Source organism: Erpetoichthys calabaricus, chromosome 10 (assembly GCF_900747795.2).
Source record: "Erpetoichthys calabaricus chromosome 10, fErpCal1.3, whole genome shotgun sequence".
Classification (NCBI taxonomy): domain Eukaryota; kingdom Metazoa; phylum Chordata; class Cladistia; order Polypteriformes; family Polypteridae; genus Erpetoichthys; species Erpetoichthys calabaricus.
Window position 1 is genome coordinate 52,787,470 of NC_041403.2, and position 284,364 is coordinate 53,071,833.

At 38.1% G+C, this 284,364-nt stretch overlaps 5 protein-coding genes across 23 annotated transcripts in view; 3 read left to right on the forward strand and 2 right to left on the reverse strand.

The window, feature by feature from the left end:
- Positions 1-1,604: 1,604 nt before the first annotated feature.
- Positions 1,605-6,629, reverse strand: fpgt (fucose-1-phosphate guanylyltransferase). The gene is made up of 4 exons (XM_051932950.1): positions 6,403-6,629; positions 5,979-6,146; positions 5,312-5,404; positions 1,605-3,206 (listed from the first exon to the last, which is right to left on the reverse strand). Exons 1-4 carry the CDS (start codon positions 6,482-6,484, stop codon positions 1,756-1,758), a joined length of 1,794 nt encoding a protein of 597 aa, XP_051788910.1. The 5' UTR covers positions 6,485-6,629; the 3' UTR covers positions 1,605-1,755.
- Positions 6,630-7,695: 1,066 nt separating this feature from the next.
- Positions 7,696-29,848, forward strand: lrriq3 (leucine rich repeats and IQ motif containing 3). The gene is made up of 8 exons (XM_028811209.2): positions 7,696-8,000; positions 9,419-9,742; positions 18,516-18,646; positions 18,729-18,837; positions 20,144-20,236; positions 22,882-23,023; positions 27,205-27,925; positions 29,437-29,848. The coding sequence occupies exons 1-8, from the start codon at positions 7,728-7,730 to the stop codon at positions 29,618-29,620; spliced, it is 1,977 nt and encodes a 658-aa protein (XP_028667042.1). The 5' UTR covers positions 7,696-7,727; the 3' UTR covers positions 29,621-29,848.
- A 5,809-nt stretch (positions 29,849-35,657) lies between these two features.
- Positions 35,658-58,412, forward strand: fam151a (family with sequence similarity 151 member A). Of its 2 annotated transcripts, none has more exons than XM_051932951.1 (8): positions 35,658-35,770; positions 44,840-44,986; positions 45,384-45,533; positions 49,721-49,883; positions 51,739-51,963; positions 52,528-52,667; positions 53,129-53,263; positions 57,216-58,412. In XM_051932951.1, the coding sequence occupies exons 2-8, from the start codon at positions 44,893-44,895 to the stop codon at positions 57,878-57,880; spliced, it is 1,572 nt and encodes a 523-aa protein (XP_051788911.1). In that variant the 5' UTR covers positions 35,658-35,770; positions 44,840-44,892; the 3' UTR covers positions 57,881-58,412. The 2 variants fall into 2 exon arrangements, with proteins under 2 accessions (XP_051788911.1, XP_028667045.1); XM_028811212.2 differs by lacking the exon at positions 35,658-35,770 and adding an exon at positions 39,805-40,108.
- Positions 58,413-60,266: 1,854 nt separating this feature from the next.
- LOC114659023 (acyl-coenzyme A thioesterase 11-like) lies at positions 60,267-122,583 on the reverse strand. Of its 4 annotated transcripts, none has more exons than XR_003717495.2 (17): positions 122,473-122,583; positions 100,166-100,379; positions 92,024-92,093; positions 90,882-90,942; positions 89,107-89,208; positions 88,415-88,550; positions 82,574-82,733; positions 79,601-79,720; positions 78,280-78,415; positions 75,656-75,711; positions 71,230-71,296; positions 67,714-67,797; positions 67,506-67,639; positions 67,198-67,329; positions 66,975-67,101; positions 61,432-62,016; positions 60,267-61,393 (listed from the first exon to the last, which is right to left on the reverse strand). XR_003717495.2 is itself a non-coding variant. In XM_028811213.2 (16 exons), the coding sequence occupies exons 1-16, from the start codon at positions 122,473-122,475 to the stop codon at positions 61,867-61,869; spliced, it is 1,752 nt and encodes a 583-aa protein (XP_028667046.1). In that variant the 5' UTR covers positions 122,476-122,583; the 3' UTR covers positions 60,267-61,866. The 4 variants fall into 4 exon arrangements, 1 of the variants encoding a protein (XP_028667046.1); XR_003717497.2 differs by lacking the exon at positions 122,473-122,583 and adding an exon at positions 122,076-122,242; XR_007936115.1 differs by lacking the exon at positions 122,473-122,583 and adding an exon at positions 121,971-122,239.
- A 95,568-nt stretch (positions 122,584-218,151) lies between these two features.
- Positions 218,152-284,364, forward strand: part of LOC114659024 (single-stranded DNA-binding protein 3) — a 213,538-nt gene continuing 147,325 nt past the window's right edge. For 2 of the 15 annotated variants that reach the window (XM_028811214.2, XM_028811216.2), the window contains exons 1-4: positions 218,161-218,404; positions 219,289-219,361; positions 219,619-219,680; positions 221,460-221,544. In XM_028811214.2, coding sequence (XP_028667047.1) covers positions 218,349-218,404; positions 219,289-219,361; positions 219,619-219,680; positions 221,460-221,544 — 276 coding nt within the window. In that variant the 5' untranslated portion in view covers positions 218,161-218,348. Of the gene's footprint in view, positions 218,405-218,888; positions 219,099-219,288; positions 219,362-219,618; positions 219,681-221,459; positions 221,545-284,364 lie in introns of those variants that run through there. The other 13 variants (XM_028811220.2, XM_028811218.2, XM_028811222.2 and 10 more) reach the window with 13 other exon arrangements.

The following is a 284,364-nucleotide window of genomic DNA, read 5'->3' on the forward strand; positions in this document are numbered from 1 at the left end:
GGGCGAGTGTGAATGTGCCCTGTAAAGGACTGGCATCCTGTCCACCATTGTCTGCTTCCTGTATTGAACCGAGTGCAGGTAGGATCATCGCTGGCACCGTGTGTCCTAATTTACTCCACAGCACCTGCAGGGATAAACCAATTCTGAACCGCTTCTAGTATTCAGGCATAAAACAGGTACTCTTCCACAGTCACAAACACTCATTCATATTGATTAATCCATACACACATGCAGTGAATGTGCAAATGTTGGGCAGCCCTGATCATTCTGGCAGTCAAACTTGAATCCTTGCCACTGTGATGTAGAAGACCTCACTTTGTGCCACTTCTCCACCAACAAGAAAAAATCTAAACTTTTAATTGGGTTTTAAACTAAATGAATAAATATAACATCGGTATGGTATCTGTTGCTTGACTGCACACTGCCTGCCTGCTGATTCTCTCTACCAGTCACTAGAAGACAAACATATGCACAAAATAAACAAGCAATATGGTGCAAAATAATGTAATAGTTTCTGAAAAAACAATATGACATTTTTTGAGTGGTGGGAATAAGGTTCCGCACAATACAGAGATGAATATAAGATGTGACGGATGGCCAGGGCCCTTATCCAGTCGGGACACCGATAGACTGGAAGGACTTGGGGAGAGAACAGACAAAGCACATTATCTCCCCAGGATCACAATATGGCAGCCCCCCGGGGATGCAGTGGTGCCTTGGATTCCCAAAGGGCTTCATGGGAGTTGGAGTTTGACAAAGTCATGTTGGTTTCCACCAGGGGGTACTGAAGAGACTGCGGAGCCTTACTTTGTCAGACTTCCACCTCACCTAGAAGTGCTACCAGACCACACTAATGGGCCACCGGAAGTATTCCCGGGTGGAGGATTACAGGAGCTAGCTGCCACTGTCCCAGGAGCCGGAGTTGGGAGGAAGAGGAAAGAGGAAGGGGCAGACCGAGACATAGACAGAGAAATGAAGACAAGAAAGTACCGAATGCTGTACTATGCTGTGTGTATTGGTGTTGTGGGAAACGATTTGGGTAGCGTTTCCAATGTCAATAAAAGCGTGTTGTGCTGGACTTGTACCTCACATCTGTCGGTGTTGGGCGTCCCCTGCAGGCCACAAACTCTAGCAAGAATGTGACACAGTCATGGTAAGAATACCCAAGATTATAAATTGATGCCGTGCTTACAGCCAAACAACACAAAAGTAGTGAATGGTGTCCAGTCCTTTATAACATGTAAGCTCTAAACTTTTTACTGCCTTTTTACATTACTGACTACAGAAGAGTATGTGATGGATGAAAGTCGGTGACATGCTGCACAGTTAGCTACAGAATGTTCATTTAGTATTTTCCATTTACATCCATACTACATTATAATATAAAGTATACAAATTACACAACTGATTTTAAATTATGAAGAATATACTATTTTAAGGCATGCCAAGCAGAACATTCAATGTATCTACAAAATAGTTTCTTATGGCAATGTTTTATATATAAGTAAGATGATTTCAAGACAGCTTTAGTTTTAAACAAAACTATTCCTTTAATTTCAATTATATAAAATATGAACTAATATTTATTTATTAAAATACTTCTGACAACATTAATTTTACATTTCAGCTTTCAAAGACAAAATCCAGTGTAAATAATCAGTTCAAGAAAAACAGCACTTTATATGAATGAAAGAGCCAACTCCCAATAGATACGCCACATGCGTAGTGATGATAACATTCACTAGAATTCCTTTGTTATAAGGCCAACTGTTTCTTTTGTTTAGTAGAATCAATTTCTTGGTAAAGGTGTTGTCTAAATTTTAACATTTCTGTTATGTCTTTGTAGCTAAGAGCTTCCTGCATCGACACCATTTGCACTCCCTTTACAAAGTGGCCACTGGATTTGCCACTCAAAGGTTCGAGCATTTGCAGGGATAACGTCGCCGAGCTTATTAAGTCAGAACACAAAGGAAAAATGCATAAATTCCACAAACTAAGATCGGATTGATCACCTGAGAAGACCAAACTGGAGACTGAAATGCCCCAGAGTTCAGCGCACCTCTTCAAACTTGTTCCAAAAAACTGCAGGTTTTCAGTTTCTAATGACGAGCTGACGCTTCTCTTGAGATCATCTCCTGATCCAAACACTACTGTTACAAACTGCAAGTCTCCATTTATTCTCACACACAATGAATGCATAAAAGTGTTGGGTGGTACCTGCAGACCGCTGGTTAGCCAACACCCACTTATGATGCAGTTCTCATTTATGGCAACGCCTGTTTCACACCAGGAGTATTCAATCACTGAACCTGGTGCTACTCTACAGCTAGGAGCCACAAGGCTGTGAATTACACAAGCTGCGTAACTGGAAGGTGGCGGTGCTGCACAGATACTAAAAGCTTCAGAAAGGAAGCCAAGCTCTGCCCTCAGTTTCTGGTCTCTTGTTAAGTGATACAAATACTCCTGGGTAGTACCAATGTGACAGAACTTGGAGTTATTCAGTAGAATTACTGTGAGAGGGGTCCCTTTGAGTAAAACAAATAGCTTCTTTCTCACATCCACCAGCTTTGCCGCCTCCTTAGTGACATTCTTCATATTTGTAAAATAGTCTGGTGTTGCTCCAGGTCCCAGTGCTTGGAGGAAATCACCATAGGCGTCTATTTCACAATCAAGGGGAGAGATTTCCTTAAAAAGCACCAGTAGCTGTGTTGCTGTCCCGTGATCAAAGTAGTACGTGCTATCAGTATACACAAACTCAGAAACTTCAGATCCTGAAAAATCGAGGTGTTGAAATAACCCTGATGCATTGCTGTACTTTGTGCACACGGCACCACTTGAGTACATTTTCTCAATGGCTGGTTTATGCAGAAAACAACGAGCCTTTCTATATTCCAGCTCTTTGCAACCAGTTTCTTGAGAGTCATCAAAAACAAAAACGCCATGAGTGGTCCCAACCAACAGAGAAGAAGGATGAGCCAAAGCAGTAAAGCCGGGCCTATCAAAAATCAGGGTCTCGCCTTCGCTAATACTGTACAATTCAATATCATCTGCACACGTTACCAGATATCCAGGCTTCATGCGAAATGGAAAATCAACGTATAAGGCCAGCTTAAGATCTAACATCTGGTACACAGTATTTCCAAGCGGCAAAGCTGTGAAGATTTTCCCCATTGCACTTGCACTTGGCAATCTCTGACTGTATCCACCTACATTAGAAAAAATGAAGATAGATTAATTAAAGAACTACATTAACTCTAGTTTGGCTATAAAATAACAATGAAAGATAAAGTAATGTAGCATAAAATTCACTTCAAGCACAACTGTAATGTAGTCTTCATGCACAACTACCACACAGAATATCCAGTGCTCTAGTCCTGTCCAACTCTCCTAGGATTTCATCTTCCTGCTTATTTAACTGGACAATGTCTTCATGTTCTCAGTCTTTAGGAGAACATTCTGAGAAACATTTCATTAAGTCCATTTGCTTGTTATAATTTAGTTCTTGAAATTTGTGTATCTTAACTGAATTACAAAACCAGTTGTAAAAATTGTGTATTGCTTTCCAGAAGAGGCGCTTATTCAGGATAATGTACAGTATCACCTGTGCATGCTCAAAATAAATTATGAACACAAAAAATAGTGTTTCAAATTGATTCCTTTAATCTAAACTCAAGGCACTTTTTCCAAAGTTATGGTAAACTTACTACTCAGTGAATGGTATGTGGGCTGCACAGTAGCTCATTTAATTGCTAGAGGAGTTTAGGTGTGGTTCTTGGCCAGCCACTGTCTGCATGTGCCTTTCTTGTCCCTTGCAGTACTTTGATTTTTCTCCAACCTCCCAAAGGATTGCATGTCAGGTTAGCTGCACATCCAAAATTGGCCTGCTGTGCTTGAACGTACCCTGTCCTGTGCTGCAGCCGTGTCCAGAGCCGACTCTTGCCTTGCACCCTGAATGAGCTCCAATCCATCACGACTCTAAAAATCAGATTGAGCAGATTTAAAAAAAAAAAAAAAGATGGATGGTGCAAGTGCCAGGCAGGACTATTTGGTATCCCAGCCAGGATGGATATGGCACCCATAAACCGAATGGGAGGACAACGCAAAGGAGAAGTGGGGGAAGGCTCTTATTTTTGATTATTATCATCTTCCATCCACTAGATGGCCACATCCCAGGACCTCAGTAACTATGAGGACACCTGCAGGCCATGATGGAAGTTGTAATGTTCCGAGTCAGCCCTGCTGGGTCCCATGGGTACAACCAGGGGGTGCGGAGGAGATTCACGATCAATGCTTTCTGGGACTAACTCTTGACCTGGAAGTGCTTCTATCCAGCTATGCCCTTGCACTGGAAGTTCTCCTGGGTTTGACATAAAAGGAAGCTACCCGGCCTCCTCCAGCTGAGTCAGAGATGGGAGGAAGAAAGGCAACACTCGCTGAAGGGAGGTCAACGGAGAGAGAAGAGAAGGAAGAATCGTGTTCAAAATTGTGTGCGCACAACTTATCAAGAAACTTTTGTGAAGTATTGGCATAATAAAATCCTTTGTTTTGAACCTGTGACTGTATTTGTGTTGGTTGTATCCAGAGTTTGGGGCTTGGTGGTGCCCCCAGTCTGTCACAATGGATTAAGAGTACATAGTTGAAACCATCTGATTAAGCAATGACTGGAACTAAAGAGACCCCTGTTTCAATAATGTTTGGAATTGTACATCTATTCGTACACTTTTCAGGTAATTTGCATTTAATCACTCTTGTCTGATGATTTTCACTTCAACGGCTAACTTCTTTAGCACAATTGTACAAACTTCTGGAGGACAGTGCCTTGACCAAAAAAACAAACCTGCTGGTAACTTTATGGTCAGTTCTTATGATCGTTCGCACTGTACCACTGCTTCCCAACTAACTTAAAAGAAAACACTTCAAAATATAATAAAGTTAGGACTAAGGTCCATGATTAAAATGTGAGAAAAAACTAGATCTAAACAATACATAAAAATTATGTTTACAGCAATACTAGTGTAACAGTACTACTGGTATTATTTTAAAAAAAAGTAAACAAGCTAATGGAAGTAAGATACATTTCAAACCAAAAAATATACACCCTTGCAGCCTAGAGAGCCTCACATTGTGCTACCAATGGCTGAAAACATGGCTGGATAAGAAGGACATTGGTGTGACACCATAAATAATATAGAAAGTATTTCAAAAATGTTAAATGCATTAGTAAATATGAATTACAAACAGAAAAATAAAATAAAAACCATGATGAAGGTAAGACTGAATCTACAATATGTTCACAGAAACAATCAGTTACCTGCATGTATTAGGAGAACTTTATATTCATTCAGTTGGTCATGGTACATCTCTTTGAGGTGATGTAGGCTCCACATTGTGGATCCACCATTGCCTTAAAAGAAAAAAAAATCCTTAGAGGAATAAAAAAATCTTCAAATTTGAACAGATCTTTTTACTTTTCTCAAAGATATCTGACCAACATTGCCATTATATAAATAGCTTTTAACTAAGCTCCCATTTCAATTTTGTGAACAATTCCCATACTTTCACACATGAAATAAGCTGCAATATAATTCACATATCCACTTAACCCACTTTTCCTGGTTTTGCCTGGAGTTAGGGTCCCAGACAGCAACACACTAAAAACATAAAAACAACACACAGGACTGAGAAGGGTAGGCTGACATTTGAATTCACTACATGACTTGCAATACTGGGAAAATTAAATAAAGATGTGCAAAAGTTAGGTCTATCGCTTAATTATACAACTCATCTATAAATTCAGGTTCCATTAATAATTTATTAATACATTAATTTGTAAAGCCAGGCCTAATAATTGATTACAGTGTATTTGCAAAGCCAGTTACCGAGTCAAGCTCTCGGGTTTACCTTTACCGCCCCATCAGCCCCTGGTTTTCCAGAACACCAGTCCGAATACGCAGGTACAGCCCGGCAGAGATTCTCACCTATTTTGTATCCTGCAGGATCAGCAAATACGTGATATTTAACACCAAGGGGGAGCTCCTTCCTTTGTATTTTTTCTGCTATCTGCAGCTCATATGCTTCCTTCTGACTGTCATCAGCGGCTGTAATAACAATTACATCCCAGAATTCTCCAGGTTTTACTCTTTGACCTGTTAAAACAAATGTAAACCTACTGATCTATAGACTGTAAAAGAAAAAAAAACTTTTACAGTGCGGATCCGCCAGTGGAAAATTGCACGGAAGCTCCGAAACTACAAGTTCGAGAGACAGTGTTTTTGAATCACTCGTATAAGTTAACATGCCTGTCACTTTTAATGAGTACCAGTATAGTGGTATTCTTACTGTCGCATAGATTTAACTTTAAATATATTTTTCCGTTGATGAGTTCAACAAAAAGACGCCTACCTCTCAGATTGTTAAACTTGTCCAGCCTTTGCCTCGTTACTTTTTGCAAGCGAGCAGCGCAAAACAGAGGAACGTCTGCCATTCTTTCAAGCGTTTTAAATCTAAGGAACTGACGAACTTAGACGGGTCAGCGCAAGGAAGAAGACCGTGAAGTAGTAATCGCCATATTTATCTTGGTTAAAACGCGTCTTCTTGTAGAAGTCTACGGTAAAAAAAAAAATAATAATAAAATAAATAAATGCAGTTGTAATATTACATTCCCCATTTCACAAAATAGGGTACACTTACCCTGAAAATTCATGATGCATTTTTTTGCATTACGTTAGAATTTTGTTGTAAGAAGATATTTTTTAAAAAGGCTCTGAAACCGTCATGTTTAGTGAGGGCACGGTCATTATATTTTATAATGTAATTACAGTTGCCTTTAGAAGAATGTGTGTACAATTTAAACACAAGTTTTTGCTTTTGCATTTGCATTTGTGCCAGCTAATTGCTCTTGCTGTGCACTGTGCCATAAATACTAAACTCTATACAAATGTCCGGGTTCCTCGTCGTCATCCGTAGTTGATGCGTCGCCATAGTAACAGTCGGCTGATCCGCGAACACGCTTTAGAAACAGCGAATATAGGACAAGCAGTTAAGTTTAAAGTAATTGTTTTTTTTTGTATTCAAAAACATTTCAGATGGAAGGATATGATTAACAGACAGTTGTGGGGCTTATTGAAGGCTTGTAAGGGTGCTGATGTTAAACAGATTACAACTGGTAAAAGAAAGGTGCGAGCTCGCATGTGTGCTTCTTTTATTCTATTCTATATATGTACAAGTAACTAGATTTGGGTGGTATAAATGTGTAATCAGCGAATATGAATGTGTTTTCAGACATTTTCATTGTTTATTTCGTGTAAAAATGTACAGTTGTAATAGTTAAACTAAATCAAAGTTTCTTTATTTAGAGTTAATGGAAACACATAAGATGGCAATAGAAATTAATAATAATAATTAAAGGCTTAATGAACTGTTTTCGTTCCCTTTATTCATATTAGTTTTTTGTTATACCACAACTAAAAATAGCCTGTTATGCATTATGTGTCATAACTGTAAATTAACCTTTTCATAAAAATGCAATTGTTTATGCCGAAGTTGTGATCTACTGTTTTTCACTTTAGATACCAACAACATATGTAATTTGGCTGGGGTGTCTAAACTTTTGCCTGAAACTGCATGTGTTTCTCCATAGTAGAGTACATATGTATGTAATCTAAGCTCTTGACATTTTTTTCTAATTATAGGGTTTTGCTGTATGGGTATAAGGATCCAAAATAATTATGGCTCAGATGCACCCAACAGACTTTCTAGTTCCATGTTCAAAGGAAATTCTTCTACGGTTTGGGAAAAGTGACAGCCAGAGGAAGGAAGACAATACAGAACTGCAAAGCCTTGTTATGGTCAAGATAAATGGCTTATTACTAAAAAATGCACAAAATATTCAGTACTGCACATTGTTAAAAATTTGCATCATGCCAAATAACTACATTAAAAAAATGGATCCCTTGATGTTTTGTCCTCATTTAGTAAAAATAGATCTACATGGTAATCAGGTAACTATATAATTTAATTTCCAATCACATATAAGAATAATAAAAGAAAAAAAAAAAAAAAACACTGACTCACTCATCATGAAATCTCCTGAACCATGAGGTCTTGGGACTTGAAATTTAGAATGTATGTTACCCTTGGCCCATAGGTGCTCGCTAAGAAACAGTTTTAAAAACTTTGTGGTCCAAGCACGTTCTTTCTGTATGTCTGTCCATTTTTCATGAGAGAATTACTTAACGGATTACAATCAGATATAGTGGCAACGTCTATTGATTTTTCAAGTTTGTCCTGTTTCATTACTATGTGGGCGAAGCCACGGGATACAGCTAGTAACTATATATGTAAAACATGACAGTATAACTATTTTATATTTATTGCATCTGTTTAAATAAAACTTTTGTCCAAATCACCTTATTAATGAAAGGTACTTAGCAATAGCAATCCTGTAACTGGCACGCAGGCAGCTAAAGCAATAATTTTAGGGTCATTACCACTTGTCTATTATTTGCCATATTTTGTTAGGTTTCTTGATTTTGTTGCTTGCTGTATATACATTTACTGCCATCCTTAGATTGGAAAGCATTGTGGAAAAAGTCTGACACATATCATATAGCAATAAAACTACTACAACATTGACAAGCTGATAAAACAATATTCTATGAAATGGGCATAATGTATTTCCCAGTTCAAATCAGGATGGAGCATTTTGTAATTTATTACTTTGTAATAAATTGACTATGCTATCCTAGTACATTTAATAACAGTCATGAGATTAAGATATAATTAAACTACTTTTGTTGTTTCAGCTAATTGTTTGCACCAAACAATACAGAAATCACAGAGTGGACATTTTGTAAGTTTATGAGAACTAATTTGAGAAAATGAATGTTTGTATCTATTCTTTAACTTTTTCTTTGCCTAGGTAAAATGGACTCTGATGCTTAACCAGCTAGCATAGAGGCATATGCCAGTCATCTGGGTGTTTTAATTATGATTGGGTATATAGGTGAATTAAAAATTATATTAATTTATTTAAGAAGCAAAACACAAAAGAGAAGAAAACTCTTTATGCAAGTTTAATTTTAGTCATTCGGCTAGGTTTTATTGAACGCTGCTGCTATAAATCTCCTTTGCTTTTATGAGTAGCAGGCTGCTGAAGACTATCCTTCAACTGGCACAAGACCAGCACACGTAGGTCATCTGAGTGGTTACGGTATGTGATTAAGACATTAGATGTGTGCCAAGAGCAGGATTTTGAATCAGCTGTAGTCTGATAAGAAACAGTAATGCATGCAAAAGATAAAAGAATGACATGCTACATTTGTATTTTAAATAGTTTTCTTCTGAATACTAATTTGGTTAATTGTATTATTTGTTTCTTCTTGAAGCAATACAATAATATTGATTTCTATTGTTTCAGGTATCACAGCTGCCAGAAAGTTTCTTTTGGGAAAACATGAAGAGCCTTCAGATTCTTATTCTCCATGATAATGCTATAGGAAAAGAGCAGAACACCGAGTGCCTGTCAAAGTGCCCGAGGCTTATTGCATTGACGCTGTTTGACAATCCTGTCAGTTTGAGAAAGAATTACAGACACTCCATTGTGAACACAATATGGTCCCTTAAAGCACTAGACAACTATGTCATATCAGATGAAGAGATTATTGAGGACTGGACTCTTCCACAGAAGTTCAAAGCTCAGAATAAAAAAATATTTATAGATTTGTGTCCTGCATCTGCTACGGTAAGTACTGGAAACTGGCTTTCCCATGGAACATAACCCTTTTTAGCAGTAGTCTTCCACCAGAAACTACAGATTTCAATGACACAAAGCCAGTGCAACTCCATTTCTAAACTAGGTCTTAGTCAGTATTATTTAATTTAAAATAAAAGTAATCTTAACCACACATGATAGTAATGAAAACAGATGAATGGATGGCTATTTTTTTTGTCATGGCAAGTGTTACAGGATATTTGCTTATTCAGAAATGTACATTTATGGACTGGCTGTTAAAAACTAATTTACAGTGCATCCAGAAAGTATTCACAGCGCATCACTTTTTCCACCTTTTGTTATGTTACAGCCTTATACCAAAATGGATTAAATTCATTTTTTTCCTCAGAATTCTGCACACAACACCCCATAATGACAATGTGAAAAAAGTTTACTTGAGATTTTTGCAAATTTATTAAAAATAAAAAAACTGAGAAATCACATGTACATAAGTATTCACAGCCTTTGCTCAATACTTTGTCGATGCACCTTTGGCAGCAATTACAGCCTCAAGTCTTTTTGAATATGATGCCACAAGCTTGGCACACCTATCCTTGGCCAGTTTCGCCCATTCCTCTTTGCAGCACCTCTCAAGCTCCATCAGGTTGGATGGGAAGCGTCGGTGCACAGCCATTTTAAGATCTCTCCAGAGATGTTCAATCGGATTCAAGTCTGGGCTCTGGCTGGGCCACTCAAGGACATTCACAGAATTGTCCTGAAGCCACTCCTTTGACATCTTGGCTGTGTGCTTAGGGTCGTTGTCCTGCTGAAAGATGAACCGTCACCCCAGTCTGAGGTTAAGAGCGCTCTGGAGCAGGTTTTCATCCAGAATGTCTCTGTACATTGCTGCAGTCATCTTTCCCTTTATCCTGACTAGTCTCCCAGTTCCTGCCGCTGAAAAACATCCCCGCAGCATGATGCTGCCGCCACCCTGCTTCACTGTAGAGATGGTGCCAGGTTTCCTCCAAACGTGACGCCTGGCATTCACACCAAAGAGTTCAATCTTTGTCTCATCAGACCAGAGAATTTTCTTTCTCATGGTCTGTGAGTCCTTCAGGTGCCTTTTGGCAAACTCCAGGCGGGCTGCCATGTGCCTTTTACTAAGGAGTGGCATCCGTCTGACCACTCTACCATACAGGCCTGATTGGTGGATTGCTGCAGAGATGGTTGTCCTTCTGGAAGGTTCTCCTCTCTCCACAGAGGACCTCAGGAGCTCTGACAGAGTGACCATCGGGTTCTTGGTCACCTCCCTGACTAAGGCCCTTCCCCCCCCGATTGCTCAGTTTAGATGGCCGGCCAGCTCTAGGAAGAGTCCTGGTGGTTTTGAACTTCTTCCACTTACGGATGATGGAGGCCACTGTGCTCATTGGGACCTTCAAAGCAGCAGAAATTTTTCTGTAACCTTCCCCAGATATGTGCCTCGAGACAATCCTGTCTCGGAGGTCTACAGACAATTCCTTTGACTTCATGCTTGGTTTGTGCTCTGACATGAACTGTCAACTGTGGGACCTTATATAGACAGGTGTGTGCCTTTCCAAATCATGTCCAACCAACTGAATTTACCACAGGTGGACTCCAATTAAGCTGCAGAAACATCTCAAGGATGATCAGGGGAAACAGGATGCACCTGAGCTCAATTTCGAGCTTCATGGCAAAGGCTGTGAATACTTATGTACATGTGCTTTCTCAAATTTTTTATTTTTAGTAAATTTGCAAAAACCTCAAGTAAACGTTTTTCACGTTGTCATTATGGGGTGTTGTGTGTAGAATTCTGAGGAAAAAAATGAATTTAATCCACTTTAGAATAAGGCTGTAACATAACAAAATGTGGGAAAAGTGATGCGCTGTGAATACTTTCCGGATGCACTGTATGTGTTTTCTAACTGTCCTTTAGATAAATATTCAATTATATATTTTAATTAATTATTTGCACTTTAATAATTCTTTGCGTTTATATAGTGCTTTTCTCACTACTCAAAGCACTCAGCAATTGCAGGTTAAGAGCCTTGCTCAAGGGCCCAACAGAGCAGAGTCCCTTTTGGCATTTACAGAATTCGAACCGGCAACCTTCCGAATATTATGGGAGGTGACTACAAACAACCAGTGTGCAAGTATACTGTATACATTCTTACATTTGTCGTGCCAGAGGGGATGACTGAACTTGCAGCAATGTGGCTTACACTTCAAATTTTGTCCCTTGGATGAATATAGAAAATGTTAAACAGTTGAAAAATTGACATTAAGAGGAACTACAGTAATTTAGATTTAAATATGATCGGACACTTTTGGAAGAGTTTAATATAATTTTGTTTTGGGCAACTTGTGAAGCTGGAGGGTAAGGGACTAAAGAGTCCAAGGAGGTCATCTTTAAACTAACATCCAGCAGCAGGAAAGGTGTAAGAGTGATGGAGTCTGTGATTAGGAGGATTAATACACAGTTTGGCAAGTGTGGCATAGGACCCCATGTAGGAGAGTTCACAGGGTTTGTGCCTTCTACTTCACCAGATGAAATTTATCGCATGATCAGAGGGGTAGAGTTTATTGAGGAACATTCTTGGTTCAGATGTAAACCCTACTATTGGAGCATTTAGCATTTGACCCCAAGGGGTACGAAAATATTAGGAAAGCATATGCACAGGCTAGTTAAGGACTGTTTAAATAACGGATTAGGGTGGCAGGGAATATAGGACAGGCAGACCATATTTGCTAGTACCATCAATGAAAGTGTACAAAAATAGAAACCTAATGACATGAAATAGAATGTGGAAATTAGCACACAACAGAGAACAACATGCATAAAATTGCTATAAAGTAAAAATTGCCTGTTTCAAGGTAGACCAAATTAAATGGAATTTTACATAGCTGTACACAATAAAATACTGTATACAATTGCAATAACAGAAATCTGGATAAGTGCTTAGAATGGGCACAAGTAGAATTTAAATGGACACACAATAATTTATAATAGACAGCGAAAACATTGGAGGGGGAGTGTTATATACCTAGAGGGGGACTAGAACATCAAGGTTTTAGTGAGGATGTATGGGTTAGAAGAGAAATGATAGACACTGAGGCCAGGGTCAGTTAACCGCTTTATAATAATACTAACTGTGTTACTTGGCTTTGTCTGAGAAATTTTGTTTGACAATGGCCCTCTCTTGTAGTTCCTTCAGTTTATCAGGTGCATCAGAAGTAAATGTAGCTAACCAAGTGCTTTTCTATACACTTAACTGTGTTTGCATTTTTTACCAATGGATAAGCCTGTTAGCAGGCCTTTGAACTTAGGATTTCAAACACTAAGGTTATGAGTTTAAATCGTACTACTGACACTGTGGGACCATGAACAAGTTGCTTTACTTGCCTGTGGGCCAATTGGAAAAACAAAAGAAATGCAACTAATTGCATCTCAAAAGTTGTAAGTTGCTTTGGATAAAGGCATCAGTCAAAAAAAAAAGTAATAATATTATTAGGTCACTAAATCTACTTACTCTTGAACATGCTATACACAATTGTCCAGAAGTAAAACATTCCTGCCATAGATCTATTCCTGCTTTTCTCACATCACTTTTGTTGAGGGTCTTTGCAAAACACAGTTTTATAGGAAAGTGTATTCTTTTGAACTGAAATGGTTAATCCCTCATGTTCCCTGCGCAGCACTTTTGAACTGCCACGTAGCTGTTATCACACTGTTTGCTCCCACTCTTGTGCAGCAGTTTCAAAGCACTGCACAGCTGTTATTGTGCTTTCACTATTTGGTAATGCAACCAAACTCCTTTGGTCAAACCCCCAAGTAACCCCACTAGTTGCTTTAGTGATGGAGTGGAACAGATAACTAAAATGAGGGTCAGTACGTATCTAAGAGTGCTAGTAGTCAATAACAAAAAAGCAGCACTTCCTAACTGTTGAGATTCACATCTTCCATGAGCTTCGCCAAACTTTCTCTTTCTGTTTCAGAACATGATCACATCTCTTTTTCCATGTCCAGGACACAGCCATGTCTTCAGTTATCCATTCACTTTATTAGTTAGAGGGGATATTCACGTGGCCCATCAGTCACTGCTGTTGCACCCTTTATTTGTATAAAGCATGCTGTCAGCACAGGGAATGTAAGTTAGCATCATATTAATAAATATACCAAAAAAAAAAAGTGCCAAATATATATTTTGTTTCTATAACATTACAAATTTCAATTAAATCAGTCAAGGCATGTTTGAGATTTCTGAGTACTTAGTTTTTCTATTGTGTGTGTGAGTGTGTGTGTGTGGGGGGGGGGGGGGGGGTGTTACCCTTTAATACTGATTTATAGAAATGAGAAAATGGGACAATCAATTTTACATTTTATATATTGATACAGATAAAGCTCAAGTTTAGTGGAGGATTCTAGTAATACACATGTTTAATTGTGTAATATATACTGGAAAGTTCTGGGACATACTGAAGCACAGGAACTGGGAGTTGTAGATCTAACTGCTACTTTACTATTCACTATGACAAACACAGATGTGATGGGAAGTGTGTCCAGAACTAATAATTCAAAGGAATCCAGTAATCAATAAATGATGATAAACTGATAGGATGTGGCAAATAATTTAGTAAATGTCAATGTCTTGATCAAGTGAATCAGCAAAAAAATTAAATTAATTTTAGAAAGACAATCCAGATCCATGGTATAGATCCAGGAAGAAATAAACAGTAAAGATCATCAAGAGATCAAGGATGTTGAGGATAAAAGTAATTTTTAAGGAGATACTAAACATTTTAACATTAAAAAAGTGAAAAGGAAATTCATTTTCAATTAAGAGTGTCCATAAAAATAAGCAATTCAAAATACACACTGCATTGCAAAAGTATTAAGTCCCTCTGAATAACAAATTCTAAACAGTTCAGTAAATGTTGTTCTCTTCAATATTTTGATTTCAAAGCATAACTACTCAAAATTAATTCATTTTAAAAACCCTAAGAAAAAAGGCAATACAGTATGCTATTTGTGTTCGGTATTCATTCCCTGTGTTATGAAAGCCAACAAGCACACAGTTGCTTTGCAGTATTCCTCCACTGGTGAAGCATTCAAATAAAAACATTTTCTGGATAAAATCCTCAAAGTCAAAGATCATTATTCAGATTCTGAAACAAAAGGATAACTGTCAAAAGGAAGACTGAAGAACATTAAAAAAGAAATTAGAGGTAAAATATTATGAGTGAGGAAAAGGGAACAAAATAATATCCAAATATTGCTTGAAGTTTGCCACAAATCAAGAGATCAGTCAGTTGTGATGTATGAAAAGATGTTCCAATCATATGAGACCAATATTTTGGACAAAGTTAAAAGAGATTTGTGTGATGCAAATGTAACGCTGCCCACACCTCAAAAAACACCATAGCTTCAGTGAAGGGTAGTGGGGGTGAGGACACCATTATATTGTGGAGCTGCCTTTTATCAGCAAGGACTGGGTATTTGGTTAAAATACAGTTGTAGGAAGAAAGGGCTGAGCAAAATACACACAAATACTGCAAGAGAGTTTTACAAAAAAGGAGTTTGGGCAAAAGTTCTTCATTCGGCAGGACAATGACTTCAAACAAAAGTCCAAATGAAAATCTGTGTCACGGTTTGAAAATTGTTGTGCACAAGCACCATGCAGATTACTGGAGGGGCAGATCTGTTTGGAAGAATGGAACAAAATCATTCCTAAGATGGGAGCAAGGCGTTCCCAAAAATACTTAAAAGCGTTTACGGCCGTAAGATGCGTCACTGCAAAGTACTGAAGTGTTAGGACTACAAACAACATAATTCCCTTTCTCTTAAGATGTTTGCTAACATTTAACAATGTCACATAGCAAACACTATTTTTGAATTTCATAGTTTTTAAATAAAACATTGGAGACAACACAATTTCAGCGTAGGATTTGTTATTCAGATAAATTAATGAATTGATCAAGGAACTGAATAATTTTGCAGGGCACTCAACCCTTTAAAACGCATTTATGTATTCATTAAATAGCACAGCATTCTTAAAGGCTAGCAAATACTGTGCAATTATATTTTAAAAAGTGATCAAGCTAACATTGGAAAATATACACCAGTTAGCCTAATGAGCATCATCACGTAATTAAGGTCATCATTTATAAAAAGACAAACGTAACAGTATGATGGGGACAATCAGTGTGGGTTTAAAGGAGGAATATCACCTTTCACTACAAGAACTGTAAAAGCATTTTATCATCATGGAGTGTATGTTGTTTTTTATACATTTACTTCTGAAAAGCCTTTGATTGATAATTAGCAGTTCATGAAGTATCCAAACAATAAGCTTTTATAATGGCTCCAGATGATGACAGCTATTAGAATTAAAGGAACAGTCTATTAGTGGAGGCAGAGCTATCGGGAACACAAGTCCGCGTGTTATAGTTCAATGAATATTTTCACAATTAGTTGGGATCAAAAATGGGGATTTCAGAGGTGTCAAATGTGGGGCTGCTGCCTTTATGAAAATTATTTAAATTTAAAAAAAAGTTTAATGTTATCCAAAAATATAATCTAAGGTTGATTCATACTACAGTTGGCAAAAATCCATAAAGAAGGCAATGTACAAAATTCAAATCAAAATGGAGCAAATGAATTCTAATGTGAGTAATTGCCTTACAAATATGAACTTTAGATATTTAATATAATTATACAATGAGAGGTCTAGAAGTATGAAAATATACTTTAAAAGAAAGTGTTGAGTCCTGGTGGATTAATTGCAGTCCACAGGCAGGAGGTTTACAGAAGCAGTTAAAAAGGCTAACAGGATGATGGGATACACACTGCCCTGGTGGAGTACAAGTCAAAAGAGTTTATGCTGAGGAGGTGCAATGCACCTGGGAAGCCTGCATGTGACTTTAATCTCCATATCACGAGAAGACCATTACAGCACTGGACAAATCCCAGGCAAGAGTTGTCAGACTAAATTCCAGGATTACAGAAAGAAAGATTGAAAGTTTACCCAAAAATAAATCAGTAAGTGTCAAAAACATATACTGCAAATATATATATATTTAAAAAATATATAAAATATATATTTACTGCCTGTAAAAGTAGAACAATATCTTTCTGTTCTAGAAAATACAGCAAAATTAAGTTGATGGGATAAAAATAAGGTGTAATCAAGCAGAAAAAAAAGAACATGCAGTGGGCTAGGGGTTTTCAGTGTAATTACTTCTCTAAATACTTTGTCTTTTTTACTTTTATGTAAAAAGTTGAGAATAAGATGTAACTATACATTGGTATGATAATCCAAATAAACATTAGGGTTATCTTAAAGTGCCTTTTAAGTTATCTTAAAATTAATTATAGACTTCTATTAATACATCTATTTCAAGAAGTCTTAAATTTGCGTTTAGATATCTGAAATACATTGAGATATCTTAAAAAATCATATTGTTTACTTCATCTTAAGTGCATTTCTAAATATCCTGATAAACCTCCACATGGATTTTGAGATATCATAACTGTGCATTTCAAATGCAATTCAAGATAACTCAAAAGAACTTTCTTGTCAAGAGGACTTCCTGTTTGAAGATACCTTATGGTGCACTTGAGATGTCTTAAAAGAGGTCTTAAGAGATATCTTCACATTGACCCACATTTGACATCTCAATAACATTTTAGGTATCTTCATATCTTAAAATGGGCTTCTAATCCTTCTGAGGAAACTCAAATGTAATCTTGATACCATTTGAGATTTCTTTTTAAGATATGGTATCTAAATATTATTTTGAAATGTCTACAATGCAAATAAAGATCTCTAATGCATTTCAAGATATCTCAAAATAAATTCATCTGCAAAACAGAATTAAGTATTGGAGATATCTTAAATATAAAAAAACTGATTCTTAGATGTCTTCTGATCCCAATTTGGAACTGTGTTCCATATATCCACAAAGGTGAACTGCATTTTAAGGTTAGTGAAATTCATTTTGAGATATTCCAAAATGGTAATTTCCCCCATCATATACCAGGAAGTTGAATTTTTTTGTGTCAGTCTTAAATCATGCCATCATTAATGCATGGCTACAATATAAGCAGTATTACGCTTTGTTTGCTAGTAGTACAGTACAGCAGTCAGCATTGCTGCCTCACATTTCTGGAGGCTAAAGTTTCGTTCTCACTCCCTGCAGAGTCTGCTCATTCTTCTCATGTCTAGAAGTCTTTTTTGCACAGAGTCTGGTTTCTCCTGATATCACAAATATCAGTTCATTGGTGAATCTGAATCAGACCAGCTGTGAATGCTGGGTAGTGGCAACGCTTCTGCCTCACAAGAAGAAGAGCAGGGCTCCCATCCTGGATGCGGTTTGCTTGGAAGTTACATATTTTGCCAGTGTCTCTATGGGTTTCTGCACACATTCCAAAGATGTACCCTGGATAAACAGGTTAAGAAAATGAATGAGTGGAGGAATGCTCTTTAACAGAATGGAATCCCCATCCTCAGTTTGCTCCTGCCTTACCTCCAGTCTGGCAGAATGGGCTCTGGGTCTCCATTCCCATAATTATGTTCAGAATATAAATACAAGGATGGTTGCTTTACAGTATCTGTGTTTACATGTAATGGTTCTTTGTCAAGATCTGTAAATTATAGGTGCTTCATTTAATTATCTAATTTGTAATATATTTCCAAATGTGTCTGTTTTACTTTGCAATCAATAAAAAAAATATTTTCCTTTTATGTTAAATATCATCTTGTTTCACTTTGTATACATATTGCAGGAATCATTTTCAGAAGAAATGAAGTTAATTAAAGAAGTCACATCAAAGATAAACTACATTCTAGCCTTTTACTCCCCAGTAATAATCATTCAGCGCTGGATTCGTGGCTATCTAACAAGAAAGAGACTTAAGTATGTTTGCTTCTGTTATTTTATTTTAACAAACATATTAAGTTTTTCATTTTTATGAGCTCATTGAATGTTGTTTTTTAAGAGTTTTGCAGAGATATGCATTTCATACCTCCAACAAAGAACTCCCTAAGAAGGAACAAGGACATGAAAAAAGAAATTGCAAAAGTAAAACCCCTGGGCCTCACAAGCAGGTATGTATTTTAAAGCAATACGTGTCTTCATAAAGCTTTGCTTAGCTAATGCTGGAAGAATTTTTATCACAAAATTAATTTAATTTTTTTGCTATTCACAGATACCTTTTTAATTTTTACAAGTGGAAAAAGAAAAGACATATGTATGTACTAGTAAAACCTCTGTCATTAAAGTGGTGTTTGCCACCATAATCACATTCTAGTGGTCAATACTACATTGTATTTTTGAAAACTTTGTTCTGCAAAATCATAATAATTACTAAAAAAATTCACATGAGAACTCTAGCACACAATTACAATATCGCAATTACTGGCCACCACTTATTGCATATAAACCTTCTCTGAATGATTCCACTGTACCAGTCTTTGTGTGATAAGCTTACAATTAAGAGTGAATCTATTATTTCCTCAGCCAAAACACAAGCCAATGTCTACATGTAAAATCGCTAGGATTGTTTGCTGTACTTTTGTATTTAGTTAATTGTCCAGCTGATTTGTACAATTTGATTTGCTTTAATTGTTCATATCTTTAAAACGTTCAATGTTGTACATTAGATGAGGCTGTGTAAATTGACTTCTAGATTCCCAGGACATGATTTCTAAATTGTCCACAATGATTCCTCATGGATCCGGCACCTGCGCTCAAATCCCAGGCCTGATCACTATCAGTTTCCTCCATGTACTCAAAATTTTCCCCCACTTCCCCAAACAGGTGCATGGTATGATGCACTGCTGATTCTGAATTGGCCCGTGTCAGTGACTGTGGGTTCATACCTGAGTGAGCTCTGGTGGTCTGGCATTCAGTCCAGGGCTGTTTCCTGCCCTTTCCTATGTGCAGCCTGGATAGGTTCTGCCCAGTCTCAAACCCGACCTGGATTAAGCAGATTTGAGAATATATGTTACAAATGTGCAGTATGTACATGCATGATACCTCCATGCATCTTCCAGTACTTGGTCAAAGAGAATTGAGATTTTGACACTCAATGGAGCTTACATCACAGGCCTTGCCTTTGCCAAGTAATCTCCCTGCCCACATCTTAATGAATGACAAAGTATTTTTATTTTTATATTAAGTTATTTATAACAATTGCAGCTCATAAATGATTTGTCATACTCTGAGATGTATTTCATTTCTTGTATATATTACACAAAATAGAAAAGCTGTAATACAGGGTGACCTTTGGTTATTCAAGCGTATTCAGTGGTTATCACACTTATAAAACCCATTTTTATTTTCCAATAATAATACAAACCATGGCTTCCTCATTTTCATAGTTAAGTTTTCCAATTTTACTTTATTATACAGAATGCAGAGAGTGAGATCTACCAGTTGCCATCTGGAACCAAAAGAATAATCCTTAATGTCGACCTGAAAAAGCTTCTATCAGAGGCCCCACAGGTACGTAACACTTTACAGTATATTATTTTTGTTATTATTATTAACAACAACAGTAACAACAATGCAGTAATATGCTTTACTTATATAGCACACTTCATTAACTAAAGCATCTCAGAGTACTTCAAAACAATTAAAAACAACATAAATACAATCCACCAAAGCATTTAAAAAAAAATATATATATATCATGGCATAAATAAAAAAAATTAAGGGACTGGATGAATATTAATAACTGAATTGCTAAATATACCTTAGATTTACCTTTCCGGTTGTAAGTGCCTTTTAAAATCATTTCATGTAGCAGAAGCTCTCTGGAGACTTGTTGCATAGGCAGAAACAGGAAGAACAGAAGCCCAGTCAGCCAAACTCTGTTTAGCTTCCTCAAAAGAAAAGCCAGGATAGATGATGTGGGAACAACAGCCGTATATTTTGTGGGCAGGCAGGAGTACTGGGACTAGGATATGTAAGCAGAGAAGAGGGTCTTGAATTCATGTTGTAGTATTAGGATGCCACCTTCTATCCTATACCAGTCAAAGGATGAGACGCACAGTATGGGATATGGGCATTTAGTTTTTGTATGCTATAACATTTGCCTGAGGAACATGTAGAGGCAGTTGAACCTCTAAAACAAAGAAAAACCCTGCATATGAAGGGAGAATGCTCAAACTTCAAACTGGTGGACAATTACACCCATGTTCTTGGATCTCTCCGGTAATAATAATAATAATAATTCTTCTTCTTCCATATCTTTCTGTCCTCTGCATCTTGTTCTGTTACACCCATCACCTGCATGTCCTCCTCTCACCACATCCATAACATAAACCTCCTCTTAGGCATTCCTCTTTTCCTCTTACCTGGCAACTCTATACTTAGCATCCTTCTCCCAATATACTCAGCATCTCTCCTCTGCACATGTCCAAACCAGCGCAATCTCACCTCTCTGACTTTGTCTCCCAACCATCCAACTTGAGCTGACCCTCTAATGTACTCATTTCTAATCCTATCCATCCTCGTCACACCCAGTGCAAATCTTAGCATCTTTAACTCTGCTATCTTTAACTCTGCTACCTCCAGCTCTGTCTCCTGCTTTCTGGTCAGTGCCACCGTCTCCAACCCATATAACATAGCTGGTCTCACTACCGTCCTGTAGACCTTCCCTTTCACTCTTGCTGATACCAGTCTGTCACAAATTACTCCTGACACCCATTCCACCCTGCCTGCACTCTCTTTTTAACCCCTCTTCCACAATCCCCATAACTCTGTACTGTTGATCCTAAGTATTTAAACTCATCCACCTTGGCCAACTCTACTCCTTGCATCCTCACCATTCCACTGACCCCTCTCATTTACACACATGTATTCTGTCTTGTTCCTACTGACCTTCATTCCTCTCCTCTCTAGAGCATATCTCCACCTCTCCACGGTCTCCTCGACCTGCTCCTTACTCTCTCTATAGATCACAATGTCATCAGCAAACATCATAGTCCACGGAGACTCCTGTCTAATCTCGTCGGTCAACCTGTCCATCACCATTGCAAATAAGAAAGGGCTCAGAGATGATCCCTGATGTAATCCCATCTCCACCTTGAATGCATCCGTCACTCCTACTGCAAACCTCACCACTGTTACACTTCCCTCGTACATATCCTGTACAACTCTTACAGTATGTACTTCTCTGCCACTCCTGACGTCTTCATACAATACCAGAGCTCCTCTCGAGGCACCCTGTCATATGCTTTCTCCAAGTCCACAAAGACGCAATGCAACTCCTTCTGGCCTTCTCTAAACATATCCATCAACATCCTCAGAGCAAACATTACATCTGTGGTGCTCTTTCTTGGCATGAAACCATACTGCTGCTCACTAATCACTTCTTAACCTAACTTCCACTACTCTTTCCCATAACTTCATTCTGTGGCTCATCAATTTTATTCCCCTGTAGTTACTGCAGTCCTGCACATCTCCCTTATTCTTAAATATCGGCACCAGTACACTTCTTCTCCACTCCTCAGGCATCCTCTCACCTTCCAAGATTCCAATAAACAATCTGGTTAAAAACTGTTAACCACCATACTACTCCTTGTATATCTGTCTATATATTGTCAAACTAGCTTATTTCCAGTCAGGGGACCCCAGTTGTATTCCAGTTAAATGTAATTTTATGCATTTCATTTTACAAAGTGAGCGAGAGTGTGAGTGGGCTCTTCACAGGAATGGTACCCTGCCTAGGGTTGGTTCTGGTCTTACACCTAGTGTTACTGGTATAGGCTCTAGACCCATGTGACACTGAAATGAATTAAGTGGATTTAAGAGAGAATGTAATCTTGTGTCATTTTAACAGTAGCACAGTGCAGCTGACAAATTTCAAGATAGAAAATACAATAGGAGAGAAATGGCATGATGGTGCGTTTATAAGTAACCAAAGGTCAGCAGGTCTGTCTATATAAATGCTCACATTATGTCATGTAGGGTAACACAACCTTCATGTTTATACTCTTGACACCGACAACTTTGGTGTGAAGTGATGCTAACGGAAATTATAATTACAGGCTTCTTCTACCACAGATACATGCCCTCTGGAAATTCTGGATATTAATTGTAATCTGATTTATTTTATTCTGAATGTATTTTTCCCCACAAACTAGGCCCTGCAAGATACTAAGAAATCCTTTAAGATTCAAGGGAAAAATAAAAGTTTGCCTATGCCATTCTTCTCTCCTGAGCATAATAAAATCATGAAAGCTGCCCCTAAGAGACATAAAGACATTCTTCCACCATTAAGAAAAGGTATTTTTTTTTTTTTTTTTATATAATCATAAGATACATAGATTTCTGAAATTCCTCTTTAAAACTACTGTAAGGTGTAAACTGTATAGTATTTTTTATATTTTAACCAATGATTAACACTGCTGACTTCCAGGTCCAGTGTCCTGGGTTCAGATCCTGGTCAGAATACTTTCTAAGTGGAATTTGTACATTCTGTGTTTGCCGGATTTTTTTTCCAGTACTCCAGCTCTAAATGGCTGTCGTTGTGTGAGTGAGTGTGAACTGCAATGGACTTTCTCCCATCCAGGGCTGTTCCCACTTTGTGTCTCATGCTGAGGTGAATTAAGCTGGTTAGAAAATGAATAAATGGATATTTTAAAAAATTATGGATTTTATCTTCACTAGTTTTATGCATACAGCACACAGTGTACCACTCTCTTTTTCAAGAAAATTTCCTTACATTGACATATATATATTGGCAAAAAATTCTACTAGTCTTAATATTATGTGCCACTAATGAATGGGATTCCCCTCAGCAGTTCAAGTTCATTTTTAACACAATACTGCAAAATCCGTTATCTTGCAGAAGGTGGCGCTAGAAGCATTCAAATGTGATAGCCACTGGACTACGGGGAGTGGAGTTCATTATACACATATCACAGTAAACAGTCATGACTGCTCTTTTGTGATTAAAAAAAAAAGTAGAACCTGCTTCTTAGTAAGAAAAAGATGTCAATTTAAATATTCTAGAGTCACATGAGCATTATTACTGTGTTTTAGATTTACTCTTTGTGATGAACGGCATTGGTCAACTAGTGAGCTACCTCACAGTTCCAGGGACAAAGGTTCAGTTCACTTTGTGTTTGTGGAGTGCACATGGTTTCCACATGTCTGTGTAGTTCTTTATTTTATTACTATTTTAGATTAATTAGCAACTCAAAATTAAATGAGTGTGTGCCCCTCGACAAACTGCCATTCCTTTTAGGATTCATTCCTGCCTCATTCCTAGTTCTGAAGGGATAGGCCCCATCTCCCTATGTGGTTTTACTCTAAAAGAGATGACTGAATCTTACTCTAGCAAAAAATGACGTCTTACAATATCATTTTATCTTAGAGCACTGTCCAGGTGAACAAACATACACCAAGAAACAAAAGTATATGCGGTTAAATGGTGTCTTATGTCAATGTGGCAGTCTTGGCAGAAGGCTCTTTCTTGCCCCTAAACCAGGGTTTCTTAAACTATGGGTCGGGTCTTGGGTTGCCGTTGTTGGGTCTCAAGTTACTGTGGTATTTAATGGTAATGGTTTGCTAAGAGGGATTGTTACGGGTCCATTAAGCAATCAAAATTGCTCTGACAATTGTCTGATCATCCCCCAGTCCTGACAATTGGCCCCAATCATCACCCCACACTAACAATCATCCTAACATTCAACAAGGAATGGGTCTTGAAAACACTAAAAGGGGCAAGATTTTGTCTCGATAAAAAAAGTTTAAGAAACCCTGCCCTAAACAGTTTTTTAAAAAAAAAAAAAAAAGAGTCTTCTAAAGTAAAAAGGAAAAAAAAAAAAAAACATTTTATCTGACTTAGGATATGGTGGGCCTATTGTACCTTTTCATGGTAAACAAAATCCCATATTAATTGTTTAGATGAGGAAAAGAGGAGGTGGAGTAGGAAGGAGGTTTGGCCTCATTGGAGACCACAGGCAACATTACCGTACAAACTCGTGTATAAATTGGGTCTTGAAACCCGAAAAATCAATCATAAAATCAAACCCTGACTTCTACGCCCGTTTAAAACTACAACACTTACATTTTTTTGTTTATTTTTTTTTTTACATCTTCTTACTTCCTCCAATTTTGCACCAGTTTCTCAGACACATTGAATTTTGTTGCAGCAGCACAGTTACCAATTTCTTTTGCCATTTCAACAACGTTTAATTTAAAACCAGCTTCATATTTTCTTCTGATCAAACGCTCCATCGCAGATAAGGAATGCTCGTACAATAAAGGTGTATAAGGGCGTGAGATACAAAAAACACAAAACCGTGCAAACGTCGATTTGGAATAGTATTACTGTGTGGTCATGAAAGCACAATACATAGAAAAAAAGGCAGTGCACTCTATGGTTACTCTCTCAGGTGGGCGTTAGCATATCATAATCTCTTGGATCAATAGCGTGAGTTTTCTGCATTCGACTTATATGACCGACATTATAAAACTCCAGAAATTATATGGTCAAATCAAGTCCCGACTTATCCGTGAGTATATACGGTACCTTAATTCTTCACAAAGAGTGTGGTGAGGTGAGAGGGTGCAGAGGAGCATAGGGCATCAGGACATTTTACTGTACTATGGCCACAAAAACTGTAGAAGAGGATATTATCAGGTTTTGGGAAGCAGAATGTTTACCACACTCCCCATTACTGTACATCAAAAGGGATACTGTGCAGAGGCTGAGCAACTTTATATTTCATGGAGAGACCATCACTAATAATGTAGGTTCATTACATTTGACCGATTGTCAAGAAGGCTCACAAAAACACCTCTTCTTCCTCAGATATAAAAAAATTCAGATTTCTCCATCAGTTCTCACAAACATCTACAGGTGTACAGTAGAGTCCATCCTCACTGGCTATACAACATCCTGGTATGGTACCTTCTAAGCTCATGATTATGAAACACTGCAGAGGGTTGTGGAGGCAGTACCGAATATTACCAGCACCCAGCTGTCTCCTGTTCAGGACACATACAACACTCTATGCCTTAGCAGGGCAAACAGTGTAATTAAAGACCTCCGCAATCCTGGGTAGTCACCTTTCTCACTCCTCCTTTCTGATGTTTAGGACTATTGGCAAACACTCCTCTTATTGTTTCCTGACTCCCTACTCAGAACTTCCTTCCACCACACCTTCCTTTTTCTCTTAACTTCTCCTGTCATTTGTCTCCTAAGATGTGTGTCCACCCATTACAGAACGGAAGCCATTCACCCAGTCCCATCACTTACAGCATTCATTCCAGCCTTTCTGTTCCAGTACAGCAGATCATGAGTTGCCTGCATGTCACAATATATTAACAGAATTTAAAAAGAAAATTACAATACGGAAGAACATCAACATTAATACACAATAACACTATCCTCAGTGGTTTCCATTTTTGACACGTTTTTCAATTTTATTGGCATCATGCTGTATATCGTTCACTGTTCTTCCTACTCTGTAAATTGAAGCAATACTTGAAACACTTTGGCTATTTCAGAAATGTTTAATAATTTCAATATTTGTGACAATTCCAACACCACACACACACATTTATTGGCCATAAGAATGTATAGTAGATTAATCGTAGCAAAAGACAAAAGTTACGAAACGCTATTAAAACTGAAGATACGAAACTGCCACTGTGGTGCTGGGGAAGAACACTACGCGCTAGCACAAGGGAAAGTTGTTACAATGTGCAAAGCTAGCAGCGTACTGCACGGCAGTCAGGGCCGGATTTATATGAAAAGAGGCCCTAGGCTATTCCACTTATGAGGCCCTTTCACCTTCCATTTTTAAGTTTGTAAATTACATGAGAGATAATAAAATTTTGCTAACAATTTGAATGTAGGCCCCTCTTGATCTTGAGGCCCTAGGCTGAAGCCTAGTTAGCCTATAGGAAAATCCGGCCCCGACGGCAGTAGTAGTACAGTACTAGGTAGGCATTGGTGTGCAGAATGTTTGTTTTTTTTTTTTTTGGCCCTGACGGTTTTACACTGTGTGTGTGTGCCCGGATTCTCTTCTGGTAGCACATCTTGGTGTGGTGGAAGTGCTGCAGTCCAGGGTTTAGCAAATGCCCATGTGCCACTGGTGGTGGCCACAGGTCCCCACAGGGTTGAGCTTCTAAGCTCTGTTCCTGTGGCCTCAACACCCACCAGGGTGGCTGCCCTCTCGTGTTCCAGGGAAGATACTGCTCCTCTCCCGGTCCTTCCACTTTCTGGGCATGCGGGCTAGGCAAGGGTCCCAGCAGACCATTACAACTTATACATATTATATTATGTACATATACACACTACATATATACAGTACATAAACGTTTTTGAGGAGACATGCAAGAATTTAATTGTGCTATGTACACTTATGTACTGTGAACACAGCAATAAATGTGAGCTTTACTTTGAACTAATATACAGAACTGTCATTTTTCCCTTTAATTATGTCGCTAAGGCATTGCTGACATGAGAGATCAGGGTGAAGACAAAGTGGGATTCAGGCTGTCCGGCTTTAAGACAATTCTCCATGATGCTAACCCAGTCAATGATCTGAGGATATCTCGGCATGAAAATGGGAAGACTGTCAGAGAAGCCATTGATCAGCTCCATTTCCTCAGCCAGGATGCAGTGAAATCAAAAACATTTTACCAGCCACCAGTCAGTATGGAGAAAAGGCTAATTGCTAAAATGTACGGCTCCATAAGCCTTGCTCCCTTTCAAGTGATTGAAAAAGCATACAAAGACCGGGAAAAAGCTGAAAGTCAGACCATCAAGTCCAACTGGGTCAGTGACATTCGCGCCAACAGAAGTGACATACAGAGTAATATTCAAGGTTACACCGAGGCCAAAAAGAATGTTTGTCTCCAAATGCGACAGCAGGATGAACTCCACTTGCAAAATGCAATGCAGCTCCAGGAGGAAAGTAACAGGAAGATGGCAGAGCTTGTGCAAGAGAGATATACTAGGTTTTTGGAGAATAAGAAGCGGAAAACTGCTGAGCAAGATCAAGTGAAGAACTTTAGCAAGCATCATTTATCTCTGAGCAAGGCCCTGCTGAAGCATGACACCAAATCGAGACAAGGCCTTCTACATCAAAAAAAGACACATTTAGTGTTGGCCCTCAAGCAGGAGGAGGAGGAGCAAAAGGAGCAGTTCAAGAAATACATGAAGTACAGGTTAGTGTAGACGCCTCTCATGCATTTGCTTTATAGCCCTTTAGAATGGCTCATGCCAACATACTGTATAGCAACATCTTCAAATCTGACATGACATTCACAAGTGTGGAAGAAAAAGTCACTTGTCAACAAACAGTATGCCAGTCACCCTAAATGTCATTATTTCTGTTTTCCCTTTTGACAAAACAAAAAATACAAAATTTACTTTTTTTGATATTGTGTTTAAGACCTTACTCAGTCGTACACCACAGGGCTGCCCATTCAGTTCTCACTACGGGTTTACTTTGTGGCTCTGAATGGGCCTTTTAACTGGAGAGCCTGTGGTCCACCACAACAATTACTGAGTGCTAAAAATTGAAATACTAATGAAATGTGCTAAGTTTAGTGCGTTTTTCCTCATTTATTATTTTCATGCGATTACATTACAATAAATTTGATATACAGCAATCACACATAAGTATATACATTTTTTCAGATTCAACAACCACCCCTAACCCTTTAGATAGAACATTCAGTGTGTTTGACCGACAATACCACAGTGGGCTAAAAAGTTACCAGGGGCCCAAGCATGTTTACTAGAGAAAAACAATGGTGCATTCTGGTCAAATTCTAAAACACCTTTTTTAGCTACCTCAGAACTCCTTTCTCTTGTAGTTCTATTGTGAAAAACTCTCGTTTGGGTTCACAAAACACATGCATACAGGATAGGCACAGTGTCGTGACACCCCATGTATCTGTGAAAGTACAGAGTTGGTCCTTTATTGCATAGAATTTGATTTGCTGGCCCCCTAGATCGGAGGTTCATCTACTGGATGGGTCTCTCTTTTCTGGTTCCCTGGCAGAAAGATTCCCAAAGATTTTAAGGAGTGCAATCTCTTGGTGACTGAAACACTCCCTCCTGCTTCTCTTTTTAAAAAGGGGGACCACTACTCCAGTTGGAGGCAGCATGTCAACCTCATCACTACAACACTGCCTCTAGGGTAGGCTCTGCCCCCTCGCCTCACCCTTACCTTGACTGAATTAAGCAAGTCCAATAATAATTTGCTGACACAAAGTCATCTGTTTGTGTATAAACCTGCCATATGTGCATAAGACAACATTACAGCGACTCCTTTATACAAATACTTCAAGCAGGATGATATATGCCACAATTTATCTTGAAACTCTTTTCCATTGGAAAGTTGTGTTTGAAGCAACATGGCGGTGAAATGGGAAGCACAATTCCATTGCCCCTGCGGTGCTTTGTGTACACGTTGCAGGTTCTTGCTTGGTTCACGTGTTTCCTTCCAGTTCCAAAAAACCTGCTGCTAGGGGGACAGACACATCTAATCTGGCTCAGGCAGAGTGTGGATATACAGTATAGCATTTGATTATCTATTAATTTTTGACTAATGGCACCTACAAGAGTGTAGAGAAGATAATCAAAGTTTCAGAGGTCTAACTTTGCTCAGTTATTAAACGAAAGCATAAAATCTTCTTGAAGAAGTGATTCTTGCCTTTTTGTTTTTCAGGCAGTTGGCCCTTCAAGCTGCAACCGTTTCTGAAAGAAAAATGGTGGACCAGCTTATCAAAACTAACGAGGACATTCACCTTACCCAGGCCAAAATGAGAGTTAGAGCCTTAAAAGCAAACCAAGTGACAATTCACGTCATGGAGCCTGTATTGGTGGATCAGTGTCCATTACTTAAGCATTAACTCAACTTCAAGGAGACAGTTCCACGATTTGGTCTGGGTACAGGAGGGCAATTCAAGGTGGAAAATTTGTTGATTGTCTCACTGATACTTAAGATGACAAGCCCTTTGTATTTCATCTGTATTTTCTCCTCCATCCCTATCATCTTGACTGTAGCTCTTTCGTGAGTGTCGGGGCAAGGCCAGCTGGGTAGTTCATTCCTGAGTAATGGTCAGAAGATCACTGTAAGGTTAGTTATAAGAAGGGGTTGGGGGCCCCAGAAGAAAAGACAGCAATACCCACAGCACTAGAGGAGATATTCAGGTTCTGAGAGTAAGGAATTGAAGGACTGCAGTAAAACAATAAAAAGGACTAAATGGGCAAAGCTGAATTGGATATTTGGAGAATAATCCACCTTTTACTTTGGTGTTCTTTATGGTACTGCTTGATTGCTTCTTCTTTCTGTTACTGTGTAGATGTTTCTTCTATTTCTCCCACATAACATAGATATGCGTGTTGGCCCATGGCGAGTGAGAGACCGAGTGCCTCAGTGCGCCTTTCCCAGGTTGGCTCTTGATTTGCACCAGATACTGCTGGTATAGTGAACAATTCTGACCCACTCGGGGACACAAAGTTTAAGGGTTTGGATTGTTCACTATAGATGTATGGGTGCCAGACTTAAAATCACGTTCAGTATTTACTAAGAATTCATCATTTATGGGCATGTATGGGGTAATGTCCCCAAATGATTTATTTACCGGGTTTGTGATGGAGGATAATATCTGATAAGACAAAATCCTAATTATGAACATAATTATTTGAATAATGTAAATTTTACCTTTATAGGTCATTAAAGAGAAATATAATTGGCTGAAGTACATTTAATGGGGATTTGGTTCATATATTTTGTTTTCAGGAAATACAAATGAACTGTCGCCAAGCCTAAGCCCACAATGTTTTCATTTAAAATACGCTTTTTTAAATGAAAAAAAAGTTATGTCCACACTAAAATGACCGAAAACACAGGACACAGACGTTTGCCTACACTGGGCATGCATGCATGCATAAGCAGAAAAATTTTTGAAGAGATGGTAAAACTGATGGCCATGGGATTTATCAAAAAAACTGTAGTGACCTGCAAATTATTTGCCTTTTATGCATTTATGCAGCATTCATACTGTATTAAAAACACCGTTTAGATGTAAACAATGCAACAAGCATCATGGAATACAGAATAGGTTTTTCTTCCCTGAAGGCTGACCAATTAGAGAATGAGATGCTGTAAAGTTCAGGACCCAATCAGTGAAGGGCTGCAGAATAAGCACAAATGCAATTAGAGTGCATTCTCAAAAACAAAACCCAATAATCTGTGCTTTCACCGTCCACACCACAACACTGAGGCTCCGTTTTCAGAAGTATATGGCTCTGGAGAGCGTTTTTTAAAGTCACAGTTTTTGGAGGTTGAAACTCCTGGGGTAGTGTGGAGAAAAGGCAAAAACAGAGACTAATGTCTAATGTGCCAGTGTGGATGGAGCCCAAGTCAGAATAGTCGAGCTGTCAAGCTGGTGTAGGCTGTTGCGTTACCTCAGTGCCACCCATCATTTACCAGGACACAGTTAGAAAGAGCTGCCACCAGTACGCACACGTGATTCCATCGTAGGGTGTAGACACCATACGGAGTAATTTAGAAGAAACAATTCTGTGCACTGCAACATAGTTTACAAGTCACATTAAAGTGTCAGATAACAAATAAATTCAAATATAATTCATTCTCCTTCCTGCAAAGAGAGTCTGGTCAGCACTGTCGATCACAGGCTTAAACTGCCCAACCCTCATCTTTAGATGGTTTTTCCACAATGTTGGTTTGGGCTCATTTAGCTCTTAAACCACACAAGTTTATTAATCAGGTCATTTTTAATACCCTTACAACTGAGCATGCTATCTTTTTACTATTATTATTGAAAAGTCAAACAGAATTATACTTTTTATTGGCTAACTGAACAGATTACAAATGCAATCTTACAAGGCAACTGAGGCCCCGTCTTGAGGCAGGTTGTAATCCTGAAGAAGGAGCCTCAGTTGCCTCAAAAGCTTGCATTTGTAATTTGTTCAGTTAGCCAATAAAAAGTATAATTCGGCTGGACATCTCATTGCATAAATCATGGCTAACACGGTACAACACCCAACTACTACTACTCTTATTATATTACTAGGGGCCTACCCCCTGCTTGCTTCGCTTGCCAGCCCCCCTTTTTTGCATTATGTGCAAGCCACTTCGCAACTCTGCCACTCGTGTTGTAAAGAGGGGGGCTGAACGCACCCCAAGGAGATGTGGTCGCTCCTCCAAAACACCCTCTTAAACAGTGATACAATGGGAAACAAATCGTGTTTTTTACCTCCTCGCTGCCGCTGTTGCGGCCGCACTTCAAACATTTAAAAACCTGTACAGCAGCTGTCTTTGTCATCTACTCTTTGCCTTTTATTTCCGGCCCTGAGCGTGGTTAAATCTCTTGGCACAAACTATCGTCTCGTGGGACACAAGTTCTTGATATTTTTTTAGTTTATAATTTAAAAATGAACTAAGAATCTGAAAATTAACAACATCACATTAAAGTTCAATACATTCTGAAAAGAATAATACCAAACATATATTTGTAGGTTTTAAAATAAGGTCGATTTAAAGCGTGACAAAAAATGTGACCTAAAAAGGTCACATAAAATCGTTGCACAAAATCATTGCACTTTTAGGCTTAGGAATTTATTATCCATCCATCCATTATCCAATCCGCTATATCCTAACTACAGGGTCACGGGGGTCCACTGGAGCCAATCCCAGCCAGCACAGGGCGCAAGGCAGGAAACAAACCCCGGGCAGGGCGCCAGCCCACCACAGGGCACACACACACACACAGCACACACTAGGGACAACTTAGAATCGCCAATGCACCTAAACCTGCATGTCTTTGGACTGTGAGAGGAAGCCGGAGTACCCGGAGGAAACCCACACAGACACGGGGAGAACATGCAAACTCCACGCAGGGAGGACCCGGGAAGCGAACCCAGGGTCTCCTAACTGTGAGGCAGCAGCGCTACCCACTGCGCCGCCTGGAATTTATTATTTTATATTAGAGTAGATTTTTAGCACTTTCTTGCCGCCAATTCCTAGGTTTTGTTGATTCACCTTAAAACGTGAGTGGGCTCATAATAAAATTTAATATATCATGCCATACATATGCAGAATATCATATCAATTATATATCAATTTTCTGCAGAATATATCAATTTTCTAACCCTCCTAATCCAGACCAGGGTCACAGGGGGCGCTGGAGCCTATTTCAGCTAGTACAGGGTGCATGGCAGGAACAAACCCTTCACAGGGTGACCACACACACACCCCCAAACATGCACTATGGCCAATTTAGTGTATCCACTGCACTTAAGCTGCATGTATTTGGATAGCGGGAAGTAACTGGAGCGGCCAGAGAAAACCCACTGAATAGAACATGCAAACTCCAGCCAGGAAGGACCAGTACATGAATCCTAGTCTCCCTAATAGGAGGCAGCAGTGCTACTACTTTGGCAATGTGCCATCCACGTGCAAAATGCAATTTGAGTCGAAGGCTGCAGAAGAGTCGCAGGTCAGAGCAGCTATCTGCCGTCTTTTTATTGCTGTGGCATGGAATCACATTCAGGTGATAGCAACCTGAGATAAAGGAGCCAAGATCACAAGATTCGTGATGATAAAAAGGGTCCACGGACTTGATTATGTTGATAATATTGTTTACTAATTTACAGTCTGAGTAAAATCCGATGATTCAGGCATTTTTAATGAATCACTGGAAATGGCAGTATGAAGTCTCCTCACACAACTGCTTGTACGGGCCCTGGAAAAGAATCTCCTACCATCAGGAATTCAATAAGAGAAACATGGGTCCCCTGTTTTTACAGAAAAAGTGAGAAATTGAGGCCTTGCTGATGGAGATGGAAAGCACCATCTAGGAGGTTCTTCCAGAATTTCAAATAAGTGCTTGGATGGGTTCTTATGGAATAAATGAGTGACTGGTTTGTTGTCATCATGTTCATCAGATCAAGCATGCTCTGTAGATTTGAGTGTGAGTCAGCCTTAAAGGTCTCTCTCCAAGCAAGACAAAAAAAATGCAACATGGTGATCATTTGGAATTGATGAGGTGTGACTAGCATTTCCTTCCAGAGTGGATGAGCCCACCAAACTAAGTCAAAATTTTTCTCCCCAATCTACTAAAGAACCAGTCAGACTCTTCCAAGCACTCAACCCATGCTGGTATGTTTTAGTGGAAGTAATGTCATTCTAAAGAGCTCTGAGGGTGAGAGCGATAGATATGAAAGGCATTATATAATAGACAGATTTCAAATCTCCAGAAGAAAAATAAGCATGAAGAATTCAAATGAGCTACAGTGAGGTATTCAGAAGCCACAAAGGCATTGATAAAGTTGATGCAGCAGCATTTATTCCAACGCAAAGGTAAATCTTGTACTTGAGGACACTAGCGGAAGTGCAATTAGGACTGAAACCATTACATTTATTTATTTATCTGGCCAACACTTTTATCCAAAGCCACTTACAATGTTTCAGATACAATTAGTTTATTTTTGCTTTTTCCAATTGGAGCCCAGGCAGGTGAAGTGACTTACTTGATCAGGATCACACAGTGTCAGTGGTGGGATTCAAACCTACAACCTCGGGGTTTGAAGTCCAAAGCCTTAACCACCATGCCTCTGCCTTCTTTACTCAAAGAGATGATACTTTGGAACAAAACTACTAAGACTTGAAGGTGAAGCAGAAACCTTGACGATCTTTAAGAAGAAACCGAATGAAAAATATATGGGACGACTTAGCTAATAGCTAAATAAACCCACCCGATAGACTAAATTCAGTGTGATATACTGATTAAGGCTTTGGTATTCAAACCCTGAGGATCAGATTCCATTACTGATACTCTATGACCCTGACCAAGTCACTTGACCTGCCTGTGATCCAAAAGGAAGACCAAAAGAAATGGAACCAATTGTATCATAAATGATGTGAGTCACCTCAGAAAAAGAAGTCAGCCAAATAAGTAAATGATCTCCTTTTATTTGGTAAACTAGGAGGTTCGACCCCTGCTGGCTTCGCTCGCCAACCTCCCCCCGGCCTGCGCTAAGCACCAGCCACTTCACAATGTGAAGAGGGGACTCAACGTACCACAAGGAGATGCAGTTGCTCCTCTGAAACCCCCTCTGAAATGGTGATACAATAGGAAACAAATATGGTTTCTTCTTCTGCTGCTGCTGCTAACATTTTAAAGCCTGTACAGCAGCCATCCTACTCTTTGTCTTTTATTCCAAATCTCTTGGCACAAAGTCTCATCTCACGGGATGTGGACTTCTTCATATTTTTTTACTTTATAATATAAAAACGGAATAAGAATCTGAAAATCTAACAACATCCTATTAAAGTTCGATAAATTCTAAAAGGAATGATACCAAACATATATATGTAGGTTTTAAAATAAGCCCGATTTAGAGAGTAGATTTCTTATGTTGGCCACACAAGTATAAACAAACATTTTATTTGTGTGCCATAGGATAGCTTTATGAATGTCATAAAACAAAGTTACTTCCATGTAGAACAATGAAAACAAATGAAGAACACAGTGCTTCACACATGCTAAGCTGTCTGCTCTCCACCATTTCAAAATTACAGGTAGTCCACAGTGCATATAAACTGCCACAACACAGGAGTCAAACTTTGTCCTTATTTAATTCTAACTCTGCTGTACTAAACGTCAGGTAGTGTAAATGTGGCATATTGCGCTGCCTGGATTGACGGGCTCTGGTGGGCTCAATGGCCATTTTCTCATCACTTTTCTGCTCTTCTTAGATGTCACAAAATGGTTTGCTGTTACTGACTTTATGCAAATGGCAACCTACTGCCTTGACGTTACTTTAGAGTTTGATGTCACGGCTGATTGCAGGATAGCAGGAGGAGCGTCTCCCTTTGCTCTTATCACAGCTTCATCACCTCCTTCTGCATTTCTCTAAGACACGAGAAGATAATTACAGATAAGTTAAACGATCAAAAGACCAGCGTGCTGCTGTTCATACTGCAAAGGTGAACGTGTTGGCTGCCTGGCACCTGAAGAAGCATCTTTGCAGTAAGTAAAATGGAATTTTTGTCTTCTGTTAAAAAGTTTAGAGTTAATTTCAGCGCAGCGTTTCTCTGTTGAATTTTTCTACTGCATACAATTCAAAATTTTGTGGAACAAAACTAAGAAATCTGAAAAGCTGTTTCAAATAATTGTTCTTTTGATGGCCTAAATCAGGGGTGGCAAACTCCAGTCCTAGGGGGCGCAGTGGCTGCAGGTTTTCATTCTGACCCTTTTCCTAATCAGTGACCAGTTTTCATTGCTAATTAACTTTTTTCCCTTCATTTTAATAGCCCTGTTTTTAAGGATTCGGTGCTCTGAATTAATTATTTTCTTCATTAAATGACAGTCATACAGAAATCAAATGTGAAACAAGTCAACAGTTGACCAGCTAAATTGGGGCTTGAAACTCCAACTAATTTCACTCCAACCAGTTCCTTACTGAGAAGCCAATTCTTGCTGTTAATTAAATCCGTTCTTTAATTCCATGGCTTGTTGCTGCTCTCATTCTGCCACAGCAGACATTTCCAAAACTGTTGATTTTCTGTTTTTTCTACGAACACCTTCAAAATGTTTTGGGGACCTGAGAGATCAACCTTACCGAGACCTTCACCTTTCTTTATTTTCAGATATTGTGTGATGGGCACGGGTGAGCTGGTCATGCTGCACCTTGTTTTGTGTCTCATTATTGTTTGGCAGCTAATTAAAGAAAAAGAAACAACAAAAAGGGCCTGAATCAAGTTAATTAAAATTAAGGAAAATTAAGTTAATTAGCAGCAAAAACTAAAGAAGATGGTTAGAATGAAAACCTGCAGCCACTGTGGCACTCCAGGACTGGAGTTTGCCACCCCTGGCCAGTAAAGACAATTCAGCTAGAAAAATGGTTTCTGAACTTTGGACGCTGAATTGTGGATAAGGTCACCGTGGAGCGCTGGGCCTCTAGCTGCACCTTATCTCTGGCGGAGTGGTGACTCGGAGGCTAGAGATCTGCACTGGCAATCGGAAGGTTGCCAGTTCGAATCCCATAAATGCCAATAGGGACTCTGCTCTGTTGGGCCCTCGAGCAAGGCCCTTAACCTGCAATTGCTGAGCGCTTTGAGTAGTGAGAAAAGTGCTATATAAATGCAAAGAATTACTATTATTAATTATTCTCTCTGTATTTGGTTGGGTTCCTCCGACCTTCCTCCTCATGGAGCCCATCGCTTCAGCGGTGAAAAATTAGAATTAGAGCGTCTGTATATGAAAAGTCTACATTAGCATAAGCCACCCAAATTTGGGGGATCCATAAGAAGTATGAAGATGAGATAGAAGTACATAATAAAACAGAACAATTCCATCAGATATTTCAAATATTAAAATGTGTGCTATAATTTTAAATGTTTAAAGTCTAAATATTCTCAATAGCAACTTGTTATTTTTCACTGTCAGATGGAGGTCCATAGAGGGCTAGATCCTCAGTAAAGGATCAAAAATAACATCATATTCATAATCACTGACCTTGAAATAGTCTAAAATGATACCCCAGATGCTTTCATTTGAAAACTGCCATTTTTGACTTTCATGGAGTGACTCTTAGAGGGCTAGGACCACCAATAAAGAATCAAAAAAATCAATCACATATTCATAATCAGAAACCTCAAAATAGCAAAAAAATGACACTCCACATACAGTACCTGCATTAACAATCCTAATGATCTCCATTTCTTCTATGTTTTGTAAAATGGAGTAAACTTTGACCCCTCGTATCCCATTTGGGGGTGAACTCCAGGGGTTGGTTAATGTGGCCAGCGTAACATCCAGTCCTTCTGATCATTTTTGCTAAATGCGCCTATTGTTTTACTCTTTACCAAACTTAACTAAAAATGAGGGGCTGGAGTGTCTGGGTGGCCAAAAATGAAGCGGTTGGGGCAAAAATCTCAACATCTTGCATAAGCAGACATCATGATGCGTCAAACAGTATATCAAATGTGGGGGTTTACTTACATCAGTGGGTCAGGAGGTGCCAGACAGACAAAAAAAAAAAAAAACCTGAAGTGATTTCAAATTATTTATAAGTGAATGTCATCAACACAATAGTGCCAGCTCACTTTGACTTCCTGAGCCCCCCAACTTGATTAACATGACACTTTCACACCTACCAAATGTAATGCAAGGCAGGGTCAGCCAAAACCTCTCCTGGCAACATAGGGTACAAGACAGGAACTCACTCTGGAAGAGTCGCCTGTCCATCACACACACACACACACACACACACACACACACACACACACACACACACACACACACCAATTCAATGCAGCCAAACCTGAGGGTCTATGGTGGTGCAAGGAATATGGAACTTTACTTGTGGAAAAATTAAGGCCTGTCCATTGAGACGGAGGATCCCCTGCCTTAACTTCCTGTTCGCCATCTTTGGTGCTGAGGAAACACACTTGTGATCGGATGCCCCTTGAACCTCCCTTTGAAACTGATTGGTCATTTCATTACATAATAAAAGTGTGGTCTCGAATTGAAATGCAATAAACTCTGAGCAGCCACTAAGCAAAGTTCAAAAAGTTTGCTTTGCTTTTAGTTATGTCACACGAGATATGGACATGAATTAAAATGCAATACACATTTGTATTTAATTTAAAACGGACATGTAAATATTATGCCATAGTGAAAAACAATCAATCATTTGGTTGATGCCTTTTTAATTACTGTACATTAAAACCATACCAACATTAAATGGACCACATTCTCATGCAATGCAATGTCATTAACACATTGGATTGCATTTCATTTTGGCATGAACAATCTACCACGGAGGAAGAGGCCACCCAGACATGGGGAGGAGGTGCAAACTCCACAGTTACGTCTTATTTTTAATATGGAATGTGGCGCTGGGCACACATCAAATAAAGAATTGCACAGAAGTCCGACAAACTTCAATCTGGTGTTTTAATCAAACGCGTTAAAATGCATTCTTAAATTGCAAAAGTCTTAAGAGTGGCTTCACCTGATTTAGGGTTACCAGAACCTGAATCTGGTTAAGTCTTTTGTGTTTTTTAATTCACATGACTATGCATTCCAAGGTGGCAGGGCTCCACGAGTAAAGGAATCTGCACTGGACATGTGCCAGTTCATCACAGGACCACCTAAATTCACTCATGTTGGACTAGTCTGGACCTGCCAACTGATGGGGTTGGCACCACTTTGGTACTCATGGAAGTTAACACAACTCCACAGTGGCAGTGACCAAGGTGGCATTCAAACACAGTCTGCTTGATCACTGAGCCACCTTGCAATCTTTATTTTGGACAATTAATTTTTTCTCCATTGAAGTAACTCAATACTTTAAAACTTTTTAAAAAAGAAGTCAAGCAAAATGACACCTTTTATTGGTCGAATAAAAAGATTACAATATGCAAGCTATCGAGGCAAGTCAGGCCCCTTCTTCAAGCAAGATGTAATCATTTTTAAATAAATCCTGAGCCCTTTGAGTTCTAGCTGTGTAACAATAGATTTGGATAACTCAGTGGAGCTGCTGCCACATCAGAAATGTATCTCCCTGTGTGTTTAATCTTAGTCGTCTGTACGGAATTGAAAAACCTTTTTTTGGACTTGTAAACTTGTTACTGCGCCCTGTCCCTGCACTTGGCGAATGACGCTGTATAAATCTAACGGCATTGAAATGAATCAAATCTCTCCTCGGACCGGGGTTCCTGTTCCGACGGGCACGATCTCTGCATGGAGTTTGCACGTTCGTCTCCAGCTCCCGTTACGACTTTCATAAATCAGCCCAGTGTCCGAGTGACCAGTCCCTATGTTCAGGCTAAGGGCCCACCACATGCTGTCTGGGTAGGCGCCGGATTCCAGCGACCCTGAAATCCAATGCCTGGTTTGAATTTCACATGCATGATGGAACTTGAGCCCGATACACGGACATCAAAGTGTGCGTTTGTATGTGTTAAAGTAAAATCTGTATTTAAGACGGGTGTTAAAAAAGTCGTATTTACAACATACTGAAATATGTTCCCGTTTATTTTGTGGCAGAGCCTTCGTCAGCATTGCCGATAAGTAAATCGGCTACGCCGCCCGCATTTTCCGGTTGAAAGGGGAATGGCTGCCCGGTGTGAACCTGCAGAGAAGAGAGAGCCGTGCGAAGTCATCTGAACCCGTATTTATAGAACCGGGAGCGTTGGATGAGTCAGTGGCTTCGGCGCCGGATATAAACAATGGAAACGGATGAAAAATCACGACCCTGCGCATTCTGCACCGCCCGAGTCATGGTGACGCTCGCAGTCGTGGCCACGGTGATCATCGGCTCAGTCACAGTGTTTCTTATCAACAGTCACAACTCAACAGGTAAAGTACGCTTGTGTGTTTATGGGGGAGATGAAGTAAGAACATATTTTAAAAAACTTAATGTGCAATTGTGCACGTGATCAAAGTTAGAGGAAAATGAAAATCCTCCAATTGCTGAGCGTACAAGGTGACTTGAATGACAAGGTGAGCACCAGTCGATACGCCCGTTAGCCGCGCTGGGGAAACTGTTCGCTCTGTATTATTGTTAGTCTCTTACTGGAGTTTTAGTTATATACCTGCACCTATACATCTGACAAAGGGGCGCTGCGCTCGATACCAGTAGCCGGATTCTCTTACTCTTGTTTTGTTCAACTTTGTTACATTTTTATTTCTGTGTCTGTCCTTTTCTATTGTTTTCAGGGAGTTGATTATTATTCCATCGATGTGGCACGGGAATAAACCTAATTACTGTTTTTATATTGACCGTTATAAGTGGCCGCTACTGAAGGGATGGTCGGTTATAGTAGAGGGATATGGCATTTCCAAAGATTATATAAAATGCTGATTGGTTTTTAGTGAGGCAATTTGTGTCTAGTTCTCCGGTTCATTCAAAAAATTTAGTATTTTGCGGGAATCATCCACGGAGGTTTGGGGTCTCCAAAACACTGAACTGCAGTTTCGTGAACTTTTAAACGCGACCGAGTGACTTGAGAGGTGAACAACGATCGCAGGCGGCGGCGTAAGGTGCCGCGCCGCAATTTTAAGATTGAAGCTAGGACGAAAACGTACCATTGTTAATGTGCCAATAAATGACTAAAGAAACTGTCACAAGATCAGCAGTCTGCTTTCAGAAATTGTATTTTCCTAACCTGAACTGTTTTTTCTTTATTTCCTCATAAGGTATGTTAAACCTATAAGATAACATAACTTTTCATTCAAACACCCGATTAATCCAAATTTTATGAAGAAAAAATGGGCGATGGATTATACAAGACCGATCAGTAATACGTCTTCAAGGACTCAGCACCGACTTTTAAAAACTACGAAAAGAAAGAAGGCTGTTTGTACGAATCAGACGCCGGTAATGTTCAGCTGTAGAACCAATCCGTGGTGAATGGGTTTTAACGTGTTCAGTAATTAAATGAATCTGTTTGCACGGACAAGACGTACGCCTTCTAAACTGCACGAAGCTTATTTTGCGCACTAGTAGCTATGCAACCGATTAAATCTCGGGCAGCTTATTCCAGAAATCTGTCGCGGGCAGCTCTTGGTCATCCAGGTCTAATTTAAAATTTGGAATACCGGAGAACAAACCAAACAAGCACGAGAGAACATGCAGACTACACTCGGCAAGTGACCAAACCAAGTGTCCACAGAGCTGTGCTTGCAATTCTTAATTTAGTGTTACGCTGTAAAATAAATCCCAAAATAGATTTGTACAGCACGCTGATGGTACGTAGGACTATTAGTACCGTCACGTGTGTAGAAAAGCGTGAAGTCCTCCCAACATGCAACGCGTCGCCACGATAAACAAGGTTGCATTGAAAAAGCCGCCGTAATACCGGGAGCGCGCGCGGGATGGTCGCAGGGTTGCTGTAATGCCCGAGACCGCGGAGTCCTGGTAATTTGGTTACAAAAGGCAGCTCAAGATGCTGCGCTCTAAAGAGCAACGAAGGGCATCCCTGGGCAATCAATCACGAACAACCATTACAACTCTAGAAGGTGACATGAGGACATGACCATTTCTTTGAAATTCTAAAAGGTTTCGATGTGGCAACCCCTCCAGGGCGAATCACGTATCTAGTTTATAGGACTATTTCTCAGTGTTTACTACCGTAATATTACAAGTAATTACATGTCAGTTTATAGTCCATTTATAACAAAACTTGTATTATAATCTGCAGTTTGCTTAACACTAGATAAAAACGCCAAATCATACATTGCACCACCAAAAGTCATCGAAGATACGCAGCCACAGTATATGCAGACAAAAGATCTGTTTAGATGAGGACAGGGGACTAATCCCACTTTTTCTTCCTCCCACGACCCCAAACATGTTGGGACATGGATGCACTCTCCACCAAGCCAGCCTGTTCCATTTATTTCTGTTACATTTCACAAACCATTTATTTATTTTGACCTAAATATTCCTCCATAGCCAACTGGACAGGCTCTGCAACTGAAAAAAACATATGGAAAGCTCCAGCATGGCAGGGAAAGAATGACATTTATTAAGTGGTTATTTGAAATAAAATACAGTACAGTGACATATACCAGAAAGAGTTGGAATTGGAAACTGCTTAATAAGAGTTAGCTCAAACCTCAACACAAAAAAGAAATAAAGGCAACACCTTAGTGTGTTTCCAGTCATATTTTAGTTCCTGTTGTCTTTCCATTTTGAAGCTGCACAGTGGCTAGATCCTGTCAGTTATCACTATCTGTTGTGGATTTCTTTTCTATATAGTATGCTCTAAAGTCATACCGCAAAGGGTATGGTATGTGTGAATACCATATTATTTTCGAAGCCCACTTAATCCTATCTCCTACATGCATGAAATGTAAGAAATCAATGTAGACCTGAGCATTAAAGTTTGCAGTGCACCATGCAATGCATAGGTCTCTGTCATATGCCATTTGTTATGGAATTCACAAAAGCAGTGTTAATGTTTGTGATGCACCATCTTTTGGAATGACAGAGACAAAACAACTGGACACAAACATTACACCTTTTTATAAAGGTGGATATTTTTTCATTCAATAGATCTATTGAGGAGAAGCAAGTGAACTCGCCATTCTACTGTAGCAACTCTGACTAGATAAAAGATTCCCAGGCTTATGTAGATAAGACAGCATACAAATAGTAAACCATCCTATACACCGTGGAAAGTTACTAAGAAAACTAGAAATTAAAAGTGCACAACTTATAACTTGATCCAAACTACACCATGTTTTAGATGAGTTAGGGAAGTCCTTTTTTCAACAAGAATATATATGGGAGTAACACCCTACCCGGCATTTGTTCCTGCTTTGCTCCCTGTGTTGGCTGGGATTGGCTCCAACAGACCCCTTGACCCTGTGTTAGGATACAGTGGATTGGATAATGGATGGAGGGATGGTAACATTTATATAGGAGTAACGTAGAAATAAATAAATAAAAACTTCATTCCCAGCCACCTAAGCCATTTAATATTCTTTTGGCAGTCCTCTCTCAGGGCCAGGCTTCCCAGGGCTCCAAATTGTCATTTTTGCTTGCTTGTGCCCTGTTATGCCCCACAATAGTTTATTTGTTCCTAAGGGGAGAATTAAAACTTTAAAGAAGGTCAAGAAAAACCAACATTATAACATTTACATGTACTTATTCGGTTGACACCTTTATCCAAGGCAACTTACAACATTATGACACAATTGGTTACATTTTTTCCCCCAGTTGGAGCACAGGCAGGTCAAGTGATTTGTCCATGGTCACACAGCGTCAGCAGAGAGATCTAAACATGCAAAATCAGGGTTTGAAGTCCAAAGCCTTAACCACTACACCACACTGCATGCACTAGTATGCAAGAGAGAGAGATATACAGTACTGTATAACAAACCACAATCCCCTAAACACACAAACGAACTTCTGACATGGATAATAGAGAGCTGCTGCCATCTGATAACAGGCTTGTATGTGGCAGTATGATTTGGTTGTATTCCCCCAGTAGCTCAGGTGTACCATGGGCTTACATTTAAAGGTATTAATGTTTGACTACAGCAGGTCCAGCTTGTGTCCACAGATGGAACATGCTGGTAGATATTAATTTCCTATTACGTTGTATGCATAAGGTAGCCATCAGATTGTCTACACTTACCCTGTGACTTCTCTCAAGTTGTTACGTATACAGAGTACACTAAAATTTTAACTTGCTTTTCTTACTAACATGCAACACATTACCACTACATGATACCATGATAAACAGGACTTTATTAAAACACAAGAAAACCCAAATCAGCTTCCCTGATACATTCCTTCCTACTGAAGTCTTCCATTGTTTTGTGCAAGTTGGTCAGGACAGTCATCAAGCAGTAGTCCAGAATGTGCATCTGTATTAAACATATGCAAACTTCTCATATCTGCTGCAGATCAAGGTTCAGAAGAGCCCCGCACTTTGTTGTATGTGTCCTGGTTTTCACTCAAAACACAAAGACAGGAGTTACTAGATTGACAAGCACCTGCTGTAGCCTCAGCTCTTCAGGCCTTTGACAACTCTAAACCTGGTTTAAGACGGCTCAGCGATATCTGACTGAAATTTAATAAAGTCCAAGTATTTATTCCTGTGACAGCCAACATGGCCAGTATTCTACAAACAAAATCCTGCTCTCTACACTTTATATAAATATTGCATATAAAGTATGCTTTGGGGGGCATGAAGTCACATGTGTGTAAGAAATTCATTGTACTGCACACATGCAACAATAAGCATGAAATGCAGCACTCCTTGCACTTTATGCCATTTCTGGGCTTCAGGTTTTTATTTCCCTAAATAGTTCATAAGAAAAATGAATGGTTGCAGTGTCCTCAGCCTCAGTTTTTAAACATTTTGGCTTCCACACAACTGCACAAAGCATCGTTTGTTCCTTTCTCTATCAGACTTCCTTCCTTGCAGTTCAATACAGTCGTATCAGTTTCAGTAACTGCTAAAAGCCTGTAGTTACGAGGAAAAGACGCAGACCTCACGTGTCTATTTGTTGTCACCACTGGTACACCTTTTACAGTTTCATTTCTGTGACACTGTCTCTTTTTTGTGTCCCTAGATCCAGTGCCTGGACCCTCGTTCCCTACAAATGGAGATCTTCTGGATTACCTAATGGATTCTGGCAACATTCAAGAGAAAGATGGGCTTCTGGTGTCCTGGTATCATGCAGCTAACAAAAAAATGGAGCTGCAGAAGGCTCTAAACAGTAAGATACGTCTACAGTTTTTGATGGCAGCCTCACAATCAGCGGGTTTTGCATTTTAAACACACCAGCTACACTAAAGCAGACTTCTCCAGCTCCGCCCAAAAAGCATCAGAAGTTGAGGTGTTTTCAAACAGACTACAAACATGAATTTTCAATCAATGCTTTAATCAAAATATGCCACCTTTCGGTGTTAATCTTCTTTCTACTGTCAGTCTACTATGGAAAAATAATTCCTGCTTTACTTTTTCACAGCAAATTTGTGCTGCACTCGATGATACATGCAGGAGTGGATGAGCATATATTATCTGAGCATTAACACTTGGCAGCTTAGTTAAAGATGCCGTCTTTCTGATACACTCACTTGGTAATGGCAGTTGACCACTTTTCTTTTATTCAGGTACAGCACTGGTCCTTGAAGCTGATGTGAATGTAGAAGGCTACAACACAGCTCAAGAGACCGATATCCCCATCATGGCGCACCCACCAGATGTTTACAGCGATAACACACTCCAAGAATGGCTGGACGCTGTCCTCAACACTAGGAAAGGTAGGCTTCTCCATGGCTTTATTTACCTTATGTGTTCCCAGACCCAAACAGGAGTTTACAGTTTAAATGTACTTCATGAATTCCCCTCAGGGTACAGAAGTCAGTAATACAGAACAGTATCAAGGTGATGACAGTTTTAGGAATCAACAGAATTTCATGCTCTGAAGCAGCAGGTAGGGACCCCAGATGTTAAGATGGTGGTTTAAAAGACATGGCAGCAGGACAACGACTGTGGTGAATGAAACGGCAGTGCATTTTACTAACATAGAAGATCTACACCAACTTTATTAAAACAGCAGCAAAATGAATCAATGCTTTTTAAATGTCTTAATGGTTTGTTCACATACTGTGATCAGTAAACAGCTTTATTACATCCTGTAATGTGGTCCTAACTTGCATCATTTTAAAAATCGTTAAAATATTCAACAAGAGCAAGCTGTTTGATGCCATCATCCATTGCCTGATGGCCACCTTTCATGTCTCATGCAACTTTGTTTTTGGCCCAGGATGCATACAACATATTCAGTTTGACAGTGCTCTGCCAGATTTGTTTTACACCTTTGATGGCATTAATTTGCTAAAACACTCAATTGTTGTTGTATATTTTAGTCTTGTGTTTTTGATGGTAAAACTGCTAGGAAAACAGACACTTAGGACTAGATTGATGGGACAGAAAACTAATAAGGAACCTATACAAGAACCATTCAGCAAAAGTATGAACCATAAATGGACTAACAGAGGCCTGTCAAACAGGAGAAGGTAAACTGGAATGTTCACGCTCACCAATCCTGTTTAACATCTGCGCTGAGAGAATAATTCAGGAAGTACTGGCAAATGACAAGCCAGGGGCAAAAGCTGGAGAAAGATGGATTACATCCGTAAGATTTGCAGACAATAAAGCAACATCATCAAGCAATGAAAAAAGACAACAGAAACTAATGAAAAGACTACATTACATGTGTAAGACGTATGGAATGAAGATCAATATAAAGAAAACAAAAGTGACGCGTCTATCAAAAAAAAGAACAATGAAACCAGTAATAATAAAAATTGATGAACAGATCCTGGAAGAAGTGGACAGCATTCTTTAAATATTTCAGAAGTATGCTGCAAAGGGCTAGAAGAAGTGAAAAGCAAAAATACATATAGGATTGGGAAAAGCAACTTTCAATGAAAAATGAAAATTGATAACAAACAGAATACTGAAGAACAACAGTAATCAGGAGTGTTGCACCATATGGAGTACAGACATGGACAATGTTGAGATTGAAAGCATTTGAACTGTGGCGAAGGATGGAAAATATCAGGTGGATGGATAAATTATCTAATGAGGAAGTGCTGGAAAGGACTGGTGAAGAATGGAGCATGACGGAAACAGTGAGAAGGCGGCAATACAACTGGAAGGGACATATGTATTAAGAGGAGATGGAGTGTTAAAAATAGTGCTGGAGCATAAAATGGAGGAAAATAAATCCAGAGGAGGTCCAAGGCAGGGAATATTTTATCTAAAAGATGGTAAATTCAACCAACAAATAAAAAGAAGACCAGAAGACAAAGTACAGTGGAGGAACCAGCGATCCACAGACCTGCCTTACAGCAAATAACTAAAGAAGTGATGGTGTGTACTGTGAAATTGACCGAATGAAACTAATTTAAATCATATGTTAAACCACAGTTGGTCAGCAGGGTCTGCATAATCCAGTCCAGGGTCGCAGAGTTTTCTGGTGCCTCTCCTAGGTAGCATAGGGCATAAGGCAGGAACAAACCATGGACAGTGTGCCAGTCAATCGCAGGACACACACACACACACACACACACACACTAGGGCCAGTTTAGTGTTGCCAGTTCATCTTACTCATATGTCTTTGAACAGATGAAGTAAACCCAAGCAGACACTGGGGGAAAACGTACAAACTCCACACATGGAGGACCCAGGACGCGAACCATGGTCTAATTACTGCAAGGCAGCAGCGCTCCCACTGCCCCAACGTGCCGTCCATGTAAAGTTGTTACTCTGGTAAAATATAAATTGAAATTGTGCCCTGGTTATATTAAATGTCAGAATAGTCAGAGTAAGATGTACTCAGAATGGCATGATAAATGACACAGTGCTCAAGGCTTTTAGTGCGGCCTCACTTTAATTTCACACTTTAATTCCACCTTCTTTGCCCAATGTGAAAATGCATTGCTCCTTTTACAAGAGAGGTGAAGGCTGCATTGTTTTTAATCTAATTTAAGCATAATGTGCCTAGGTAAACTGGAATAATCATGGTGGCTGTGGCACCCCAGCGACTCCAAGTCCTCCATGGACTGGCACCTATTCTAGTGTGGTCTGGGACAGAAACCGTGCCACCACCACAACCCAGAATAGGATTGCAAGAGTTCAAGAATGTCATTTTGTTTGCTATTTTACTGCCGATAATGATCAATTGTGTGTGTGCTGCATATCCTACAGGGGTGCACATTATTCAGTTCCCCATTTGAAATGAGCATGGCATAAGGAAATATATAGCAGGCTACCTGGAAAGGGGTGCTGCGCCCATTCTAGGCTGGCTTCTGCCTTGATCCCCAGCTTCAGCTCTGTGGCCCTTTTAAAAAAAATCAATTTTTAAATTAATGTACAGGAACAGCATAAATGAGTACACCCTCTATGAACACAGATATATTTCTATATCTAAATTGTGACAGTTCTTGGGAAAATTAAATATTACATTTATTAAACTTGTACTTAACATAGAAAGATACATCATCAATACATGTAAAATAAATAAACAGTGCTTAAATCAAGAGTGGCAAAAATGAATACATCCTTGTTACAAATAGGTAATATTGTAATACTTAATATGTCCATTATTACCTTTTGGGATTGCACTGATCCTTCTTGGCCATGTGTGCACAAGTTTACGTCTATCCCGGTTCTACACACTTCTGATCTTGACTGCTCGGCAATGCGTCTTTAAAGTTCTCCACAGGTGTTCTGGGACACTTTCATGTTCATGTTTACCTTTTTTCCTTAAGAACGTAGCTGTGGCCTTGGAAGAATATCTTAGGTCATTGTCACAATCAAAATCTGTCCAGCAACCCAGGGTATGGAGAAAATGGAGTATGTTTTCTTTCAAGATTTTGTAGTACAATCTGAATTCCTGATGCCATCGATAAAGCACAATTCTCAAACATTTGAGCGCTCATCCATCCCCATACAAGAACTTTACTATCGTACATATCCCACCATATGCCAACCCCTAGCAATGTCATATGTTTTGGGCACCATCAGATGTTTAAAAAAAAAAAAAAAAAATCGCCCAAAAGTCTTCTAGTTTGTTAATATGAGTCTTGGCCAAGACTAAACAGGCCTTCTTGTGCATACAACAACAATGCATTCCACTTCCATGCATGGAGTGTCTGACTCTGAGACTAAACTTTGTGCAGCTCCAAGGCACTTGATATGAGATTTTCCTGTACATTTCAGTTAAAAAAAGAAGGGGAAAAAAAAAAAAACACCTCACATGAAATGAAGGGCTATGACGACATCCTGAATGTTTCAGGGTGCTAATTACAAGTCCATACTTTTTGAACTCTGTCATCTCTGCTAATATTTTTTGGATTACCACCAGTAACCCTTGTCATTTTTTGTGTAATGAAATAATTCTCTCCTGTGGTTAGCATTCATTAGGCCCAAGTGTCATTCAGTGGGCGAAGTACCACTTGAGAAGATAAACTTGATTATACCTGAGTGGGATGAAGTTCAAAAGGCTACATTTTCTAGACAATTACTGTAAACTAGACTTGAAGTTTTATTATACAATTTGTGAGGGTGTACTCATTTTTACAACATTAAAAACGCACACTTTCCTGATTAGAATTGCCATGTTTAATTGGTAACTGATAAACCAGCGTTGCTGACACACTGCTATCGTATGGGGACCACAAATGTTTCTTAGTTGTAGAGACGGACAGCTGGACTTCTTGGCTTTCAGAGGAGTTTACTCATTTATGTTGTATACCAGGTCAAAAATGCAAACTTTTTTTTTTTAACAAGTGTACAAGACAATGTAATATTTAGAACAAGATTAGTAATGTGAATAATTAGGATTGGCAGACCTCTGGCCTTTTGTCAGCATGTTACTATAGTACAAAAATATCTGATAAATCAAAACTTCCCGTTTATATTTGTTTTTTTAACACAGGCATCAAGCTGGATTTTAAAAGCACTGAATCAATTGACCCATCATTAGACGTTTTACTCAAGAAGTCTTTAAAAGTAAACATTGGCCGGCCAGTCTGGCTGAATGCAGACATTCTTCATGGTCCTAATGTCCCACAGTTTGTAGATGTGGTCAATGCAACCAAGTAAGTATGACAGTGGAGCACAAACAACTGGCAGTGCTCTCATTGGTCATGGAGTGTTCAAGAATATAAGCACAATGTTCAAAACTGGAAAACTGCAAATGTAAGTGAGTGCATCAGTCTGACTGAAAGAACTGTCAGCAGACTCCTAAAGAAGCATAATTTTAAGGAAAAAAATAAAAAATTCTGCAAAAGAAAAGTAACAGTCATGGCAGGACCTATAGGGTTTTATAATAAGAGGCTGTTTCACGTCTTTCATCTCCTTGTCCGTATGTTGATGTCAAAGATCTGGATGGGTTTTGAACGTTACCTAAACTGTGTAAAATGTTCAAGTTAATGGTTACATAAGGCACAATGTTATTGTATGTCACTTTCCTATCTTATCAGCACCACTTGGCCCAATACGAACAACGTTTCACACAATTTCCTAATCATACAGCTAGCTTCCCAGTGAAGTTTGAAGTGTGCTGAAATAGGCATATTATAGTGGGGTTGGGATTTGGGTCCCTCTTGGAGTTTTTTGTGTGCTCTTTTCATATATAGTTTTGTGTACTAATATACATGTATTGTTTTACTGCATTTTTAATTATATCAGGGCCTCAGGGTGCACACCTAGGTCTCCCTTTTGGTACATATACATCTCGGTGTATCTTAAACATGATAGTCACGCAGTGCAGACATGCATGAGTTCATATCTGAAGCATTGAGGGGTTAAGCTTCTCACTAAAGACCACACAGTGAATTGGAGAGCAGGTGTTTCTCCAGCAGATTCCTGGTATAAAGCAATACCTTAACTATTAAGCCAAATGTGACAGCAGATGGAAACAATAAGAAATCAGTCAGAGCTATCCAGTTGAGAATCTTGGCATTATATAACCAGGTACATTCATATATTCATTCATAAGTATGTTACTTAAAATACATTAAGAACATGGAAAAATTAATAAATGCATCACACAATCTTTGGTCATGTTCTCAAGAATCAAAGTCTAGTCTTAAAAGTACATCCTGGAAAACACTGAATCATAAGTACATACTTGGTACAAAGGAAAAATCTTATCAAGACACAGAACTGATTTAAACAGCAGCTGACCCATTGAAACAAGTCTAAGGGCCACTTATTTTTGTACTAAGTGGTTTTAGTCAAATTAAGACCAATTTTACAATTTATGCTACTGAAGACAAGCTCTCAAGTTCAGTCCAGGGGTAACTCTGTGGATGCAGGTTTTTGTTACATTGAGCAAGTCATTTCTACCTTAAATTGGTCTTATTTTTTGATTTTTTGACCCATATTAACTGGAATTCTGAAAAGTGTGTTAGTGTTATATTTGTATTTACACAAATTTAAGAATTCAATGTTTAACTGTAATTTTCTTTTTAATTCATCTATTCCTGGGTATTTGCTCTCTTAATTATATCTAAATACAGATAATTAATGACAAAATAGCAGTTGCCAGGGCAAGTGGCACTCACTGTTGAAGGCAGCTTTTTTTTTTTAGTGATTCCCACCTGAGTACTTAATAAATGTTATAAATATTTTAAAAATTAAATTAACATAAAAAGCTAAAACATAACTTGTTTGCATCTAAATTCCTGCTCTTCACTTAATAAAATAACCAACCCATTTGTAATTTCTGAATTGATACAAAAACACAGATTGGGAAGGACCATCTTGGTTAATTAATGTACAAGTCCAATGAAAAGAAGAATATGATTGGAATGAAAACCTGTAGTGCTAGGGAGCCTCCAGGACCAAACCAGAGAACCTGTGCTATAGAATACAAATTTCTACTAACTCAAAACACTATCCAGAATATATTTTTTCCCCCCCCAAGTAAAATAATGATTTGTGACTTAGGTTTATAAATGCCATCCAGGTGAAGTTCCCCGACGTCACTATCTCACCAGGATGGAAGACCCTGTACTTACCCTTTTTGCCCAATAGTGTATACACACGAGGAATGATGGAGAAGATGTATGAGATCATTAAGGAACTTCCTCAGCAAGTCACCTTCCCACTGCAAGCCGTCATGGTTAAACAAGCCTGGCCACATGTCAGCTGGTTGCTGAAACAGTCGCCACGGTAAGCCTGCACTATAATACAATGTTAAATCTTAAGCTTTGAAATTGTTTGACAGTTATTGTGCTCTTAGAGTTTGATGTGGACAACCAGGTACTGGCACAATCCAAGTGTTTACTGGAAACATTTGGAGTTTCAGGCTCAATTAAAAAAAAAAAAAGGTTTTCTAATGTACCTAACTTGTAAAGCTCACCAGTATGAGCCAGCATCTATAGTTTGCTTTAAGAAAACAGCTTACATGTAAACTTGTGGGGGTAAGTATTCCTTTTTATGATGAGGGTGGGTATTTGTTTTGCACTGTTTACTTGAATTAAGCTCCCTTTTCACCCTGGAGTGTAGGCAGAATGGTCTGTAAACCATATTCAAATTACATTCAATGCACTATCCTGGCAAACACTGCATATCTGAATTAGGCCCCAGCCAATGGATTAGCCCTATGTATAGCAAAGGGTAGAGTTTTCTTTAATAGAATTATACATTTGTGTATTGCAGTTATAACTCATGTACAGTAATAAATCACCATTCAAATTTGCAACTAAAGTTTCTTTCATTTCCCCTTCTGTTTAGATACAGTTTAACATTGTGGCAAGGAAATACAGACCCTGTGACTGTAGATGACCTGCTATTCATAAGAGACAACAGTCAGCCTGATCAGATCTATTATGATATTTATGAGCCAGTTTTATCAATGTTTAAAGAAGTGGCCTGTAAGTAAACTTGTTTTCAGTAATAAGGTGTTTAATACTAAATCAAGTACACTTGTTTTACAAAATGCTTTCTGAAAATTGTTCCATGTTTAATATATAAAAAGAATTAATCCAGAATAACACGAACACCAGTATATATTGTATAAGAAATAGAAAATCCTTAAACCCTTAAACTGATGGCTCAAAAACCAGCTAATATTCTGTTGATCAATTGAGCTGACATTGACTCTTTTGGTACTTAAGCCCAACGAATATTTATTTAATATTTACAGTAAGTCATTACACACACACCACCACATAACATTGTGGCTTAGATGGTTTTCACTTATAAATGAGAGAAAAAAAAATGGTTTCAGATGCGTCTCCACACTCTCTTGTTGCACTTATTGCTAGTTATAAAAATATTCTATAGTATATGCATATGATGAATTCATTACCAAATATAACATCTTATCTTTTAGTGAAAAAAACTCGAACAAGAAGATTTTACACAGGAGGAAATCTGATTGACTATTTTGGACCTCAGAGTTCTGATGGATTTTATATTGAATGGTTCCATATCAACAACAAGGAGTCACTTGAATCAATAATGAAAGGTAAAAATTTGATTTTTACAATCTGTGGTCATGCTAAATTAAAATAACTTGTACTACTGCATGATTAAGCCTTTAGAGTGCAGAATCTGAACATACTAATTTCAATTTACAGATCACTTTTAAGCATAAATGAAAAAATACAAGTACGTAATTCCCTTTGTGTATTAATAACCACAGTTTACTGCCTAATGTCTAACCATTTATGTAATCAAACATCTAATATAACACAAAAACAAGCAAGAAAAAGTAGCAAAAGCCATTATAGTATTCTCTGCTTTAATGAAAGTAGGACTTGAGCATATTGTGTAAACTACAGAAACATTTATTTAGAGAAGGCAGAACAAGTCAATTTAAATATAGTCTATATAAACAAAGTGATAAGCTACTGGAAAACTAGGTCATTTTAGGCTTTACCATACTGCACTTGAGTTTGATTTCAACTGGCCTGACCTCAGACCTATGAAGTGATTCTGTAAAAAACAAAAATTAAAAAAAGTTTTACATATATCTCAAACGAGAACGCCATTAACAGACATTTGGACATAAACCCAGCATATGCAAACTTAAGAACATGTTCATAATAAATAAAATTTTACAACCAATACCACCCCCCCACCACCACCTAATTTCTTGCTATATATTGCCTTTGATTCTTATAAGTCTTAAGCATTATCCTCTGATGAAGGGCGGGACAGCTGCTGAAAGATCAGGAATAAAAACTACTTTATGATATGCGAATTATGTTCTCCCTTTGTGGATCTCCAGCTGCTAATTATTATATTATATATATATATATATATATATATATATATATATATATATATATATATATATATATATATATATATATATATATATATATATATATATACACACACACACACACACACACATACACACACATACTAGACATTAAGCCCGTTACAATAACGGGCACTAGAACAGTAGTGCATTCTCGGAGAATTTTTTTTACGCTCATTTTCCTGTTCCTCTGTAGATCTATTTGCTCTTCTGAGTCTCTCTTTTAGCGTTTTTCTGACGCTCATTATCTTTTTTTTCTTTTTTGAGTGGCATGTTGTTAGTAGATAGTCACAGTAATATAGGCTTGTACGTCCGTAATATTTTCTGTTATAGTACTACTGGCTTGTATGTGGCTGTAATATGCGTCACTGTATTGTGTGCCTTTAATTTTCCCTCGCAGTAATACTGGTTTGTATTTCCGTAAAATGCCTGTAATTTTCTCTGACAGTAATACTGGCTTTGATGTCCGTAATATGCATTTAATTTTCTGTCACAACAGTGGGCAATCAGCAGATTCTCCCCAGCAACTGATGTAATGTGTGGCGTGTATTTGATAATCGTGCTTGTGGCGTCTCTCCAGCAAGTACTGTGCAGTTCCACAGCCAAGTATTTTAATCTATGCTGGCGTGCAGCTGATTATTGTATGTGTGGCGTCTCCCCAGCAACGGATTTTACGTGCGCGTAAATAAATCTACTTTTAAAAGTCGTCCTATTGTAATATCATGAAAATTCGTATATTTAGGAAAACCCCTTCAACGACTGACACTTTACACTTTCCCGGGCCAGGCTTCTTAATCGCAAATCTGACATCCTCAGAGTGAACACTTGCACAACCACAGCTGGTCTCCACGTCTCAGTACCCAATTGGATTTTTCGTGCCTTTTGCTTTAAGTCTTACCTCATTTTCAGAAATCCGATTGGATCGGCCGCACGATATTTTATAGGTCTCGCCCTCTCTGTCTTGTGTGACGCGTCAGGCGGCCTTTGAAGCATCGCACCGTGCCCTGCGCATGCGCACTTCACCAGAAGACACACACACACAGACACTGGACGGACATAGGGGTTTTATTAAAGAGGATATTATTTATAAAGAGGATATTATTTATATTATATATATATAAATATATAGATAGATTTATATATATAGATCTTTATCTCTCTAGCGATCTATATAGATATATAGATATAAACACACGCAAAAAAAAAAAAAAAAAAAATGGCCGACTGAGAAGACTCGTGCAGAAGGTTCTTGCTGGGGTTTTAAAAAAATGTTTATAAACAAACATAGGACACAATGAAGTTCACATATTTCAGTTGCAAACAAGGATGCTGGGATATTTTGTATATATGCGCTGTCCAAGCATCTGAGGGCAGTTACCACAAACACATGGAATAAATTACTCAAGTTGTGTGTTCAAGAGTTGGACTTAAGGGACTTTTAAATTGCAACTTAATGTTATTATAGGGAATCTAAGTGAACAGGATTGTCAAGCTTGTTGGGCTGAAAGGCCTGTACTCTTCACACTAGTTCTAATTTGAGAAAACAATCAGTAAAATGTTGGTTAATATTTTTTTTTGTTCTGCATATAGTTGTTATACACAATATATTTAATACACATGCACCTGCAAGGAAAGAAGGAGAGAAGCTGGTAAGGGAGATGTGCAACTACAAATCATATCCATTTCCACCCTACTATATAACAAGTTATTTTAAATTCACAATGCCTTTCAAATACCAAAAGCTAATTCTTCTTATAAAATGTAAATTGCAGCGTGTACTAAAATTAAGAAAATAAAAGTTCTACATATTACAGGAAGGTTATATCCAAGCAGCACAAACTGAAACCACTGTTTTCACAACACCTTTACCATCTAACATGATGGTTGACTTCTCCAAAACAATAGCACTGATGGGCTTATTTAGGGGCTTTTATGTAGGGTTCTCTAGGGATTAAGCTAAAGAGCTAAGAGTAACTCTTCCTGAATCCTACACACTGCAGTTTTAACCAGCATTATGATGACATAACAGATTGTAGTGTTTGATGGGAAGTGGGCAACCGCAGCTCTGAGTTTACAATTTACACACATTAGCAGAAGTATCCAGCCTTAAGAGCCCTGTAAAGGTTTACTATCCAATTAGCATGCAAATATAGTACTCAAATTCAACATCCAAACTGCACAGGTTCTTTCGTAGGATAAGTAAAACAGCATTACAAACAACTTGTAATCTTAAAAAATGAATGAAAAATGCAGTGAACTTACAATATATGTGGTTATAAAAGCAGGAGGCAGTAATGGAGAAGTCCATCGTGACACATACCCATACTTACAATGGCCCAATTTAGATCATTAATTTTAATCTAAACTTTTTTTTTTTTTTTATCATCTCAAAATAAACACACACACAGTATTGATAGCCGCACAGATATACGAAGATCACACAGATGTCTATTATTGCAGTGCTAACCACTTTGATAACCATGCTGTTTTCAAAATAAGACAGCATGTACAACATTATATTTTCGATTGATCATTCTTTGTAATGTTGGCAATTTGCTATAAACAAACATTTTTTGAAATCAAGGGATCAGTCAGAATATAAACCATTTAATAATGATGGTATCAGCATAACCCATTTGACCAACATATTTAGAATAAGCTACCCCATTTCTTGAGGTTTAGGGTGGAAGGTTTCAGGTTCAATTTTTATATTAAATTTGAAATCCAGAGTGCATCACAGTACATATTATAAAATCTAGACTGAAAATACAGAAAGTCCAATATATTTTACTTATATTCACATTGCTTTTAAGAGTCCTTTTCTGCAAGAAAAAAAAAATAGCTCATAAGACTTGCCCTTATTTTGCTATTGAATAGTGACAAAAAGTACATTTAGACATTATGTTTAACTGATAAAACATAACTGATACTGCAAATAGCAAAAAAGGTGGCTTAGATTTGCTATGGTGCTTTCATTGTCCTGGTCATTTTGCCCTCTAGCTTGCTTGGCACTGCTTAGACATTTCAAAACACTGAAAATGTGTAGTATTTAATTAATTAATGATAATTCTGAGATTGGTTTATATATTATATTGTTGGAGCATCATGTTTTTAATTTAAGTAAAACACTAAACAATTCTTTTATTTTTAGGGGAAGATGGTGGAATGATCATTTTACAAGTTGGATCAATGAAAAATCATAAAGAAAGAATTGCAGTAGAAGGTTCAGAGACTCAATTTCTGCTAGAGGAGTGTTTGGAAATGATCCAATTCTCCTCCAAAAAATGGGGTATATTTTTAAAAATCAAGTCCCAAAAAGTCTTAAACCTGACACTTCCCCTACTTAAACACATCTACGAAAACAACATGCTTTTCAGGCCTATCTGGATAAATATGGATATTTCTCATGGAAGATTCGCCACTCTGGGTTATACTGAAGGTGAAACATTTGTAAACATAATTAATTCTATTTTTCCTTTTGTAACTATTGCTCCTGGCTGGCCAAATGAAGTTCTGAAAAATGGATATACGAAGCAGTTAGTTGAAGATATGTTGAGTTTATTTAAAAATGTATGGCAGGATGTATCATTCCAGTTGGAAGCAGTGCCTTTAGGTAAGACATGGCCTGAGGCTACAAGGCTGCTGCAAAGTTCAAACAGATTTTCTATTACTGTGGAGCACCAGCATGAGCAAGGTGGTTATTATGCTGGTTTCAAAGGTTTACTTCTGAGTCGAGATGAAAATAAATCTAGAGTTTTTTATAACCTGCCAGAAGATTACAGAAGAAGTTTTTCTAGAGATATTTTTACATCTTAGTAGGAAACTAGATAACTTGTTTCTTTTGACATTGCCAAATAAAAATGTCCTTTTTTCAAAAAGAGTCATAAAAACATCTGGTTGACTGTTTAAAGATACAACTCCAATACATTTTATTGAACTTACCTGAGTTAACAAGTCTTTAAATCATACTATGCATATTCCCAGCGGACATCAACACTTGGTTGGTAAAAGGTGAATAAACTAAGAAATGTTGGCCTATAATGATTTAACTTATGTCATGATTATTTTCCCTGAAAAGCCACTACTGCAGTAACATCTAAAGAGTAGTGTTTTGTAAGACTTGATTTGACTTCTTAGGTAAACTAAGGCCCATCTGACACTGGTCAAACATTAAGTCATTCTCATTTAACATGTATTGCTCTGGGCACAACACTAAATTCTGCTTTTGGAAATTACTCAAGTAACCCTAGAGAAAATCTATATAAATAAAATCACAAGCCGCTTCTGTTGGGATGTCTGTTTGCTAATCAGACAAAAACTGCTGAAATGATTTTCATAAAATTTTGCATGTGCCTTTTCCATTGGTCCAACTTAAAATATAGGCTCTATATCATATTGGGAAGAGGGGTTATAATGAAAGGGGAGCAACTCAACAAACAGCACCGACGAAGTGACTACAATTCTCATCAGGCAGCATGAGTGCACTAGGACAAGGGTATCATCATCACCACTCACAAATTATATAATGGCCAAAGTGGAATCAACACTTACAAGCATTTGTTTTCCTTAAATAATCTGGACATGTCTTGCAGGGTTACATCTTTTGTCTAAGATTATCTCTTTGTCACATCATGGGTTGTGTTTAGCCAAGTTGCATTTCCAAAAGACAGTTTTCCTCCCTGTTTATTTATACCCAGGCAACACTTTGACTAGTACTTATTAAACACTCTTCTTCTTTCGGTTGCCTCATACTTGGGTAAAATCAGTACACCGTGATTCAACATTATTTTTCTAGATTAATAGGTCACAGGTACAGTATTAGGAATAAAGCCTGGTGCTAATATAGCAGTTTTAAAGTAAACACAAACATTACACTATTTGTGGTTAACTGGATGCAAGTTTTTTAAAAAATAGAATATGCTATTTGATAAAGGCATTTTGGTAAAAAGGCAACTGCAGGGTTGCAGTTCTAAAGAAATACCCACTTAAACTATTATGCTACTTAATTGAAAGTTGTGCCAACTTTCACCCAAGTCTCCAAATCAGTGCTCCAGATGAAACACAGTTCCAAGTATGTATTCACAACCAAAATGTTATTCCACATGTTAAGAACTACTATATTAATGCACTAATATATCCCACTTACTGTAACTGCCAGGACTTAAGATAAACATTTGTCAAAAAACCTGCTTAGATTTCACCATGTGACATCTATAAACAAGTCTGGAGTCCACAAATAGCAAATTACTTTGGCCCACTTTGTCATGAAGCCAAACTTTGTTATAAACATCATTCCTCGTAATTTACATTAATACAAACAGATATGCTACATTAACAAATGTGATTTGCAGAAGAAATAAAACCTGGAAAGAAATACTTATGCGCTGAAGATACATTTGCAACATCTAGACAAATACTGTAGATTCAGTTTAGAAGCAAAATGACAAATACTAAAGTACAAGCTACACATGTGGAAAAGGGTTTAAGTATTTTAACTGTTCCCAAGAGCCTATCTATAAATATGCAGTATTAAACAAAATCTGTTTATAACTGAGAAACACTACAAAAATGTCAAAGTTATGCCCGAGTGTTTACATTCCTAACATTGCCTGCAAATCTATTTGCAACATTATGAAGACTTGAACTGCTCAGTTCTCTTTGCAGAAAATGGTGTTTCAGGCTACACGTTCCTACTTTAACAGAATAAGAGATTCAGGAGAACACCATGCAAAGTAGTCTTGAAATCTTCAAAGCCATAACCTTACTGATGAAAAGGAAAAAACACCCAGGAGAAAGTATTTTGGGAGTTGTGGCAGTACTGGAATTAATGCTGGTCTACTGTACTAAACTGACTAATAACTGACAAGATGCTGGATAACTTACACTGGATAATTAAAGGTGATAAATAGACTTAAATATCTCATTTTTATAAAAATTATTTAACATGAGTAATAAGTCTGCCACAGTGTCCTTGGTTCTTTCTGTATTACCCTCAACCTAGGTACATTATTCTCTTTATAATTAGTACTATAGTTTACTATTTATAGGTAGCTCATCATGTTTTGTATACAAACACATACAGTATACTCTAACCTGGAAGATTAAAGTCAGCACCAAGGCTACATAAATGGCTATATATATTGTAATGGAACCAGGCCGTCAGTGAACCCGAAAGGCAAAACAAACATACACAAGTCCCGGGTTCAAATAGTGGATGGTTTTAATATCCAAAAACTACCTCCACAAAGTAGCACAAGCACAAACATAGGTCTTCTCTATATACAAATATTCTCTTAATCACCTCTCCTTTCACCACCACACGTGCCGGCCTCCATTTGAGTGTTCCTCCACATCCTCCCAGCTCCAACTCGCCTGGATAAGGGAGTGCAGTCCCTTTTATTGAGGACCTAGGAGTATTTCCGGTTCCAGGGCCACTACCCGATTGAAGTACTTCCGGGTCATATGGATGTCCCATAAATTGGGGAGCGCATCTCCCTACAGCACACCCCCTTGCAGCACCCATGGTCCCCAGCAGGGCTATATTGCTGGACTACACCTCCTCGCAATCCCTGCTGGTTCCTGAATGTGAGCCATCATGGAGTGCTGCTGCCATCTAGTGCCTGAGGGAACTAGATATCCATCTGTGACAGTCTTTCGCTCTCCTTCCCTTTTCTCCCGTCTTGGGAAGGTACTGGAACTATATCCGGCTGGGATGTCCAACCATCCCCTAGGGCAGCCTTGTCTGGGCGCGACCTCCTTCATTGTTTTGGCAGGGATGCCTTTCTTTATTCTCAGGGCCTCCTGTCCAGGTAAGGGATCTTCCTAACTTCCTGCCAGGATGCCTGTCCATCCCGTATGCCTCCTACAATATAAATTGATAAACCTAAAGAAACCATTTTGTATTTGTGAAATGATTTTTTAGTTTGCAAAACAAATACCATTAAGTCACACCACCACCTGAAAAAATACTTTCACAGAAAATCAGCAAAATTTAGAAAAAAACATTAAACTAGCAAAAAGGAATACATATCTTCTTTACAACTGGACCTTCATTCTTCTGCAGTAAATAAGTGAAGGATGTTTAAGGATAATAGGATGCTTAAGTTATATTAACATCACAGGAATTTTTGACCAAAAATCAAATCAGTCGTACAGAAATGTTTTAAATGCCGAACTTTCTTTCTGATCAAAGCAAACGTCCCACCAATAAATGCTATAAATACATGGTTGTTTTTATACAGTACATGCCCATGGCCCAATATATTACATTATGTGCAAAAAATAGACCAGTTACAAATATATCCTATAACACAATAGAAAAAGTAGTACCTACCAAGAGAAAACATATTTCCCAAAAAACTAAGTACCTACCAAGAGAGTAAATATTTCCCAAAAAACTGTCACCAGCAAAACACAAACAGTCTCTTCTGGCCAAAATTCAAGTAAGTAAATGAAAGCAGTGGCAGAATTTCAATTAGTGTGCTAATATGAAAGAATTCATGAATAAATGTCTTCTCTATTAACATACTTCTATCACAGATTTTCTAACTGCTATATTGTGCAAAACAGGTGACCAATGCACAAATAAAAAATATTTATAGGTGGTAGATACATTGGGCAAGCACTTGTACCTTACCACTATACAACATGAATATATATATTAAAATTCAAAGTTGACATGGGTCATTCCACAGTCTGTAGATGGTTTGAAGCAAATGGTCCAAGGTAAAAACTACCACTTCTTGTACTCTATGAGGAGTAAGATTGTACAGATTTATGTATAAAGAATATATTTATACTGTCTATAAGTTAGTCACAGATGCTCCTTCTCTGTTTTCTTCTAGAAATTTGCTGCAAACTGTAAATATATCGTGGAAGTTAGAGGACAGCCCAGCAATGTCAGTGGCGATGTAAGGTAGAATCCCTGGTGTGGCTTGGTTATAGTAACTTATCTGTGGGGGGGAAAAAAAAAGTAAAATTTCAGAATAAAAATATTTCCAAAAATAAAATATCTTGTGCTAAAATCTCCTGCTTGGTACTCCAACATTTCACAGAATTCTGTTTTTTTTTACTACAGTGAGTTAAGGGCAGTCAAGACACCAGTTTTATTGGGCATCTTTTAATATTTAAAGAAGCAAGAAGGGCCCTATTTCCCTAAATATTACCATTCACGGTGTTCTGGCCTATTTAAAAGCTAATACACCATTTTTTTCAAAGCCAACATAATCCTGAGCAGGGTTGCGGGTTAGCTGAAATCTAACCCAGCAAGGACAATGTTCAAGGCAGTAACAATTACCGGACAGGGCGCCAGCCCTTCAGAGGGTGAAAACACACACACATCATGGCCAATTTAACATTGCCAATCTACTTAACCTGCATGTCTTTGGACAGTGGAAGTAAACCACAGAACCCCCACAAACATGAGGAGAATTTGCATCTCCATGCAGGGAGGATCTGGGACGTGAACCCTGGTCTCCTTACTGCAGGGCATCAGTGTTACCACAGCAACCTAACACGAAAAATACTAAATTTCTGTAAAGGAAGTTTTGAGCACATTAAACAAAAAATCGAAAAGATCTTAATTGAGTCAAATGTTAAACTGAAAACAGTCAAGAAGTAATAGTGTTTTAAAATACAATGCAGACAAGTGACTTTAATATAAAACCCAACGGAGTATGTTAGTGTGTAAACATTGCACTGTACTTTTTACTATCTGTTGCAAACAACACAGCTTTTTTCAAAAACTAAGACATTTACTGTTTGGCTGGTACAAAGATGTCCTTTTTAATTCTTGTAAAATTGAAGTTGCTGTTTACAACTGCACTCCATATTATATAAGGACTACAAAGACACAAAGGTGACGTGCGTTCAAGACTCTCACCCCTACATCTTACAAAAATGATGGGGGGGAAAAAAAAAAAAAAAGTCATAGAACACACCATCACAATATGAATGGAAATTTCATTAAATCATTTTAATTTAGTTAATGCTTTACAGTTATTGTTTGAACTATTTTTACCATTTAACAGTGTTTAGGCACTGCAAGATACATCCATTACTTTTATATCATTATGTAACAAGACCTTAACAAATGCTTCTTTTGGTCTTCATACTTCCAAAAAATCAGTAAAGTGATTATTCATCTCTGTGCAGTGTGACATATGTGAATGCTAGTAAAATGACTAAATGACTAATCTAAAAATCATTTTGCTTTCACATCAATTAGTAATGCAATACTGTACTGAAAGACTCGGTTGTTTATCCCCTTAACAGTCCCAGACACCTTACCCTATTCTCTTCTAGAAAGCACAGGACAATCAAACAGCTTTGCTTAAATCCTTAAATTTAAATGTGCTATATAAATAGACATTGACATGATGTCTACAAACACTGCTGCCTTGAAGAAAAACATCATGGCTTTCCACAGTGTTAACTTTATATTTTTTAAACACTCTTTTACCCAAATACCACTTTCATGCTACCAGATGCTGTCAACCTTCCCCTTAAAACTGATTTGTTTTGGCCTTATTTTAGTGTTAGATTTGTTGATCATCAGCAAGCAGTAGACTGTAAAAGAAAAAATGTCAAAAGGTCAGTTTCTCAAATGTGTATCAGCATTGGCAATGTTTAAGTGAAGTATCTCATATATATTTCTCTTCTGGTTCGTCCTGCTTCCACTTCAAAACCGGTCTCGCACACACACAGCCGACACGGCATTTCTCGATTCCTATTCGTCCTCTTCCATGTCATGCACTGTACTGGCCTGCTGAGCGTAATACATCTAACAAGTACTCGAGGTGCTGCCACAACGGTAAAGTAGCTTTACCACCTTTGCAGGAGCCACCTGTGTCTTTACAACAGCTTCTTACACAGCAAACATCAGAAGCTAAAAATTATCGTGAACACATTTGAGAATACAACTCTTCTCTAGCGTTTGCTTCCATGGGTGCACAGATAACTCAACCTCCTGGCCACGGACCACACTGTTTTAAAATACACGGGCAAATTTATCACCAAATCTCTCCACTATACGCTAACACTTCTACCTCTCCAGGATATGGACAGTTGTATGTTTTTGACACAGCGCAAGCTACTGAAGTGTGCTTACAAAATAAAGCAAACTCTGCATGTAGCGAAAATGTATTTCTCCAGCTAGATTCCATGCTCAGAACCATCAACCCCATCGCTAAATCATACAAACACATGCATGAAATCGCTCAATCTAATCCAAAAGCATCTGTATGAATGGTTTTCAAGGAAAACCCTAGGCAGGATTTATGACGATACAATGCCCCGACATGTCACACCGATGTTGCAGCGATTTTCATCGGAGAAGATGGCGAAACGCCTGCCGAAAGGGACCTTTGCATCTATCCCATTGGTAACTCCTGTAAACAGATTTCCACGCTCAATATGAATTGTGATCCTATGGTTTACCCACTTTTATTCCCTTACGGAGACATTGGCTGGCACACAGATTTACAACATGTTCCCGATAAAAGAACCGCCAAGCAAATAAGGCTTACTCAATACCAATTTTTTGCGTACAGATTAGCAAGGAGGAATACATTTAGTATTTTGCACTCCAGCGGCAAACTATTCCAACAGTAAGTTGTAGATGCGTATGTTAAAACAGAGGGCGTGCGTCTCAACTATCTCAGATTACATCAACAAGATCTGCGCGTGGAATAATACAAAGGACTATTAGACGCACTGCAAGCAAACGCTGAAAATAACAACGTACGTGTAGGTAAAATGATCATATTACCGTCCACATTTCCAGGAAGTCCAAGATACATGCAACAAAGCTATCAGGATGCTATGGCCATAGTACGTAAATTCGGAAAACCTGATTTATTTATCACTTTCACATGTAATCCTGCTTGGCCGGAAATTCTACATGCACACTGCGTCTTTCAAGAAGTATTTATTTCATCTTGATTTCTGAATTCCTTTCTCACCATTTTCCGTGCTTATTCTTACACCGCCGTATGCTACGGCGGGCGTCGGCTAGTAATTTAGTATTTCACGGATGTTAACTTGAAGGAAGCATGGAAAAGCAATCGCGCATATTGAACAATATTAAATGTAATACAGACACAAGTAACAGGATTTAAAAAGTAACATTAATCACAAATAATTTGTAGACCTGTCTGGAGTTTGTCGGAAAGCACAAGGAATAACCAACTATAGTATGGGAAATGATCTTGTCATCGGGTTAGATGAAAACTGATCTTTTTAACTAAAGTTCAAAGTTCACAAGACTTGCAAAATACTAAGGGTACTGAAAATAAAATATTTCATGTAGCCAGACAGAAGCACTAAATAAAATTGTAAATTTATCAGAGGTTTACCAAAATGCAAATATGCATTCACCTTAAACAGTGATAAACTTATGAAATACACTTAACACAATATGTGCCATTTAAATGAAGAACAATTTTAATAATGAGAGATAAGAACCTCAAAAATGAATGTACGGCAAACAGATGAATTATATTTTAGAAAAGTCCTTTGGTGAAAGTGAGGTAAATTAAAATTAAAGATTGTGGGTTTGACAAGATGCTGAATCTAATAATTAGCTTCTATGCTTACTGCCTCACTTAGTATTCATAATTCCAATCCTGTAGGGAAAGATCCATAGTGGGATCAGATAAGAAGAGCCTTGCATAAGAGACAAGTTGTGCATATACTCAAGGAGCATTTAGATATAAGTGATCATTTACAAATTCCCCTAAGTGGACTCTGAAAACCCCTTCTATTATCACACATCATTTCTAAGTGTCAATAAGCAGCATTTTGGCATGCAGGAGTGAAAACTGCCAAATATTCAAGCAAAGCAAGAATATATATATATTTTTGGTATTTAATATATGTGCAGTACCATAAGACAGACAGCTGCTTTTTCAGTGACATCCCTACATACAGCACCCATGGAGGAGTACAACATTCAGGAATTTTTAAATGAATGATCTTTTTTTATGAATTTCCCTTTCCTTCATGGTGGTATTTCCTGTAATGTATACAAGAAAATGCAATGCAGTGTAGAGAATAAGTAGTATGAGAAAATACACACAATTCTTTAATCTTTGTATACTGTAACATAAGTGGCACTAGTAAACACTTTTCATTGTAGTGTACAATATAACAAAGTGAATGGAATAAAAAATAATTGTATATTACAAACAGGTAAACAACCATCTGTGGGCCATAAGGTTTAAAATCTTAAGCAGGGATTTTTTTTTTTTTTTTTTTAATAAAGGCAAGACTCCAGTCATTCAATTGGTCCAATATAACACACCATTTTAATACTTGTCTCATGCCAATTTCAACAACAAATTGTTTCAACTATAAATCAACTGTGACACTGTCTGCACCAGAGTAACACCTATTATTAGTATCCAATTCTGACCACTTACAGAAAAAGGGAAATACTGTTTGGCTGAGACCAGTTTTCCAAACTTCAATTGATGTTTAAAAAGGTTATCAAAATTAAAATGGTCCATGACTAAAGTCTTATTTCTACACACCCACAAGCTGCTTACTTCATTTAACGCACCACACTACAAAATGGAAATACTTTAATTTACTAACAATGGAAATAAGCACCAATCCAACCAAACCGTCCTTTTCACTTACTGAACTTACATCAAGTAACAAGATGAGATGGCACATGATTTTGCTTAAAAAGAGAAAAACAATAAAATAGTGAAGTCTCAACTGTATTAAACTCAAGACATTTTTCAGAAATACTCATTCTTCAGGGGCAAGTCAAAAAAGGATTATCAAACATTCCATAGAACATACAAAACTAGTTTGAGAGTTACACTTCGTAAGGTATTGAAAAACAAAACTTTGGTATAAAGTTAACATTAAATAAGAAATTACCATTTGCAAAAGCTGTTCTCACCTTAGTAACACAGTCTGATTCTTCCCAGATGGTAAATCCAGCACAGAGGACCTCACTCCTTGTGTAATGTTCAGTGGAAGGATGGGTGGGAAGAGTAACTGATCTTAGTGCAATTACATATGGATCACTGCGAAGTGGTGAACAAGGAAAATCAGAATTAGGGAGATTTGATAAAAATGTATAGATAATTAGATTATATATTTTTTTGTATATATCACGTTACCCTTTGTCACATGGGCGTCTTCTTGAAGCCAGCAAAATAAAGTCCTGAGGAAGGCTTCCTTTACCAGTTGAAGGAGTGACAACATGGTAAATTATATCATCATCATCAACAAGGTTTATAATGTCACATTTCCTAAAAATTTAAAAATATTACTATAAACTTGTGCAAAACTACTCTGGATTAATTGTGTTCAACTGAATACTGTAACGGAAATGTTATAATTACTATAAAAAATATCTCTTAAAATACTATGATTAACATTGCTAATAAAAATCAAGAAAACAAAAGAAACATCTCAATGCACATACTGGTAATGATTATCCCATTCATGTCTACGCCTCAGATCGGACAGCAAGAAGAACACTTGTTCAGCTGACACGTTCACAGTCATTTCTGCTTTAAATAAAAGGAAATTGTCCTCTTCCAATGTATACAGACTTACCTATAATGAAAGAAATCAAGTTATTCTTCTAAGTCGTCCTCTTTGGAAAAATATATAAAATTAAGACGCTGTACCTTATTTTGTTCTGAGTTAAGAACCCAATTTCGTTTGGCAGCCAACATCTTTAGAGCCGAAACATTATTGTAACTAAGGTACACCTATAACGAGAAATGGGGGGAGAAGAAAAGCTAAAAAGTATTTTTTATACATTGCGTAGCTATAATATACTGTGTCTTGAAATCAACTCATATTTCCAACCAAACATATTCAAACTTAAAAGATGAAATGAGAAAAATCATTACAGATACTCATAAGTGACAGCTTTTCAAATAAAGTAAACATATTACTCCTTATATCATAAAAAAGCATTCTGTATTCATAATATGTAAATATTCTTTAATTATATAATTGTAGAAAGTACAAGAAAATGAAATAGGATTGCATGGTAGCAAAATGTTTATCAATGCTGCCTCAAAAAATCCCAACATCCCGATCATTATATGTATGGTTCCAGACCTCCTCCACATTCCCAAGAACAGAAAAATAATTTTGTTTCTCAATTTTCTAGAGTGAATAAACATGGCTATGTATGCAAGTGTACCCTGAAACAAAATTTTGTGCCACATGCAGTCTTGTTTCCTGCTTTGTAAACCAACTTACTGACAGATGATCAGATTCCAACACAATCTTGTACTTTAGGAAAATGAACAAAAATGTTTTTATCTAACTATTCATCCATCCACAGGGGTTTTATAGTCCCTACTGTGCCATACTCTAGAGACAACCTTAAAGTGTACCTTTTTTGAAAGGAAACAGAGCCCTGAAATAGATGGAAAAATAAAACCCTCCTTAGCTTGTTCACTGTTAATAATCTTTTCACATCTTATAAAATCTGTCCAAATGTATCTCCTGGAGTAACATTGTCACTGCTGGTTCTTGTTCTATGCAATTAATCAGAGGGTACTGCATATGTTTTACTTTTATAAACAATTTAGCAAAACTATTCCAACACACGCACTCCCCCACGCACACACTGCTTGCTCTCAAGATTACTTGAGAATTCACTCTTTTTGCATTGTCCACAAAACAAGTGAAAAGATGTAATTGGATGTTAATTTCAATACCTTCTTTAGAACATTGATTTAAAATAGGACCTCTTATGTACATGGCCTAACTGACTGCACTTCCTTATTTTTCCACTCTGTATCATCATAGGCTACATGCTGAAGTCTTTAACTGTAAAATGTACTATTGTATAATGTACAAAGTATTGGTAGTCCATAAATAATAGTTAATGAAAAATGTTTTTGGGACCACTCTAATATCACGCTCCATGACCAGGTATAGAGTAACTTAATAAAAGCAGTAGTGACAATACAGTTAGTGCCATGAAGGAAGGAAAAAGCAAATGGGAAAGTGTCACTAACAGGGAACATTTATTGCAGTATGATGGAGTATCCCAAATACTTACATGTTAATCATTTTCACCACCACAACAGTCATACTAATTCTGGTCATTTTTGTTAGTAGCTCTGCATTTTACAGTTGCAATATACATCATAAAATCTATATTGTACAATAATTTGTTACGTTATAGGGGTCAAAGTAATTCAAAGCTTTATAAATTGGAAAATTCTTAAAAAGCCTTAAATTTAGCTATAAAACAGTGTAAAAATTAAAAAGGACCATGGTCATGTTTCGTTTTAGAAATGACGGCAGCATTTTTCCCTTTTACCTGCAGACTTCAAACAAAACTGAAAGCCTACAAAGTTTTTATGCCTGTAAGATGTTTGGGGAAATAGTTTTAAACGTCATACTTAAAATAGAACAACTACAGCATTTCCTCTACCAAAAGATATTAGAATGTTAATGTTAGCTGAAACAGTATAGTATTGTCAACAACTCAAGATTGCAACTTCTTGAATAAAACATGCTGTACTTTAAAGACTGAAATTATCAAGCTATTTTTCCAAGGACTTTAAAAAAGGTGAAAGCAGTTTGAAATTGATCAGTGGTTATAAAAGTATATTTAGGTATTTATGATGTTTCTAGTACAGTCCTGCATTTAAGCTGCCAGAAACTTTACCTTTCAATCAGGAACAAACAATTTATGTAGTGCTGTTTCCACTACAAGTTTTCCATTAATTTGGTTGGTTTAGGTTTCACGACCAGCTGGTTAGTTCAATTATTTGTTCTAATAGGTTTTCAGTTACTAAAGTAATGAGTGGGAGTGCTACAATTTGACCTTGCAGTACCAATATTAAAAGCAAATTTCTTAAATCAGCTCCTAAATATTATCATCTAGTTTATTGTTAAAAAAAATCATAAGAATTAGTGCTACTAATGTAGATTTAATATAGATTAAACAGATGTTAAAACAGTGTGGAAATTATATTCCATTTTCTTACCTGATGGCTACAGTGTAATTGTTTAAGATGTTGCAGATTTTTATTGAGGATTAAGAAAAGTTTAAGAATTAAACAGATAGAGTTGTTTATACAGTAGTACCTTGTTTTTTGTTTGCCCTAAAAGAAGTGCTTGAAGAAATTAGTCTGTGTTCATTTTTACATTCATTATGTATCAAGTAAGATTAAATATAAGGCAACCTAAAGAATCAAAAACCCACTAAACCTATTTAGGTTTGTTAAATATGGTTATTTATTATGTGCCATGTAAACATTTAACTATCCCCCTTCAGACTAAACAATCTATGCTACTTTCTCCAGCATCCACACCAACAAGATATTTACTTTACTCTTCTGTAATGAAATGGTATTTGAGATTTTTAATCATCCACAATAGCAAAACATTCAACAACCTGAAAATGTTGCAGTCTATCAGACCCACAGAGTTCGTCTGGTGTGCCTAACACATGTATTGTTCATTTCTGGAGAACTTGCAACAGATGAATCAGTGATCATCATGAGATTTCTACTCTTACTGGCCACTGCTCATGCCTAATTAAACCATTACAAAAGTCAGTAGTGTTAAAAATGTAAACAAAATAGCATTCTTTAACATTGTTGACTCTAGCAAAATTCATTAATATGTTCCAATGAAACAGAAAAAAAATGTGAACAAAAGTAGTCACCAGAAATAAGGAACTTGTATTTTGGCTGTGGGTATGGAGAAAAAAAAATGGCATGGTCTTAGAAGAATGCTTTCATTAAACAGGCACACCTACTCTGTGCTAATTTATATTTACTTTACATGCTGCCTTTATGGTTAAAAAAAATGTAACCTCAAATATAAACAATGACTAAATAAAATAAAAATCTGTTTGATCAAACTAAATCATTAATCTTTTGAAACAGAACAAAGTCTTGATAAGGTTTTATTCACCATTAAGTGAGAGGGAATGCACAATGTACATACTTAGAGACAAATAACTAAACACATTAATATTTTTCCATGCTGTCTGCACATTCCTGTACTCTGCAAATTAAGCCAAAAACGACCAAAGTCTTAATTCTATAATCCAAGCCTCATTTTTTATAATAAAGATGTTTATTGTAATTTAGACATGCAAAATGACTGTTCCCAGCATGGTTCTTGTTACCTACTTTTAAATGTTTAAAAGTCTATGTTACCTGATTACTAGGGTCCCAGGGAACAGACAAAGGCACTTCAGTTTGTTTACATGAAACAATATACTTTCTAAAGGAAAACAAAAGGCATAATCATAGTAAATCTTCAAAGCCCATTAGCAAATTATTTAACTTACACATAGAATATTATATAGTTCTTCACCGTTTTACATTCTATTAATTAAAAAAAATTAATTTCAAGTTTAAGTTTGTAATATGCATATAATGTACAATGTATTACAATGACATTCACACAACAACATTAACGCAATACCAACAAAACACACAAAAATTGCAATATATGCTGCATATGTATTAAATTCCATACAAATATGGACAATATAATGCGTATTTGTAAATACAGTCGAACCTCTAGATACGAGTTTAATTCGTTCCAGCACTGAGCTTGTATAGCGAATTTCTCGTATCTAGAACAAACTTCCCCATTGAAAAAAATGGAAATCCAGTTAATCCGTTCCGCACCCCAAATATATTAACATAAAAATCAATTTTCCTAACAAATAACACTGATAAATTATATATACTGTAGTCTACCTTTAATAAATAACACTGGTAAATAATATAACTGATTATTAAAAGAATCAAAACAGGTGTCCAAAGTGCAGTAGAGCATTCAATAAATCTTTAAATAAATAATCCTTAAAACAGTTGTGAAGTGGAGGTTTAAAATACACAAGAATAACAATCCTTTTACATGAGGTTAAAACGTCAAAAGGATGCAGTCTTTAAAAAACAGATGACAATCCCCGGTGCTTCTTCTCTGTTAGCGTCTCACCTGCGGGCTCTGCAACAGGCGAGACACTCTTAATGCAGCTGACCTTCTCTACACCGTCCTGCTTCAGCTGTTTGGCTCGCCTGTTCAGCTCACTGTTCAGCTACACGCGAGCCTGCACTCGCTCGCTTGCTCTCCCGCACCGACTTCCTGCCTGCCTGCCTGCCTGCGCTCTCTCTCCTCTCTTTTCTTTTGCTTCTTCTCCCCCTTAACCATCTCGCGCTTCTCTATATATGCGGGGAGGACATGGCAGCTTCAGCCCATCAGCCACAGGAACAATCATGGATGTGGGCAGTTTCCCACCTGTGCACTTAAGTGAGAAACGCAGACACCGCAGATCGCGGCTCGCAACTGCTACCACGCCCCCTCGCTAAGCCGCGAGCTATACCCACAGCCTGGCTCGTTACGCGAGCCAATGCTCGCATTTAGATCTGAATATTTCGCTCATACTTTCCTCGTATTTTGAATTTCTCGTATACAGAGGTGATCATATCTCGAGGTTCCACTGTATTTGTTTGATATACATACACAAATGTATATAAAAACAAACACACATATTTTATACATACGTTTGTGTTACAGTATGTTCAGATTGATTGTCCAGTAATTTTAGACCTGTGGACAGAATCTGTCCCTTTATCTAAGAATACTGGTGTGAGTACCAAGAGTCAATATCTTTTGCTAGAAGGAAGAAGTGAGAAATATGACTGTGCAGGACGGCTAAGGACTCTACTATGGATGATGTTAGATGCTGCTAGAACGTCCAAGATTAAAAATATTCTGGTATAAGTACAGTACACTATACATTATAACATGAAGGAGACAGTGTTGTGCTTTGAAATTTAAAAGACAAAATTTTAACTGAATGCGCTTTTCAAGTGGAAGCCAATTTAAATGGCATAAAACCAGGGTTATGCTTGAATGCATCTTATTATAAAGTAAAAAAAGGCACAGCTGAATTCTGCACCACTTGAAAAATTATATAGGGTTCTTTTTGGCAGACCACTTTATAAAGCATTACAATAATCAATGAGAGTGAATAAAAACACTGATTAGTATTTTAACAGCAGTGAAACCAAGATAAGGACAAGTTCAAGTGATGCTCCCTAAATGGAAGTAAGCAATTTTAAAACTTTACTTGTGCATTAAAACAGATCTAAGTGAAACACCATACCTACGCACAAAGGAGGTAGAATTGATATTACCCATAATTACAGTAAATCATCAGATAAGGTTTTCACATTTTTACCTGCTCCTACATATAACTCAGTATTGTCCAAATTTAAATGCAACACTTAAGTGGATTCAAAAGCAAAATTCATTGAAACAATCAGAAATCATATTAATCACTATATAAGGCTCAACGTTATCTACATAAATATGCCATCATAAACTTGCATATGAATAACAATCCCTAGAGGAAGTATATATACAAAAAAAAAAAAAAAAAGATAGGGCCAAATTTTGAGCCTTGAGATATGCCAAAGCAAGGAAGTATAGTTACAGATTTACATTATTCACAGCCATATACTGACCAAGATTTGACAAGTACGAGGTAAACCATTTCAGAGTGGTGCCAGATATTCCTACACAAGATTCCAAGTGATGCAGCAAAATCTAATGATTAATGGTGTTGAATGCAGCCGAGAGATCCGGCAAAAGCAGAAGAGAACAAAATCCACTATCACAGTTCAACAGCAGATTATTCAGTGCTTAGACTTAAGGGGGTTCAGGGCTAAGAGGCTTTTGAAATCCACACTGCAGTTGCCCGACAAAACAGTTGGTTGACAAGTGTTATAATTGATCTGCAATGCAATGCATTTTTCCAAATCTTTAGAAAGGAAATGAAGATTAGGGCCAGGATGATAAATAACAAAATCAGAAATATTTGTTTATTTTAGGCAATGGCAATAACACTCAGTTTAGAAACTGTCAAGGACAATCCAAGATGCAATTAAGAAATTAGCGAAATGAAGATAGTGGAATACATACATAAATCCTTGTCAGAATTTTTTTTTTTTTTAAACCTAAAAGTAAACGACCCCCAAGAGCCTATTGCTATGATAAAGTTATGAAATAAGAATTATTTTCTTACTGTTGAGAAGAATCCTCTGTGTTTTATAATTATATAACATGTCCGTGTGATGATGCGTTTCAGCCTCAAGCTACTGACTGCATCCTAGGAGCCTCCGGAACCAGTTACCCCTAGTAACGTAGCCGAGGGATGAGCTAGCAGATGAGGACACAACACACATATAGCAAGTGGAAGGTGTATAAGTGCTCCAGTGCTTTTATTACAAACAGTCAAAACTAAGCAGTACTCCAAAGTGTGGTACAATTTTCTTAAAACAAATAAATAATCCATAGAATTAAAAGGTGCTGGCGGAGGTTACAAACAAGCCATAAATAAATTTATTGAATCAAAGTTAAATACACAGGCAGGAAACTGTCATTTAAAATCAAGTCTGCGGTGCTTCCCTTTTAAAACTTTAGTCTCTTCCTGATTGGGCCCTGCAACACGGAGAAATGTCCATTCAACAGCCGTAGACAACATTTTATACCAGCCCATGTCCCCAACGCCAATTCCACGGCATTCCATGGGGAGCCGTCAAGCCCTGCTCTGTTCGCACCACTGCCAATACCTGGCTCCTCCCTCACGAGAGCATGTTGTCCTCCCACCGCTGCCAATCGCAGGCTCCTCCCAACGACAGCACAACCTGAGCACAATAACCACTCCTGCTACCTGGTTGCTTCAACCCGCTCCAAAGTGCCAGCCATACGCTCCTTCCCTGGGGCTCACCTTCCAGTCTGCCTGCTTCCTCCCATCTGCACTGGCTCTCTCTCACACACCCGCCGATTCTGTCCATTCCTCGCTTTAACCTCTGTTGTTCTATCTTCCTTTCTGCTTCTTTGCTTGATTCTCCCCTCCTCCTGTCCGATGCAGGCTCCTTTATCCTCCGATTCCTAACTGGGTACGGGTGCGAGAAGCCGCTCCTTCTGCAGCATCATCAAGGTGTCTGACTGAACTGGCTGTCTCCACACATGGAAGCAGTGCAGTGAGCCAGTTCCCCAATTACCCGCAGAGCAAAATACACTCATGCACACCTGCACCTGACTGGAGCCTGCACCTTCTTGGGGCACAATTATTCATTTAAAACAGGCTACTAATTTCCCTGCCGTGGACCCACTATTCCACCGTCTGTACAAGGTGATTCCCAACTAATATTCAGCTTTAAATCTGTTTTATTTATCCTTTGGTCAAAACTGACACAAATAATGAACACTCATCATAGATTAAGAGCTGCTGCCTTATTTTCAAATTATGTTGTGTTTTTGAGTGGGAAGCCCAATGGTACAGTGATTAACACTGCTGCCTCATGGAAGTAGTGCTATCCTTTCAGTTTTAAATTTAACTACAGTATACTTGCACCACTTCACTCCTGTCACACCCTCTCCCAATTTCACTTTCTTTGTAGAAGATTCTAAAGAAATCTAATATGCTCTTAGGAGACATCAACAAGTTAATATTTACTTTATAGGATCTCCTCTATAGCGTAAGAGGTTAAATCACTCTTTCTAAAGTTCATTTACATTATTCATTTTCAAAAATACAATGACTGAATGTAAAGCTCATACCGGTCAAGACGGATTTTCTTCCGTGCATTAGCTTCACGATATCTTCGTATACCATCCTGTGGAACATTAAACAGTTTTAGGTTTTGAAGATACAGTACATACTGTACACACAAAGCAGAAACCCAATATAACACATAAGGCTCACACTGTTGGTTACTCTGGTGTAATGTAAAAAAATTTGACAGATCTCCTTTTCTGCAACACAAAAGAAAAACAAGACCAGCAGTATATGTACAATAGATAATGCAAATTTTATTCACCAAATTGTGGCATTATGTAATACATACGAGTGCTTTTCTTGATGGCCTCTGAAGACATTAATAAGAAATTCTATTAAATAACCATTAATGGTAGATAGGTATGTTCAATTTGTGTAAAGTTGACTGCCCCATAAAAGACAGCATCATACATGCAGGCAAAAGCATTTGAATTAGTGAGACAGGTACCAAGAGAGTGTATGTGTGTATATATATATATATTATATATATATATATATGCAGAAAAATTTCAGAAGGAGAATGGAAAAGTACAAGAAGATGTTGTTGACTTAAGGTATCAAAATAATCTGAGTTAGATGCTCCAGCAAGAACACATCAAAAACAAGCCACCCTGCTGGAGAATTCAGTCACAACAAAGTGTTGGTGTACTAAAAGTTTGCAATCACACACAAAACAGGTCTTTGATGAAACAGGCTAAAAACACTGATGCATATTTTATGAGAGTATGACAATGGCTACAGCCAGTAAATTAACAACTCAGTACAACAGTAGAGCAGCAAGAGGAATGTAAGAATGTATGTCTTGGGACCCTGTCACAGAAGGCATATGGTTGATAACAGCCTCCAACATGTAAAAATGTATGGTGTATTTTCATGGATAGTGCAACATTTAAATGTCAAAGGATATGTGACCAAAATTTCATGATCTGGTTCATATATTTAAGGAAGGGTGAACAAACACATCTGTGAAATGCATTTTCTGAAAGTTAATGATTCATGCCACAAGGCTAAGAAAGTCCTGAATCACTCCAGAACAAAGTGTCCATCTTTGAATGTTGGTCACTCCACTTATCTAATCATAAATCAAATCAGCATCTCTAGAATGAGATGAAATAGATTACTCCAATTAGGGATCAATTAGGTAATTTATCATAAGTATGAGGCCTACTAAACTTAAACTGGGACAGTTTTCCAGTGGCACTCTTTCAAATAGTATTGCATCCATGGAAATCATGAAACTCTAAAGGCTGATCAGGCTACTCTATTTACAAATTTAAGACAAGTAGCTCAGTGCACATCTAAAATATGTAACTTTTCCTTTACACCAGTATAACCATATAAAAGTGCAGTACAGAAATCTCAGAGAATGAGTTTAAATACATAACTGTTTAAAACTTAAAATAAGTTTGAACTGCAGCAGTGCTTATGCTAAACAGGAGGTGGCAGAAAGTGTGGTCAAGTAGCTTTGTATTTTAAACAAAGAGACTGCTGGCTTAATCTTTGCTTGGAGCTAGTCATTTTTTGAATACTCTACCCAAAAATTACTATTTTTTAAATATTACTCACCCCATTTACTTTGTAGTGGTAGCCAAGGAAAATTTTTAATCTCATGTTTTCTTAGAATGGGATTGACAGCCAGCCGACTTGTAAAAAAGAAAAAATATGGTACTCATGTTGCAGAAGCCATTTTTTCTTTAAAAAAAAAAAAAAAAAAACAAACAGTTGCTAGCTCAAAACAAAAATTTTTTTTTCAAAAATATTATTAAATGGTCACTTTCTGAATTCTCAGCATGTATGTAAACAGTAAACTCAAAGACTCAGGAGTACCATTTTGTCTTGAACACCTGCCTTACCCTGTTATTCTTTAGTCAAGAGTGCGGTCTTCAATTCAGAATCTCCCTCTCATGTGACTACAATTTACATTGACACTGAGAACTGGTTATGTGACACAAGTAACACAGATTTCTTTTTTTATATCAAATGTTTTTCACAGCATTGGTCACCTATCAATCCCAAATCTCTCTTATGCACTTTCTTCAGAAAAACAGGAGATTAAACTTTTTTTTTTGGACACCCCATTAAGTACGTGGGGTGGAGTATTCCCTTAGTGTGCCCATGCTCAATCTGAATGTAAGTAAACAGTAGTAGTACTTGTAAAGATGCCTTAGGATGATCAATTCAGACAGAGACTTAATCACCAAGTTTCTACTTGTTTACCCTATACAGTATGAACATAACTAGAGCCCTATATGTTAAACAGCTAACAAAGTAGATAAGATTGATTAGAAATGTTTAGTTCGCAGTATCAATGATCATAATGTCAGTACTCTTAAAGTTAAATTGAAATCTTTCAAACAAAAAAAATCTGCAGTGATTCCTAAATATTTTATAACCAAAAAAATATTCTACTCAAAAATATACCCTGGACAAAAGTTAAACTCACTTACCTATTAAATCTTTCAGTCTACAAGAAAGTGTTAGGATTTGAAAACATCTAATCTTTGAAATAAGCTATAAACAAACAATTAGGTAATTCAGTATTTTGCAGCGTTAGGAACACTCTTGAAGGGCTCTAATTATCATAGACATCTGCATTTACATTGATTTACCAAAAAATAATTATTACCATAGGCTCTGGTTTGATTCGAGGTAAACTCCGAGGCTGTCCATCATCTAGTACTACAAAGTTCAAGAAAGCACTATTTATGTGTCTCAAAGGCTTTCCACTTTGATATGCTTCTGCGCACACACCCACTTCCATGCTGCAAATTAAAAGATACTTCAGTATCTGTCCAAAATGTTTCAAATTCTTTACTAAAAGATTACAAGAAATGAAGTTACAAAACTGAGCTTCCTAAGGCCATATTCACTGAACTATGTTTATTATTAAAGCTTATAAAATTGATAACCTTTTCTGATCAGGATAATCTATTTAATACCAATTAGAAGACAAGGAAAACAACTAAAGAGCATGCAGGTTATTTCAGATATTTTATTTAAAAATAAGGAAACCATATGAAAGAATAAAGGTTATATTAACAGATCAATTGTGAAAATCTCAAATAAGGATTCTTCCATGAAATGTAACTTGAACAATTCCAACCAAGCTTTTCTATTTTTCTAATACATGAAAAATTAGTATTCTCTCTTAAATGATCACACGACATTGTACAGTTTAGACAGTATCAAATATGAGAAGAAATATCTACTTGGCCAAGTGCAAGTCTGAGCTGTGTGTTTAAAAAAAAAAAAAAAGTAAATAGAAGTGAACTTTAACACATGCTTTACTAATAATACTATGCATTTTATCAGCTAGCTGCCATAAGACCCGAGCTCCAGTAACTCATTTTCTTATAGCAATTATAACTAAAAAAGTTTACAAAATGTGTTAAACATGCTGCAAGTAAATCTGACTAGATTTTTAACTCCTTAAAAGATATTATTTTAGGAATTACATTTTCTTTAAACACTAGTTAAGCCTATTACCAGATTGTTTTCGGATTACAATTGTGAAGAAGTATAGCCAATGCATACTGAAATGTATAGGAATGCAAAAACATTTTCCAGTTAATGGGGTTTTAAAGTACAAAACTGGTCCACATACCTGGGTGGGGGGAAAAAAAAAAAAAAAAAAAAAAATCGATGATAAATTGTACAAGGTATAACCTGGCAGAGAAAAAAAGTCCAAACACAATTTTTCATGCATGGATTTGATTACAACAGGTTATCTTAATTTTGTAAGAACACTGAAATTTTCAGCTGGGGACTTTAATTAACCAGAAATTATTTAAAGGGAAATTAAAATGCATCCGGGGGAGAGATTCCCCACTGGCATCAGAGGCAAATAAACACCAACAGGTGTGATAGTGGAGTATGATTTCAAACAACCTTTGCCAAACACACAATGGGGCATCCATATGACTTTCCAATCTTTTAAACAAACCTACCTGTTTTTAAATGAATTGTTGACAATAGCTTTCAGGAGCAAACGATCCCCTACTTCTGAAGGGCCCCGAAAGTGAAACATATCAATTGTCCTCAGAGTGGGATATGCATTGCACAGGCGGCTGTTTTTGGGAAATAAATGTAAAAGCATAGAAAAAAAAAATAAGATAGAAGGAAACCTTATGGAATACTGTGAACTAAAATCAGCTAAAATACGTCCTCTAAATAGCATTACAAACTTGCAATTTCACTAATATTCCTTATAGATCATTTTTTAGTTTATACAAGGTTACTAATGGGACTATTTTGGAAGAATCTTGCAAACAGAGTGCCATCTGGTGGATAATAGCAAAGGCTAAAACTAAAAATGGTCAGAATTAATGAAGCCTGACTTTACTGCTAGGGCATTAATGTTTATTTTATGCAATGATGGTAGATATAAAAGAGAAACATTTATTGACTGAGGAAGGGACAGTATTTAATATACTAACATATTATATACAACACCTGAAGGATTTCCCTCAATACATATATCTGATCAACCAATTAATATCACTCATAACAAAACACACATAGTACCCACTCTTTTAAAAATGATCTATGTGAACTCAAAAATAAATTTTTCACGAGATGAGGCAGGCAGAACAAATGCTACATTGCTAATAACGGCTCATACCAGTTCTAGGAAACTGCCTCCTTCTCAAGTTTAAAAAAAAAAAAAAAAAAAAAAAGTCCAGGTTACAACTCGCTTTTAATATCTTCAGAATTTGCAACTGGCTTACCATCTCTACCAAAACACCACTTCCTTAATCTAGGATCCCCTCTGACCATTAAGACACCAAAATTAATTTAAACCAAACCATCTCTTTGCAACTTCTCAAATCCTCCAAATTATACTGGATGTGTGACTTAACTTTGCTTGCAGTCTCAAAAGAAACTGTGACAGCTTCTTGTGCAAGTTTCTAAAAATTTTTCCTTGAAATTGATATCATACATTTACCCAAAATAAATTTTAGTTCTCAAAATGCATAGTCCACAAACAAAAATGCATGCAACCCATCTTTCACTGAATCTCAATTTTTTTTTTTTAATACATGCAAGCTGCCTTGGACCCAGAAAAAAATTTCCCAAGAATTTACTAGTTGTTGTAAACCTCCGCTAGATGAAAACATGTAAATGTAAGCCAGAGAAATGCTAGGTAAAGCATTTATATGAAGTATGTTTTAACACTTAAATGTGCAATGAAACAACACTCAGACTTGGATCCATCCATCCATTTTCCAACCCGCTGAATCTGAACACAGGGTCACGGGGGTCTGCTGGAGCCAATCCCATCCAACACAGGGCACAAGGCAGGACCCAATCCCGGGCAGGGTGCCAACCCACCGCAGGACACACACAAACACACCAAGCACACACTAGGGCCAATTTAGAATCGCCAATCCACCTAACCTGCATGTCTTTGGACTGTGGGAGGAAACCGGAGCGCCCGGAGGAAACCCACACAGACACGGGGAGAACATGCAAACTCCACGCAGGGAGGACCCGGGAAGTGAACCCAGGTCCCCAGGTCTCCCAACTGCGAGGCAGCAGCGCTACCCACTGCGCCACCATGCTGCCCCCTCAGACTTGGATGATGAAAGAAATTCTAGATTGATCATACAGAAGGATTTTGTTATTTAAGATTAGTTAAGGAAAAGTATGCAGAGATTGAGTGAATTGTAAAATAAGGGAGTTGCTTCCTGACCAAGACAAGAAGAAAACCGCCAAGCTCATTTACCAACAAACCCAAAAATGTATATCCAACATAGATAGCCCCTTTACCACCACTGAAAGGAGCAGTGCACTCCAGCAGCTATGAAGCAGTAGATATCTGATGAAAATCAGAATGCTTGATGCTTGGCAAATATCTTATGGAAACTTGGCTTAAAGTAGCTCTCTGCAATAGTAAAAAATGCAGTAAAATATGGTGTTGTATCAGTGCTGCTTCATACTGCATTCATCCATTTTTTTAGATTCCAATAAGCAGCATTTTGTCTCAAAATACAATTTTGTGACTAATGCAAACTTTGCTACTCCATCTCACCAATGCATCTTCATTTAGACATAAGGAGGTACCAGGTCTTCTGCCCTTTTTTATTATTTTGAAATACATTTTTTTATTTTTTATTATTTAGAATCAGTGGCCTTTACATAAGATGAAGCATCCCAAGGTAAAAGGATGATCCAATAAATGAATGGAACTTTTTATATTAAAAAAAAAAAAAAAAAAAGTTCTACTTCCAGAAACAAATGATAAAAAAAAAAGAAAAAAAAAAGATGTCAGGTAACTGACCAAACCACAATACCAATGTGAAGAATAAAAGAACAGCTTGTAAAATCAAGGCACTTGTACAACTAAGTGAAGCTACTAAAAATAATAAATATCATTGTACTTCCTTAAAGTTACAAGTTTGTAAGTGAAACTGGAAATGCACGTTGCTTTCAATTTGATTTTAAAATAAATTTTTAGCTAAGCATTACACCATGACTAGTTTTACTGTAGCTAAAATTGACTTATCTGATTAACAGCATTAGCTTTATGCAAACACATTTTTGCTGAATATTTTTAACCCAATATTAAAACACAAAAGTAGTCTGGTATGACTTACTATGGGTGGAGGTGTGCACTACAATGAACTGATGCCCTAACCAGGGTTGGTTCCTGCTTTGTGCCCAGTGCTTCCAGTATAGTGTCCAGCTTAACAACAATTGAATTGGACCAAGTATGCCCAGAAAATGGATGATGAATATTAGAAACTAAATTTGAAAAATGTAAACATGAATTGGGAATTCCACCGATATACAGAACAAAAAATATGCAGAGTTTTAATTTATGGTGAATAAATTCTGCATCAAAAGATTTCATTGTTTCAGTTATATTAGACTTGCATTACCTAATTTTGCTTAATTATTTCCATCTCTACAAAAATTACCTGGCAGCTATTGTGGCTACATTCTCCATCCATGCCATGATCTGTCCACCAAATGTATTCCCCTGATGATTGGCATGAGGTGGCAGTACAAGCTCCACACTTTCCACCCTTGTCTTTTCAGCTGGAACAGCATCTTTGTATTCTTGGCAGTCAGAACATTCTAAATAAAAGTTTAATACAAACATTTCAGACTTGTATGCAAGGCTTTTTAGTTAAGTATCCACTAACTCCTAGTACAGTAATCCCTCCTCCATCGCGGGGGTTGCGTTCCAGAGCCACCCGCGAAATACGAAAATCCACGAAGTAGAAACTATATGTTTATATGGTTATTTTTATATTGTCATGCTTGGGTCACAGATTTGCGCAGAAACACAGGAGGTTGTAGAGAGACAGGAGCTTTATTCAAACACTGCAAACAAACATTTGTCTCTTTTTCAAAAGTTTAAACTGTGCTCCATGACAAGACAGAGATGACAGTTCCGTCTCACAATTAAAAGAATGCAAACATATCTTCCTCTTCAAAGGAGTGCAGAGTCTGTCAGAGAGATAGAGGAAACAAGCAAACAAATCAATAGGGCTGTTTGGCTTTTAAGTATGCGAAGCACCGCAGCACAAAGCAGTTGAAGGCGGCAGCTCACACCCCCTCCGTCAGGAGCAGGGAGAGAGAGAGAGAGAGAGAGAGAGAGAGAGAGAGAGAGAGACAGACAAACAAAAATCAATACGTGCCCTTCGAGCTTTTAAGTATGCGAAGCACCGTGCAGCATGTCGCTTCACGAAGCAGCTGCACAAAAGGTAGCAACGTGAAGATAATCTTTCAGCATTTTTAGACGAGCGTCCGTATCGTCTAGGTGTGCAAACAGCCCCCCTGCTCAATCCCCCAACGTCAGGATCAGAGAAAGTCAGCGCGAGAGAAAAGTAAGTTGGGTAGCTTCTCAGCCATCTGCCAATATGTATGAAATCAACTGGGCAAACCAATTGAGGAAGCATGTACCAGAAATTAAAAGACCCATTGTCTGTAGAAATCCGCGAACCAGCAAAAAATCTGCGATATATATTTAAATATGCTTACATATAAAATCCGCGATAGAGTGAAGCCGCGAAAGGCGAAGCGCGATATAGCAAGGGATTACTGTACAGTAGAACCTTTTACAATCACAATCCTGATGTACAAATTGTTCAAATGGTATAACCAAAAATAAAACAGCCTGTTAATGGTTCAGTTGACCAAAACATTTTAAAAACAAGTTAGTTTCAGCCATTCACTCTAAGCAGCAAGTAACTCAATACAGAAACAGAAAACACTACATACACCACATGATGAAGAGCAGAATCACAGCGCATGCAACCACACAGGTTATTGGTTTTTTTTACCAGCTTCTCTCTCCCAGAGAATGGTATCTGTCACAAATATGCAAAAGTACCACAAAACTACATTAGGAGATTTTGCTGTTAACATGGAAATGAGGACAAGCAGCAAAATAATTCAGAATGGCATTCTCAGGCTTATTGATCTCTACATGGATTTAGCATTAAATTAGATAAAAGTGTGTACAAATAATTAACTTCCTTGGGTTCAAAATTCTATGCAATTATGGTAAACCCCGGGTTACACTCTGGATGACATGTTTTATATGTTAAGCCCAAATAACTCCAGGACAGTATTCAGCTGCCATCTTGTGGATGAAATAACATCATCCTACAAAACACATTAAAATTTCTATGCTTCTTGCCACTTTATGGCAACTAAGATAAGATTTATGAAGGGGCTGAGCCTCCTAAGAAAAACACAGTGGCAAACAAAGTCGTAAAGGCAGCTTTAGCAAAAAATTTGTATCATAGCTCAATTTGAGTGATAGTAATAACTATGTGACTTAGTCATCAGACATTGCCATGGATTTTGAAAATGATCGATACAGCACAGTACAACGGAACTGCCATGATATGCTCAGTGAACTCAGCTATGTGAAGATTTGTGATGCAACTGTACCTGCATGACAAAAAGGCAAAATGATTGTGATCAAGTAGAAGGACAAGATGCTAGCCTCTTAAGCACTGTTCATAATGTAGCAGCCGTCAATGTCTGTATCAGACAAAATGTGGAAGTCACTAAGCCGCCTTGTACCAGCCTACAACATCATAAGGGGCACGACAATCATGCAGATCATGCAATCCACCATCTTGTGTGCAAGAAACAGAAAAAACAGCACAAAGAAACATGCTTATACTGTCTTGATTGCAACAACAGGCTGTGAGTGGATGACTTGTTCAAAACATACCACATGAAGGACGTGTACTAAATCTGCATCAGCACAGAAACAGGTACTAAAGACTCCTTTCTTAATGTAATTATGTTGCTGTTTTGGTATTTACGTGTTCCTGTTACAGACAATCAAGTTTTTAGTTGTTGGAGAAAAAACAACAATTATGGCTTGTTTTTTCTGGAGTAAACATAACGCTAAAAGATATAATAATAATAAAAAAAAAAAAAGTGACAAAGGCACATTGGGGCACATAGCAATTGGAACTAAAGTTTAAGTCTAAGATCATACATCTATTTTATCATGAATTACTCTGATAGCATGATGTCATGACAATAAGAAACTCTAAATTATATCTGTTTTTGGAAGATGCCTGTGTAGTCTTCTATAGACAGACATTCTGTCCAGTTTACCATTATCATTTACTTAATAAATGTAGTTTCTGGATCTACATACCCTTTTATAAACTGACTTTTCCATGATCAAAACAGGAAGTTTTTTTTTATTTGGCCACATTTCTATCCAATAAATAGGACAGTCCCGTTTCAACCAAAAAACAAGCTAAACTTGGTTTTGCTGTATTCCTGTTAATGAGTACAATTCTTATTTATCTCCTTCAACCCCTCAATTGTTTATCTCATTCCAAAAATAATGTTACATATAACCTTGAGTGTAGCCTTCCCTAATAGCATGTAATGCAAAGCAAAATTTACTCAAGAATGGAAAACCAATCCATCCATAAAACATCACAAATATACATGCTTTTTTTTTACATTACAAATCAACCAAACACTTTTGGGATGAACAGGATGTGGTTTTGAGAATTATTAGTCTATGCTCTGTCTCCACAATAACAAGTTTTAGAAAGCAGTAATATGATTTACTTGTATTTAAAACATACTGATATAAAGAGCATCTTATTTTTATGCTTAGTAACTTGTTTCAGTCTAAAATGTACTGATTCATATTAAAAAAAAAAGGAAGATTTTAAAAGATGGTGTACAAAATTACATATTAGATTGTGATCATCATTATTATTTTGGTCTCATGACATCACCTGGGGCCTCATGTATAAACTGTGCATATGCACAAAAATGTTGCGTAAGCCCATTTCCTGGCACACTTTGAGATGTATAAAAACTTAACTTGGAGTAAAGCCGTGCACATTTTGAGGGTAGCCCCCCTACCTTGCGTATGCACTTTTCTGATCAGTTTTGCAAAAACTGGCGGCACCCAGTGTCAAAGCAGTGTTACGGTTTCTGTGTCATTTACCTTTTTTCATATTTGCATCAATGACGCAGGATTTATTAATTGAATATCATTCACAAATTTAATTCACTTGATTGTAATCATTCTGTAACAATATGATAACAGTTTGGCCATTCCATGCACTAACTCCCATGGCCTCTTTTGCCTTGTTAGATGTCGGAAATGGAAGAATCAGAAGAGAGGGCGTATTTATTAATGATGATGACTGATTTCTAAGTCGATTTCGATTTTCCTCTTGTAGCTGTGTGCTGAACTGGAGCCAGCTTTACAAAGATAGACTTTGAGGAACTGTGCTCTACGTACTCCTTTGAAAGTTTTCTTCACTCTCGGATTTTTAGGCACAGGAGCTTTTACAATGTGAACTTGCTGACCAATCGTTTATTTAAAAAAACATCACTGAGTTGCTCCATGCCAACTGTTACTCAGATAGATGAGATTTTCTTACACTGTGGTTGAACTGCAAAACATCAAAGAGCAATTTGCATCAATGTCTGGTTTTTAAAATGTAATCTGAACAGTCAGCTGCATGCATCAGAAAAAGAATACACCAAAAGAATGAGCTGGCATTACATCATACACAGCTAAAGAACCTATAAAAACGTCAGCACTGTACAATCGCATGTGCTTTTTCCAACTAGTTCGGCAAAAGGCAAGCAGTTCTTTTAAAGATAGTGAGTCACCTCAAATAGCCATGTAAAGAGGTGTTGCTTGGCGCCAATGCTACACTATAAAGGTGCCTTCATATTTGCTTATGTAACTAGAATGCATTTTGCTTATGTAACTAGAATGCTGCTCTATAGTCCACAGAAAATGTGTCGTGGGCTTGCCCATACCCGAAGAGATTTGGTATGTTTAACCTGACCTACCAAATGATCACCCAAATCTGACAGCATCACAGCTTCATTTGAATGTAGTCAAGCAGAATGTAAAAAACAGGTAACCAGATGTAGCAATTATTCTTTAACCAATTCATTTAAATTGTGGTCAATATCACATAGTGCAGACCTTATATTCCTTAGTTCATTGGCCACATCTCTTACAACATCCACTATTGTAATTTGTGACTCCAGAACAACGTCCCGTCAGCACACAGCCAGATGGTCGCCAAGCAATTTCTGAGGCAGAGGTGGGTGGGGTGTGTGTGTGTTGCCAGCGCCCAAAGACGTGCTCGGCACAGCAGCACCATAATGGCCTGAGCACTGCACGGGGGTCAGCTTTTGTAATATTGTCTGAAACAGAACAAGCTGATGGTGGGCCGAGTCTAATTTTCACGTCAACTTTGATAACTGACCAATTCTTTATTTCGGGAACTGAGCGACTTTCTGAAATTGACCTTTCGAGTGTCTCCACCATGCTTCATCACTCCATAACTTCCTCTTCTTGCTTATGCCACTGCTTAAGCCAACAAATAGTACATTTTTCCTTGCCTATACTTCAGATTCACCGAAATTTTTTTCCCCCACGTGATTTTGCCATTGTCTTCACAAAACATCGAACTAAAGATATTTATATTGATTTACATATTAAAATATGCAAAACTCCAAAAGGAGCCGGGGTGGGGATGTAGGCGCGTGCACATGCGTTAAATTTTACATTCATTGGGATTTGTAAAGGTAAAGTGCAAATACACAGTGTTATCTATCTGGATTTTTTTGCATGTATACATATTTCTGTTTTTGTCAGTACGCCATGTTTTAGTGTGAATTCTACGCATGACGTTATGCATTAGGCCCCTGATCTCCATCTATAAAATGAAGCTGCGGTACAAATGTGAAATGAAAGTGATATAAACTTCAGAACAGAGATTCCCTGTGAAGCTCATTTCCATGGAATTTCCAGACACTGCAGTTATAATCCTCACCTCTTCCCACTGCTGGAAAAGTAATTTTATAGTTGCTTTCGGCTTTTTGAATGGCTTTCTTGGAAACTTTGCTCAGAAGGATACCCTAATTCTACACAAGCTAATGTTCATACCATGTTTTCTACAATTCTTTGCAAAGATTTCACTCAGCTTCAAGTATTGTTAAATGCATTTTATCCTTCCATGACCAGTTCTATTCATTATGTTTATCAGGAATTTACTTAGCATATACAGTATGTTGTCTTCAAGATGTTAGCAGTGCAAATAGACTTCCTAAAACCAAGTGCATTTAGTTTTAACTCATACAGTGAAGAAAAAACAAAAACAAAAAAACACACTCACATGAAGCAAATAGTTGCACTATAGTGTTTTAACTTGTTTGTTACAGAAAATAAATTTGAACTATTTTCAAAACTTATGTGAAAGAACATTATGTGCAAAAGAAACACTTACCATTAAGGATGGTGCCACTGCTCAGTAAATCTTTCATGATTTCTGCATGAATTAATCTCATCCTCCTTCGTTCAGCAGCTATACTGTATTCTAACTGCTCTTCTTGAGTTTTTGGAATAATTTGCTTGAGCTGTACCTGAACAAATATTTTAAACTGGCAAATGAGCATTTCCTTTAATTTACTACATATAGTTCAATCACTGCCCACATTAAAACAAATACTCATCTCCAAGCTTTTTTTTTTTTTTTTTTTTTTTAAAAAAAACAAAACACACACTGAAATTTTTACACAAACCCTTTTCACCCTGGTCAATCAAGGACTTCATTTTGATATTGATTTTTACATGGAGTGTGTAAAGCAATTTATATAAATAAAACTGCATACAATAGAAATTGTATATAAGAGAAAAATAAACAAGACATTAACATACAAGTAATCGGATTAAAACCTTGCTCAAATATAATTTTAAATGTCTCTTTATATATATATATATATATATATATAAGCTATTTGACGCCCATCATTTACAAGATAGTAACATTTAATCAAAATTGTTAATTCCGGTAACTAACCACAAATAAAAAAATACAACTGCTTTTGATGGCTTCAGTTTCATTATGTTTAATCATGCAAATGTTCTTACAAATATTTACAGCTCAGCAAGCAACCAATGTGACAGCAAGTAATTTACCTTCCCTGAATCAGTGCGTCTTGCCACAAATGTAGCAAAAGCCTTGCAAATTCTCCATTGCTTTCCACTGAACAGGTCCTCACAGCTCACTAGAATCCCAACCTGTTTACAAAGATTGCAACATTAAGAGAGTGTATTTAAATACTTTCCATCTTAGTTTCAACTGGTCTCAACTTTAAATTTATAAGAAAATAATTTTAACACCTGCCACCAGATGGCACCAGAAACTGACAAATACAAGATTTGACTCCCTGGTTTCAAAAGCAAATAAGGCTGATCAAGCATCCTACAATATACTACAAATACAAGGATTATAAATTTTAACTAATTAAAAAGTTGCTTCACTCAGCATTGAAACTGTACAAACTGAGATGTGTATCAGGCAATCGTCAAAAGTATGCAGAAGGTGTATGCTCCCAATCATCCCATAAGTATTGATGAAAGTTCCATGGGTTACAAGAGAAAGCTTTCGTGAATACATCGTATCAAAATGGCCACAATTTGGTATCAGGTTTTACATGCTATGTGAAGCAAGCTCTGGGCACATTTGGAACTCAATATGTTACACTGGTAGCGGGGCCAAATGGAGAAGCAAGTATAGTCAATACAATCAAGTGGATCGAAAATTTTCGGCATATCTTCAAACTGTGTTTGAGTGTTGGTGACTGTTTCAAAACGTATCACACAGCAGGTGTACCAAATCTGCATCAGTACAGCAGTGGACAATTGACATACCATTCCTACTGGGATTATGTTAATGGTTTGGTATTTACAAATTTCTGTTGCACATATTTTTTGTTGTTGGAAAAAAAATTGTTTTTTCTCCCAGTAAACACAACACTGAGGAGGTTAATCAGTGATATAATCTCTATGAAAATTTACTTTATTGCAAAAAATAGCATTAGTGCCAGATTCCTCATACAGTATGTTCCTACATACATTGTGAAAATATATATGGGACTGTATGCACAAACAGTGAAATATACTTAAACAATTACATTTAGAAAAATCTCACTTACTGATTCTGATAAATACTAAAATTCTATGGGGCCCATCTAACAAAGGATCACCCAGAGCTAAGATTAGAAAATTTTCTGATATGCATTTTATGTACCAGAAAAAAAATCTTTCATAGTCATACTACAGTGACTGTTGAGAAAACTGAAACACATTTGCACAATTTAAAAAATGTGGGATGAACTGGTGCATCTGTTTATCCTTATTAGGTATAACACACACATTATTGCTCTTGGAGAACACAGTAGGATTTCAACTCTGATGGCATCGATAGGTGACTTTTGGGCTAATACTAATATTAGATCTTACCTGTGCTCTATCTGTGGACTCAAATTTACTTTTTTCTGCATTTTATTTACACATAATTTGCAAGTTGTTTAGTTTATCTCATATTATCGTGTCTTACAAAAGCTAAACAGAGGAAAAGTTGCATCAGTGTTTTGTAATGAGTCTTGTTTTTGGAGCATATTCTTGCTTTCCAGTATGACAGCATATTAACTTGATATTGGACTGGATACCAATAATTTGTTCACTTCACTATTGGCCAATTTATCATGCATTCTTAATATGAAAATAATTTTCATTCAAATAAAGACAAAAAAATAAATGGGAATATACTGCTGTATAAAATTTAATATAAACAAATCACTGTATTTCTACGTAATAGTGTTAGCTAAATATTGAAATAGTAGCTTGAAAACACTGGGGAATTTAACACTAAGGGTGCATTATGACCAATGTGCAGTGAAATAACATACCTCCATACTGCTGTTGAAGGCTCTGTTGACTTTGGCTTGAATGTTAACAACTTGACCAACGCTGAAAATATAATAGTTACACTGTACATTTAATACATACAAATTTAACAATGAAGAAACAGTAGTTAGTGTATTTTCAAAATCATGCTTTTCAAGATTAAAAATGATCTCTTGCAAGAGTTTTAAAGATTCATAAAATGTAAATTTTTCCTGTGACATTTTATTTAATTTGATATCAGATTACCTGCAGTCTCTATCCTAAGTCCTCATATCATTTAGTGATTTGAAACTCGGCTTTTATTTTAAGAAAGCACATTGTAATGGAGCATGCTGTGACAAGCACAAAGTAAACTACAGCTCATACATTATTTAAAAATTTAGAATTTCACCAAGAATTGTGAAAAATGCATATTTCTAATATTTCTTATTAACAGAATTCATCATTAAAAAGTCAGAATGCTTACTGAAGGTGAACTTTACTGAAAAAAGTAACACATTGAATAAATAGAAGAAAAAAAAAATATTTTAAAATAGTTGTAATGAAAGTGGGCACCCAGAGGGACACTTCAAGAGTATAGCTGAAAACCAGTACTCAAAAAGACAAGCAATTAAAATTTAAAAATGACTAACATTGCATTTTAGTTTGGTATTCTATTTAATAGTTATGAGCAGGAGCTATAATAAATACAGATAAGGATTTTCTTTTTTTTTTTCCTATGTGATCAACTGGCGGTTGAAAACTGGGATGAAGGCTCACACAGATTTAGTGTCCACTCTAACAGGAATTGAAGTTGTAAAATGCTTATAATATTGTGGTATGTAAAATTATTTTTTTCAATTCCCTTAGCCCCTAAGAAGCAGATGTCAGATTGTTATTCAATTAACAATTTCCTTACTGTAGAGCCCAAACTGCCAAAATATGCAGAGACCACTCAAGTTATCATTTCAGCTTATACATTAGTTACTTGTAGCAGTGGTTTGCATAAGGACAGTCAAAACTAGAACTCCAAAGGCATTCATGGGTGTGGGCAAGATGCTGACCACAGGTTTAGAGAGGGTTGGGGGAGAGAATGACAAAATACTCCATAGGCATTGAAGTAATAAAGGTAAATCATAAAGACTTGTTCAGTTTTTAAGTTTACCTGATAGTTTGCTCAAAATGTATATCATCAACAGAGGCCGTAATGCAAGGACACCCAGCATGTCTTTCAGCTGAAGGAAATAAAGCATTAAATAGTTACTTATAGTCCCTAAATCTGTTAAATTTTCCTCCAAATACATCTTAAAATAAAATCTGTCAATGTAACCAAATTTAATACATCTTTTCAGTAGTGTCAACAAAAATTTTTTAAACATTTGTTTTTGGTGGGGGGTTAGTATATTGTAATAACACAATATGTACACTAAAAGAAAAATACATCAACTACTCTGCCACTAAAAATGGTTGAAAATGCCAGATTTAATTACTAAAAGTGTAGTTTTTAAAATCACAGAATATATACACTTTCTTCACACGATATGATTGTTTTATTTACCTTAACCAAAACATCCAGACAGCTATAACAATCACATTCAGCTGCCTGTATCTGCCTTCAAAATTTAGGTACGTTAAGTGAACAAAAACAAAAGTAGGACCACACCAGGTAACCAAAGTATGAAGACAATTCAATAGCATGTGTTTGTCAAAATTTTTTAATGCAAATAATCAAATACATCTGAAGCAGTTTGGCCTTCCAAACCTTTATGCGGACAGATTTTTCTATTTCAGCTATTCTACATATATTGACTATAACAAAAATAAACTCTTAGATAAGGCATCTCTCATGAAACTCTGATCTTGGTACTGTAAAAATCCTGGTTTGACCCTGATGAGTAATCCTGTGCACAGATGCTTCAGCCACTAAAAACTTTCAAGACTGTAAAATGAAAAGTGAATAATCCTAAGCCCTGAATTAGCTAGCAGCATCTCTGCTCGTTCAAAGAAATGCTGAATGAAAGCTGAGCAAAATATTTCCTCCAAGGAAATGTAGATTTCAATCATAAATTAGTTAGTTAATCATAAACTCTCATTTTACTATGTTTTTTTTCCTTAAATCCCTCATTACGCTCTTACAATTTTTGATCACAAAAAATGAAGTTAATTAGCAAAACCACTAACGAATATGGTACTCTGTTGAACTTTCAAAAGAAACGCTCTACTTAAGACACTATGGCTAAACAGAACACCATTGCTTAATGAAAGTAAATGAGATTATCTTGTTTTGTCACCTAAAAGTTAAAGGTGTCAACAAATTTGAAAGCACATGTTAAAAATCTGGGTGTGTGAGACCTCAAATTAAACAATCAATTGGATGGTCAAGGGTTGCTTTTTTCAGCTCAGAATAATATTTAAATTACCCAATTTTAACATTTTCTGACTTAAAGTGCATTTATTGCATTCATATTGCAACACTGGTATCAGTCAGTCTTACAAAAAGTCAAACCATTAACCGGTACTAAGACGACAGATCACATTATTCTACTATTAGCATTCCTTCATTGGCTCCTAGTTCATTTTAGGATTCATTTCAAAATCATTAATTTAAAACTTCAGAGACTTAAATGGCACGGTACAATCTTGTATTGTTGATTTACTTTGTTCACTCTCTTCACCCATTAGGCATTAAGATTAAATATGATGTGCCTTGATCCCGGCTGAAACTCAAGGGTGATCATGTTTTCACAGCAGCTGCTTCAAGACTGTGAAACAGTCCACCACTCAATGTCAGAGCTGCTTCTTTCACTACTATCTTTAAATCCAGACTAAAATGAATGTTTTCGCACTAGTTTTTGGATATGTCTAGATATGTTTATGTTGTTGCCAGCTGTAGTATGTTTTGATGCCTTTAAACTGAAGGACATATGGTTTGTGTTTTTGTTGTTCACTTTTATTCCTTAATTGACAAAATTTGTTACTTTGTTCAATATAAAGTTTAAAAAGGTACTTTACAAATAAAACTTGCTGTCTTCCTTGCTGCTTTTCGTTACCATCAATCTTTGATTTCTCCTCTTCCAAATTCCCATGTGAAAGGAGTTGTCACATTGTATGCTGCTTTGTGTAAAGGTGACTACAGACCTTTATTTCACACAATCTGCAAACATGCTTTCCCATCCTGGACTACTATTTAATGTACAGTACATCTCTTTTTCTCCAAAAATAATAACATTTGTTCAGTTTATATTCATGTATCACCTAGTTGTCATACCCATAAAGAGTTATGTTATAGGACTGTCGTTAATCCCATACTATCATTTCTGTTCTCTAAATGCCTGTGGGTCTTTCCTCCACATTTTGTAACTCTTTTAGCAACATAGCCTCTCAATGGGAATCCCCCAATTCTCAAATTTCTGGAAGTCCTCTTCCTACATTTTAATTCTTGAACTCTACTGAAGATTGAAGGGATGTCCAACTTTAATATGAAGACGTTGTAGTTTGGCTTATTGGGAGCTGGAAGGGTGTACAGTAATCCCTCGCTATATCGCGCTTCGCCTTTCGCGGCTTCACTCCATCGCGGATTTTATATGTAAGCATATTTAAATATATATCGCGGATTTTTTGCTGGTTCGTGGATTTCTGCGGACAATGGGTCTTTTAATTTCTGGTACATGCTTCCTCAGTTGGTTTGCCCATTTGATTTCATACAAGGGACGCTATTGGCAGATGGCTGAGAGGCTACCCAGCTTACTTTTCTCTCTGTCTTGAGCTGACTTTCTCTGATCCTGACGTAGGGGGATTGAGCAGGGGGGCTGTTCGCACACCTAAATGATACGGACGCGTGTCTAAAAATGCTGAAAGATTATCTTCACGTTGCTATCTTTTGTGCAGCTGCTTCCTGAAACGACATGCTGCACGCTGCTTCGCATACTTAAAAGCTCGAAGGGCACGTATTGATTTTTGATTGAAAAACAAACTGTGTCTCTCTCTCTCTCTCTCTCCCTGCTCCTGACGGAGGGGGTGTGAGCTGCCGCCTTCAACAGCTTTGTGCCGTGGTGCTTCGCATACTTACAAGTCAAACAGCCCTATTGATTTGTTTGCTTTTCTCTATCTCTGTGACATGATCTGCTCCTGACACACACTCCTTTGAAGAGGAAGATATGTTTGCATTCTTTTAATTGTGAGACGGAACTGTCATCTCTGTCTTGTCATGGAGCACAGTTTAAACTTTTGAAAAAGAGACAAATGTTTGTTTGCAGTGTTTGAATAACGTTCCTGTCTCTCTACAACCTCCTGTGTTTCTGCGCAAATCTGTGACCCAAGCATGACAATATAAAAATAACCATATAAACATATGGTTTCTACTTCGCGGATTTTCTTATTTCGCGGGTGGCTCTGGAACACAACCCCCGCGATGGAGGAGGGATTACTGTATATCAATGACATGGAAATCTCAACTTAAACTTATTGCTCCTGGCCTGATGGTTGGGCTGCTGTCCTCTTGTGGCAATCATGGCACTTTCCTTATTTGCATTTCTTTACTAATGCTCAGAGGGCATGGATGTAGGTGTTTTTTTTTTAACAATTTGTTTGAAAATTAATAAATAGAAATCATTAAAGTCCAGTAGTAAGATTCATTAAATGTTTGAAAATAAACAATTTAACCTTTTTAAAAACCTTCATTATATTTAGCACTGTACATTATCCATGAATGATTTATAATCTAGTAGAGCATGAAAGTCCATGTCATTTCAATTATCCCCCCCCCCCCCCCCACATACAGAAAAAGAATAACCATTTTGAGGCTTTAGTACACCATACTCTAGTACAGTGTTTCTCAATATATGTAGTGAAAAGTAACAGAAATTCTATCAAAGAAAAGCAACTTTAATATCTGTCATAAACAAGTTTATTACTTACGCAGTTTAAAACCATAAACATGCATACTGTATATTCATTTTAAACTACCTACCAACTAGTGTGGCCTTTTTGGTAAATATACTGTATATGTTGAAAAGGGGCAAACTAATCTTCCGTAGCATAATACCTGGACCCTTCAAATAAGATTCAAGAACTGCATTTTAATATCATATCCTTATAAATATTAACAGTTCAGCCTAACTTGAAGACAATGAAAACAAATGTCCTTCTTTCAACCAACACGCATAAAACAAAGCATAATTTACTCATGATGTACATTTTGGTATAATTTAGCTAATTACTTAGACTAAAAAGCCATTATACTGTTAGAATGAAGGGATGTTTGTTTACTTTAAAATTAAAATTGAAATAGATAACTTGTTTTGCAAGCTTAATGAATACTGAGTAAGTTTCACTATACAATTGTAAATTTAGACATTCAAATCATCTTTCAAATCAGTTGAAAGAAATTAATTCAAATCAATAAAATCTGTAAACAAAAGTGCAAATTACATTTTTCAAGACTGTTCTTTAAGATCAATTTTGATGTTACAGTACACATCATGTTGCCTTAAATGTATAATTTAAAATTACTGTAATTTTATTGTTATGCATGTTTTACTGTCGTTCTATACTACCTTCAATAACTCATTATTACGTAAAACTTCCTGTAATACGTAAAACTTCCTGTAATACAAGAGCTTGTAACACAAACCTAGCAATGTTGGATTTGAATGTCAACATTTTTATATAATTGTGCATTAAATTAAGCAAGGTAATTGTAACCTTGAACTCATGCTAAAAAGTGACAGGAGACTACAGATCATCTATTTTGTATTTGATATCAGCAAGGTGGACCTCAGTCCAAAGCACTCTAAGACATCATTATTGTAATTAAGCAACTACTTGGCTTCCATTTATACTCCAGGTGCCTAGTCAACCACCACTTTAACAAGGAGACGTATTTAAAAACAACAATACCAGGCCACAACAGTTCAACTGTAAACTCTGGCAAAAAAAAAAGCTATAAGAACTAGAATATAAATACAGTATGTTTAACAGGAATAGATATACATACAACATAACCAGTAACCACTTGCAGTCTAACAACTGATATCTTCAACAAAACCGCTCCACACAACCTTTTAAGTAATTTAATCACAATCCAACAATATTTTATCATGATTTAAATGTGAGGCATTTCATCCAAATCAGTGAAAAACATTGGGCTGCCTTCAACCCAAACCAACAAATTATACATTATAAACCACAGTTTTAGGTAAAGCCAATTTGGGAATGGTATGTAGTTTTAAAAGTATAATGACTCATCATAAAGGAAATACAAAGTGTATGACATTAATATAAAAAAAATAAGCATCACTCTATCAGTATAACGCCATTGTCTGACTTTCCACAAGCAAATTTAATATGCAAATTAAGAAGCAATTAAATAAAAATTCCCAAATTAGATATTTAAAAATAAAAACGCTAAAAAAGCAAAGATGCAGCAGTAGACAACATACCAGTCATTCTGAATCAATTAATCTTTCTTAATTGATTATAACAAAAAAAGGAAGGTACATACATACTTAGCAGGGAAGAAAGGTTGCCAAGTTTTTAGTCATATCTTGACTTTGAAATACACAATTTTGAAATAGTAATGCATTCTACACTTGAGTGTGTTAAAATAAAGGTCATCTTAAGCAAAATTAATTTAGATGAACCTAGGCACACATTGGGTTTCTGTAATGCATACATAATGAAGGAGCCAAAAGTTAGGGTACAAAGCAAAAGTACTATATGATAAACTATTCACACATTTACTGTCTGAAGGAAATAACACTTCCTTATTTGTGATTTTTACTGCTGAGGACAGGTTATCTTAACTGACACAAACCACCTATAAATGGAAGCTAAAAAGAAAAAAAAAACAGAAAAATGTACTCATGTTAGCTGAACAAAGTATACTGCTGTATCAGTTGCATTGAGTAGTATGCTATTGTAATGATACACTATTTGAAAATAAAATATCATAGAAGTATATTTATCTCACTACCTATATATGTATAATAAATCGGAGCAACAAAATGATTACTGCACACTAAAGCATTACTGCTTTTTCTCTACTTCACTGTCCAGTAGAACAAGTCATTACTCCTAAAAAAAATGCTGTAATATCTTTTTGTAATTAGTTGCTTGCTATTTGCATGCACCTTGGTAAAATGAACACCAGTTCACAGCAATTCTTGTACTTAGTAACAGCTTAAGTGGTCCCCACGCAAAGACTGTTCCAATATCAGCACATTTCAGTCAGTACTCAAAAACACTGCTGTCTTCCATCTCATCCCCCCCCCCCCCCAATTCAGTCTGTTTGTAGTGCCAAACAAGTAGTGCCAGAGATGTTTCTATATCAAAAGCCTTGGACTTTATCCCCTACAGCATTAAATACACTGAAAGTAGTGTGGGAACAACTATTCCTATTAAGTTATAGATTTAAATGAGTAAACTTTAGTTTACAGTTGTTTTGTTTTTTTTATTTCAGCTGCTGATGCCACATACGTGGAAGTTGGAACACAACTTACAAAAACCTGGTTAAACACATTTAGCAGACAGTATAGATAGTGTCCAACAATGATTACTGTATATACTCGAATGTAAGTCGGGTCTTGAAACCCGAAAAATCAATCCACAAATCAGACCCCTACTTATACACCCATTCAAAAATGTGACACTTTCTTTTTTCTACATCTTCTTGCTTCCTCCAATCTCGCATCTGTCTCTCAGACGCATTGAATTTTGTTGCAGCAGTGCAGTTACTAATTTCTTTTGCCACTTCAACGACTTTTAATTTAAAGTCAGCCTCATATTTTCTTCTGATCAAACGCTCCATCGTAGATATGGGATGCTCTTACAATAAAGGTGTATGAGGGTGTGAGATACAAAAACACAAAACTGTGCAAACGTCGCTTTGGAATAGTTCGGGTATTACTGTGTGGTCATGTAGGCACAATACAGAGAAAAAAAAAAAAAAGCCAGTATGCTCCGTGGTTACTCTCTCAGGTGGGCGTTAGCATAGCATAATCTCTTGGACCAATAGCGTGAGTTTTCCGCATTCGACTTATATGACCGACATTGTGAAATACCAGAAATTATACAGTAAAATCAAATCACGACTTATCCGCAGGAGAATTTATCCGCAAGTATATATGGTACTTTAATTTCCGAGAACTGCTTTAACCAATCGTGACATTGCACCATCTGCTTGTCTGAAGTACAGCACCTGTAATTCCCTAAGTAGACAAATACACCGATTACAATATTTACTGTATATTCTAGGTTGTATCCTTCAATTAAATTCCATTAATGCAAATAACACCACCTTTACTGTAGGGACCTGGTGCTACTCAATGATCTTTGGTAATGGCAAATTATGAGCCCTGTGTCTTACTCTGTGTTGCAGCTTCTCCCAGCTTTAAGAGGTTTCATTAATCTAGGACAAACCAGCAAATTAAACTTTATTCGCATGTGGTCTTATCTATGACAGCACATTCTGGCTGTAGTCAAACAAAAAAAAAAAAAAATCAGGAAACATAACCTGTGATTTCTTTGGAAGCAGTATAAATGCATTGTCAAATTCCACAGGTGTGAACATATTTATTGATTCAAATATTTTTATAAAAATTGACTTATTCATAAGAGAAAAAAAAACACACACCCACACAAAGAAGTTATGCTGAGGTTAAAAAAAAAAAGACTCACACAAAGACCACCAATCAACGAAGAGGTCAGAACTCTAATGTCACATTGCTTATAGTGTGTATCTCCTTGTGGAATTGATCTTAGAACGTCTTTTTCTCCAACATACAAACAGACTGACTGATGGCTAAACTGGGTCAGAATTCTGAGATGGTGTTTGTTTGATAAGGCACTAAAATTAATTGACCCGCAGTGCCAATACCATCCTTGCTCCTGACATTGCATGGATTTGATCTTGTTCCTTTCAGAAAAACTGAAAGACTGCTAGATTACTGTGCGGTGTACACAATTTTTTTTCCCCTGCAAAGACCGCTCTTTTGATTTCATTCAAATAACATCTGTGACATGTTCATTTGGTAGTCAGAAGAGTGACATAAATTTAAATTTAAATTTAAATTCTCCTTCCCCCCCCCCCCCAATTAAAGTCCATCTGAGTCACAACTTAAATCAACAACTACTTTAAGGCTGCTTCCTTTAATAACTGCTTCATCGTAAATTGAGTATATTAGAGATTAAACGATGCTAGTACTACCTTAACTCATGCCCACACTTTGAAGCGAAAACACCATAATTCATGCAACCTGTAAAACCTTAGATTTTAAAGCATTGCAATATTCTGGAAACAGTAACTCACCCGCTAGACATGCTGTAGTGTCCATCCATTTAAGCAGCTGCCCGGCGCTCAGCTCATTGCAGTGTGTAGCATGGCAAGGCAGCACAATCTGACTCATTTTTACTTCTGTAGGGTTTCTGTAGGTCTCTCCATTTTCCAAAATAAATAAAGGCTCCTCCAACGGCACAGATTCATTGAAAACTGACATCACAGCTGGTAAACTGTACAATGCACCCTGTTATAAGCAGATTTAATGCACATTTTACAAAACACAAGTACTGTATATATTCACATTATCCAGCAGTCCTGGGAGGAAATAGGAGTTCCAAACTTTACCCAGGTAATGTCTTTGAATAATGCAAGATTTACCTGAGTAATGCAAGGTTTATCCAATTTCTGGCTCTATATGTAACAGACACATATATATACATATACACACACTTAACTTTCAAGTATGCACTTTATTTCATTAGTTTTATGTATTAACTTGTCAAAAGGAGAAGAGGCCAAAACTACCCATTAGTCTTACTGAAGGTTCAATATTGCTGCTGACAGAACTACAACATTTAAAAAAATTAAACTAAAGCACTCCTAATTAGGTTAGGGAAGGTCTGCAAAAACATGTGATCTTTGTTTCATGTTTAAAAAAACTGCTGTCCAGCTACAAAACTCTATATAACAGCAATAAGCAACAGAGAAGGAATACTATAAAACATACAAAAACACATATTAAAGTATAAACAAATCTTTCACTAGTGCTTGAAAACACTGCAACTGACTGTGTCAAGCTACTTCAGTCAAGATCCCTTTCTTCACTTTATTTTAATTACATCAGATTGTAATGTCCATAAAAAAAATCATGTAGAGATGGTCCTAGTTTATAGTGTGTTATTAGAGTACTTGATTTTTACTATAACAATGTTTGTGTGAAAAAAAAAAAAAAAAAAGTTTCACATTAGGTTCTCTTTGCTATACCATCGTGAAAGACAAAATGAAGACAAAGATTCAACATTTAGTACAAGAATATCTGCTGCAGTGCTAACATTAGTGGTGCAATTCCTGTGGAAATGCAAAAGCAAAGCATTTTCTTATGTAGCTACTAAAAATGTGCTCACAGAGAATGCATCCTGAGCATTATTGCTGCTACAGAGATTCCTAAACATGCTAGAGCTGGGCAACAGAGACAAAAAATTGTATCACGGTGTCATTTTATCTTTGGATGTTAATATCATATATTTTTTCTCCACAAAATTTCAACAAAACGTTTTCCTTTTAAAGAAGGACTTGCTTCCTTTTAAAGCAAGTTTCTACACTAAAATAAAATGTTATTCCATACATAAGTAAATGCACACAGGGCTTAAGAGTATAAGAATAAAGGGTATTTAAAAAGATATGGAATTAATTTTTAACATTAATTGTTGTTTTGCTACTGAGTTGTTCCTTTATTATTTCAACTAAAGTAGAAGTTAAATATTAAGCACTTTTAAATCCAAAACAATGCAAGATACATGAACATAAATGAGGTAAATGTGTAACACTTCAAATAAAATTCTAATAGACTTAAAAATGTACTACTAAAAAAAACTTCCAGAAATAAATCATGGCATATTCAAGCATTCAAATCACTACATGCAGAATTTGTAATTACAAATATGCTATTTTCTAAACTATGCTATGTAATGCTGCTGGCAGTTCAGTCTATACATATGTCAAAATCCATTCCCTAATGGTACAGCAAAAATGCATATCTTCGCACATTTTTACGGGTAAGCTTACTATACTGGTTATGCCTTCCACCTTAATACTGTACACACTACAAAAATTTTTCCAATTATTGTCCTCTGTGCATTAATGATACATCGTACAAAAGTATTGCAATATTTTAATTAACAATGTTTCTCCAAACTATATTTTAGAAACATGCATACACAAAGTGCCTTATTAATTTTACAGAATATATCATACACTAATACGTTGTTCTCATTTTTTCTATATTTATATGTCTATTTTTTTCCCCTTTCTTTTATCCACTTGAAGTAAAAAGTAAATACATGAAGGTACATTTGAAGTTACCACTTATTTTCCATTCTGGTTAAAGCAATTTCCTGTTCAAACAGGTAAAAAGCTAACTTTCATAACAGTTTAACATTTTGTTAAAAGACATGTGAAAATAACTACCTGAAGCCTCTGCTAGTGCACCAAATACCATTTTAAAAGAGGTGTAAAAACAATATAGAAATATTCTTTGGCGGCATACACAGCTCATACAAATGTTTCAGTGATATGTAATCCCTGCTAACAACTACTCATATCAACACTTAAAACAAATTTTAAACAGATATGACAACCAAAACTTGCAATGCATCATTATTTTAATGTACTCCTACATTTTATTTGAAAATTTTGACAGATTCGCATGGAGGGGGAAAAAAAAAAAAGGTTGGCAGCATTAAGTTTTAGTAGCAGCATTTAAGGCTTCAATTTCGTCTGTGACAAAGCGGATGCTTCTCATAATGTAAGAACAAATGCAGGGCATTTTACCCCAACATTTGAAGAGAATAGTATGGCCATCATGAACTACATGATTTATTACCAATTGCACGTATTAAATTTACAGACATTTTCTATTCAGTAACTTAAATATAAATACTGCTTAAAATCAATAAAATTAAAAACTAACATTATATCATAGTAGTGTCACATTATTAGTGAATACTAAAGATTAAGCAAGATATTAAAAACTACTGTAATGTTTAAATTCTTTTAGAATCAGGTTTGACAGCAGGTCTTTGCCAGGTTTATAAAATATGCTTGCTTCAATATAAGGAGGAGACTTAAGATGGTTACTGAAAGTAATATTTAACAGACAAGTCACAAACTGTTTATTAACTTGAGGGAGTGAGATTATCCTTTCCATATGAATACTATTGCTTTAAATGTTTAACTCCAGTTTTTATTGAAATTTAAACACTACAGGTTTAGTTAATAACCTGAAATGGTACAAAGGTTTAGTGGTAATTGTCACAGTAGTAAAAAAATATCGTTTCCATAATCTGAAAAAATAGCCTAACAACAGGTTAAACAACTTACAGCTTTCCTGCTGCAATGAAAGTTGGGCCTTGAAAGCCGACACAAATTGCTATAGGTGTCCTAACTTTTGTCGATTACACATAAACTCTGTCTCATTACACAAGCAGTGTTGGAAAAATACTGTTACTACACTCTGAGGTATTATTTGGACAATATTACACTATAGGAAGTAGTATATTACTGTCATATTGCCAAGAAAAAGGCAATTAAAAAAAAAAGTCAAAACAGACCATATATCTCTTAGACAAATTGCAAAGAAAAAACTTATTTGTCAGTGAGTAGAGTTTCTATCATCATCAAAAGGAACTTGGAAACTGACAAGAACAGGTCTGGCAGGCTCAGACCTCAACAGAAATCAGAAGAATCAGAAGTTTCTTAGTAATCAACAGCTTGTGTGATATTTGCATTGGACAAAGCTTTTGAACCGACTCTGAACTGAGCTCAATTCCAAGCAAATTACATATACTGTTTAAAAGGACCAATGCTAATTTTTCCAGATGCATATATATTTTTTTTTTTTGCCAAAATATTAATGTGTTTTACATGTTTTGAGTATACAGTACCACTGGACAACTGACTGATATTGCAAAACAAATAAAAAGTTACTTGCATAATAACCAAAACTGTGTTTAAAAATGTCTCTCTTTCCTTTCCTTGTAATCACTATCCACAGATGCTTAACTGTATTGATAAAAATCAGCAAAAGTGGCCCAGCATGATGTGATATTCCTGAGAACTAAATCAGAAACCAAACATTTATTCAAATTCGTTTTGAATTCAGATGCAACTGTTTTGATGCTAATGATACAGAGGATTGTTTGTCTTAAATATAAAAAGCCACATCACTAGTGCAGAGATATTTTCTAATCAAACCTTTCCTTAATTATCCCCTTTATCTTGGATTGCTTTTGGAGATGAACAGCCAAAAGCTCGATAACAATTACAAAAATCAGTAATAATGAATACTCTAGTTTGGTTCTAATCTGAAGTAACTCATAGTTCATATTATTAACACAGAATAAAGCTTTTAGACTAGTATTAAATAATTTAAAGACAGTGGCCAAACCCAAGAATTATGTGCTTGTTATATCTTTGTTCTGACAATTAGACACTGATGGCATGGGTCAAAATAAGTGAGGATTATATTGAGCAGGACTGGCCATAATCAAACTTGGCTGTGTTCAATCAGCTGACTCTTATTATCTCTTTAATTGTTTTGACCTCCATATTATTGTGTCCTCCAGATTGAAAAGAGCCACTTGTGGAGGCTTAGGCATGTCCCAAGGAGGACCCTGGGCTACACCACCTAGAGTTGCTACACGCACATCTAACTGGGTGGAAACCCTGAGATAAACCCAGGACTTGGCAGAGAGATTATAGTTCTCAGCTGGCTTGGGAGCATCTGGAAATTCCCCAGGAAGAGCTGAAATCTGTAGCTACGGCCAGGGAAGTCAATATGGACCTGCAGGCCTGTTGCCACTGTGACCATGTCCAGGAAAATTGGTTAAGAAAATGAGATGTGGTAATTGGGTTGATTGAACTACTTTTTCCATGCTATGCCAGTTTGTGTTGGATAACTGTTTATCGTATAAATTAAATAATTTTAAAAGGTGTTATATGCTTACCCGCCCTTTAATATTACATTTTGACTAACACATGAAAACACTGTCAAAAAATTATCAGTCAGGAATGTGCAAACACTTTCACAGCATTGCACATGGCATAATTCATTCACTATTGCAGCAATTAGCTTTACACACAAAAATAAAATAAAAAAACAATACTGTGTAAAAATAAACACTGACATAGGATGTGGCTATTACAGCCTATTTGTTTCAAGGCAGCATGCTCTCAGAAGACAAAAACATCAGTATCAGATATGATTCCTAGAATGGTCCCTAATGTCACTACTGTAATTATCGTAATAAACACCACCACCACCAACCCCATAAGAGTCTAAGTGATTAGTACATTGTGTGAATGAACTCCAGGACTGCATTCATTAACATTAAAACTAGTAGAGTTCACTACTCAATAAACAAGATAAATGATAGTGACACCGATGTCTGTATCCATTCATCAGCGAACAGAAATTTGAGGTAAGCTGAAGCAAGGCAACAATCAACTTTGTAGGAATATGACGTTGATCCATTCAATCGCCAAGTTATACCAGGCCGACTTTAGCATACCTAAGGACAATGGAAGGAGATCAGAGTCCCTGAAGTAAACCCATCCAAACAGCACTTGCATGTAAACTCACGACAGCTTCACGTTGCTTTAATTATGGTGTTAAATATTTTATTAATACATGATTTTATTCAACTTGCCCTGTCTTGCCTGGGTCAAGTTTTGCAATCAATTTTTTACCCACTTTTACCAAACCAATTTCCTTCAGACTCTGCATATGCATGTTGATCTCCAGTGACAATGCAATATTTCATCACTTCTGACCCAGGATCTGTACGTTAATTACATCCAATTTAAAATTTCTCATTTCCTTATATTATACTTTTAGAAAATAGACAGTGCTTTTTGCCAACACATAAATACATGAATTAATGGTGCTGGTCAAGTGGTTAGCATGAAGGACTTTAGATCACATGATCGAAGATTCAAGACCAATGTGAACAAAATTTTTAAACCAAAAAAAATCATTTATTAATTGATATTGAAGTTTCATCAAATTACTTCAGTATGAAGATTAAGCAGCATTAGTCAAGTACTTAACATGTTAGACATTCAATCAAATGGTCAAAGTTTTTTTTTCTATCTTGTATATAGATATTTGGCGAAATACTCTCTTCAGTGATCTGGTGATATTGGCTCACAGGATGAAATGTTGGGCTTTTCTAAGAAAGATTGAAGGTTCAATTCCCCAATAGACAAATACACTTGTGAAGTACTGGAAATGTGTAGGGTTTCGCCGTGGTTAGGATTTTCTGAAATGAGACATGAACACGAATGAATGTTACATTTCAATTTAAGAACGTATGTTCGATTCCACTTTATATGTCACTAAGGTAATTTGTCATATCACCTTCCCACCTAAGTCAAGGTTTTTGTAACCATGCCGAGGACTATGTGGCATTAACGTGGCTAAAAAAATATATATTAAAAAAAAAAGCAGCTTTTTTTTTGTATTTAAACCAAAGGGAAACCATAAAATAATTTAATTTAATTAAAATGCAAAGATTCCATAAAGGATTCCAAAAAACTAACATACAATTTGAAAATTCCTCCAAATATGAACATTATACTTTAATCAACTTTTATACATTTTTTTAGGAATTAACAAATTGAATAATATTCTATTTGCCAGTAATTGTTTCAAATTATTTTTTCTGCATCAGAATGATGCTTATATATGACTGATCATTCATTCCAATATTTGATAATGCACGCTTTTTTTTCCTGCATCAGGTAAAAGTTTGGGCAATACTGGGCTACTCCACCAAAACATCTTCAGTGTGGAAATGAAGTTAACATGACATAAAATTACATCTGTAACACCTGCTCAATTAATGCCTTGCATGGAGGGATCAAAACATTTCAAGTGTGAACATTTACACACTTAATGACACACCACCCTGACAAACACAGACTTTCCCAAAGCAAAAGAATCACATACCACTATGCATAAAACCGCACAAAAACAAAAAAGCAGCAGCTGCTCAGCCCGTTGATCATTTCCTCGAGGGAAAAAAAACAACTTTAAATATATTTAACAAAGACAGTCCAAATACTAAAACAATCAGTACAAAAGATAATATAACTTAACTCTCAATGGCCAGCCATTTTCTGATATAGAAAATACAGGGTTTTGATGGCTGTTGGAGTATTCCTAGTCATTGTTATTGCTATGATGAAGCCCTGCCAGAACATAATATGGTGGCATGTCATATGTGGAAACTATTTGCCAACTGTGCCACAGTAATAGGATTTACCAAAAATATTTAGATGTCTAATGCACATCCTGCAAGTCTGCTCAGTGTTAACAATAATTCTGAACGACAGAACACAATTTTGCGTAGAGACAATGCTCTGGGATCAAACACAGGTGCGGTACTCTGTTCCAGAAAATAAAGAGTCTTGGGCCATCATTATATATGAAATGAATTTATGTTCGTCCTTTATTCATACCTACAGGGGGAATCCCATGTGCTCTTTTGTTAACAGCTTGTTACACTGAGAAAGTCCAACAGAAAGCTTCCTTTAATCAGCTAGGTTCATTTACATATAATGAAACAGAAGCATTTAAAACACACCAATCAGCACATAGGTAAATGGTATTGTTCAGAAACACACCACACATATTAAGTCCCAAAACAGTTAACTATTAAATGCCATGCCTGCTTAAAGAAAATAAGACTTAGTAAACGTAAACCATTATCAGGGAACAAAATATATAACAAAAATGTTGTATACATTATCTCATTTTATTTAAAATTTACTGGTACAAATGTCTGGATGTTCTAATTAAATAGGCAGGCAGTTTCAAGAACATTTTCATATTGAAACTCTCCAGGACATTCAAAAAATGTTCAAAACATGGAAAATACCTAAAAAGAATGTTCCCATAGGAATCACTGGCAATACACTTAACATTGCAAATGCTAATGAGGAATAGAAGATAATAATAATTCATTACATTATCAAGTTTATGATGTATGGCCTTATATTTCACATATTGCCACAAATTACAATGTACTATTCTAGTGGAAAAACTCAGGTGTGAATGTGATCAGTAGTGGGTGAGACTAAACACGTGCAATAAGCCAACTCTTGTCTGAAAGCCATACAAACTAAACCTATGAAGGTGAAAATGTTTCAACAAGTCATTATTCCTAGACAGAACCATACATTCTATATGCTTCATATATGCTCTAATGTCTAATCAGCAAGGTTACATAGAGAACATAATCATATCCATTGTTCAAATGCAGCAAGGGGTAAGGGGGGTAGCCTTAGCATCTAGCATAACTCCCTCAGTCAATGAATTAAAATAAATCACACTATTACATGAAATTATACTGTATTGCCACAAACCAAAAGAGAAATAATGTTCACTTATGTATTATTTCATAACAGTTTTGCCAGCTATTTATACACTTCTACTTAATATTCCTCTAATAATGCAAAGTTAGACTTAACAAGCATAATACAAATAATTCTCCAAGTTATAAAACTGTAAACATTTGCTAAATGAAGAATTTAAAAAGAGATTAGGGATTCCCACTTGCATCTTTCAAATATGGAAATTGTTCCCATGAAAATACAGAAAAGAATATAAGAAAATTATATATGTTGTGCTTAATCAATTTCTACTAACACAGTTTCAAAGCATGCCTCTCTCAAAAAACTAATACCTAAACACCTTTTTGTAACTCATGGGATGGCATGGACTAGCTTTTCGGAGCCTGTTAAGGTGATGCAGTTCCAGAAGCCATTGATGGAAGTTCATTCACAAAAGAAAAGCAGAGAATAAAATTTAATTCACAATAAGAAACAGACAAAAACTTTAGAATTCATGATTCCTTCATTTAAGTGGTTATACAGCTAATTAAATGCAATTTAAAAGTTAATCTATAAATACTAGAATTTAAACAGTTTCAAATTAACCATGATAGTCTAAACTCCTTCTCTAGAGTTGGTTTTCATCTTACACCCACTACTACCAGGATAAGCAATGGCTTCTGAAAACCCTGAATGGAACAGGCAGATATGAAAATGGATAATTTCCCATTTCTCAACTTAAAGTAAAAGATCAGGTTGTAAATAAAGTTAGGTAATTGTGTGCACACAGCTATATTAAAAAAATACATTAGTATAGGAAAAAATAAAACTTTGAGGTATAACATTCAAACAGGTCCAGAGTGCAGCTTCATTTTATACCTAACACAGCGGTCTCACATGCACGGACAGTGAGAATAACATTCATCTAATTGTGAGGAAAAGAATGCAGAATGGGAGCACCTTTAAAAACATTTCTGGCAGATTTATATTATGTGAAATAAAGCAAATTCCCTAAAGGCTATTCTTAAGCAATATATCTTTTGCTCATTCTCAATCATGAATCTGTGTGGATACGGGTTACGTAAGGGTTCTTAAATCAAGCAGTCGGTTTGAGCTGCAGAACTTACATTTGTAGGTCACAGTTCAGGCGCGACTTCACTTTTACAGGTACTCATCAACTGCAATAGTTAAAAATGGGACCTCTTGCAGGACTGCGATAATAGAATGAAGACAAATTCTTCAAGTTAAACAAAGTCTAAGACAAGTTAAACAATTCTTAATTTCTTTAGCTTCAACTTTTTTGTTTTACTTTACAGTTATATACATATGCCCTGGGTAGGACGTTAAAAACTGCATCCGGTCCTGCACGTGGTCCTCCAACTTGTAAAGAAAACTTGGGGGGATGGTGGCAAGATTGGCACTCCAACCACCGTAAAAGAAACTTCACACATCTCAAAATGACAGACAGAACTCCTTTCTGCTCTCCGTGGGATTACCTCTGCTGCAGCCATCCACAGAAAGGCTGCTTGCATTATGAAGGGGATGGGGGAAAAGGTCTTGGGAGCCTCAAACCCAGAAGAGTCAAAACTGACAGAGCGCCAATGGGGTCAGGCCTGTTGGGGATTGGAACTGGTGTGGTGCCGAGACATCACCCACTGCACAGCAGCACTCAGGTCCCAATTTGAGGCCGCCCATTCAGGCAGGACATAATGATCATCTTCCTCTGCTGTCATGAGGGAACTTCATAAACTCTGTAGATGGGTACACCTTTTATTGGTCTGGTCGCTCCGATAGTGGTCATACTCAGGAAGTAGCTGTTGATGTGGCGGATCGGCTCCTTCTGATGGTGTCCGATGTCACTCCTTTCAACAAGCATATTATGAGACTCACATTAAGGCACTCTCTGGGTGCCTTGTCTGTTTCAGTCTATGCTCTGACCGTGGTGTGTGAGGTCTTGGAGAGGGGGACATTTTATTAGCTGCTTCGCTCTGTGGTTGATGGGTGCCTGTTAGGGGACACTCCTATGGTCATGGGTGATTTCAATGCAATCACTGGCACTTACAGGGCTGGCTATGAGGATGAGGTTGGACCCCGTGGGTCAGGTGACCATGGTGAAAGTGGTTCCTTGACTTTGCAAAATATCAGGGACTGTGGATCGCTGGATCCTTGTTCTAGCTCCCTGAGCCATATCGTTGGACTTGGTACTCCAGTACTGGTGGTGCAATAAAGTAGACTAATCACATCCTCATGGGCAGATGCTGGGGACTCTTATAGAACTGCAGGGTCCACAGAAGTGCCCAGTTTGTGAATTTTGACCACAGACTTGTTGTTGCTCCTCTGAAGATCCAGCTTAAGTCCAGTAAGCTACCGCCTACTAGGAGAATGAGGCTGGACCTGGCCACACTCCAAGATCAGGGACTAATGCATTTGCACACAGTTTACTAATGTGATGTGGGCAGCCTTCCGTGACAAGACCTTAAAGGTTGCGGAGGGTTGTGTTGATGTTACCAGTGTGCCCAGAAGGAGGCGTTTCATCTTTTGCAGGGCAACCTGGGTATCATCAAAAGGAGTCGCCGCACAGGGCTTGATGGCAACTCCGGTCTGTACTGGGAAATGGGAAGAACAGCTGCAAGGGCTCTGAGGGCAGATGAGGAGGCATTTGTTAGAGGAATCTGTGAGCAGGTGACACCATCTATGGTCTATTGACCCACATACTGCTTACAGAGGGATCTAAGCATTATGCACATCCAAATCTGTTCCTCGGAGAGTTGCATTCAGGGCAGGTGATGGAACAGTCCTTATGGATGACGCTGCAATTGTGAACTGCTGGGCTGGCAACTTTGAACAACTATATAGGTTCAGCTCTTTTAGTCTTTCTTCATAATTCAACCCCTGTAGCCCTGGAATCAGTGTAGTCACTCTTCTCTGGACCTTTTCTAGTGCTGCTATGTCCTTTTTTGCAACCTGAAGACTAAAACTGCACACAGTACTCCAGATGAGGACTCACCAGTGCATTATAAAGCTTGAACATAACCTCCTTGGACTTGTACTCCACACATCTTTCTTAATGGCTTCTGAACACTGTCGGGAAGTTGATAGCTTAAGGAGTCCACTATGACTCCTAAATCCTTCTCATAAAGGTGTACTATTGATTTTCCGACCGCCCTTTGTGTATTCAAACATTAACATTTTTACTTCCTATGTGTAATACTTTACATTTACGGATATTAAATTTCACCTGCCACAAATCTGCCCAAGCCTGTATGCTATCCAAGTTCTTCTATAATGATATAAAAGATTCCAAATTATCCGATAATCCACCTATCTTGGTATAATCTGCAAACTTAACCAGCTTGTTACTTATATTCCTATCTGAATCATTTATATATATTAAAAATAGCAGCGGCCCTAGCACTGACCCCGAGGAACATCCCTCTTAACTTCAGCCAATTCTGATGAGGTTCCTTGCACCATCACCCTCTGCTTCCGGTGTCTGAGCCAATTCTGCACACCCATCTAAAAACACCCTCAACTCCTCCTACTTTTAGTTTAATGCCCAACCTCTCATGTGGCACCTTATCAAATGCTTTCTGAAAGTCAAGATAAATATCATATGCTCCACTTTAATCACATCCTTTTGTTGCCTCCTCATATTATTCCAGAATGTTAGTAAAACACAACCTCTCTCTTCTGAACCCATGCTGACTGTTAAGAATAACTCCTGTTCTTGCCAAGTGTTGCTCAGTCTTTAATCCTTAATCCCTTCCATTAATTTTCCTGTAATGCATGTTAAGATAACTGGCCTATAGTTGCTTGGATCTGCCCTGTCACCCTTTTTATATAATGGGATGATATTTGCCATTTTCCAGTCCTTCAGAATCTCTCAGTGACTTCTTAAAAATGTGTCAAGGGTTTACATATGTACTCACTAGCCTCCTTAAAAACAAGGGTAAATAATATCTGGTCCTGGTGATGTACTGCTCAGATTAAATAGGCTGAAATAAAATACTTCTCCCTCTACAATTTCCAGATCCCTCAGTACCTCCTTGGTAGTCCCATTTACAGTACCTCTGGGAGGTTATCTATTTGCTCACTTGTGAAGACTTCAGAGAAATGTAAGTTTAGGGCATCCGCTATTTCATTGTATCTTTTAATTCCCCTTTACTATTTCTGATGCACATCACCTCCGTCCTGACTGTTCTTTTACTACTAAAATACAGAAAGAATCTCTTAGGGTCTCCTCTCACTTTATCTGTAATATTCCCCTCCAACTGTCTTTTAGCCTCCCTGATATCCTTCTTAATGGTTGCTCTCATGTTCTCATATGCTCTACAATTCACTTTGCAGTCATTAATCTTATATGCCTTATAAAGCAGTTTTTTCCTTTGCAGCTTCTTTTTTAAAATCTTTATTAATCCACTGTGAAGATTTCTTTTTTATATCCTATTAATTCCAAATGTAAGTATGTATCTGTTGGCATTACATGTAAAACATTTTTAAACCTGTTCCACTACTCCTCGACTGTCTCCATACTTAAGACTTTGTCGCATCTGCTCAAAATTTACCCTACCAACGTTCAACTTAACAATTTTAGTCTTTGCATCTGCACTCTTACAAAATACTGAGAATTATAGTGACAATTTAGAACTGAGAATTTAGTTTATTATACCAGCAATTGATGCACATAAATCATTTTTTACTGCAAGCTTTATATCAATTAAGTATAGAAGACAAAAGGAAAATTATAGGAATCCAATTTGGTGCCATTATTGAAAAACTGCCGATCCTGGTAGATTGCAATTGAATCACCAAAAGCAAAACCAAGACCATGAGACAGATGGAATCTGTCTTGAAGCTCCACAGGTGTGTATGTGCAATCTTTTTGCTGTTTCAATGGTCATTAGATAGTTGAATAGGTACTAGCCTTTTGGATATGTGTCAGTGATTACTGCAGTGATTAAATAAAATAAAAAAAAAAAAAAAAACACAAAAGAAAATTATCTATGTCCAGATCTTTGAATCTTTGAACCAAAGTAGTACATTGGGCAGATCATACTGTTATTCTTACACTTATACCACCATTGCCCATCAGCCAGCAAGCAGCTCTGAGAATGCCCTTTTAATCAGCCAAAAAGATCTGAAAATATGGAATGAAAAATGCATTCAAGACATTGTTTATGGATTTTAGCAGTGCATTCAGTACAATAAAGCAACACCTAAACAAAACAGTTAAAGCTTTTTGTTAATCCATAACAGATATTAAGGTTTAACAATTTTATTGTCATTCACATTAACTGATGTTTAACTACATCATCACAAGGTACTGAGGAAATAAAATACTGATAAAACAGTAGAAGGAAAATATCAAATGCTAAATATATTCAGTGCTAATAACGGAGCTTAAATTGAAGTCAGATGTTCATTCTAAAAGGAAAAACACTATTCCAAGTTACAGTACTAAAATAAAAGGATAATTCAATAAGCATTCAATAAATATTTGGGAATAATTTTATTATGAATTGAAATTATGACTTTGCCCTGAATACAGTAAAGAATTATGCAAAGAATACTTTCTTTACACAAACTGATGGTTTCCAGTGCTGAATACAGTGATCCCTCGCTATATCGCGCTTAGTCTTTCGCGGCTTCACTCCATCGCGGATTTTAAATATAAGCATATGTGAATATATATTGCGGATTTTTCACTGCTTCGCGGATGTCTGCGGTCTACCGTACGTGTGCTTCCTCAGTTGATTTGCCCATTTGAATTCAAACAAGGGACGCTATTGGCGGATGGCTGAGAAGCTACCCAATCAGAGCACGCGGTTAAGTTCCTGTGTGCTGCTGATTGGCTCAGCGACGGAGTGCTGCATTAACCAGGAAGTCTAGTATCTATCTATCTATCTATCTATCTAATCTCACTCATTCAGCATTAAGATGCAAATGATTGCAGAAAAGGTAAAAGTTTTGGATATGTTGAAGGAAGGAAACAGCTACACCGCTGCAGGACACCATTACAGCAGAAATGAGTCCACGATTCTTTTTATTTAAAAAGGAGGAAAAGCATATAAGATCTACGGCCGCAGTGTCTTTTAACCAGGGCGCAAAATGAGTTGCAAGAGGACGTGATAAGGCAGTAGTCTGGATGGAATCTGCTTTAGGGATTTGGATTGAAGAGTGATGGAAGAAGAACAACGGCGGTGCTAAACAGTCGCATGAAGAGGCTCCTTTAGAAGAGCTGTAATGCTATCCTTTGTTGTGCAGTAAAATTAAACTCATTGTTATCGGACAAGTCGTCGTGTCATTGTTGGTGAGTAACCATAATTAATTATTTACGTACAGTACTTATTAGATGTACATAGTTTAGTGTCACTGTACACACATTTTACTGTATACAATTTTTCTTGCATTGTACGTATTTATTGATGGTGGCCTGTCTGTCGTAATGGCTGTAACATATGTGATATTGGAGACGCTCGATATCTTTAAAATAATATTTAGGGTTTACTGTATGTAAACTGTGTTTACATACATAATTTCAACGAATCTTACCTAATATCTAAGAGAATACAAAGGGTTTATGCTGTATAATTGTGCGTGAAATGTTTATAATAGTGTGGGAGAGTTTATAAGGGCTTAAAATATATAAATATAACCATATAAAGATATGGTTTCTACTTCGCGGATTTTCTGATTTCGCGGGTGGCTCTGGAACGCAACCCCCGCGATGGAGGAGGGATTACTGTAGTCTATTTTATAAAATGTTCCATTTGCTGATTTGGCAGAGTGAGGTGTCGTTTGGTTTTACCCATTACTGAAAACATACATATGTAAGATGACGTTTATATGCAACAATTGATCACAGTAGCAAGATCAGTCAATTATATTGACCAGACCAGACTGAACTATATACAGAACTTTTCCTGAAAGGATGATTCATATTCCTAATTATACTGTATGTTTAGCTTCTCTGCCATTTTAGCTATCTGACAAAACATAATCCTGTAATAAAGAACAAAAACAATATAAAGCATTTTTCATCTACAGTATACGGGTTCTTCCACTGTTAAGAAGCTCAAAGAATAATTAACAAGATTAAATGTTAATTTTACATGGGCCAAGGGTTTTTTCTGAAGAAGTACTATGTTCCCAATGCACTCAAACAGGAGAGACACCACAGACACCAAGTGCCTCACTGATCCAGCCCCTGCGGTCAAAACCCATGCCAGAATGTTAGCTATTTGTAGTTTTCCTCGCCACTAAAACACATACACATTTTTTTTATTGTTAATTTAAATTTTATTTACAGCTTAAGGGCTAATAGAAGAAGCTTGCTTTAAAAAAATTACAAATTAACCATTTAAATAAAATGGCAACTGCTGCAATGCACAAACAGCCATAAAGACTGGTACTCTGAAAGGCAAACATACTAGGAGTGAATTAATTCTCCTCTAGTAGCGACACAAAATAAATGGAAATACTCATTCATACCCCATAAAACAGCCTATAACTATTTATAAGATTTGTACTGAATACAACAATGCTCTTCAAAAACTGGAGTTAACCAGCAATTTCAGTTTTTTTGTGGCACAACCAATCTTTTCATGTGATTCAACTTTACCCACCCATGTACAGAAATCTGCTTTCTGTAAAATGAGAACTGTTACAATAAAAACAAAAAAAAGCCAATTTGCATTACTTATATACTTTATGAAATGACAGAAAGTTGAATGTTTAATATCCACATTGTTTCGTTAATAATGAAATATTTAATCAATTGAACAGCTATTTTTGATGGACAGTCAAAATTTCAAATTTAATGAACAGACATTTCACAGTCAGTTTGGACTAGGTCTTAAACATTACAGTAATTGTTATACAGTTTATTTAACAAGATGTGTGCAAATGTATTTAAATGTTATATGACATTTTACTTCACTGTTTACATATTTATGAAGTGAAAAAGCATCACCTCTTCCATTGATCAAATCAGTTTTGGAATATGATTTTACAGAATTAAGAAAACTTTAAAAAGCTCCCTTGGTATTCAGGATGAAACGTAACATAATGGCTCACTCTCATCTTACATTATATTTACACTGATAGTGTAGCCATTCAGCTCAACCTTGCTTGTCAATCAATATTTATGTAACTTGTTACAAAATATCATCAAGTAGTAGTACTTTGGTTACCCCCAAATTACTGTAGGCCACTTCTACAATGGCAATATTCTACAATATCTGTACCCATCAGTGCCCCAGTGCTCTTGAGAATTAACTTAATTCATGTATAATCCACTGCACTAATTCTTTTCATGATGTTTAAAACTTCAGTTGTCACTTCTTAAAACTGAAAGATGAAGTTCCTCCAGTCTTTCTTTGAAGCTTCCATTTCACAATCTTTTAGTTTTTTTTCGTAATATGGTAACAAAAACTGCACACAATATTCTAGATGACGCTTCAATAGTTTGCTTAAGTTCCAAGTTATTTCTTCATAAATATTGTATACTGTAGATGCATTTTTTACAATGTGTGTGTAATCACAAGACACGGATCAATACTCACTGCAATTTAAAAAAGGTAGACATATTTGGTGTTTTTTTTTTTTTTTTTTTTAAACCTTGTCTACTGTGCCCCAAATACTCCCATTTTAAAGCAGCAGTGAAGACAAGAGTTTATTTTAATTTATAGAAAGCCTTAACTTTAGAACACAAATTTGTGTGGCAAATGTATATATTTCATGTTTGTGAAGAAATAACTGACTTGAAAAATACTACATTTATCCTTTAATAACTCCACTTGATTTGTACTAAACACAGAATTTAACTAAAAGCCTGTTTAGCCTTCTTAATCTCTTCTACAAACTGCCTCAAAGTAGACATAGACTCACAAATTTCAGCATCATCCATGCTGTAACCATGTCTAATATTTTTACTACATGTAGCACTTTAAATTTCATTCAGTGAATTTTTTCAAAAGTCTGAATTCTGTCCACGTTTATCTGTAATAATTCGCTGATTCTACCGTATACACCAATTCTCCTAGCAGAACATTTATCAAGATTAATTTTATTAAATAAAAAGAGCAGCAGGCCAGTCAAAGATCCCTGAAACACAGCAGGTTTAGTCACCTAATTCATGAAAACATTCTGTACACAAAATCCATTTACTTTCAATGTTTGTGCAAGCTGTGCTCCCTTCTATATAAGTGAACATTGAACTCATACTTTTTAGTTTAATCACTAGCTTACCATTTGATAGCTTATCAAACATTTTCAAATTCAAGATATCCTATGCACTCTTCTAATCAAATGTCTTTACTGCTTCCTCAGAGAAGTCCAGAATATTGGTAAAACATGAACCCCCTGTCTAAGCCCATGCTGACTGGTCAGCAAGTACTTTACATGTACTGCTCAGAGTTTTCTTTAATGACTGTTTGCATTAATTTACCCATGATTCTGAATATATTCAAGCTTTCCAGTCTGATCGCTAGGAATGGCCCATTTCATTTTTTATATAATGGAAAAACATTTTCCCAGTATGCCACAAATATAAAAATTACAATTTGTGTTTATATATGCACTGAACAACAAATACAAGTCCTGGAAATTTATTTTAATGTTTATAAGCCTTGAAGCACTTAATTCTCTTCAATTTCCAACCTGATTAACAAAACTACAACTAATGGGAGTTATTAACTTCTTCACATGTGAAGATGTCAAAAACATGCGAACGGAAAACACTCTTTTCTCTTCCGAATATTTCATTTTGGCCATACAATCCCTTGTGCACTTCAACTTTAGTTCTCTTCCACTCCTTAAACACTAGAGAGAACCTAATAGTATCAACTTTTGCATCTCTCACAATATTCATATCCAATTGCCTTTTAACATTCCTAGTATCTTTTGCCACAGCTCTCGTGTGCTCTTAAGCCCTACAATTAGCACCAGGGTTAAATTACATGGCACACGTATTATAGAAGCATTTGCATTCAGAATTTCTTAGCTTCTTATTCATTCACAGCAGAGAGTTCATTTAAATGGCTTAATGCCTCAATTACAGAATACAATCCTACACTGTATATAAAACATGTTCATCCAAAAACAGTCATTTATAAATTGTCAATTTATAAAACATGCCAAATAAACAGGGTGGTCCTCCACCCATTCTTTTCTAATTAAATGTCAAAAACCTCAGTAGAGATGGGAATTTTGAGATTTTGATAAGAAGCAAGTGCAAGTTTCTACTTCCTTTTAAATTGTTTATTAATGCAGCTAGTTTATGAAAAATATCACTTCACACTTAAAGCTGGGCTAAACAATAATTATCTGATTGCCTTATTTAAAAAAAAAAAACAAAACACAAAAGACAATCATCCAGTACTACTTTGGAGAAGTAATTTTCACACTATTGGGGAAACAAATTTGTCAACTGGCAGCAGGGCACAACTGTCTAATTAGCAATAGGAATTACACTTCCAGTTAAAATACATGAAGCAAAAAATGCAACTTTATGGCACAATCAAGAACATTTGAAAAAGTTAAAAAATAAATTTAAAAAAAAAATCCTCTAGAAGTAGGGGTTGAATAGATGTGCTAACAAAATAAACTAAGTTTAAAACTTTTGTTCACAGAAATGTACTTTTTCTTTCTGCTTTCGCCTCCCTTCTCAATGCTCCACCACCTACACGTCTAACTTCCTTGATTGTTGATGACTTTGCTGCCTCTTTCATAAAAAGACACTCATAAAAAGACACTTATAAGTGGCCAATTTGCACCACCTCAGCCAGTTATTTTGCTTCTTTACTCACACAGTCCCAACACTCTCCACTTTCTCTCAACTCTGACACTGATGTGTCTAATGTCTTCTCAAGCTGCCCCGCTACCTGTTCTTTTAGATCTCAGCCCTTAACACCTCCTCTAGATTCTCTCTTCCACACACACACACACCTCAACACCTCACAAACACATTTCCCAATTTTTTTTTTTTTTTAATAAAACAATTTCGGATAACCTTAAATTAAAATCCGACTTCAAGAAGGGACATTTCACTGAGACGGCTCTATTGACCATTATCAAAACAATAAAGGTGGCTAGAGATTCCATTATGTCATTTGTTCTCACCTTTCTTGACTTTTGCATATCTTCCGTCTTTGATACAGTTCATCTTCAGAACTTCCTTGCCACCCTTCCCAAACTAGGCATCACTGGGAATGCTTTCCAAGTCCCATTTCTTGGCCAATTTTGTCAGTCATCACGGAGAAAAGAGGTGTCAGTGTTGTACCAGTTAAGCATTGCAGTGTCCCAAGAATCTGTTCTAGGCCCTTTCCTGTTCTAATTGTACACCTCCTCACTAAGTCTTATGTACCAAGGCTTCTCATGCAATGCCAATGATACCCAGCTGTACATGCTATTCCCTTCTGAGGACAACATGGGGTCTGCCAGAATCTCGGCCTGTCTCAGTAAAATCTACAACTGTATAAAGAAACAATCCGCAACTCATCAGTCATCATACCTGCCAGTCATTTGATTCAACACTTTCAAAATTTAACACTTCTGTAAAACTCTGCTTATCATCAGCACTGACGACATTTGTACGTAATCAGCTAAATTTTACAGATCACATTGTAGCAGTTTCCTCTTCATGAAAAGTTAATCGGTGCAACATCTGTAAGAAGATCAGATTGTACCTGACCTTCAGCTCAACATCTTACCCACACACAGGTCATGATGCACCTTAACTTCAGTAACTATACACTGGCAGGATACCAGCATGTACTCTTAGACCACCACAGATGCTCCAAAATGCAGCAGATGTCTCATTTTCAACCAGCCAAGAGAGGTGAATGTCACTCCACTGACTCCCTGCAGCAGCACACATCACATTCAAGTCATCGATACTGCTCTACAGATCACACTATGGTAAAGCAGATACTCATTTTTGGAGACTTTCATTATTTTCTATGCTCCTTCTTGCCCACTAAAGTCTGCAAATGAACAACATCTGGTGATACAATCTCCATGTGGCAACAAATTTCACTAGCCTCTTCGGTGTAGCCCCTTGCAGGTGGAATGAGCTGTCAACCTAAGTGTGTCGAAGAAACATTTGGAAACTTACCTGTTTGGCTTATGGTTTCTGCTAATAATTTATGAGGCTAGATCCTTTTTATAGTTATGGTAAGGCTAGTTTACCTTGTGCTGTAAATGGTTTAATGGTTGCTTGTTTTCAAACTCTAGAGAATTTTTCACTGGTTTACATTCATCTTTGCAATGTACAGTATGTCTCATAATCCCAGGTCCAAAACAGACCCCTAACTGATGTTAAATCGATAATATTGAACGCATTTGTAAGTCACTGCAGATAAAGACATCCGACAACAAATAAATGTAATTTTTTTCTTACAATCGGCAGAAAGTGAAATAATTATTTCTCTCTCTAGGGAGCTGTTAATTCAAATTTGTGAATGTTGATAGTAATTTGCTTGCCTTGTAATGCCAAAATGATACACTATAAAGCAAGTAGGGTAAAGAACCAATCTGATTATGTTGAACGGGTGACAGTATTACTATATTGGCATACATATCTGCAAATCATTTAAATTAACTAGAGCTATGCATTTAACATTAAAGTTTAAGGCCACTGTGATAAATTTCTATAAAAAGTTTAATTAACACATGGGAACTTTTCCTCTTGTGGATATAGATACACTGGCACTTATTTGACTCGATATTGTAGATTTACTTTAACTGCATTGTTTAATATTTATTTCACAGGATAAAAAAAAATTCCATAGGGAGACTGAGTGGTCCAAAAAATTTTAAAGGCAATGTCTACAAAAACTCCATAACTGCATTGACCCAGCCACTACTAATGAAATAAAGTTGCATTTCTCAGAGATAACAGAAATCAGCGATTATTGAACTTAACAGGAGAGCTGCAAATAAAATTGGTAAAGATACTTCGAATACAACAGCAAAGCCCAGCTATTGCATAAAAAAACAAAAGTTTAGGTTTACTGCTAATGCTACTGGACTCCAATTTGCAAAAGACCGAGAGAGATAGGAAAAGCACTATATGAAAGACATTTAAGAAAGGCACTGTTCGAAATTTTTTTCTTGAGCCTCTGAAATTTTAAATTCCCTTTTGGGGACAAAAAGCTTTATCTGTCTGTCTCAGTATTACCCCCAATCACACACGACTCTGTCCTGCATAATGAGACCTCTATTTTCTACCGTTTTGAAAGTCGTCTAATCGAGTTATGTTTGAACGTACTCAGGACTAAAAAAAGAAACAAGCGCAAAAGACATCGTGGCCCACTTAAAAAAAAAAAACTTTAATACGCAGATTAAAACTTGTTTAGCACAAACTTCACACGAACAATAACAGGCAGCTGCCACTGTCGACTTTCAGTTCTGACCTCCCCAAAAGGGCAAATAACGATGGCTAAGTTTACAAAAAATAAAAACGATTGTGTATGGGCATTGGACGGATCAACAAAATTGGACACTTGTCAACCTTCACGCCGAGACAACTTCTTCCTTAATGTCCGTTTAAACAAATCGAGTACTAGTCTCGGAGTAAGCTCGTGTTGTTTTCTGTTAGAAAGTTACAGAAAACTTAAAGGCAAAAGAGTCAGATTTAATGCATTTTCATTGCAATACTGTATAACGTACAAGTAAAATTTTGTTCCGAAAGAACTTTTGATAAGAATTAAAACATTTTAACCTTGTAGAAAAGCAACGTGGTTACCGGGAACCCACCCGATCCGTACAAATTGGTGTCTTTCCACCGAACGTCAACCTCCTACAAACTCGTAAAAACTACACTTACCTTCAGTCTCACAATACAACACGCCGTTAAAAACGTGGAGATCTAGAAAACTTAACGAACAGGTGGAAAAGTAAGCGATTTCCGCTGTGCGGCACTGTGCCCAGCGCTGGAGTAGTTGAGCTGGCCGGGATCGCCCCGCCACTCCGCCTCCGTCGCTTCGATGTACACCGCGCACACCCTTCCACGCACAGGGTAGCCGCTAAATACTTTTAAGGTGGTTCTAATCTGATTGATAACAAAGCAAGTGGCTGCAAAGAGAGAAAGACTGATTCTTATAACTTGATGAAAGTTTTCTATTTGCCTTTGCATGTAAACTTTCAAACTTCTATGTCTGTTTATTTGAATAACATTCCTAATTTAATTCAATTTGGAGGCCACCTAAAATTTCTAGCTTTACCATGTCTATGCGAATTGCAGTCGCCAGCTTGATTCCCGTTGAAAAAAGCCTGGAGTCAGAAACAGAGAACGGCCGCGCCTGCGTTGCTCGATCACACTGAAACACACTGAATGACAAAAAAGTAAACACCTGCGTGGTATCACTTAACAGTTCGTAGAGGGGATCACCTGTCTGAGTGCGGACGGTCCAGATTAACTGACCAATGGGAACTGTAGCATTCGCTCTTATTTACATATGAATGAGTCCATACATTTTCTTTAGTTTACTGAAAGAAAATGTTATTGGATGTTAATAAGAGAAATGAAGACCAAACGTTTGGTGAGCAAAAGAAACACCGAGAGAGCAAAGAAGATTCACTTGTTTAATGAGAAGCGTAAGTGGAGAACTTGGAAGTAGTTGGGGAGAAATATTGAAAATAATAAAACAGGTTTGTGGAAGAAAATGAGATTAAGGGTGTATGGTAAATATCCATCCATCCATTATCCAGCCCGCTATATCCTAACACAGGGGTCTGCTGGAGCCAATCCCAGCCAACACAGGGCACGAACAAATCCCTGGGCAGGGTACCAGCCCACCACAGGGCACACACGCACACTAAGAACACACTAGGGGTAATTTAGGATTGCCAATGCACCTAACCTGCATGTCTTTGGACTGCGGGAGGAAACCAGGGCACCCTGTGGAAACCCACGCAGACATGAGGAGAACCCGGGAAGCGAACCCAGGTCTCCTAACTGCGAGGAAGCAGTGCTACCACTGTGCCACCCAATCATAGAAGTATTGGACACAAAAGTGGTTGTAATGTATGGAATAGGAGAAAAATAATGGGAGAGTTAAAGTGAAAGCAGTGACTAAATTATCAAATAAAAATTTCAAAAGAAGAATATTGAAAAAAAAAAAGTTAATAATTATGTAATGAAATCCAATCCATCCATTATTTAAACTCACGTGTCTAGAGCAGAGTCACAGCAGCCTAGCTCACTGGAGAGTGAACAAATCAAGGACCAGTTTAGCATCCTCAGTCCACTTAACCTGCATGTCTTTGGACTTTTGGGAGTAGGGCACCAAAAGGAAACCCATGCAGAAACAAGGATAGCAAACAGTAATCTCTCTACAGGAAGCAGCCAGGACTTGAACCCTTGTCTTCTTGTTGCAAGGCAGCAGCACTACCACTGCACTCATGTAATGAGATATTTATGGTGTAACAAATAAGAAGAGTGGAAACAATCAAAAAATAGACATACAAATTCCACATAGATAGTGACAAGAACAGATTTTGATTCCAGAACACTGGGGCTGCGAGTTATTAGCAGCACTAACCACCACTCTAGAATAAAACATTCCTCTTTATTATAACCAGATACATTTACAAAGTACTAATTTGCAAAATTAAGGTTAGGAAACAGACATTCACATTAATCTTTAATAAAGATTCAATAATTTTAGGGGATTTAATGTCTAAATCTTATTATTCATTCATCCTTACTTCATTTGCTGAATCCACTTCTTCCAATTCAGTGTCATGATGAGGAAGAAAACTAGTTTGGCAGTATCGTGCATATTGTATGTGGTGAAAAATAATAAATTATTTATTGTTATCCTTGATTTAAAATGGTCTATATACAACATTTGTACACGTTTTATTTGTGCTTTTTTCACATATTTTTATATATCTTAAATTACAAAACACTGTATCTTAGCTGTAAAAGTAACATGCCTCGTTTATCTTGGGAATGCCTATGCTGAGACACTGGAATGAAAACTCCATTCAACAGCTAAAAATCAGATCTAAGTGGAACAGTGCTGATCCATCCTTGCCATGGTACACGGCTCAGTCCTTTACCCTTACACAAATAACTGAGGGGTTGTGAGAATTGGCCAAATGTGCTTTGTAGATCTGCAACAAGCTTATAACTGTGAACCATGCAGCATCTTCTGGAAGGTGTTTTAAGTATATTGTTTACATATTACTGTGGTACAACATTTACACTCTCTCTCTCTGTTTTACACTAAATCTCCAATGATCACCAATGGTCCAATAAACTGAAAGAATTAATCCAGTGGCAGACCTCTATCTTCAAGTAAATCACATGACAGAAAATCTTGCAGCAGTTATGGACAACTCCCAGTTATTTAAGGTCATTGTATGTACCGAATGAATCATTATGGCTAACCCTCTTTGGCCTTTTATCCCCTTGATTCTGCCCAATTCTGTATAGTAATCATTTTGGGCTCTGCCTATTATATTAATGTACATTAACACAAATAACACAAATAATGGCATTAACACAAATAACTTTACCATTTTAAGCTACCATAACTCTCTGATTCAGCTTTGCTTTGCGAAGACCTTAAATGAGGCTTTGCTAAAAATGTGTTAACCAGTAAGTCCTTTTACATTAACAATCTTATCAGTTATAAGAAAGTCACCTATTTTACACTAAGCGAAACGTGGCCCAGCTCAGATGGTGCGGCAGCATTAACTGAAGCAGCTCCTCTGAATTACAGCTTTGCTCATTCAGTTCGCCAAGGCAAAAAAGATGACAATTTAGTGAGTATTTACTCAAGCCAATTAAACTGTAAAGATGCTGTGTTTGGTACCTTCACGTCTTTTGAGTATATTGCCATTGTTTTTCAAGGAGTGTCCCAGTCTCTCGTATTGACCATTCATAAACCCCCTAAATATAATGTGTCTTTTATTCTCTGACTTAGTATCTATAATAATAACTATCTATGACAAGTTCCTAATTGTAGGCAATTTTAAATTTCATGTGGATAACCAGTGTGACCAGAAAGCAAGCGAATTCATGAACTTACTGAACTCCTTTGATCTCATGCCCCCGAAAAACTACTAGTGGAACTAATTTTAGACTTTTGCTATATTTTTCAAACACAAAATAAATGATATTAGAAATAATAGAGTACATCCACCCCCAAAGTTTTTTTCTGATTGAATCCCAGCATTCCATTTTAAGCAAGTTCAATTCTTTCACTGGAGCAGATGTACCCAGACTACATAAAATAATTTCTCAGTTGAAACCCTCAACCTGCGTCCTTGACCTAGTACCAACAGGCTTTTTCAAAGAAGTCTCTGCTGTGCTAATTGATTATGTACTTGGCATTGTGAACTTATCATTAGATATGGGGGTCTTCCCTGACTGTCTTAAAATGTCAGTTAATAAACCCCTGCTCAAGAAAAATATCCTCGACTGCTCTGTTTTTGACAACTTTAGACCAACTTCTTCTTTAATATTATTGCCTAATCTTATCTGTTTTTTGTTTCATATAACTGTCTTTTTACTGTCTTGTAAAGCACTTTTAGCTACATTATTTATATGAAAATGTGCTATATAAATAAATGTTGTTGCTGTTGTTGTATTTCCATATTATGTGTAGCCCTCAAATGGTGGTCTTGTAGCTTTCTTTCACAAGATCTTCTCAAGTGGGCTTAATGCTCATTAATTATGGAACAGATTCTTGTGGAACAGTTCTTGCACCATAGAAAGGGGAGCTCAAGTGTTGCTTCTGTTTTATTTGTGGTCATTGATTTAGAGCATTCTATTCTCTCAGTAAATTACAGTGTTTTTGGTTTAGTTGTATTTAGCCATTTTTCTGTTTTTACACAAATTTGGAGTCTTACTGTTAGGACTCTCTTTTGATTTACTGTTCTAATTTTGTGTAGTCCTCCTATTTTCTGATATTTTTTTGGTTACTTTTAGTTTTCAGTTTTCCTCACTTTAATTTTTAGAGGTGTTTATTCATGTCTTGTAGAGTATTTAGTGTTTATTATGTTTTCTTTTTCTGTTTTTGCTATCTGTTTTTTTTCTCATAGTTTTGTTAGCTAATTTAGAATTTGTTCTATGAGCTTTATAGAGTTAGTTATTTGTGATTGGGGTTATTTGTGATTATTACCAGATTATTTTATTAGTGCATTGATTTAGTGTTAATTAAATTATTATTATTAGTGCTTGTGTTTACTCTCATTCTAATATATGGTCATTTTGCTAATTGAGACACACTGAAATGTTCCTGATTAGGTATGAAACAATTAAGTTCCACCATTTATGTGTGTCTGATGTTATGATCAGCTGGTAGCAGTAACTCCCAAAACCCATTACTAATTAAGAATTAATAATTTACAGAACTTTTATTTAATTAAGAAACACTTCTAAGGAATATATTATGAAAAACTAAAAAAAAACAAAAAATAAACTAGAAATATGAAACTGACAAGAGAAAACAGAAAGAAAGCTAAAGGGACAACTCAAAATCAAGGACTTAAACACTGATAAATAAAAATATGAAAAACCTAATCCAATAGCACAAAAATGGAGAGGAAGCCCAAAATGTTGGGTAGGAAAACAAGTAAACAGTAGTAAATAAGAAAATTTGTAATACATATTATTTGTCATAAAACTTAAATGAATAAACTCTGTAACAAGGATAACAAATTTTCTAATTTCTTTTTACAATTTGCTAATTACAACAAAAATATTTAATGTGTGTGTTTAATTTTAGTGTTTTAATTTAGGTTTCTTTTAGATGTCTCTCTATTATATAAAAAAAAACTTGGGACGAGACGAGACCTGTTCAGGGAGATGAGACGTGACCTTCTCAGAAAGACACTTTCACGTACCACGAGACTAGACTTTGAGCCAAGAGATTTAACCACGCCTGGGGCTGGAAAAAGACAAAGAGTAGATGACAAAGAAGAACGTTGTAAAGAATTCAAAAAAGTTGGTGCGATACACATGCAGAGCAGGTTAGAGATAATGGAAGTAGGAAAATTCAAAAGTCTCAATAAAAATGATAGTAAAGCTTGCATCAGCGCAAACAAAAGGAAAATATTACTCTGTGAAATTTCACAACGGCACGTAGTGCAGGCACGTGGTGGGGTTTAGCGAAGAAAGCAAGGGTTGAAGCCCCCTAGTTGCTTTAAAGTAAATAATCTGTGTGCCCAGATCTTATAAGGGAAAGCCCACATTGTCTTTATTGTGTGATCAAAATGTTATATAACTAGAATAGCAACCAGGTGCAAATGAGTGCATTAGATCGTAAGGACCAATAATTCATGTTTTTCAAGAGAAATAAAATACGGGACAGATAAGTGTGATTTAAAATAGTGTTGGATTCTGGAGATATGCAAATGTAAAGGAAAAAGCAAGAACATGTATTATTAGAATGTACATGTTTAAAATCTGAGATATTAATCAGCATGTTAGGTGTGTCCAACTCCAGTCCTAAAGGGCTACAGAATTTCATTCTAACCCTTTTCTTAATTACTGACCAGTTTTTTGTTTTTACATTAACATTTTCATTAATTTTATGTGATTTGCTATTTAAGACACAGACCCTTTAATTCATTAATTAATTAATTCTTTTTTCTTTAATTAACAGCCAAACAATAATGAGATACAAAGTGTGCCAACGCATGACTGACTAACTTGTGCCCATGATACAATATTGGAAAATAAATAAAGGTGATGGTCCCAGTAATGTTGATCTACTCAGGTCAGCAAAACATTTTCATGGTGTTCTTAAAAAAGAAAATCAACAGTTTTGGAAATGTCTGATTTTACAGAATGACAGCACCAACACATCATGACTTTAAATAATGGGTTTATTTAACAACAAGAATCATCTTCTAATTCAGAAGCTGGTTATAGTTTGAGGCCCCAGCTTAGATGGTCATTTGTTGGCACACTTCACATCTCATTTTGTTTGGCTCCTATTTAAGGAAAAAAGAAGCAATTCAGTGGCCTAAGTGTTAAAAAAAATGGGCATTAAAACTAAAGGAAAATAAAGTCAGTTAACATCAGAAATTGGTCACTGATTAACAATGTGACAAGAAAGAAAAACTGCAGCCACTGTAGCCTTCCATGATTGGAATTAAACACCCCTGCTGTATATGGTTGTAAGAAGATGTGACATAAGGGCTTGGGACTTTATAAGTCAACATGTTTCTTATGAGTACAGTAGATGAGCTGAACTATGGGAACTTATCAGTTGTCCAATTTCGAATGATGCAAGATTTTAAATAAAATACCCATCAAAGGAACCCTATAAAGGTCAGGAATTTTAAAAAGCATTTTTATTGAGGCATCTCCACAGCCAGCTATCTACAATTAAAAATTGTCAGATCTGCCATCTACGGATCATCCCTCCACTCTGAGACATCACACCTGACTTAAGAAGACAGTGCAACAACTAAAGCTAAAGCCACCACCTGATACAAAGCTTTCTATGATTGAATGTTTTTCATATCTAAATTTTTGCCTGGTTTTTCTGCAAATAAATATAAGTAATACATTTGAGTGTTACTTTGCTGAAGTTGTCTTGTTGTTTACTGACATTTAGTAATGGCTGATTAGAGTTAATATAACAGACTGTTTATTTTGGTTACGTTCTTTCAGGGGTGCAGACAGCCATACCCGTAACTCAGTAAGAAAAAGCATTCAAGCAAGCCCTTGGCTTCTGCTAGAATACTTGTGCAGCCCTTTCAAAGGCAAGTATCTTGATGTGGAGCACCAAATCTGAAAGTCCTGACAGGATTGCAGCCGTTTATGCAGCCTTTGGTGTTTGTAAGGTATTCTGAAGTGTAGCTCTTTCAGGGGAAGCAATCTAGAAATGGACTGATAAATTTGTGAATACTAGTTGAGTACGGCTTGTGAGTGAAGTGGCTTCTAGCCCTTTTAAGGTATTGTAGTTGAGGTACCCAGCCTCAGCCAATAATTAATTTTGCAGATTTCATTGTAAGAATGAAGTGCTATCGTGGAGGAAGTGTTTTGGGTTGAGTGCGCTGTGCCTGTGATGAGTGAACATTAAAGAGGTTAGTAAGGCAGGATATACATATGAATCAAGGCTAATAATGTAGGCATTTCCGGAATTAACTTGTCCACCAATATAAAAAAAACTTTAGAGGTTAAAGTGCCTTCATAAAGACATTTTTACGATAAAACAAACTCTCAATAATTTTTACCTTTATAATAAGAGGAGAAAATAATGCCAACTTGTGGTAGAAAAAAAGACTTGGATGACAGGCAGGAAAATATCGTATTTAAGTAATCAAAATGAGAGCGCCAACACTTTTAATGAGAGGCAAAATATTAGTCATGAGGATGAGTGAAAATTGGGAGATCAGAAACAGTATAAAGAATTTTGTGAAAAAGCATATTTTTTGTTTCCACAAATTCCCATAAGGACTTCACCAGAAGCAACCTTATATCCTGCCACCCCAAGGACATCCCACTCCACCAAACTCTGGGTCACAACAGGGGCAATGAATAAACAAATGGCAGAAGACGTGAAAAACAATAAAGTGCGACAAATAAATTACAAATATCCTCAATAATTGCCAAAATAAAAATGGAAATCAGAAAACATTATCTCCAAGGTCAAAGACTCCAAATGGGTGAAGGACATTAAATTTGTATTCATAAGGTTAGAAAAACGTAAATAAGCGAGCATTATAATAAAACTAAGACACACATGCCAAGAAGAAAAATACAACTTTTAAAGAAATTCCTAACTACCTGAATTACCTAACTTATCAGAAGAGTAGCCTAAAAGCAAAAACGATAGAGAGAGAGAGAGAGAGACAGAGAGAGAGTGAATGCCCTCACTTACGGCCAACAGCCCAGCAATCCGACTGGGGTCCACACAGAGTTTAAAGAGGACAGCCTTGGGCGGCTGCTCTGAAGATGGTACACATGCAGAATCAGGAGTCTCCAAGCACCTGGGCTCAGCTTTAATCAGCTTTAATGAATAATTAAGAAAAAAAGGAAAACTATAATGAGACAATTGAAAAGACAAGATAAAGGTTAGAAGAAAATAAATAAAATTTATATAAAAAACTACACTGAAAAATTACAAACAAATAAGAAAAAAAAATAAACAAGAAGTAAAGAACCAAATGAAGCCCAGAGTCCAAGCATCTCAACCTCAATACGTGGCACAAATCTATAGTACTGCACAAATCAGAATAAACAGTGCAAGAAAAAAACAATGCAGGAAAATATTCAATGTGCCCATTATTTGCATTATTTTGTGTGATCCTGTTATGATATTATTCATCTGACGTTTTATCATTACTGGGCTAGTAGTTGAAATGTATTTCAATAGCTGAAATGCACTGTCTCTCCCTTTCTTCCTCATCTGAGGTTTACTGGAATCGTCCTCTACTCTTCCACTGCTCCTTTCATATGACTCTGGTGATCTTTTCTCTACTCTGTCCATTGCCTGTTTATTTATGCGGCCAGCTCCACCTTATAATGCTCACTTGGGGTCAGAGGCAACACCATGTGCCTTCACTTTCCCCAACTCTGTGACTCATTCCATGCGAGGATGCTTCCCAATACTAGCTGTCAGCCACACAACTTATCAGATGGAATAAAGCCAAAGTGCACATTTTAGTCATAAGTACCACCCATAGCTCAAATGCTTGTATATTGTGCAACTTCTGTACATTTTACAAAAGTATGTAGACTTGTTTAATGCCTTTTATAGATCATGACTCCCATAATGTTACGGATCACATGCATGACATGAATCCATAAAATATTAAAGGGACCATGAAAAAAACAAACAAACAAAGCAGTGTTATGGACACAGCCTTGCAATAACTATACAAATATGAAAAACAAAAATAACAATTGATAACATTAAAAAATAAAACACGGTGGCGCAGTGGTAGCGCTGCTGCCTCGCAGTTAGGAGACCCGGGTTTGCTTCCCGGGTCCTCCCTGCATGGAGTTTGCATGTTCTCCCCGTGTCTGCGTGGGTTTCCTCCGGGCGCTCCGGTTTCCTCCCACAGTCCAAAGACATGCAGGTTAGGTGGATTGGCGATGCTAAATTGGCCCTAGTGTGTGCTTGGTGTGTGGGTGTGTTTGTGTGTGACCTGCGGTGGGTTGGCACCCTGCCCGGGATTGGTTCCTGCCTTGTGCCCTGTGTTGGCTGGGATTGGCTCCAGCAGACCCCTGTGACCCTGTGTTCGAATTCAGCGGGTTGGAAAATGGATGGATGGATGGAAAAAATAAAACAAAAATGGTTCAATTGAATTTCTAACATGTATTTATATATATCAATATTTACATCCTTATTCATTCAAGTCTCCTCTAAGACTCACTTTTATTATTAAACGATTGGGGAATAGGGCGATGTGGTGCCAGTTCTCATGTGTATGTCTACACTCATTCGTTGCTCTGAATGGCAGCAATGGATGCAAGCAAGGATACAACCTGGACAGTACTGCAATACAACACAACGCACGCTCACTCATACTTGTCCAGTTTAGTTTATAATCAGCATAATATGTATTTCTATGCAGTGGTTGAAGAAAGTCAGATGCACTTCTGTATATTTGATACTGGAAGAGCAAAGAGTTAATCCAACACTGACACTACAGTCATCATCTAAAATAGTTAAATACACTACATGAAGAAATAATCTAAAAATCAAACCCTATGTGAATGTGGATTTTCTAGTTACCCTTTGTAAATTCAAACAACTGTGGCAGTAAAGAATTTACTGTGTGGTTCTCCATTGTACCCACTTCAGGTCTCTAAGTAAAACTGCACTAAATCACAACGTTCAGCAAACTGTCAGCGTTCAAGAAGACACCTTAATAGCTTCATCTATTTCACTGTTCAAGGAAACTCTACAAATAATAATCATCTGTCTACATCAGAGATGCTTAACCTTCCTCAGGTCATTCACCAGAGTAATTCACAATTTCAGATGATCTCCAAAGCGGATCAACCAGCATATGAGATTTAAGAACAAAAAAGAACATATTCCGCCTCACTGGAAGGTGCAACCCACAGCCACATTCCCGCAAGAACATTTGTTGAATGATAACATGCTTTCAAATGTTATAAAATATCTCAAACAATTAGAACTGATATAATCAAATACTGCTGATTAATCTACTTGCATATATTATAAATATAAAGTCTTACTACTTCTGGCTAAATTCTCCACTGGTATAAACTACCCCAGCAAAGGACAGGGCTTGTGCCTGGTTTCGGTCAAACACTGATGGGATACACCTTGAACCTAAATTAGGTTATGCAGTTTGCAAAATGAGTGAAATCACCAGAAAAATATTAAATGGTTCAATTTTAATAAACAGTAAATGAAATCAGTAAAGGAAGACAAGTAAAACACTTGAGTCATTGCATGTTCACTTTCTCTGTTAAAGAATTAAAAATTCTAACACTCTAAATAAAATGAAACTAAATAGTCACAAACAAATATGATAATACATGTACTGCCAAGAAAACACCCGAGGGAATAGGGTAGTGATAGGCATTTTGAATTGGAATTGATTCTATTGATTCACTTTTAGGTTTGGGTGCATTGATTTGTGTGTGTGTATATGTGTGTGTGTGTGTGTGTGTGTGAATAAATATTGTATGTATTGTGACCACATAGCCCCAGATGTCAGATATGAGTGCCCAGACACCAGTCACATTTTCAAAAGACCTTTTGGTTGAACAAAATAATTCTCTACAGGTTTACAATCACAATTCTGTTTCATTTTCTCTTCCTCCATTCCTTCCAGGCAAATCTTGTCCACCACCTCCCAACTCCAACTCCCTGATTGAGGTAAGATAGCTTCTTTTATGCTGAACCCAGGAGTACTTCTGGTGCCAAAGCACTTCATGATGTAATCACTTCTAGGTCAACAAAACAGGGAGGTCTTCTCCCAGCATTGCCATCTGGTGGCACCCAATTACACCAACAGGGCTACTGTTTCGAACTACAAGGCTCGAGCAGTCCTTGCAGGAGTCCAAACTAGGGACATTCCAGAGGAGCACTACCTCCAATCATACTGGGGGATGAACTGCTCCTAGTACACAGACTCCCCCAATCCATGGGGGATTTCTACCCAACTGATATAAAAACTTGGAACCATCCTGGCTTGGTTGTGCCTCATCCTGGTAGCTGTCCTTACATAATGGCTTGTCAGCTGGCTAAGAAAACACTTACCATCCCAGTTGGGATGCCATTCCATCTATCACATTTATTATAGTATAAATAATTAATTATATATTTTACATTATGATCACTCATAAATCCATATGACATTTTCCTGTTTCAGTACACAAAGCATGACAATACATTTAAGATACATAATTAAAATATGACGTTACATTAGAAAATCACAATAATTCAGTTTACAAATCAAATGAACAAGAATTGTGCAACTGGTTCTTGGGTAATAATTCAGTTTGAGCTCAAAACAATCAGATAATAATAAATGCCCAGTACGGTCAATGAGCTGTAAAAAAAACTATGCCCTAAAATTGAACACAAATAACTGTTAAAAATTATAATAATATTTCTGTAAGGTTCAATTTTATGTGACTAATTTGATGAATGTACAAAGGGACATAAACATATTAGTTTTAATATTGTTCATTTATTCAGTCTGAAAAAATTCCAATAACCAATTATACAAAACAAAACCGTTAATACATTCTACTAATATAATAATATATATAGTAATATAAGTGTGTTGTTACTATATTATACTTGTACAGATGCTATGCAGAAACAGCTACTGGTGAGAAGAATTTTTCATTCTGCTTCTTTCTGTTCTTTGATGGTTAGTAAGTTTTAAAGAAATTAGGATGTAAACTTTTAAGAGGTAATTGAATTATTAAAGTTACAAAGGAAATAAATAAATGGAATGAACAGATAGCTACACTATGTACTTAATGTGATAATAGCAGTATTTGACTTTCTAAATCTCTCACACAATAAAAGCACATGTAGAAATTGTACTTCTGACCTTCCGACGCAGTGAAACACAAGAAAGAGGAGCAGGCATCCAAAAACTCACACAAAGGTCAGACCTGTGAGTATGTCAGGATTAGGACCTTTGGATTAGGCTTCAACTGTTGTTACAGCCAGGGATTTTCCCCAGGCTTGTATTTATTTTGAGTTTTTCTATTGGTTTTGTGATTTTTTATGATTTTAAATATTTTTATAGAATTTCTGTGTTTTTATGATTTATCATTTATATATTGCCTCTTTAAATGTTATGGTGCTATTCTGTGTACTTTGTGGGTGGAACCAGGAAGTCAGCCATAAAAAAAAAAAACAATAGTGGAGCATTGAGTTTGTAATGGAGATTGTAAGCACTGTTTTTATTTTTTGGATTTACTGGGTTTTTTTCGTATTTTTTCTGGTTTTGCTCTTGGATTACTGGTTTCATATTGTAGATTGGACTTGGTAACCTTGGATTGCCTTTTTAGGTACATCCTTTTGCTGTTTTGAGTATTTTTGCTATATTTATTCATTTTTGTTAATAAACTCTTAATTTATAATCATTCATATTTGCCCTTTTTGTTTTAATTGTTTCTCTCCCTTGTTTGGAATTTCAAGATATTTGCAGGATTTAACTCATAGTAGGAGATTGATATGAGTTATCTTGTAAACCACAAATTCATGGGAAACACATGTCAACAGAGGATAGTAGGTCCTGAAATAACAGTGAAAATTCAGTTGATTTTTTTCTTATTAGTCATATATTGGATAACATTGTTAACGGAAAATGTACATATGTAAAACCACAACCATCTGAATATCTCTCAGTGATTTGCTGCTCACCACTATGAAGTTCAAATATAAGCTGCGACATTCAATTGCAACGGATTGTACAAGATCTAACTTGTTATACCCAGCTGAGTTATTGTGCAGTGGGTGTACACAAAGTTGTTACCATGCAGCTACAGCATAAACAACTTCTTTTCCATGTGCCAACTATGAGGTAACTCAAATCAATGCTTTTATAGAAAATGATTTTGTTTTGCTCATTAACAGTTGTTTTAGTTAAAATAACACCCTGATCATACATTGGTGTAAGAAACAAATGTATTTGTTTTCACTGTGGCAGTTAACAAGTTAAGGCCTTCAAATAATAAACAGTCCCAAAAATGTCCACAAAATGGAGAAAATGAAAACAAATTCTAATCCAACACAAAACAAAACAAGTTCTTTATGTTTAAATTTTAATCAAAAATATGAAAAGAAACAAGGCTGTAATAAAAGGAGCATTAATTAGATAGAGTATATAGAGCAGGGGTAGGCAATGTCAGTCCTGGAGAGCCGCAGTGGCTGCAGGTTTTTGTTCCAGCCCAGTTTCTTAATGAGAAGTTAATTAGTGCTAATGAAGCACTTATTGCTTAAGTGACATCTTGATGCTTCATTTTAGTGGTCTCGCTTGTCAAGTTTCCCCTCCCTTAATTGCTTGTTTCAATCTTAAACAGTATCTTAATCTGCATTCAGTGTGTTAATGGCTCCTTATTAGCAATAAGATGTAAATGACAAAGCAGCCAACAGTTCTCCATCTAACTTGTTTCCATTTACATCTGTGTATGTTCATCATTCAACACTTCATAGAAAATGTGACAGACTGAAAATAATCAGTTTTAGGCTTCAAATCATTTGGATGATAACCTTGAAAAGGAAAAAATCTACAAAATAAGAACCGAACATTGCAGACTAACAAACCATAAAATTAAATAAGGTCTGAGACTGGCAAGGATTGGTTTCTAATGAAGCAATTGGGTTGGAATAAAAACCTGCTGCCACTGCGGCAGGACCGACTTTGCCCACCTCTGATCTAGAGAATTAACACAAACCACAATACTAACTATGCTAAAGCTGATGTAACATTCTGAAGTTTAAGGTTAAGTAGTTCTGGGGCCAGAACCCCATCTGCATAATTAAGTGGCCCACCGCCTTTGGTTCTACATACAGGAGACAGGGCAGAACACAAACAACATTACATAGAAATAAGAAACAAAAACATAAAATTACAAATACAGTATATATAGACAAACTACAAACAGAATCAATACCATAATAAACTATCCATCCATCCATTGTCCAACCCGCTGAATCCGAACACAGGGTCACGGGGGTCTGCTGGAGCCAATCCCAGCCAACACAGGGCACAAGGAAGGAACCAATCCTGGGCAGGGTGCCAACCCACCGCAGGACACACACAAACACACCCACACACCAAGCACACACTAGGGCCAATTTAGAATCGCCAATCCACCTAACCTGCATGTCTTTGGACTGTGGGAGGAAACCGAAGCGCCCGGAGGAAACCCACGCAGACACGGGGAGAACATGCAAACTCCACGCAGGGAGGACCCGGGAATCGAACCCAGGTCCCCAGATCTCCCAACTGCGAGGCAGCAGCGCTACCCACTGCGCCACCGTGCCGCCCATAATAAACTATATTACTTATAATAAACAAACTTAAGCCAGGGCAATAGCACATCAAAAACAGGAAGAATATGACTATTAAACAAAAAGCTGAAATAACTCTTAAACTATTCTGTTACAACTAGGCAAAGGTGCCAAAGAAGGTCATTAGTTAACCTAGTTCTGGGCTTTGGTTGATTGAATGGTCTGCACAATAAGTAGAGACATGGTAAAAATTACCAAGAAATATTGTAGAGAGTGGGACTTTAGGGACCTCCAAATCTCATCACATTTAATAAAAAGATGGCCTAGATCCAAACTTGAAATGCCAATACCCAATACTCAAAAATCCAAAATTGCAGGTAAAAACACATGGAAAAATCTTAGCACCTTCAAGTCTTTATTGCATACTCTGCAGATTTGTTTTTATATTCAGAAACATGAAAACAGAGTTTTATACTGCTGGTATAAAGACATCACACTATGCAACTTTCTGTCATTATGTGATGGCAATGGAAAAAAATCATTAAATGGCAGAGCTCACAGTCAGAAATTATAAATAAAATTACTGCAAAAATGTAAACAAAATTAACATTACAAATTATGCTGATTAGAACAAAATAGAAAACTATAAATCAAAATGTGTTCTATAGTAAATAAAATTCAAACTCATGACAAAAGGAGGTGTCTTAATGCTTGAAAACAGGAACCTGATGATATCAAATTCACCAAACCCTCTCAGCCACTGCTTCAAGATGCAATCTATCCATCCATCCATTATCCAACCCGCTATATCCTAACACCAGGTCATGAGGGTCTAAAGGAGCCAATCCCAGCCAAAACAGGGTGCAAGGCAGGAACAAATACAGGGCAGGGTGCCAGCCCACCGCAGGACATACACACACACACTAAGCACACACTAGAGACAATTTAGAATCGCCAATGCACCTAACCTGCATGTCTGGACTGTGGGAGGAAACTGGAGTACCCAGAGGAAACCCATGCAGACACGGGGAGAACATGCAAACTCCACGCAGGGAGGACCCGGGAAGCGAACCCGGGTCTCCTAACTACGAAGCAGCAGAGCTACCTACTGCGCCTCCATGCCGCCCTCAAGATGCAATATAAGACAAAATTCTATGTTAAAGAACTCTAAACTATCCTCCAATTGTGATGAAAACAAGCACATCCATTTTAAGTGATGCTGGAACAAACATATAAATTGGTTTCAGACTTATTTATCAGGTAGAAAATTCTTTGTTAATTGTAGCGATTGTTGTTTTGGGATCCATGATAATGTATACGGTGTACCAGAAGGATCTGTTCTGGGCCTGCTGTTATTTTCAATCTACATGCTCCCATTAGGCCAGATTATATTGAAGCATAAATTGAGGAGAACTACTGTGTTATGTAGATGACACACAGCTTTACTTATCTGTAGCCCTGAGGACCCTAATGCATTAGGCTCTTTAATCTAATGTCTTACTTGTTTTTCTGAATAGACAAATAGTAATTTCCTGAAGCTTATTAATGAAAAAAAATAGAAATCTTAGTCCTTGGCAAAATGGATATAGTGAAAGATTTTGAAATAAACGTAACACTGTTCCATTCCACCTGAACTAGTGTGGTGCTGAGGTGTCACCCATTGCATGGCTGCACTCGGGCCTTAATCTGGAATCCTGAGTTTATTTGTCATGTGGTGGGTGCAACACTGCGCTGTATCAGGTTGTGCTCCTAACTTCTCTCTCTCACTCTCTCTTTAGCATTATAAGTCAAGGAGCGCGTAAAGAATTTGGGTTTAATTATGGGTACTGACCTAAACTTTAAATGGCATATTAACTGGATTACTAGGACTGTAATTTTTCATTTAAGGAACATTGAAAAAGTTAGACCACTTATAACACAGGAAGATGATAAGAAATTCATTCATGCTTTTGGTTTAAGTTGACCAGATTTCTGTATTGCACTCCTAACAGGACTACCTAACAAAGACATTAATTGGTTGCAATGAATTCAGAATGCAGCAGCAAGAATCTTAACCAGAAAACGAAATCTGAGCACATCTCATCAGTTTTAGCATCATTACATTGGTCACCCATTACACTTGCAACTCCAAATCTATGATAAATAAATATTCAGACAATACAGCCGCAAACAGAGTGTTACAACACATCCAGAATGTATGTAAATTTTATGTTTTATTGTTTTTATTTTTTAAATTATTATTTTTCATATTTATTTAATTTCTGTTATGTTTGTAATTATTTTGTGTCTCTTTAATGTGATGATATTGTGTGTGTTTTGAGGGTGAAGCTGCAGTAGAGAGAGCAACCCTGATGTCATCACTGCTGGATCCTCCTACTGGTTGTATATTCCCAGTCAGAAGTAAGGGCCTGCATGCAAACATCAAGTTTGCAAAGAGTTTAAGTAAGTAATGTTTTTCAGTTGGCCATTTTCTGGTTACTGGATTAATGCTGCTTCTGTTCTTGGCTTTATACTTTTGGATGATAGATTGGACTTCATCTTTTTGCTATTTTGAATATTGTAATAAATAAATTCACTTGAGAAACTTCATAAAGAGTTGGGGAAATTACCCCGTATAATGTCTGCCGGACATGATGAAGATTTGAATGAAATGTGATCAAAAAACCAAAGTATTTGACAGAAGACAGTGCTGAAATGAGGATTTATATTGAAAAATGGCGACAGGAAGTGATTTGTCAGGAAATTACATCAATACAGAAAGACGGGCGTGATGTCATCATGGCAGAACAGGAAGTGAGATCATCAAATGGGAGCCGGAAGTTACGTCAACCCGGTTTGGTCAGAGCGGAAAGTGTCAGGAGAAGCAGGACTGTTGTGGAGTGGCTATTTTGTGAAACCGGAAGTAATGAAGGTAAGTGCATGGGATTGTTATTTTTCTTCTTTGGCTCTGTTAAGAGAGAGAGAGAGGCATTAGTACCCAAAATCAACCCTTCATCTCATGGTAGATCACTCACCTTGGGCTTGTTGGCTGCCTCCTAATAGCAGGTATGTGAAAACATGTTTGCAATTTTTTCTGTATTATTGTTAATAAACTCTCTGTTTATAAAGATTACTGTTTGGATTGTTTCTGCAAGCCAGAGTTCCTACAGTTTTCTCTCTAATGTGTATTTTGAACTTTAAAGTCAGTTTTCTATCTTTGAGGTTTGTATAGGTGACGCTACAACTAGGAGTCCCAAAAGCACTTCCAAAAATGCCCACTAGAGGGGAAAAATCCTATCAAAAACCCTGGCTAGACAAAAAAAGGGCTTTGTAGAATCTTTACAGAATAAAAGATTAATTCTTAATAAAAAATGCTTTTCAATAACAATGAAGCCCCATAGAACACAAAGGCAATAGGATTTGCCCAAAACAATAAAGCAATCCAATACAACCAAAAATCCCAATATGAAATCCTAAGAACTGATGAAATACAGAGTGAAATGTAAAAATCCAGTAAATCACTAAGCACATTAAATTCTCAAAAAGCACAAAAACTCACCACTCCAAAGCACAGCACATTTGAAATTAACTTCAAGGAAATGTAGGAAACCCGTTGGATTTATAGACTGAAGGGCAGTTCTTAGTGATAATTGGCAGGTCACAGTGCTCTTAGGGGACCATCCTCAAAGCACATGAAACACAACATAGGCTTTGATATAGATACAGGACCATAAAATACTGCAAAACATAAACAAAAGAAACAGCAACACATTAAAATATATCAAAAACGTTCAATAAGGACACAAAACAAGCATTTGAACCTCAGCCAAGGGAGGAACTCTGGCTGAGATATAACAGCAAAGCCTGTAGGTAGTAGTAGTAGGAATTGGCTACCTTTTGTGTGAGTCTTTTCTGGATACGGTGGTGAAGGTCCTGGCCTGCTCTGCTGGAGCTTTTAAGAGGCCTAAACCACTTTCTTACCTTGTTTGTGATTCCCAAACACAACACAGAGAATCTTAGGGCCAGGGCAAAAATAGTTTGGGAAATACTTGATTAAATAAAATGTTTAATGTAATGGGTAGGGATCAAATCCAGATTCTCTTCTTGAAAGGTATTTGCGGCTAAACCATTACACGCAAAACACACATAATGGTGTTTCTCTGTTGACAGATCAGACAGTAGTAATTGATGCCTCTTTTGGGGGGTTGGGGGAGGCAAAATTATATGTCAAAAACTTGATTTATCAAGGGAAGTACCTGTGTGCTACATTTGATGTCTGTAGCTTGAAAAACCAGGCTGTGCTTTACAGATATTGAAATGAAAGAGTTTAAATTATTTCTTGCTAATAAGAATGTATAGTACTAGTTACACAGTTCCTTTCTTTCAATATCTTTTTTTCTATCAGGAGGGAAAGAGGGCCCACAACTTGGAAATTCTTTTACTCATATAAGTAAATTGTACACATTTGCTCCTTAAGTCGCACTGCATAAGCAGTGAGTGTCTCTTTGTCTCACCCACACTCAAGCACACAAAAAACGGCCAACATGCCAACTCCTATTCAATATTAAGCTGGATAAGCGGGTCAATAATTGATTAAGATTATGTTTATTACCTTTATTTATGATATGTTTGTTACCCCCTTTTTTCAAAACCTCTAAAAAAGGATAATCAGAGTCACTTTGGACTTTGATTGTATGCATTGTAAGAGAATGACCCATTTTTTGGATTGCTCTCCTTTTTTGTTTAAATGGAAAAATACTGAACACAAGACCTTAACTTTTGATTAAGACGACCCCAGCTACTTGGAGGGGTTTACTTCTATGTATTTCTATTAGTATTGGATATTTTCAGTCACCTACTGGAAGTAGAATATGAAGTATCATGACTAACAAGACTATGAAACTATCCCTAGATACTATTATCAATAAGACAAACATAAAGGTTGCTCGTTAAGATTAATTCCAGAGCCATTTATCAGCACCAGAGCCAACACCTGCTAATAATTTTCATGTATCTATATTGAATACAGATAGTATTAGTTATAGACACCTAATCCCTCAGAAATTTCTCTTTTCCTTGGAAATCCATTGCTCCCTAAACCGGGTAACAAAATGGTCCCAAAACAGATATAGGATAGGGTAGGAGGACTGGCATTAGGTTAGGCAGCTTAGAAGGAAGAGGTAAGTGGTAAGTGTTGCTCACATGGGTAGCTTTTAATGATTCCAATTCATAGTTATATTTCTTAATATTTCTTCAACTGCTCCACTATAATATAGTACATCTGCATAACCCTATATTTCATCAATGTTAACAGTTGTGAGATATGGCCGGCTATTTATCCCGGCCAATACCCCCAGGCTGCCAGATGGAGCCCTCCTTGCAGCATGGAGCTACCCCGAATGCCAGCAGGGAATTATGGACAGTGGGCTTTTAATGCACAGCCCTGCTGCATACCACAGGGGCCGACAGGAGTCGCTGCAGGGAGGCCCAGGGATTGTTATTTGCATCATAACCTGGAAGTGCGTCTTAATCACAGCGACATAAGGAATGACGTGCTTCCGGGGTGAAGGATTTTTATCTGACCCGGAAGTGTCCCATGTCACGTGGACAGAGAAGGCAAAACACTTCCGGGTCAAAGACTATAAAAGGACGATGGGAAATCCCAGACGCTGAGCTGAGTTGGGAGGCAGGTTGGCTAAGTATCTGGGAGTGGAGGAGTGTTTATTGGTTATTTTTCTTGGATTTATTGAGTATTGTGGAGAGGAGGGTGCTTTGTGCACTTATTTATAATAATAAATATTGTTATTGGACTTTTATCTGGTGTCTGACGTCTGGTCTGAGGGTTCAAGGGGTCACGGGGACCCTTAAACTGTCACAAAATGCACATACACATGTCAGTTTCACAAAACATGGAAGGAGGTCTCACAGAGTGACCTAGATTATATATGCTTCATTATATACATTTTTATGCAGCTCAACACCAAAAAAAAAGGAAGCAGACCACCTCACAGGTCACAAATCACTAACTCTAAAATTTCATATCAAAACCAGTCAGCAATATTTCTGACAGTTGTGCAGTAAGGTTAGAGCTATTTATTTTTCACATTGTGAGAACGTACATGACTAAAGTAAGTTATCTGCCCAGCACATCAACATAGGCACGAACTTCACAACCAAAGGATACCTGATTGTTCACATTTTATCTGTTTTGGAATAGAAAGGATATGACTGATAGCTAAATAAAATGTGCAGAGGCACACCTAGAAATGAGCTGTGTGTACACAGTGGAATGTCTACATAATTCAAAATTATGAGAATTAAGTCTTGTCTAAAAGACATTTTTTTAATAATAAATGAGTATGTTTAAATTGGAGCTGATACACTGGACTGTCCTGGAAATATCAGGCTGTCTAGACGGCTTATCCAAAAGTTATCCAGTGAAGAAGTATATTTTTCTATGAAAGTAAAATGTTTTTGTTAGAGCCTTGCGCAGTATTTATTTATTTATGTATTTTTGTTTTTACCCATAATGTCATCTTGGATTTTACTGGACACCACTATTTTGCACTTCTTTAGGGTACCAGTAACATGACAATCCAGATGTCATGAACTGGGAGCTCCAAAAGCAAACTCCCAAAAATACTTCTAAAAATTGCCCTCTAAACGGAGATAACTGTCAAGATCCCGACTAAAAACAAAAGCAGACCTGAAGAATCTTTATAAAATAAAAGATTCATTTTTAACAAAAGGAATTTCCCAAAAAGGCCAGTACAGAATCCCAAGACAAAGTCAAAAACAAAGCACAGGTTCAAAAATCCAGGATATCACAATGAGCCCAAAGCACAGCAAAACACATGTAAACACCCCACTCTCTAGTGCAATTGAAATGAACCCTCTGGGTTTATAAGGCAGAATACAGTTCCTGGTAGTGACCACCCACAAAACACATGGGACATAACCAAGACATTTTACAGTTGCAGACAAAAACAAAGAACAATGCACATAATAAAAAAAGAACATTACCATAAATAACTGGAACAAAAATGGAAAAAACAGACAAGAAACACATCATTGAACCCCAGCCAGGGGAGAAACACTAGCTGAAACATTACACTAGCTCATGTGACCAATATCATCTGATGTTTTTTTGTTGTTTTTTTTTTTTTACTTTTTTGTCTTGTGATTTTTTGCTTTGTTTTGCCTGATTAATTTGATACTTTAGTCACTCTGGTTTTGATGTAATTTTGTTTTGGCTCTTCATCTCCTGATTCTTCTTCTCAACAGTCCATTTAAGGGTATTGATTTTTCCAACTGTCCTTTTAAGGACAACACAGTTGATAAACTGCTTTTTAGGAAAAAACAGTTTTCTTTTTCTGCTGCCATTATATACTTTGAATAAGTCTTATTGATATTTATTAGCTGGTTTATTTCTATATGTAACAAAGGAGATGGAATTATTTCTTTCATATATGATCCTAAGAAATCAAGCAAAAGATGTACAGAATGTACTACCTATCATTACCTGAAAAATATTTTCTAATTATACAACTTTTAATAAAAATAAAATAAGTATAATACATACCACAAGCTTTGTTGAAAAAACTATACTCATTTCCATCGAGAAACTTATACCAAATGCCACAGAGGAACTCTTAGCCTTCTTAATTAAAGCCAAGAGACAGGGCAATTCACAGCCAGTGCTCTCATGCACTTTTGTACATGAGAAGATCATAAGGTTAAAACTTAGTGAGAAGGCCTTTCAGTGTGTTTACAGTGTGATCTTTAAAGACTAATTAGACATCCTCGGCATGTGTGCAACATCATGAAAAGGTCTTTTGAAGGTCTCTTGTGCTTCAGACATCTTTTTACCAGACCTTTTTACAACTGTGAATTACGGGAAAAAAGCAACATCAGAAAATTCTTTTCCTTATGGACATGTCTATCTGTGAAAAAAAGGTATTTAAAAGAGGAAAATAAATGATAAGTGACAGATGACTAGTTAATCTGGTATAATATCCTCTACAGAAGAGATTCCAGTCTGAACAAAAAGATCCTAGAGGATTATCACACAACATGCCAATGAAATTTATGCTAGTCATTTAAATAACACATCACCATAACCCCGAGCATGCCATACTATCTGATCACGGTGAGGCACAGACTTCTTTTGCTTTATCACTTCTGAGTTTTTGTGTTGTCATAAAGTCTTAGGTGACATGTTGCATGTTGATTAGTGTTTGCAAGTAAGAATCTCTATGTACTTTTTATACGTGACAATAACAACTTTAAAAACCAACAAACCCATAATCTATAACATTTATTTACTGTTAAATGAGCTGTCAAGAGTGCTTTAGAGATTCCTCATTTACTGTAATGAAGTACAAACAGCTTGCAAATAGTATTAATATTTATGGATGTTAATTAATTTAATTTGTTAATTTTCCCAGCTTTCAACAATAAATATTAACCAAAATGCATCTGGTGACAAGTCTCAATACAATCAGGATGACACTTCTACATTACTGAAGCTGGAAATTAAAATAAATTTTCTACTATATTTATTAGTGCAAAAACATGAAAAAAATATGCCCAAATAATACCAGTGTTTTGGACTTATCTTACATCTTCTGTGCTTACTGTTTTGACATTTGCATTTAAAACAAATTAACACATCTCAGGAACTGTGGAATATACTGCTAAAATTATGACACATTTACATAAATGGAGCAAAGTAGTTACTTACTAAATTCATAGACTAAACTGGAATATACAGTACTGCTGTAAATATAAAAAATTAATATAAATTGTGCAAACTAATTAGTCACTAAGCAAGTGAAGGGACTCCATTTTCTTCCCATAGTTCATATTTAGGCTCTTGATTTCCCAATGTATATGAGTGTGAGTGTACATGTAAATGTGTTCCACGATGGACTGGTGTTCTATTCATAGTTAAACTCAGTTTCCATTTGTCATTTCACAAAGCAGTGGAATGATTTACTTGATTATATGAGAGATAGCAGAGCAAAACACCCATTTATTAAAACAGGCTTAGTGGTTCGATGGTAAATCTGTCTGTTTCGATTTTGTGGTGCATTTGGAACCCTTATATCCTTCATTCTTTGTGCGTCTTGTTTCCTTTGTCCATTGGAGATTCTAGCCCTTTTATGGATGCTGAACAACAGTATGCCCCAGCACAGTCACTGGAGATGTTCCTTCAGTCTCGGCTTTTAAATCCACCTAGAAGACTCAGTACTTTAGTCTACCATACCCTGACTAGAGCTGCTGATTAGCTGGCCACAATGTACATTTTTATTTTTAGTCATTTGTACAAAAATAAAAGCCATTCAGTAGTTATAAACCCTTTCCAACCTTTCTCTATTCTGTATATCGTCTCAGTATCTTGATGTGGCACTTGGTGTCACTGCTGTACTCACAATCTCTTCTCCAACCCATGAAAAAGTCAACTCAGATACTGAGTGCTTTGGAATTAACAGATGGAGAGAAACCATTTAAAGATTAAATGTCCCAATACAGACTCAACTATAGAATGCCCATGAAGTGGTAGATGGCTAGTTGGCCCTGGTCCCTAGGACTCTGACTGTGTCTGAGTTTGTCTTTAATTTTCTCTCATACACTTGAATAGTGAACCCCCATATAGGTTTATTTACTCCACATGGGGCTACTGAGTGGAGTTTTTGTTTTCCTATTCCTCAGTGTCAACTGGCCATAGCTCAACAATTAATTAATGCACAAATATTGTTGGTTTCCGTGTATGTTAATAGGTTGTGACTTTGTTTTTGGTGTATTTAACAAACCTGTGCCATTATGAGTTCTAATTCTGTATTTAATAATTTGTAGATAGATAGATAGATAGATAGATAGATAGATAGATAGATAGATAGATAGATAGATAGATAGATAGATAGATAGATAGATAGATAGATAGATAGATAGATAGATAGATAGATAGATACTTTATTAATCCCAATGGGAAATTCACAAATAAAAATTTATACTTGCATTTTACCTGAGAACTTGTCACAGCTGCACTCAGTGAAAAAAATAAAATGAAAGGAATTGAAATGAAATTAATTTTCCGCCATTTTTAGTCCAGTTCAGGTTCACTTGGAGCCTGTAAGTAACACACAAAAGGGAGGAAGCACAGATAATGGCAAAAGCACATACAAACATGGCCACATAGTCTTTCATTCTTTGATTTCATGTCAGCACTGCACCTGATTATATCTATATCTATATATCTGAGTGTAGAAGGGAATCCGTTTGAAGTTTAGTGGGGCATATAATAATACTACCACTATTACTACTACTACTAATACTAATAATAATAATAATAATAATAATAATAATAATAATAATAATAATAATAACAGGCTCGTGCTTTGGTAATCCAAGTTACCGTGGTTACCGTGGATATAAAAATGTCCCATCTAATAAACTGCATACACTTAAATACTTTCAGAATTTAGCCATTTATACTTTGTGGCTATACTTTGCTATTTTGCAAACTGGAATTTATGCAAGTATGCCATTGTTTTTTCCTTTCATTCAGAGCAAAACTTACAACAGAATATGAATATGGCAAATACAACAGTATGCTTCAGAATTAATCCAAAGAAAAATATTCAGCATTCAGCCAACAAAGCTGCCCCAAAAACAAAGAATATGAATAGAAAGCCCTATTTTATATTAATTAGCTGTTGTCACATTTGGAAAAGGAACTGAATAGACCTCCTTAATGAAAATTTGATTTTTTCCAATTTTAGCTAAAATAATACGTCACTTTGTCATTGACTTATAGAATGTGGACTGGGATTCTTCCATCTGAGCAAACTACGTCTAATGGAAGTAGTATGGTATAGGATATTGCAACCAATTTCTCATAGCACCATTTAATCCCATTTGGTGGTGCTCCAAATACTGCTGCATTGAGACTGATTTTAATTCAAAGACTTTCTGAAAAATATGCAAAAATGTATGCCCAAAATGCTTTAAGTGCCGGGCATTCCCATAACATATGGCTGTTCAATGCAGGTGCTTAATGACAACACTCACAAGTTGGATCTTGCCCTGGCTTAACTCCAGTTTCTTTGCACATTCAGTGATCTTCAAGAAATTGACTCTGTATGAATGTGCTTGTGATCCCACTGTGCATAATTACTATTAGTATTAGTATACATTGTAGTACCTGCCTTGTGCTTGTCAAGCAAACGCCCCCAACTGCAGTGGAGAAATTGATGATGTTTAGAGTTTCATTGTACCTGATACCTGCATATTAACTTTTTAAAAAGAGCTAGCATCTGCTTCTGGGTTGTCCTCGATAAGTTATTCTCGATTCTGCTGGATGGCCCCGGGCTCCCCAACACACTGTAACAATAAAAAAAAAGATCAAATTCAAATTAAATATAAAGAAAGAAAACATTTCTTCTTGTCCGCAAATATCCTTATGATTTCCTTGTAGATAAGGTACTAAGCTAAAAAAAAAACACCATCCCTGAAAGGAAAGGATTCATGGATGCACCACTTAGGCTTGTATGATATACTAAATCTTCTTGCTTCCAATTAATTTTATATTTTAAATTTCCTGTTAAAACTACTAACTGAGATGCAAACTTAAAAGCAATAAGTTCTAAACAATTCAATTAAGTTAACTAAATATTGTCAAGAAAAAGTCAAGCTTTGGTACTCTGTCCTTCTCTCTCACACATACTATCAATTATTTACCAACAGAGGGCTCTGTGCTCCAGAATATAGCTTCACTGAAGACCTCCACTCTCCCGTAACCATCTTCAATAATTTAAGCCACAGAAAAAAAGTATTTTTAATATAAGTGATGATAAGCTCTTAAAAGGACATTTGAAATCAAAATTGATGTGGGGTCTCCTTTGGATCTTTAAACTAATGTTGAAATAATGTACAAATACAGGAAGATATTACACAAACAATTACCTCAGAGGTGCATCAGCATAGGGACCTCATTAGGGTCTTCAAATACAGTTTTATGAAAAAGTACTTATATGATGTATAATTTTCCCCACTGATTTTTAACAAATTAGAATGATACATAGAAGCGAGTCTGATAAAAGCAATTTGTTAGGTGTGTAGGAAAATTAAATATTCACTCTTCAAGTGTGAAAAAGTTATTATCTGCCCTAGTGAATTCAGACTAATTAAATGGATCTTTAAGTGGCATGTTTAATTTTGTGATTAACAATCAGACTTAATTTACACCCATTGTGCCCAACATAAATAAGGCTAACTTTAGTCTATATCCTCAACATCAAGCTGATTGCACACCAGTTCTAGAGACAGATCACATTACAATCAAAAGAAATTCTGGAAAAACTCTGGAGACAAAAATGTCAGTCAAGAAAAAATGAAATTGTAAAGCCCTGAGCCTCGATCAAACCACATTCTGAGCTATACTGGCAGAAATGGAAAATGTCTTTGACAGTGACCCATTTTTACAGAAGCAGACCTTCCACAAAAATTGGCCCAAGAGCAAGGTGTTTGTTTCCCTTAAGTCAGGTGAAACCCTGGAAGAACATCAGCATCAATAATTATACCAGCCTGTCACACTTCTGCTGAAGTCAGTTTTTATGACTAGTTCACCAGCAGATAGGAAATGAACAAAAATTAAATTCATGACTGAGAAGGAAGGAAGGAACAATTGCTCACCATTAAAAACATGAGTGTTCGCCTAAACTTCTCAGCCATTCACAAAGATCCTTGAGAGTTTTAGAGAAATGAAAAGGTAAGATAAAAGCAGCACTTTGTGGTTGATGTCATCCTTGTTAACACTGCATTTTACAGTAAGGAACTCATGCCAGCCATTCAGGTATGGTGGTGGGAGTAGTGACATGGTTTCAAAATGCTTTGCTGCTGTAGGACCTGGATGACTTGCCACCATTCAATGTTCTATGAATTCTAAAATATTAAACAGGTGATCTAAAGGATTTTTCAAACCACTTGTCGGTGATCTAAAGCTGAAGAGCAGCTGGTTAATGCAGCAAGCTGATGTTCCAAAGTAAAGTGATCTGACTATGGCAGATAAAATTTACTATAATTACAAAAATACATTTCTGAATCTAATGTTTTTAGTATGGTGATAGAGGTGATAACCATAGAAGTGTGTGAGGGACTGCCATGGGAGCTATTATATGCTGATGATCTCATATTAATTGCAAAAAGAAAAGTGGAACTGAAGGAGGAGATACTGAAATGGAAAGATTATTTTGAAGTGGGTAGCCTTAGGTTAAATGAAAAAAAAAGACCAAAGTGATGGCTGAAATAGAAAAAGACAGGTGATCCTTTATTCTAGAGGTTTTGGGAAAATCTCCATTCAATGCATGGTTTGTCACACATTCATCTGATCATTCTCAAGTTTGCTTCTACCTTCATTGTCCATATTTCACTCCAATTTAGCATAACACATACATTTGACCCTTTAAAGCCAGAGGGGCTCCTTTAGATGTTAACAAGGGAGAAAACTCCTGGTATTTTTTTTAATACACCCTCTCTTTCACTTGATGTGCACAAACGTCTGTGTGCCTTCAACATATCACCCAAGTAGCAAAATTTCCCAACCTTCTCCAAAACTACTCATCAATGGTGTAATCATTTATACAGGTTTGCTTGGATTGAGAAAAGGGTATCATGGGAGATGTTTGAATACAGGGCCAGACCCAACATACTTGTCTGCAAACGTTAGCGCTGAGGTCTACATTCAGGTCAGGTCAGGTTGGGGGGTATGCACTGGTACAGCACATTGCCACACCCACCACACGACAAAACAGCTTGGGATCCTGGCTGGCAACCCCCACAGGCAGACATGCAGTCCAATCCCCCCATGGGAAATGATCATGTATGTGCCGCAGCCACATGTTACATGGGTGTCCCCTTGGCCTGGTCCAGCCACTTGGGTTCTCAGCAAATGAGGATCCTGTGCGCCTGATCACCCTAAGGGAATTGTGACACAAGGCCATAGTACCGTAACTGATGCTACCTCATAATGCAGGTAATGTGCCTCATTCAGGACTCCATGAGTAATCGCTCTTTCGAAACAAAGTCAAACCAGCAGTACCCAAGAATTCTCCGAAGAGACATAGTACCGAAGAAGTCCAGTCTTTGTCTCAAGTCAGTGGATAGTGTTCATGTTTCACAACCATACAGCAAAACAAGAAGCACCAGGACTCTAAACACTTGGAACTTCATCCTTTTGCAAAGATATCAGGAGCACCACATACCCCTTTCCAGCGATGTCATGACATCCCACGCTCTGCCAATCCGTCTACTGATTTCATAGGAAGTCACCAGAGATATGAATGTCGCTGCCAAGGTAAGTAAACCTCTCCACAGACAGACACATTGCTGATGGCTGTACTTAAGAGATCTTTAAAGGCCTGAATCTTGTTTTTTATCTAGGTCACTCACAAGCTCAGACACTCAGACTCCTCTCTCAGTCTCTCAAGAGCCCCGATCAAAGCCTCCATTGACATTGTGAAGATCACAGCATTGTCAGCAAAGTCAAGATCAGAAAATCTTTCTTCACCAATACATGCCCCACAGCCACTGGACCCCACCACCCTGCCCAACACTCAGCCCATGAAAGCACTGAACAAAGTAGGAGCAAGAACACACCCCTGATGAACTTAAGAATCAACTGGGAAAAACACAGAGGTTCTGCCTCCACTCTGCACAGCAATCACAGTACCAGTGTACAGGCCAGCCATGATATCCAGCAACTTCAGGGGGATCCCACAAAGTCTCAGGATGTCCCACTGGGCAGCTCAATTAACTGAGTCGAGTGCCTTACGAAAATCAATAAAGGCTGCAAAGAACCTTTGCCGATATTCACGTTTGCGCTCCATGTGAACCCTCAGTGCCAGGATGTGATGAGCAACCACTCATTTGACATAAAAGAGATCATGGCATCGTTGAAAAAGTCAAGATCAGTGATTTTGTTCTTCACCAACAGAAACCCCACAGCTGCTGGAAACCATGACCCTGCCCAACACCCAGTCCATGCAAGTAGCTCGATCAACTGAATCAAACAGTTTATGAAAGAAACTCTGCTGATATTCACATTTGTGCTCAATGAGAACCCCCAGTGCCAGAATGCAGTTGATGGTAGACTTCTTAGGTGTAAGACCAGATTGCTCCGGTCGCTGGTAGGTGAGCAAGTGGTCACGGATTCTATTGAGGACGACACTAGCAAATGCCTTACCTGGCACCAAGATCAGTGTTATCTCCCTGTAGTTGCCACAATCCCAGCAATCACCCTTTCCTTTACAGATAGAGACGACAAGTCCCATTTTCCAGTCTGTACATTCCTCACACAAACTACATGCAAACCCATTAGAAACAGCCTTATCTTGGAGTCTGGTCAGGTACTGCCTCATTTTCCTAGTAGGTGGTAGCCTAATGGACTTAAGCTGGATCTTCATAGTAGCAACACCAAGTCTGTGGTCAGAATTCACAATCTGGGCACTTCTGTAGACCCTGTAGTTTTGTAAGATCCTCCAGCATCTGGACACAAGGATGTGATCGATCTACTTTACTGTACAATGAGTATTGGAGTACCAAGTCCAGCAATGCGGCTAAAGGTGCTGGAACCAGGATCCACTGCTCCGCAGCCTCTGACCTTTTGCAAAGTCAAGGAACACAGAGCCACTTTCACTACAGTCCCCAGAACCATGGGAATCGACACAATCCTGATAGCCAGCCTTGTCAGTGCATGTGATCACAAAGAAATCACCCGTGACTAGACGACTGTCACCTCGCAGGCACCTATCAACCACCAAGCAAGGCTGCAAATAAAACCTCACCGAGACATTGCTCAACGTGGTCGGAACATACACTGCGACAACAGACAAGGCACCCAGAGAATGCCTTAATCTGAGTCTCATAATACGCTCGTTGAAAGGAGTGACATCAGACACCTATGGAAGGAGCCAATCCGCTACAGCAACAGCTACTCCCTGAGCAAGACAGCCATCAGAGCGACTAGACCAATAAAAGGTGTATACACTGTCACACATGTGTGTTTAGGAGACAGCTAAAGGGCTTAAATACATGTGATTCCACGCCAGACCAGGGGGTGGCGAAGTGCACTAATTTTCCCTCTCGATCTTTTGCAGACCATTCTAGGGAAATCCCGCCCGGCTCTGGGAAAGCCAATGACATCACTTCCGGTTCCAGTATTGATGACATCACTTCCGCTACTGGCCTTTAAAGCTGCCATCTTGTCTCCTGAGAGTCAGTTCTGTTTTGGACTCAGTTGAATGAACATGTCTTTATTATTTAATCAGTGTTGCAGCCGGGAACAATTATACGGGTGGCTGCCCCAAACCTTCTCGATGTCTTATGGTCGTTTTTCTGACAACACCTACAGAGATCTGGCCAGTATCTGGTCTGAAATACAGAGTTTATAAAGCTCCACTGACAGCAGAGGAAGATAATCATCCTGCCGGAGAGACAAGACGCTCCACGTGCCTACCCGGATGGCGACACCTCAGCACCACACCAGTTCTAATCCCCAAAAGGCCTAACCCCATTGGCTCTCCAGCAGTTTTGATTCTTCTGGGGAAGAGACTCCTGAGGGCTTTCCCCTATCCCCTTCATAATGCAAACAGCCATCCTATGGGCGGTTGCAGCACAGCTACTTACGAGGAGAGCAGAAAGGAGTCCTGTCTATCGTTTTGGAGCTGTGTGAAGTTTTTTTTTGAAGGACATAGGTCTACGTTGCTTACTTAATTTCATCAATTTGAAGGGTAGTACAGGTAGTTGTGTTTATTTCCACCAAGCTCCAAAATGTGAACTGGCCATTCTGAACAAATCAGCAGTTAATAAAACACAGATGACTGGGGAAAACTTTTTTTTTTTGCTTGGTTGAACTGTATTTATGTATTTTAGGGCCAAACATAACAAACTGTACGAGTAGTGCAGTATTTGGCACGGCTACCACAGGGACACATCATCTTTGGTTCAAATGCCCTTCCCAGTTGATATTTTAGTGCATTTGCATATTCTTCCTGTGTCTGTTTGGAGTTTTCTTTTCATTTCCCTAAAAATGGCAAATTAAGTTCTCTGGTAATTCTGAATTGTCCCCAAGGCAGGACGCATCAGTCTAAAGGTGCTTCCTGCCTTGCACGTGGTGCAGCATGGACAGGCTCTGGGCCAAAGCGATCCTGAACTGGATTAAGAGGGTAGGAGACAGTTAGATTACATAATAATCACTCATAATGCTGCCTGCTTTGAAGGGCTTGCAAGAGTTTCTACTAATGCCTGTTTAGAACTACAGTAGGAACTTGTATTCTCAGCAGACCTGAGTTAAGATAAATGACATACACAAACATTTTAAAGCAAATATGTCATTAAAGGTTCTTTTTGAATAAGCATCACTTGCATATTACAGAATAATGTACCTTTTCAAAGTAATCATTCATTTCTAAGCAATGCTTACAGACACACAGGATATAAATACATTGCATCCTTTCTTGCACTGGAGAAGGAAGTTACAAGCTGTCACTCATTTTAATTTGATCTTTTTTTTTTTGCTTTTAATGGTTGTTAATTTTTGTGGTTAAGAGTTAACTAAATGTGAAAACGTTTAACATTTCAAAAATAACTTATCTCAAGGAAGTTACCAAGTTTGGGAGAACACCAACAGCTCTAGGACAGAAATAAAAAAAGTAAATGATGTGAACTAAGGGTAAATGCCAAGAAGTGTCATGTGACACACGAGAATAACCTTACTGCAACAGGGAGGAACTGAGCATTTCCTCTTCAGATAAAGAAGAATTAGTGGTATCCATCTGTGACACTGTGTCATCATAACCAAGAGCTTGGTTATTATACTGTCTAATAATGTCTATCAGACATTAAGTTGAAACATGTACTGTATTTATTTATGAATTTGACATCGTATAGTATAGTATAAGTATAGTATAGTATATATAAATCATGCATACTGTGGGCTGGTGAATAAGGCATCAAATTATAAATCACAAGATTTCATTTCAATCCCTGCCATTGGTTAAAAGTTGAAAAATCTGGTAATGTCCCAATGGCAAAACTCAAGTAAATGACTGGACCTTCAAGCGTCTGCAGTGGGCTGGCGCCCTGCCCGGGGATTTGTTCCTGCCTTGTGCCCGGTGTGGGCTGGGATTGGCTCCAGCAGACCCCCATGACCATGTGTTAGGATATAGCGGGTTGGATAATGACTGACTGACTGACTGACCTTCAAGCATGTTACATTATTGTGGATATACTGTAATCGTCAGATGGTTTAATAATGTTGATATCTTTTGTAAGCCACTTTGGATAAAAGCACCTGCTAAACAAAAAAAAAAATGTAAGCGTAAATGCTGTTGCCTCAAAATCAAGAAAATGTAATTAGAATCATGCCACCCAGACTCTACCTAGTAAAAGATTTTCCCTTCACACTTACTGAGCAAATTAGAAGACAAAATGAGAAGAAAGACATTATGAAGCCAACAATTAAATTAAAGTTAGAAATTCAATGCTCCAGAGTGAAGCTGAAATCAACAGCAATGAGTACTACCAGCCTTAATGAGAATATACAAGAATAAAAGTTGATACTGTGATAAAAAACACTTACCAATATCTACAGATTTTTGTAGACAACTAAAGTGACTAAATAAGACATAAAATGTTTTGTGACTAGTTGTGAATGAGGCCAAAGTGCAAAGTGTATTGTAGATTACCAACTGAAAATGGCCCATGCCATTTTACACCATTTATACACTGGTTGCATTTTATTAAACTAATGTCTTCCATCAGCCATGACAGGGGAACACATCACAGGAGAAAGATGAGTAAAACAAAGTGAAGTACAGACAGACGCCACATGAAATGCTGTTTAGTCATCTAAACAACTACAATAATAATAATAATAATACATTTTATTTATATAGCACCTTTCCCATGCTCAAGGCACTTACAGAATATAAGAAAGAACGGCAGGGTATACAGTATACAGTATAGCATTGTACAAACCAGATAAATAAATAAGAAGATTACGACAGTGAATTCAGAGAGAAAAAAACAGACAACATAATTGATGGTCTAGCACACACACATACAGGTTACATGAGCATCTTGACAGAGAGGTAAACTGAGAGAAGGGTAATAAAGTCAAGTAGAGCTAAAAGCCTTCCTGAACAGATGAGTTTTGAGTTGTTTTTTAAAAGAATTCATGGAGTCAGCTGATCTAATTAATTTTGGTAGGTCATTCCAGAGTCTGGGCGCTATACAGCTGAAGGCCCTGTCACCCATGGAGTGTAGATTAGTGTGGGGTACAAGAAGATTGCCAGAAACTATGGCTGAGATCACTTTACAACAGGACAATACAAAGCAAAGGACCAAACCTACAAGTGGCTCAGCAATAAGAATGCTAATTCATATTTTGGCATCAATATCACATAGAAGGATTAGGGAAATTAACTTGTCCTTCCCCAGGGATGTGAAAACAATGTAATAAAGAGGAAGGTAATTTAAATTTGGTCAATTAATTATCACTTTTGCTTTTGGCATTGCCAGTAATTAAATAAATAATTTGATAAGGCTCCTACTTTTTTTCCATACCATTCTCTGTAAAAGGGGGTTTCCAGTCATTAGACATTCATTAAGGCAACTGAAGCATACTTGTTTTAAGAAACAGAATACTACAATTTATAGATAAACACCAGGATTATCTGCATGTATATTGACATAGAAGACAGGATGCCAGACAGCCAAACATGTAACACAGAACAGGCTGGCAGTGTACTTGCTATATTTAGAGTTGTAATTTTATCTTTGCACGGATAAAAGGTTTTCTGATACCAAGTCTTGAATGATGATGTGTGATGCTGTATGGAGTTGTTTTTGTTGTTGGTCCATTTTCAAGTGGAGGATTCTCCTTGCATTGGAGTGCACTCTTTCTCTTCATGACATGATCCTTTGTTCGTGGTGTGCTATGCTTTGCTCCGTTACTCTGCAACGTCATAGAGAAAAACATTACTCCTTCTAGCACAAGTGTTTAGGCTCTGGAGTCCCCATCTTGAAATAATGGCTGCTTCTCAGATTGATCTCAGTTACTGGCACAGAGCCTGCCTTGGCAGAATAGTCCTTAGCTTTCAGGTCTACAAAGAGAAGAGATTGTCAGCTTTCAGCTCCCCAGTGAGAGAGCCGCTCACCAGCTTTTTGGTTTCGGAGAGAGTACAGCTATTTTTGAAGTAAGGTGTAACCTCTGGCTATTGAATCAAGGCCACTTCCAGTTACAAAATTTGTTCCTACTCATAGGCACATTACTTTGTTTGTCAAAGTTGCCACTCATTGAATAATAAACACGGGTGTCGATTTGGCGCCTCTATGTGTCTGCAGAGATATCAGTTCAACTCTGACTTAGATCTTTGTTAACAGATGAAGTACAGCACTGCCTAAGAATGTTACAAGCTGCAGTTAAGCCTTTTTCTGAGGAATGCAGGTTGGGGGTGAAGATGGATTTCTGCATCCCGGTTAAATCTCCTGCCTTAAGAGGTCTTGTGTGCCACTAAAAGCCTAGCAGAATAGGTAGTGCCCACTTTCTCCTACAATCTTTAAGAATCTGTGACGCAACTTGAAATATGCAGTCCACCAGTGACATGAAATTTTAAGTTTTGGTTTACTGTCATAAGTACAGAGCAGACCCATGATCAGCATATCATTCCTAGTCAAATGTGGACCTCCTAGAGACTGGGGAGGAAGTACAATAAACATATACAGTATATAGACATTTCTGGGTATTAAATCTTGTCCTGCAGAGTGTTAACTGTGACACGGCCTTACAGGCACTAAACTGTATAAGTTAAGAATAATCTCCTATGACTTTTACATGGTATGCTGTTTTGCTCAACATATTAATAGTCTTCTTAATTGCTTCTGTACACCATTTAAACCTTGAGAAAAAAATATACCAACAAGAATGTGTGAAAAATCACATTTAAATAGTGTACCTGGTTAGTAGACTTGAGCTTTTTTTATCTTGTTCCTCAACCAAACAAACCTGAGAGCATCGGAATATTCATGGAAACAAATTTTGGTTTGTCTTTATTCTTCTTATTGCTATACAATGAATGGGACATGTGGTGCAATGATTAGCTCTATTGGTTCATACTGTAGACTCCAGCATCATGGGTTCACATTCTACGCTCAGTCATTATCTGTGTGCAGTTTGCACATTCTGCCTGTGTTTGTATGAGTTTTCCTCCCGCATCTCCAAAGATGTGCAGGTTAGGTTAATGAGCCACTCTAAATCAGCCACAGTATGAGTGCACAAGTGTGTGAGAGGACATCACCATACAATGGTATCCTGTCCAGGGTTTTTTCCTGCTTTGTGCCCAGTGCTGCTGGGAAAGTCTCCGGGAGTAAAGTCTGCTGGGAGTAGTACAGCACTAGCACTTTTGAAAATGAGCACAATGTTAACTGTTCACGATGAGCATGATTTTGATCGATTAACATATAATCCTAAATTATTCAGTCCACCACCACAAATCATATATACGGCATATTGAAACATATAATTTTCAAACCTTCCTAATTAAATGTAAGGTCACAGGAGTATTTTGAAACATAATGTCTTGTGACTTATGAATATGACCAAAATGGAGTCTGGGCAATTTTACCAGCCAGGTCAACTGTTACATTTAATTTTCAGCACCATACATACAGTATATATGGGATATATCTAAGCGACATTCTTATATATTTTTCAAAATTGAATGAAATTTTAACATCTCCTGGCAGGCTGTAAAATGCACTTACAAAATTTACAAATTTACTTTCAAATGTGCTCTGGCATGACTAGTGAATATTTTTATTTTACTGCCAGTGGTATACATATTTGGGCGAAAGAGTGGTGTGGTGGCTGCTAGCTGTTGGGCTCTTTCCAGCGTCTCTGATCTGTATGCCGGCAGTCTGCTCCTTCTCCCATTTTTCACAGAATGCTCGCTGTGAGTGGCTACCTGAAAATCACCAATCAGAGCAGTTTCTCACCATGTGACAGCCCAGCAAGTCTTCTAACGTAGAGCTGAAGAAGAATTGTACTTCAGGCTTGTAGTGGTGGTCACATAACTTTCTGAATCTCTTGCTGTGTTAAAATGGACAAGTAAACTTCTTTGGATTTTGTCTCCATCATGAGAAACTGATTATGAATGTGGTGTATTACAGCAGTTATATCTGCTTCATGAATAAGGGTGTCATTTGCATTATAGTTTCACAGGGTGATATTAATACAAATAAGTATTTTTCAAAAAATCTTTTAAAATTTTTGAAAACAGAACATTGGCCAAACTTTATTTTATTTAGCACCTTAATGCAGTGAGCCTCATGCCAAAGAGTTTTGTTTATAAAGATGTATAGCGCATTCTGTTTGTACGGTTGGAGCACAGGCAGGTGAAGTGGCTTGCTCAGTGTCACCTGGACATTCTGCAGTAGGACCTAAACCAGCAGCCTTTTAGATTACAGTCCTATACATTAACAAGAAAAGTAAGCAAGAAAGAGGAACCTAGTGTTCATCAAAAAAAGCACTGTGCCAGGAAAATGACTTGTGCTGATTACCTCTAGACATTCGTATGTAGTACTTTTTAGAAAAACACTGTTCTGTATTTAATGATCAACATGCAATATATCTCCATCTAACTAATTAAACTTGGTAGGTCTGAGTCTTAAATAGCAAGCCAATTAAAATTAAAGCAAAATAAAGTTAATCAGCAACAGAAGCTGGTCACCAATTAAGAGAAGGTTTTGAATGAAACTTGCAGCCATTGCAGCCCTCCTAGACCAGAGTTGGACACCCCTACCTTATGCCATTGTTATTGGTATAAATCTGCAAATGGTACAGAGAATCTCACAATGACACTGTAACACCAACTACAACGATATCAATCAGAGTCAGCAGCTGACCAGTGCCTTTCACGGCTTGGATTATTCTTTGCTGTTGGTACTGTAAAAGAAAAATGTCTGAAATTACTGTTAGCCATCTTAATTTGGAGTGTGTGAAAGATAGAGGCACTGTCAACCCCTTGAACCCTCAGATCAGACGTCAGACACCAGATAAAAGTCCAATGACTTTATTTTATAATAATAATGCGCACCAAGCACTCTACACTCCACTATACTCATATAATACACAATAATAAATCAATAATCAATTAATCCTCCACTCCCAGACGCATTGCCACCCTTCCACCCAGCTCAGCTCAACGCTCTGGTGTTTCACTGTCCTTTTTATAGTCCTTGACCCGGAAGCGTTTCACTCTCTCTGTCCATGTGACCTGGAACACTTCCGGGTCAGATAAAAAATCCTGCTTTTTCTTCACACAGGAAGCACATCGTTCCCTTTGTCCACGTGACTCTGACGTACTTCCTGGGTGTAAGGCAAATAGTCTCTGTGCCTCCCTGCAGCGTCCTCTAGCGGGCCCCAAGGTATCCAACAGGGCTGAGAATAAAAACTACATTGTCCAGTATTCCCTGCTGGCATTCGGGGCACCTCCATGCTGCAGGAAGGGCTCCACCTGGTGGCCTGGGGGTGTTGGCCGGGATGACATGCCGGCCATATCCCACAAGTGTTAATTAAGAAATATGATTTACTTCATCAGGTAGAAGTATATAATAAACACAAATAGTTTTGTCAGATTTTTGAAATAGTACAATATGTGGTTCAGTTTAAATGTTTAAAGTCTAAATGTTCTCAGTTGTAACAGTAATTTGTCATTTTGCAAGCATTTGATAAGGTGCCACATGAGAGGTTGGGCATCAAATTAAAAGAAGTGGGAGTTCAGGGTGATGTTTTCAGATGGGTGCAGAATTGGCTCAGACACAGGAAGCAGAGGGTGATGGTGCGAGGAACCTCATCAGAACTGGCTGATGTTAAGAGTGGTGTTTCACAGGGGTCAGTGCAAGGGCTGCTGCTATTTTTAATATATATAAATGATTTAGATAGGAATATAAGTAACATGCTGGTTAAGTTCGCAGATGATACAAGATAGGTGGTGTTATAAGGACACAGAAACTCATAAAGGTTTGGAGTTTCTGGCCCCGTATACTATACAGATTTGCAAACAAAAAATATGGTCAGTGATATGACTTCCTATCATTACAAAAGACATTTTGCATGTGATGGAAGGACCATTTATGAGGTGGGACCTGAAACTGATGAAAGGAATGCTAGGAAGGAACTAAGGTGCTGTATGGGAGCCATGACATCATCAAGATGGGACCAGAGGGAGGGATGGAATGCAGAAGTGGTAGCGCGTGGTTTAGGGAATCCGGGCAAAGTTACGGCAGTGTTGTTTCTGTCTTTCTGTGGGAATAAAAGAAAGGTTAATACCCTGCCTTGGTCCCCTGGCACGATATGTTACGTTGCTCGTCGGGTCTTTACGTGGCTACCTATGCGCGCGTGCGTGACAATGGATTAGCAGATAATTTGGAATCCGTTGTATCATTACAGAAGCACTTGGATAGCACACAGGCTTGGGAAGATTTGTGGGAGATGAAATTTAACGTCAGTAAATGTAAATAAAGTATTACACATAGGAAGTAAAAATGTTAGGTTTGAATACACAATGAGCGGTCAGAAAATCAAGAGTACACCTTATGAGAAGATTTAGGAGTCATAGTTGACTCTAAGCTATCAACTTCCCCACAGTGTTCAGAAGCCACTAAGAAGGCTAAGAGAATGTTAGGTTATATAGCACGATGTGTGGCGTGCAAGTCCAAGGAGGTTATGCTCAACCTTTATAATGCACTGGTGAGGCCTCATCTGGAGTACTGTGTGCAGTTTTGGTCTCCAAGCTACAAAAAGGACATAGCAGCACTAGAAAAGGTCCAGAGAAGAGTGACTGGGCTGATTCCAGGGCTACAGGGGTTGAATTATGAGGAAAGATTAAAAGAGCTGAGCCTACACAGTTTAAGCAAAAGACGATTAAGAGGTGACATGATTGAAGTGTTTAAAATTATGAAGGGAATTAGTACAGTGGATTGAGACTGTTATTTTAAAATGAGTTCATCAAGAACATGGGGACACAATTGGAAACTTGTTAAGGGTAAATTTCGCACAAACATTAGGAGGTTTTTCTTTACACAAAGAACGATAGACACTTGGAATAAGCTACCAAGTGGTATGGTAGACAGTAACACGGTGGGGACTTTCAAAACTCGACTTGATGTATTTTGGAAGAAATAAGTAGATAGGACTGGTGAGCTTTGTTGGGCTGAATGGCCTGTTCTCGTCTAGAGTGTTCTAATGTTCTAATTTTTCACTCTTGCCACATCAATTGACCCCAGAGGTTCACCCCCTAATGCAGGGTTGTCCAACTCTGATCCTGGAGGGCCACAGTGGCTACAGGTTTTCATTACAACCCAGCTGCCTTATGTGAAGTCATTTAATGCTGATAACTTTATTTTAGTTGTCTCACTTGTTAAGATTTTGAACCCTTAATTGCTCATTTTTAGTTTTAAACAGCTACATTCACTGTTTTAATTGCTCCTTATTAGCAATACGATGCAAATGACAATGGAACCAACAGTTCTCCATCTAACTTTCAATTTACACTTATGTGTATTCATCATGTACTGTGTAGTTTAGTAAGGTACTCAGAGGGAAACTGAAGAACAGAAAATTACTCATCCATTTTAGGCTTCAAAATATTTGGATGATCTATATTACTAAACCACAGTTTAATTTGTGCATGGACGGCGGACGCACCGCATGTGCACTGCGCCTCAGAGTCAAACCCAGCGGCTTCCCAGAGTCAGTAGGTGGCGCACAAACAACACAACCTGTGAAATAAACCTGCTCTAATCCACTGTACCAGCGGTCTGTGTGGCATATTTGAATCACATAACGGTAAGAGCTCAACGATTTGTAATACAAAACCGAGCCCGTAGTTCCCAGAGTCAGTGCGTGGCGCCCAAACACCACAACCTGTAAACTACACCTGCTCTAATCCACTGTGCCAGCAGTCAGTGTGTATAAGTTGGAGTATGCTTCCTAACAGTAAACGACTTCTACCTAACGACACAGCCACAGAACAACAAAGACGAGACCGCATGGATAAAAACAATACACGGAGGCTCCTACGACGCGCTTCAGACACACCAGAAGCAAAGACGTCACGGCTCCACAATGAAAGAGCTCAACTAACGAAAGAGCTCAATGATTTGTAATACAAAACCGAGCCCGTAGTTCCCAGAGTCAGTGCCATCCATCCATTCTCTTCCGCTTATCCGAGGTCGGGTCGCGGGGGTAGCAGCTTGAGCAGAGATGCCCAGACTTCCCTCTCCCCGGCCACTTCGTCTAGCTCTTCCGGGAGAATCCCGAGGCATTCCCAGGTCAGCAGGGAGACATAGTCCCTCCAGCATGTCCTGGGTCTTCCCCGGGGCCTCCTCCCGGTTGGGCGTGCCCGGAACACCTCACCAGGGAGGCGTCCAGGAGGCATCCTAATCAGATGCCCGAGCCACCTCATCTGACTCCTCTCGATGCGGAGGAGCAGCGGCTCTACTCTGAGCCCCTCCCGGATGACTGAGCTTCTCACCCTATCTTTAAGGGAGAGCCCAGACACCCTGCGGAGGAAACTCATTTCAGCTGCTTGTATTCGCGATCTCGTTCTTTCGGTCACTACCCATAGCTCATGACCATAGGTGAGGGTAGGAACATAGATCGACTGGTAAATTGAGAGCTTTACCTTATGGCTCAGCTCCTTTTTCACCACGACAGACTGATGCAGAGCCCGCATCACTGCGGACGCCGCACTGATCCGCCTGTCGATCTCACGCTCCATTCTTCCCTCACTCGTGAACAAGACCCCAAGATACTTGAACTCCTCCACTTGAGGCAGGATCTCGCTCCCAACCCTGAGAGGGCACTCCACCCTTTTCCGGCTGAGGACCATGGTCTCGGATTTGGAGGTGCTGATTCCCATTCCAGCCGCTTCATACTCGGCTGTGAACCGATCCAGAGAGAGCTGAAGATCACGGCCTGATGAAGCAAACAGGACAACATCATCTGCAAAAAGCAGTGACCCAATCCTGAGTCCACCAAACCGGACCCCCTCAACGCCCTGGCTGCGCCTAGAAATTCTGTCCATAAAAGTTATGAACAGAATCGGTGACAAAGGGCAGCCCTGGGGGAGTCCAACTCTCACTTGAAACGGGTTCGACTTACTGCCGGCAATGTGAACCAAGCTCTGACACCGGTTGTACAGAGACCGAATCACCCTTATCAGGGGGTCCGGTACTCCATACTCCCGGAGCACCCCCCACAGGATTCCCCGAGGAACACGGTCGAACGCCTTTTCCAAGTCCACAAAACACATGTAGACTGGTTGGGCGAACTCCCATGCAACCTCCAGGACTCTGCTAAGGGTGTAGAGCTGGTCCACTGTTCCGCGACCAGGACGAAAACCACACTGTTCCTCCTGAATCCGAGGTTCGACTATCTGACGGACCCTCCTCTCCAGAACCCCCGAATAGACTTTGTCAGTGCGTGGCGCCCAAACACCACAACCTGTAACTGTGCCAGCAGTCAGTGTGTGTAAGTTGGAGTATGCTTCCTAACAGTAAACGACTTCTACCTAACGACACAGCCACAGAACAACAAAGACGAGACCGCATGGATAAAAACAATACACGGAGGCTCCTACGACGTGCTTCAGACACACCAGAAGCAAAGACATCACGGCTCCACAATGAAAGAGCTCAACTAACGGAAATCAGCACGCGAATCCACCGCCGTCAGCAACCAACTTCTCGCTGACAAAACAGCCATAGAAAAACAAAAAAGAGACTGCATGGATAAAAACAATAAACGAAGGCGCCTACAGCTGAGTCACATCACCAAAGTGAAACCGCTTTAGTACAAATATGTTTATTTCATTACATGAACTTTCCCAGGACGCACCCACCCTCCATGATATTTCATCTCTCCAAGTATCGGAGGGAACAGAAAGTGATTGCCACTCTTGGATTTCCGATTCTTTCGAGAATCACGGGCTTGCTGGTATCATTAGAAAGGAAAAAAAAACTACAATTTAAGAATTACCTAACATTTCAGAGTTAAAACACTAACAAGTCCGGATGTTGCTCTAGGCAAGGACTGTTAAGCAACTTCACTGGAACAAGAACCTGCTGACACTGGGGCCCTCCAAGATCAATGCTGATCGTCCTTGCCCTAATTGGATACAAGGGGTCAAATTTACTTCATTTCACAAAGTTTCCAAAAAATATAGTAACATAGGAACGTGGGGCATTGTTCTGTGATATTTTGAGGTTGCTGATCACAAATGAAGCAATATTTTTGATATCTGATTTCTTACCGGTGGTCCTGGTCCTCTAAGAGGGGTTAAAAATGACAAATTTCAAACTTGGGGTTTGGGGTATCATTTTAGACTATTTCACGGTAAGAGATTGCGAACAGGTTTAAGGATCTAGTCCTCAATGGACCCCTGATCATATTTGCTGACGACAGCTATTGGTTTAACCTTTATCATAAGGGTGTGTAATTTCCTACACAAAATATGATCCAAATCTGAGGGGCAAACATAAGGTGGGCGAGGGGCCACAAAAAGCTGAACGTCTTGCATAACTAGATATCAAAATGAGTAGAACGGTATATCATATGTGGGGGTTTTCTTGCCCAACTCAGTCAGAAAAACTGAAATGATTTCAAAATTTGTAAGTCATTCTTATGAATATAATTAGCCAAAACTGAACAAGAACAATGCCACTTCTTGTCATTTCCTTTGTTATGGCAAGCTCCATCATTACCATTCCTCATAATAAGTGTTCAGCGGCTTAAAGACTTCAAAAGTTATTACATGGAGAGCCAGCCACGCACACGTATAGCACCTCCACTTCGGCCAACATGTCGTACGACATCCCTTTTCTGGTTTAATTTCACAGCACGTTCTTTGTCAGACACTTCCAGCTCGCTACTGATGGAGGGCATTCAGGGGGGAGTGAAGCGCAACACACACCTTACAGTAAATGTATGTTTCTCAAAATGTGGTTTCCCCTGTAGAATCTACACGTGCATCAGTATGTGCGGTGAACATGAGGCGCTAAAAATAAACACACGAAAGAGCAAGAAAAGAGAAGGATGGGCAGAAGTCTGTGAGGCTGCTTAGAATTTATTAGAAGAAAAAAAATAGAGGCTCACGCCGGGGGGGGCTTACCAGATGGGGGATGGGACACGGTGCGTCGGCACTCCAGCCGCCACCGTTGCTCTTTTGTTTCCAACGACTAGTGCATCTGCTAAGGATGTGCACGACAGGACGGGCTGCGGGGTTGAAAAATACGACAAACAATGATTATGGTGTTTACTGGAACTCGTGTGATGTCAAGAACTCGGGAGGGTGCGCGACGTGAACAAGCTACACACTGTGAGCTCACCCCCAACAACATCAACAAAAAAAAAGACAAAAACATATATCATCCTGCGAGGGCAGAAACAGCCTTTAGGTGTGTGTGTGTGTGTGTGTGTGTGTGTGTGTGTTTATAGTGCTCTTGTGGCCGTAAACCTATTCCATTAAAACAGGAGGTGCACTACACCTTCGCGTTATATTCAACCATTCTGTTAACTATTATTTTTATGATTACTTTACCATTATTGTTATCGCTTTCAGCGAGACACCCCAACATGAACTTGAATAACCGAAGGTTTCCAGCAAAACAAAGAAAGCAACACGCTCGAGCAACAGGAGAGTTAATTCCTTCCGGGATGAGCGCTCCGGAGGGAGTGCTGCACGGTAGACGGATCTCTCTGGCACGACGCTCGTCCAATGAGTTACAGTCTGTCGGCGGTTTCAAGTCGCCCTTTCCCCCCTCCGCACAGAAGAACTGCTGAGACGTTTACATACACACGTCTGTGTAACCCTCTATCTGCCGGAGACATTTTTTTTAGTTAGTAGCAGAGTTTCTTTAGCTTTGAGTCTTGTTGCTTGTTAGTGTTTGTTATGATTTTAATTTCTTATTTTTGTTTCTGCCCTTGACTAAATAAAAGGTTTATATTTCTGAAAGTATTTACAAAAAATTGAGAATAACCTTCAGTGTTACATGTAATATGGTTCTTATACATTCACTGTGCAAATAATTAGCAACACTGAACTAATACTGAGTAAGGCCTCCTTTTGCTCATAAACTCAAATCTTTGTGGCATGGATTTCACAAAATGTTGGAAACATTCCTTTGAGATGCTGGTCCGTGTTGACATGATTGCATCACATAACTTCTCTAGATTTGTCAGCTGCACATTCATGCTGCAGATCCCAAAGGTGTTCTATTAGATTCAGATCTGGTGACTGGGAAGTCCACTGAAGAACACTGAACTCATTGTCATGTTCATGAAACCAGTTAGAGATGACTTTTGCTTTGTTACATGGTGAATTATCATGGTGAAGGCAGCCATCAGAAGATAAGTAAAATATGGCTATGAAGGGATTCACCTAGTCATTAACAATACTCAAATAGGCTGTGGCATTCAAGTGATGATTGATTGGTATGAACAGGCCTAAAATGTGCCAAGAAAACATTCCCCACGCCATTGCACCACCACAACCAGCCTGGACTACTGATACAAGGCAGGTTAAGTATATGGAATCATGCTGTTGGTGCCAAATTCTGACCCAAATATCTGTGTGCGTCAGCAGAAATCAAGAATTATGAGACCAAGCTACAATTATCCAGTTTTCTACTGTCATGTTTTGGTGAGCCTGTGCCCAGAGCAGCCTCAGCTTTCTGCTCTTGGTTGATAGGGGTGACATAGTTTCTGTTGTTGTAGCCCATCTGCCTCAAGGTTCAACATGTGCATTCTTAGATGTTATTCTGCTCACCACAGAGTGGTTATTGGAGTTACTGTATCCTTTATATTTAATATTTATATTTTTATGCAATAAGATGCTGCAGATGTTCTATCAGACGGTTGTGGCGAGCGCCCTCTTCTTCGCGGTGGTGTGCTGGGGAGGCAGCATAAAGAAGAGGGACGCCTCATGTCCTGGACAAACTGGTGAGGAAGGCAGGCTCTATTGTAGGCACGGAGCTGAACAGTTTGACATCCATGGCAGAGCGACGAGCACTCAGCAGGCTCCTGTCAATCATGGAGAATCCACTGCATCCACTAAACAGTATCATCTCCAGACAGAGGAGCAGCTTCAGCGACAGACTGCTGTCACTGTCCTGCTCCACTGACAGACTGAGGAGATCGTTCCTCCCCCACACTATGTGACTCTTCAATTCCAACCGAGGGGGTAAATGTTAACATTATTGAAAGTTATTGTCTGTTATACCTGCCTTGCACTCTGTACCTTGCTTTTTTTTTTTTTTTTTTTTTAACTTGCACTGCGTTTTTATTGTTCTTTAATTAATATTATTTTTATCAGTATGCTGCTGCTGGAGTATGTGAATTTCCCCTTGGGGATTAATGAAGTATCTATCTATCTATCTATCTATCTATCTATCTATCTATCTATCTATCTATCTATCTATCTATCTATCTATCTGTCTGTCTGTCTGTCAACCCAGACCAGTCTGGCCATTCTCCTCTGACCTCTCTCATCCACAAAGCATTTCTGTCTGCTGTACTGCCACTCACTGGAAGTTTTTTGTTTTTCGCACCATTCTGAGTAAACTCTAGAGACTGTTGTTCATGAAAATACCAGTTACAGAAATAATCCAACCAGCCCATCTGGTACCAATAATCATGCCACTGTCTAAATCACTAAGATCACATTTGTCCCCATTCTGGTGTTTGATGTGAATATTACCAGAAGCTCCTGACCAGTATCTTCCTGATTTTATGCATTGTGCTGCTGTCTAATGATTGGCTGATTAAATAATTGAATGTTGCATGGATCAGCAAGTGTTCCTAATAATTTGTCCACTGAGTGTACCCTGATGTGTGCAAGTACAAAACATTTTTCTGGACAGAGTTCATGGCGCCTGTCTTGGTAATGATGTAACCACAAGGAGGTGCTACTGAGCCCCAAACTTCAGACACAATGTCGCCAAACACAGTCCTGGGTTCAAATTAAGGATTTTTATTAATACCTCTAAAAGTGTGCATACCCAACAACACCACAATTACAAAACAAGTGTAACTCTTTCTCTCCTTCCTTATGCTCCTACTGTTCAGTGTTCCTGAGGAGAGGCTGCAGGGCTTCTTTTTAAACTTCTTTTAAACTTCCAGTGTCATGGCATTGGTCAACTAGAGCACAACAAGGTGTGTGGAAATCAGGGCAGTCCTCCCACCACAGTGCCCTCTACAACCACCCAAGGATTCCAACAGGGCTGTGCTTCCAGACACCAAATCTTATGGCACCCAGCAGGTGTTCTAATTGGGTTCAGCACAGAGGAACACTGCTACTTGCCTTGTGGGGGAATGAACTTCTCCTGACATCTACCCTCCCCCAGTACTTCCAATATTCTTTGTTCCCAGCTGGGACTAGGTTTGCAATGCGGCTGGAATGCCATAATGGAAGGATAGTAAGAGTGGAAATACAAGCCGGCTGGGCAAGAAATCACCTCCATTCCAGTCAGGATGCCCATCTGTCCTTCTTTGCATTTACAGTATGTACAAGGCAGACAGCAAACCTCATTACATCACAGGAGGACTCACACATACTTTCTAAAATTAAAAATCAACATTTAGCTATGCATGTGTGCCAGCAAGAAAAGACCGAGTCAGTGTGAAAAAGAAGAGCAAATCAGCACAGGGAGAACATAGTCGGACAACTGATAGGTGATGGTGACAATGCTGTGCAGTCTACTACCTTGCCACAGTGCTGAGAGGTAATACTATAAATTGAATTAAAGAGCAGTGCGCTGGTCAGTAGAGTTTTCCTATCATCATAAAACACAAAGCTGGCTGAAATTAATGCTGACTGCTTAAAGCTCTCTTCAATTCCCTGCACTACGCACAAGGTGTTCTTCTGGTGGGGCACTGTTAGGTTTCACTGAGCTCTGACAAGTGCCGTACCCTGAAGTTGTAGATCTGATGCAAATGTGAGAATTCTAGCACAGTTCATTGAGAATGGTATTCACGCTGCGCTTGGAACTGTAAGCTGCTCACCATCGGGATCAGGAGCAAATATCCATTATCTGCTTTTCTCCTTATAGTAAATAATGGAAAAAAACTAATTCTGTCCATTTCATGAGCTCTCCATTTTTATTACAGTCTGAAAGGGAGCCAAAATATAGGTATAGTCAATTCAATTCAATCTGCCAACTCAGTTTATTTTTGTGACGTGCTTTCCACTGAGTGCAGGTTCAGAGCACTCTGTACAAGCAGCAATGGGGCTTAGCATAGATGGTTTGCCAGTCAGCCTCCAGGCACTCACATATACACACACCCATTCATTCACACGGGGCCAATCTAGAGACATCAGTTAAGTTAAGACATGTCTTTGGCATTGTGAGTGAAAAAGAAAAACACACACAGGCGTGTGATCATTCAAAGATCAGGAAGGTAGTGACTTAGTTGGGAATAAAGCTCAGGTAATTTTTTTTTAATAATTACATTTTTCATAAAATTTAATTTAAAAATAAAAGTATGATACAAAGTGACTGTTTTCCAAAGACAATTTTCCATTTCTATTTCAGTGATGCTTTGTGCAGATTGGCTACCAGTCCAATGCAGCAGGGGTCTGATTGAGCTCAGCACGCAATGATTTTCAGGTTAAAAGCGCACAGATTTACAAGTCAGTCTTGGTCAAGTGTTTCTGGTCCACAGAAAAAGGTGAATTCACCTATGGCATTCATTATTGTCTCTTTTTTATATATTCCAGGCAGTGGCAATATAAAAAAAACTAAGCCTTGCTTGCTAGTTTTGGTTTTGCAAAATAGTTAATGGTCTCCAGACTGTATTTTGGTAGCTGTTGGCCTAATTTTGCCTTGCAGAAAAATGTCCCTGCAGACCACGATAGGAGCTGGCTGATAACAGTGTGAATCCTGTGTGCTCTGCCACCGATCTCATGTATTACAGATCAGAACTGTCATTGCAATTCATCATCATTGGATGCAAAGAACCTTTGCTATCTGAAAAGTGTTAACCTGAGAAGTAAATAGCCTAACACAGAAAATGTAGCAGAAGAAAAATACATGAAAAGGCAACTGAGATCATAAAGATGACATAAAATATTTTTTACCAATAATGGAGCTTTAAATGAACACTGATTTACCTCACTGATGACCTGAAATGGACACATCACATCACAGCTATCATCAAGAAGGCTTCCTAATGTTTTTACTTCCTCAGACATTATTGCAGATGGCCAGGGCCCATGCCCAGCCGGGACGCCCCTGCAGCATATATTCCTGGGGAGCAAGCATGGGAGACCCAATACCTCCCCTTGGACGCTAGATGGCAGCCTCCCTGGGCTGCAGCGGTGCCTCGGACTCCCGCAGGGCTTCATGGGAGTTGGAGTTTGGTGCAGCCCTGTTGGGATCTGCAGGTGCCACCAGGGGGTGCTGCAGCAGGAGCTGCTGAGCCCTTATGGGCAGTAGTTTTGCCACACCCGGAAGTGCACCTGGGTGTCGGCAATCAAGCACCTGGAACACTTCTGGGTGCCTAATAAAAAGAGCCAGCGACCACCACTCAGGGGCCAGAGTCGGGAGGAGGAGGACAAAGCTCGAAGGAGGAGTGGTGGTGCAAAAGGAGTGGTGGTACCAAAGAAGAGTGTGTTTTGGGTGTTTTTGGTGTACTGGGGACTGTGTTGTGCCTGTGGGGATCACGGAGAAGACGTGCACCACAGTTGAAGAAAAATAAAAGTTCTCTGTTTTTATAAGTGCTTCCGGTGTGAGTCTGGGTCGAGTCAGGCGCCTATATAGTGCCTTTTACAACATCTAAGGAGAGACGGGATATGTCCAGTTATGTTTATCAAATTCTACAGGTACACATTGTAATCCGTCCTTACTGGATTTATAAGTATACTTGTTTGTGTGTGGTACAATGGCTTAAGAGCTGTAAGAGATCCTTTAGCTTGTTTATGCTAAGAAACAATCCTACTGTATAAAATCCTGATATGTTATGAATGACCACAGGACACTGCAGAGTAGTAAAGTCAGCCCACATACATCTCTCTCCTATTCAGCACATATGCCCAGGTGGCACATGAAAAAAGTAGTCCAAAAATAATGAAGTATACATCGATATGACTTTCATGACATATCTGTCATCTGTGACAATCACCATGATGGCTTATAAAGTCTTCCTTCCTTACAATCTGCAATGTCAGCAACAGTCTCCGGGATATGGACAGAAGGGATCCCTTGGTTTCAATGCATTAGTCACAGAACAAGTAGTATGTCATTTTTTCATCAACTGCTAAATTGTACACTTCTCAGAAGCACTCAGATGAGATATTGCTCCATGAATCCCTGATGTGTCCAATGGAAGGAGCCTTAAGAAATGCTCCATAACTGAAACATGCTGTTCCTGTGAATATGGTATGAGAAGCAGGTTCAGTATTCATTTTATTGACAAGGTACTCTAATGTGTATTAGGAATTTGTCTTGATAGTATTGGTGCAACATTCAAGGACAACACAGAATACAAAAGATAAATATAAGAAATTACAATATAAAATGATAAAATATGATATAGCATACAAGGGTAATACAAAAAAATAAAGAGATAAATGTCCAGGCAGTCTAATGTGCAAGTATACATACAGCAGATATTGAGTAGAAGCTCACACCTGATTAGTAAGACAAACTACACACAGAAAAAAAACTTCAGCTGACGTGTTGCTTTAGTTTTCACTGCATGAACATGTTTGCCGGAGGGAATTCTTTGGAACAGGTTATGCGCTGAGTGAGTCGGATCAGCAATGATCTTTGCAGCCCACTTCCTTACCCTGGACTCATAGGACTTCAGTGTGTAGTAAGTTACAGCTTATGATCCTTCCACAGGCTTTGATGATGCACTGCAGATTGGCCTTAGCCTGAACAGAGGCAGCACCAAACCAAACAGTTATAGATGAAGTCAGAATGGACTCAATGATGGCTGTGTAGAATGCCCTGGCTGCAAAAGTGGGTGTGGTTGCTGAGTTACAGTATGTTCAGGTTCAAGTCCAAAACAGAATTGATTTTAAGGCTGTAAAGATGGCGGCTTTAAAGGCAGAGACAGGAAGTGATGTTGTCAGGACTGGTAAGTGACGTCGGCAATGGTGCCCGAAACGGAAGTGATGTCTCCCTGGGTTGGGGGTGGTCAGGGGGGCGGAAGTGACATCATCAATGGGGGCGGAATTGGCATCATCAAGGGAGCAGGAACTGTGTAGGATTTCCTGTGGATGGTCTGCCGAGGATTGAGAGAGAAAGTCAATGCACCTCGCCACCCCCTGGTCTACTATTATTCAGGCTCTTTAGCTGCCTCCCAATTGCACGTGTGTGACAATTGATAATGCTTGGGGGAGAGTGAATTTCCTCAGCTGATGCAAAAAGAACATTCTCTGATGGACTTTCTTAATTATGCATGTGATGTTATTCTCCCACTTAAGGAATTGTGACAGCACAGTGCCCAGAAGCTTAAATGATTCTGTCACCCCAACAGTTGTGTCATTTATAGTAAGTGATAGGTGAGAAGGTGACTGTTTCCTGAAATCTATGATCATCTCTCCAACCCAGGCACAGGTATCTGGATTAACAAAGTGAAACAAAGCACACAAGGGACTTTCTACTAGACTCACCTGCCTACATATCCATCCATTTTCCAACCCGCTGAATCCGAACACAGGGTCACGGGGGTCTGCTGGAGCCAATCCCAGACAACACAGGGCACAAGGCAGGAACCAATCCCGGGCAGGGTGCCAACCCACCGCAGGACACACACACAAACACACCCATACACCAAGCACACACTAGGGCCAATTTAGAATCGCCAATCCACCTAACCTGCATGTCTTTGGACTGTGGGAGGAAACCGATGCCGAAGCGCCCGGAAGAAAAGCACACAGACATGGGGAGAACATGCAAACTCCACGCAGGGAGGACCCGGGAAGCAAACCCGAGTCTCCTAACTGCGAGGCAGCAGCGCTACCAATGCGCCACCGTGCCGCCCCTGCCTACATATAGTATGCTGCTCTGAAAACTTGAGTGGGTATCCTTACTATATGGGGCTTGGTGCACAGCACTGTATGACACATTCTCTTTGAAAGACAAATAGGACTTCAAGACTTCAGCCACCCTGCACAGTCTCTCTTCTACCTCCTCCATTTAGACAAGAGGTTCAGGGGCATTAGCGCTCACATCACTAGATTCAGAGACAGTTTTCATCCAGAGGTCAGGAGGTTACTAAACAGTCACTTTAATGTACAACTGCATGAGTGCTTCATGTATTTACCGTTTGATTTTGCTTTAAATATATTGTGTTGTATTCACTCTTTGTGTGGATTCATTGACTGCTTTTTTTAAGTCACTAGTTTGTGGGAATAAGGCTTTCATCATAGTTTTTACACAAGACAATAAACTTAAACTTAACCTATATTGTATCCCATCATGAACACACTGCGGTGGGCTGGCGCCCTGCCCGGGGTTTGTTTCCTGCCTTGCGCCCTGTGTTGGCTGGGATTGGCTCCAGCAGACCCCCGTGACCCTGTAGTTAGGATATAGCGGGTTGGATAATGGATGGATGGATGGATGGATCATGATCACACTCCCTTCTTTACTATCCTTTACATAGTCTAAGGAGAGCTTCTCCAATTGCTAAGGTATAATTTCCACACGTCAGCTTGCCATCTATTTTCAGGACAGCTTGTTATGAAGAATGGTAAACTAATCAAAGTACACCAGGTTCCACACTTCTCATTTACGGCTAAATCTGTTGTCATAGACACCAGACATAGGCAGGTGTTCCAGCCAGGATAGTCCAAGATACCTTACCTGGCCAGGAGGGTGGTTTAATGGAAGGACGGGGGAGACTAATTGCATGGACTATTTGATCTCCTGATACAATAGATGGCAGTCTTCCTGGGCTATGGTGCCTGCATACCCGCATGGCATGGTGGGAATTACAGTTGCATGAGACAGGCTTTTTGTGGTTCATGAGTGTCACCAGGGGGAGCTGCAGGAAAAAACTGTCCCCACTTTAAAGAACATCCTGACACGGAAACACTTTCTGGATGAGATGTGACAGTACGGTAAGTACTCCCGGGTCTGGCAATAAAAGAAGCAGAGTTTCCTGCATGAGTAGTCAGAGTCAGGAAGAGAGAGGATGAGACTATGTGGGAGGTGTAGAAGGAGTCAAGAAGATTTTGTATCTCTGGAAGGAGACAATAAGATTTTTGTATTGTACTATCGTGGAAAGGATTTGAAGATACTGTAAAATAAAAAAAATATCTTATGTTTGAACCCAGGACTGTGTTGTGTTGATTGTGTTTGGGCGTTTGGAATGCTTCTTTGCCCTCTACTGGTCACACTGTATTGAAAACTTCTCCCTGAGGGTAGCACCAGGTGTACTTCCTGCTTGTTAGACAGCAAATCACCTACCTCTTCTTGATGTTAAGGAATAAAAATGACCTGAAAGAGGTGGAAGTGCTAGTTGTAAGGGACCTCACGATAGTGGTAAAGTCATTTTTACCTTGACAGACAGGTCTTAAGTAAGGGGCACTGAGAATCTTATGAGCGTTTCAGTAATACAGTAAAATAATAAAATCAAGAATCCTGTCTGCCCCTGCTATTCTAGAACTCACCTCTGGAGCCTGGCCAACTGAGCACCCAAAAGTTCAGCCACAAATGCAACTCAGCTGGTGTCACACACCAGATCAGGGGAGCAATTCAGTCAGGTAGCATGGCAGTTAGATGACAGCTCTGAGTGAAAACAATAGAATTCTGCATTGTGTTTGTGATATGTTTTAAGACAGAGGCGCAGTGTTCTTCATGACAGGGCTATATAAAAAAAAGCTGTTTGTTTAACATGTGGATTTATGATTGCTTTGGCGAAGGCAAACTGGAAAAGTAAACTAAACTTTATTATCACTCTGGCCAGCTCAGGTTAAAAAACACTGTTTTTTTTCTCTTAGTAGAATATATGACACCATAATTGAAGAGACCCCATGACAGGCAGACTAGGACTGACATGCAAGTTGGTAAAGAATGTCAATGGCAGTAATCAGTTATTGGATGAAATCCCACACCCTGTGAACACAAATAAGTCATCTGAGCAGTGAATAGCATAGATAGGAAAATTTGTGAATTGGTTGCCACTTTCCAATTAAAGTGTCTTGAGATGATTTATCTCTTGAAAAAGCATTATACCAAAACATATTTGCAATAACAACCATTCTCCCTGTGTCTGTGTGTTTGCCTCATCTACATCCCAAAAGAAATGTGTGTGAGGTTAACTGGTGGCTCTAACTTGGCTCTGTGTGAAGGAGTGGGCCCTGCAATAGACTGGCGCTTTGCCCAGGGTTGGGACAGGCACCAGCTCCTTGGGATACTTGATATCAAACAACACACTTAAAACTGTGGTACAAGTGATAAAAACATGCTTAGTATATCCATATTACAAATGAGCACAATCATATTGTTTATCTAGCCTTCTGACGAGTAAAGGAAATATGTACAGAGGTGTGCCAGGTAGTTATTGGAATAACTAACAAAAAAAAAAAAGTAAATGATTACACCAACCTTGTCCACAGGCAAGGAGGTTAACATACTGATGTGGTCAATTTGTTTCTGTTAAACAAATGGTGCAAATGTGTTTTTATTTAAAAACAATGACATTTCATTTTTATTTAAACATAGCTGTTCTACCAACAGTAGCCTATAGAATACACAAAGTATATGGTTTACTGACTCAAATGGGGAGACAAAGATGAACAAGAAAATGAGACATAGTCAATATACATGCAGAGATCAACACTGAAAATGAAACAGCAAATTCGCCAAGCCAAAAGCAAAATATGGAAATTGGAGACAAAAAAGTTGCCAGAAAGTGCTAACCTTTAAAGCCATTACATCAACAACGTCAGATGTCGCAATCCCATCTTGGCAATGGGATTCGCAAAATGGCAGCCCCCTATAACAAAATCCTAATGGATTTAGAAATGATGCAAAGTATTTTTAACAAAGTGAAATAAACTTTTTACACAAAAATAAGATGTATATTTGGACTCTTCATAATCCAAACCCCCAAACGGACAGATATAGATTGAAAAAAGCTCTAAATAAAGGGTTCAATTAAAAATGAAACAGAATTATAACCAAGGTATTTTTTCCATTTAAAAAAATGGTGTGATTTTTTAAAGAAACACTTGGCTGCAAAGGGTAGCCTTTAAATAACAAATAAATAAAAGGATACAAATTATAACTACTTATTAAATTAATCATAACAAGGGTACAATCAGACTTTTTAAAAACTTAAGTTACCTGAATGTGAATGGTAAGGCTGATGGTGAAGAAGTGGAGGGCATCAATGGAGCAAAAGCATCAAGATGATTGTGTATTAAAATTGCTAATATTTGACAATTTAATGGGTGCCTATTTGAAGCAATGTCGACAAACAGCCTCTTTGAAGTCTTCATCATTGTTCCTTTTGAAAAAGAAATTAGTCCAAAATGCTAAAGTTATGTTTGGCTTAACAATAACATCCTCTTCCATGTCACTTCTTTTTTTTATTCCTATTTAATTCACTAACTGACTAGAATGTTTTTTCCAAAGCATTTTTGACGTGATACCATAACTGACACTAAGTGCAGAAACAGTTCAATCAGTGAAGAACATTAATCATTGAAATAGATTTTTTGTAACTCTGGAAAGTGTACAAAGTTTGTGATCAAGTTTCACTTTGTCCTGGTCAAGCCAGGGGGTTTTCTATCTTCTTTATTCATTTTTCATTATTTTTAATTGTGTTATAGTTCAGCCAGGGTTCCTCTCCTGTTTGGGCTTTAAATCCTTGCTTTTATGTGTGTTTATTTTTAATTCCTTTGTTGTTATTCATTTTATTTCTGTTTATTTGCATTGTTCTTTGTATTTGATTTTGTCTTGTGTTTCTTTGAAATTGTGCTGTGATTAATTGAATTTTTTTACATTATGCTCTGATTTTGGCTTTGCTTTCTGCATTCTGGATTGGGACTTTGTTCGCTTGGAGTACCTTTTGTTTCAGGCAACTACTTTTTACTTTTTGAGCTCCTCTGATCTTATTTTTTGTTCAGAGCATTTTTGTAAAAAAAAATATATATACATGCTGGAGCCAATCCCAACCAGCACAGGGCGCAAGGCAGGAACAAATCTCAGGCAGGACAAACACGGGACAATTTAGGATCACCAATGCACCTAACCTGCATGTCTTTGGACTGTGGGAGGAAACCCACAAAGACACCGGGAGAACATGCAAAGTCCATGCAAGGAGGACCCAGGAAGCGAACCCAGGTCTCCTTACTGCGAGGCAGCGGCGCTACCACTGCGCCACCGTGCCACCCGTGTGTATATGTATTTAAATAAATAACTATACACATAAAAGCACAGGAAATTCAATTAAATATCACCTTTGTTGAAATGTCTGAGTTTGTTCATTTAAAGACTGAAATCATGTTTAATGCTAATTGCTCTTTACCAGATATCAGCTGAAGTGATTTTGATTGACTCGTAATAAAATCAGCAGCCCCTGTAGGGTTTTCAAGAAGGTATCTTGGCTGCATAGTGCAGAGATAATCATATCCCATCCAGACCTAATGCAAGATCTTTGGGATCGTATAATTAAAATGTACAGATCAGGGACTAAAACGATACAAAAGACATTACACATACAATGAATCAAGTGAAGTGAAGATCATCATTAAGAACTCGAGGAAATACAGAAGCACCATGATACTGAAAAGATCAGATGCTTTTCAAAAAACGATGACAGATAAAAGAAAAAATTCATCACAGAGGCTACAAGAGACCAATAAAAGAGACTGAAGGAATGTAAGGCAGCAATTGTGTTTTATGACCATTTTATATTATTCACAAGTTTGATCTGCCGAGCTAGGCTGTTGAGATGGAAGTAACTTCTCAAAAAAAATCTTGGAAGATGTAGAAAGACACATTCAGTTTCCCATAACCACATTTTTACATGTCTTATAATCTGATGAGACCAAGGTAGAACATTTACCCTTAATTCCAAAACTTTTGTTTTGGTGGAAAGCCAAGACAGCTCATCGCCTAAAGAGCACACTATATACTTTCATCTGCACTGCATTTTCATGCAGTGACAGTGTACGGACTACAAAATGAAATTAATATTCATTAAGAACCATGAAGCAAAAAGACTGTTGCCAGAATGCTTTAATTTGAGTAGTGGGTACATTTAAGATCAGCTAGAGACAGCTATTCAACTGAGATGGGGTTCCCTGCTTTTTAAATTACCGTATATACTCATGCATAAGTCGGGTCTTGAAACCTGAAAAATCGATTATAAAATCAGACCCCGATTTATACGCCAGTTGAAAACAGCAACCCTTAATTTTTTTTTTTTACATCTTCTTGCCTCCTCTGATCTTGCATCAGTGTCTCGGACGCATCAAATTTTGTTGCAGCAGTGCAGTTACCAATTTCTTTCGCTACTTCAACGACGTTTAATTTAAAACCAGCCTCATATTTTCTTCTGATCAAACGCTCCATCGTAGATAAGGGATGCTCTTACGATAAAGGTGTATGAGGGTTTGTGATACAAAAAGCACAAATCAGTGCAAACGTCACTTCAGAATAGTTCAGGTATTACATGTGGCCACATAGGCACAATAGAGAGAGAGAGAGAGAGAGAGAGAGAGAGAGAGAGAGGTTAGGAGCACGCGCTGCTACAGCACAGTGCCACACCCTCATAAAAAGGCAGTGTGCTCTTCTCTCAGGTGGGCATAATCCCTTGTATCAATAGCGTGAGTTTTTCGCATATGACCGACATTATAAAATACCAGAAATTCTACTGTAAAATCAAGTACCGACTTATCCGCAGGAGAACTTATCCGCGAATATATACGGTAATAGCTGCCTTTTTAAAGATGATTATGTATCTGATGTGAAGTCAGTGCAGATGAGCAGGCCGAGGTGAATTAGATGTCTGGTGCAGTCCAAGTCAGGACTCTGTCAGTTGCATTTTGAACCATTGATAATTCTTGGCAGGGTTTTTACTTTCTTTGCTTTTTATTGATAATGATGTCTAAAACTAACTAACATTCTATTCTTCTATTTTTAACTTAAATAGACAGCTGATGATGATTGATAGCTTATTACTATTTCAACAATAATTCAACAATAATTAGGCAGGAGTCAGTCCGGGGCAGCACAAGCGTTTGCCTCAGTCGCCAGGTATTGGTACACTCATACTGCGCCAATGCAGAGTCGCCAATCAAGTTCACGTGAATGTCTTTGGGGTATGGGAGGGAAGACCAGGAAAAATGTGAAAACGTCAGCCCCAGGATATTCTAGACCTGTGAGGCATCAAAGCTGTTGCAAATCATATTGAACAAAACAATTTATTAAATAGAACAGCTTTGGGCTAACATTAAACCCAATTTTAATGTGTAATGGCAAAGTAAATAAAACGTTCGGTATTTCAGCAAAGTATACTTTAAACTCATAAATTGTAGAAGAATTCTGTTGTCTAGTTAGTAAGATGGGCCTTCACATTTCACCCCTCTGAGGGGCACAAATTCTGTGCTACAGATGAGCATTTCAAAATATAAATAGTCCTGATTACAGAGCATTAAAATTAATTTCTGCTGGGATTGGTATTTTTAAATGAAAGACTGCAATGCGTTTTATTATGTTAAAAGATGAGTTAAGTCAATAGTATTTGCTTGGTGTCTCTTTCTATGATGGCAGAGCAAAGCAAAAAAGTAAAACCCCAATCTTACGTCTAACACATGTTTTGTGTAGTAAAAGTGGCTTCATATACTGTATGTTGATTTTGAACACATTCTGCTTACTTCTGCTCTAGATGCAACTGTACACTGACATTTTCTTTTTGCTTCTTGGTAAAATGATACAAAGCTTTTTTTTAATATCCCAGGATTGCTTATAACATTAATCACTTGTGCTTGCATGAGCAGTCAAGGTAAAGACTTCATTACTCGCAGGAGAATCCAATTCATTTACATGTGACAATAAACCTGAACTTCAATATGAGATGTTTCCTGCCCAAGGGAGCCACTTTACATTAACTGCTTTGATATTGTACTTAGCAGTCCTAAGTTTCTTTACTGTGGAATCTCCCATTACAACTTCAACAGACAGGCCATGGAGAGCTGAAATCCTAACTGTGTTTAAATCTTCTGTCCATCATTCAAACGAAAGTGGAGCTTTTGTTTTTGTCTTTTCTATTGCTGTTTACATTTGGTTATGTGTTCTGCGTCTCTAACATATGTGCATGTATATATCTTTATTTCTTGCATATCACCTTTATAAGGAAGCTCAGATCTTTTAATGTGTGTGAAAGCTATGGAGGATATTCTAACAATCTGTAGTGGCTAATGTGCTGTTATACACTGTGATCAATCATGTGGTAATGCCAGATCGGTGGGTGCAAGACATCTGAATGAACTGAACAGCAAGACCAACTTCCTTACAGGACTGACCCCTGACTCAGCTGAGGCAGCTGCAGGAAAAAAGGATCATGGCAAATTTACAGCTTTAATCAATGGCTCATTACATCATGATGTGCCAAGAGGTGCTACTAAGCTTCTTTGTCATTTACGCATATCAAGGTGTATAATGCTTCCTCCCATGATGCCCATCTTCACACTAGCCTGTAATAACAGACACATTGTCATAGGAATTATATTTCTTTAAAGACCTTATGCATTGAACATGCCAACAAGCAATCTGTTTAATACTGCATCCAAAATATGACAAAAACCATCCCAAGACTCTTTATAAGTGTAGGTACATTGTTTGACTGTTTAGCGATGTTTTTACAGTTGGAGCAGCAGAGACAGGTTAATTAACTTCCTGTGGGTCACACATTGAGGAAGAGACAGGCACTGAAACAGCAGCTTTTTGGTTTTAAGGCCATTTTTAGCCACTAGCTATGCACTGGTTATGGTGTACAAGTTGTGGGTTTGGCACTCATGTCTTGGTTTACACTATGTCTGTTTGCACCTCCTGTGTTCTGTGTTACAGCTGGAGCTAGTAAATAGGCTTTGGGAATAATGCAATTCTATCTATCTATCTATCTATCTATCTATCTATCTATCTATCTATCTATCTATCTATCTATCTATCTATCTATCTATCTATCTATCTATCTATCTATCTATCTATCTATGATAAATCATTGTCATGCGGAAAGTCTGTTTAGTGCTACTAGCAATATAATTGATAACAATCTTTCAAAATAAAAAAATATTGATGCATTTGTACATGTCATGAATCTGAATACCATGTCCTATTATTAATGAGCCAGAAGCAATAGTTCCATTGGAAACAATTATGTTTTACCATATACATTTTTTAAAAAAAATATTCCTCTACTAAATATTAGGCATTGACATTCCTGAATTCAAATATACACTGTACCCAGATACAATTAATGATGATTTATTCACAGAAATAGTCACAGTTTGATTAGGTAATGTCTTATTAGGGATGTGAAGACTTTTAACTAATAGTGCAGATGTAATTATTCACTCTTTAAAATACATGTATACATCGGCATTACCAGGCTATTTCTGAATTTCTGTTCCTTTTTTTCCACTAGAAGCAACAAGTTGGTCACATAGTTTTATACCATAAATCAAAGCCTGGGGACATACTTTCAACATCTACCAGACCTGCGGTGAGGAAAAGTCACTATGAAGAAGATTTCTCTTAGAAATGTCAATGTCAATTTATTTATATAGCACATTTAAAACAACATAGTAATGCTGTGGCCAAAGTGCTTTACAATAATAGAATTAAAGAAAAACAAAATAATTAACATAAAACATAAATAGAAATAAAATATATGAACATAAAATAAAATACATAATAAATAGAAGTAATGTAAATATTCACTGTAAGAAAATAATCACTGAAGTCATAGTTACAGACAGAAAAAGACAGAGAAAAAAAATGTTGGTACTATGTGACCTAGTACTATTTTCTGACATAACCTCACCCTAGAAACCTCATGGGTACCAATAAACATAGGCTTTCATCACAGTGTACCAGACATATGGGAAACTACTGGCTCAGAAAGAAATGTTGTTACCACAACGGTTAGTATACTTCTGTATGTTATTTCCTCTGAGCATTTGAAAATAGTTTTTAAATTTCAGGTACAGTGCATAAATCAGTATTTTAACAGGTTACATTCTTGCTGGTTTACACATTGTTTATAGTAATTTTTTAACTTCCTTTTTTGGATACACTATCTCAGCTTTTAAAGTATTGTTCATTGGTTCAGGAAAAAAATGGTAGAGCGTATCATTTTTGTATTTGTCTGTCTTAAAAGATCTGGCCTTATATAAGGTTTAAAAGACAGCTAACCTAGGGAATGATTTTGGATTACCAATAAATACAGTATAGGCAAGAGCTGCATCATAGTCCTCACAGGTGGCGCAGTGGTAGTGCTACTGCTTTGCAGTAAGGAGACTGTGGAAGATTGTGGGTTCGCTTCCCGGTTCCTTCCTGTGTGGATAGCGCTTTGAGTATTGAGAAAAGCGCTATATAAATGTAATGAATTATTATTATCTAATGGTCATCTTTAATTATTAACAAAACAAAACACCTATAGAGAGAGAGAGAGACTTTAATATTCTATAAATGTCTCTAATTAGTATAGATAGACAGACCTGTGTGTCTATTGGATTATACATACATTCGATCTGTTTATGCTGTCTATTATGTGTATCTGTTTTTGTATAATGTGCACTTGTCTTTATGTTTGAGTTCGGACATTGAGCGTAGAGAAACGTAGTTTTTTCAGCTGTGAACATCTTGTTGTATGGTTTGAATTACAATAAAGTAAATCCGTATCCATAACCCATATCCAGATAGATAGATAGATAGATAGATAGATAGATAGATAGATAGATAGATAGATAGATAGATAGATAGATAGATAGATAGATAGATAGATAGATAGATAGATAGATAGATAGATAGAGTAGCCAGTGATCTTCCAGAAGGCAAATAGTGCATTATCCACCAACAGTTAGATAAGTGGCAGCCTTTCTGCTATAAGTTTTCAAATTGGAAATGTTTCTCAGGTGAAATTCTAATCCTTATTGTGGTCATAGGCAAATTGTTCTTACTCTTCTCTAGCCTCCTGTTATACCCCTCTGTGATAATATGAACTGCCTTTTTGGATTGGGCTCCTTTCAAAGAACATTAAAATATCCCCCTTGGGTGTTTCCTTCATGTTGTAGTTGTCATCCCTTCTGACAATGGGTGTATCTGGTAATAAGTGGCTCCTCCTTTTTTCCTCAGCTTATTTTGCATATGGAGGCAGAGTGTGCTGTGGCAATAGATAGATAGATAGATAGATAGATAGATAGATAGATAGATAGATAGATAGATAGATAGATAGATAGATAGATAGATAGATAGATAGATAGATAGATAGATAGATAGATAGATAGATAGATAGATAGATAGATAGATAGATAGATAACACACCAGGAAATATTCTACATTTTTGTCTCCAAAGGTCATCTGATAATGTCGTTGTTGCTGACAGTAGACTAGTGAAAGAGACTCCTCGTGACATTTGTGAATTTAACCCTTTTCATCTAATCAGTGAAATTGTATTGTGGATCACTTATCTGATTTGTACTTCTGTAATATTTTTGAAACTGTTCCTCTGATTTAATACATGTATGCTTCTCTTTGCATGTGTCTTAACATGCTGTACTGTAAATGTAGACTTTTATATTGTATATTAGTATGCTTTAGATGTCTCTAACTAGAAATTCCACCCCAGTGATAGAAAATATTAAAGCTGGTGACCTAGCCAGAAATATTGTGGCATAGTATGATTGAGCTTTCATTTCCTTTTCCTTACACCTTTAACTTTTCTTCACCTGTTGTCTAACTTTCATCATTTCAGCAAAGCAAATGAAACAGATCACCACCAGCATTTTGTTACAGACAATATAACTGTTTTTAAAGTTATACAAGCTGCCAGGAGGACAGGAGATGATCTGACTGATCCTTTAGTACAGTGGAGATGGGGAGTTTAAGAGCAAATTTAATTTGCTTCAGTTTATAGATATTATACTTTAGAACATAAAGAAGTATTTGTTGCTAACCCCCTGCTGCTAAAACATGCAGTGACGACAAAATACAGGTCTGCAAATGTGTGCATGTAATTTCACATATAACTATGGCACTTGTATCAGGCAGGCAAAAATACCAATCAGGCAGTAAAAGTGTCTTAGCAGTGACAGTCAGTAACACTGACTCAGTGGAGCAAGCTGAGTGTTAGTGCAAGTGTATTCATGATGGAGTGTTTGCCCCAGGACAAGCAGAGTGAATGGACAAGAGATAACAGTTTAATGGACTTCTATTAAAAACTATTTGCAAGTATTCTAGTATACTGCTGGATCAACATTATTATTTGCTGGTGGCAGGTGTACTATGCAGAATCTGAGGTGATATACAGTTCTTTCTTGAAGTGTCATAAATGTCATATATTCATGGGAGTTTGACCCCAGTAATGAACTGAGATATTTATTTACCTGCTGCAAGGCCTTATGACCTTCCACAGTGCAGTTGCCACACTTGCCCTCTATTGCAAGTTACAATTGAATGCTACCATATTCAATAGAATAGTGAGGTGTTCCTGGCAGTGTGTCATTTTCAATGGAAAAAATACTTCAATGCACAATCATATCAGTTTTCAATTCAGAGAAAGATATGGCCTTCAGTTGCGTTTGAATTTATACAAATAGGTGTAGCCTTCATTTGGCTGCAGTAGTCAGCCTGATAAAGTCTCTTTTCCTAACACAGAATGCAATGTTAAGAAACTGCCAACATTAGTAACAATTCAAAGCAGGAATGCTATGGCTATATCTTTTACAGAGGTCGTGCCTTAGAGAGTAAGAGAAGGAGCTCTCTTTAAAAGAACACAACATGTTTCCCACGCGCCTCAGCACCTCGAGCTTGTTTGCCAAAAATATCCGTTGCCTGCGACATACCGTTTTGCATTTTACTGGGAGGTGGGGCCAGCAACAGCATGTTTTAGGGTAAATGAACAAACCACAGATGCAGCGAGGTCAGGCTCCTAAAGCAGCTGTGCTAGGAACAAAAGCTAGTCCACGAGACAATCTGGGAGCTCATTAATATTTGAATTGCCTCTCAACTGCTTTTATTGTATGTTTTGATTATTCACACCAATGTATAAATACTGTATATTTTATGCTTACACACTTATCTTGCCTTGTCTGACAAGACTTTTTGTTTTTGCAGCGTTGAGTTCTTGCCATTTTTATGTGACTTAGTTGAAAAGAATTGTCCCAGAACAGACTGTTAGCACTACCTCTAATGATACATCAAAACACTGAAAACATATTACTGCCAAAAAATACTTTATAATATTAAACAGTTAAACTGTCTTTTTAGGCCACTGACTGTTATCATTTAAGTTCAATATATCTGTTAATGAGGTCTTGTTACAACATCAAATTTAATAAAAAAAATAAAATGTTAAATCAAAAATTTCTTTTTAACAAAGCATTACATTTATTCTTGGCAAGGAAATTTTTGATTAGTAAAAAATCCTATATACATAAATGTTTTTTAAAGTGTCTTTTTTTTACTGTATGTATGTGTTATTAGATTAGATACCATTAGGTAGGGTGGCACGGTGGTGCAGTGGTAGCGTTGCTGCTTAGCAGTTAGGAGACTTGGGTTTGCTTCCAAAGTCCTCCCTGCGTGGAGTTTGCATGTTCTCCCCGTGTCTGCGTGGGTTTCCTCCGGGTGCTCTGGCTTCCTCCCACAGTCCAAAGACATGTAGTTGGCGATCCTAAATTGTCCCCAGTATGTGCTTGGTGTGTGGGTGTGTGTGCCCTGAGGTGGGCTGGCGCCCTGCCCAGGGTTTGTTCCTGCCTTGCACCCTATGCTGGCTGGGATTGGCTCCAGTAGACCCCCGTGACCCTGTGTTAGGATATAGCGGGTTAGAAAAATGACTGACATTAGGTATGCTTTATTAATCCCCATGGGGAAATTCAAATGCATATTGCAGCAAAAGCAAAATACACAGGTATTGTTTCAAAGTACAATATAAGACAATAGAATAAAACCATATAATACAATAATTATCATGCTATAATAACTGTAGTAGGTTGAGACTTGTGACCAGCAGGGGACATGGCAAGACCCCAAACCCCCGACACAACTACACAACACAGTCCTGGGTTCAAATAGATACTATTTTTAACTTTACAATACCTCTAAAATCCTTTCCATAACAGTATAATACAAAGTCTTCTTGTCTCCTTTCACACCTCCCATGTAGTCATCCATTCTCCTTCTGACTCAGCTTCTTTTATTCCAGACCTCAGAATACTTGGACACAGGATTGCACACTGGAAGCACTTGAGAAGGAAGCCCTTCAAAGAGGGTATAACAATCCCCTGAAGCTCCCCATGGTGGTAAAACAATTCCTAGCCTGCCCTGTGGATATCCATAGCTGGAGTACCACCAGTGGGTTGCTGCCATTGTGTGCATAACTCCCAGCAAACTCCTTCTGTCCTTCCATTACGGCCTTCCACTCTGGCAAGGAATCTGCCTTTATCCTGGTTGCCAACATGGCACTCACAGTCTGTACCTCCTTCCTGTGGCATCTGGCTGAACTGAACAACAGAACTTCAGGAGGAAGTATTGAACTGCCTAATGTAAGCAGGCAGAAAAGATTCCCAGAGATGCTTCTTATTGCAACATGAAGGAATAAGCCTGCAACTAAAAGCACTTCAAGAAAGTGCCCCCTAGAAGGGATGGACAAAATTGCTTGGGATGACATTCAATTTCACCACTGTCCTCTTTTCCACAACAGCTTCTAGGCTGTCCTGGTTCAGTCCTGTGATGGAGATGGCCTTACCGATAAGTTAATTTATTCAAGCGTTTTGCATCGCCTGAACTCAAATTGCTTCCCCAGCCAGGATACCACAACATAGAACAATACCTTGGCTACAATGGACTGGTAAAACATTTCTAGTGGCTTGCTGCACACATCAAAAGACCAGAGTCTCTGTAGAAAGTACAGTCTGCTCTGGCCCATTGTGTGTTCAGACTAGTCCAGTTTGCTATTCATACAGTTCCCTATTTAATTTTAGCTCTGCACTACTTTCACTTCCTCACCCTGGATGATAACTGGTCTCAAGGGTTCTTTGACTCGCTGGATGTCCACTACCAACTCTTTTGTCTTGCTGCTGTTGATCTGCAGGTGATTCTCCCTGAAACACAAGACAAAGTCCTCTGCCATCCTCCTGTACTCCGATTCATCTTCCTTATCAAAGTAACCTATGATGGGGGAGTCATCTGAGAACTTTTGTAGATGGCAAGAGCTGATATTATACTGGAAGTCCACTGTGTAGAGGGTAAACAAGAAGGGAGACAAGATGGTTCGCTGAGGTGCCCCAGTATTAAACGCTATCATCTGTGACACACAGCTCTTCAGCCTCACAAACTGCTGTCTGTTTTTCAGGTACTCAGACAGTGTATGGAACCTCTTTGAGCTCAGCTTCAACATTTCTCTTGCACTTGACATACAAAGATGAGCCAGCAAATTCCATTCAATTGTATCTGTTTATACATCATATTTTGTAAATTAATTTTTTATTTATTGCATGGTGCCTTATGATTTTTAGGCGAAAGGGGTTTGGTTTGAAATTCAGTACGAGGCATTTAGTCAGAGGAGTATAGAAAGGTGTGTCACAGCTGCATTGTGAACTGTGTTGCTGGATTATGGTTCCAGTTTCCTAGATTTGAATCCTAGTATGGACACTGCCTATGTGGAGTTTGCACTTTCTCCCTATGTCTTCATGGGCTTTTCTCTTGGTACTTTAGTTTCCCATCCCAAAGATCCCCAAAGATGTGCGGGTTATGTTAACTGCAAGCTGTGAGTGGGCCTTCTGATGAACTTTTCACCTTGTTATGATGGTAGTGTCTAGCCTTCTGTGACCAGGGACTGGATTAAGTGACTTAATGGACGTAATATTATGTTGTGTGCAGAAGGGAACAATGCTTAGGAAACTGAATGTTTCATGAAAATGTGGACATCAAAAACATTCAGTACAAGCTGTGCAGCAACAGTGCTCTGTTGGAAGCAGACTGTTACAGGACACACAGGACATTCTTTTTAGATTACGGTTTACACTTGACAGCTTGATGGACGCATTTTATGCATGCTGGCATCTGTTGCTCCCTCCAAGACTGAGTTCAATGTTTTTGGCCAGACTTTGAAGCGGAAAACACATTTCTGAGAGATGCTCTGTTCGTCCATGGCAGCAGTTTTAAAGGTTTAATCAATAGCCTGATGACCTTTCTTATATTTTATGTAATATATACAGTAGTTAAACTAATTTGCTTGTTTTAACTCAGTTGTGTAAATAATAAGCTAATGGTCTTTTTGGTGTCAGTAATAAAAAATTAAAGATATACCCTTTATATGATTCCCAAATTTGTCTGTTATATATATTTTTGGCATTTGGTATGTGGTACACTATATATCTTTATCTTATTGAAATATATCTAACAACCCACCAGTGTGAGAGATGAATGAGGAAAGTTGGTGCCTTTGAGTTCAAACCCATTGTATCCCTCTTGAGCAGCTCTGCAACACCACTCTGATGGTTTGTGGCTCCACCTACACTCAGGTGCCTCGACTCAGCCTACACAAACATGCCGCTGACTCTGCCTTACACTGCTCACATGGGGTCAGTGGCACCACCATCTGCCACATGAGTTGATCCAAAGCCAGGACCTACTTAATCTACGCAAGGTTTGCTGATTGCCACACACCTAGACCAATGGTCTTTAGCAGCAGAGGCACAGTCTTCTGTAAGTGCTTCTCTGAAGTGCTTTATATTGGTCACGCCTTCCATGTTTCTCCTTCTGACAATCCACAGACACCTGAGAAACACATCCTTCTCAGGTCTGGACCAAGGACGTTACATTGTTAAACTGAGAAATTGCAGAAAATAGTAACTTTGAAGCTTCTTTAGAGTATGAACGTCTTGATTTGGCCAAGTACACCCCTTTTGTTACTTTCTGAAATTATAATCTCATCAGCACATATGTTACCTAAAAATCTTTTATATTTCTCTGGATTGGTGCAGCCTTGTATTTTTTTATTCATTTTTCTTTTTGATTATGTAGCCATTTTACCAATTAATTTGCTTTAGTTTACATATGCACATGCACATGCACACACACGTAGAGATGGTTGCCAAGCTGACAAAATAAGAGAACAGTTTAGAAGACACATGCAGGAAACTTCCTGAAGAGGAAGAAGGTTATGCTGACAGTAGGAGAACATCTCTGCATATAGAGTAGGATTGAAAAACAGAGATCACTAGCATCCAATAAAATCTGACATTTGGCATTATTATGTTTAAGTATACTTTCCTTGTTTTGTTGTTTTTGTTGTTTTTGAATTATTATTTATCATGTACTTTTTGTTAAGATGTAATGTATGTTAGTATTGTTATGTATGTTTACTCATGGTTTAGTATTTATGTGTTGTGTATTTATGCTGTTGGCCTATGTTCCGTGTTTTCTTTGGGTAGAACCCCAAGAGGCAGGGATATAATAATGTCACTGCTGCTGGGACCACTCTCCATTTTTATATTCAAGTGAAGGAATTGGTCTCAGCAGATATGTATTGTTTGTCATCAAGTGCATTTCCTAAAGGTACTGTTTTTGGATTTTTCTGGTATTGGATTTTTGCTTACTGTCCTTGGATTCTGATATTTGGATTACAATTTGGCCTTGTCAGCTTTTCATGGCCTTTATAGGCAAATTCAATTTGTCTTATTTTGGCATTTTCCATGTTTTTTTTTAAATTTTTGCTGATGATCTAAAACAGTGTTTCTTAAACTATGAGAAAAAAAAGAATAATCACTGATTTAACCCTTAAACTGCCACATACTTGGGGTTAATGCACCCCTGGACGCCAAATACTTTTTTGAGGCACTTTTTAAGTAAATGTCACAATTCACCAAGAAAAAGTGAAATTTTAATGGAACATATTTTTTTTGATGCAAAGAGCATCACAATTACTGCAACACTGATCATTTTAAACACTGCCAATGAACTGTAAAAACTATTAAAAAACTATTGCAACAGTCTATTATTATATGTACAAGGTGCAACTGACACCATTGATGAAATTCAGTAAAACATCGAGCCAACTGCGCTTGAACTGGCTGCACGCAAGCACACAGAGGCCAGTGCTGATGCTTGCAGGCTAGTCTAGTGTAGCGGCTGAATCCAAGGAACAGTGATGCTGATTCGCTAGGGGGCAGCAGTGGTCATGAGCTGGCTGCTCAACGAATGTACAGCACTGACTGATTGCACTGGGAAGTGACTATAGCTAGTTGCAACGTTCAATGAATGTACAGAATGTCGCAGAATATACTCGGTTCCTGCGTGCTGGCAAATTGCATTGGGAATCAACTTTAGCCGGTTGCGGAGTTCAATGAGTGTATGTCACCAAATATACTCGGCTCCGAAATGCTGGCAAATTGCATTCGGAAACCGACTATGGCCGGTTCCAGTGGTTTAAGGGTTAAAACATATTCTTTATTTATAAAGATTCATCATTTGTTTTGTCTTATGAAGCCAGAGGATTACAGTTCCCTCTCCCTTAAAGGGCATGTCTGTGCATTTTGCTGTATTTGGAATGCTTAAAGTATATTTTTGAATGTTTAAAGCCAGTCTCCCATTGTTGAGCATGTGTAGGCCGAAACCTGAATGTTAAGTTTGAGATGAGGCTACCTGGGGTGAGGCCTATGTTTAGGTAGGCCAGAGAAGAATATGGCCTGGTCTTTTGACATTTTCTTTTGCTACATCACCACAGTGGGGAGCTGAAAGCAGGAGAGAGATGCTAGCCCCAGGAAGGAGACACACAATATTCTTTCCTGAATACCAGGGAGCAGACAAATTAGCAGATTCCACAACTGCCTAAGCCTCTGCTTAGGGATAGAGACAAGCTTTAGAGGAGGACAGGGAAATTTCAGGCTGCTAGATGGTGCAAAGTATAGTGAGAAAATGGTTTAAGATGGTGGGTAACATTGAGGTTGCTAGAAAGCTTGATACTGAAAGGATTAACAAGAGCTCAAGCTACATTTTAACCAGGGTCCACTAGATGAAGTTATAACCTGCCTTCTCTGTAGCCAAGAATGGCCACTTTTGATCCTAGAGTGATTCTGGGAGTTGGTTGATCCTGAGTCAAAGTGACCTCTTTGATTTTCTAGTGTTGGGAAGAATGTTGGGGTGAAGGCTCACTAGAAGGCAGTAGAGAGAGAGAGAGAGAGTTCTGAAAGAGACAGTGTGAATAGAGCAATTTGATGTTCTACGTAACAAGTGGGTGAATTAATGAGACAGGAGGAAGATTATCACTTTTGGAATGGGCCTGTGGGCAGTAGGCTTTCCTATTTTGTCATTTTATGCACTTTATTTTTTCTCACTGTTTGCCCAATATTGTGTCTTCAAAATTAAACACACTAATTTCTAAATATTTGGCTCTCTTGACATTATTTCAGTGTAAGGAGATGTCATGGAGAATAACTAAAAAGGAGAATGAGAACTCTGTCATCCTCAAAGACTTTTCTATTCTCTTTTCAGAATGGATCTGAAGTACAGAAGTTCAGACATACCACACAAAATAAACCTGAAGCCCAGGAAGTCCAGCATGGGTAGTAAAGACTGAGGGGTGCTCTTTCAATCATACTCTATTTATCTGGAAGATGTTAAAGTAAAATGAGTCTGGAGAAAGGATGCTTTGCTTATATTTTGTAAATGAAGTGTTAGGCACGTACCTATTGGATGTATATGTGGAAATTGGAGTACACATAGTACAGACAATGTCTTAGATACAGTCAATAAGTTCTAAGACTGGGTTACTCATAACAAGGGAGTGGGATAAATACTGTTTTTTATATATGGCATCCTTCAGAGACACTTTCCTCAGCTACAACATACCTTTGCCTCTTCTTTCATACCTGCTGGAAACAGATCTGTAAAACATTTTGTAGACATGAATCAATAGCCCCATCAAAACACATCTTTGGGTAAGGAGGTAAAAGTCACGGTGCAAAATATCTGGAAGGCCTGCTGGATGTGGCAGTATCTGTTATTTTCAGGAGCAGGGACTCACAGTAAATTAGTACTCTCAGGTGCTTTGGTCATTAGTGTCAAAATTGCCCAAGAGAGCTATAAAAGACCACTTTGTGCCACAGCTCTTTGCTGCATTTACGTATTGTATTGTTTCATTTAAGAAATTCATAGTTTCACTTTGCTTCAATTGCCTCCCTGGTACTTAATTAAGTTAAAAAAAAAACAGAGAGAGAAATTAGGTTTTCTGTTTTTTCACTTCTTTGGGATTTATCTAATTAAATTTTCAATGTCCCTTTTTGTTTAGAAATTTCTCTTTGTAGTTTCTTTGCTCTTTATGTAAAAAAATATTTTCCCATCCTAAACTGCTGTTTAATTTTGTACTTTGTTTCATCAAATATTTGTTTTGTTATGCACCTCTTGTTTGTTCACTCTTTAACTTCCTCTTTACTTCTATTTCTAGTTTATTTAATTATTATCTATTGCATATATTGTTTATTCAATTGGTCTTTAATGTTTGAGATCTAAGGGGTTTTAAAAGCTTTCCTGTTTGGGTGTTTTATAACAGTGCCAGGTGAGCACAGCACCATGCCTACTAAGTGCTCGGCCACAGTGTGCCTGCTGCAACTTCCAAAGTGTTTCAGCTTCCAATTTGCCAAGAAGCTGGTAAAATCGGATGTTAGATTGTTACTCAAACGTGAGTATTTTTGCATAGTCTGTATCATATACACATCTTTGTTCAACCTCACTAAACAATTTCTTGTACATTTGAGTGTCTAAACGCTTGGCATATACTATAAATAGAGCTGGTATAACATTACATGTAAGATGCACATGCCAGTTACTTGCAATCATGGCACCTCCATAAGGTGGCCAAATTATTGACCGTTTCTTTGAATTATAAGGCTTTGATGAAAGTAGTGATTGAGAAACAACCTGACCGGACCTTATTAGAAGATTCAGCAACAGCAAGGTTTAGAAACTGAAATATTAAAGCATGATTGATTACCTATTTATACCTTTCAATAAAGTAACATACACATTATACTGTATATGAAAGCAAACTTAGATGCACCAAAACTGGGCTATGGCCCATCACATTTTTTAAGAGTGGTCAATGGGAAAATGAAAAATGTTTAATACTTTTGTTAGGTAGGACTTCTATTTTGATTTTCCTATTTTAAAAGTGTCTTTTATTTTGCCAACAAAAGGGTTGTTCATTCCAGTTGTATACCAGACCTTAGTGTAGACTATATTCCTATACAGGTAATACCTCGTGAATGTTAATTAGATTGCATTAGAGTGTTCTTTTATTGCATCAGGCTGTTCTTATATATATTGAAGACTGTTTTTATATAGATTGAAGATCATGTTTGAAATAAAGCAGTTGTCAATTAGACTTGTCTCACGACTACCATTAATGGTTGTGAGTGCTGTTCTGCACAACAGACACACACAACAGCTTTGAACAAAAGCATAAATATATTGTAATGAAAGACACAAAGAAGCATGAAGAGTTGGGATACCTGCAAGCAAACCCTGTATAACTAAAAAATAAATGCAAAGTATAAATGCATTAAGGAAAGGAAACAATATCTTCACAGATGTGAATGTCAAAATTGACTGCTTCAAGATCATGGCACTTCTGGTTAAGTACAGGCCAGGCAGGAAGAGGTGGGTCAAGGTGGACAGACACCAGAAGTGACATCAAAGGTGGTAGGGCTGTCAATCATCTGGAAGAAGAGAAGAGGTGTTAGTAAAAAGTACCATCTTGCCGATCGATGAGGAATTACCTCCACCAGAGCCTTTAAGCTGTCCCCAGGACACACATATGTATATACAGTATATACTGATGGACAGAGGCCATCGTAGTTGAAGGACCAGGGGAGCAGATGTAATAATAATAATAATAATAATAATAATTCACACATGCACTGCCTACCCCAGAGAGCCAGAAGGCTGCCCCTCTGATAGCAGTGGGACCTCGGATCCCTTCAGGGCTCCATGGGAGTTGGAGTCTGGTACAGCCCTTTTGGGTTCTGTGGAAACCTCCAGGGGGAGCTGTAGAGCTCTACTTTGGGCTTTCACCACACCTGGGAGTGATTCCTGACCTTCCTAACAAGCCACCTGGAGTACTCTCAGGTACAGCCTAACAGCAGCCGCCTGCCTCCATTCCAGGAGCCAGACCCAGGAAGAACAGGACAAAGCTTGCCAGGAGTGGAACCGGAAGGGAAGACAGAGGAAGAAAAGAGAGAAGTCAAAGTGCTTTGTGCTTTGTGCATTTATTGTATTTATTGTGCTTTGGACTGTGCACTGTGCTGGGCAGGTGGGAAACCAAGAAAGGAAAGTGTTTCCCACTAAAAATAAAAGCCTTGTGTGTTGCTGGACTTGTGCCTGTGACTGTTGTGTTGGGTGTTTGGGGAGCAGGAGCGTCCTAGTGGTCACAATATATCTTTTGTTTTCATTTTCTGATAGCCAGAGCAGTTGAATGAAACGAGATATTGTACCTCACATCAGAATACACTGTGAACAATGAAACAAAAAATAAAAATGTTTATCTAAATAAAAGTGTGTATCTGAGTAAATTAGTTGAGAATGGTGGCAAAAAGATTAGCTCTGCTGCCTTACACCTCCAGGATTCAAATCCCAGCCATGCCATTGTATCCGCTAAATAATTTGCTCTAATGTTTTTGAACTAACACCAGGAGTAATCATGTTTTATTTGCTATTGTTATAGGACAAAATGGGCTTTTGATGGCTTACACAGCTTTCACTGCTAAAAGAACAGACTTGACAGAGATGCAGAATGTGGAAATCAAGTTGGTCTCTCCTTCCTGCATTCTAGAAGGACACTTATTTGACTGTCTGAGATGAACAAAGATTCTTCTAACCAAAGTACTAGCTAAAATATGTTTACTTGACCTTCTGAACTGTATCTCAATATTAGCATTTTTAATCAAAGAAGAGTTGACATCTCCAGAGACTATGCTAGACCAAGAGACTCCACAAATGACATTCATCTAAAGCCTGTAACCATAAACCAATCCCTTGGCCACACTGATAGACATACACATGCACCTATGTACACAATTTCTTACTATGAACAGGAACTGATGTGTGTCTACCTGGAAGTAGACTCCTGTCAGCAGAAGCTCCTTTTTCTCCTAAAAACTTAGTGCATGCATAACTTCAATCATTTTAGGGGACTGGAAAAATCACTCTGTTTAGAGCTCTTGGAGCTAAAAACTCTCTGGAATCCCTTTGAACGATCTGGAGAGTTGCAAGCTCTTACTGTTTGAAACTCTGGCCCTGTGTCAGTGACTTAACACAATTTGAGAGAAAAAGAATTGCTTTACGAAGGGAATCTCTGCTCCTAAATTCTTGGTTAGATTTAGAAATTTTATGTCATGTTGCAGGGTACATGAGAAAAAAACAGCCATTGGAATTGAGCTAAGAAGGACCACATTTACAAAGAACCAGAAGGCAATTAAGTGCAAGTCACTAAGAGCAAAATTCTTCAATTGAAGAATAATTGGTATTGTTAAAATTGCTGTATTTGGACAAGATAAAATTAGAATTCTAAGTAGCCAGTAAACATGCAGCAAAAAGCTTACTATCCTTGTCTTTAATTGTTACTGTGTATCAAGCTCAGGAATAATTGTGTAAGGTAAACTAAAATTACAGTCTTTTGTTCGAACTGGAAACAAGACATCTTTGAATCATCATAATGCTCTCTCCAACAAGAATGAGTGAGCCTATTGGGATGTTTTGGAAGGAGAGAATCTTTAAGCCATCTTAGGAGAGAAAGTCCTGTGTTATAAATTTGTCTCAGGTCACATCTTTTATGTTGATATACATCCATCCATCCATCCATTATCCAACCCGCTATATCCTAACTACAGGGTCACAGGGGTCTGCTGGAGCCAATCCCAGCCAACACAGGGCGCAAGGCAGGAAACAAACCCCAGGCAGGACGCCAGCCCACCACAGTTGACATACATGGATATGCACCTATCATTTTTTCTATAATCTCCATGTATATTAATAAATTATATGATTCCTATTCAAAAATTGAGCATGGTTAACTAAGTTAACTAGAAATATACCAAATGGCTGGGAATCCATATTGTCAGAAAGGTAAGTAAAACAAAATGGTAGATTTACTTAATTTTCCAATTTATTACTGGGCTTGCTATAAGCAAAACTGTGAACTATACTTCTTGTGTATAGTATATTGTATATATATATATATATATATATATATATATATATATATATATATATATATATATATATATATACAGTATATATATATATATATATAATTGTGAAGAAGGGGGTTGAACGCACCCCTAGAAGATGCGGTAGCTCCTCTGAAACCCCCTCTTAAAAAGTGATTCAATGGGAAACACATACAGTTTTTTACCTCCTCTTTGCTTGATTAGCTGCTGGCTTGCTGCTGCTGCTGTGCTAGGTGATCTGCATCTCGCGCGATGCGTCAAACATTTAAAAGCCTGCATAGCAGCTGTCCTTTTGTTTTTTATTGCCTTGTCTCTCTTCTGCCCCAGACATCCTCTGCTTTATTCTTTATGCTTTATTATGCAGTTTACGAATAAAGTTTATGTTTCTTGAAAACCCTGAATGAATCTGTGCAACTGTGTGACCCAAGCCTGACAAGATATATATACAGTATATACAGTATATATATATATATATATACAGTATATATATATATATATATATATACAGTGGTGTGAAAAACTATTTGCCCCCTTCCTGATTTCTTATTCTTTTGCATGTTTGTCACACAAAATGTTTCTGATCATCAAACACATTTAACCATTAGTCAAATAGAACACAAGTAAACACAAAATGCAGTTTTTCAATAATGGTGTTTATTATTTAGGGAGAAAAAAAATCCAAACTTACATGGCCCTGTGTGAAAAAGTAATTGCCCCCTTGTTAAAAAATAACCTAACTGTGGTGTATCACACCTGAGTTCAATTTCCGTAGCCACCCCCAGGCCTGATTACTGCCACACCTGTTTCAATCAAGAAATCACTTAAATAGGAGCTGCCTGACACAGAGAAGTAGACCAAAAGCACCTCAAAAGCTAGACATCATGCCAAGATCCAAAGAAATTCAGGAACAAATGAGAACAGAAGTAATTGAGATCTATCAGTCTGGTAAAGGTTATAAAGCCATTTCTAAAGCTTTGGGACTCCAGCGAACCACAGTGAGAGCCATTATCCACAAATGGCAAAAACATGGAACAGTGGTGAACCTTCCCAGGAGTGGCCGGCCGACCAAAATTACCCCAAGAGCGCAGAGACGACTCATCCGAGAGGTCACAAAAGACCCCAGGACAACATCTAAAGAACTGCAGGCCTCACTTGCCTCAATTAAGGTCAGTGTTCACGACTCCACCATAAGAAAGAGACTGGGCAAAAACGGCCTGCATGGCAGATTTCCAAGACGCAAACCACTGTTAAGCAAAAAGAACATTAGGGCTCGTCTCAATTTTGCTAAGAAACATCTCAATGATTGCCAAGACTTTTGGGAAAATACCTTGTGGACTGATGAGACAAAAGTTGAACTTTTTGGAAGGCAAATGTCCCGTTACATCTGGCGTAAAAGGAACACAGCATTTCAGAAAAAGAACATCATACCAACAGTAAAATATGGTGGTGGTAGTGTGATGGTCTGGGGTTGTTTTGCTGTTTCAGGACCTGGAAGGCTTGCTGTGATAGATGGAACCATGAATTCTACTGTCTACCAAAAAATCCTGAAGGAGAATGTCCGGCCATCTGTTCGTCAACTCAAGCTGAAGCGATCTTGGGTGCTGCAACAGGACAATGACCCAAAACACACCAGCAAATCCACCTCTGAATGTCTGAAGAAAAACAAACTGAAGACTTTGGAGTGGCCTAGTCAAAGTCCTGACCTGAATCCAATTGAGATGCTATGGCATGACCTTAAAAAGGCGGTTCATGCTAGAAAACCCTCAAATAAAGCTGAATTACAACAATTTTGCAAAGATGAGTGGGCCAAAATTCCTCCAGAGCGCTGTAAAAGACTCATTGCAAGTTATCGCAAACGCTTGATTGCAGTTATTGCTGCTAAGGGTGGCCCAACCAGTTATTAGGTTCAGGGGGCAATTACTTTTTCACACAGGGCCATGTAGGTTTGGATTTTTTTTTCTCCCTAAATAATAAAAACCACCATTTACAAACTGCATTTTGTGTTTACTTGTGTTATATTTGACTAATGGTTAAATGTGTTTGATGATCAGAAACATTTTGTGTGACAAACATGCAAAAGAATAAGAAATCAGGAAGGGGGCAAATAGTTTTTCACACCACTGTATATATATATATATAAATATACTTATATATATACAGTACTGTGCAAAAGTTTTAGGCAGGTGTGAAAAAATGCTGTAAACAAAGAATGCTTTCAAAAATGGAAGTATTAATCATTTATTTTCATCAATCAACAAAATGCAGTGAATGAACAAAAGAGAAATCTAAATCAAATCAATATTTGGTGTGACCACCCTTTGCCTTCTTAAACAGCATCAATTCTTCTAGGTACACTTGCACAGAGTTTTTGAAGGAACTCGGCTGGTAGGTTGTTCCAAACATCTTGGAGAACTAACCACAGATATTCTGTGGATGTAGGCTTCCTCACATCCTTCTGTTTCTTCATGTAATCCCAGACACACTCGATGATTTTGAGATCAGGGCTCTGTGGGGGACATACCATCACTTCTAGAACTTCTTGTTCTTCTTTACGCTGAAGATAGTTCTTAATTACTTTGGCTGTATGTTTGGGATCATTGTCCTGCTGCAGAATAAATTTGGGGCCAATCATACGCCTCCCTGATGGTATTGCATGATGGATAAGTATCTGCCTGTATTTCTCAGCATTGAGAAAACCATTAATCCTGACCAAATCTCCAACTCCATTTGCAGAAATGCAGCCCCAAACGTTCAAGGAACCTCCACCATGCTTCACTGTTGCCTGCAGTCACTCATTATTGTACCGCTCTCCAGCCCTTCGATGAACAAACTGCCTTCTGCTACAGCCAAATATTTCAAATTTTGACTCATCAGTCCAGAGCACCTGCTGCCATTTTTCTGCACCCCAGTTCCTATGTTTTCGTGCATACTTGAGTCGCTTGGCCTTGTTTCCACGTTGGAGGTATGGCTTTTTGGCTGCAACTCTTCCATGAAGACCACTTCTGGCCAGACTTCTCTGGACAGTAGATGGGTGTACCTGGGTCCCACTGGTTTCTGCCAGTTCTGAGCTGATGGCACTGCTGGACATCTTCCGATTTCGAAGGGTAATAAGCTTGATGTGTCTTTCATCTGCTGCACTAAGTTTCCTTGGCCGACCACTGCGTCTGCGATCCTCAACGTTGCCCGTTTCTTTGTGCTTCTTCAAAAGAGCTTGAACAGCATATCTTGAAACCCCAGTCTGCTTTGAAATCTTTGTCTGGGAGAGACTTTGCTGATGCAGTATAACTACCTTGTGTCTTGTTGCTGTGTTCAATCTTGCCATGACATGAAACTGTCTTCCACAACCTCACCTTGGTAGCAGAGTTTGGCTGTTCCTCACCAAGTTTTAAGCCTCCTACACAGCTGTTTCTGTTTCAGTTAATGACTGTGTTTCAACCTATGTGTGACATTGATGATCATTAGCACCTGTTTGGTATAATTGGCTGATCATACACTTGACTATAATCCTACAAAATCCCTGACTTTGTGCAAGTGTACCTATAAGAATTGATGCTGGTTTGAAGGCAAAAGGTAGTAATACCAAATATTGATTTGATTTAGATTTTTCTATATATATATAGTGGTGGTCGGCCGGGGATCCTGCCCAGCCGGGACACCTGTAAGGACCAAGAGAGGGACAATACCTCCCCTGGACCACAAGAGGGCAGCCACCCTCATTTGCATGGGGGCCACTGGATCGGAGTTTAGAAGCTTAACCCTTTTAGGGCCTGTGGCCCGGAGACATGGACTGCAGCAGTTCCACCTCAACAGGAAGTGCTGACGGAAGGTCATTACGGAGCACCTGGAACACATCGGGACCGGAAGTGATCTCATCATTGGTCCCGGACCACCCCCATCCCCCTACCCCCATCCCCCCAAACCCCGAGAAGTGATGTCATTGGGACCAGAAGTAATGTCATCATTGGGGCCCCAGAAAAAAATGGAAATGATGTCATCTGGCCCAGAAGTGATGTCTTCGAAGGCACTGGAACCTGGCGGGATTTTCAGAGAATGGTCTGCAAGGAACTGAGAAAGACAGCCAGTGCACCTCGCCACCCCCTGGTCTGTTGTGGTATTACAATTACTCAGGCCCTTAAGCTGCCTCCTACTCGCATGTGTGTGACAATATATATATACTGTATGTTGCATGCCAAACATACAGTGTATTTAGTTACTGTTGTGTTGTGTTTTTGTCGACTGCTTCAGGAGACATGCAAGTATGAATTTCATTGCACTAAGTACACATGATGAAGTTATGTACATAAACTTTATTGACTTTCAGAAGGCTTTCAACAGCATCCACAGAGACAGCCTCTGGCACTATTTGAGAGCGTATGGCATACCAGAAGAAATCACACTGCTTATTGGGAGTTTCTCTGCCAACTTTACTTGCAGCATGGGGAGCAGTGACATTTGCTTCAAAGTGAAGACCAGGTTTAGGCAAGTGTATGTGATGTGTGCTTTGCTCTTCAGCCTAGTCATTGACTGGGTAATGTGATGCACAGTTGAGGATGGACTAAGAGGCATCAGGTGGATGCTTTTTTCCACACATGAAGGCCTTGATTTTCCTAATGACCTTACCTTGCTGTTGCATATGCACCATCATTATGCAATACTAGAGAAACTGTCTCAACAAATTTGCACAGAAGGTCTTCTGCAGATTAGACAGAAGCCATAACACTTAAAGTGGACTGCACAACATGTGTCAAGATTGATGAAGAAAACCTACCCATGGCTGACACTTTCACTTATCTGGGCAGTACAGTAAGAGATTATGGAGGAGCAGGCAGCAACAATGTGCGGAAATCCCCACAGTACAGTATCTACACTAAGATAAGGCTATACTAAGGGGTGCCTTATCAACTCTTCTATATGGATCTGAGTGTTGGTGGATGACAGAGGGTAATATAAGTAAGCTGGCCACATTCCACACAAAAAGTCTGCGAAGAGTCCTACAAATTTTCTGGCAAAGAATCTTCTCCAATATAGAACTACTTTCTCAATGCCATTAAGAAAGTACAGCCACCATCATGATGAGACGACAATGGAGATGGATTGGCTATGTCATTAGTAGCAGAGGCAGCTCCATTACTAAAACGGTCTTGCATTGGACTAGTAAAGGGAAACACAAGAGAGGATGAACCAGAAATACTGTGGAGGCAAACCTAAAAACCAGTCCCTCTAAAAAGTGGCATGACGGGCAGTAGTAGTATTATATACACATGACAGTAAACTTAATTTGACATAATTAGTTGCTTAATTAACATCAGTTTATTCATTCTTCTGTCTCAAACTGTGTAGGTTTTTCTGTAAGCACTCCTGTTTTCTTTACATATCACATAGACCTATATATTAGATTAGCTGCAACCTCTAAATTTGCTCCATAACTGTAGTGGGCCAGCATCCTGTTTGGGGCTGATTCCAGCTTTGAAACCCAGTATTACTAAATCTCTGACACTCTGAACTTGTTAACGGAGGAGAGGGAAAAAAAATGGAAAGATTGCCAGATATGTTTTTGTTAGATTACCTTAGAGAAAATGAAACCAAGTTATTGATTAGTTCTGGCTTAGATGAAAAACAATAGTCAGGATTGTAAGATTCAGAGAATCAAAAGATCATACACAACAAACTCCAGGAGAAGGTTTTAAGTGTAAAAAGGCAAAGAAGAAGATTAGTCATAAAGCAAGCCAGGTTCAAGAAAACAAAGCTGCAAATTAAATCCAATATGCAAACCAAGAGCAAACTTTAAACAAGCTGCCAAAAATCATATTTCTAACTTGAACTTTCTTGCAATATATACTTTATATAGGAAAAATTGTCTGGATCATTGCTTCAGGTAACCGACTACACAAAATAGCATTGCCCATGAACAAAACATAAACCAAAAATGAAGATGTAATGTTACTATCATAACAATAAAAATAATTCAAATCCAAAAATAAAAAAATGACACAACCAAATTTAAGACAAAATATTCTACAAAAGAAATGGATTCATGACAGCAATGACCATAACATTCCTTAGCTGACTCTTTTACTCTGCTTTTCAGTCCATTTAAGAATCATTAATGACTCTACTAATCTGTTAAAAAACTCAAATCACACTGTTATGCAGCTACCCCAAATAAAACTTCTTTTGTCACTAAAGCATCACTATGCAATTCAAAGTGAACACTCATTCAGCTTTGAAGCACAATGTTTCAATTGTTCTTTGTCCATGTCTTTAAAAATCGAGGCTTAAAACCAAACCTCCCATTGTAACATTTAAAAAGAGAACAATGTGATCTAATGGACAGGAAACTTGAATGCAGAACACAAAGTTTTTGACTCCACTAAATCAATTTGTATTTCTGTGCTTGTCATTAAAGTGTAGGAAAAAAGAAACAGTTCAATTATATACTACATGTGTATTTTGTTAAAAACAGTGCCAAATAAATTCTGCTTATTAAAACTGATTTTAATACTTTCACTATGCAATGCTTAATCCTAACCCTGTCACCTTTTCTCCTCCAGGGTACTGTCCTGCTAGCCTTGACCTGTTTTTTAAGTGCATTCGAATGCATGAATCACTAATTGCAATAGCCATGTCTATCTGTCTGTTTGTCTATCCAAAAGAAACAACTCAGTCCATAGCAGAATAACTGTGTTGAAATGTGGCATATTTACTCTTCCAGGAGGTTTGTAAAGACAGTTAAAGTTTCATTGAGATACAGTATCTTGAATAGATCACGCTATAAAAATTTTTAAAATGTCAACATCTCCCATTGAAATGCAGTTCTGTTTTGTGCATGCAATGCATTGTTTGATTTATATTTAACTGCAAATTTCATTAACTGCTGTATGAAGTGCCTTGATAGGTGCTACAGAATATAAAAGAACAACTGGTTACAGTATGAAAAATAAAACACAAAATAAAAATGAAGCAAGACAAAAAGATGCAGTTATTACCAAACAGGAAGGAAATTAGTCAAAAAAGGCAAAAAAAAAAAAAGAGGAAACCGTCTTGAATCTTCTCACATATCAGCCATACATCAGGAGATGTCTTTTTTTGTTAAATTCTGAGCTCATGTTTTAAACTGTAGCTGAAGTATCAGAAATTGGGATTTTTTCTTTGCTCAGGCTAACACACAGCTCTGCTTAATTGATTGGCAAGCAGTGTGGTCTAACAGCTTGGAAGATGTCAGCAGATTCAAATCCCATCTCTAGTTTACCACAAGGCCCAAGAGTAAGCAGCAGCTTTAGTCTGATATTGCATTCACACCAAAGAGGTTTTCATACACTGCATAATGAGTAACATGCAGTTGTTCTACAAATGTAAAGTATATCTTACTTGGGGTCAAACAGTGAGAAAGCATTGGGACTTAACCTGAAGGCACTGGGGACTTAACCCGAGACCTCATGCTCTGTAGTTCAAATACTTAGCCTTTAAGCAACTTAACTTGTCTACATTAAGTGTATGTTGAACTATTGTATGAGATTAAAAGGATCTAAGATGTTATTAAACGAGGAAGATAGGTGCTGTTTGGGGCATTCTTTTTGTTTTCTGTATTAGATGTACCTTATTGGCGATATTTTCAAAAAAAGAAAATTTTCACATTTAGTTTTACATCTATTGTAAATGTTATGAGAAGTAGCACCATATTGCTGTCCTGATAAACAATCTCGGTACAACAGCGACTTTGCATGCTTTTGTAGGGACTGGAAATATTAAGATTTTTATGGTTATATGGTAAGCTGGAACCTTATTTAATAATCATTTATTTATTTATAAAGCACTTTAAAAACAACATCAAATCTGACCAAAGTGCTGCACAATAAAAACCCAACATAACAGACACAACAACCAACTTTATTTATTTATTTATTATAACCAATTTATTCCAACACTAAAGGGAAAGGATCAAGTAGTTTAAAATTTTTTATAGTATGACTATTTAATGGGCAGGGTGCATTATTTCTTATATGTATCTCATAATATATTTATTGTGGGAGATGGCCGGCTGTTCATCCCGGCCAATACCCCCAGGCCGCTAGATGGAGCCCTTCCTGTAGCATGGAAGTGCCCCGAAGACCAGCAGGGAATTATGGACAATGGAGTTTTTATTCCCAACCCTGCTGGACACCGTGGGGCCCACCAGAGAACGCTGCAGGGAGGCTCAAAGACTTATACGTGCCCTATAACCCGGAAGCACGTCATGATCATATGACCAGAAGGAACGACGTGTTTCCGGGTTGAATAAAAAGACTTTTTATCTGACTCGGAAGTGATAAGAAATCACATGGACTGTAGGATTGGAAACACTTCTGGGTCAGGGAATATAAAAGGACTGTGGGAAAGCCCAGATGCTGAGCTGAGCTGGGAGGTAGGGTGGCGAAGTGTCTGGGAGAGGAGGATTGTTATTGATTATTGATTAGTGTACTTGTATGTGTAGTGTGGAGTGGAGGGTGCTTTATGCACATTATTATTATAAAATAAATAATAATTATAGTTTTACCAGGTGTTTGGAGTGGTATCTGTGGGTTCAAGGGAGCTCTAGCTCCCCCTACTGCTACATTATATATATACACATGCAATTATTACAAGGCTTTATTGATTTTTGAAATTTTAAAATAAATTCCACCAATAGGTTGAGAAATAGCTGCAGTTCTCGTGATAATCTTCAGAAAGTAGAATAGAAATTGAAGGAAATAGTCATAGGCTGGAGATTTTTTACAATAAGCAAAAGACATAAGGTGGCGCAGTGGTAGCGCTGCTGCCTTGCAGTAAGGAGACCTGGGTTCGCTTCCAAGGTCCTCCCTGTGTGGAGTTTGCATGTTCTCCTTGTGTCTGCATGGGTTTCCTCCCACAGTCCAAAGACATGCAGGTTAGGTACATTGGCGATCCTAAATTGTCCCTAGTGTGTGGGTGTGTGCGTTCTGTGGTGGGCTGGTGCCCTGCCCAGGATTTGTTCCTGCCTTGCACCCTGTGCTGGCTGGGATTGGCTCCAGCAGACCCCCGTGACCCTGTAGTTAGGATATAGTGGGTTGGAAAATGACTGACAAAAGACATACTTTTTAAGCTAAGTAAAAATGATACAGATTGAATCAGAAACCTTATGATCCATTAATTTATAGGACCTGTTTTTTGTGTCTTATAATATTTATCAATCCAACCATTCATCCATTTTCCCATTTATTGTAGCATATATTTATAATGGCTGGGGTTCCGGGTGCAAGGCAGAAAACCAAACCTGGATGGGATGCCAATCCATTAGAGGTAATACTCACTTACACCGGGCCAGTTCAGAGCCTCCAGTTTAGCTAGCATGCACAATTTTGGAATAAGGAGGAACAATGTAAAGCCAACATGAATACACAGAGCATGTGCAAACTCTACTTAGACATTGTCTCGGTCAGAATTTGAACCCAAGATGTTAGACTAGGATGACAGCACTACCTCTTACTGCACCATTACCCCCCATTATTTAACTCATCATCAGTCCTGAGAGAAAGTTTTAATTTTAAAAGAGGTATCAACAATAAAATTATGCAAGATGAGTTGGCAAAAATTGTATTTCACCATGTTTCTGGGCTCCGCTTGCCTTTTTATGGAGCTTATTATCCCTCACAGAACAGTAAAAATAAATGCAGCTATCAGAGATGGAAAATTATTAACATACAGTACATCATTAGATAATGGAGAAAGAAAAAGGAAAAATTAAATGGCCACAGTGACTATGGTGAGATAAGAAATTTCCCCAAAGTGACAACCTTTTTCGGGCTAAATTTGCATATTTTCATATTCTAATTGTGTGAAAAATAAAATCTAGGTAGATTACAGCACAGCAGGTAGTGTTGTAGCTCATAGCTCCAGGGGCCTGGGTCTAAATCTTGTGCCTGGTTTATTTGTATGTGGAGTTTGTACAGTGTCCTCTAAGAAATGTCAATTTTCCCAACAATTCTCAAGGATATGCATTTTGGATTAGACAACTGGCCTGGTGTAAGGGAGTGTGGGTAATTCAGAGATTGTGTCTTATGGTGGAACAGTGCCCTGTCTCTAGAGTTAGATCTAGCCTTGCGCCTGATGCCACCGGGATAGTCTCCAGCTCTTTTGACTTTATAATTGGATTAAGTGGGCCTGAAAATAGATGAAACTCGGGTGGATGTTTACATACCATTGATTAGCGTCAGAGTGTCAAGATTAGACTTTGGCTCCACCCCAACCTCTTTTTTAGCCTGCAGTTTTCCTCTGGTATGGATGGGTAAGTCTAAATGTGCTGGAAGGGAAAGAGTAGTGAAAGGAGTCTGGCTAACGGTCTCTTACTTGAGATGGATCTGTTTGAATTCACAGTTTTAACTTTGTATATTGTTTTTTGGTTTCTACCTTTGCTCTTTCTTTTAGTTATAATTGCCTAGGCTTTGTTTGCCTATTGTGGTTTGACCTCATGTTTTCAGACTGCAAATCTTAAATAAATAATTTTCTTTTAAGATCTGCCTGCTTGTCATGGCCTGCTTTCCACTTGCATCCCAAACAAGACACACATACACACATGACCTGCCTGTCATGACGGGGGATGCTTTGCTCTCGTGGCTTGGTTATCACTTGTAGTGAATAAGCCCTTTGTCCACCTCTTGAACCCTCAGGTACCACTCCAGACACGTTGTAAAATCACAAGATTTATTTATTTTCTTGTCTTCACGTGCACAAAGCACCCTTTCCACCACACTATACATAAACACAATACTCTCAATAAACCAATACAATCCTCCACTCCCAGACACTTCGCCACCCTACCTCCCAGCTCAGCTCAGTGTACTGGGCTTCCCATAGTCCTTTTATACACCCTGACCCGGAGGTGTTCCCGTTCAACAGTCCACAGTTCCTTTTCCCTTCTGGGTCAGGGTAAACAGTCCTTTTCTTCAACCCGGGAGCACGTCGTTTCTTCCTGTCACGTGACCGTGACGTACTCCCGGGTTATAGGGCACATGCGAGCCTATGAGCCCCCCTACAGCGACGCCTGGTGGCCCCCAAGGTATCCAGCAGGGCTGTGTATAAAAACTACATAGTCCATGAGGCCCTGCTGGAACTCGGGGCATGTCCACGCTGCTGGGAGAACTCCTCCTGGCGGCCTGGGGGTGAGGGCCGGAGAAAGAAGCCGGCAATCCACCACACACTGTGATGTGATCAATGTCAGAAATTCAAGCTGAACGATTATCCACTTACCTACTTTGAATTATAATCATTAATTTGAAAAGTTACCTGTAATGGTGGGCCCTTTGAAAGGCACTATCTCAGCCAACCCCCCCAATTTCTCTTTCTTTGTGTCTCTCTCTCTCACTCTCTCTGTATATTTCCATGCATCCATCCATTATCCAACCCGATATATCCTAACTACAGGGTCACAGGGGTCGGCTGGAGCCAATCCCAGCCAACACAGGGGGCAAGGCAGGAAACAAACCCTGGGCAGGGCACCAGCCCACCGCAGTCTCTGTATATATATATATACAGTATATATGTATATATTGGTTCAAGAAACCAGTTTGAGATGATTTGAGCTTTGTGACATGGCGCAATATCCTGCTGGAAGTAGCCATCACAAGATGGGATGGACATGGTCAGCAACAATACTCAGGTAGGCTATGGCATTTAAACGATGCTCAGTTGTTACTAAAGGGCCCAAAGTGTGCCAAGAAAATATCCTACAAACCACTACATCACCACCACCACCAGCCTGAATTGTTAATACAAGTCAGGATAGATCCATGCTTTCATGTTGTTGACGCCAGATTCTGACACTACCATCCAAATGTCACAGCAGAAATTGAGACTCATCAGAACAGGCAATGCTTTTCCAATCTTCTATTGTCCAGTTTTGGTGAGCTCGTGGACCTTTCTCTGTAAACCCTAGAGATGGTTGTGCATGAAAATCCCAGTAGATCAGCAGCTTCTGGAATACTCAGACCAGCCTGTGTGGCACCAACAACTATTCCACATTCAAAGTCACTTTAATCACCTTTCTTCCCCATTCTGATGCTCAGTTTGAACTTCAGCAGGTCATCTTGACAATGTCTACATGCCTAAATGCACTGAGTTATTGCTGTGTGATTGGTTGATTCGATTTTAGTGTTAACAAGCAGTTGAACAGGTGTACCTAGTAAAATGTGTGAATATGTGTGTGTGTGAGTGTGTGTATAAAGCAATAACATGTTCATCCATTCACAAGAGGGAGGGATTGTCCAATAAAAAATGGCAGCTGGCTGGCATAAGATAAACCATGTGGTGTATGTCCATGCATCATGATGTACTGTGTCCACAACTGGGCCGGAATGTCTAATGAAGAAAGGCAACAAGAAGCACAAAGAAAGTTACGTCTTACAGTTCCAGGGATGGGTATATTTATGGAATCTGCACATTTTTCTTTTGTCTGCATGGAGTTTCTACAGCTCATCTACCTTCCTTGCATGACACAATGACATGCATGTTAAGTTAATTCTGTGGCTATAATTCTAATACACTTTATTTACTTTATATAGCACCTTTATATAAATTTGTCCTGCATGAGAGTATGTGTGTGTGCACAATGACTGACTTTTACATCATCCGAGGTTATTGGCTTTCTTGCACCTTTTTCTCCTGAAATACATTAGTGCTTCCCACAAGCATGTAATGGAAAAAACACGCTCCCCAAATATTTATGTGAGTAATTTCTGGGATCTGTGGTGAGCTGGCGCCCTGCCCGGGATTTGTTCCTGCTTTGCACCCTGTGCTAGCTGGGATTGGCTCCAGCAGACCCCCGTGACCCTGTGTTAGGATGTAGTGGGTTGGATAATGACTGACTGACTGACTTCTGGGATTATAGGTGTCTGTTTTGAGAGAGGTGAATTGCAAATAGTTATATGTGCTTAGTTATTATTATTGTTATTAAGTTGATTTTACTGTTTATCATTCTGCTTTAAGTATATCAGTCGACCCGCATCTTTGTTTCAGACTGCTCAATATCAACCAGTCTGGCTTCAAGAGGAACTATTCAACTGAGATGGCTCTACTGATTGTGGCTGACCAATTACAATTTGCTAGAGCTACAAACATGTCATCAGTCCTAATCCTTCTAGATTTCTCCTCTGTCACTGACACGATCAACCATGACATCCTTCTTGGCACCCCTTCTGACCTTGGCATCACTGGGACTGTTCTCAGATGGTCTGAGTCCTGCATCTTGGGCAGATCATACAGTGTGTCCTCACGAGGTGAATTGTTGAGGGTGCATCAGACATTTACAAGAATGCTCAAACTATACCATGCTGGGTCCTCTACTTTTCTTTCTGTACACCATCTTGCTGGACTCCATCATACAATCCCATGGGTTCTCTTATCAGTGCTATGCTGATGATACACTCCTCCAGAGGACAATATTGTATCAGCTAAAGTCTCTGCATATCTTACTGATATATCAGCTTGGATGAAGGACCACCATCTACAGCTCAATCTGACAAAAAACAAGCTTCTTGTGATCCTGGCCAGCCACTCTATTCAACTCCACATCTCTATACAGCTTGGCTCACTGTTCTTAACACTGGCCAAGTCAGTACCTAACCTTGGGGTGGTGATTGATGAGCAGCTATCTTTTTCTGACCACATTTCTACTGTTTCCCGTTCACGCAGTTTCACGCTGTACAACATCCACAAGATCAAACCTTATCTGACAGAGTATGCAGCACAACATCTGATCCAGGCTTTGGTCTTGTTGCATCTGGACTACTGCAACTCACTTCTGGCAGGAGTACCCACATGTGCTATCAAGCCACTGCAGATGATCCAGAATGCAGTGGTTTGTCTTGTATTTAGCCAGCCGAGACAGGCACACGTCACTCCTCTGTTCAGGTCACTACATTGGCTTCCTGTAGTAGCACGCGTTATGTTCAAATTCCTGATGCTTGTCTACAGAGTAGTCAGAGGGTCAGCAACTGATTATATGGAGTCACTGGTTATGTGCTATACAGCACTTATTCTCGCCTACTCAGGTCTGCCGGTGAACAGCGTGGTATAAAGTCTCAATCAAGACTTTTCTCCTGTGTAGTTCCCAGTTTGTCTGAATTGCTGACTCCTTCAATATATTTACGAAGCAATTGTAAACCCACCTATTCTGTGAATATCTATTTAACTGATTGAAATCCTTTCACGTGTGGTAATGAATTTTTTGTTACCTGTCCTACTGCATTTAATGAACAAGCAGGCTCTAGCCTAATATTACTTGATAATGTTGACCTCTTTTGTAAGTCACTTTGGACAAAAGTATCTGCCAAGCAAATAAATGTAAAAGGAAATGTAAATGTAATGTGATGTAATCAAATCACAGCTCTCTAAAAGTTCTAGATTCTATGACATCTTCATAATCTGGAATTTTCTTCTTTAAGACTGAATGTTTACAGAGTATCTGTTTTATTTATTTAATTTTTTTGCATATTACTGATTTTATTAAAATCAAATAATATTCTATACAATCAAGTCAGGTTTAACAAAACTAGATTTGAAACAAATCAACCCCCACCCATGACAAAGAGAGCTAGGCCAGCAGAGTAAAACTTTAAACTAGTAAAAATAAGTAAATAGATAAACTGATAAATGAATAAAAAAATAGAATAAGAAAGATGGAAAAGGATCTGCTTCCTCAATTTAAATTCTTATTATAAAATAACAACAACATTTATTTATATAGCACATTTTCATACAAATAATGTAACTCAAAGTGCTTTACATGATGAAGAAAAGAGAAAAAAAAAGACAAAGTAAGAATTAAAATAAAATAACACTAATTAACATAGAGTAAGAGTAAGGTCCGATGCCCAGGGAAGACAGAAAAAACAAAAAAACTCCAGACGGCTGGAGAAAAAAAAAATCTGCAGGGGTTCTAGACCACGAGACCGCCCAGCCCCCTCTGGGCATTCTACCTAACATAAATGAACAGTCCTCTTTGTATTTAGGATTCTCATGGAAGGACTTGATGATGATGGTCATGTAGACTTCTGGCTTTTAATCCATCAATGTAGGAACATCATGGTGCTTTGATTAGGTGGTGGTGGTGCAGGTCGCCACCACAAAAAACCAGGAAAAGAAACAGAAGAAAGAGTTGGGGTTAGTATGGATTCTAGAGTAACCATGAATAGTTATGATAATTAATTGATTATACAGAGCATCAGGATTAAACTAAAATGAAGTTATGAGAAAGCCATGTTAAAGTGATATGTTTTAAGCAGTTTTTTCAAAATAAGATTAGATCCTGCCAGGTTTTGAAAATGCTTTGTATAGATCCTCTAAGTGAGAATTTCATTTTTTCCATATTCAGATAGTATATAACATCAGTTACCCAACGACTTAAAATAGGTTAGTTAGAATTCTTCCAGCTGAGCAAGATAAGTTTACGCGCCAATCGTGTAGTAAAGGCAATTACAGTTAGTTTGCCCTTCTCAACTTTATGCCCATCTGGGAGTCCACCAAACACAGCTGTTAGTGGATTAGGAGGGATTTTGATGCCCAGGCTGTCTGAAAGGCATTTAAAGATTTTGGTCCAGAATGATGCTAATTTGGTGCACACCCAAAACATATGGCCCAATGAGGCTGGAACTTGATTGCAACATTCACAGGTTGGATCTTGTCCTGGAAACATTTTGGAAAATTTAAAATGAGACAGATGCGGTTGATATTTAATATCAAGTTGAATAATTGTATGCTTTGCGCATATGGAGTTCAAGTGAATTCTGTGCATTGCTACCTTCCACTCCTTTTCTGAGATGTTGAGTAAGAGATCCTTTTCACACTGTACTCTTGAATTTTTGAAAGGGAAGAATTGTAAAATATTTTTATATATTATGGAGATGCTGTCTGAGTCCTCAAGACTAATCAATATTTTTTTCGGCATAGAAGTAGGTGGGAGGTAAGGAAAATCGGGCAGTTACAGAGTATCTGTTTTTAAAGTCATTAAACTGGGAAAATTGCTATAGTAGATGTAAACAGTGGTCAAGTAATTCACTGCATTAAAGACCACTGCATCTCAAAACAACTGAGTAAATGGGTTTGAAAATGGCTGGATTGCTGGAAAGATTGAAGTTTACATGTCCATTATGCTCAGGACTAAATCCAGAGGGTTGTACCTGGGGCTTGGCATAAGAAGGAAATAAGCAAACACACTTATATCATGGTAACAACGGGATGCTTGAAGTGCGACTGCGGTACACTAAGAATGCATTGATGACATGTGCATCAATTGTATGAACAATTCAGGAGGATGGCGGAGGGCCAGATGTAATGCAGCAGGATGATGACGAGATGAAAATCATATTAGGATGATGCTGACAAAAATGGCTGCAGGACAGTCATCTGGTAACCCAGAGAAAGAATACAATTATCAGATTATGCAACAGGTTCTCAACATGCTTACAATAAGCCAATACTTTATTTCATCCAACAATATTCTCATTGTGGATGAACAGGTAATGCTCCTGGCATGGGCTGAGGACATCCATTATGACTGCACATTATCTCCAACTACGTTTGGTGTGATATCAGCCTCCAGGATCTTAGGGACTGGCATCATGTCATTAATTAAGTCCCACTGTAGATGGTGAATACCAGATTTACATATGAAGACAAAGCAGCAGCCTGCAATCCACAAAACAGCAGACGCTATGGTGTGAGACACCATCACCTACAATAGCCGGTTACCCTCGCTGCTTGTTCTGGTTGTTAGCATGTCTGCAGCATCAACGGTGCCTGTGTTACGCAGCCAATAGGCAATAGTTTGTCCCCACACTTACTGGGTGCCGTTTTTTACCAGTAAAACAGTTAGAGCTAGAGCTGTCTTTATCAAAGAATTGCTTTTGGCTTAATGACACACTAGAGGCTAATAACAAAAAGGTATTCGGTACGCTAAACTGAGAATCACTGGCAACTTTAGCCAAAAAAAAAAAATTCAAGGTCAGACAAGCTGACTAAAGAACACCAACAAACTCCATATATCAAAATCATAACTCAAGCACTGGTTCATCAGTTTCTTAAAATCAAGTGCAAAAAAATGAATGATCTGGGGGAATCCTGGTTAGGGAGCATGTGCCGATAACGCCAGACCACCTGGATGGGGTCCAGAGTGCAGTGGGTGCCCCTTGAGCATACCCGCACCATTTTGGTAGGATGCCAGCAAACTTAACTCTGGGCTGGTATGAATGAGCAGGAATAGCTATTCTGGGACAAATTGCCAAGGGGGGTTAGATCTTTAAAGGCAGGTGAGTGCAAAGTGGATTCAACAACCATCAGAAGTTAAACTATTCCTGACCCTAGCAGCGGTTTGGTGGCATAATCTGGAAGTAAAACTTTAGTAGGATTTAAAGGCTACTACTTTCCAGAACTACACTCAAAAGTAACATTTATCCAATTTCTGAAACGTGATTGTGGGTGATAGAGAGCAAATGTGTATTCAGGCAACACGAAGCACGACAAACGCACAAATCACACGTAGTACATGACACTTCTGGCTTGAAACTGAATGAACACAGAAGCACTGATTACTTGCTGCACCAGACTACCTTTCTGAATCTGGTATTTTTTTTTTATCAAAAAATTAAGTTATAAAATATACATTTTGTCTTTATTTTGCTTTGCACACAAAGTGTATAGTCTAGTTCTCTTAATGTGCTTTATACATTAACTCATTTTATGAAAAGCATGTAGAGCACATTGGCATAGTGGATGGCAATGCATACCCACGGCTCTAGGAGACTGACTTTGGATGCCAGCCTTGTTGTCAGGTCTGCACATTCTCCTTGTGGCCACATGGGGTTTCCAACCACATGCAAAACATACGCATTCCAAGTTACCTGCTGACTTTAAACTAACCCAGTGTGACGGTGAATGTGTCCTGCAATGGACCAGTAAGCTTTGAACAGGGTTGGTTTCTCTCTTGCTTCCAATGTTGTCTTGATTGGTTCAGGCCTGTGACTCTACAATTTAAGAAGATTTAGAAAATACAAGGAGGTCTGTCATTTTTTATTGTAAATGTTTTTAAGAACACTGAGTTAAGTGCTCTAAATAAAACAGATGACCAAATATACAAGTAAAATAGATATAGTATTTTATACTTAAAATGCCGCTAAATTAATTTTTAATAATATCCTTTTCATGCAAAGTAGTACATTAAAATACAAAATGTTCCATTGTATTTCAGTCCATTACATTCCTTTGTAACTCGCAAGTGAATTCTGAAGTTGTACTGAATTGTTATAAACTGTAGCGTTATACGGTGTAATGGTAGAGCAGGTGGGCCTCCACTACGTTGACAGGTTGCACACTGAATTACATGTCTTAAATATTTGTAACTCAGATAGATAGATAGATAGATAGATAGATAGATAGATAGATAGAACTGCATTATTCCCAAAGCCTATTTACTAGCTCCAGCTGTAACACAGAACACATGAGGTGCAAACAGACATAGTGTAAACCAAGACATGAGTGCCAAACCCACAACTTGTACACCATAACCAGTGCATAGCTAGTGGCTAAAAATGGCCTTAAAACCAAAAAGCTGCTGTTTCAGTGCCTGTCTCTTCCTCAATGTGTGACCCACAGGAAGTTAATTAACCTGTCTCTGCTATCCATAATTTTCTCACCCACTGATTCAGTTTTGGGTGGAGTAGGGCTGGTGCCTATCCCAGCAGCACTGGGTGCAAGACACAGACCTTGAAAATACCAAGCATGCAGTGCCTGGGCTGGGAATCAACCTGAGGGCAGGTGATGTTTGGCAGCAGCACCACCTCCTTTATGCATATATTGTTTAATAACTACATTATGCTTTAACATGTGTTAGGAACTATTTTATAATTGATCTTTTGTTTGGATATAGCCCAGGGAACTGGGTAGAGGTGAGATTTTAAGCTGCTGATTTTGACTGATGTATTTCAGCTGTCTTTTCTAAATATTGTATTGAATATACTTTTATTTGGATATTTAAAATATCGTAAAGTGCTTTTTTTTAAATAAAATGAAACTATAATAAATATACACTTCGTTCAAAATAAAACCAGACTATCTTAAAATTTCTTAATTAAGTGGATCTATGCTGGAAAAAAGAAGAGTAATTTGCCAACAGGTTCCCGGGATCCAAAGTAACCGTTTTTGGCTCGTTTGGCTTATTTGCTTATGCAAACGAATTATTGACCTTTTTTTGTGTTTTGTACGGCAAGTAATGGGTCATCTGATTTGCTTGCGCAAATAAAAACTTGCAGTGCAGGTGCAGATAAAAGATGCGAACTCATTTCACGTTTGTTAACCCCTTGTTTTGAGCGAATTACGGACCCAGCAGCTTCACTTCTTGGAGAAGCCTCTGAATTGTAGTTCGTTAGTAATCTCCAGAAATAACGAAAACCAGCAGGTACATAATGGCCAGGATAGGATCCAGCCCCCCGAGACCCTTAGGCGGAAGGTGGGTAACATACGGCTAAGCTTTGCATCAAGTAAGGTAGAAGGCTAGTAAACTCTAAAGTAAGCTTTCAGCATTTTTGCATCCGGCAAGGTTCTATTTACAATGATTTCTTGGATATGATTAGTAAGACGCATGCTGCAGCACAATGTATTGAGTCTGAAGAGCACGAAATTGACAAAAAACGTCCAGAATGAGTGTCACTAAACAAAGCCCGCCCCTCTATTAACTGAATTAAACCTGGTGGACTCAGGGATAAGTACCCGTATTCCTCCCGTATGTAATAATTCCCCCTCCCGTCTACCTTATTAAAGTTTTCATTTACATTCTACGACCAATGTCTTGACTTTACATACGCCGTCTTATTAAGATCTCAAATACTAGTGCGCTCTTCTCCAATCTCAAAGTATTAATCTTCACCACAACGTACCGAAAATAACTAGTTTGCCTCGTTTTTAGTTGCCAACTGAGGAGGGTGGAATGCTTGTTTACTTGAAGAGCTTGAGGTAAAAGAAAAAAAAAAAAGAAGAAAGAGACTGTTTCAAGGCACCCCAAACGTTAACCCAAACCCACAACCAATCGGAGAGAGATACCGTTTTGTTCTATTTTATTTAAAGAGACAGGCATCTCCTGTTCTTCCGTGTGCAGCTGGTGACCTACTCAATTATACACTATATAACATCACATGTAGATACCGATTAAAAAAAGTATTACTACTTACAGCTAAACACTACATTTACAAACGTACCATTTACACAGTGATCAGTGTATTTATAAAATAGGGAGAAAATGAAACACATGAGCGATAAGCATCTACTTATATGAACACACGTTTTATTTAAAAGTGATTTAAAAGCATACATGCCGGAGAATCGGGATTCCTTAAGATATCTATTACTAAGCACAGTATTTGGTAATCTATGGTAGTCTAGTTTTAAATAAATAATAACTTTATAATCCCAATAACTTTGTTGTTCGAAGTACACCCCGTCTGAGATCACGCCTGTTATGCAAAACGCACACACTCCGAACACTTCCGTCCACTTTGAAGGAACTTTAATTTAAAATAAGATTAAAACCATTGCGGCGTTTTATTATTAACGGTAATTTAAACAGTTCTACAATTTGAAATTGCTATACAGGTTTAAAGCATAGCATTAACACAACGGATAATAATTAAAAAAAAACTTCCACCTTAAGCACGGAGTCAAAAACAGCTACATAAACGAAATAATTACATATCCTTCAATTTTATTTAAAACCTAAATATCACAACATACTTTCTCAATTCAATTTCTTCAGCGAAACAGCTTTGCAATAGCCATCGTCCCGCGAATGACTACGCTATCAAAGAACGGAACTCCGACTTTTCAAAGCAACGGTTGGTTGCATGGGGAGACTAGAGACCGCCTATAGGTGGAGTTTGAGGGAATTTCTAGTCACACGGTTGGTCCCAATAGATGTCAATTGTCAAAAGCTGGTTACGCCCCCGGGTGCATGGCGTGACCAGGCTCGGTTGAGCAGTGCAGTTGCAGTGTGATGGGGTCGAGGCCGGGGTTGACGCTTTGACAGCTAGTAGAGCAGCGAGGGAGAGAGAGAGTGTGAGTGAGTGAGAGAGAGAGTGAGGGAGGAAAAAAAAGCGAGCAAGCTGACCAGAGGCTGCACACTGCTAAAATATGTTCGCCAAAGGCAAAGGCTCGGCGGTGCCCTCGGACGGGCAGGCTCGGGAAAAGTAAGGTTTCATTTTACCCTTCTTATACAACCCTCTCCCATTACTCGCACGTTGAGTATTAGGTGAATAATTGTGTTTCAACAGCGTTTGCGGGACAGCTACGCTATGGAAGAGAATTTCCTTCCTCCCCACTGCATGCTGCAGCAAAACAAAACACAGTAAATAAATAAACAAACAAAAAAGACCCAACCCAAAGCTTCAGAGCTGCCCATTTGGTTTTAAATACGCCGGATTTTTTTTTTTTTTCACCAAGCAAGCAGTGTTATTTTCCGAAACCTGGCTGCGTGCTGTAAAAGTAGTTTGAGGTATTACGGCTGAACAAAAGAAAAGTTTCAAGTCAGCAGACAAGAGAGCCGTGCTTGTGCACTTGCTACGTTTTCTTGCCATTTTCATCTTTCTCTTTTAATTCTGCCTAAATATTATGATACCATTTGGCTACGGGGCAGGATTGCCTCGTCGCCCCTTTCGCGTCCCTTCCCTTTCTCCGATTGACGCCACGGGAAGTGTTGAAGTTGAAGAGCGCGGCGGGGATGTTAGCGATACGCTCGCCCTGCTCTTTAAAAATGAATGCCGCATCTTGTAAAACAGTTTGGCCGCGATGTAGCTTCGCAGCTGATCCGCAAGCGCCACAGTGTTGGTTAACACGGTCCCGATCGGCACTGCTGCGGTGCCTTGTCGCTGATTCTGCACCCATGTACGTCCTCGGTTTGGATTGCCTTGCACGGTACTAGTTCCAGATTTTAGAAATTATTTTAGCAAGCAGCGTGCTTTCAGTGGTGTAACAGTGGGCACCTCCCCCGTTCTCTTGTCAAATAATAAGGGTCTGCGATGTTCAAATGTTTGCTTTGATAGACTAACCAAACTGTCTGTTCTTCTCTTAACAGATTAGCTTTATACGTTTATGAGTATTTGTTACACGTAGGAGCACAGAAATCGGCACAGACCTTTCTATCAGAGGTAACTCGCTTTTTGTTTCTTTCTTTCTTTCTTTTTCGTACTTATTTTCTGTTTGACCCTCAGCACCTTTACATTAACATAGTCTTTGTTTTTACCAAGCCAATGTGGCCTCCATTTTGATTTTTTTTTTTTTAAATCAGTTTTTCCCTCTTTACTTCTGCATGTATTAACTGACCTTACTTCTTAATCTCTCCTGGGTTCGTGTACAGACTACATGGGTCTGATGCTTTGCTTTGTGTGCTGTCATTTGTTTATAGATACGATGGGAGAAAAATATTACGCTAGGGGAGCCACCTGGGTTTTTGCATTCTTGGTGGTGGTGAGTACAAACCAATGTTTTTATATCAAATACTTAGGTGTCTTCATTAGGTGGTGTTACTTTGCTCAATGATTTTATGGAAATTCTAGTTGTTTGACATTGTTTCCACTTTGTACACTTGGAGTTTAAAGTGCACATGCAGACACACTGCATTTGCAAATGTGTAGATTTTGCAGATGTTTTATGTGAATGTACATAATTTAATATTTCACTCGGTTCACACCCATGTTTTTTCCCCCAGTAAGGACATTGGCAGGTTAAGTGACTTGATGTATGTATTATAGTGCCAACTGAATCTACAAACTAAGGGTTTACAAAAGCCCAGTGCATAAACTGTTGAATGGCACCGTTCACCTCTGCAATTCAGACATACTTTGCCATATAAACACACACACACACTGTATAGTGTGAAGTTCTTATATTGGTGCATTATGTTAGAGCTGCACCAATATGCATACCTAAAGTAAAAGGTACAAGCAATTTACCTGTGAAAACTAAAAGAAATAAAGCATTTGAGTTACTTAATTTTCAGATGTTTTGTGTTTCAATAACTTATTTAATTTGGTTGAAAAACACTTAAAATTTGTTTGGGTGTACTGAGGCAAACTCTGCCCTTTTTATATTTTCACATTGATGCCTCTTGTGACACTGCTTTTTCTGTATAAAATGTGTTGGTAATGTCTGTCTTGATAGACATAATCAAGAACTTTAACTTTTTGTTTTGTGAGGAGAACTTTTGGGATGGATCTTTTCATTGTACTTGCTATGCTATCCCTAATTCTAACCATCTTTCCATTGCGAGGTCAGGTGGAGCCATACCTTATCCCACTGGCAAAACTGGAAGGTGCACACTTTCATAAACACAGTCAGCCACTTGTGGTGTGTTTGGAGTCGTCCGTCAACATAACGTTGTTATAGTATGTTTGGAAGCTAGAGTCCCAAAAGAAAATACTCCTAGACGTGGGGACCACTCAGTGTACAGTATTTTTTAGATGACTGATTAATCCAAATGTTTGTTACTGTACACTGGTAATTCCTAAGTGAAGAAAAATGAAAACATTTTCCTTTATTCACCTTCCTTCACAAATTTAAGAGTGCACCTTATCACATGAGATATAAAATGAAACTTTACAATAATGTTTACTCAGTAAAGTGTGTTAATGTATTTGTGTAGGTCTAATAATTTTGAAGTGTGTGCTTTACAACTTCCTACACAAAGTACATATACACGCTAGTTTACATTTTACCTCTCTTCTTTGATTGATACTTTATACATATTTAAACTGTAAGGGTAAAGTAGCCTGATTTAGGCTTTTACTTTGGTGGTTTTTGACACCCACAGAAGTGAACCTAACTACCAAAAAAAAATAAATACAGAAATGCAGTTTTAGTTGCATAGTTTGTGTATTGTTGTCCATCGACCCTTGTAAGCGAAGCAGTAAATGCATGCTGAATGAAAATTATCAGTTTGACAGTGTTCACATTGTACAGTAGGTTATTAAGTGTTGCTTTTATGAGGAGACATAAACAGTATATGAAAAGTACTGTTTGGGGTGTGAACTATTGCAAATTTCAGAGGTTATCGTGTTTGCTTATGTGCTTCGTAAATCTAAGTTAAATGTTAGGCCATAATTTAAGCCACATAACAAACAAAAAACGCTGAAACAGGATAGTTGATTCTCCCAGAAAGTCCTGAATGTCTCGCTAAATGTTTCTTCTTGTACAGCTGTTGTTTAACATACAAGTAATAATTAGTAACTTGATACTTTCCTGGTACAGTGTGTTTTGGGACCTTTACTGTGCAGCTCCTGAAAGACGAGATACTTGTGAACACTCAAGCGAAGCAAAAGCCTTTCATGATTATGTAAGTAACAAATTTTTAATCCTTAAATTTGCAGAGCAAAATAAAATATTCTCTGGTTCATGTCTTAAAATGTAGAAAGGTGGGTTCAAAAATGGTCATTTGAAGCCTTCCATCCATTTTCAAAGTCATGTAAGGTAGTTCAAGTGTGTGAATTTCACTCCAAGTATTGGATACAAATTCTGATTCCTAACTGTGGCAAACAGATTGATAGGGTGCAAACTATATAGTCGGACAGGGTTATTTTTTTGTTTAAAAGCATGTGTTCTTGAGCTAGTTAAATTATGAGTGTGTTGATTCCTTCTAATGTTATTGTTACTAGTCATGAACGCTTTTATTGTGTAGCTCCCATATTTGCTATTGTTGCACCAAGCTGCAAAATATGCATTAAATGTTCTAAATTCATGTGCCAACACTTTAGTCAACTTGGGTTGTTTTTAATGTACTCTATAAATAAAATTGACTTGACTTTCCTTGCATTTCACATAAACATTTGAGCTTTTGTGTAATTTGAACAGCAAATCAAATTTTGTGGAGCTGGGGAACAAGCTGAATAAAACTGTTTTCCTGTTATTAAATTTAGTTGTAAAGTAAAAAAAAAAAAGTCCTATACAGTAACTTAAATCCATTTTCCCCCACGTTTTGATAACCAGTGCAGCAAGATGATAATATTGTGATCAAATTCATTTTTAGCTGTCCTAGAGTAGTTTTTATGTTAGTTATTTCATCAGACAGGACATGTTGATTTTAAGCAACAAAAATTGTGTTTTTAAGTTTAGAAATATATCCTTGAAATGGTTGTTGTTGAGATTGTTTATTGTAGGTAAATGTTATTTGTAACACTCAAAGTTTTTTTTAAGCTGTAATTTGAAATGTGTGATTTGCAGGTGTATCGCAACTACGCACCTTATCAAAACCTCTCGTTTTAAGGAATGTTTTCACATTTTTTTTTCTTGTGGTCATATTTCATTTTTGGTGCTTCTGGTTCTATTTTTAGCTTTTGTCATTAACATTTCTGATATTTTGTATTTGTATTATGCTGTGTGTTAAAGTTTTACCAAAGTACGATTGTAATAGCTTTAATTTTTGCCTTTGTTTGCCCTATTCAGCATTCACATTCTGCTAAAGAAATTAGACCAATGAACCCTTTAATCTACTGCTATGTAACACCACTGATGAACTGTCATTTATATAGTGAAATCAATTGCTTTATTGATCAGTCACTAATTAGATGAAAATTTAGTTTCAAAAATACATTTGCGCAAAGTAAACATAGAATTTGTGGATGTGTAGTAAAAAGAGACATTATCATTTGTTAATTTATTAAGACTCATTTTTACACCAAAAACAATGCATGACTTATCAGTTTTGGACTTTTATTATTTAAAGTAGCTTTAAGATATGAGAATGCTGAAATCAAGTAGCTGTCCTTGTCCTCTGTGCCTCCCTTCTGTGCTGTTTGGCTTTAAGCTTTTTAGTAACTTTTTGGCAAAAATTCCTGAAACAGATCACTGATGTGCTTGTGTGCAAGATGCTTTTGTATTTTTTGAAGGTGCTTGAAGTGTGTTCGTGGTTTTTGTTAGATGAATCCTTGGCCAAATGTAAGCAGTTCATTTTATGAATATTTTCAGTACACAAGTTTGCAGTCAAGTATGAAAGAGTTGAAAATTTTGTTGCCGAAGGATTTTACAGCTTGGAGTCAAATCTGAGAATTCATGTTACCCGCATACTACCTAAACATAGGGCACATAGTCCTTTACTGTGGTTTTTATGTGTGTGGTTATTTTTGTTTTAATAACTATGGCTATCACATTTACAGTTAATCCTAGGCAGAACAAGGTTCTTATTGAATGTACTACTTCCTTATCATCTATAAGTTAGGTGTGTAGTGAAACACATTCCTTTTATTTAATGTTATTTAATGGTGTATATGCATATCACTGCATTTTGCTATTTAAGTTTCTCTTGATTGGTAGCTGCATTGTTTTGATAACATCAACCATATCACATACACTTCAGAAAAAGTCATTCACCTGCAGCTAAACATGGCCAGTGGGAGTGGGAGACCATCTAGGAAGGGCTTGGATTGCCGCTGGAAGAGGTGTTGGTTAGACCAGCACAAGGCACTTACCTTGTGGTCTGAATGTGCAGTGCAGTGATGGGAACACTGTGCTGTAAAAATGGTGCCATCCTTCAGATGAGATGTAGAACAGAGGTCCTGACTCTCTGAGGTCATTAAAGATCCCGGGGCATCCTTCGTAAAGAGTATGGTATATCCTGCCGTCCAGGCTAAGTTGCCCTCCACAGCCTAGTCATTCTGGCTAATCCCTTAATCATCTTCTGTCTCTAATTGGCTATCAATCTCACCACTTCCCCACCTGACATCTAATGTGTGGTGAGCGTACTGGCGCAAAAATGGTTGCTGTCACATCATCCGGGTGGATGCAGCACATTTGTGGTGGTTGAAGTGGCTGCCCATTCACTGAAGCACTTTGAATAGTGAGAAAAGCGCTATATAAATTTAAAGAATTATTGGTGTGAGGGTATTCAGTCAGGACCCTTTAAATCTATGTGATTTCTCAATTAGTCTGTATAGTTTTTATCTTTGTTCCCACCTTGGCAATGATGAAGAAGGTATTACTTTAAATGTAACTCTTGCCATTTTATGTTGAAGAGTTCTGATAAAGACCAGCGATGTAAAGACCTAGAAAAATGCTATGAAAACCTTAGATTGGTGCTGTGAACCCTTTTTCCTTACAATTTATTTAGTAGAACATATGATGTTTTAAATCCAAAGGTCTGCATTAATTTTCATTGGGCTCTTCTGATAATAGTTGTACTGCAAAGGTACAATGACCTGCACCCCTCCTTGGTTGTTTCCTGCCTTGCACTTAGTGTTGCTGGGATAGGCAACGGCCCCCTGAAACCTTGAATTTGATTAGGTTATTTTGGGAGTGAATACATGAGTGAACAATGTGAGTGAGTGAACGTATATATTATGAGAACTGCCTGCTCATTGATTGTTATTTCAGTGTAAAATAAAGCAAAGCTGTTTGTGGTGATTGTGAATAACTCATTTTACAGTGCCTTATAGTATTTTTGTTTACTGTTTTCTTGTGTTTATCTTGTGTAAGTGAAATCAGCATTGACAAATTTGGTCAAAGTTTGATTAAAATTTGTTTATAAACTTGGGAGTTTGTGGAACTAGTTGGTTATGTGAGCTATAGCATCAGACACAGCACAGATTGTTGATGATTTTTTTCATCATGTTTGGTGCAATTTAAGTCCTGCACCCCATCTCTTTAATGAATGAAGAGAGTAACAGTGTGTCTCTTAAACAAAAAAGATAGAACTTGTGAATTGATTATTTACATTTTTAATTTGGGAATTTTTTTAAGCTTTTAAGGAAAAAAAAATAAAAGTACAGAGCATCACATACTAATCCCCTGATATCTTATTCTTTGTGTTATAAAACTGTAACTGGTTGAAAGCAGTCTTGTTTAAAAAAGAACAAAATGTTTATGCAGCGGTGTCCCTAATGAAAACAAATTGTCAACAGTTGTTCAGTAACAGGCTAAATTAAAATCTGTAATTAGTCAATTAGATTAGATAGTTGGCACAACCTGATTTTATCATGCTGTTTGGGTTATTAAGGGGGGTGAGTTTTAATTACAGAATGCTAATTCTGATGAGTTAAAATACATGCAGACATTTTCCTTCTGTCACTTCTTCTTGAATGATTGTTGAAATGGATTTGGCAGGTGGTTCTAGAGTATTGCTGGGGAAGTGCTGTACAGTGGTGAAGATATTTCTCTATCACGTTTCACACCTGACTAGGTGGATTAATTTAACAGTTTACCTGTTACACAAAACTTTTTATGGAAAACGTAAATATTTAATATGCATGTTAGTATTAGTTTACCTGTTCATGATCTGTTTTGAAGAATTTTTCTTGCTAGGCAAAGCGATACCTCAGTCAGATTTGCTGTTCACACTTAAAGAAATGTGGAACTAGCTTGTGTTATCAAGATATAAACGTCTTGCTTGTCATCATGGTGCAATGGTATGAAAGACAAACATTGGTTAAACTTTTCCATTTTCGTGCTTTTTTCTCATAGAAGCCTCCTCTGAACCGGAAGCATATGTATTTATATAGCAGTATGTTTACATATTAGGAGTAGCATTCTGTTTGAATTGTGATGAGAAGGTCAGTTACATTGTATAAATCAACTTTTTGTTTGGTGATGACTGTTTTGCTTTTTACGTTAGAAATTTGCAAACTACTAAAGATCATTCACTTCATCAAGCACACTTAGTTGACTTAAATTTCCCAATATTCTACACAGACAGATTTTGAAAGCTGCGTAAAGTTTTTTTTTTCTACATGACTTGGTGGTTTGGTCCATAATTTTCCCATTAACTCTTTGTCTTCCTGACTTTGGTGTTAACTGCACTGCCCCATAAACTGAACTGATAATGTTAAATATGTGATTCATTATTTAATACAATTCTGACTTAATTTTACTAATTCCTTGAAAAGTTTTGAAGACTTGAATTAGGTTCTTAAGAGAGCCATCTCTACTCAATAGTAAAAAATACAAACAAAAAATATTCAATTTTCCCTAGTCTGACAGAGGATTACAGGCTATTTAGGCCAGGATTGCAGATGGTTGAACTTCTTTCTCTCTCTCTCTCAGAGCTTTGATGCTAGTTTTCTAAACATGGTTGTCAGAAATAAACACAATACTCTATGTGGTTTCATTAACACATTATGGAATTTGAGCATTAAGTCCCTTAAAAATATCATTAACACGATAATTTATTTTACTCTTTAATTTGTTCTGCACATTGCCCAGATAAAGTGAATATAATGTCAACATAAACCACTGAATCCTTTTCAGAGTTTAATTCCTTTTCTAGTTATTTTGCTTATCTTGTACTTGGGATTAATGGTCATTTTCCTCACATGTAGCTTTTCGGAATTACCTATATTAAACCAGGTTTTTGCCCAATTTTAAAGGTTGTCTCTTTCTAAATCATTCTTGCGGCATCCTCAGCATTTGTTATCACTTTAATTTTAGTTTTATTTGCAAATGTTTCAGTTTTACTAACTATATCAAGCCAGTGTTATTGATATACATAAGTAAGCCTAACAGTATACGCACACAGATCCTTGAGGCACTCTACTGATAATCTATCACCAGCTGAAACTTTCTTTACTCCTCTGCAGTTTTTGTCTGTGGCCCGTTATCCAACTTGAATTACAGTTATGCTGATTATCCGTAATGACAATGGCTTCTAGATTAAAAATTAACGATGACAGCAAAGGTGGCTAATAACCAGCAATACGGGTACAAAACTGGCATGTTTAAGTATTTAAGTACAAGGTTAAATAGCATTTACCAGAAAAGGCCTTTGAAAGTTTTCTAATGATCTTTGTAAAGTTATTTCAAAACACTGAAGAGAGGCATCCACTTTAACCTGAACATTAATAGTATATTTGTTAAGCCCACTTTCACTCACTCTCTTTAGGATCCAATAAAGGAAATGGCAGACTACAACTTTTAAGTATATAAAATAAATTGCTAGATGTATTGGAAGCATTAAGTGTTACATATTTTAAAAGCTGCCCGAACATTGTTTATTAATCATCCTTATTCTGGTTTTGATGCTAAAGAAGTTCCATTATTTCATCATTTACTGTTATTTGTTCAGGTGTCTGCTCTGCTTGTTTTTAATTGTCTTTATTAGGATACAATAAACAAAGCAAACTACAGTAATCCCTCACTATATCGCGATTCACTCTATCGCGGATTTTATATGTAAGCATATCTATATAACGCAGATTTTTTCGCTGCTTCGCGGGATTCTGCGGACAATGGGTCTTTTTACTTCTGATACATGCTTCCTCAGTTGGTTTGCCCAGTTGATTTCATACAAGGGACGCTATTGGTGGATGGCTGAGAAGCTACCCAATCAGAGCACGCAGTTAAGTTCCTGTGTGCTGATTGGCTCAGAGACGGAGCACAGAATTCAATTCCGCTGCGTTAACCAGGAAGTCTTGTCTCGCTCATTCAGCATCAACGTGCTCCTGCTACTGCTTCAGGGGCCGTGCCCAAGTGCCAATGGAAGATACTAACGATTTCTGAAAAGGTAAAAGTTTTGGATATGTTGAAGGAAGGGAACAGCTACACCGCTGCAGGACGCCATTACGGAATCAATGAGTCCACGATTCTTTTTTATTTAAAAAGGAGGAAAAGAATATAAGATCTATGGCCGCAGTGTTCTTTAACCAGGGTGCAAAACGAGTTGTAAGTGGGATGTAATTAAGCGGTAGTCCGGATGGAATCTGCTTTAGGGATCTGGATTGAAGACTGCCAGAAGAAGAACAACTGCGGTGCTACACAGTCGCTTGAAGAGGCTCCTTTAGAAGAGCTGTAACGCTCTCCTTTGTTGTGCAGTAAAATTAAACTCATCGTTATCGGACAAGTCGCCATGTCATTGTTGGTGAGTAACATAATTAATTTTCTACGTACAGTACTTATTACATGTACATAGTTTAGTATCACTGTACACACATTTTACTGTATACAATTTTTCTTGCATTGTACGTATTTACTGCTGGTGGCCTGCCTGTCGTAATGGCTGTAACAAATGTGATATCGGAGACGCTTGATATCTTTAAAATAATATTTAGGTTTTACTGTATATAAACAGTGTGTTTACATACATCCATCCATCCATTTTCCAACCCGCTGAATCCGAACACAGGGTCACGGGGGTCTGCTGGAGCCAATCCCAGCCAACACAGGGCACAAGGCAGGAACCAATCCCGGGCAGGGTGCCAACCCATCGCAGGTTTACTTACATAATTTCAATTAATCTTACCTAATATCTAAGAGAATACAAAGGGTTTATGCTGTATAATTGTGCGGAAAATGTTTATAAGAGTGTGGGAGAGTTTGTAAGGGCTTAAAATATATAAAAATAACCATATGAACATATGGTTTTTACTTCGCAGAGTTTCACCTTTCGCGGGGGGTTCTGGAACGCAACCCCCGTGATCGAGGAGGGATTACTGTACACAGAAAAAAGGGAAAAAGAATAGGAAAACCAATAATTTTAATGGGTTTAGTTATGATCACTGATTGTGAATCTGGTTGGAACAAAAACCTGCAGCCACAGTGGGCCCCCTAGGACTGAGTTTGGGAACCACTGGCATAGTGTATAATAATCGCCACACAATAAATTGCAATGTTTTCACCAAAAAATGCAATCTGTTAAATAAAACTGTACAGTCAGAATTATTTAAAATGTCCTTATTATGGAATAACAGAAGCACAGTAATATCTAAGGAAAAGGAAAAATGCACATTTGACTTCCAGAAAAAAACATTTCTTTTACACATGCATGTGTCAAGGCAATTCAGTGACAATATAAGAGTTTTGAACTGCACAATTATTTCCTTCATTTTCTGACTAAAAGTAACCCTTTGCAATCAAATTCATTGTTTTTGCAGCTGCCTGGCTTTTTGAACTTAGGTGACTTCAAGATGCATATGCAAATAAGTCATACAACCAGTTTGACAGCTTTTCTCTAAGACTTGCACAGGGCTATCAAGCCAGATGCTACACAAAAGTGGTTGCCTAAGTATGTATGTTTATATGTGTAAGTGTGTGTTTAGTTATGTGTGTATATATATATATATATATATATATATATATATATATATATATATATATATATATATATATATATATAAATGCTTGTAACATTCACTTTAAAATATATTTTTTCATTACAGATGTATTTAACAGTAAAGCTTTGTCACTTTTTATTGATGTTTAAATTGTGAAAAAAGCACCCCTTTGTTTTTACAACAATAACTAAAGTCTCACACAGAGAGACAGCCTGGGAATGCTTTCTGTTTGCATTGTGTGTGGTCAGTTCTGTCTAGAGTAACATGAAGAAAGACATACTTGTCACTTTGATAGGAAATGCACTATATTAGACAAGCACATGCTTATGTGCATTTGACAAAGGAACTATTTTTTTTTACTGGGTAAAAGTCTGTCCAATGAAAGAAAAGCAATCATAGTTATCAAGGACAAAAGTGCAAGTGTCCATCCACCATTCTTTCTGATATTCAAGCAGAGAAACTTAGATATGAATCAATATTGACCTTAATTTAATACCAATTAAAAAAAATTGAAAACTGGAATAGCATTACTATGTCATGAACATGTGAGTACCTTATCATAGATTATCAAAAGCAGTAGCGAACATCCCCACAAGTGGAAGGGACCGTCAGCCTTTCACTTGATTAATTTAGGGGAAAGAAATCTTTATAAATTAAAATATATATTAATCAAAAAATGCTTTTTAACAATGAAGCTGTGAAGAGCACAAAAAGCACAAGCAGGAGTTGCTGTATAAAGGCAATTCAGCTACAAGCTACCCCTAAAAACACAAATCCAGAAAGAGTGGTCAGAAGCAGAGCATGATGGTCAGAATCCAGGAAATTCAAGTACGACGACAACAACAACAACAACAACAATAATAATAATCACAAGGACTCGCGAACACCAGCAAATACAATGTATTGCAAAGTCCCTTGATTTTGATGGGCATGTGGCCCCTACTTCTAGGGAACGGTCCACAAAACCCACAGAACAAAATAGCAGATGCATAGACACAGAGAAATTAAATGATCTCTAATACTGACAGATGGTGATGATCAAAACCTGTGGCGTTCGCTTCAGCAAAGTCACTGAAATGTTTGTGAGCTTTGCCAAACTCCATGAAATGCATCAAAGTCAATGGGGATGGCAGAAATCAACTAGGTTTGAGTTGATTATAGTGGTGCAGTGGTATTTAAGTATCCTTGGGGACTGGGGAATAGTTTGCCAACTGTGCTGGACCAACAATTGAGTTCAAATGTGGTATGAACATTGAGACAGCATTACTAACCACTAAGCCACTGTGCTTCAAGCAACAAAAGAGGTAGACAGAATGAATTCCACAAACAAATACATCAAACAGCCTCAAACTAGCAATAAGTATATAAAATATAGATCATTGTGCTCATAAGCAGGGCTGTGGAGTCGGTAGATAAATCCTTCGACTCTGACTCCTTAGTTTCCGGTACTTCTGACTCCGACTCCTCTGTGTTTAATATGCTAATGTATTTTCCATGTTGATTGAAGGAAGGCAACATACACGTCATTTAACTACAGAACTATTGGCTAGGAAGCTGACTGTCTACTGTATTGGCCAGTTTAAATAATAGACAAGAACCGCTGAACACACATCAGGCCATAGCACTCACGTTCACTTACATCCTAACACTTGTTTACACTCATACTAACTTGTTAAACACATTATATCTGAAATAAAATGAAAACACTTTTTGTAATGTACCATAATCCAGATTACAATATGTGAATGTCAGGTTGTATAATAGCTCATCTGAACTTCACACTAGTAGTAACACAACTGTGCACTGGGCTTTATTCTTACATAAGAGAAATACTTAATTATGACTATTGTTGAACTTGCTGTATTTTTTTTTTTCATTACAATTTATATTTTTTGGGAGTAGGAGTCCGTAAATTTTTGCAGACCGCGACTCCAGGTACCCAAAATTGTCTTCCGACTCCAACTCCTCGACTCCAACTCCACAGCCCTGCTCATAAGAGATGCACTCTTTGGTGTACACATTAGCTGTGCCACTAAATGGGAGCTTGGGACTGATTCGTTTCAGTGTTAGAAGAAATAGCTCTGGGCGTGGCTAAAATGTCTTGTTTCCCCATGTATCCATTCCATTGTCCACCGCTTATCCAAAGTCTGGTCCATGCAGATATTTCACTTTCTTTTTCCATCAAGAAGAAATAAACACCTTGTAAACAGTAATACATGTTTTGTTTTTATTATTTCACAGTGTATCTTGTGTTTTCTAGTGGGGAGGGTGGGGGGATACTCTTTTAAGGCTTACATAATTGCATGCATAATTAGGCGTTCAGTACTGCCTGCCAGCCAGCACAGGGATCAGTGTTATTTATCCAGAGCCAGTACTCTTAATATTCTCATTATGTCAGCTAATGTACCCCTCATAATAAATTATTACAATTTTTTTTTTTTTTTTAATTAGGGGGCTATGCCCTCTGCTCGCTTCGATCGCCAACCCCCGTGCGGGCGCTACGCACTAGCCACTTTGTGACTCTGCCGCTCGCGTATGGGGAAGCGGATGTATAATTTAAACAGATTGTTATTGTCATGGGAATTATTACATACGCGTAATAGACCTAATTATTTTACATTACAGGGAGTAATTAACCATAGTAAAAAATACTAAAATTAAATAAATTGAAATAAAATTATTTTTCATGTTGTGTTATTCGTTGCGTTATACGTTTTTGTTCTGTTTGATTTTGTAATTAATATGCAAATACATTTTAAACTTGCACTTTTACTGTAAAACAATATTTGGAATTAACTTTTCATCAATATCGCATTGAATTTTGATTCCGTGTTTGGAGTTGCATTGTGACAACACAATGTATAACTGTCCGTGAGTGAATATCGTTTCTTTCTCTCTAATAAATAAACCTACTTTTTCGAATGTTTGTCCCTGTGATTTGTTAATTGTCATAGCAAAAGCTATTCTAACGGGAAACTGTAAATATTTTAATACGAAGGGAATATCAAGATCTCCTTTGTTGTCTAATGTCATCCATGGAAGATGTACTACATTACTTTTCTTGTCGCCTGTTAAAATTTTACATGTCAGAATTGTTCAACCAATTTTGAATACAGCTAATCTTGTCCTATTGCATAGCCCATCACTCATACATAAATTATGCAATAACATTAAAATATATCCTTCTTTCAACAGTAATCCGGCCGGTGGAAGACCGGATGGTGTTTACAGTTGTAGATATTCTACGGGATATTGTAAGTTGATGTTTTCATTTTCCGCACCATCACCACCATCTATTTCAGCACAGTCTATTGTTACACATTTAACCAATTTGCCGTGTAATCGATCAATAATTTTTGTGTTAATTTGTTTGTCTTCATCATTTCTTGGTGCTAGGATTGCCCGTCTACTCATTTCTTCTGTTGATAACCCTTTGGGATGAAATTCTTCAATAAGATTTGGACATAATAAGTCTTCTTTTATTGGGAACTTAAAGTGAGGAAAACATAAAAATTTATAAGAGCTGAGAGCGCAGGAACTGTCTGACAAAAGCACTGATATGAATGGGAGGTGAGAGCACTGTGGGCGTGGGCCGTTAACCTGAAATGGTTGAGAGGAGGACGGGACTTGAAAAAATCTCTTGCCAGTAGTCTTGTCTCGTCTCAACATTTTCTTTTATAATAGAGAGATACACAGTACTGTGTGAAAAAATGCTGTAAACAAAGAATGCTTTCAGAAATATATATAATGATTGTTTATTGTTATCAATTTACAAAATGCAAAGTGAGCGAACAAAAGAAAAATCTAAATCAAATCAATATTTGGTGTTACTACCTTTTGCCTTCAAACCAGCATCAATTCTTATAGGTACACTTGCACAAAGTCAGGGATTTTGTAGGATTATAGTCAGGTGTATGATCAACCAATTATACCAAACAAATGCTAATGATCATCAATGTCACACACAGGTTGAAACACAGTCATTAATTGAAACAGAAACAGCTGTGTAGGAGGCTTAAAAGTGGGTGAGGAACAGCCAAACTCTGCTACCAAGGTGAGCTTGTGGAAGACAGTTTCATGTCATGGCAAGATTGAGCACAGCAACAAGACACAAGGTAGTTATACTGCATCAGCAAGGTCTCTCCCAGACAAAGATTTCAAAGCAGACTGAGGTTTCAAGATGTGCTGTTCAAGCTCTTTTGAAGAAGCACAAAGAAACGGGCAACGTTGTGGATCGTAGACGCAGTGGTCGGCCAAGGAAACTTAGTGCAGCAGATGAACGACACATCAAGCTTATTACCCTTCGAAATTGGAAGATGTCCAGCAGTGCCATCAGCTCAGAACTAGCAGAAAACAGTGGGACCCAGGTACACCCATCTACTGTCCGGAGAAGTCTGGCCAGAAATGGTCTTCATGGAAGAGTTGCAGCCAAAAAGCCATACCTCCAACATGGAAACAAGGCCAAGCGACTCAAGTATGCATGAAAACATAGGGACTGGGGTGCAGAAAAATGGCAGCAGGTGCTCTGGACTGATGAGACAAAATTTGAAATATTTGGCTGTAACAGAAGGCAGTTTGTTTGTCGAAGGGCTCTAGAGTGGTACAATAATGAGTGTCTGCAGGCAACAGTGAAGCATAGTGAAGGTTCCTTGAACGTTTGGGGCTGCATTTCTGCAAGTGGAGTTGGAGATTTGGTCAGGATTAATGGTGTTCTCAATGCTGAGAAATACAGGCAGATGCTTATTTATCATGCAATACCATCAGGGAGACGTATGATTGGCCCCAAATTTATTCTGCAGCAGGACAACAATCCCAAACATACAACCAAAGTCATTAAGAACTATCTTCAGCGTAAAGAAGAACAAGAAGTCCTAGAAGTGATGTTATGGGCCCACAGAGCCCTGATCTCAACATCATCGAGTGTGTCTGGGATTACATGAAGAGATAGAAGGATGTGAGGAAGCCTACATCCACAGAATATCTGTGGTTAGTTCTCCAAGATGTTTGTAACAACCTACCAGCCGAGTTCCTTCAAAAACTCTGTGCAAGTGTACCTATAAGAATTGATGCTGTTTTGAAGGCAAAGGGTGGTCACACCAAATATTGATTTGAAATATAGATTTCTCTTTTGTTCATTCACTGCATTTTGTTGATTGATGAAAATAAATGATTAACACTTCCATTTTTGAAAGCATTCTTTGTTTACAGCATTTTTTCACACCTGCCTAAAACTTTTGCACAGTACTGTATATACTTGCATGCAGGATGGAAGTCTGGCAGTGTTTCTTATCCTTTGTGGCTTTGGGACCCTTTTAACTTTTTTGGTTTACTGACCACCCCTATATAGTGACCACATAGAGCAAGGTTTCTCCTTGGTGAAATGATGGGTGGTTTGGGGGGGGGGATTGGGGGATTGCAGGGCGCAAATATCATGCAGCATTGTCAAGCGCTTCAGTGGATTGGGTGGTTGTAGTTTGAGGCATATTTTGACACATTTCTGACCCCCCATATGCTTCTGAGTCGGCAATGGGCTTGTTCACATCAGCATTGATCTTAAAAGTAAGCATGCATGAAAGTTCTAAGCATGGTCGCTACAGCTCTGTGATGTCATACTAGTCACACAATGCATCATGGGGCACTTGGAAAAAATGTTTGCCTAAGCTGGCTGCATGGCAAGTTTCCAGGAATATATTTGGTGAATATGGTCACAGGCAAACACAGCATATTCACTGTGAAAAACATTTAGGTGAATTTCGCCAATCATTGCTACTGACAGACTACATAATTATACAGATTATTAAAAATAAAAAAAATCAAAAATGAATGAAAAATATTTAAAAAAAGGAATTTGAACTCCAGCCAGGAAAGGAATCCTGGCGGAAACATACTGACTGGGTTAATTTATTGCTTAGTTACTCACTACAGACTACTGATGTACCTACTTCTACTTAGATACTGACTTTCAATGCTTTTTAAGAACAAAAGAGATAGTCTTGGCAACAGGCAAGCTTAGTGATGGTTTTACAAGGAGTACATCAATACTCTCTTCTTTGCCTTTTCTGTATCTGTTTCCCCTTGGCATATTAATTGTTTTTTTTTTTTTTTTTTGCCTGAGTTGTCGCTTATGAGGGTGGTAGTCACATTTATTTCAGTGTTAAAAGAGGATCTTCATCAGAGATCTCCTGGCTCATGACATGCTTGAACAAATTAAATTATAAATTGAAGAGAACTCTTTAAAATTAAATTGCAACAAAGCACAGCTGTTGCTAACTGGCACCAAAGTCAAGCTTAAGAGTAAACTCGTTTTTCTTTCACTTTTAATATATACATTTATTTATTTGGTCGACTCTTTTATCTAAAACGACTTAAAACATTTGAGTTACATACAGTGTACGATGCTGGCACGTTTTTATACCTAATTTGCAGTCACTGGCTGATTTTTCAGAGTTAACACAAATTTCAGCTTTATCATTTGTTGTTTCACATGCAGGTGAGAGGGTTTGCAATGCTGGATTGCACTCTGGTCTGAGGATTTCTAATATATCAGAAATTATAGTCCGCTGTCTTGAAGTGTGAGCTGTCTTGGTGTAAGCAGTCTCATGAGCCAATTTTTCTGATGTTGCCATCAGATTTCCTAAAATTTATTGTGCGTGTTGTAACAATAATAACCATAAAACAAAAAGCTAACTATCATATGGCGATCCACATGCAACTAAATGGCCAATGACAAAAGTATATTAGGATGTCTTTGCTAGAAGAACCTAAAATAAACACACACAATGATAAATTATAGATTGCATACCTCCAGTTCTCTCTTTAAAATAGACACTGCATAGTCTGCTCCTTCCCAACTGTGTGTCCAGCCTTTTTCTTTTTTCTTTTTTTTTTTTGTAGTTTCAGAGCACAGCACAGCAAGAATCTGCAACACAGCTTTTTTCTTGTTTGGCATTTTGAGAAGCCTGTGGCCATATTGTTTTTGAATGAGTAAAGCTTTATTGCAAAATGTCAGCCGTTAAAACTGTCCATCAAGGACATGTTTAAGCATGGTCTGAGCACCCATGTCATGGCATGTCAATCAGATCAAACACGCTTATACAGTTTGAGCAAATGTACAGCTAGTGACCCTATCATGCAGTGAGAGCAGTCGTTTAACCAAGATTTCTAAAAATCAAACAGTGTATGTATGCCTTGTGTTGAGAAACCAGACTACCCTGGCCCACTGTCAAAAGTTTGTACTAAAACCCAGATTGTACCAGTTATGGATAGATGACCCTTGAGTGCCAAAAGAAAGAAATTGGTGTGTAAAAATGTTATTGATGGTTTAGAGCAATTGACTATTAAGTAATGAACTGAATGAGAGAATGACAATGTTATATTTGTGGCCGTTTTGTGCCAGATAATCAAGTTTTTGAACTGTGAGGGATTTTGAAGTTCCCCTATTAAGACCTGGGGCCTCATGTATAACGCCGTGCGTAGAACTCACACTATAACATGGCGTAAGCACAAAAGCGGGATTGTGCGTACGCACAGAAAAATCCAGATGCAGGAATCTGTGCGCACGCATACTTTCACGTTCTTCCACTACATAAATCCCGATCGGCGTGAAAAGTAACGCACGTGCACGCGCCTTCTGTCCCGCCCCAACTCCTCCCAGAATTACGCCTCTTTGAATATGCAAATCAATATAAATAGCCTTCTGTGAAAAGACAATGGGAAAAGCACAGGGGAAAATATAAGAATTTCAGCGAATACCAAGTGGAGGCAAAGGAAAAACGTACTATTTGTTGGTTTAAACAGTGGTATAATCAACAAAAGAAAGTTGATCGACTGACAGAGTGTCGGAGAAACTTGAAAGATCAAATTCACAAAGTCGCACAGTGCCAGAAATAAAAAAGAAATCACATATCAAAGTCGCTGTGAAAAGGCAAGTCGTAGCCCACCGTCTGAGTGTCATATGAAAGCGTATTAGGGTACAAACAAAAAACATAGGCACACAGTGGGGAAAAAAGCACGAAATGTCAACTTTAATCTCGAAATTTCACGTAGTTTATTTTGCCATTAAAGTAGAACATCATAAACTTCATCTTAAAATCGTTTATTTTACTAGTTTCTCAAGTAGCACGTTAAATGCTTTGTTCTGTATTTGATCTTCTATGTGCTCTTTGTACGTGAATCACTACGTGCTTCCGTTCTTTCTCTTTCTCCGACACAGAATCCATTACATTCGTGATATTACAGCTCTCTGAATAATTAAAATACTGACATGTATACGTGATATCATTTTCATGATGATAGGAATGAAAGCATGTTATTAAACATGGGAACACGGTGGCGCAGTGATTGTTCATATCTCACGCAAGAGGCTTGCTGCGCCATGTGCGACCTTCGATGAAATAATTTATTACAGAAGTACTGTCTCTTTCAAACGTACTAACCTCCAATTCCTGTCCTTACTTTTCTTTCTCCAAATGACCAATCGCCACACAATCAGCTCTGTAATAGACGTGAAGCCATCTGTAAGCTTAGAACGCCGATTCTTCAAAACTTTTAAGGAACATCGAAATATCTTCGTAGTACATGTTTAATTATTCTATCCGTCTATCTTTCCAGTGTCGCGTCAGCGCAAGAATACAACGCAATGCAGGAACAATCCCTGAGCTAGCTAGCGCTGTGGCACCGTGTCCTCACATGTTTAATTATTAACAATACAGATTATTTAAATGAAGTTAAAGTTTTAGCTGTATAATATAATCAACATATTTTGCTGCATTTCATCTTAAAAATGAATACCGTCATCATATGTAAATACGCACTTTATAAAGTGGCGCAGGTTGTGCAATATAACTGTAGTGCAAGTTTACAGTGAGGTGATTGTACTTATAAGTAAACAGTTCTACAAGGAGCACTTGATGGACTGATTGAGTGCGTTTAGAGTTCTTGGGATGAAACCTTTTCTAAACCGCGAAGTCCGTACTGGGAAGTCTCTATAAAGCGTTTTGCCATGGCTCAGGCAGCGTCTGCTTCATGCTGTATACCGATATTTCAGCTGCTGCTGTGATTCCCCACTCAGATACAGTGATATAAATACTCCGAGTGGTGCAGTGAGAGTAATATGGAAAAAGATGATCTGCTGTGGCAACCCTTAACGGGAGCAGCTGAAAGAAGATGCAGTGAGAGTTACAACGCTAAAGCAGTTATGGTATTTGGAATACTATGGCTATTCCCTGGACCATTATATTGCTGCAGGTTAATTACAATCAGATGCATTACACTAATAAACAATATGCAGTTAGTTTCAGTGTATTTATAAAGCAGTGTCAGGAATGTGGATCTAAGAAAGAAAGGTGATCACACAGGAACAGTAGCACTGCTTTGACTCTGGGTGCCGCCAGTCTGCAAAACCGATCGGAGAAATTGCGTACGCCAAGGTATGAGTTACCGTGGAAATGTGTGTGGCTTTACGCCAAGTTTATGTTTTATACATCGCGATTTGAGCGTGGAAAGGTTTGTACGCAACATTTCTGTGCGTACGCACCGTTTATACATGAGGCCCCTGAACTGAGCAATTCTGTAACTCTTAAATTTTTAAAACTGTTTACATCAAGAACAAAGCAGTTTTTCATTTTTGTACATGGGACTACAGAAAAACTGATCTGCTTTATTGCTGAGATATTATGCTATGAAATATTAATAGATTTTAAAACTTAGTAGTGCTCTACAAAAAAAAATAATTGTGAAGCTTGAAGTATATGTAATCAAAAATTAGTAAATGTTAACTATGTAAAGACATGCATATTTTAATAATATGTTTAAAGGATAGTTAGCTATAAAAAAATAATTAATTTGCTTCTTTCAAATGTTATCCCATCTGGGAAGGGAAAGTCCAGGGAGGAGCAAAAGTGATGTACGGTAACAAAGAGAAAGGTCTGAGCAATTTCTGGAAGTTTTTTCTTGCAAAAATTGAAATATGTAAAATAGGTAGGTCATCTTAAAGATAGGGAGGTGTCATCGCTGCTAAACTGCTATAAGAAAGTAATTTTTCTATTACTTATATTTTATATTTCATCATTTTACTTAGTATTTTACTCTTGTACGTTAATAAATATTCTGAATGCTTTTAATATAAACTTTGTCTAGATTCTTTAATTTTTCTGGTATGAGAAGTTCAGGGTGTCATTTTAAACATTTCATTCAAGGGCTAAACATGGTTAGGGATGTTAAATACAGGTGTTGGCACAATGGCCTGCAACAGGTAACTAAATTTATTGAAGTCTCAGCACCAGGTGCTAGGACTGCTGGGTGAAGGTCACCATTGCCTCGGCACCTCTCGCCCCTTATTGTGAACCAGACAACTTGGGTATCACTCCATGCTTGGATCTCGTCACCAGCTTGAAGATTCTTCACTGTCACTCACTACCTAATCTGTTCATTTTTTGCTGTTTCCTGTGTTCTCAAGAGTGGAGTTCAAAATTCTCACCTACTATGTAAAGTTTTACATGGTGTTAGGTTAGATTAGGTGCTGTACTGAACCACATCAGTAACTCCAGATTAGATTAGATTAGGCGTTGTACTGAACCACATCAGTAACGTAATACACCACTGTATTCCTGGATACCCACTTTGTTTCTTTGATGATGGCAGCTGTGTTGTGATACAAAGCAGCTTTGCAGCATGGGCAATGGAGACTCCAGTTTTGTTCTACCCAAAATGTGTAAATTATATCTGTTGCTCCAATGACTATTTGAAAAAGTTCAATATACGTATTATTTGTATTTCTTTCCTGTAGGGGTCTAGGGGACTTCTTTAGGAAATTACCTTCCACCTCCCATTACCATTCCCCTGTTCCCCAATCTCTAAATATGAAACCTATAGTCCTATGGTAGTGTTACATCAGTATTGCTGGAATATCAACATGAGCTGCTTTGCCAGTTCTTTAATGATATTGCTTCACTAGGGGGCTGTGACCGCTCGCTTCGCTCACCAATCCCTGGGTGGGTGCTACGTGCTAGCCACTTCGCAGATCTGTCGCTCGTGTATGGGGAAGGGGATGTACAATTTAAACAGATTGTTACAATTTGTTACTTTCATGGGAATTGTTACATAAGCATCATAGAACTAACTATTTTACATTACAGTGAGTAATTAACCATAGTAAAAAAATAGTAAAACGTAATAAATTGAAAGAAAATTGTTTCATGTTGCATTAAAGGTATTCATTGTGTTATGTTTTCGTTCTGTTTGGCTTTGAAATTAATATGCAAATACTTTTTACTGTAAAACTTCAGTAAAAACAATTTTTTGAATTAACTTTTCGTCAATATAGCATTGAATTTTGATTTCGTGTTTGGACTTACATCGTGACAATGCAACGTATAACTGCCCATGAGTGAATATCGTTTCTTTCTCTCTAATAAATAAGCCGACTTTTTTCGAATGTTTGTTCCTGTAATTTGTTAATTGTCATAGCAAAAGCTATTGTAAGGGGAATCTGTAAACGTTTTAATACGAATGGCATATCAAGATCTCCTTTGGTGTCTAATGTTATCTGCGGAAGATGTACTACATTACCTTTCTTGTCGCCTGTTAAAATTTTACATGTCATTGCTGTGTAACCGATCAACAATTTTCACGTTAATTTGACTTCATCATTTCTCTGTGCTAGGATTGCTCATTTCCCTTCGGGATGAAATTCTTCAGTAAGATTTGGACATAAGTCTTCTTCATTAGGAACTTAAAGTGAGGAAAATGTAACAATTTATAAGAGCTGAGAGTACAGGAACTGTGTCTGACATAATCATTGACACGAATGAGAGGTGAAAGGACTGTGGACGTAATTGAAAATGGTTGTGAGGAAGGTGAGAGTTGAAAAAATCTCTTGGCAATAGTCTTGTCTCAAGGTTTTCTTTTATAATAGAGAGATAAGATCCTATTCCTGTCTAATACAGTCAGGTCCATAAGTATTTGAACAGTGACATAATTTTCATAATTTTATCTCTGTATGCCACCACAATGGATTTGAAATGAGGCAATCATTATGTAATAGAAGTGTAGACTTTCAACTTTAAAGGGTTTACCAAAAATATCAAATAAGATGTTTAGGAATGACAGCCATTTTTTAGCATATCTTCTCCATTTCCATTTTGGACAGTTTACTGAGAAGCTGTTTCATAACCAGGTGTGAGCAGTTCCCTCATTATATCATTTACTGTTAAGCAGGTAAAAGGTCTGGAATTGATTCCAAGTGTGGAATTTGCATTTGGAAGCTGTCACTGTGAACACTCAATAACGGATCCAAAGAGCTATCAATGTAAGTAAAAACAGTCCATAATTAGGCTGAGAAAACAAAACAAATCCTTTAGAGAGAGAGAGCAGAAACACGAGGAGTGGTCAAATCAACCATCTGGCACCTTCTTAAAAAGGAATAACTGGAAAACCACAGAAAGAAGGAACATACCGTGAAATCCACAGAAGACAACTGTGCTGAATGATTGTAGAATTTTATCCTTGATGAAGAAGAACCCCTTCACAACATTTGTAGAATTTTATCCTTGAAGAAGAACCCCTTCACAACATTTAGCCAAACTAAGAACACTCTCCAGGAGGTAGACCTATCATTGCAAAAATCTAAAATGAAGGGAAGACTTCATGTAAGTAAAGACAGAGGGTTTACCATAAGGTGCAAACCACTGGAAAACCTCTAGCATAGGAAGGACAAATCAGACTTTGGCAGAAAAAATTTTTTTTAAAAGACTGTCCACTTCTTAAACAATTTACTTCGGACAAAGGAAACCAAGATCAGTATGTTCCAGAATGTTGAAAAGAGAAGAGCATGGAGAAGAGAGGAAATGACTCATGATCCGATGAATACCACATCATTTGTGAAACATGATGGAAGCAGTTTTATGGCCCCATCATGCATGGCTGCGAGTGGAAGTCAGCCACTAGTGTATTTAGTTGAAATTACTGCTAGCAGAAGTAGTAGTACATACTTGTACACTTCATAATTCATTCTATCTGCTTAGATTCAGCCAGATGTTGCAAAACTGATAGGACAATGCTTTTCACTACAGATGGACAGTGAGCCAAAACATACTACAAAAGCAAACCAACTGCTTTTGAAGGCAAAGTAGTGGAACATTCTTCACTGGCCAAGTCAGTCAACTGACCTCAACCCAATTGGATATGCATTTCACTTGCTGAAGAGAAAACCTATGTCAGAAAGTCCAATGAGCAAGCAGCACCTGAAGACATCTGCAGTAAAGGCCTGGCAAAGTATCACTTGGATGGAAACCCAGCACTTGGAGATGGCCATGAGTTCTAGACTTCCGGCAGCCATTGACGGCAAAGGCTTTTCAACCAAATATTGAAATTGTGTCACTGTCCAAATACTTATTTGGTCCAACCCCCTTTAGCCTGTAATCCTTCTCTTGTTTGGGCACCCCGCTTCTGTGTATTCTTACAATATATAATGCATTTTTCTTTTTGCACTTTATTAGATACATAGTACAGTTAACTGAAACACAAATTACATAGAAGAAACACACAAAACAAATGTTATACATAAGATGATATATTTTGTGTTCAGAAAAATATTCTTGTAAATTATGTGCAGATCTACTGTGCGGGGTTTAATCTTTCCTAAAGCAAGACGCTGAAGTTGTTTCTTCACCATTATGATTTTAACTTTCATTCTAAAAGGAACCTATCTTGTGAGTTTTGAAAAAGATAACTATCTAGTTCTTGCATTTTGTAATGGAGCTTACAGGTACAGGGGTCCTGTTGTGTTTAAAAAAAAAAAAGAACAAAGAATTAAAAAAAAAAAACTTTAAAACTTAATGTATATGTCCACTCTGAAATAGCAAAGGTTTCTGTCATATCCCAGTAATTCAGTGCATCACAGTTTGTTTGATTTAGTCAGCTGTCTTTGTTGTTTTCTTGTGTGTTTTTTCTTAGTGGTCCCCCGAGAGGTGGGGCCACTTGCCAATAACTGCCTGGAACAAGCCCTCCTCCCTATAAATCAGGAGGGTCTTCCCCGTGTTTCTGGTGGTTCTTTGTAAATGCACTCTAGAGTTGGTGAGACTATTTGGATTTTGCTGTGGATTTTTTATCTATTTACTCTGTTCTTTTGATTTCTTTTTCCATTATGTATTGGGACTTTGTTTCCTTTTAGAATTGTCACTAACAGACATTGTATGCATTTTGTTCTTTTTGAAGCATCACTGTATTACAGAGCAGATTTTTTTTTTTTTTTTTTTTTAAGAATACATCTATTTTTATAAAGATTCTACAAGGTCTTTTTTTGTGTCTAACTGGGGTTTTTGATGGGATTTCCCCCTCTAGTGAGCATTTTTGGATGTGCTTTTAGGACTTGTGTGCTTTGAGACTCCTTCATGATAGTTTCAATGTATCAAAACATGCCATTTGTGTTTCTGCGGCATGCTTACAAGTAAATTAGAAGTAATAAATTTTATCACATATTCTTGGTACTATTTTCCTGAGGTAAGGATACATTGCTTGCTTGCTTGACTGATTGCAGAATGTGCTGTAAGTGGGTTTATGATACCCACACATTTTACAAAACCTATGAAACAAGATTCACATCAACTGGTAGCATAGTGAAAAGAGCACATAAGTGTCATTGGGCCTTGTATATAAATAACAATAAATCTGAGCTGATTACACTGCGTTGTATTTTTAGTAAAAGGCTTAAATTTTTGAAAGCACACACAATAAAAAAATGAGAAAGGCAGATTGTGCAATAGAGCAGAGTGAAGTGCCACAAACCATTTATTGAATATTTTAATGCATGATCATTTGCTCTTGCTGAGGATATGGTAATAAGAGAACTGAGGTCAGTGTTTCTGAGTAATACTCACTGGCACCAGTCATTCTGTAAACACAGAAGGAGAACATGCAGACTCCGGCACTTTGAGGCAAGAATAACAACTCTTCACTACCACTCTACCTGTGCTAAAACATCTGTACTAAACTTCAGCCTGATTAAACTTAGGTGAATTGGACATTTCTAAAGTTGCCTAATCTAATACTCGAGTTGCCAATAAAAGATTTTTTCAGTTTGTGAGCAGGTCCTTCATGATGTTGTAAAATGTTCATACTTGGATAAATACCACATTTTTATTTATTTATTGGACATAGTATGAGTGTCCTAGTTTCTTGATACTTTTTCATGAAATTTTAATTTCCGTATTCACGCATTTTGTGTCCTGCTGCTAGATTTTTATTATTACAGTAGTATTTGTATCATTACAGTATTAATAATGGGGTGACGCAGTGGTAGTGCTGCTCCCTTGAAGTAAGGATATCAGGGTTCATGTCCTAGGTCCCCCCTGTTTGGAGTTTGGATGTTCTCCCCGTGTCAGCACGGGTTTCCTCGGGGTGATCCGGTTTCGCCCCACATTCCAAAGACATGCAGGTTAGGTGGATTCGCGATGCTAAATTGGCCCTTCTTTGTGGTTGGTGTATATGTCTCTTGCATCTTCAGAGTGAGCCTTCAGTTTTTGAGGTCATATATTATACTCAGCATGCTGAAGCCCTTACCTGTGAATAACACCATGTTCTTACAAGGAAATCTCAAGAAAACCTTGTTCCAAGGTCTGAGGCGTGTATTTAATTTTATAATGTCCCATGTTCCCTGATTAATAATTAACATACTCTTTATTATTTAAGACTCTTATTTAGACTTATGTATATAGAATGAACATTTTTGAGCCAATGTGTGAACAATTAAAATAATGCTATTTTTTAGACAATTTTATATAAATAAATATCTTATTGTAGTCTTGGGAACATTCATTCAAAATTAAATATGAAAGCAATTGAAAAGAGGATGTGGCCCATATCAAACAGGGTTTTTTGAAGACAGTAGTATTTGTTATACAGTATGTTTCTTATACAGCGTAGTTGAATCCTAGACACATGTTCCCACTTCTATGTTTTGTTTTTAATTTTATGAGAAATCTGGATATAACTTTTAGAGGCTTTCTAATTTCCACAACTTGGTAAAAATGCTTTTCTAGCACAATTAGAGAAGAAAATATTTCACCGCCTTTGCAGAGTACACATATACTTTATTTTCATATTATGTGCCATTACAACAAGCTGAAAGGATATATACTGAATATCTCTTGATGTTGCTCATTTTACACTGCTAAGTGTAAAGACATTGTATACCAGCATCAGCATTTATAATCATAAAAATAATATATAAATCAAAATTAAATACAACTGTAGAATTGTTGTATACATATATAAATGATATAGAAGGAGAAGAGGATCCCAAAGGTGCAGGCACAAGAAGAGAGGTAATTTGTAAAAATTGTGCCTTAATGCAGCTGCACTAAATCAGAGAGAGCCATCAAGTTCACTGGACTGTAAATTTGCTGTTTTTTCCTTTTCCTGTTCTCCAATCAAAAAAGCACAGTATTGAGATTTGTGTATATTACATTTATAGATATTTGTATTTTTTGCTATAGTTATAAATGCTTAATTCTGTTTTGCCATTTTTTCTATTCACCTTTTTCTGTGGAGTTTTCTCCCCCAATTGTACTCTAACCATATCAATTAATGGCAAACGATGGAGACATCTTGGCAAATGGCACAGAAAGGCTACTGCTTCTTATAGCTGATATGTTTATTAGTAAATAGCGACTTAAACAACCAGAACAATAGCACAGAAACGTTGCTTCAGATATATTAGAATTGGAATAAAACCCATAGCCACTGTTATTCATCAGGACTGAACTTTAGAACACTTGCTGTAGTATATTGTGCAGTATGTGCATATACTACCAATAATATAATGTAAAGCTTTTTAAAGGAATTATGGTAACACAGAATAGTGCAGGATGTAAGTGCAAGTGATTAAGAAGTGGTAAAGAAGGTAAGCATACTGTTGTGCTTGTTCTTGTTCATTAATTATTTTGGCTCATTGTCAGTCTTCTGTAGGTGGCCAAACTGGCTATACATTTTAAAGTTACTGAAGCATTTGTTTATATCAGTCAATTATATATTTTTTTTGTCTGTCAGTAAATCAAAATTCACTTTTCTCTGATACAAAGCATGTCACCTTGTGGACTACTTGTGGGTCACAGGTGGCCAGCAGACCACATTTTGAGAACCATCTAAGATTCTAACCTGGTTTGCAAATGTATATTAACCCATTAAAAAGCCATCTTTTGATATGAATAGGTAAAACTTATTAGGCCTTGCAGTACAGTTGAGATATGTTACGATATTTCTATTTTGTCTTGGTATAACCTCCATATTTCACATGAGCTGCAAAGTTTACAGCTGGTAGAACAACTGATTGGTCCACTTCTGGAACAACAGCATTGTAAAAGTGGGAAAGGGGAAGTGAGAAAAATTAAGTAAAATGTTTAGGTGACATTGGAGTGTCAAATCAGAGTTTTAGCATGATAGTGACAGTAATACATATTAAATTATGAATAATGTTACACATCGTATTGTAGTGTCCCAGCCAGGTTGAAGACCCTTTTGGATTGACTGTTGGGTCTGATTGAGGGAAGGCGGAGTACAGTGTGGAGGACTGATGGCGGGGGTATGATTTATGCGGTAAAGTGGGGGGGGGGGGGGGGAATACGGTACCTGGGATGGGAAGAGGGTCGAGAGGTTCGTTGTAGAAGGGGCTAGAAGGTTGTGTTGTGGCATGGACGCAGGGACACGGCGATGGGACCATGAGACGTACTGCGCAGGCGCGTACAGCTCAACTAACGGAAATAGCAAATAAAAGAACCGCCGTATTGTGAGTGGCACTACTGCGGAGTGAGGTTAGGAATAATGTGCTGCTTGGGATTGTACAAACCGCTGAACGCTTTACACCACATTCAAACACAATACAGCTCAACGATACACACACGAGCCCACCTGGATAAGATCAATGAACGCAGGTGCCTACAACAAGCGTCAGAAACTGCGGAACCAAAGCAGGCACGGGTTAAGACACTACGGGGTCCGCAAAGGTCCACAAAGAGAGTACGGAATATATAAGAGCACACCGATCAGTATATATATTATATTCCATAATCAACAGTACCGGACTGTATAGTGAATATAAATGTTAATTTTTATCTGACCCTCAAGGACCCCCTGAAACCCATCCATGGGCCCCCTAGAGATCCACAGACCTCAGGTTATGAACCCTCTGTTCTAGCTATAAAGTTGTCAAAGGTTTCTAGTAGGGCAAGTGCAGCCAAGGCTGCTTATTATTTAGATTTCTAACATTATTTTAGATATATTATTATTATGTATTTATTATTATTATTATTATTAATTTAGATTAATAACATACAGTATATATGTAGTAAAGATACTACCCTAATTAGTAAATAGTGGTAGACTGGTGAGGTGAGTTCACATTTTATAATTAAGTAATATTTGAAATAAGCAGAGACAACTGCTGGGTGATTTTTAATAATCCACAGCAAAATCAAAGTAACATGTTTTAGCAGTGCATGAGCTTTTATTTTCATGAAGTTAAACACTATTCCTACTATTTGCTCTCAGTAGTCTTTCTGCATTGCCCTTCTGTAGTCTTACCTTACTGTGTTACATGTAATCATACATGATATTAGCTGAACTTCATTTTTTTTGTTTTGCTTTTGTATAAATTACATGCCATTATTAGCAAGTCTCCCATTTGGAGATAAGAAAATAAAAAGCGAGCAAATCTTCTGGTGCATAAGGACAAGGAAAAGTGTGCATGTTTATGTTGTGACAGACAGGGGGCGCTCTCGCTCCCTTGAACCCTCAGATCAAACGCCAGTCACCAGGTAAAAAGTCCAAATATAATTTTATTAGGACAATAATGTGCACCAAGCACCCTCCTCTCCACAATACTCATAAACCAATAAACACTACAATACTCAATAATAATCAATCCTCCACTCTCCCAGACGCATTGCCACCCTTCCACCCAGCTCAGCTCAACCCAGGGATCTCCTTTTCTTCAACCCAGAAGCACGTCATTTCCTCTGTCCACGTGCTTAGGACGCATTTCAGGGTTGTAGGGAAAATACTACCTGTTCCTCCCTGCAGCGTCCTCTAGTGGCCCCCATGGTATCCAGCAGGGCTGTGGATAAAAACTCCATTGTCCAGGATTCCCTGCTGGTCTTCGGGGCACCTCCATGCTGCAGGGAGGGCTCCATCTGGCGGCCTGGGGGTATTGGCCGGGATGAAAGGCCGGCCATATCCCACAATGTATATGAAAGTTTTCACATCAGTTTCTGCTTTTTTAAATCACTGGTTTTGGGTTGGTTTTCACATAGGATTATGTCCATTGAATTTAATTGTTTAATATATCAATCCCCAGATTCTTTACAGTTTTGATGTAGTAACAGTATTCACTATACTACTGTCCTCAATCTGCAAATTTATATCTTGTACTAGTTGACCAAATGACTTTGATTGTAATACATCATTCGTATTATAAACTCTGTTTGTGTGTGTATATATACTGCTCAAAAAATTAAAGGAACACTTTTTAATCAGAGTATAGCATCAAGTCAGTGAAACATCTGGGATATTGATCTGGCCAGTTAAGTAGCAGAGGTGGTTGTTAATCAGTTTCAGCTGCTTTGGTGTTAATGAAATTAACAACAGGTGCACTAGAGGGGCAACGATGAGACGACTCCCAAAACAGGAATGGTTTTACAGGTGGAGGCCACTGACATTTTTCCCTCCTCATCATTTCTGACTGTTTTTTCACTAGTTTTGCATTTGGCTACAGTCAGTGTCACAGTGGCAGCATGAGGCGATACCTGGACCCTACAGAGGTTGCACAGGTAGTCCAACTTCTCCAGGATGGCATATCAATATGTGTCATTTGCCAGAAGGTTTGTTGTGTCTCCCAGCACAGTCTCAAGGGCATGGAGCAGATTCCAGGAGACAGGCAGTTACTATAGGAGAGCTGGACAGGGCTGTAGAAGGTCCTTATCCAATCGGCAGGACCGTTATGTGCTCCTTTGGACAAAGAGGAACAGGAGCACTATCAGAGCCCTACAAAATGACCTCCAGCAGGCCACTGGTGTGAACGTCTCTGACCAAGCAATCAGAAACAGACTTCATGAGGGTGGCCTGAGGGTCCAATGTCTGGCAACGTGGAGCTCGATTGGCATTTGCCATACAATACCAGAATTGGCAGGTCCACCACTGGCGCCCTGTGCTTTTCACAGATGACCGTACATGTGACAGATGTGAAAGGGTCTGGAGAAGCCGTTGAGAACGTTATGCTGCCTGTATATAGATATAGATATATATAGATGGATATATAGATATATATGTGTGTGTGTATAATTTATAATGGAGAGATTTGTTTTTAGCCTAATAAGCCCCATAATCAACAACTGCATATTAAAAATAGTCACACCAGAAGTGTTTTTTTTTTTTTTTTTTTTAGTATACAGTACACCCCCGAAATTAGCGGGGGATATGTTCCTAGAGCACCTGTGAATTTTGGATGTGGTTAAAAAAAAGTCTATTTTTATAGTTTTCAGTTTCATTTCAAACTCGACTTAATACATTACCTAAAAAAAGAATGTAAAGGTAAACCCGTATACTGTACAGTACTGTACTGATATGTCACCCGCAGTGTTAGAATGTAAAATACCGATGTTACCGCTATATGTATTGTAATTCATGCAAGCGCATTTTCATTGCCAGAAGCCTTAGAAGGTGCCGGGTGTTTCGGCGGCATCATGGGGCTTTAAGAAGAAGAAAACGGAAAACATGAGAACTCTCAGCTGGAGATGTGTCACAGAGCAGCAGTCAAACAGCAGCAAGGAGAAATGAATAACACCTTAGCGGTCCAGTGCCTCTAAGATTCACACTGTCGAGAAGACGGTGATTTATTTATTTTTATGGTGGAGATTCCAGGGACGCACCCAGCCTTGGCCCGAGCTGTACGCACTCACAAACAGAGACAAAAACAAAGCAAACCGGTAATCAAACAGCAAATGAAGAATATAATGAAAACAACGATACCACCCCATTCCCCTTACGGCGATTATACATTAAATACAACAAAGCAGATACAAAACACACAGTAAAGTCCATGAAAAACGGCAACAGATGAAATTTAATGATGAAGATAGGTAGTCCAGAGACCCGCACATTGAATGGGAATGTAAAGATGGTCCTACAGGTAGTTCCTGAAATGGTGAAGACGGGTTCATGAGCGCACCTTTCTTTGCAGGATTACCATGAATCCATTTACAGTCCTCATGTACACAGGCAGATGGCAGACAGTCCAGACCCCAACCACGAAACGATCCAGGACAAAATGAATAAGTACAAGTAACCCAACAGAAGGCAAAGGAAGCCACGCTGACATCCTTTGACCCCAACAGCCCCTGCACCCTCAGCAGAAGACCAATCAGAGTCACTGCAGGGACTGCTGGGAGTTGCAGTTTCAAATTCTATTGGCTACTTTCACCATCCCAAGCCATGTTTTCCTCTACGGTTGCTTCCTGTTCTCTCTACAGTACAGTATTGCCACGAAAACAGCCATAAAACATTGCGGGGGATATTTGCGGTTTCCCCAAACAGTTATTAGTTAGGTTGTAAGGAAAAATCTGCGAACGACTGAGGCCGCAAACTCTGAACCGCAACTTCATGGGGGTCTACTGTATTGCTAATACTTGTTCAATTGAAGTAGTATTTGTTAAAGTTTTAATTTGTTGGTGCTTAGTATTATACTTTTAATGTGCATCTTAATGCATATAATTTTTCAGTGAAAAATATTTCTAATCTTGAGAGAAAAATGTTCTACATTTCACCCGGATTTGAGTGGATTTTTTAAGTAGGTAAATTTTTGTTACAGATTTTTTTGTATTTGCACAAAAAAGGAGGTGGAGGTCATAAATATTTCTTAGATTGTTCAAGTTTAGCTTTATAAATCTATTGTACTAGTTGTTCACCTCAAATATAATTAGTTGAGTATTGATCATTCAATCCTGCATTAGTTGTCATTTGTACATCATACGTTAAATTTATAAGGAGTGCTGTTTCAGAACATGTAAAACGTGGCTTTGTTCTTCAGGAGTTGTGCATTATTTTAATATAGGTAAACTACTAGTTATTTCACAGCCTTGCACATACAGTATCTCTGAAAGCTGTATTGTATGTTGATTGTACTGATGAAAGTGGAATTTTATAATTGCAATTTCAATTGTTTTATAGACACACGCGAAACACTATTTGCCTTTTATCACACAAAAAAAGTAAAAAAAAAAATCACTTTGACATTTAACTTTGAATTGTGTGTGTTTTGTCCCATTCTTGGTTTTGGGTAAAAGCTGATGTCATGAATGTAGATTTGCTGCATAAGATGCTGTAGTCTCATTTAAAGTTATTAAAAAAAAAAAAAGTGGGAGCAGATGCATAGCAGCTCTGCTGAAGCATGGGGGAGGGGTGCTTGAGGGCAGGATAGGTGGGGGGAGGGTTACAGTTCTGTGTATTTGCATGAGTTATTATTGCCTGAGGTGGTGGTGGTGGTGGGCGGGGGGATGTTTTTTGGTATTCCAGTACAAAACAGGCTGATAATAGGCATGCTCTCTGATTCGCAGGCGATGGCTCCAATGTTTGTACATATGTGTGTTCTAGTTTGATGTTGGCATGATCCTGTTTACAGCATGGTGCAACCCACGGAATGCATTCATACCTTCATGCTGACGTACACTTCTACTTTGTATGGTGCTAGAGCTGTCATCTGTTTTTTTTTTCCCATGTCGAAGGGGAGGGGATTGGAGGAGAAAGGAGATTAAATGTTTTTGCTAAGAAATAAAGGCTTAGTTGCATTCGTGATACTTTCTATGTAAGTAGAAACTTGTTATATGTGGGTTACGTTCCATGTATATAAATATATGTATGCTATAGTTTTAACCTAGAATTATAATATTAAACCTAATGAAAGCAGTGTAAATCTACACTTAAGTGTAGTTTATGGTCCTTGTACTTCCTATGCACAATAACTGGTCTTAAAGATTTGGTTTTGTTTAAATTTTCTGCACATTTTGAAAATTTCTTTGGTGTTTTCCATATAATTTTGAACCTTACAGAATTTAACAGAATATGTTATGGGATATCATTGGGGTTTGTGTATCTTGAGGCATGTGTGAATATAATACATATATAAAATGCTCTCACTCATCAGCAAAAACACTATTTCCTGTTTACCTTAGAAGCTGAAATTTGCCAGGGTAGTACATCTAGGGTAGTAGATACCCACAAAGAAAGGACATTTTGATATATCAACACCCGAAGAAAAACAAAAAAGCACCAAAATGTCAAAACTGCTTTTTGACATTTGATGAATTTTGAACTGCATTTTGAAATTTGGTGACATTGTATAAAGAGCAAATTTAGCAGAATTGTTATATATTTGTTGATATTTCTCATTAATAATGCTGTAGCAAGCAGGACATTCTAAAGCACCACTTCCCTCATTTTGCCAAAGCATTGAGAGCAATTTGCCGGAGAAATAAGGTGTGCCAGTTTATGCAAATGAAGGCCTTTTGCAGAAGTGAAGTGAATGGAGCAAAGTTCAATGAAGCTCAAGGAAAGCACGATTAGGAAGTGCTTGCCAGTTGCGGTGAATGTTAGCATAGTCAATTTCGTGCAACTGATTCATTATGTATGAGATTTATATATGTTATCCTCCGACACAAGCCCAATCCCCAAATCTTATTTGCAAAGTGCAAATTCCGAAGTGGGGCCTACAATTCCCAACAGCCAGTGTGCTATTCCATACGACTTCATCAGCGCTCACAAAGTTTAAATATGAGCATTGAAAAAAGTGCTATATCATCAAAGGTAGCAACATTGTAGAAAAAGTAAATTAGCTGACCATTGCTTTTTAATTTGTTGATATTTATTATTGATAATGCTCTAGTGAATGGGACATTCTAATGCAGTGCAAATCCCGTTTCGCTACAGCACTGACAATGATCTCATAAAGAAATATAGTGTGTCGGTTTATGCAAATCAAGGCTGTCTGCAGAAGCAACGTGAAAGGAGCAAAGCTCAATGAAGATCATAGAGGACACATTTAGCAAGTGCTTGCCAGGTGTAGCGGCTGAGAGTGTAGTCAGAATTTTGCAGCTGACCCATTATGAAAGGTACTGAATACATGTTCCCCCAAAACTTCCATCTTCAACATTGTGCAGATGCACAACTGGGAACTACATTTCTGATCAGGAAGAGCACTGCTCCAGTTGATTTCATCAGTGTTCACAAAGGGCATCAATAAAAGCACCATGTCATCAAAGGTAGCAAGTGCTGTTTTTGTCTTGTATCTACCACATTGGATGATAATTTCATTGTCTCACTGGATTGCAACATTTATCTTGGAGCAGTGTTTCTCAGCTTTTGTGAATTTGGGACCCAGTTTTACCTTTTAAAGTTCCTTGATGATCTATAGACAACGTTTTGAAGAACAGGGGTTTTCTCCCTTTGTAAATCAAGCACAAAGTGGAGGGAAATTGGGGATGGTTATCTCCTTTGTGAAATGAGCGCAGTTAGAAATAGGGAAAAAATATCACACAGTATTGTCGAATGTTTGGCTGACTAGGAGTACATCATGTGATAATAAATCTGAAAGAAACTGATTGCACTACATTTATGGGTTAAAAAAAATGCTGTTGTCGACTTGCATATTGTCATTAAGTTCACATCACTAAGACAATTAGCATTAAGTGAAAAAACAAAGGAAATGAGAAAAATCAAGCCACGATTGAACAGAATGAAGCAGTTTTTTTTCTATAGCCGATGGATATGCTGCTTTGTAGAATGTGGTAAGAAGAGAACCTGATGGTGCCTTTCAGTGACTAAAAGTAATTAATAACTTTTTCATTTTTTTTTATTTTTTTTTTGGTATATGGAGGCTGTACTAATTTTAGGCGTTGGTGCTAATGGGGAGTTAACATTTTTAGCAGTTTTTAGCACTGAATGAATAAACTAAGTCACCTTTAACCACTGTATTGTTTAATTAAATAATTAGTAAGAACAGTAGGGATTTTTATGTGATTTCTACTGTCGGACATCCTGTAAAATTGGTAGCTTCAATCAGTCTTGAATGTAATGCATTGATCTGAAATCTTGTATCTTTGCAAAGTTTTGGAGAGTTAATGTGAAAAGCAGTATGTGAATTGAAACACATCTAGTGTATAGAAATATTTCGGAGAAAGTGGGGAACTAAAAATCGGAACCAATAAGAACTGAAATAAACCCCGAACAAACTTATGAAATTGAAAATGATGGAAGTCAAATAGAAAGCACACTAAACTGCAGATCTTAACTTTGCAATGTGCATTATGTACATATCATACAATGGTAGCAAGCCAACTGAACTAAACTTGGCTTAAGATATGTGTTTACCATTTCAAGAATTTGTTTTTTTTTAGTTTGTCAGTCGTATGTTCACGTGTCACAATACTATAGTATACTATATAGTTTCTATTAGCTACTGTTGTGTAATATATGGTTGTTATTAGATGATTACTTTGTTTATTTAGGCATATGCTTTTGTGTTTTTCTTCAGTTGTATGTTTCAATTTTGTATTTTTTTCTTTTTTTTTGTAATTTTTTTTTTTATTAGCATGACTGTACCCTGAAAGACCCAACCAGACAATGAAGTTCTAACACTGAATCGTATTTTACTTTAACTTATTGCAAACAGCAAGTTTACAGGCTGTACATTTATGTGGCCTATGCAAAGAATTAAACGTTTTTAATTCTGGGGTTGCTTTGTCTCTGCAAATGTATTGTAGTAACCTTTTCATGGGTAGACAAATAAAAGACACATGAATGGCTAATTTATACAACTGATGTAGGAACTTTTTTTGAAAAAGAGGCTAAAAAACAGGAGACAAGTGAGAATTTTATAGAAAAGAGTACATGAAAAGTAGTAAAATACTGTGAACTATATGCAGTATCAGCTCTAGTCTAGCAATCGGGGACTAGCTGTGTTAGTGCTTAAAGTGACGAAGGGACACAGTATCTAGTCACTTGTCTTGGACCTGTGCCTTCCTTTTTACTTTTATTGATACGACCTACATGCTCATAACCACAGCACCAGTCACCCTCACTTGAGCTTTTATAATGCACTTGTTAGCCAAGTTTTATACTGTAAAAGAGAGTTGCATAGGGACATCACATTATCTGGCCACTAGAAGCAAAATGGAGCATAGTTGGAGAAAGAGAAAATGTTTAATGACTCATTTACCAACTATTTATTCTGGGTTTCTCATGTGCATTACTATTAGAAAGAGGCAATGTTGTATGTGCCTTATTTCTCTTTATGCCACTTTCCATTCAGTGGAATCCTCCTGTTATGAAGTGGTGTGTTTTCAAGTGTTGCATTCATTAAAGCTGTGGTTTTCGTTTGTTTTTTTATTATTATTATTATTTTTTAATTAAAAATGCACAAGGCATAAGCATTTAATGCTTTACAGACAAACCATAAGTGATACAATAGAAATGTTAATAAAAATAAAAATATTAAATTGTGGGGCGGCACGGTGGCGCAGTGGGTAGTGCTGCTGCCTCGCAGTTGGGAGACCTGGGGACCTGGGTTCGCTTCCCGGGTCCTCCCTGCGTGGAGTTTGCATGTTCTCCCCGTGTCTGCGTGGGTTTCCTCCGGGTACTCCGGTTTCCTCCCACAGTCCAAAGACATGCTGGTTAGGCGGATTGGCGATTCTAAATTGGCCCTATTGTGTGCTTGGTGTGTGGGTGTGTTTGTGTGTGTCCTGCGGTGGGTTGGCACCCTGCCTGGGATTGGTTCCTGCCTTGTGTCCTGTGTTGGCTGGGATTGGCTCCAGCAGACCCCCGTGACCCTGTGTTCGAATTCAGTGGGTTGGAAAATGGATGGATGGATATTAAATTGTATACATATGCAAATATACAGGTAGCATACAGAATTGTTTTCCTGTGTTCAAGTTTATAGATTTTTAATGGGAAGATTGAGATATTAATGTTTGACCAATTTGGCAGCCCTAGTAAAAACCAAAGCATCAGGTGTATTTTGCAGATATGAAACATGATATTGAATATAATTGCATGTACATATGCATGTCTGATTATTTGGCAGGAATGAAATTCTGCTGCAGTCATGAAACATCATGATTTGGTTCCCTACCGTGACAATGTAGCACACAAGTTTCCATCAGCTCTATGCAGTAAAATGTGGACAGCAAGAAATTGCTCAGTCTGGTTTCTAATCTGGACAGTGAAAAGAGAAACAGAATTTCAGGCCTACAATACAGAGATGCTAATGTTTAAGAAACTCCTCCCCACTTGGAAAAAAATAAAATAATACACTTCCGCAGAAGAAGTAACTCTTAATTGTTGATATTTATTTAGTTATTCAGGTATCATTGCATTGTTTTACTCTTTTTTGATTTTTTTCCATTTTAAAAAAAAAAAAAGAGAAAAGTGACATGTATCATTTAAGATTATAGCCTTTTGTCAAAAGGAGGCATTGACAGTGGAAATCAACTGTAAATGGTGACAAAAACCCGATTTTGTGTTTTATTTGGACTCTCTTTGCTAGAAGGAAAATTAGCTTCATTGGTTTAACTGTGATTCCTTGCGCTCGCATGAGTAGCGAGGAGCAAAGAATGTCAAAAATGATATCTTCATCTGGTGAGAAATCAAAGCAAATGCGTAAAGCAAAATGTTTTGCATATTATCGCTGATTTGTCAGACTCCGATTTTGAGTGATCAAAAACGAATGTGAGGTACCATCATCAGTTGATTGGTTTCCAGCTGATCATGGTACTGAACAGTTTGTGTGGCTGATGCACCTACAGTGACGCTAGTCTGGGAGGACCACCACTTATAATCTGTTTTGAACCTCTTGAAGTTTTGATTTGCTGCAGCCACCGCTTTGCCCCCCCCCCAATATGAAGACAACCTGGCAGCCAGCCTGCTGCACATTCCTGGCGAATTGGGGGCAACAAACATTTTATTTTGAATTTTGTGTGAACCAATTGCTTTGTGTGCTTTTCAGCAAACTCTGTTTTTGGAAAAACTATTCAGCCCTCAAAGAGTTAAAGATCATGTAGCCAGCCATATGTTTTTCAGCAGATGTTATTTATGTATTTAAATGATTGTACATAGATGGTTTGCAAAGTAAATGTTACCTTTCTTATATAGCCCATAATTCTCCTTATTTCTAAATGTCTGCCTCTCTCCCTCATTTATTGGGCACAAGTTCTGTCTTCAATTCAAATGCACGGTATAATGAGAATGTGTCTTTCTAACTTATCTTGTATGCTTATTTTTCCAGAAGTATTAATAATACTGTAATAGTAATTATCATTAATAATACTTAGCAAACAATGCATGCATTTTGCATGTTTTAAGCATATAAAAGGAAAACAATGTAGATTATGTAACCTGAGTTAAATGGGTATTTTTTTTTCTTTTTTCCATGGACGTTTTTCACGTAGTTGCTGGTTGGACAGAATGTGTCACCATTATGTTCGATTGAATCATTTAATTCCTTTAATCTACTTACTATTTCAAAGCATTATATTGTTTGAAAGTTTTGCATGGATTATTGTGATTATAATATATAAATATAATACTAAAACACAGTATTTTGTACATTACATTACAGTGATTAAAACATTGAGACATGGTAACATTACAAATGTGAATGTTAACGTGAACCACCCCATGCCCATTGGAATGGAGCTTGTCAGAATTAACACTGGTTTAAAATGCCTTTGGTAATTTACTGTACACTATCAAATAAAAACTAGAAAATACATTAATGAAACTTTTTCCACAAGCCTTTCTTCCACCTCATTTGGCTTTCTATGACTTACTTGCTTCACTTCAACTCATTTGCCAATTTAAAAAGACGTAATAAGTCATCCACTTATCCTCTCAGTATATTACAACAAATATAATTAAAAGAGAGCTTTTTTTTTTACGTACATTTCTCGGTTACTGAGGGCTTTTTCCACTTAATAAGCTGAGAAATTAATAACACAAGTACAACAGACTGCTTGTTAAGACACGCATCATCATCAAGTGTTTTTAGACAGGTCTGAAATACAATTCCTTCTTCCATGTTTGTTTTGTCTTCATCTTCTTTCTTTATGTTCCTATCTGTCATTTCCTTCTAAACATCATGTAACATGGCCTTCCTTTTCTTTTCTGTTGGTCCTTTCCCCACAAGTGTTGGCAAAGTCATTGCCTTCCATTTGTCCATTGCTACTTAGCACATGTCTGATCCATATTTTTTTATTCTTCATGGTTGATAGGCTAAATTAAGTCTTCTCCTACCAAACCTAAGGTATCTTCATTTGTTGTCTTTTCTATCCAACCTACTTTCATCACTCTTGACTAGATATGTATTTCAAAAGCTTCTAGTCTCTTTGTCTTCCTTTCATCACTCACATGCATACATCACCATGCTCCAGATGTGAATCTTTATTAATCTCTTCTTCAAGTGGTTATCAAAGAGTTAGCAGGTTTTTTTTTACTGAATACTTACTACTTTGGCAATTATGTTTCAGTTTCAGATTCAGAACAGACTGCCTTAGCAGTGGACCTGATGTGAACAGACTGCCTTAGCAGTGGAACTTTATCACCTCTTCCAGCTTTTAGCTTTCGGTAGTGATAATTAGTTTTGCCTTTTGTTTTTGTTATCATAACCTTTCATTATTTGTTTATTTTCATTCCAAAATCATTTTCTGATTTATTTAGCTTTGTAAATAAAATGTGTAGTCTTCTGTATTAGCAAGTGCTGCAATTTCATTCACATTTCAATGTGATTTTTCATTTTTCCCATGAATCAAGACATCTTCAGCAGGTCTTCACACACTTCTGGCAATTTTGCTTCTCTACACACTTTGAAAAGTTTATGATACCCTTGTCTAAGACGTCTTCTAATAACAGTATTAAACGATTCACCATTATTTTTTATGTTTAACAATACCAACGTGTACAAAGCCAAATCAGCCTTTCATCTTTCTAGACATTTCGATGTTTCCTAGTTTACTTGGTCAAATGCTTTCGTGCAATCTACAGTACTATACAAAAGTTTTAAGCAGGTGTGAAAAATTCTGTAAACCAAGAATGCTTAAACAAATAAAAGTCTTAACAGTTTATTTTTATCAATTAACAATGCAAATGAATGAACAGAACAGAAATCTAAATTTAATCAATATTTAGTGTGACCATCCTTTGCATTCAAAACAGCATCAATTCTTCTAGGCACAGTTGCAAAACTTTTTGAAGGAACTCTACAGTTACGTTGTTCCAAGCATCTTGAACTAACCATGGGTCTTCTGTGGATGTAGGCTGCCTCAAATCCTTCTGTCTCTTCATGTAATCCCAGACTTATTTGATGATGTCGAGATCAGGGCTCAGTGTGGGTTGTACCATCACTTCCAGGGCTCCTTGTTCTGCTTTGCGTTGATGATAGTTCTTAATAACATAGGCTGTATGTTTGGGGTCACTGTCCTGCTGCAGAATAAATTTGAGGCCAATCAGACGCCTCCCTAATGGTATTACATGATAGATAAGTATCTTGTATTTTTCAGCATTGATTACACCATTAATGCTGACCAAATGTCAACTCCATTTGCAGAAATGCAGCCTCACACTTGCAAGGAACCTCCACCATGCTTCACTGTTCCCTGTAGACACTCATTATTGTACCGCTCGTGAGTCCAGAGCACCAGGTGCCATTTTTCTGCACCCCCAGTTCTTGTTTTTTAGTTGAGTCACTTGGCCTTGTTTCTATGTCGAAGGTAGTGCTGGACGGTATGACCAAAATTCTATATCATGGTATTTTTCAAAATTATACCAGTTTCATGGTATTTGATGGTATTTTTTTCCCATGCATGAGTGGATGTTAACATTTTCCACTGCAATTATTGCAGTAGACTGGCTAAGAATAACCTATTCCACTGTCATGAGAATTGTACATTGTACAAAAAAAACATTTTAATGTGCACACAAGTATTAATAATACAGGTTTGCATGGCCCCATAAAGTGATAGTTTTCAAGGGGGTGACACTAATGAAGAGAAGGAATCACATTGCATGACAGTTGCAGTCAAAATATAGAACCTTTTTATTGAACAAATTTTGCAAACAACTTAAAACTAAAATTTTGACAACATATTTTCAACCATCCAAAGAGGCATTTAGACTTAGAAAAATATCCAGAGGTGCTTGTCAAAAGTTGTATTGCACTGAACATGTCTTAGAAAAGGAATAATTAGTAAATATTTTTTATAAACCAACTATACTTTCTGTTAATGCTAACAATCTCTGTCCACTGACACATTAAAGTGACTTTTTAAACAACATTACCATCATTAAACTGTATAATATTTAAATTAGTAAATAATAACAATAAAATAAATAGTGCAACTTCCAGTAATAATACTATTACTTCAAGACTTTAAGCCCAGGTGCATTACACAGTATTCACCAAATAAAAAAAAAATAAAATAAAACAAGTGCAACTTGGTTATGACATCTTTATCAACTGAACCATCATAAAGGCAAATTGCATTAATATGGACCTTGCATTTATAATGCTATTTGTGGTATAGCCCTACGGAATTGTATTAGGGCCACAGCGAAGAAAAAAAAATAGGGACACAGTGAAGAAAAAAAAAAAACTATATGTCGAGAATAAAGTCGACATGTTGACTTTATTCTCGACATTTCCACTTTAATCTCAACGTTTATGTCAGGATTAAAGTCAACATTTTCACTTTATTCTCGTAGTTTATGTCAAGATTAAAGTTGATATTTCCACTTTATTCTCATTATTTTGTAATTAAAGTAGAATGTCATAAACTAAACTTCCTCCTAAAATCAATGTTTAATTTACTGGATTTTCTCAAACCCTGTCATAAGTTAATGTAGCACATTAAATGCTTTGCGTTAAGTGTTCCCTGACTCAGTTGTTAATCGTTACGTGCTTCTTAAACTGACTTCCTCTACGCGAAGGCCGGATTTATACTTCACGCGACACATGCTGCAGTGGACACTGTTGCTGCGCCAGCGTTGTAGTGTTTATACTTGCGCGCGTATTTTGCGTACATCTGGAGGAATCCACCAGGTGGCAGTGTGAGATATTATCACGGTGAGAACATGTTCGGCTTCGCTGTGTTGTTAATTGCCTGGCACACCCATTAAATTCCAATGACACCTTACTGCAATATCTCTGAAAAGGATGTTTATTGATTAAATCCAGGGATGTGTCCATTCCAGCAAGCATTGGGCATGAGTGAGAAACAATTCCTGGACGAGGCCTCGGCTCATCGCAAGGTGAATACAAGCTCACACATACACTCAAATCATTTTAGCGGCACCAAATCCCCAGATCTGCATATCTTTGGAAGGAAACTGGAGCACACTGAGGAAACCCAGCAGGAAAACATGTAAACTCCAGGCAGGAAATATCAGCGACGTGACTCCCTGCAAGACAGCAACGTTAACGCTCCGCCACTGTGTCACCCCATGTGTGTAATTATTAACAGTATTCATTATTTAAACGAAATTATCGATATATCTAAAATGTAATATACATACTTTAATGCTTTTTATCATGAAAGCGATATCAAGTATAAATCTAAGGATTCTAAATATGCAGAGAGTTGGAATATCATACATTTAATGTGCTCAGTGTGGTGATCTATTGCTGACGATCCGTTGCTGTCAGGAGCAGAGGAAGCCCTAGAAAAAAAGACAGCACAGAAGACGGTATGTGAGACTTTTACAACGTATCATGTCATTACGATCGGGAATATGCGACGTTTGAATACTGTATAAAAGCACCACGAATACATCTGTATGTTGGCATTTTGCTTCACCACATCGAACCATTAATCAAATATCAAAGTGCGCACACCGATCTCGTAGGATCCGCAAAGCGGCTTTCTGTCACATGTAGACAGTAAACAGAGACTCTGATGTCACATTAAAGCTTTTAGCACACTGTGCCCCCTGACTTTTTGCTGGTACTGCAACTCGCGCATGTGTCGCGTTAATTTCTGAGGACCTGCTCAGAGGACGCATCAAATAAACGTTCAGAACGCGTGCCAGCCATGATGCGGGCACGTACGTGTTCTGAGCGTGAAGTATAAACGAGCCCTAAGAGGAGATGCAGGCAGCGATCGCCGCACAGAATACATTCACTTCATGATATTCCTGCTCTCTTGAAATTTAGAATGCTAAGATAAATACTTGATATCATTTTCAGGGTGAAATGCATTAAAGCAGGTATTAAACATTTACGGTAGTGTGGTGGTAGTGCTTCTCCCTCGCAGTAAGGGTTCCCCAGGTGTACGTTCAGTGTAGAGAACTTCATGGCAGGTGTGACGACAACAACATTTATTTATATAGCACATTTTCATACAAAAAAGTAGCTCAGAGTGCTTTACATAATGAAGAAAAGAAAAATAAAAGACAAAATAAGAAATTAAAATAAGACAACATTAGTTAACATAGAAAAAGTGTAAGGTCCGATGGCCAGGGGGGACAGAAAAAACAAAAAAAAAAAACTCCAGACGACTGGAGAAAAAAATAAAATCTGCAGTGGTTCTAGGCCATGAGACCGCCCAGTCCCCTCTGGGCATTCTACCTAACATAAATGAAATAGTCCTCTTTGTATTTAGGGTTCTCACGGAAGGACTTGATGATGATGGTCATGCAGACTTCTGGCTTTTAATCCATCACTGTTGGAACATCACGGTGCTTTAAGTAGATGGCGGTGGCGCAAGCCACCACCAAAAGGACATCGGAAAAGGAAACAGAAGAGAGAGTAGGGGTTAGTACAGATTTTAGAGCCACCATGAATAGTTATTATAATGAATTGGATATACAGAGTATCAGGATTAAATTACAGTGAAGTTATGAGAAGGCCATGTTAAAATAATGTGTTTTCAGCAGTTTTTTTGAAGTGCTCCACTGTATTAGCCTGGCGAATTCCTATTGGCAGGCTATTTCAGATTTTAGGTGCATAACAGCAGAAGGCCGCCTCACCACTTCTTTTAAGTTTTGCTCTTGGAATTCTAAGGAGGCTCATTTGAGGATCTGAGGTTACGATTTGGAATATAAGATGTCAGACATTCCGATATATAAGATGGGGCGAGATTATTTAAGGCTTTATAAACCATAAGCAGAATTTTAAAGTCAATCCTGAATGACACAGGTAACCAGTGTAGTGACATCAAAACTGGAGAGATGTGCTTGGATTTTCTTTTCCTGGTTAGGATTCTAGCAGCTGCATTCTGCTCTAGTTGCAAATGATTTATGTCTTTTTTGGGTATTCCTGAGAGGATTGCGTTACAGTAATCTAGTCGACTGAAAACAAACGCGTGAACTAATTTCTCAGCATCTTTCAATGATATAAGAGGTCTGACTTTTGCTATGTTTCTTAAGTGAAAAGATGCTGTCCTAGTGATCTGATTAATATGTGATTTAAAATTCAGATTACAGTCAACAGTTACCCCTAAGCTTTTTACCTCCGTCTTGACTTTTAATCCTAATGTATCCAGTTTATTTCTAATAGCCTCATTGTATCCATTATTGCCAATCACTAAGATTTCAGTTTTCTCTTTATTTAGCTTGAGAAAGTTACTATTCATCCATTCAGAAATACAAGTCAGACATTGTGTTAGTGAATCAAGAGAATCAGGGTCATCAGGTGCTATTGATAAATACAGCTGTGTGTCATCAGCATAGTTGTGGTAATAATCTGACCTAACGGAAGCATGTAGATTGAGAAAAGCAGAGGACCCAGGATAGAACCTTGTGGAATACCATATAGGATATCATGTGTCTTTGAGTTGTAATTACCACAACTAACAAAAGAATTTTCTCCCTGCCAGGTAGGATTCAAACCAGTTTAAGACACTGCCAGAGAGGCCCACCCATTGACTAAGGCGATTTCTAAGAATATTATGATCAATGGTGTCAAATGCGACACTCAGATCTAAGAGGATGAGAACAGATAAATGGCCTCTGTCTGCATTTACCCGCAAGTCATTTACTACTTTAACGAGTGCAGGTTCTGTGCTGTGATTTGTTCTAAAACCTGACTGAAATTTATCAAGAATAGTATGTTTATTGAGGTGGTCATTTAACTGCATAATGACTGCCTTCTCTAGAATTTTACTTAAGAAAGGCAGGTTAGAGATGGGTCTAAAATTTTCAAGAGCAGAGGGGTCAAGATTATTATTCTTAAGTAGGGTTTTAACTACAGCAGTCTTAAGACAGTCTGGGAAGACCCCCGTATCTAATGACGAATTTACTATGTCAAAAATATTATTGATTAGCATGCCTGATACTTCTTTGAAAAAATTTGTTGGTGTTGGGTCAAGGACGCAGGTGGAGGGTTTCAGTTGAGAAATTATTTTATGTAAATCAGGTAAATATCTTAGTGAAAGAGATTAATTTGTTTATAATGGAATACTGGGGTTTAGGACGATCCTTAGTGTTGGGGAGCTATACTATGTTATTTCTAATATCATTAATTTTTTGTTTGAAAAATACAGCAATAGCCTCACAAGTTTTACTGGAAGTACTTAGGAGGCATTCCTTTGAATTACCTGGGTTTAGCAGACGATCAATCGTCGAGAATAAGACTCTGAGATTACTAGCATTGTTATTTATAATCTTAGAGAAATAGCAGCGCCTCTCAAGATGGACTGTGTTATTGTATTCTGTTATTTTAACTTTTAATATTTCATAGTGGATAGTTAGTTTAGTCTTCCTCCCATTTACGCTCAGCTCTACGGCATGTTCTCTTTAAATCATACACTCTTTGGGTCTTCCATGGTATAACAATGCTAGAAGATTTTTTAACTGCCTTTACAGGTGCAACTATGTCAACAGCAGCTCTCACTTTAGTATTAAATCTTTCCACCTTATTATTTACATTATCCTCATTATTATAGTTGGCACTATAAACGGACTGATTGCTTAGAATGTAAGTTTTAAAGCTGCTAATGAGTCAAAGAAGCGTTTTTTAACAATATGCTTCTCATGAGTGTTTTCTATCATTATTTCTATATTAAAAAATAGAAGAAAATGGTTTGATAGACCCATATCAATGACCTGCTTTATATCAACTTTTAGTCCTTTAGTAATCACTAAGCCTAACTTATGACCTTCTTTATGTGTAGGCTGATTAACAAGCTGTCTCAAATCAAAAGAGTCCAGGAGGTTCATAAATTCTTTTACTTTTTGGTCACACTGATTATCTAAATGAAAATTAAAGTCGCCGACTATTAAGAGTGTGTCATAGTTCGTAATTAAAATTGACATTAAGTCAGAGAATTCCTCAAAGAAAGACACGTTGAATTTAGGAGGTCTATACACGGATAATACTAGAATGTGAGAATCTCGATGAATAACAACGGTGAGATACTCAAAGGACTTGAATTTACCAAAACTGACATCTTTACATTTTAACTGGCTTGAGTAAATGTTTGCTAGGCCACCGCCTCTTTTTCCTTGGCGATCTGCACGAGTAAACCTGTAATCCGGAGGCGCAGATTCGATTAAAACAGCTGCGCCATCTGAGCTAAGCCACGCTTCACTTAGTGCAATAAAATCAATTTTTCTATCACTAATAAGATCGTTGATAAAAAAATGTCTTGTTAGTTAAAGCTCTAACATTTAATAGTGCCATATTTAATGTTTCGGAGGGGCAGAGATTAATACTATGTGCGTTATTTTTATTAGCGCCGCTCTGTGTGTATTTTTTTTTAATCTATAGTCTGTTTTTATAGTTTTAATAGATTGTTCATCTAAAGTAGTAATTTTAATTAAATTAGTGGTATTTATGCCGTATTACCTAGATTTTCTACATGCATTGAGATTGGTTATTAGAGTATTAATGTTGTGCACTTTTACGGAAGATTTTATTAAACAATTATCATGTCCTAGCACAGCAATAGCATTTCGGAAGGGGTTAAGAGTAGAGATAGATAGTCAAGATAAACGAATTACCTTAGATATGTTTTTAGAGAGGACCCGGGCGCCGAAACTGTTCAGATGCAGGCCATCTCTCTTGAAGAAACGCAGCCTTTCCCAAAAGAGGTTCCAGTTGTTGATGAATCCGATGTCTTGATTCTTGCAGAAGCCCTGCAGCCAGTTGTTTAATCCTAGCAGACGACTGTAGTGCTCATTTGATCGTCTGACGAGAGGTAGTGCCTTATGTCGTTCACGCCGGAATGCAAAACAATCGCTCCAACTGCCCTCTTCTTTTGCTTCTCTTAGATTGCCAGTGCACGTCTCATCACATCTCGGACACGAGCACCGGGAAAACAAGAATCAAATGATTTTCGATTAGGGCATGTGATATTGAGGTTTCTAACAATAGAATCACCTACCACTATTACATCACTAGGGGCTGAAGGCAAACTGGGGACGCGGAGAGGGTCGAACCGGTTCTGAGTCGAGATGCTTACCTGTGCCAATGGAGGTGTTCTAGCCTTGAACCCCCACCTGCATAGCTGAAATACGCCGAGGTCTTCATCGGTGTCGTTGTTGCTCCTTCGAGGCGCTGGGGTGAAGTTTACTTGAGCGGCACAATGCGGGGTTGATGTTACGCCGATTGCAGATGGCGAGGACGGTTTATCCAGCAGCCGAGCCTTCAGATCCCTAAGGTATCTTCATCTGGACAGGAGTTTCTGAATGTGTTCGTCAAGTTCCTGGAGTTCTTCTTAGACGACGGCAACGCGATTCATCTCACTGTCGGCAATTGTCTGCTTCTGCTTCCGCTTCTGCTTGACGAGGCTACAAAAAACTGGATATATGAATGGGTATCGCACAGGTTTAACTTAAATATTGTATAAATGTTGGGTTCGTGATCTGGAGTTCGGAGACACAAACACAGAATTCAATGATTGTTCTTCTGAGCGGGCTTTCTTTATTGCATGCGTGCTGTCTCTGTCTGACGTACCAAACTCTCAGTTCCTATCCTTCCTTTTCCTTTGTCCACATAACCAAATCACCACACAATAAATGTCTTTGTGAATTTAAAACTAGTTATAAACTTAGACCACGGAGTGTTCGGAACTTTAAAAAAAAAATCTTCGTTATACATGTTTAATTATGTCATCCATTCAGGGTTGCGCTCAATACCCAGCAAGCATTGTGTGCGAGTCAGGAGCAAATCCTGAACAGGGGTGCCAGCACATTGCAGGTTGAATACGAGCAATACACAAACTAGCAGGGTTAATATAGCATAACAAAACCCCACATCCTACATGACTTTGAAAGGAAACTGAAGCATGCTGAGTAAACCCACCAGAAAAACATGCAAATTCAAAGCAGGGAACACGTGGGACCCCTTTGCTGCGAGGCAGCAGTGCAACCTCCACATTAATAAACGTCACCGTGCCCCCATATGATTAATACATGCTTTAAAGCATTTCATCATGAAAATTATTTCAAGTATTTATCTTAGCAATCAAAATGTTCAGGGAGCAGGAATATCATGAAATTAATGTATTCTGTGTGCTGCCTGCGCCTCCTCTTAGTTCAAGAGGAAGTCAGTTTAAGAAGCACGTAGAGATTAACATGGCTCCGGGAACACTTAACACAAAGCATTTAATGTGCTACATAACTTATGACAGGGTTTGAGAAAATCTAGTAAATTAAATATTCATTTTAAGATGAAGTTTTTTTACGATGTTCTTTTTAAATAAAAAATTACGAGAATAAAGTCAACATGTCGACTTTAATCTCGACAAACGGTGATAATAAAGTAGAAATGTCGAAAATAAAGTCAACATGTCAACTTCATTCTAGTCATAAGCGTCAAGATTAAAGTGGAAATGTCAAGAATAAAGTCAACATGTCGTCACACTATTACACAGTACCCAGGTACATTAAACAGTTTTGAAAAAATAAAACAAGTACAACTTGGCTTGCAGTGTTATCCAGTAGTATAGAAACAGTATTCACACATTTGAACATAATGGTCCACATCCGACCTTTTAAATTCAAAGTACCCTAAGTTCTTGTCTATAAGCCGCGGCTTATCTAAGGAAAAAAGTTGTGAAAATGAAAAAATAGAATATCGGCTTATACATAAGTCCGGCTTATACAGTAATCCCTCCTCCATCGCGGGGGTTGCGTTCCAGAGCCACCCGCGAAATAAGAAAATCCGCGAAGTAGAAACCATATGTTTATATGGTTATTTTTATATTGTCATGCTTGGGTCACAGATTTGCGCAGAAACACAGGAGGTTGTAGAGAGACAGGAACGTTATTCAAACACTGCAAACAAACATTTGTCTCTTTTTCAAAACTTTAGACTGTGCTCCATGACAAGACAGAGATGACAGTTCTGTCTCACAATTAAAAGAATGCAAACATATCTTCCTCTTCAAAGGAGTGCGTGTCAGGAGCACAGAATGTCACATAGATAGAGAAAACAATCTCTAGCAAACAAATCAATGGTGCTGTTTGGCTTTTAAGTATGCGAAGCACCACGGCACAAAGCTGTTGAAGGCGGCAGCTCACACCCCCTCCGTCAGGAGCAGGGAGAGAGACAGACAGACAGACAGACAGAGTTTGTTTTTCAGTCAAAAATCAATACGTGCCCTTCGAGCTTTTAAGTATGCGAAGCACTGTGCAGCATGTCGTTTCAGGAAGCTGCACAAAAGATAGCAACATGAAGATAATCTTTCAGCATTTTTAGACGAGCGTCCATATCGTCTAGGTGTGCGAACAGCCCCCCTGCTCAATCCCCATACGTCAGGATCACAGATAGTCAGCGCAAGAGGGAGAGAAAAGTAAGCAATCTAGCTTCTCAGCCATCTGCCAATAGCGTCCCTTGTATGAAATCAACTGGGCAAACCAACTGAGGAAGCATGTACCAGAAATTAAAAGACCCATTGTCCGCAGAAATCCGCGAACCAGCAAAAAATCCGCGATATATATTTAAATATGCTTACATATAAAATCACAATTTAAATGACCGCTACGCGCGCGTGTTGACTCGGCGACGCCCAGAGCAGAAAGAACGCGCTCCGGCCTCTCCAACCGCGCCATGCGGGGAGTGAGAGAGACGCCAATATCTCACACTCTCTCCCCCCTTAAAGAAATTAAATGGGTGCGAGTGAGACCACTGACCTCCCTCCCTTCTATTAGTTATAGGTTATGGTACGTTCGGCTTATCCATGAGTCCGGCTTCTCTATGATAAGATTTTATTTTAAAAATTCGTATGCTTTTTGGTCTCCGGCTTATACACGAGTCCGGCTTATAGACAAGAACCTAGGGTATCTCCAGACAACAGATGTGACTCCTTTTTCCAGCAAAAGTTCTTCTTTGTCATCATGTTCAACTTTATCGTCTGCTACAGCTTCAGTTTTGGAATGTTCTCTGTCCATTTTCACCACGCAATACCTCCACTACCGCATGTACTCTGTTGTATGCGTGTTTAGTGGTGTAGCAGTGATAAAGAGCCCCCACTCAACACTTCCACTAACGCATGTATTCCGTTGCATGTGTTTAGTGGTGTAGCAGTGAAAAAGGTCCACCTTATACAATTTCTCGCTACGCCACGTTCTGAATGTTGTTTAGGCAATTTAAACCAGTGTTGCAGTATTAGAAAAATCCATATCATAACAAAAATAAAAAACGGTTTTTGGTAAGAACCGGTATACCACCCAGCACTAGTCGGAGGTGTGGATTTTTGGCCACAATTCTTCCATTAAGACAACTTCTGGCCAGACTTCTCCAGGCAGTTAGATGGGTATACTTGGGTCCCATAGGTTTTTGCCAGTTCTGAGCTGAAGGTTCTGCTAGACATCTTCTGATTTTGAAGGGAAGTAAGCATGTGTCCTTTCATCTGCCACACTAAGTTTCCATGGCCAACCACCGTGACGATGGTCCTCAGCGTTGCCCCTTTCTATGTGCTTGGACAGCACATCTTGAAACCCCAGTCTGCTTTGAAATCTTTGCCTGGGAGAGACCTTGTTGATATTGTTTAACTAACTTGTGTCTTGTTACTGTGCTCCTGTGACATGAAACTGTTTTCCACAACCCTACCTTGGTAGCAGAGTTTGGCTGTTTAGTTCTAAGTCTCCTGCACAGCTGTTTCTGTTTCAGTTAATGACTGTGTTTCAACCTACATATGAAAATGATGATCATTAGCACCTGTTTGGTGTAACTGGCTAATCATGCACCTGACTATAATCCTATAAAATCCCTGACTTTGTGCAAGTGTACCTATAAGAATTGATTCTGGTTTGAAGGTAAAGGATAGTCACACCAAATATTAATTGGATTTAGATTTCTCTTCTTTTATCTCACTTTGCATTTTGTATGTAGGTAAAAGTAAACAATTAGAATTTATATTTGTGAAAGCATTCTTACTTTACAGTATTTTTTCCACACTTGCCTAAAACTTTTTCAGACTACTCTGTATAACAAGTATTTCTTGGTTAACTTCCATACTCCTTTCACTGACTGTACCCTTCACATGTTACACATAATATCTTTTCCAAAATCCATATTGATCATTTGGGATGTAGGTCTTGTTTTTCTTTTCAATATTTAACCGAATAACTTTCAGTATAATTTTAGACATCAAGCTAATTGTTCTCAAATGTTGGAAGTCAACAGTTACTTGATTGCATTGGGTTTGTTATTACTGATTTCATGAATTCTTCTGGCCACTCTTCTTTCTCATACATCTTTAGGCAGAGTGTGGCAAAATCATTTACAGTTTCTTTTCTAGGAGTTGTTTTCATTTTTGCAGGTATTCCTTCAATGTCTTCTATTATCTCTGTCTTAAGACTTGCTTGTTGCAGTAGAGTTGTTTCTAAGAATACCTGAACTTCTATTCTCTTTGTCTACAGTTTCTTCTTCTTTGGTAGTCTACAATAAGTCTACTGGATTTCATTTTTTAATAAAAAAGAAACCGGTAATCATTCCTGTGGAGAGAGGAGAGGTTGGGAGCATGCGCCGATTACAGCGTGTTGCTGCATCCACCACATGACGAACCATGTGGACTGGGATCAGTGTGTAGCCATGCAATGGGTAACACCTCAGCACCACACTGAATAGTCTGAGGTTTTTTCTAGAGTGGCTGAAGATCCAATTCTGCCATCAACCCCTGAGTTTCCCTGCAGGTTGGAGGACCTGCTTGCAGGGCTGTTTAACATCCTACCCAGGCCTGCAGTTTAATTATAAAAATACCATTTTAATATAGAACCTATGGTTTCAACATGGCTAGTCATGCAGAAACTTAGTTTTAAAAAAAATGAATAATCCTTATCAGAACATCCCTATCACTATGTTATTATCAAGGTCTGCATCTGTTCTGGAGTAGCTGAGTTGAAGCATGCTCTTTTGGTAACTCTGGACTAAGATATAATCTAGCTGGTATCTTCTAGGCTTACTTGATTTTCTTTCTTTATAGTCCATGTTGGAATCATCCATCCATCCATCCATTTTCCAACCCGCTGAATCCAAACAGGGTCACGGGGGTCTGCTGGAGCCAATCCCAGCCAACACAGGGCACAAGGCAGGGAACCAATCCCGGGCAGGGTGCCAACCCACCGCAGGACACACACAAACACACCCACACACCAAGCACACACTAGGGCCAATTTAGAATCGCCAATCCACCTAACCTGCATGTCTTTGGATTGTGGGAGGAAACCGGAGCGCCCGGAGGAAACCCACGCAGACACGGGGAGAACATGCAAACTCCACGCAGGGAGGACCCGGGAATCGAACCCAGGTCCCCAGGTCTCCCAACTGCGAGGCAGCAGCGCTACCCACTGCGCCACCGTGCCACCCATGTTGGAATCAGGTGTTTTCAATATATGGCTCTTATTTTAAATATTTCTATTCTTTCATTCCAGGTTTTACACTCTAGTCATGGACTTCCTGACCCTCCCTTCCTTTGCCTGCCTTTGCATTCCAATTACCCATAATAATAATTTAATCACCTCTGGTTCCTCCATTAATTTCTTCAGTCTGCTTGTTGATTACTACAACTTCCTGTTCTCTGTGGTCATATGTTGGCACATTGAGCTGAATGATGACACTGTCAATTGAACTTTCAATTTAACAGGTTTTAGTCAATCACAACTCTGTTATATTATTTTCTTATCAAGCAGTGCACTGCTGCTATTCCGCTACTCTTTGCTTTCCTTGTCCTTCAACCTGAAGGTAATAAACTTCATTAATCAGGTTAGCTCATATTGAGATCCTTCCCACAGTGCCCTGCTCTTACCAGAAAATCCAGCCAGAGGATACACTAGACGTGAAGTGGGCTTGAAATAGGGTTTCATTTTTTTGTCCCAAAGTATCATCCCCTTGCAACAAATTGCCAGTTGTGGTGTCAAGGAAAAAAATTTGCATCTATCCCCTAAATTTCATTAGTAGGATTGGATTACCCATCAAATTTTAAATGCCACCAGCTTCTTGTCAGCATATGCTTTGCCATCACTACTCATAAAGGGTAGGAGCAAATGTAAAAAAAAATCCATTCAAAATGGTATTTTTTTAATATGTTACTTTCCCCATGTGGTTTGTGTTGATGGCAGAGAAAATATTTTAATTTTGTTTTCATGGGGAGCGAGTGATAGTAGTGTGCTTTATATAATGTGAGACTATGGTGATCTCTAGACAACACTGAGAAATATCAGAAACATCCATAAAAAACTCCTGTTAATCATGACATGTAATCCATATGTCACACCATCCAGTTCTATGTGCACAATGTGCAAAACACATTAATTTCTGGGTAAAATATTGTTAAATACATACCTCTGGAAAATGAAAGTATTCCACAAACAGCCATTTTCATGGGATTATTTATAAGTGAAAACTGTCAGAATCTTTATTTTTAGTGTGTTTTTTTTTAGTGTTAGTGTATTATTAATTACTCCAGTGGAATATTTCCTTATCATCCTCATGCTGTCTGAATACTGCAGTTAAAGGGTAGGGTTTAGGTAAATTTGACCCAGTAATGCAGGTGGTTGAATACATTTCTCACAGATTAAATGTTGTTTGGTACAGATTGTTGACAGCCTAATTTAATACAGGTCTGTCTGATGTATAGTTTTGAGCTGAGAGAGTTTTGAAACATGTTTTTTACATGTTGTAGAAGGCTATTTTATGTAAAGTTGACTTTGATAACTCACATTGTTCAAGAAATGTTTCTTTGAAGGCACATGTATAGTTCCTTTGTTTGAAGTATTATTCAGTAAGAATAATATTGAATAATAATGAAGTAGTATTCAGTAAGATGTCAACAATTGATTATAGAGGATTATCCTGAATGGTAGGCAGGTTTCTTTTAATTTAATCTATAAATATAATCAAAGTTTTTAGCTGAAAGATTTGGTTTTACACAAAGTTGTTCAAACATGCATAATTATCAATAGGCAAGTCTCTTAAACTCAAGTATATTCCATTACATAGGAGTTATTTCCACCAATATGGTTATCTTGTATTGGATAATCTCAGGTTTCTTTCTGTACTTCTGAGGGCTGAGCTACCAGATTTCTATTTTGTAGCAGTTGCTGTATTAAGTAGAGCATGTAAAGATGAAGTGGCGAAGAATTTCCATTTCCCAGCTAGCTTAGCAGGTAGGAGTTCATTCCTGTTGATTCCTTCAGTTAGGAGAGCATGATTATGACAAAATAACTGATGATTGTTGCCTTTGATATTATAATTGTGTTTATTAAATTCAATTAACAGCATCACTGTGAAATATGTACTTTGTCCTACTACCTGCATATTCTGAAATCTGTATACAAACAGTACAGTATTGCCTTCATTTTGCTGGGAGCCAAATAAAAATATGCTAATTGTTAACTTGTTAAATGGTGGGTTAGTTGAAGAATAAGTGTGTTATATTGTTTCTTTTTTATTTTAGAGATGCATCACACCTATTAAAAATTGGCACTGCTTTTGTAATACAGTAAATCATATACAAATAATCATGAATTAAAAATTAAGCTCTTTTTTCTCAAAACACGAGTTATTCTAGTCATCACTACTACTCACTGCTCAAAGACGTAAAATTTGGAAAAATGTTAATGTTAATTTGGGATTCTGCTGTGTTAATAAAAAGTTACCAGTTTATGTAAAATTTAAAGTACATAATAAAATAAATATTAGTAGTACAAGATTTGAAAGCGAATATAAATGTATTAATACACATTACTGATATATAGCAAGCTCAAGAAGTATTCAGATGGTAATACACTGTTTGTTACATGCTGCTGCCAGAGCTCTGGTTTCTGGTCCAGACTCAGTCCTTGTGTGCAGTTTGTCTCCAATCTTCAGGAAAATATTGTAACAAAAGACAAAGTTATTTGAAATAAGCAGCTTTGCAAGCTAGGGTTACGTGGCATACTGGTACTGGAAAAGTACAGAAAAGCCCAAAATTTAAAATAGCGCAGTACCAGCATTTTGGGATTTTCGTTATTGAAAGTACAGTAATCCCTCTTCCATCGCGGGGGTTGCGTTCCAGAGCCAACCGCGAAATAAGAAAATCCGCGAAGTAGAAACCATATGTTTATATGGTTATTTTTATATTGTCATGCTTGGGTCACAGATTTGCGCAGAAACACAGGAGTTTGTAGAGAGACAGGAACGTTATTCAAACACTGCAAACAAACATTTGTCTCTTTTTCAAAAGTTTAAACTGTGCTCCATGACAAGACAGAGATGACAGTTCTGTCTCACAATTAAAAGAATGCAAACATATCTTCCTCTTCAAAGGAGTGCGTGTCAGGAGCACAGGCTGTCAGAAACAGAGAGCAAAGCAAACAAATCAATAGGGCTGTTTGGCTTAAGTATGTGAAGCACCACGGCACAAAGCTGTTGAAGGCGGCAGCTCACACCCCCTCCGTCAGGAGCAGAGAGAGAGAGAGAGAGAGAGAGACAGATAAAAACAAAGAGTGAAAAATCAATACGTGCCCTTTGAGCTGTTAAGTATGTGAAGCACTGTGCAGCATGTCGCTTCACTAAGCAGCTGCACACAGAAGGTATCAACGTGAAGATAATCTTTCAGCATTTTTAGACAAGCATCCGAATCGTCTAGGTGTGCGAACAGCCCCCCTGCTCACACCCCCTACGTCAGGATCAGAGAAAGTCAGCGCAAGAGACACAGAGAAAAGTAAGTTGGGTTTCTTCTCAGCCATCTGCCAATAGCGTCCCTTGTATGAAATCAACTGGGCAAACCAACTGAGGAAGCATGTACCAGAAATTAAAAGACCCATTGTCCTCAGAAATCCGCGAACCAGCAAAAAATCCGCGATATATATTTAAATATGCTTACATATAAAATCCGCGATAGAGTGAAGCCGCGAAAGGCGAAGCGCGATATAGCGAGGGATCACTATAAACTAAAACTTTGCTTCCACCCAAAACCCCACCCCCCCACCTCCCCTTCCTCCTAGATTTGGTGGAGTAGACTTCACAAAACCAAATGATTAGACATGATAGAGACTTCACAAGTCACTCCCACCCCTCCGTTGTTTTGACGTGATCAGGACTTCACAGGGATAAACCCTCCCCCATTTTTTGTCTTTATGGGGGAACCACCACCTCCTGTGCTTTGATGCAAGCAAGACTTTACTGGGAACAGCCTGCCACCACCCTATTGCTTCAATAATAATAATGCACACTTTGGTATCGAAAGGAAAGTGATATGTCATGTGGCGTGATGGCACAAAGCACTGAGGCTGGAGTAAAACAGAGAGATTATGTATTAATCAGTTATTTGCTTCAGAACTGTTTTAAAACTTGTACTGTGGGCAGGTAGCTGGTATTAATACCAAAGTCAAAATTTTAATGCTAATCCAACACTATTGCAAGCTTCTTCTTTTCAGTGTAAATTTCTCATCAGTATGAAATGTTATGCTCAAGCATGCTTCCATAGTTGTGCTTAACCGCAAAGGAATTATGTTGCATAAAGCAACACGTTTTTTCAGATCCATTTCATTTTGGAATAAAGTAAAAGGAACTCGACTTTGAGAAAAATTGAGGTAGAAGGTTACATGTCTGTATCTTTTTTTTTTTTTTTTAACCTTTGCTAAGCATAGTTTTAATAAGACCCTTACCTCTCGATAAATAAAATGTGGTGGCTTTTATCTGAATCCGCTTTCATTGTCTTCAGTGTATGGACGTGTTTTATAACATAAGTGTGTAATCAATAGTTATCTTTGTCACTGAAATAACTTCACTTTGACTTAGTGCTTCCAGCTTCTCTTTCATGCACTTCCAATAATTAACTATATGACTGAACTTTAGACATTTATATAAGTTTGTTTGCAGTGCAATTTGCACAGCATGTTTATTTTGATCAGTTTTGTTGCTATTGAAAAAAAAATAATTCCAAATTACAGGCAATTATGTTAATTTTCGCATGTAATGTACAAAAAGTGCCATGCCAGAATTACTTCTCATTTTTTTTCCCCCAGAAGGCTGTGACAAACACAAGAAAGAAATTTTCACTTTTTAAAAGATTGTTTGGGATCAGACTCCTAAAAATTTGTTCAGCATTGTTACCTGTAATTAATCATATGATGTTAGTGCCTCGAATTCACAAACGAGCTTGTTCCCAGTGAATGTGTCTGTGCTTAATTACAACATTCATTTGTTGTTCAGGGCAGTCTGTAGATACAAAACCTTGATTCCTGTCAGGGAGTAAGTACTAAATGAAATGCAGTAATTGGCATGTTTCACAATTATTATAGTGCGGCAATAATCCATAATCTGGATTAATATTCAATTAATTATGTAGCCCTACTATCATTTATCTCGGAGTGCATAGATTATCTTCAAGAGATGCACTGGCAAGGTAAATTTTGGCTGATCTTAGACATCCATCCATTATCCAACCTGCTATATCCTAACATAGGGTCTTAGACATCAACAGCAAAAAAAAATAATGCTACCGTAGAAAGAATTGTAGTGAAAATCAAAGGGTAACAGTATGTGAGATAGCAGACTCTATGGGGAAAGAATTGCTGGAACATGCCAAGTGTTTGAAAAGGTTTTTCAACATTACTGATAATGTGGACAATAAAAAAAGAGTCAACAGATATTTCTATCCATCCATCCATTCTCTTCCGCTTATCCGAGATCGGGTCGCGGGGGCAGCAGCTTGAGCAGAAATGCCCAGACTTCCCTCTCCCCGGCCACTTCTTCTAGCTCATCCGGGAGAATCCCAAGGCGTTCCCAGGCCAGCCGAGAGACAGTCCCTCCAGTGTGTCCTGGGGCTTCCCCGGGGCCTACTCCCGGTTAGACATGCCCGGAACACCTCACCAGGGAGGCATCCTGATCAGATGCCCAAGCCACCTCATCTGACTCCTCTCGATGCGAAGGAGCAGTGGCTCTACTCTGAGCCTCTCCCTGATGACTGAGCTTCTCACCCTATCTTTAAGGGAAAGCCTAGACACCCTGCGGAGGAAACTCATTTCAGCCGCTTGTATTCGCGATCTCGTTCTTTCGGTCACTACCCATAGCTCATGACCATAGGTGAGGGTAGGAATGTAGATCGACTGGTAAATTGAGAGCTTTGCCTTGCGGCTCAGCTCCTTTTTTCACCACGACAGACTGATGCAGAGCCCGCATCACTGTGGATGATGCACCGATCCGCCTGTTGATCTCCCGCTCTATTCTTCCCTCACTCGTGAACAAGATCCCGAGATACTTGAACTCCTCCACTTGGGGCAGGATCTCGCTCCCAACCCTGAGAGGGCATTCCACCCTTTTTCGGCTGAGGACCATGGTCTCGGATTTGGAGGTGCTGATTCCCATCCCAACTGCTTCACACTCAGCTGCAAACCGATCCAGAGAGAGCTGAAGATCACGGCCTGATGAAGCAAACAGGACAAAATCATCTGCAAAAAGCCGTGACCCAATCCCGAGTCCACCAAACCGGACCCCCTCAACGCCCTGGCTACACCTAGAAATTCTGTCCATAAAAGAGTCCAGAGTCCCACATGACAAAAAGGTCCTGTAGGACTCCTTCTTCAGCTTGACGGCATCCCTCACTGCCGGTGTCCACCAACGGGTTCGGGGATTGCCGCCATGACAGGCACCAACCACCTTACGGCCACAACTCCGGTCAGCCGCTTCAACAATAGAGGCATGGAACATGGCCCATTCGGACTCAATGTCCCCCACCTTCCTCGGGATGTGGTCGAAGTTCTGCCAGAGGTGGGAGTTGAAGCTTCTTTTCACAGGGGACTGTGCCAGACATTCCCAGCAGACCCTTACAACACGTTTGGGCCTGCCAGGCCTGACTGGCATCCTCCCCCACCATCGAAGCCTACTCACCACCAGGTGGTGATCAGTTGACAGCTCCGCCCCTCTCTTCACTCGAGTGTCCAAGACATGTGGCCGCGGGTCTGACGACACGACCACAAAGTCGATCATCGAACTGAGGCCTATTGTGTCCTGGTGCCAAGTGCACATATGAACACCCCTATGCTCGAACATGGTGCTCGTTATGGACAATCTGTGACGAGCACAGAAGTCCTATAACAAAACACCACTCGGGTTCAGATCGGGGGGGCCATTCCTCCCAATCATGCCCTTCCAGGTATCACTGTCATTGCCCACGTGAGCATTGAAGTCTCCCAGCAGAACGAGGGAGTCTCCAGAAGGTATGCCCTCTAGCACTCCCTCCAGGGACTCCCAAAAGGGTGGGTACTCCAAACTGCTGTTCAGCGCATACGCACAAACAGCAGTTAGGACCTGTCCCACCACCTGAAGGCGGAGGGAGGCTACCCTCTCGTCCACCAGGGTAAACCCCAATGAACAGGCTCCAAGTCGGGGGGCAGTAAGTATGCCCACACCCGCTCGGCGCCTCTCACCGGGGGCAACTCCAGAGTGGTAGAGAGTCCAGCCCCTCTCAAGGAGATTGGTTCCAGAGTCCAAGCTGTGCGTCGAGGTGAGCCCGACTATATCTAGCCAGAACCTCTCGACCTTGCGCACTAGCTCAGGCTCCTTCCCCTTCAGAGAGGTGACATTCCACGTCCCAAGAGCCAGTTTCTGTAGCCGAGGATCGGATCGCCAAGGTCCCCGGCTTCGGCCACCACCCAACTCACATTGCACCCGACCTCCTTGGCCCCTCCCATAGGTGGTGAGCCCATGGGAAGGGGGACCCACGTTGCCTCTTTGGGCTGTGCCCGGCCGAGCCCCATGGGTGCAGGCCCGGCCACCAGGCGCTCGCCATCGAGCCCCATCTCCTGGTCTGGCTCCAGAGGGGGGACCTCTGTGACCCGCGTTCGGGCAAGGGAAAACGTCGTCCAAAGGTTTGATTCATCATTGGAGGTTTGTTGAACTGCTCTTTGTCTCATCCCTCACCTAGGACCAGTTTGCCTTGGGTGGCCCTACCAGGGGCATAAAGCCCCGGACAACACAGCTCCTAGGATCATTGGGACACGCAATCCCCTCCACCACGATAAGGTGGCAGTTCAAGGAGGGGAACAGATATTTCCATTCTCCATTATTTATAGACATTTTCAAATAAGTGACTGATGTTTTAAGCCTACCTTTTATCGCAGTTTTAAAGAGTCTCTGTTACTCCCACCAACAGGCCAATGCACTTGGAAAGTGTGATGTGCTCTTGGAACAGCTCTACAGGAGACTTACTGTACATCAGTCTTACACAAGAGAGGCTTTGAAAGGAGATGGTGGTTTCCTTACCACAGTGGTGCACTGATGGGTCACATCAGGATCATTACACCTGAAAGGGACGCTAGTTAATTTAACTCCAGTCTGTAAAGGATCATTTTCTGTACCGACCTGGTAATTCTATGCATCGTCCATCCCTATCATAACACTGAATTAATCGTGTAACAAAATTTTAATAAAAGGCAAACTGTACAACATGTTTTGCAGAAATACTACTGTATGCATAAACTGCATTTATTATGAAACAATCCATGCACACTTGAATTTCATGCAAGTGTAATGAATCTCAGTCCTTCTTTGGCAATCCCTTTGTCCAGTTTGCTTCCAGGAGTCTACACTAAATATAGTGAAAAATTTATATAACCCCTGAATTTAGCAGCTCCAAGTGCATAAATGGGAAGCAGCTGTGGGAGGGTAACTGAAATGCCCGGGTTACCTGCAGCTGGCATCTTCTCATTGAACCTGGGATATTGATAGTCATAGACCAGGATGGACTAGGTTGAATGAGGGCCCAGAAGCAATAAGGGTTGATGCAAAATTGATTGTGCCATTATTGTTGAAATAAATAATGTCCAAAACAAAGTGCAGTGCTTCTTCATAAATAAATAATCCATGAAATCTATTGCCCAATGATGACGTTAATAGCCAATAAATAAATATTAAAAGCAAGGATAAAATCAAAAGTCAGATTCGCCATTAATATCATTGTCCAGTGCTCTATCTCCATCTCCCAGGTATGCTCAATGGGACTCTGGCGCAAGCGATCCTCAAACTTCCATCCTGGCCACTATATCTGCATCCACTCGGACATGCTGAGTCTTACTCAGTGTTCCTTATACTATACCTCGCATCTACTGGATCCCTAGAAGCACTTCCTTATCTCCCATCCAGGTCACCATCCCTGAGCGTCTACTGGTTACGCACTGAGACCTGTTCCGTCTTCTCTATCACTTTCATCAGCATCTGTGGCATTTCTAGGAAGTCCCAAATGTTCCTTTCACCACACTGCGGCAGGAGCAATCTAGTCCACTCCTGGGGCCTCATGTATAACGCAGTGCGTAGAACTCGCACTATAACATGGCGTAAGCACAAAAGCGGGAATGTGCGTACGCACAGAAAAATCCAGATGCAGGAATCTGTGCGTAAGCAAACTTTCACGTTCTTCCACTACATAAATCCCGATCAGCGTGAAAAGTAACGCACGTGCACGCGCCTTCTGTCCCGCCCCAACTCCTCCCAGAATTATGCCTCTTTGAATATGCATATCGATATAAATAGCCTTCTGTAAAAAGACAATGGGAAAAGCACGGGGGAAAATATAAGAATTTCAGAGAATACCAAGTGGAGGCAAAGAAAAAAACGTACTATTTGTTGGTTTAAACAGTGGTATAATCAACAAAAGAAAGTTGATTGAGTGACATAGTGTCGGAGAAACTTGAAAGCTCAAGTTCACAAAGTCGCACAGTGCCCGAAATAAAAAAGAAGTTGTCACATATTAAAGTCGGCGTGAAAAGGCGACTCGCAGCGGACCGTCTGAGTGTCATATGAAAGCTTATTAGGGTACAGAGAAAAAAAATAGGCACACAGTGGGGGGAAAAAAGCACGAAATGTCAACTTTAATCTCGAAATTTCCACTTTAATCACGTAGTTTATTTTGTCATTAAAGTAGAACATCATAAACTTCATCTTAAAATCGTTTATTTTACTAGTTTCTCAAGTAGCACGTTAAATGCTTTGTTCTGTGTTTGATCTTCTATGTGCTCTATGTGTGTGAATCACTATGTGCTTCCGTTCTTTCTCTTTCTCCGACAGGACACAGAATCCATTGCATTTGTGATATTGCAGATCTCTGAATAATTAAAATACTGAGATGTATACGTGCTATCTTTTTCATGATGATAATAATAATAATAATAATACATTTTATTTATACAAGGCGCCTTTCAGGGAACTCAAGGACACCGAACAACAATAAATAAATAAATAAATAAATAATTAAATAAAAGACACAATTATAAAAAACTTAAAACATCAGAAAATCTAGAAATTAAAACCAAACAAAACCATTATAATCAGGAGGAAAAAGAAAAAGCCATTTTAAACAGATGCGTTTTAAGTTTACATTTGAAGGATGAATATGATTTGATATTTCGGAGATCCGCAGGCAATGAATTCCAGAGCTTGGGAGCAGAACGGCTGAAAGCTCTGCTCCCCATGGTGGTTAGACGGGCGGGAGGGACAGTCAGATGGGTGGAGGAAGAGGATCTAAGGTTACGGGATGGAATGGCAACATGAAGAAGGTCAGACAGATATGGAGGGGCGAGGTTATGGATGGCCTTAAATGTTAATAGTAGAATCTTAAAATCAATTCGAAACTTAATCGGGAGCCAATGAAGCTGCTGCAAGACCGGAGTAATATGGTGAATAGATGGGATTTGAGTGATGATACGTGCTGCAGAATTCTGGACTAACTGAAGCTTATGAAGAGATTTATTCGGGAGACCAAAGAGGAGTGAATTGCAGTAGTCCAGCCGAGAAGTGACAAGACTATGAACAAGAATGGCAGTGGTGTGAGGAGTGAGGGAGGGGCGAATGCGATTAATATTACGTAGGTGGAAGTAAGCAGACCGGGTGATGTTATTAATGTGAGATTGGAAGGATAGAGTACTGTCGAGGATGACACCCAGACTCTTGACCTGAGATGATGGGGAAACAACAAAGTCATCAATAATAAGAGAAAGATTATTGGTTTTGGATAATGATGATTTTGAACCAATGAGGAGAACCTCAGTTTTGTCACTGTTTAATTTAAGAAAATTCGAAGAAAACCAGGATTTAATTTCAGCAATGCAGTCAATAAGCGAGGGTGGTGGAAAAGAGGAGGTGGGATTACCAGCAAGGTAGAGCTGGGTGTCATCAGCATAACAGTGAAAATTAATGTTATATTTGCGAAAAATATTGCCAAGGGGAAGAAGGTAAATAATAAAAAGAAGAGGCCCCAGGACAGAGCCCTGGGGCACACCAGAAGTAACAGTGGTGGGTTGGGATGTGAAGGTTTTAAGTTGTATGAACTGAGTGCGGCCTAAGAGGTAGGATCTAAATCAATCAAGTGGAGTGTGAGTAATGCCAATCAGAGATAATCTATTAAGGAGAGTGGTATGACAAATAGTATCAAAGGCCGCACTCAGATCAAGGAGGATGAGAATAGTGATTAGACCAGAATCAGCAGCCATAAGGAGGTCATTAGTAATTTTAACAAGTGCCGTTTCTGTACTATGAAGGGGGCGAAAACCAGACTGGAACTTTTCATATAGATTATTGTGAGATAAATGGGTGTGAAGTTGGATAGCAACTATTTTTTCAAGAATTTTGGAGATAAAGGGCAAGTTAGAAATGGGGCGAAAATTATTGAAATTATTAGGATCAGCACCAGGTTTTTTTAGTATTGGGGTTATAGCAGCAGTTTTAAAAGATGAGGGAGTAATACCAGTAGTGAGAGAAGAGTGAATGATGGCAGAAATGAGAGGGACTAGAGAGGGGAGGCAGGCTTTAACCAGAACTGTAGGCAGGGGGTCCAGTTGACAAGTAGATGACTTGGATTTGCAGATGAGATCTGAAATTTCAGAGGAAGTGGGAAGCTGGAAAGAAGAGAAAAAGTGAATAGGCGAGTGTAGTTCAGAAGGAATATAGAGAGGATCTGGACCAAGGTGCTGATGTATCTTTTGGATTTTCTCGTTGAAAAAAGACATAAGAGAATTACAGAAAGCAGTTGAGTAAAGGTGAGATGGTAAAGAGTCTGGAGGTTGTGTAACATTATTAAGTAACGAAAACAAAGTCTTGGTGTTACCTGTATTACGAGTAATTAACTGAGTGTAATAATTAGACTTGGTTTGAGCTATACAATCCTTATAATAGAGAAGATGATTTTTATACATCTCTTTGTGGACAAAGAGTCCGGATTTTTTAAACAACCTTTCAAGTTGCCTGCCCTTAGCTTTCAGAAGCCGAAGTTCAGGCGTAAACCAAGGGGCAGAAAAAGAAAAAGAAACAGAACGGGTTTTTAGCGGAGCCAGAGAATTAAGAATACCATTAAGACAGGTGTTATAATATGAGACCAGTTCTATGGGAGTGGATAAATTATAAAAGTCCATTTGGGAATCGATTCTAGAAAACAGCAAATTCAAGTTAATATTCTTAATGTTGCGAAAGGCTATGAGACGTGGAAGCTTAGAAACAGAAAAGGTAAGTTTGGCATTGAATGAAAGAAGAAAATGGTCGGTTATAGTGAGTTCATCTGCTGTGAGATCAAAAGGAACAACACCAGAGCAGCAGATCAGGTCCAAGATATGTCCTTTACAATGAGTAGGAACATCAGTGTGCTGCTGGTATCCAAAACTCTCCAGGCAAGATAAAAAGT

Bases quoted from the DNA above. Each gene is read 5' to 3' on its own strand.
- fpgt (XM_051932950.1), bottom strand. From the start codon at position 6,484: ATGGCAGACGTTCCTCTGTTTTGCGCTGCTCGCTTGCAAAAAGTAACG. The intron at 6,147-6,402 runs GTAGGCGTCTTT...TTGTTTTAACAG, and splicing joins CAAGTTTAACAATCTGAGAG to GTCAAAGAGTAAAACCTGGA. The intron at 3,207-5,311 runs GTAACTGATTGT...TTTCTAATGTAG, and splicing joins AGTTCTCCTAATACATGCAG to GTGGATACAGTCAGAGATTG.
- lrriq3 (XM_028811209.2), top strand. From the start codon at position 7,728: ATGGCTCAGATGCACCCAACAGACTTTCTAGTTCCATGTTCAAAGGAA. The intron at 8,001-9,418 runs GTAACTATATAA...CTATTGTTTCAG, and splicing joins TAGATCTACATGGTAATCAG to GTATCACAGCTGCCAGAAAG. The intron at 27,926-29,436 runs GTTAGTGTAGAC...TTTGTTTTTCAG, and splicing joins AAGAAATACATGAAGTACAG to GCAGTTGGCCCTTCAAGCTG.
- fam151a (XM_028811212.2), top strand. From the start codon at position 39,979: ATGGAAACGGATGAAAAATCACGACCCTGCGCATTCTGCACCGCCCGA. The intron at 45,534-49,720 runs GTAGGCTTCTCC...TTTTTAACACAG, and splicing joins TGTCCTCAACACTAGGAAAG to GCATCAAGCTGGATTTTAAA. The intron at 52,668-53,128 runs GTAAGTAAACTT...CTTATCTTTTAG, and splicing joins AATGTTTAAAGAAGTGGCCT to TGAAAAAAACTCGAACAAGA.
- LOC114659023 (XM_028811213.2), bottom strand. The intron at 82,734-88,414 runs GTAAGTGTTTCT...ACTTTTATTTAG, and splicing joins CAGTGGCACCATCCTTAATG to AATGTTCTGACTGCCAAGAA. The intron at 62,017-66,974 runs GTGAGAACAGCT...TCCCCCCCACAG, and splicing joins AATCAGACTGTGTTACTAAG to ATAAGTTACTATAACCAAGC.